General features: G+C 47.6%; 2 protein-coding genes, 3 long non-coding RNA genes and 1 pseudogene across 11 annotated transcripts; 4 read left to right on the top strand and 2 right to left on the bottom strand.

Annotated features, from left to right (window-relative positions):
• Window positions 1-3,670: 3,670 nt before the first annotated feature.
• On the top strand, window positions 3,671-20,321 carry RAB32 (RAB32, member RAS oncogene family). Its single transcript, XM_077143403.1, has 3 exons — window positions 3,671-3,923; window positions 16,140-16,417; window positions 18,298-20,321. The coding sequence occupies exons 1-3, from the start codon at window positions 3,689-3,691 to the stop codon at window positions 18,442-18,444; spliced, it is 660 nt and encodes a 219-aa protein (XP_076999518.1). The 5' UTR covers window positions 3,671-3,688; the 3' UTR covers window positions 18,445-20,321.
• Window positions 20,322-23,578: 3,257 nt separating this feature from the next.
• Window positions 23,579-30,009, bottom strand: LOC143668840 (uncharacterized). Of its 2 annotated transcripts, XR_013168583.1 has the most exons (4): window positions 29,718-30,009; window positions 25,134-25,241; window positions 24,974-25,008; window positions 23,579-24,060 (listed from the first exon to the last, which is right to left on the bottom strand). It is a non-coding gene; the product is annotated as an uncharacterized LOC143668840 (long non-coding RNA). The 2 variants fall into 2 exon arrangements; XR_013168582.1 differs by having other exon boundaries at window positions 23,579-25,008.
• A 62-nt stretch (window positions 30,010-30,071) lies between these two features.
• LOC143668841 (uncharacterized) lies at window positions 30,072-33,749 on the bottom strand. Its single transcript, XR_013168584.1, has 3 exons — window positions 33,590-33,749; window positions 33,026-33,153; window positions 30,072-32,607 (listed from the first exon to the last, which is right to left on the bottom strand). It is a non-coding gene; the product is annotated as an uncharacterized LOC143668841 (long non-coding RNA).
• A 681-nt stretch (window positions 33,750-34,430) lies between these two features.
• Window positions 34,431-173,468, top strand: ADGB (androglobin). 6 transcript variants are annotated; one of them, XM_077143405.1, is made up of 36 exons: window positions 34,431-34,578; window positions 51,039-51,201; window positions 57,475-57,567; window positions 58,961-59,032; window positions 60,835-61,044; window positions 70,892-71,031; window positions 73,245-73,331; window positions 78,937-79,148; window positions 81,630-81,776; window positions 89,664-89,758; window positions 92,111-92,285; window positions 94,796-94,886; window positions 99,755-99,884; window positions 105,473-105,506; window positions 106,261-106,438; window positions 106,828-106,891; window positions 108,077-108,179; window positions 109,571-109,796; window positions 111,129-111,243; window positions 113,346-113,513; window positions 116,182-116,317; window positions 116,600-116,737; window positions 118,466-118,559; window positions 120,711-120,845; window positions 121,322-121,475; window positions 127,554-127,741; window positions 131,333-131,517; window positions 139,334-139,533; window positions 142,785-142,896; window positions 154,153-154,322; window positions 156,711-156,887; window positions 157,580-157,661; window positions 161,345-161,536; window positions 168,630-168,720; window positions 169,404-169,587; window positions 172,901-173,468. In XM_077143405.1, exons 1-36 carry the CDS (start codon window positions 34,505-34,507, stop codon window positions 173,084-173,086), a joined length of 5,001 nt encoding a protein of 1,666 aa, XP_076999520.1. In that variant the 5' UTR covers window positions 34,431-34,504; the 3' UTR covers window positions 173,087-173,468. The 6 variants fall into 6 exon arrangements, with proteins under 6 accessions (XP_076999520.1, XP_076999521.1, XP_076999522.1 ...); XM_077143406.1 differs by having other exon boundaries at window positions 116,636-116,737; XM_077143407.1 differs by having other exon boundaries at window positions 109,655-109,796.
• Window positions 173,469-184,994: 11,526 nt separating this feature from the next.
• On the top strand, window positions 184,995-188,054 carry LOC143669375 (uncharacterized). Its single transcript, XR_013168888.1, has 3 exons — window positions 184,995-185,189; window positions 185,573-185,722; window positions 187,784-188,054. It is a non-coding gene; the product is annotated as an uncharacterized LOC143669375 (long non-coding RNA).
• A 36,014-nt stretch (window positions 188,055-224,068) lies between these two features.
• LOC143668843 (SERPINE1 mRNA-binding protein 1 pseudogene) lies at window positions 224,069-226,582 on the top strand (annotated as a pseudogene).
• The last annotated feature ends 35,734 nt before the right edge of the window (window positions 226,583-262,316 follow it).

The raw sequence follows: 262,316 nt of genomic DNA on the forward strand, positions 1-262,316 counted from the left end.
CAGCGGGCAAAGTGCTTGCCTGCTATGCCGGAGGACCTCGGTTCGATTCCCGGCCCCAGCCCATGTAACGAAAACGGAGAAACAAAATACAATAAAACAAGAAAATGTTTAAAAGATGTTTCCCTTTCTTCCTTCCTTCCTTCTCTCTGTCTTTCCTTTAAAAAAAAAAAAAAAAAAAAAAAATCATTTAGGCAGTCAGAATTCCCAGGACGGAATGCAGACATTGACGAGAGACTACAACTGTATTACAAATGCATGCAGTCACCTCACTGAAGGAATGGGGAGAAAAGATGTTCACTCCAGTAAGTTTAGAAACAAGTGGAGTCTGTAGGACTAAAGGTAAAAGGAACTGTACATAAGCACTGTGTTCTAATTGATAAAGACATTTCCCACAGGAATAAGGGTGAACAATTCTGATAGTACTATGCATGTACTCTGGAAGCACATGTTTAATTAAATGGATAACAGATTAGAGCCAGATTTCTCACTATTGGAATGGAAGGTTAGAACGACCCGTGTGATAATGGATTAGCATGGATACTGATGGATACATAGAGAAATAGTTATAAATACGTGCATGTGCTCTGGTTGGTATGCTTCGATTCCCTTGTTCTGTCAGCTGAGAAAGCCCAGAAGCTGTGACACCCAGTACCATCCTCCAATAAAAGGATCCAGGACTGCTTGAGGAATGGGTGATTCTAGGCTAGGGACAAGAAATGTATAAGATGAGCTTCTTGCAAGGGACGTAGGAGATGACTTCTTGTAAACTAAGGAAGTTTTCAGAGCACACACAGCCCCACTACGATGTGGACAGGGGTGGTGTCAAAGACGTGTGTAAGTCAATTGGAAGAGGTCCCGAGGGCCAACCCGGGATAATGTGAACAGCAAAATAAACAAGTTATATTGGATTATAACCCAAAGTACAGAAAGCAAAACCCAAACTGTCAGTCCACACTGATATAAATAAATGATTGAATAACAGGAGAGAAGAGACAAATCTACCATGTCGAGGAACTCGAACTAATTTACCTCGACGCTCTGTGCTCAAGAAGGTGGAGCGGAACTCCTTTAGGTGGGCTGGGCATGCTGCACTCACCCCAAAGAGGAAAGCACAGAAGAGGGAAAAAACGGGTAACTGCACAGCAGAGAAGCCTGACAAACCTGCTTCAGCCAGGGATCAAGGCCACCATCGGACGGATGAGCCATGTGGAGGGCACTTTCCTCATGACGACCTTCCTCCCAAAACCCAAGCCCCGTCTCATCATGAGAAAAGTATTAGGCAAATCCCAGCTGAGGCACATGAGGAGATGCATAGATGGCACTCCTTACAAGTGTGAAGGCCGCCAGAAACCAGGGAAGTCTGAGAAACAGTGACAGTCAAGAGGAGACCAGGGAGACGTGACAAGACAAAGTGGTATCCTGGGAGAGAACTACATCAGGTCACAACTAAGGAAATCGGAATTAGGTGTGGACTTCAGCTAACAATAATAGTCACTACTAGTTTGTTTATTGCAACAAAAGAACCATAATAACATAAGATGTTCACTATAGGGCATATTAGATGTAGGAATAGGAACTCTGTACTACCGTCACAGCTTTTCTGTAAGCCCAGTACTATTATAAAATTGAACATTTATTAAAGTAACTCAGAAAATGCAATTCTATAAACATTTAGAATTAGCATGGTCATAGAACATAAAATCATTGTACAAAAATCAATTTTATTTTTATATACCAGGTACCAACTATTAAAGACTTCTTCACATTGCTGAAAGACCTACATAAATAATGGATATACAATACCAATATTTTCAATGACTCCATATTGTATAATTCTCAATTCTTCTTCAAACTGATCTGTGGATGCAATGCAATTCCAGCAAAGCCTCAGTAGGTGTGTTTGTAAAAATTGCGACATTGATTCTAAAATTTATATGGAAATGAAGGATCAAGAAAGGTTAAGACAGACTTGAATAACAGAATGATGGGACTGGCTTTAGCAGATCAGAAGACATAATAAAGCTGCAGTGATGAAGGGGTCAGGAACTGGTGCAAGTACAAACAGATAATGGAAAAGACAAGAGGCTTGGAGCAGACCATCTTTATATACCAGGTACAAGCGAATTAGGATGCAAGTTGTGCTACAGAAGGTTGGGGAAGGGTGGATTTCCATTGGATAGTTACTTCATGAGAAACAAATGAACCTTGACACCTACTTCCAATGTTTCCTTTGATCTGTTGGTTAGTTAGCTTCTATTCATTCAATGATTTCCCATTCATCATTCTGTTTTCTTCATAAAATTTGTAACTGTAATTTAAAACAATAATGATCTGAAATTATCTCATTTATTTGATTGCTTTTCATCCTCTATCGTGCTCCCACTTCACATAATGTCCTTGAGAGCCAGAACCTTACCCATTCTACTCACTATTGTATCCGGAGTGTCTAGAAAATTCCCTGGCACAATTGTAATCTTTTGAACAAACAACCGAGTGAATAGGTTTTCCGGGGGAGTTGGGAGTGTAAGGGCAGGTGATCCTTGCTCTAGCATGTACAGGAAGCGGCGGCGCTCACTGGGCCCTCCTCGGGTGGGGCGATGGGTTGGAGCACGTCGCGCGTGGATGGGGGTGCAGTGCCTGAGGGGCCTCCGTGTTTGAGGAGCAACTGCCTTCTCTCTGGAGCAGGGTGGCAATCTCAGCGCAGCTAGTCCTATCACATTAAGTGGAAATTTGCATTTAAAACACACTCTTATTTACTCAGACACAAGACTCAGATTCTTAAATCATTTTCTCCTTTTTCTGTATTAAAAAACCCCAAAACTTGCTTCTCCACTAACGTATGAGCCCTCCTCTCCAGGGCTGCTGATGTCCCCACTGTCCCTGCTGGACTCAACCTTCCCAGCTGGGTCACAGGAGCAGACCCTCCAGGACTCACAGGCTACCTGGCACAGTTCACAGCAGTGGGTCCTAACCTGGAATGTCTGGGTGCATGAGGCAGCCGGCTCCCCCTGTAAGTCAGGTGCGGGGCAGGTGAGGGGCCCACTGCATTCCGCCCTCACCCCCTGCTACCCGAACTGCAGCCACCTGGGAGCTCACCTGGGCACTGTTAGCAATTCTGAATCTCAGGTCCCACCCCCCCCACACACACACGGAATCGAAGTCTGCTCTTCAGCAAGATGCCAATAGCGCATGTCCAACTCCCCCTGGCAGGTCTGGGCACCCGGACACCCACCTCCTGCCCCAGCCGACAACCCGGATTTTCCCTTGCGGGACTCAGCCCCCGCCCCGGACGCCCACGGCCAGGACCGACACAGCCCTGGACGCTCACCTCCAGCCCCTGGCGCCCATCCGCGCGGCTCTGGGGCCGGCCCTGCAGCCACAGCCCTTTCTCTGTCCCACAGTGACAACCTCTGGCTACCACGCGGCTCTGGCCCGCCCCCGAGCCGCCCGGACCCCCACTCCCGGCCTCCCCGGCCCTCTCCCCGCGCTCCCCCCATCCTCCCCGGGTCGGTCCTCGCCTGGGCCCTCCCGGCACGCCTCCTGGGTCCCCCCGGAGCCCTGCGCTCCCCTCCCGGCCCCGCCCCCCGGCGCGTCCCCTCCCCGCGGTCGCGGCGGTTCCGGCCCCGTGACGCTCAGGCGTCCGGGCGGAGCGGGGCAGTGTCCGCTGGCCGGGGCCGGGGCCGGGCGCATGGCGGGCGGGAGCGCGGCGGAGCGGGTCGGGAGGGCGCCCGAGACGCGCGAGTTCCTCTTCAAGGTGCTGGTGGTGGGCGAGCTGGGCGTGGGCAAGTCCAGCGTGGTCCAGCGCTACGTGTACCAGCTCTTCTCCGAGGACTACCGCGCCACGATCGGCGTGGACTTCGCGCTCAAGGAGATCGCGTGGGATCTGCACACGCGCGTGCGTCTGCAGTTCTGGGACGTCGCGGGTGAGCCGGGGGCGGGCGCGGGGGCCGCGAGGGGGCGGGGGGGGCGCCCGGCCCCTCCCGGTCTCTTTCCTCGGCCTGAGCCTGGTGGCCCAGGCGAGTCTCCGGGGACACGGAAGCGGGGCCACCCCGGCAGGGCGGGGAGGGCCGAGGTGCTCAGAGGCGGGGCCGGGCAGACATGGGCGCGGGACAGCCGCAGGCCTCGGCGGGAAGCCCTGGGGCTGGCTGGACCGAGAGCGGACGCCCCTGCCCCAGGGCTGCTCCCGCACCGGCTGCACGGGAAGAGGAAGGGGTTTACGGTCCGGCGCCCCTTGGCCAACCTGAAGCCTAGCAGAGGAGGCCTGAAGTTCAGAGGAGCCAGGTGACCTGCCAAGAGGGAGTCAGGCGACCTCGGGCTCCTCTGCCCCACGTCCCCATTGCTCCTGAGACCCTCTCTGTGGGGGCCACGCCCCCCACTCCCGTGCCTCTCACCCAGAGGTCAGCCTCGGATGGAGACTGGGGGTGGGGTGGGCTCCCCTGAGACCTTCACCACCACCCTGTCCCTCCCCCTCCCCCCTATGAATTGTTTCTGTGGCATTTGCTTAAATGGCCCCTTTGGAGGACACAGACCCTTTTGGGTTCGGTACCTGCTCCCTGTGCTCCAGTTTATGAAAGACTGGACTCTGGGTGGCACGCGCCTGGGCTTATGCCACCAAATGGGGCGCAGATTTGCTACAGGTGTGCGCATTTAAAAAGAAGCTAAAGGAGGGACTTTGTAGAAAGTTTAAAAAATAGGGAAGCGGCACCCAGTCCGATGCTGTTGGATCCTATGGCTCAAGCAGCATTTGGGGCTGGAGGGCGTCAGGGCTGAGCATCCTGCAGGACGACTGGGGGGGGGGGGGCGTGAAGAGGGGGCGGCCCACCTCTGCGGGGTGGGGCTCCTTTCATTTGCAGCTTTTAATTTTGTAGAAAGAATTGAGGAATTGACACCTAAATTCTCATTTATTTAAGAACAAACTTTATTTTGATATGATAAAAAATTATGCACATGAATCCCTCAGAGAAATGGGGTGCCTCAGCCTCAAATTCAACTGGTCCCCCCTTTTTCTTTTTTTTTTTCTTTTCCTTTTTCTTTGTTTCACTTTCCTTCCCTACCCCCCACTCCTTTCGCTACAGAAAACCAAAAGTTTGTTGAAAAAGTAATCCGACGCCAGAGGCTTCTTACAAAACACTTCCTGCTGTTAAACGGGACACTGGTAACACATTAAATGACTGCCTTGCTTCTTGAGAAAGCCAGGAAATTTGAAAGTTTGTCTTATTGTGAGGGTCACTCCCGAGGAATCCTCAGAGCAGCTGTGAATTTCCCCAAAGATGACTTTAAAAGTCCACCTCCCACACCAGGGAGGATGTCTTTGCTTTATTCTTTAAGAATGTGGTATTGGACTATTAAGTTACCATTGTACCACACTGCAGTAAATGGGCGTGAATAACCAGGCTTTATGGCAGCTTCATTTTCAAGCTGCAGCTAAAATGCTTGTATCTGGAGATTGGGGAAAGCAAAAGTATGAGTAACAGTTATTCTTCCTGGGTATCCCCTCTTTTCATCCTCCCTGGGTATCCCCTCTTTTCATCCTCCCTGGATGTACCATGTAGCCAGGAAGGGGACATTTCCAGGCTCGTCAGACTGCTCCACAGTTTTTGCCAGGATGCGATAGATTCCTTACCTTTTGCCTAAATCCAAAGCTTGAGCTTTGCCAGGAGGAAGAGCAAAATTTTAAGATCTCTAAAGGGATTCCTTCTGCTTTGGTTCCCATAACGTTGAGCAGCTGCACACGGGCAGTTAAGTAGATTGGAGGTGAACTGAGACAGCTCACATGTAAGTCAAGGATTTCAGCAATGGTGTCTTAATATCTAAGGAAATTGAGAACCCAGATAACTTGGTTTTTACCTCAGTTTGGGGTGCTACATTATTCACTGTGTGTGATTTGAATCTTGAATGACTGCAGAGTCCTAGCTCATACCATTTGATTTGGATGGAAACGATGTCAGGAAGGCCTTTTGGAGGCCACACCCAAAATTTCCCTGTGGCTGGCCATATTTGCCTTATGAAGTGACAAAGTTCTCAAAGACTGGAAATGTTCCCTGATTGCAGAACAGCAGATGGAGCCAGCCTCTTGGATAGGACTCAGCTTAAGGTACTGTGTTAGTGCCACTTGGATTTTCTTGTCACTGTTTTAGGGGTGGGCAAGGAGTCAAGTCATGTCAGGGGTCTCTATCCTTGCAAGCCTGCACAAGGGCGAAAGGCAAGAACTGTTTAATGTTTTCTGTACATGTTACCAAGCTGAGCTCTTTAAATTAAGAGCCTGGGGTGGGGGGGCTCTCGGGGCTTCCAAGTCCTTTCTTACTGCATTGGAGGAATCCACCTTCAAAATAGAGATGCATGTTAATGTAATTTTCAGTTAGGGCAGTGTTGTCTCTTAGTTCACACTTATCAGACTGCTGCCCAAAGCATGACTGACATCTACTGGGACCTGAGCAAATGCTTTCTAAATTAAGATGTAGCGAACGCTGCCTTTGAGGGGAGTACAGCGTCTTTGCCCTTCCTTTTACGTTCATTATGGATGGAGGGGATTATTTATTGTAAGGTTATTAGTATTTATAGATATTTTCAGACAAATTTAGTGGCTGATCTTGGCTAAATTTTTTTCTGTACATTTAGATCCAATACAGTTTAATGTTCATGTATTGATTGAAGGGCATTGCTTTTTACGATCAACATTTCTTTCTAAAAAACTCTGAGTAACTCACCTTTGGGCCAAAGGACAGATTAGGAACCGTCTGCTGAGAAGTACGTGTTCCCGTCGTTTGCCCAAGCATAAAGCGCATGCTTGGGAGGCATGACAGGTTGTATATACCACACTCAAATTCATTCTTTATTCCTTCAATTCCGTTCTAAATTGGAATGTCGGTCCTGATGTCTTTGTACCATTTAGCACTTGGCCAGTTTTTCGATCAAGTGGTCTCGGGTCTTCTTTTGTTACTTTCTTGTATCTTCGTGATCAAAAATCTATAATCTTACCGTTGATGTTTTCCTCTCCTTATATGTATCTATCAGTCAGGGATTGCTATTAAGATTCAGGTTTCTGCTAAATATGAGAAAGCAGGGCTCTGGAGGGTTCTCTGTGTGGTTGGTTGTTGCATCGGCTTCCACACAGGGCCTTGCAGCAGCTTCCCATGCCCGCTGGTGGCCACGGCATGAGACCTCGTGCCCAGGCCTGGATCTGAATCTTACAGATAGAAGATCTGGTCTCGAACAGTCTCGCCAGCCCTCAGCTTCACCCAAGCTCAGATGCAGTGCTGAGTCACCAGCAGTCCCACTTCCCGTTTCACATCTTTAAAGCACCCTCTATTGCTGAGCCCTGAAGTGCCCCAATCTGTACGATGCCCTCACAGTTGTCCGGGCAGGAGCTTCTGCTGGTAGCAGGCCTATGTCCCCCCTCACACCCCTCAAGGACAGGCCTGCAGCTTGGCCTTGGCACTTGCTCCCGTCCCTGCCTGCCTCATCAAACATGATCGCCAGGGTCACTGCAGGACCGGGAGGTGGCCATGTGCTAGAGGAACTGCCGCTTGCCCAGGTCGCTCCCCGCTAGCCATTGCGCATCTGGTGTGATCAGGAGAGTGGCAGGAGCTCGGCCAGGCCACACGCGGGGTCCATGGCATGGCTCTGCCTGCGGACAGGTGCGAGTCCCAGACAGAAAACGACAAGGTGGCATCGTTAGTAACGCAGCCAGGTGCTGACTCACGGGCCCCAGAATAGAGCAGAGTCTTTCCTAAATCCTCAAATGCCTTGTTATCCCTAAACGAGAACATTTACTCAGATTTTATTCTCCTTTTGGTCATTTGTCATCAACTTGGAATGTCCTGTTAATATACTGCTCTTACAAAGCACAGTGATTCCAAGGTAGACAGGTTTGGGTCTTTCTGTCTTGTTTTGTGCGCTTTGAAAGATGCCTCTAAACGCAGACCTTTCTGGTGGTGCAGCACTGGGCTCTTGGCGTGCGGCCCACACCCTGGAAAGTGCAGAGTGGTACCCGCTTACCAGGCTCAGCACGGACTAGACCTGACGCAGCCTGATTCCAGGTGTGAAGGCTACCTTAGGATAAACTGTGCATGTCGTCCTGGCCTACCGGTGTCCTTAAGCCTTGGTATGGAGTGTTGCATGATTCTTCTCCCTAGAAAAGACTGAGGGAGGGAGGGGCTGAGGGCTGTGCTGTCAGACACAGCTCCTCCAAAGGACAGACGCTGGAAAGCCTTAGCTTTGTAACCCAGAGATAGCATATCCTGAAAACAGGATTTCACACTTAATCAACACTGCGTAGTGGAGAGAGGCCATGTTGACAAGTTGAAGGGAAGTTGTATTAGAAATGTAGAAATCTCTTGAAAGGTAAAAAGAGCACATAAAAGCTAATGTGGGGAGACTTCTGGGGTGAGACAAGATGACAAGAAAAAGGTGCTTTGGAATTCTGTTCACTTACATTTGTAGGAAAGGTTTCCATGCTTTTTCCAATTGAGCTGGCCAGGCACATACCCTTTCTTCAGCCTCCTTTAGAGAGACGGACACAGATGTGAACTGCCCACACGGGTGAGTGGAGGATCCCTGCTGGCCTTTCTAACTGACGATGACCCTGCAGGTTCCGCTTCCCCAACCTTTGCACTTACTTCTGTCCTGACGCTTTCCTTAGGCCTCCTCTGCTGTGGTTTTTTTTCTCTAGCTTCTTGAAATTGAGCTAAATCTCTGTTCCTGTTTAGTGGGACTGGATGAAGCCTCTGCTGTCAGAATCGCCTCGGTGCCTAAAACACTGGCCCTCTCACCCTGGCCACCTCAGTCAATTTGCTTTCCCTGCCCTGTGTCCCCACATGTCCGGCTGTGAGTCTCAGCAGCCGCTGGGCTGTTGGGTGGGCTCAGGGCCAGGATGTCGTCTGACCACTCGCACTCTGTGTGCCAGGGCTGCTCTTCTGGGGTTACAACCCACCCAGGACCCTGTCCAGTAAACGAGCGCTCGCCATGAGTGCGGGTCACTGCTGTGTGTCCTCGTGGGGAGCAGGGTCTTCGTAAAGGCCCCCGGTGGTTGCTGGGGTGCCCCTGTAGACCTTCCAAAGCAGAACTCCTGGAGGCGGGTGGGGGGCCTCTCACCTGCCTGCAGGCCCCCTCCCACTGCCCTGAAGCACTCTTAATGAGGCTGTGCCAGGGCCCCTGAAGGACGGGCAGGGGTCCGGGGGCGCAGGCAGGCTCCTGCTCTGCTTGGATAAGCTGGTGAGGGAAGGAGAAGGCCCCTGCCTTAAACTTTTAAAACCACTGCGGCTTTGGGCACAAACCAGTAAGGCCATTTGGGTTTTCTTCCCCCTTGGGACTGGTTAGGGCAGCGTTGCTCCTCCAGTGCCTTTGGAGCTGGGCAGGCCAGCTGCCTTGGGTGGCCCCAGGGGCCCAGGGCTTGAGCACCTTCCCAGGGTCTGGGATGCTGACGGCACTGCGGTCACACCCCAAAATGAGAGTGTGTTCCTTTTATTTTAGGTACTTTCCTCTCTCTATATATTTTAATTCACTTTGACTCTTGCTTAAGAAGCAAGTTTATTTAACCTTGACCCCCTCAGGTGGGGTGTGAGCGAAAAGGATGCTCTGCGTGTGATTTGGATGGCAGCTGTGCGACCCCACCCCCAGCACTTCTCTCTCTGGGGAGGGGGCAGAGGTATGGCATCCTGGATGGATCCACATGGGTCATGGACCCTGTGAGAACAGAGCCAGCACTTGATAAAAGCTGTTTTTTAGGCAGTGACTAGGGCTCAGGGCTTTTTTTTTTTGCAACAATACTTCCTATTTTGACCAAAAGAATAAATCCTGGGAGGAATTGCAAAATGCAAACTCAAATGACTGAAAATGCTGATCAAACAGCATCACTAATATACAAACTATTCACCATTCAGTAAAGTTCCAATTTACTGTTGATCTCATTTACATTTACAATAATCTGGAAGATTAGGAATTATTCCCAGTTTACAGATGAGTAAATGGAGGCACAGAGAGGACACGGGGTTTGCTGAAGATCTGTGATCTGCGTCCGGCAGTTAGGGTAGGGCAGGTGTGTCTGAGTCCAGAGGCTTAGCTGACGTTTTAGAGTGTCTTCCTCTCACTTTGTGCGTGATAAGAGCAACATACTGGACAAGTGAGTGGGGTTGTGTAAAGTCAAGTGACTCCGTTTACCTTCTCTCCGTAGAACAGAATTGAACGGTGGAATACACCAATCCAGCTAACAGACGGTGTTCTTTTGATGCTAGAGCTTCATCCCATTTTATCTGGGAATAATAGAGCCTCTCCTTTTTGTGTGAAAAATTGTGCAAGCTAGTGGGGGAAAATTAAAAAAAAAAAAGGCCACGAAGCAGGAGACTTTGATTGGGGCAGGTGTCTGTAATATAGTGATTTATTAACTTGCTGCCCTAAAAACGGCAACACCTGTGAGGCCTCATATTGTAGACTCCTAAGTACAAAACGCAGGGTCTGTCTGGATGTCATGCTGTCACCTGAAGCAAATTAAAAAAAAACTGAATGGTTAACTGGTTATTCAGTTAGACGATGTCGAGATTTCTGCTAAATCTTGACTGAATGGGGGGTTGCAAGCAGCCAGATGAAGTCAGAGAGCTTCAGCTCTGAAAAGCAGGATCTAAGGACCCTCTCATGCGTGAGGTGGAGCGTGGACATTTTTACCAGATCACCTGGAGTGATTTTCAGTGGCTGGGGAAGTGCAAGCACTTGTACTTAGAAATCCCAATTTTGTCCTTTTGCTTTGATTTGTTTCTAGTCATGAAATTTTTATTTCTGAGTTTCAGTTAGCATTTAAAATGCATTTACATAATTTATAAAGGATAGCATGAAAAAATATTGAGGCAAATATTAAAATATGAAATAAAACCAGTCATATAGTCATGAGACAGTATTTCTGGCCTAAGCTTCTGATAGCAGTTTGGAATTAAGTACTTTATGAATTCTGACTAATAGAAATTTGCATTAGGTATAAAGAGATAGAACAAACTGTTTTGTGGTTTTCTTTTCCTTAATGGGAATAACAACATATATTCTTAGAAATATATTAATTTTTTTGTTTCCACTCCTTTTCAGAGTCATTATTGTTATATTTCCAGGAAAAGTACATTTAAAAATATTAATGGAAATACTTACAAATATTAAGGTATCTCTTATTCCTTTTCTAACTTGTATACCTTAAGAGTGAAGAAGTTGGGTGACTCTGTAAGTATTTCTTAGTCATATCACTAGTTCTGGGTTCCTTTGCTCTTTCCTCCTTGCCAAGGAAATGCCAAGTTCTAAGAATGCTTCCCTCTTCTAGAGAAGGAAGTAACATTGTTTGAAGGATAGAATAAAACTTTTTAAAAAGTCCATTGGGCATAACATGCAGACAGTGACCCTATTGTTAGCCATGGATGTAGTCAACAGTACAATTATAACACATTCTTTTATCAGGTATAACGAAGGTACCAGGTGATGGCAAGGTGTTAAGGATAGGGGCGTATGGACTCGACCAGCTGCCCGGTTTTTCTGTAACCTGTAGATTCTGCCCTAACAGAGAAACACTTCGCAGCAGTGGCACGTGCGGCCGCGCACCAGCAGCGACACGCGTGGCAGGTGGGCTGCTCCGAGGCTGCCTAGCAGAAGGGGGTCTCCCCACCAGGGCCTGGTGTGGGCTGCATCTCTCGCGTGCAAGCGGGACACACCGGAGCACGTGGGGCCACGCGGACCCCAGAAAACAGGCGCCAGCAAGGCTCACCGCCCCTTGCGCCCCCCACCCCCGGGCTGCCTACGAAACAGGAAATCCTGGCCCAGTCCCGCGGGGCGCGGGGCAGCGCTTGGCTGGGCCAGGCGGTCAGCAGGGCGGTGGGGGCAAAGAAGGTGGGTCGCCCGGAGTCCCCTGGCCCCCATCGGAACTCGTACAGATCCGCGAGGGAAGCCCTGGTCCTGCTTTAACACGTGCACGCGTATACACGCGCGCAACCTCTGCTGGCCCGTGTGCTCGGGACGTCCCCCTGTCCCCGGCCCCTCAGCGGGGCAGGAACCGGGACTGGCTCTTGTGCTTTGTGCCGCCGAAAATCCACAGTAACAAAGGCCGCGTGGGTCCGGCTTCCCGAGCTCCACCCACCGCGCTCCGTGTTCCCTCTTAGCTTTCCAGGGCTGCGGGGACAAGCGCGGCGCTCCAGCTGGTGAGAGGACAGACATGCACTGTTGGGGGCTGGGGGGCCTAGAGATCCAGCACAGGCTCTTTGCAGGGCCTGCTTTCAGCCCCCTGGAGGGCTCCATCAGGCCTGCGCTCCCCTCTCCCCCCTCCCAGAGACAACACCGATCTTCTTTCTGTTACTATATCACTCTAGTTTCCATTTTCTGAAATTAGATAGAAATGGACTCATAGCATTTTCCCTCCCTTTCCCTTTTACCCAGCTTCTCATCTCTCTCTCTCTCTTTCTTTGAATTCATTGTTCCCTAATTATGGAGTTTTGAATGTTGTTTATATATTCTGACGACATCCTTATCCGTTATCAGTTATATATGATTGGCAATATTTTTTCCTAGTCTGTGCCTTTGTTTTTCATTTGCTTACCAGTACTACTGACATTATTTCAATTTGCCATATAGCGTATGTTTTAGTTTCCTAGAACGGTCCAACAAGTACCATCGAATGGGTTGGCTTACCTATGTGAATTTATTAGCTTAGGTTGGAGGCAACAAAAATGTCAAATCAGGGTATCGCCAAGGAGACGTTTTCTTCCTGAAGACCAGCTGCAGCAACCCTGGGCTCCTCTGCTGGGTCTCCTCCAGGGCTCACTGATTTCAGCCTCTTGCTTTTGTGGGTTTCTCATTCCTGTGATAAATGGCTCCAGTAAGAGGGTTGAGACCTGTCCTGGTCGGGTGGCCACACCTCCACTGAAGAAGTCTCATCCAAAGGTCCTGCTTTCGCGGGATCCACACCCACAGGAACGATTAGATTTATGAATATGGTTTTTGGGCCACATACAGCTCCAAACTGCCACACTCCACCTTCTGGACCCCCAAAGGACATGTTATTTCCATATGCAAAATACATTTATTCTATGATAATATCCCCAAAATTAAGTCCTTGAAGTGACAATACCAGGTACAGTGTCTCATCAGAATTGGCTATAGGTGCATCTGTCCTGGGCACCACCCCCCGCCCCCGTCTTTGGGTCAGTGAAGCCTCAGAACAGGTTATCTGCTTCCAGCACACAATAGAGGATGGGAATTCTGTGCTTCACTTTTCCTAGTTTGATGTCCTGCCCTCTTTTCTAAACTAAAGGGATGCACCACAGGGATGCTTCTTATTACTATGTGACTGCCTTCTAGTCTAGAGTATCTTAACAAGGCTAATTTTTCTGGATGGTTTCATTTTTAATAATTATAGTTAGTCATTAAAACTCCTAAAAACAGATGTGGTTGGTGGCACGTGTCTCTGGAAGTGGAGCTGGCGCCGCTTCCAGGCGCCTGCCTGTCCTTGTGCAGAACGAGGGTGTGAGCTGTAGACAGAGCCCACCGTCCAGGGCCACCCGGAGGTCAGGGCTGTGGGCCAAGGGGACACACATATCAGCACGTCATCCAGTGAGCTGTAGTGCTGACTGCTCAGGCTCATGTCACCAACAAAACGGGCATTCCAGGGGCATTTCACCCTTTCTCTGGAGAAACGTGTGTGAGCAGCTATTAGGGAGAGGTCAGAGGTTTGGGCTGTCACAGTAGGTGAGCCTTATGAGGAGTTGCTGCAAAGCATTTGAAGGTTGTCTGCTTAGGCAATCCTCTTGCTGTGTTTTTCTTCCATCATCCCATTGAGCAGGAGGGGATACTGTATGCAATGTATACAGTAGAGTTTTGGAGGAAAAAGAATTTTGTATTTTTGGTGGCTTTGCATTTGCAACCAAAATGTAGATAAAATGTGCTTTTCATCATGTGCTTTAATAGGAAAGCGTCCTATCATAGCATCTTTATCATAGATCAAATAGTTATGAGTCTAGCTTTGCACTGATCTCTGGGCATTTTGCCTTAGCCTTCCGCTTAGTAATTTGAGAACCCTAAGACAGCTTGAGACGTGAAGGCCACAGCCGGGGGGGCTGGTCCTGGGTGCGTGGGCTTCCAAAGGCCTGTGTGCTGGCTTGAGCCCCTTCTGTCCACTGTGGTCTGGTCCTGGCCAAGCGCCTGCCAGCTGTGTCATCTGCAAAGATAAGGGCCCTCCCTGCATCAGAGCCCTATGATGCCAGAGAGTAAGCACATGCTTTGCAGCATCCTGTAGGATAGACTAAGCGGTAGGCTTTTAACCAAAATATTCAGCCTAAGTTAAATTATTAATTGATCCTTCTTCAGCAGTAGAGCCCGTGGTGCCGTGTTTTGTTCTCAGGCAGCAGGTGGGCCTCTGTGCCTTCCTGAAGGAGTGCGGTCTTCCATGTGAGTCAGAGGCAGTGGGCGCTGGCGACATAAAGGAGGCCAAGTCGGGCACACGTGCTGCTCCCGTCCCGGGCGCAGGCGAACCCTCATGGCCGCATTTCACCAGCCACGCTGTCTTCTTGCCCCTCCTGCCCCTGCTCCCAGCTTCTCTTCCCCGAGCACCTCTGAGACCCCAGACAGAGTGGGGCCCGGTGCTAGGGTGAGATCCTACCCTGTTTGTGCTTGCAGAGATTGTGCAGACAGAGCACAAGACCCACTGGCTAAATGCACTGAAACTTCAGGGCTGCGGTGTGTGCGTGCAGGGCCAGGGGAGTGTGCGTGCAGGGCCGTGGGTGTACGCGTGCAGGGCCGTGGGTGTGCGCAGGGCCGTGGGTGTGTGCAGGGCTGTGGGTGTGCGCAGGGCCGTGGGTGTGCGCAGGGCCGTGGGTGCGTGCAGGGCCGTGGGTGTACGCGTGCAGGGCCGTGGGTGTGCGCAGGGCCGTGGGTGTGTGCAGGGCTGTGGGAGTGTGCGTGCAGGGCCGTGGGTGTATGCGTGCAGGGCCGTGGGTGTGCGCAGGGCCGTGGGTGTACGCGTGCAGGGCTGTGGGTGTGCGCAGGGCCGTGGGTATACGCGTGCAGGGCCGTGGGTGTGCACAGGGCCGTGGGTGTGTGCAGGGCTGTGGGTGTGCGCAGGGCCGTGGGTGTGCGCAGGGCCGTGGGTGTGTGCAGGGCTGTGGGAGTGTGCGTGCAGGGCCGTGGGTGTGCGCAGGGCCGTGGGTGTGTGCAGGGCCGTGGGTGTATGCGTGCAGGGCCGTGGGTGTGCGCAGGGCCGTGGGTGTGTGCAGGGCCGTGGGTGTGTGCAGGGCCGTGGGTGTGTGCAGGGCTGTGGGTGTATGCACGCAGGGCCGTGGGTGTACGCGTGCAGGGCCGTGGGTGTGCGCAGGGCCGTGGGTGTGTGCAGGGCTGTGGGTGTATGCACGCAGGGCCGTGGGTGTATGCACGCAGGGCCGTGGGTGTATGCACGCAGGGCCGTGGGTGTGCGCGCAGGGCCGTGGGTGTGTGTGCGCAGGGCCGTGGGTTTGCGTGCAGGGCTGTGGGTGTGTGTGCAGGGTCACTGGTGTGTGCACAGGGATGCGGGTGTGTGTGCAGGGCTACAGATATGTGTGTGCAGGGCTGTGGGTGTGTGTGTGTGTGCAGGGTTGCAGGTAAGTATGTGTGCAGGGCTGTAGGTGTGCGTGCAGGGCTGCGGGTGTGTGCACAGGGCTGTGTGTGTTTGTGAAAGGCCCTGGGTGTGTGCACAGGGCTGTAGGTGTGCATGTAGGACCATGGATGTGCATGCAGGGCCGAAGGTGTGCATGTGCAAGGCCCTGGGTGTGTGCACAGGGCTGCAGGTGTGTGCACAGGGCTGTAGGTGTGTATGTGTGTGTGTGTGCGCAAGGCCATGGGTATGCATGTGCAGGGCTGCAGGTGTGTGCACAGGGATGTGTGTGTGTGTGCAGCACAATGAGTGTGCGCACAGGGCCATGGGTATGTGCGTGCAGGACTGCAGCTGAGTATGTGCATAGGGCCATAGGGGTTTGTGCAGAGCATGGGTGTGTGTGTGCAGGGCCATGGTGGGGTGTGTGTGTGCGTGCGTGCGCAGGACCATGTGTGTGGGTGTATGCAGGGCTATGGGTGTGTGTGTGCAGAGCCGTGCATGTGTGCGTGCCCGGGCCACCCATACCACGTGCCTGACCTTCGTGGCTGCTTCCCAGGGCAGGAACGCTTTGGCAACATGACCCACGTATTCTACAAAGAAGCCGCTGGGGCCTTCGTGGTGTTCGACATGTCCGACAACGACACCTTCAGGGAAGTCTTAAAATGGAAAAGTGACCTGGACAGTAAAGCCCAGCTTCCAGATGGCAGCCCCATCCCAGTGGTCCTCCTCGCGAACAAATGTGACCAGAAAAATCACAGCAGCCAGAGCCCTGCCCAGTTGGACCACTTCTGCAGGGAGAATGGTTTTGTCACCTGGTTCGAAACCTCTGCCAAGGTGAGGTCTGCTTTGTGCAGGGTGCAGCCCTGCCTGTTGCTTGTACTTGTAAAGTGTTTAGGTGGATTTAGGTGACTGGGTTTTGGAATCCCAGAAAGAGTAAACAGAGAATGGGCATGTCTAACTTCCTGCAGCCTGTGGCAATGCTGCAGGTAAAAAATGGCCAGGGTGGACATACCAAGAAGGGCAGATGTTGTTTTTTGGGTGCATGGTCTGGGAATTGAACCCAGGTCTCCTGCATGGAATATGAGCATTCGACCACTGAACCACTCATGCACCCTAGGAGGATAGATTTTATATTAAAAGAAATGAGCTGCTTATTTAGATCAGAAAATAAACGGCATTTTCTGTAGTTCGTGTCTTTATGGAGCCACCCCCCATGCTCTTGGAGGCACTTTGCATGTCCACAGAAGGCTTGGGGCACCTCAGGGTGCCCGTGAAGGCGTGGGTAGCAGCAGAGCTGACAGGGGTGCTGGCGAGCATGGAGTCGGGGCTGCTCAGACGCTGTTTGACAAGCTTTGGGTACGTTGTGTAGGAATGAATTTGAACCCCGGGAAGGTATTAATATTTGCCATATGCTCCTTGATGAATGGGAGAGGGAGAATTTGGTTTTCTTCATTCTTCATGAGAAGCTGGATGAAATGTACTTTAAAGGGAACAACAGAAGTGTCCAGTGTGACATGGAGACAACAGTGAAGTTGACTGTTGACAGTCCAGCAGTCTGTGCACACAAGAAAGCAAGGGCAAAAATCACAGTAGAAAGTGTCGGCCAGGACGGGTTGTTGAAGTGCTTGGAGGTTTCAGGTCGCAGGGCCAGAGGGCAGCCAGACCTGGATGAGAAGGACATGGTGTTTGAGAAGGCCGGTGTGCAAACACAAATGGGCTGAGATCTTAGCAGAAAAGTAGCTTTTGTGTGGATTTCTTAGAAGAACATATCTCTGCAAGCATGGTCTCTCCGGACCACTCCTTGTTCTGCTGGCTTCTAATCAGGCTGCTTCAGCTTTTGTAGAAACCCAGCATCAAGGTAGAAAGACGGGTGATCGTAACAGTAAAATTCAGGGGCGAGTCACAGTCACAGGAGATCCCAAGCCCAGGCCCGTTTGAACATCAAAATAGATAACTGTGGTATGGATTTAAGTCATTGATTCCAACAGCAGCCCATGATATGAATAAAGAAATGAACATGTAAATGGGGGCAGGGCGCACCCTTCCCGGCAGTGGAATTCCACTCCTGCACATGCAGGCGTGATGGGGTTAGAAAGCTGCCGCTGGGGACACTCCACGGCAGTAAGTGTTTCAGGAAGAAACATCAACCGATGTTAAAATTGGTGGGCAGAAGGATGAAGGGAAACGGGAAACCTAGGTATCTGTGTTTGCTGAGTGCAAAGGGAAAAAGCCTTAATGGTCCCGTGGAGATGTCTGGCAGGCAGGACCTGAGATGAGACAGCAAGGGGTCCAGTTGACGGCACCTCCCAGGGCCCTAAGTGATTCCTGCTTTTTCGTTCTGGGCAAAAATACACAACCTGAGTTTAATGATAAGGAAACATCCAAAAGACCCTCACTTGGGGGATGTTTGCTGGTGAAGACGCTTCAGGAGTGTTGAGGTCATGGAAAGCAGAGACAGAGGCATGACTCAGAGTAGAAGAGACCAAGGAGGCATCTCCTCCTCAGTGCCCCAAACTGAACACACAGGGACATTGCAAGGGTGACCCTTAAAGAGAAGCAGGCTCATGGCCACGTTATCCGATGGCCCCGGGGCAGACACCAAGTATTGAGGAACGTGGAACCGGTGAGTTCTCACGTCTGAAGAGTTCCACTGGGACACTCGATGCTTTGGTCCGAGAACTCGTGCTGACCGTTTCTCCCTCTGTGTGTTGCAGGATAACATAAACATAGAGGAGGCAGCCCACTTCCTCGTGGGCACCATCCTTGCGAACCGGTCAATCTGCACCCGCGAGGAGCAGGAGGATGTTATCAGGCTGCACCAGGACGCCCCGCCAGCCAAGGGCAAGTCGCAGTGCTGCTAGCGCGGCCCACGCCCAGCGGGTCCCGAGGCCACTCCGCACCCCAGCGTACCCCGGGCACACGGCACCACGCATTTGAGAGGGGAACATTCCAGAATGTTCCTTCTAGCGGTGCCATGATGTAAGGGGTAAACTCGTGGCCTCCTGCCAGTGCCTTTGCCCAGAGGACAGTGTTTATACCGTTAGATGCCTTTTAAATGTCAGTTCCTCAGGATTTGGTGAGACTTCCACATTGGGGCTCAGAGTACCAGCCCTGGGAGGGGTAATAAAACCTTCCCTGCAGGCCCCAGCTGCTCTCCTGGTTTGGTTTTGTTTCTGCCCACCTCTTCCACTGCAGCGACTTTGGGTTTGGTTAGAAGTATGGTTGTTCCTGTTCAGCACTTTTTAAATTCAAAACTTTGGTCCGTGTAAAATCGTTACCCAGTTTATAATTTACCTAGTCCTGGCTGGAGGCGCGCAGACCTCCTCGGGAGATGCCCCTCTGGGTCTGGCTGGGGCCGACAGCCAGCGACGTCTCCTCTCTCTCCCGGCTCTTCCTGCGAGTCTGTGCTTGTACCTGGGGGACGAGTGCGTGCTCTAGGCTGGAGCAGCCTTCTCAGACCTCCGTGGTGGGTCCGGAGAGAGTCTGTCTCGGAGGGTCAGCAATCAGATCCGAGAGTCTGTGCTATGAACCATGAAGATGACCGGCATGTCCAGGGCGTCCCACAAGGCCTGGCCCTGAGAGGGCCTCAGAAGTGCAAGTGCCGTTTAGCCCAACTTTGGAAAAGAACCCTTGTTTGAATTAATGCCGACACTCTGCCTTAGGATACTTTGCACCTGTTCATTTTACCGTTTCTTTTAAGGGACTTGATATTGTGGGAAAGGTCCAAATGATGTATTTCAAAGGAATTTAAAGCCTTTTATGAAATAATCCAAAGCTAATGTAAAAATAACAGATTGACCACATTTTTCTTATCCATTACACATAAGCTTGGATGGGAAAGGTGCACGATTTGTGGAGCGGAAAGAAGGGAGAGCCAGCACGGACCATCCCCGCCCAGACAGGCGTGCTTCGGGACTCGAGTGGCCATCTCGACAGCACACGCGTGTCCTGGCTTCATACTAAACTCACCCTTTGCTCTCCGTGGACGTGTGCGCTCAGCAGAAACAGGCGCGCTGAGACCAAAGAACAGGAATAAGTCCCTGATTTGAGTAGCGCTTGCTTTAATGATAGCATCCCTTTTAATTTTTTTAAGATATGGCATTAAATCTTGCTCTATAAGAAACACACATGGCACACTCTTTTTCAGTGTAGATCCAAACTTTTTACTTTTTAAATGCCAAAATCCAAAGGTGTAAGTAGTAAGAAATGTCGGTGCCAAATCCAAAATGTAGGAAATATAAAGTGTAGTCTGAATAAGACTGATGTCTGCTTCAAGTTATGTTTATATGTGTTGATTTTCATTTTCACAGGAAATCCATTATTCTTAAATTGTTTTAGCAGTGGACTCAGAATCAGAATTGGGGGTATTGCCCTTTCTTTGCTAACCTTTCTCATATGTGTTGTCTTCTCTTAGCCTAATTTTAAGGATTGATATAACTCAAATAATTGTTCTTCTGTAAACATTCAAGATAGTATATTGCATTTACCATTTCCTCCATAGAGAAACAGCTATAACTGAACAACTGCTTGCTTTACTCCCTACATTTTTGCCAGAGTTTGATTTTGTAACTTTAACACAAAATTTGAATTTGGGCAAGTTACTGAGAAAAATCAGTTGCCTCTGTTTTTATCTGTGTATACATGGACAGTAGCTGAAACATGTGCAAAAAGTGTGGATTTCCTCACTGAATAAAAATAATACGTAAACCCTCTCTGCTCAGGTCTTAAACATCCAGGCATTGCCAGCTTTCGAATCAGCTGCATAGTAATCAGCCTGATAATGTTTCTAAATGGAATTCTGATCATAAGCTGTGACTTTTCAAGGTATGGTTTGGTTTGGTTTCCTGAAATCTGTATATGAAGCACTTGAGTTGCTTAATAATTAAAATTCTTGGGGTGCGTGGGTGGTTCACTGGTAGAATGCTCGCCTTTCATGCAGGAGACCCGGGTTTGATTCCTGGACCGTACACCCCCCAAAAGAAAAATCCTTACACCTCACTTTAGACTTACAGAATTAGTTTTCTGGGGATGGGGCTCCAAAATCTGGTTATTTTTTTTTTTAATAAATAGGGTTGTTCATTTTGAGAGCTGGAGCAGGTAGCAATGGACTATTAATTCATTTTTAAATATATGGTATTGCTCAAAACATGAATTCATAAAATACAGACAGAACTTTCATTTTTAGTTTATAAATAATTGATTAAAAACTCTGAGCCTCCAGCCCTTAAATGGACAGTTGGTATAGACTTCGCCTTCCTTCCGCTGAAGAAAGTGGGGCTACAAGGACTCTGACAGGCTGGGCGATGGACAGCAGGGCTGCCACAACCCACCACACACCTGGAAAACACAACTCGGGTCTCTACTTCACTGTTTCCCCCAGGGACCCAATCTGGAAATTATAACCTAAATTTTACAGTGAGAAATAAACCTACAAAAATTTAGCACATATGGACAAAATTTTATGATGATGGGCTAAGAAATTAATTTTTAAACTCTCAAATGTTAAAATCCAAACAGGAAACGTAAGCACAATTATGACAAAATATGCTGCACAGTAAAGCATCTTAAGCAAAATTATGTCATGCAACAGAAAAAAAATATTTGCAACCTTTTAATAAGAGGATTAATATGCAGAACAGAAACCTCTATATAAGATAAAGAGTAGAAATAGGCAAGGATGTAAGAGGAAATTCACATGCCAAACCTTAGCAAAGAGGAAAAGTAAAACAAAGGAAGACCCTGAGAATTCACAAAAAGCATGTATCTGATCATATGCCTGGTGCCGGTGAACAGACGGGAAAACAGGGCTAAGGGCTGCGCTGCTGGAACAGTTCGAGAGTGCTGCCAAGTGACCCTCCAGAGCGGCGGTGGCGCTTTCGCTGCTCTCCATGTGGCGTCAGGAGAAGAGAGGACCCAGGCGGGGACGATGAAAAGCGCGTGCGGCCCATCGAGGACCGTGCACGGCGCAGGGACCTCGATGCAAAGTCAAGGGGCCTTCCAGGCGTCAGAGCCCTCCGGGGGGAGGTACCGGGTTCCTGATGGCACGTGGGGGCGGAACGCGGGTCCAGGCTGGCTTTCACGTCTCAGAAAACGCTTACGCTTATCCCAGGACGGATTCCAGCACTGTTAGAGCGATGGGAAGGGACCTTTCCACTGGAGCACTGCTTGAAAACGTGAAACTGGGAGTGACTGAGCTCTCCTGTTTCTGTCACTTAGCCCTCGCGCATCTTCCATCCGCCCGTTAACTGTCGGGCAGCCCGCAGGGCGGAGTCGAGGTGTGCCGCCACCCGGGCGCAGGGCTGAGGGGGGGCGGCCCCCGGAGCAGCCTCCCGGAGCGCGGGCGTCACGCCAAGTCCCCGTCCGGCCCACACGACCCTGCGAGGCCACGCTGCTTCCTGCTCCCGATTCCCAAGGCAGGCCGGGTGGGGTGGGGGTGCCATCGGGCTGCCCCTGCCCCGTGCCCGTCATTCCCCTCCTGCCTAGGGAGCCACGGGCCACCCCGCCGTGGTCCCGCCCGCCGTGGGCACCCCCCGAACCCGGCCTGCTCCCGAGCTCCAAGGGCGTGTTTTCTTTTCTTTTTCTTCCTCAGGGGCAGCACCGGGAATCGAACCGGGGTCTCCAGCACAGCAGGCGAGGACTCTGCCCCTGGGCCCCCGCGGCCGCCCAGGGGCGTGTTTTCACAACTCGGGGAAACTGCGGCTCTGGCCACTGCAGCGAGCCCGCAGTGCCCTGCCCTTCCAGAGGGCCTCTCAGAAATGGGCCGAGTCTTTTGAATCACACTAAATTTACAGCTGGCACGTCCATCCCTTTGTGAAAACCTTGCCTTTGAATCTTTAGAAAAGCTTTAGTCACGCTGTTCCACTGTGACGTGGGAGCCCGCAGAACCTCGAAAGGGCGGGGACGCTCCTGCAGCTGCGTTTCCGTCCGTTAGCACGGGTGCAATCTGCTTCAGTTTCGAGTCAGTTGACAACACTGCCTCGACCTCTGTCTGTGGTTTCTATGATTTCCTTTATTTTATGATGACAGATTTTCAGATGCTCTCCAAAAACTCTCCTCTGATGGAAACTTAGTGTGGTAAAGTACTGTGTGCTTTTGTGTTGGTTTGCTACAGAGTGATTTAATAGCTAGGAGTAGAATCTATTTATTCATGGCATAACTTCTTTTAAAAATGTTTTTAAATTACTGTTTTTGCAGTACTGCTTGAGTATATTTCTACTCAATCTTATATAACAGGATGATGACTTAGTGATAAATCCAATACATGCCACTATTGATGTGTAATATGTGTAACAATTGACTCCCAGAGAGGAATCATGAATAAGGTAGGGTAAATGACAGGACAGGTGCTTTAGCCGTCCTCAGGAGTACATGGCATCAAGCGCAGGTGCCTTAGCCACCCTCTGGAACACACAAAGCTCAGCACAAGTGCCTTAGCCACCCTCAGGTGCACACAGCACCCAGTGCAGGTGCCTTAGCCACACCCAGGTGCATACAGCACCCAGTGCAGGTACCTTAGCTGCCCCCCAGGCACACACAGCACCTGGCACTGGTGACTTAGCCACCCTCAGGTGGTGACTTATCCACCCCCAGGAGCACCCAGAACCCAGTGCAGGTGCCTTAGCCACCCCCAGGTGCACACAGCACTAAGCACATCCCACCTGTCCACTGCCAACACAGGAATCAGCTTATCTTCAAATATTTCAAGGCCTCAAGACTGAAGGCTGATTCCTAAAACAATGCTAAATTTAAAACATTATGTTCTGATATTTTAATGTATTTATATATTAAAATATTAATTTTGCTGTTTTGTCACCACACATTTTTATTTAGCTATAAAGGGAACATAAAATACTTAACTCTGTAGCCATTTCACAGCTTGATGAGAAGTCCTTGGAGAGGCATGGATGTACTCCATGTAAATTTCAAGACAGCTTGTTCCAATTTACTAAGCTGCCAGAATGCAATACAACAGAAATGGATTGACTTTTTCAAGGAGGATTTATTAGGTTACAAATCTACAGTTCTAAGGTCATGAAAGTGCCCCGATTAAGGCATCCAGAAGATGAAAACCCGGGCTCTGAGGAAATGCTACCAGCTCTCTGAGCACCTGTCGCTGGGAAGGTGCGTGTGTGGCATCAGCTGGTCCTGCCCCCGGTTCGTTGCTTCGGCTTCTGGTTCCAGGGGCCTCCCTCTAAGTGTCCGTGGGCCCTCTCTTAGCTTCCCCAGGGCAAACTCTGGATTTCGGCTCTTCGCATCTCCTTGGGTGTTTTCTTTCTCCAAGCATCTGTGCTTTCTCCAAAATGTCTCCCTCTTAAAGGACTCCAGTAAGCAGATTGACTCACCTTCAATGGTGGGGGTCACATCTCATGGAAACAACCTCATCCAAAGGTCTGCCCCACACGACTGGATCGAAAGAACGTGACTTTTCTGGGGTACGTACAGCTCCAGACAACCCATAGCTCCAGGATGAATCAAATCTGCCGAAAGCAGAGTATTGGTCTCCGCTGCGTCCAGCACCTCTGGCACGCTGTGCTGAGGCCATCCTGAGTTGTGGGTGCCAGTCAGAGGCCACCGTGGCCACAGCTCAATGTGACACACACCTCAAACCTGTGCTTATGATGCAGGAATACAACCAAATGTTCCTTCTCCCCTTTAATTCCCCCATGCAACATTTTAAATCAGCTTATCAAGAAGGGACGCTAATACTACTTTTTCTTATGACTGGTTTGGACAGGCTTCCAAATGACTACTTTTAGTAGTGATATTTTCGGAACTGCATATTTTGAAAGAGTTTAATCTGTCTTCTAACCTTAACTGATGTCAAATTTGTAAGTACATTGGTGAAGCCTCCTTGTTTCCTTCAAGCCAAGGTTAATGGTGAACTTGAGGGAAAAAGGTCTGTGAAATGAAACCACCTGTGAGCTTTTCCACCTACTCAGTGTGATTGTGCGAGAGGAAATGTTAACCAGCTCCCCCCATGCTCTTAGGTGTACATTTGTTCTGTTCCCAGTCCCCATGTAATAAATAAAATAGCTGAGTTGCGATGGCTGGTGAGCGCCGACCTCACCTCTGTTCTAAAAGTCACCTTAAATGTTCATGAGTTCAAAAGCATGATCTGTATCTACATTAAAGATTGGAAAATTAATATTAGTGCAAAAAAATGTTTGCAGTAAAGGTGAAGTGCTATAGACACCCACATCTGAAAATCATTGTGTTATCTAATAAGACAAGAGCACATGCTTTTTAAAAGGCATTTGGTGCACTTTGCAGTTTTGAGAGAACTCACCTTGTTAGTTAAGTCTCAACTCTATAAACAGGTCAGAAAATACACAAAGACATCAGAGAACAAAAGTCAGGAGCCAGAGCCAAAAGTGATGGGTCAACACTTACCTGGGAAAATTTCACCAGGTTTTTTACTGGAACAACTGTAAAAAAAAACAGAGGTGAGTCAGCACAGGGAGCTTCAGAAATACATACCCAACACCTGCCCTCCTCTGCTCCAGATCAGGCAGAGAAGCAGAAAGTTTTAAAAAATGAAAGATAAACTTACTAAAAACATGAGAATGAAAAATAATCTTGAAGTAGGGTGCATGGGTGGTTCAGTATTAGAATGCTCGCTTTCCATGCAGAGACTCAGGTTTGTTCTCAGACCATGCATCTAAAAAAATCATCATCATCATCATCATCATCGTCATCATCATCATCATCTTAAAGTTGAGAAGGCCTTTTTAAGTAGGGCAAAAAGACCATAAAAACTGATACATTCAAATACAAAGATTTAAATATATTGCCAAAAATCACCACAAACAAACTCAAAGATTATCCTGAAAAAAATAATCCATTTCATAGGAAAAGTGATGTCTTCCTTAATTTTTGAAGAACTCCTACAAATCATCAAGTCTAGGAACCTAATAGAAAAAGGAGCAAAGCAACAGTGCACAGAAGGAAAAGCCGTAAAATATAGAAAAAGATGTTCAAATTCACTCACAAAAATGCAAATTTAAAACTTCATTGAAATGCCAACTTTTGTCTATTAGGTTGAAAGGAAAGAGAATCTGATTTCTAGAGTTGTCACATTATAATATTTAAAATGTCTAGTTTTCAACAAAACATTAGGAGACCTGCAAATAAATAAAAAGAAGTATGGAAAACATGGGGAAAAGCAATCAATGTAAGCTGTTGCTGAGGAAGTACAAACATTAGACTTTGTAGCCCAAGACTTTGAAATCAGTTGATTTAAATATGTTCAAAGAGTTAACACAATCCATGTATAAAGAGCTTAGATGGTTCACCATATAGAGAATATCAAGAGATAAAAGTTATAAAAAGGAATAAATGGAATTTCTGGAGTTGAAAAATAGCACAACAAAAATGAAACATCCCCTAGAAAAGCTCAAGAGCAGATCTGAGCTGGCAGGAAAAAAAAAATCAGAAAACCCGATCAGTCTATTGGTCAGAGAGAAAAAAGAATGAAAAAATGAACAGAGCTTCTACCATCTACCTACCCACATTATACATAACAACATACACATAATGAGATCCCAGGAGAGGTGGGAAAGAAAGGGGCAGAAGAAATATTTGAAGAAATAATCACCCCAAACTTGTGAAATTTGATGGAAATCATGAATGTACACATTGAAGAAGCTCAGCAAACTCCAATAAGATCAGGAAGATTAAACTCCAAGAAAAATTTTAAAATATCCACAGCTAGCTATATATCCTAATAAAACTGCCACATTCCAAAGACAGAGAGAATCTTGACAGCAGTAAGAAAGAAACAATTCATTACATGCATGGGATTCTCAATGACATTAACAGCTGATTTCTCTTCAGAAACCATGGAAAGCAGAAGGCAAATGGATTACATGTTCAAAGTGCCAAAAGAATAAAGAAAACTGTCAACCCCAAATTCTATAACCAGCAAAACTATCCAACAAAATAAAAATGGATGAGAAATTAAGACCTTCCTAGTTGAACAAACATTCCCAGATGAATAAAAAGGTGAACTGAGGAAGTTTATCACTAGCAGACCCTCCCCCAACAAATGCTGAAAGCTGGGTGTCCTTCAAGCCGAAATGAAAAGACACTAGGCAGTAACACAAAACCACATGAAGAAATAAAGAACATTGGAAAAGGTGGTTACATGGGTAAATATAAAAGATGGCAAAAAAATGTTTTGTTTGTAACGCTTTTCCTCCAGTCTGATTTAAAAGTCAATTGTAAAATGCAGTAATGGTAAATCTATGTTCATGGGCACACAATGTATAAAGATGTAAATTATGACAATAGCAATATAAAGATTTTGTATATAGTTTAAAGTAAGTTGGCAGTGTTCCAGATTAGATTTTTTTTTTTCCGCATGGGCAGGCACTGGGAATCCAGATTAGGTTTTTATAAGTTAAGGTATTGACTTTCTCAGCCCAACTATTAAGAAAATGACTCAAAATTTTCAAGTACACTTGAAGAAGAATATATAGGGAATTAAACTAAAGCACTAGGAAAAAATCTACTTAACCAAAAGAAGTCAATAATGGAGATATGAAGGTGAAAAAAAACAAAAAGCCAAATAGCAAAAGTTCATACATTTTTATCAGTGATTATAATTGAATTTAAATGGATTAACCTTAAGGAAAAAATTGGAAGATTAGGTTAAAAATTGTTCAACTATATGCTGTCTACAAGAGACTTTCAGAATCAAAGACACAAACAGTTGAAAGTAAAGGATGGAAAAAGATATCCCATGTAAACAGTAACCAAAAAGAGAGTTAGAGTTAGAGTGGCTATACTAATATCAGATAAGATGGACTTTAGACCGAAATTTTAATTAGCTATAAATAAGGACATTTTATAATGATGAAAGAGTCAATCCATCAAGAAAATAAAAAAATTTTGAACATATAGGTACCAACAACGGAGCCCCAAAATCCAAAAGCAAAACTAACATAATTAAAGGGGAAAATAGAGAAGCACTAATAGTTGGAAGCTCCGATCCCTTACTTTCAATAATAAATTGGAGAACTAGACAGAGGGTGAGGGACACAGAAGATACGAACCACACTGCACACCAACCAGACTTAACAGGTGCAGAATACTCCAGCTAAGAGAAGGAGAGTATATATGCTTTTCAAGGGCACAGGAACATTCGCCAGGATAAACCACTTATTAGATCATAAAACAGGCCTCAATAAATGTTAAATTACTGAAATCATGCAAAGTGTATTCTCTGACCACAATACAATGAAACTAGAAATTCACAGCAAAAGGAAATTTTGAAAATGCACAGGTACATGGAAATTTGACAACATGCTCCTAAATAATCAAAGAGTCTAGAGGAAATCACAGAGGGAATTAGGAATACTTTGAATGAAAAACAAAACAATATGCCAAAACTGATGGGATTCAGAGAAAGCACTGTTCAGAGAGAAATCTGTAATCTAAAGCCTACATTAAATAAATATCTATAAAATAACCTAAACTTTTATTTTAATAGAAAAGAGAAAACTAAACCCAAAGCAATCAGAAGGAAGGAACTAATGAAGAGTAAAGGAAAAATTAATAATAGAGAAAATCAATGAAAACAAAAGTTGGTTATTTGAAAAGATCAACAAAATTTATAAACCTTTAGCTAGATTGGCTAACTATAAAAAGAGAGAAGGCTCAAATTGCTGAAATCAGGAATGAAAAAGAGGACAGTATTAACCAACTTACAGAAATAAAAAGGATTGTAAGGGAATACTATGAATAACTATATGCCAATAAACTAGGTAACCTAGATGAAATGGACATATTTCTAGAAAAACACAAACCATGCAAAGTTACATGAAAAGAAATAGAAAGTACAGATAGACTTATAACATGTTAAAAGATTGAGTTAGTAATACAAATATATTAAAATAAAAATCTTCCAAAAAAGGAAAGCACAGGACAAAAGTCTTCACCAGAGAACTCTACAAAATATTTAAAGAATTAATACCAATATTTCTCAACTCTTCCAATAAATAGGAGAGAACACTATCTAACTCATTCTATGATGTCAGTATTTCCTTATATAAAAGGTAGAAATAAATCACAGGAAAAGAAAGAATAGACAAATATCCATTATGAATGTAGATGCAATAATCTTAGACAAGTTATTAGCAAACTAAATCCAGAAGCATCTGAAAAATTATACACCATGACAGAGTAGATTTATCAAAATTTGTTCAACATATAATAATTAATCTATATAAGTAGAAGAAAGGGGAAAACACATGATCATCTCAATAAATGAAGGAAATGCTTTTGATAAATCCAATACACCTTCATGATAAAAAAACACTCAACAAACAAGCTATAGAAGATGATCTGTACTGAACTGTGACCTCCAAAAAGTCATCTTCAAGCCCTAAACCCAGCACTGCGAATGTGAGTGTGATTGTAAATGGGATTTTTGAAAATGATATTAGTTAAGATGAGGCCAAACTGGATGAGGTGAGTCCTAATCCAGTATCTCAGAGGAGACGTGGGCACCGAGAACGGCAGCCACCTGATGGGGCAGAGGTTCCATGATGCCGCCACCAGCCAAGGAATGCCATGTGGATCGCCACCAGCCATCAGAAGCCAGGACTGAGGCGTCGAGCAGATTCCCACCATGGGGAGGGGGCAAGGCCCGGCCGACACCTTGATTTTCCCCTTCCAGCCTCCAGACCCATGCGACTATACAGTCTGCTGTTTAAACCAACTCGTCGGAGGTGTTTGTTACAGCAGCCAGACAAATGGAGACAGAGGGGATGGCCTCAACTTGAGAAAAGGAGATAGGAACAACCCTCAGAACCGTCATAGTGAAATCTTCCTGCTAGGGTCAGAAACACTACAAGGAACGGGTTCACGCTTGCCCATCTATTCGACATTATACTGGAGGTTCTAGCCAGGGCAGTCTGGTGAGAAGAGGAAGTAAAAGGCATCTAGATTGGAAAGAAAGAAGTAAAATTTTCAAATGGCATGAACTTACATATAGAAAACCTTAAATAATCTGCAATTAAAAACTATAACATCTGGTAAATAACTTCAGCAAATTTAGGGATACCACTGCTTCATCAGCTCACCTAACGCCCTCTCCCCCCAGCCCCTACGAGGGTTAATTTTAGGTGGTGACCTGGCGTGGTGGCGGTGTCCAGTTGTTTGTCCTCTTTGCAGCTGCGGCGGGAGTCTGCGGAGGGGGTCCGTTGACCGCAGTAAAGGAATGGACCCCCATAATGGCCTCATCCAATCAGCTAAAGGCCGTAAGGTCAAAAACTGGTTTCCTGGAAAAGAACCAATTTCGCCTCAAGATACCACATCAACTCTTGTCTCAGTTTCCAGCCTGCAGCCCGTCCTGTGGATTTCAGACTTAACAGCCCCCACGAGCTGGTGAGCAAATTCCCTAAAGTAAATCGCCCCAGCCTGTATCTCTCCCCATCCCCACGCCCGCCCCCCTGCCGCCTGCCCACCCTTAGGGTTTGTTCTGGAGAACCCTGCCCAAGGCACCCACCCTACATGAACACACTAACACACACACTTATTTTTCTCTGTTTTACCTTCTCATTTCACAGCTTGTGTTTGTGTTTAATTGGGGAACAGTGAGGATCTTATTAGATGTCTGTCTCTGTTCCGTAGTGAAGCTCTGCGCTCTCCTCCACCGGCTTTATTCGCTCAGTGTGCAAGCTTACCTGTGGCTTCTGGGCACAGGCAGAAGGAGCTGTGGAGTTCCAGCACAGAATGTGTTCTCACCGTCTCTTCTCAGTCACGCGCTGCTGACGTGGGGCAGCAGGGATCTCTGCAGCCAGCATCTGTCTGTCCTAGACTTCCGGACAGAATCACGGTGCGATTAGCCTCCCTTCTGGAGATCACTAAGGATAGACACGTCACGCAGACGAGAACCCAACACCCAACTTAATGTTAGACTTAGTGTAAACTGTTATGGCTGCTTTATGTGGCAAAACCCTGTGGCTTCCCTGAGTCACTAGTTTGACATATTCAAATATTCTTGGTGCTTTTAGGTAAGTGTTGAAAGTGGACGGTACCGGCAAATGCTGTCAAACCATTAAGGAAGAAGTTATACAAACCATACGCAAATTTTTTCAGAGTATGGAGCAAGGAATACGGCCGAATTCCTTAGGTGAGGCCGTCTCGAGCCCGAAGCAAACTCTGACAATCACATTACAAGAAAGAAAATGACTGAAACCTATCGCTCTCCTAACATAGCTTTATAAACCATAAACAGTTTGCTTAGGTGTGTAATTCCTGACCTCGCATATTGGGTTTGCTCGCAGAGAACCATATCTGCTCTGCACACAATCCGCTTTTCAAGAAAAGGAAAACTGGAGCATCTGCGCAGGTGTCAGAGCACAGCCACAGCACAGGTGTGAATGCGGGGCTTCTCGCCTGCTACCAACACGTGACTTGAACGGCTTGAACACATTCTTGAACTGAACAGAAATTGCTTCCCACTCAGTTATGATTTTACCATGCAGAGGTTGTACCAGGCTGGAAACTGGGAGTCAGTCATGACAGACGTCCATGTCTAATGCGCTGCCTGGGGCTGGTGATGGGAGCAGGAAGGGGCTGCAGCTGGGATCACAGAGGCAAACGAGAGAGGCACCCACGCAGGAGACCCCACTGCCCCGCCTGGCCCCTCCTGGGGAGGCCCAAGGCCCCCTTCTCCTGGCATCTACCCTCAGGGACCCACCTCTGTTGGATTCCGGGGCCACCAGCCACCGCCCTTACGACTGTCTCCAGTATTTTAGTTGTTTCAGGCGAGAGGGTGAGCTGGTCCCTACTACTTCGACGTGCTTGGAAGCAGGCGTCTTCCCTGTCGCATCGTGATGTCTGCTTCCTGGGGTCACCCCTGATACCCCTGTCCTAGGGGCACCAGCACACTGTTCTCTGGACAGGGCGCACGTCACGAGTGTCCGTGGGGGAGGGCACTGGGCAGAGGGGACATCACGGAGCCCTGAGCTGGACTCACGGAGGCGCGCGCGAGCAACCAGCCATCCCAGCTAGGTGTGCAGCATCCTTAGTGGGAGGGCGAGCAGCTCGGGGCAGGGGTCTGAGCTCCCGCCTGGAACCCCCCACACCCACGACACGGGGGGCCACAGCGTCTTGGAAAGGTGGGTGAGTCTGTCTCCGTCAGGAAAATGACGGCTCCTTACAAGCAGCTTATCAACATGGAAACTGTTGTTCTTTCCAACTCCTAGTCATTTACGAATCTTGTTTCCTTTGTCTCCCATTTGTTAAGACTCTTTTCAGCATTTCCTTTCCAAGACGACCAAGGCTCTAGGTTAAGGCTCACCTGGAAGGAGACGCTGGCGGGAGGGCTTGCTTCCTCTCTGGCGGCCCTCCCCCTCCCGGCAGCTGGTTTATGATGGGTTCCCCAGGGGGCTGGGAGCCCCTGCTGTGCCGCTGCCTGCTTGGGACTCGGGGGCGCCCACCCCACACAGGTCCAGCCAGTCAAGGGGCCGCATGATCTCGCGCCGGTGCCAGGGGACACCCGCAGGCTGCATTCCGGCTGCTATGAACTCGCCCACGCAGCCTTCTCTGCCATGTCCCGGCCACCGGCCAGAGGTGGACACAATGGTCCCATCCCGACTGCTGGCAGGGACCGAGTGAGGACGCCCCACCCTGGGTTCAGAGGTTTCAGGAGTGCCACCTGCATTTGGTCAGAGGACAGGGCGGGGAAATGAGCCAGAGAGCTGGAAGGACTGGGGTCCCAACAGCTCAGCCTCCAAGAAAGAAGGTGGATATTAATTTCTGATGAAAAGTGACAATTAGAGGGCCCCTTTGTGATGGCCCTAGCTCAGGAGAGGCCGAGCAGGTGGTCCCCGTAGCTGCCGGGGTGGGAGGGAGGTAGTGTCCAGGTGCTCCCGCTGTCCTGGCTGTGGTCCAAGGAGCAGACCCCCTGCAGCCGGCGGCCACCTCCTCCAGGACCCCACATGGCTGAGGACGTGGCTTCCCAGGCTCACTCCCTCATTTCAGCAGGTGTCTCGGAGCCAGAGAGCCGGCCATCCCTGGGTGGGGGGGCAGTGAGTGTCCTCAGGGAACAGGGAGATGCCGCCAGCCCCAAGCCCCCAGCCCCAGCAGGTGCAGAGGGCCAGCTGTGCCCTAACCGTGGAAGCTCTCATATCACCTCCCAGCTGTGGAAGTGGCAGGGGCCTGGGGTCAGGCCCTCGCTTTCCCTCTGCCCATGACAAGGGTGGCGCATGCCGGTGTCCCCTTGCACTGGGGTGCCCATACCCGGCTGGAGGTGAGTGCTGGTACTTCCTTTGCATCAGTAAAAAATTGCAATTGAGAGGTTGGGTGGCCCCAGGGTGACCCACTGGCCAAGTCAGGGCATGGGTCCAAGCATGTGCCGGGGGCCTGCAGACGGCCGCACTGCACAGGCCATGGCAGCCGCTGGGCTGGGGGTCTCGGCCCAAGGACACCCACCTGTAAAGTCGGGGACTAAAGGACTGCTGTAGGCCAAACTGCCCTTTTCACGCTAGCAAGTCTAAACGTCATTCCCAGGGATGCGGCTGGATAGGCTTTCCCGGGAATGTATTTACTTCTTGTAATCACTGCCAGGCGGGGAATAAGAGAGACTTTAGCTGGTGCTGCAGCTTGATGGCGAGGGAGAAAACCAGAGACGCGCTCTCCCTCCCTCCGGGGACCCTGGCGGCTAGCACCAAGGAGTGGGCAGAGCCGCACTCCCCGAGACTGGGGAGATCCTTCTGGGTTTGTCCTCTGTGTCCCTGGTTTGAAAGGCAGCATTCCAGTGTCTGCCACCGTCCACACGTGGCCTTCTCCTGTCTGTCTGTGTCCATCTGTCCTTCCTATGAAGACCCTGGCACCTCAGATTGAAGGCCTTCTGTGGCTCATCTTAACCAATTACAGCTGCACAGACACTATTTCCAAATAAGTCCATTCCCAGGACCAGAGGCTAGGGCTGGGACATGCCACCTGGGGACACAAGTCACCCTAACACACCTTGCTGCCATTAACACCTGACCTCACCTGACCCTCCTCTCAGGTTCTCGGTTCCGCAGGCCCGACCTCTCCGTGGGTGGGAAGGGCCTCACCTGTGGGTGGGAAGGGCCTCACCTGGATGGGTGGGAAGGGCCTCACCTGGCTGTAGATTCACCACGTGCTAAGCGCTGCACAGGCATCCTGCTCACCCTCCCAACACAGCTGTGAGCTGGGGTCAGCGCCCCCACCCTGATGGGCCACCTGTGGCCCACAGGCACGGCTTCCCCCAGGCGCCATCCCTGCCCCCGGCCTTTAAGATGCCGGCGCTGGCCTCCCGCGCTGGAATTTGTCTCCGCAGTCACAAGGCCCGTCCTTGCGGGGACCCCCACATCAACCGGGTTCACCTGTGACCCACGTCTTCATGCCTCCGCCAGGTTCAGGGTTCCCAAAGAACTGGAGAGAATGACTCCAGGAACCCGCTAGTGCGGCCCAGACCAGGCTTGGGGCGGGCTCGCCATACCCGCCCGCAGCAGTCGAGAATCCCGGGGCCGCTCGATCCCTAGTCCCCAAGGCGTGTCCGCGCGAGCCCGCGCACCCCCGAGTGCAAGGACCCGGGCGCCGTGGATCCCGCCGGGGCAGGCTGGCAGGGCGCCCGGGACCCCGGGCAGCCCCCACTCGCCACCTGGGCGCAAGGACCCGGGGACGGTGCTCATCCCGCACCCCACAAACCTGCCCCGGGCGGAGGGAACCCCCGAAAGTCCGTCCTCCCCCGGAGCCCGCCCCGCCCCGCCCCTCTCCCCGCCCCCCGCCCCCCGCCCCCCGCCCCGCCCCCGGCTCCGCCCCCCGCGCCCGCCCCGCCCCCGGCTCCGCCCCCGCCCGCGGTCAGGGGCCGCCGTCTCCAGGCAACAGGGACGCGGGCCCGGCGCGCTGGGCGGCTGGCGCTGGGAGGGTGCCTGCCTCGCCATGGCCTCCAAACAGAGCAAGAAGAGGGAGGTACACCACATCAACTCGGCGCACGGCTCGGACAAGTCCAAGGAGTAAGGGCGCGTCCCGCCCCGGCCCCTCCCCGCCGCCGGCCCCGGCCGGGGGTCCCGACGCCCCGCGTCCCAGGCGGTCCCGGGCCGCCCCGCAGCCACTCCTCCCCCGGCCGGGACCTGGGGCTCTCGCAGCGTGCGCCCCCCGCGCCCGCCCTGCCTAGAGCCTCCACGACCCCTCACCCCCGGGGCCCCCGTGGTCGGCCCCAGGCCGCGTCCAGTCCAGCGAAACCCCCGGGAAACGGCTTTCCGAGGCAGCCGTGGGAACGTGCGGTTCCGGCTGCGAATTCTTACTCCGAGAGAGCAAACGGACCCGGCTCCGGGCGCGCGGGTGGTTTGCCCTGGGGGGTCTGTCAGTGCCTCTTGGTTTTGGTTCTGGTCCTTTTTGGGGGGGCGGGTGGAAGGGGGCAGTGGTGCGTCTGTCCTTACATTACTGACAGCGCAGGACAGGGGCTACCGTTTGGCCTTCGAACACCCCCGAGGTTTAGTCCAGCTGTGAGAAGGTGCCAACTGCCCACCCGTACCCCAGGGGGGTCCGAAGGGCTCTCCTGCTGCGTCTGGGGGGGAGGCAGGTTCCTACTAGGTCGGGGTCTTGCGTCTTTGATGCCGGCGGTTCCCCTCCCCCCTCCGTGGACCTCGGCTCAGGACCTGGGAGCATTTTAACCTGCCCCCACCCCGGTGAACTCTGCCCCCAGCCCTCCCCTCGGGTTCTCGGTTCCGCAGGCCCGGCCTCTCCCTGAGCAGGTACGGCACCCTTCCTCCTTCCTCTGCCCTGACCCACTTAATTCCTGAAGCTGTCTTACCGCACTGCAGCTGTGCAGCTGTGGGAGTCAGGGGGGCCGCCCTGTCTCCAGACGCCCCAGCTCAGGGCCCCGCCCTCGGCCCTCAGGGACCCCCCCTCCCCCCCGGCCATGCCACTCAGGCCCTTGGACTTTCTCCCTCCTCTGCTGGAAGCTCCCTCACCTCCCACACCTCACCTTTACTTAAACGTCCTCTCCTGCAGCTTCTTTAGTCACCCGATTTATAATTGCAAAACACCCCCTTCTTCTGCCCCCCAAAAAACAACCAGAAAACCAAGACAAACAAAAACTCCCTATTTTCCTTTGCTGCTCAATTTTCTTCACGGGTATTTCTGCTCACCTAACATAATGCCAGTTGTACTCTTTTAAAAATCATATTTATTCTCTTTGCTCCTTGATACAATGTAACTTCTGTGAAGGCCTGGATCACTGTTTTTTTCCTGTTTTACCCACTGTTGTATCCTCAACAGCTAGAATGTTCCTGGCTTGTAGGAAGTGATCAGAGCTATTTCTTGACCTAATGAATAAGTGAATGCATGAATGACAGTGATTTTAACAGTTGCGAAATAATTTTTTGAAAGCACCACAAAAAGCATTCTGTGGTTGCTGCTTATGAGTACGCAGGTGGAAGGCTCACAGCTCTCCAGCAGCTTGGGAGAAATCTCGGCCTTAAGGGAGTTTATATCCTGAGAAAGATGTGATTTTAAATTCCATGGAGAAACCAATCCCACCACTCCAGAGTCTGTGGAGAGACAAAATCCCTGCCCTGAAGAGCTAAGTCTTCCCACATCGGGGCTCCCTCGGTCTTTTTGAGAAAACACCATTCCTATCACATTCCTTTTTCTGCAGAAGAGATCTGAGTTGGATGATAATAGCTATTCAACCATGCAGTGTCCATGTAGTTAAGGAGACAGACAGTGTCACAGGGACCCGGCCGAGTCAGAGGGGCAGGTGCCCGGTGCAGGGCCAGGTGGGGCGCAGCAGGGCTCCCTGGAAACGCCAGTGGCAACAGCGGGGCCGCCCAGGAGGCTTATGTACCTGTGGCTGCACATCCCCAAAGTGCCAACAGCTTTAGCATCATGCTGGGTACAGCAATAAGAGAGAAAGTCCTCAGGCCATGGACACGTGTCCCCCAGAGCCCGCCCCTCCTGGAGTTGCCGCCTCTTTGGCCCTGTAACTGTGAGCAGACTGAGCCAAGCACCCCGGCTGGCCTCTGCGAGCAGGTTTGTTTATTAAATGGATCCGTGACTTAGTCCCTTGGCCTTCTGAATTTGCCTGGAGCCCAGCTCTCCAGATCTGAGCTCCTGTTGGCAGAGTTCACAAACAAATTTTTTATTCAACAAGAAAAGTTATGCTCAGTAAGTGGGCCATTGGTGTTTTTTTATATATAAATTTTGTACCAAATAAACATTTTTTGCTTTAGTCTCACACATAAGGTGAAATTTTAAAATATTAATTACCATCTATTTTCAGCACCCTGCAGTAATGACCTTCCTTTGTTCTTCCTCATGCACAAACATTTTTAAAATTTGTACATTTATTTACTATCATTATACACTCTAGGCATTCCTAGATCATACCATCTCAATCTTTACCATCTATTTTTCTTTCTGATTTCATTTATGCCCCCAGCCCTCCTCCTTCTATCATTCTCACATGCAGCTTCATTCAGTGTTTTAACATAATTGTATTACAGTTAGGTAGTATTGTGCTGTCCATTTCTGAGATTTTATATTCAGTCCTGTTGCACAATCTGTATCCCTTCAGCTCCAATTACCCAATATCTTATCCTATTTCTATCTCCTGATGGTCTCTGTTACCCACGAAATATTCCAAGCTTATTCACTAATGTCAGTTCATATCAGTGAGACCATAGAGTATTTGCCGTTTTGTTTTTGGCTAATCTCACTCAGCATAATGTCCTCAAAACCAGTGGTTTTTACATGAGAGAGAAACTGTTTGTATTTCATCTGTTCTCTAGCTCTCTGCCTCTGCCGGGAGGAAATCTCCACCCAGGGTTCACGCTGCCACCAGTTTCTTTGTGACCTTGGCAGGCGTTGTATTCTGACATGCAGTTTCAGTTCTGAAAAGTCCATAAGTGAGGAAGTTGTTACTGTAAAATGTTTAAAGCTGATCTTACTCATTTTTCTAAACAAAGTTATCCTCTGTAAAATTTCATCTTTGGTAACAATAGTTTTGTTTTTATTGATATTATAGCTGTTAACAAATTATAATTATCATTGGTACATAGTAATAATCAGAATTGCAAACAGATTTAAATGAACCATTTGAAAATTAATTGGCATTCCGAAGATTCTTTCACCATTTAGATGCTACTGGAAGTTTTATGCTGACTTCAACACAAAAATTTGATCTCTCAAAGAACAAAACACCAGTTTCTGTGAAGACTATGCAAAATACAAAAGACGAGAAAGAAAATATGCAACTTAAGTATTGACATTAGAAGCATTAATGTATAAGTTCAAACTTCAAAGATTTGGGATCTTTGATGGGCAGTTTTAGATAGAGACACAATTTGGTATTTATAGTCACAAAATTGTATTCTACCTACAACAGCACGTTCAACCCAATACTGAATGACCAGGTAATTTACAAAACTAAGAAGAATCATGCAACCTTCTGGACTCTTAATGGTGATGAAATATCATTAAAGCTCTTCCAAAAACAGAACGAAATAAATTTCTTAGTATACTCAAGTTAAGCTGTCTTTATTGATTGAAATGCACTTCTAAATTTCTGGAAATCTCGAAAGCGATCAATACATAAGTATTTGTCTATAAGAAATGTGAAACCTATCACGAAAAGCAGGTGTAGATCAGTAATGTACAAGCGACCCCACACTGAGGAATACGTGAGCTCCCGAGCATTGAAGTAAATGGTCCTCGGTGATGGGCAGTCGCTGAGATCCAGCAGAGCTGGGCCGCGGTGCCTGGGGGCCGACCCGATCCTCCGCCTCTGGGGATCAGGAAAGAAGCTCCGGAAGAGCCCGGCCCAGCAGTCGGGAGGTGTCCATCAGAGCTGCAGGCAGAGTCCTCCCAGCTCCCCACGAGGGGCGGAGGCGAGGGGGAGCAGCGAAGCACCCAGAGTTCACACTGAGCAAATAACAGCCATGAATAAAGGTAACAGGTCAGCTGCGAGTCTCACGCCCACTTTCCAATCCTCAGTACCCTGGGTGAGCATGGGGTGGTTTGGAGCTGTCTATACCCCAGAAAAGCCTGCTCTAAACCCATCCCATTCCCGTGGGTGGGGACCCGTTGCGAGTAGGGCCTTTTCATAAGGCTACTTCAGTTAAGGCATGGCTCAGAGAGGTTCTCAGTCCTCTTACTCGGAGGCCTTCTTAAGAGATGGAATTCAGATAAGCAGAGAGAAAGCCACAGAAGCAAGCAATGAAAGCCTGAAGAGCAGGGAGAGACCTGTAGATGCCGTCACATGCCCTGCCATGTGGCAGAGGAGCCAAGGATTGCCAACGGCTGGCCTTCAGGGAGAAAGTATCACCTTGATGATGGCTAGGTTTGGACATGCTGGGCAGTGGTCTGAGACGATGAGGGAGCCTGATGTTGGCAGTGATGATTTCATGTGTCAACCTGGCCAGGTCATGGTGTCCAGTTGTCTGGTCCAACACTTGCCTGATCATTCCTGTGAGGACATCTGGAGGATTTTAATCGTTAGTCATCAATTGCATCTATGGCTGATTGCATCTACAGTCAACTGAGGAGATTGTCTTCAGCAGTGGGAGGGTCTCGTCCAATCAGGTGGAAGCTCTAGAAGGTGTGCTGATGTCAGCAGTGGGAAGGGAGCATTTCCGTGACTTTGGACTCGCCCATCCCCAGGGCCATGTGCAACAATTGAGGTGGTAAATCTCATCATGCTCACTCACCTTCGGTCCTTCGGCTCTGCTTCTCTGGAGACCGTGTCTAAAACACTGGTCCATCCTGACGCTAGAGAAGAGTGTATTGAATGGGGAGGGGGCAGCAGAGGGGCCCGGGACAGGGAATTTCTGAGCTCCAGTGCAGGGGTGATATGTGCTGAGCAGGTGTGTGCTGAGGCCCCCAGGACTGAAAAAGGAGGGGGATTCCATGGCTACATAATCTACATAATTCCGTGGCAGCCCCATCTGCCTCTAGGGCCATCTTTTCCATGAAGCTCTGCTGATGTGCCAAGCTGGAGGCCATCTCTCCACTCCATGCTCATAAAGCACTTTGTTTTACACTGTTAACAACCCTGTTCACTTTCACCTTTGAATTTTAGTTATTGTGAGCATTTATTCTCATTTGTTGTAAGTTACTCAAGAATAGGAACTGAGATGTTTTGATCTTTGTATTCACCCAAATGCAATGTATTGCAAAAAACAGATAAATGTTGAACTTTTCATTCTAAATGCTAGATTAAATAATTTTAATAAAACCAAGTGAGTAGAAGGTCAACATAATAACCTAGCTTTAGCTTTCAATTATCTTATTTTTTTAATATTTGCAGTTGTTTCCTTACAAATTTGATATTTCTGAAACGTGACTCAGCATGCCTGTAATCCAAATTAAGTCGATTATGTAATTCTGTTCATTTCCTGATTCCTGCAGGGTCTTGGCTGACACTGCTTGCTGAGTGCACATCGCCTAAATAAATTGCCACTATGAATAAAAGCATGCCCTTTCATATGCTTTTTTCATAAACCTGCTCGAAGAAAACTACGGTGAAATTCCAGAGCACCCTTTTCCTTGCATTTTTACGTCCCCGCAGTGAGCATGTGCTCATAAAATAATCAAGTCTCATACTTGTGTGCGTGAGTGTGAATCTGATGAAGTCTAATGACTTCGTACCAGCCAGTGTCCCTTGCAGGTTTTCAACTTGTGTACATTTATCACTGTATTACACAATTTTATTAATTGACTTAAGGATTTCAGAGACACAAATTTGTCATTTTTGCAATGTATGTGATTGGTAAGTGATTCTAAGTTTTAAAAAACTTATTTTATTAATAATTGGCTGATAAAATTTTAACAACTCATGGACCACTCTCATTATACTTAAAGATGGTTATGGCTTTTTCCCAATTCTAAGTTGTGGAATCTAATTTTCTGAGAATGGATATATATGAAAGACAAAATATGTAGGAAAAATATATATAAGTACATATGATTTGGTAATCAAATATGCAGTAGAATTTAGATTTAAATATAGTTGTGTGTGTTGACTCTAGAAACCAATAACATTGTTATCATGAGTGAAGTTTGCAATTCCTTGATTTGCCCTTTAAAATACTGGCATGCGGTAAATTGCGTGTATTTCAAGGGTGTATCCAGTAGTTTTGACATGCATCTCCCCACCTGAAGCTGTCCTCACCTCTGGTTACTGCGTGGACCCCCCAGAATGTTTCCTTGTGCCCATGGCAGACCCTCTCACCGCCCCGTCCCAGATCTCCGTTGACATGTTTCCCTCACTGTAGGTTAGTTTGCATTCTCCAGAGCTTTGTATAAATGCCCTCATCCACGTGCACACGCTCATCTGGCCTCTTTCCCTCTCACATCCTGACTGTCCATCCGTGTTGCCAGTGTCAGTGGTTCGTTCTCTTTTTAACCTTGCTCAGTCGTCTGCTGTACGGCTAGGCTAGCACTTTCATCCGTTGACGTGGGGATTGGCATCTGGCTTATTTCCAGGTCTGCCTAGTACAAACAAAGCTGCTGTGCACCCTTATGTATTTTTGTGTGTATGGACATCTCATTTTTCTGGGGTGAAATACCTAGGAATGAAATAATTGGATCCTATGGTGCCTCTGCCTCCTTTGTCTTTTCAGGAATTCCCAGCATTCTGATTTTGAAGATGCTTTTAGTCTTTGTTGGGCGAGACGCTGTCCTTAGGTGTGATTCTTCCTGTGGCTGTGTTTACTGATGGTCTTTTGAGTTTAGATTTCTTCTTTTTCTTTGTTAAGTTATTTTTGAGCTCCTCTTCTTGGGTGTCTTTGACCCTGAGGTGTGGAAAGCTGCTCCTGGCCTTGGACTGTGGATCCCGCCCCAGGGCTGCCGTCCACTTGCTGTCCTAGCGCTGGTCTCTCAGGCCATGCTTGGTTCCCCGGCCCCTGCCCTTTCCGATACTTGTCAGACTTTGCTGTTAGAAGTTTGTTTCCTTTATGCACCTACCGTTTCCTCCAAGAGCTCCCTTACATTTTATATTTCTACTCTGACAATGACCCTCTAGCCCGGCTACTGAAATCTCCTCCTGCCCTCCCCAACACTGGTTTTCTTTGGAAAATCCTCCACTGGGCATTTAAACTATGGGTTTACATGATAAGCATTCCCGACCAACTTTTATTAAGTTCAGAAACCCCTAGCTTTCCACAAATACATTTGTAAGCAGATTTCTGGACTCGTTAATGTTCTACAGGCGCCCTTTCCACCAAGTCACGGCACCGCCAGACCCTGTGTGGGGAGGGGTGTTCGGCCACATGCATTTTCCTTTGAAAACCTTTACACAATGAACTGAACCATTCACTGGAACGTGGGCGTATAGTTTTGTGACTAAGGCACCTCTGTACATATTGTGATATTTTCACACTGCAGGGTTCCTTGGTTGGGCGTTTGAATTTTCTAACATTTGGGAGCATTTGTTTGTCAGCATTTCCAGCCTTAAATCTTCAAAAACCCTGGATTACTTTTGTGTTGAAAGTGTATCTTGTTCTGGGAATGAGGAGGCAGGAGTGATGTGCTTGGTGTGTCTGAAATGCAGCGGGGGGGCCCCCGGGCTTGGGGAGCCTGAGCCCACCTGGAGCGAGCCGTGTGCAGCCCGAGTGGCATGGCGGTGTTTGGTGTGGTGCGGTGGTGTTTGGGTGTGATGTAGCGGTGTTTGGGTGTGGCACGGTGGTGTTTGGGTGTGATGTAGCGGTGTTTGGGTATGGCACAGTGGTGTTTGGGTGTGATGCAGCAGTGTTTGGGTGTGGCACAGTGGTGTTTGGGTGTGATATAGTGGTGTTTGGGTGTGGTGTATACCGCGCATGCATCCCTGTGGACAGGCTGTGGGAGGGACTGCTGCCCCTCAGGAGGGCCGGGGACAGTGACCTTCAGCTCAGATGGAACCAATTGACCCATTACAGGAAAAGTGGGCCGTGATGTAAGGCATATTATGAAGTCACAGTTGTCAAAACAGCATGGTACTGGCATAAAGATAGATATATCGACCAATGGAATCGAATAGAGTGCTCAGATATAGACCCTCTCATCTATGGACATTTGATCTTTGATAAGGCAGTCAAGCCAACTCACCTGGGACAGAACAGTCTCTTCAATAAATGGTGCCTAGAGAACTGGATATCCATATGCAAAAGAATGAAAGAGGACCCGTATCTCATACCCTATACAAAAGTTAACTCAAAATGGATCAAAGATCTAAACATTAGGTCTAAGACCATAAAACAGTTAGAGCAAAATGTAGGGAGATATCTTATGAAACTTACAATTGGAGGCGGTTTTATGGACCTTAAACCTAAAGCAAGAGCACTGAAGAAGGAAATAAATAAATGGGAGCTCCTCAAAATCAAACACTTTTGTGCATCAAAGAACTTCATCAAGAAAGTAGAAAGACAGCCTACACAATAGGAGACAATATTTGGAAATGACATATCAGATAAAGATCTAGTATCCAGAATTTATAAAGAGATTGTTCAACTCAACATCAAGAAGACAGCCAATCCAATTACAAAATGGGAAAAAGACTTGAACAGACACCTCTCAGAAGAGAAAATACAAATGGCCAAAAGGCACATGAAGAGATGCTCAATGTCCCTGGCCATTAGAGAAATGCAAATCAAAACCACAATGAGATATCATCTCACACCCACCAGAATGGCCATTATCAACAAAACAGAAAATGACAAGTGCTGGAGAGGATGTGGAGAAAGAGGCACACTTATCCACTGTTGGTGGGAATGTCAAATGGTGCAACCACTGTGGAAGGCAGTTTGGTGGTTCCTCAAAAAGCTGAATATAGAATTGCCATACAACCCAGTGATACCGTTGCTAGGTATCTACTCAGAGGACTTAAGGGCAAAGACACAAACGGACATTTGCACACCAATGTTTATAGCAGCATTATTTACAATTACAAAGAGATGGAAACAGCCAAAATGTCCATCAACAGACGAGTGGCTAAACAAACTGTGGTATATACATACGATGGAATATTATGCAGCTCTAAGACAGAATAAACTTATGAAGCATGTAATAACATGGATGGACCTAGAGAACATTATGCTGAGTGAGACTAGCCAAAAACTAAAGGACAAATACTGTATGGTCCCACTGATGTGAACCGACATTAGAGAATAAACTTGGAATATGTCATTGGTAACAGAGACCATCAGGAGATAGAAATAGGGTAAGATAATGGATAATTGGAGCTGAAGGGATACAGATTGTGCAACAGGACTGGATACAAAAACTCAGAAATGGACAGCACAATACTACCTAACTGTAATGTAATTATGTTAAAACACTGAATGAAGCTGCATCTGAGGTATAGTTTTTTTTGTTTGCTTTTGTTTGTTTTTATTTTTATTTCTTTCTCTCTATTATCATTTTATTTCTTTTTCTGTTGTCTTTTTATTTCTTTTTCTAAATCGATGCAAATGTACTAAGAAATGATGAATATGCATCTATGTGATGATGTTGGGAATTACTGATTGTATATGTAGAATGGAATGATTTCTAAATGTTGTGTTTGTTAATTTTTTAATTAATAAAAAAAAAAAAGTGGGCCGTGATGGAGCTCACAGGGGGGATGGAGGCAGAGCTTGTATCCGCACTTGAGGGAACGAAGAGGAAAGCGAAATGCAAACACAAAAGAGCCCTTATTTTTTTTTTTGAGAGTTTCTCAAATGTCTTTTGAGAGTTTGAGGTTCCTGAATGAGTTACTCTTATTGAGATTTTGATGGCTATAAAGTCACTTTTTTCTTTTTAATTCCTGACTGTACGTGTACTCAATTTAGGGAGATACTGGAAGTCCTGCATCACAATGGGGTTGTCAGTTCCCGAGCTGGGCCTGTCACTTTGCCTTCTTATATTTGGAAGGCATTGTTTTGAGAAGCAACCATCCTAGACTTCTTACATTTTCCCAAAGAACTGAGTTTCTTATTAATTTGTAATGACCTTTCTATCCCTGCTATTTTTTCCTTTATAAACAATTTCTAAAGCAGTTTATTAAATCATAATTGACATATAATAAACTGCACTTATTTAAACTCTGTGATTTGATGAGTCTTGTCCTATGTGCACCCCAGGAAACCCACCACACATGAGATCATGGAAGCACCCTCAAGAGTTCCCTTGTGCCCTTTTCTTATTAGAGACGTTGTAGGTTTACAGCAAAACTCCGGCATGAAACTCCGAGCTCTGTATACCACCTTATCATGAACTTCTTGTATCGCGTGGTGTATTTGTTGCAATTGATGAAGAACGCTTTAGAATCATACTATTAACCATAGTCCTTGGTTTACATTACGGCTCACTGTTTGTGTTGTACGGTCATATGAATAGTCTTAAAAACCTTTATTCTAGTAACGTATGTAGAACTTAAAATTTCCCCTTTTAACTGCGTTTGAGCATGTAACCCATTCGCTGTTAATTGTGCGCGCGACGTCGTGCTGCAGTCCCACCGCCCGTTGCCAAAGCTTTTCCATCGCCCCAGTTAGAGACTCGGTAGCACCTCACCCTAGGCCCCTCCCCACCTCATGCCCTTTCACCGTGCCTCCCTCTCTGAACCCCCGCGGCTCCTTGGAGCCACTGCGCTGTTCTCTGTCGTTCTAGATTAGTTTGCATTTTTGACAATTTTGCAGAAGTGTAAGTAAAACTATCAAATATGCACTCTTCTCTATCTTCGTTCACTCAGCACAATTATTTTGAGATTCATCCATATTACTGCATGCATCAGTACTCCATTCCATTTTATTGTTGAATAATACTCCACTGCCTGGATACATCACAATTGATCTCTTCACTTGCTCCAGCACTGGGTTTGTTTCCAGTCTTTGGCGCTTATGGATTCATTGTTTTGAATTTTCATGCACACGTCTGTGTGGACATTTGCCTCCATTTCTCTTGAGTAAATACCTGGGAGTTGAATGGCTGTAAACTGTATGTTGTGCATTTTAATAACTTGGAAAACTGTTTTCTGAGTAGTTATGACATTGTATAGCCCCACCAGCATTGTGTGAGTTTCCATTGGCTCTAAATTCTTGCCAACTCTTGGTAAAGTCAGGCTTTTGATTTTAGCCATCCTAATAGGTGCTTAGCAGCAGCTCCTCGTAGGTTTGTGTGTTTGCATTTCGCTAACAGGTGGTGGTGTTGGGGATCTTCCAGTGAATTTATCTGCTGCTTCTACGTCTTTCATGATGATGGGTCTGTTCATGGATTTCACCCGTTTTTTATTGGATTGTTTATTATAGTTGTGTAGTGAAAGTTCTTTATGTATGTTCAAAACAAGTCTTTATCAGATATGTGCTTTGCAAATATAATGGGGAGAGAGGAAATTTTGAATTTTGATAGAATATGATTTATTAATTTCTTCTTTTATGGACAGTACTTTTGATGCCGTATCTAATAAATCTTTTCATAACCCATTGCCCAGGGATTTGATATGCCTTCTCCTAGAAGTTCTATAATTTTACATTTTATATTTAGGTCTATGATCAGTCAGGAGTCAGTTTTTGTATACTGAGCATGATGTGAATTCAAGTTCATTTTAAAAAATATGAATATCCAACTTTTCAGCACCAGTTGTAGAAAAGATTGTTCTTTCTCCATTGAATTGTGCTTGCAATTTTGTTGACAATCAGTTGCCCATGGATAAGTGGGTATAATTCAGATCTACTGATTTATATATTTATCTTTTATGCAAATCCTACAGTCTTAATTGTCATAGTTTTAGAAATCAGATATTATTCCTTGGAATTTCTTTATCAGAAAGATTTTGTTTATTCTTTATCTTTTGTATATAAAATTTAGACTCCTCTTCTCAAATCTTGAACACACACTCACACACAAAACACAAAAATCTCCTGAGCTTTTCATTTTGATTGCCTTGAATTCACACAACATTTTTGGGACAAATGCCACCTTAACAAAACTGAGTCTTCCAACCTATGGCTGTGGTATTTCTCTCTATTTATTTAGGTTGTCTTTAATTTCTTTCAGTTTTTTTTATAGTTTTCAGTGTACAGGATTTGTACATCTTTTGTCATAATTACTCCAAATATTTTCTATTTTTGATAATATTGTAAACTTAACTATTTTCACATTTTTCAATTTATACTTATTTGTGGCTAGTATACAAAAATACAATTGATTTTTCTGTATTGACCACCAAACCTGTAACCCTGCTACGCTCCCTTTTTCTAGGAGCATTTGGTAGATTCCATCAGCTTTTCTACAGAGATGATAAGGTCATCTGGGAATAAAGATAGATTATGTCTGCTTTGCCAAACTGGGTTTCTTTTAAACCTTTTTCCTGCCTTATTTTTCACACTGGCAAGAACTTCCACGAAAATGTTGATTGTGAGGATGAAAGAGATGTCTTGTCTGATTCTTAATCTTAAGATGAATGTATACTATCTTTCATGATTAAGTGTGACACTAGCCCTTTATCAGGTTGAGACAGTTCCCTTCTACTTCTAGTTTGATTAGAGTTTTTATCTGGAGTGCCAAGTCCGCACAAACTTCCAGATGTTGGATTTTGTCAGGTGCTGAGCTGACGCATTGAGATGATTATATCTTTGTTTAGTTTGTACAGGTGGTGGATTTCATAGATTGATTTTCAGATGCTCAGCCAGCCTCGCACACCAGCGATGGACCACATCTGGTCAGGATGTATTCTCCTTTTTCAAATATAATGTTGCATTTGATCTGCTGACGTTTTACTTAAAATAGTTCTGTGTCTGTATTCATGAGGAATAGGGATGTGAATTTCCCCGTGATGATTCTGTCAGACATGGTTGCCGAGGTCTGCTGACCTGGCATATGACTTTGGAAGTATGCTCTGCTTTTGTCTCTTTTGGTTGACTTCATCCTAGATGTTCGATGGAATTTACCAGTGAGGCCATCTGATTCTGGAATTGTTTCAGAAAAAGCCTCAAAATTACAAATCTGATTTCTTACTAAATACGTAGCTATCAAGGTCATCATTTCTTCTTGAGTTCTCCCTGGTAGTTGTATTTTTCAAGGAATACTGTTCTAGTAATCTTAGTTATATCTTGGTTAGAAATAGAACTGTGTGTGTGTTTTCTATTTACTTTATAACTTTTTAGGTGTGCCATGTAAGGACTTATGTGTACATCTTCTAAAGAGCATATAATTAGAATGAAAAAATCAAATCTGAAAATATATGCTTTTGCTAGTGAAACTGGATCATTTATGTTTATTAAAAAAAACATATATTTGGACTTATATTTTCCATTTTACTTTCTGTATCATTTCCCCCCTGTGTTCTGTGTAACTCTTTTTGTCTCTCCTTATGCCCTGCCTCTTCCTTTTTAAAAAACTTGATATAAATTTTTCTCATTTGTTTATTGTCTCATTCTATTTTTCTTCTCTATTGCATTGGATATTATATATCCTCTAACAATTATTTCACTCCTTACCTTTGGTATTTTACTTAAAAAAACCTTAAAATCACAAATTTAATCAGTATCTTAACCTTCTTCCAAATAATACAAATTCATTTGAATATGTTAACACCAATTACTCAAGTCTTTTTTTGCTCAGATTTTATTTGTGTCCCTCTTTTTAAACTCAACAAATTAGAACATTATTATTATCAGCATTATATTTAAAATGAAACCATTTTTTTAGTTTCATACAATTAAAAAAAATCAATTTCTTTGCTCTCCATTCTTCTTTTCTGGGATTATTTTCCTTTTGCTCGACCTGCGACTATATTCTTCAGAAATCACTTAGAAAAGGAATCAGATGACAAACTTTCTCTTAGTTTTTAACCCATTAGCAAATGTTTTTATTTCACTCCCATTATAGAAAAAGTTTTTCAGAACACACAGTTCTGAAACACACAATTGTAGGTTTGCAGTAATTTTTTCTGAGCACTGTGAGAACATCCTTTCACCCCATCCTGACATCCAGTGTGGAAGCAGCCTCTGCGTCTACAAGTAGTTCCTTTTTATTAACCAGTCTTCTTTCTCTAGATGATATTAAGATCTTCTTTTTGTCTCACGTGCCCTGCCATTTTACTACAATGTTGTAGATACTTCATTTAGTATATGTTGTGCTTTCCGCATATGTGGAGTCATGTCTTCCATTAGTTTGGGAAAATTGCCAGCAATTTTTTCTTCAAGCGTTGGATTTCATCCATTGTATTTATTTCCATCTCTTGAAACTCCAATTTAATATATATTAGAGCTCGTTATTCTATTCAGCCTAGTTTTTAACCTCTTTTACATATTATCACTTTTTCCTTTGGGCAGAATTCTGGATAATTTTATCAGATATACCTTTCAGTTCAATATTTTTTCCTCAATTAGCTCTAATGTATTATTTCACAAATATATTTTTAATTTCAACATAATTTTCATTTGTAAAGGTTCTAATTCTTTCCAGATTATTCTGGTTATTTATGATACTCATGTTTTGACTTTCTTTTTGCAACTTCATTCTTAAAACTAATGTTTTATATGCAATATTTCATATTCTCTAACAATTTCAGCATCAGAAGTTCCTGGATATTGCTTGATCTATAGTTGGCCTTTGCTGATGTCATTTTATAGTGGTTATTGAGGATTTGTGAGCTTTATTCGCTTTATTTTAATTTCTGGGAAACTTGGGACCCTAAAATCTCAGATAGTATCTGTGCCTCTCTGTTTTGAGGCCTTTTTCATCTTTTCACTTGTAGAATGAGATTCCTGCTCCACTCTTCCCAACATGAGCCTTGGCCCTCCCTTCCCTACAGGGAGCAGCCTTGCTGTGTGTGTGTCCACTCTCTGGCTTTGCCCCCGACCCTGGGCAGCACATGAGTCTTAGTGGCACAGTCAGAAGGAGGCGGTCTAGCATGTGGCAAGGAGGACCTTGTGGGGGGTAAGGAAGGGCAGCTCTGGGCCCTCCGCGTGTCTCCCGGGAGCTGGCACCATGGTGCTCCCGGCACTCGCCCCCCCTCGCCTAAGGCCACCCCTCACAGACGCAGGACAGCTGTCACCACAGCTCTTCACTCCCCCTTCCAGTGTTCATCCCCCCCTTACCTTTCCACCTTGCAGCCTGCTGCGCGTTCTCCTTGATATGTCTTGTTAATTGTGCATCTCCACCCAGCAACTGAGAAATGTAAAGATGCGGCTCTCTGTGCCGCCTCCTCACCGCTGTATCCCTGTTTCTAGAGCAGGGCTTGGCGCATGGTAGGTTCTGGAAATTATTTGTTGAATAAATTGGTCAATTCATCATCCTTAATATATACAAATATCTTAATATATACAAATATCTTAATAACTAAAACAAATATCTTTCTCATGCAAAAATAACACTAAATGTTCAAATTAGAAATGTAAATGCCTAGTAAGCAAAAGAAGAACACGTGCAAAATAGTTAAAACTTTAAAAATTAAATGAGATGCCTGTTTTGGAAGTCTAAACTTATAAGAATATAAAAATCATCAACAAAGTTTAGAGGTGTGAGAACTGTGATATACTCATAGTGAGCATGTGAAATAGGTCCAGCTTTCCCATTGGACCTATTTCCCGTTTAAAATTTATCAGAAATTTTAAACATTCATGTCCTTTATTATGGTAGGTCTCCTTATTGAGATGTATCCTAAGGAAATAGTTAAACATTTATACAAAGATTTGGAAAAAGAATAACCACTATACCTTGTTTAAAAAAGTGAAAATTTGAAAAAATTTTTTTAAACGTATTTCCATATATAAAATGAAATGTGAAATTAGTTAAATGAAATGTGGTGTATTCACAAAATATAAAATTATGCAGTCATTAAAATAGTATTTTAATAAACATTTATGGACGTGGGAAATATTAATATGTTGATAAGTGAAATAAAGTGATTTGTAAGAGAGAATATGCTAAATGATGTAGTTTTTGAAGGAAAAATCTGCATAATTAGTCTAAGAAAATAAAAACTTGTTAGCAATGCAGTTTCTAGTGAGGAGGTTATGTTTTTCTTATTTATCTGATTTCTGTATTACAGTTTTCTTTTTAAATGATGATCCCATAATTCTTTGGCACTAGAAAAAATGAAAATTATATTCGTACTAATCTTAAAAAGGTTGTACTATTATATGTTTAAAGGACTATCTTTAAGAGAGGGTTGTTTATAAATAAACACCTCCAAGCGTCTTCTATCTTCTGTGTTGATGATAGCTCCTTCTGCATCTCTTTTTGGATGGCCCAAGAAGAGCCAGTATTTAGGGAGGGACGGATGCTCAGAATTTGCACATGAATTCATTCTTTCAGGGATTTTTTTGTTTGTTTGAGTCTTTAGGACCTTACCATGTGGAAACTGTCGAGCCACAGATACAACTGGATCGAAAAATGTCTTTAATGTAACACTGCTGAGAAAATTATTAAATTTATGTCATGCAATTAATCTATTATATCTGCGTGGAGGTCTCCATTAGGACAGAACTCTCTCTCTCTGTCTCTCTCCCTCTAGGCAGTACCCTTTTGGCAGCAGTGTGCAGTCTGGTTCTGTTGAGCAAAAGAAGTGGAAGTTTCCAATCTGGCCGGAGTGGAGTGAAACGGACATCAATGCAGAAAAGTGGGATGCAGGGAAAGGGGGAAAAGAAAAGGACAAAACGGGAAAGAGCCCGACATTTGTAAGTAGCCTTGAATATGAGCAGATTCTCGTTGTGGTTGTCAATTTTATAATGGAATAAAATGTACCAGCATGTGAGCTTTCTCATTCTTCTCTGCCATGCCCACTCAAAAGGGGATTTTTGTGGTGGGGGGCGCGGGGGAGTGCATGGGCCGGGAATTGGACCCAGGTTCTGCTACTGAGCTACCCTTGCACCCTCTCAAAAGGGGAATTTTTATCCTTTACCTCCCTGCTTCCAGCCTCCACACACCTTACCTTCCCAAGCCCTCAGTCCTGAGCTTTTGTGGGTCACACTGGGGCAGACATGAGGCAAGAGACATGGCCAGAGTCAGCATGAGATGAAGGGGCAACGAAGACAGAGAAGTCAACCCCTGGGTGTGAGCAGACTTGGGGAGCAGGCGTTCAGCTGATGGGGGGCTTCAGAGAAGGGGAGGCCAGCTCACCTGGGAGCTTTTCAGCTGAGCTGATAGTGAAGTCTGTTTGCTTGTTTTTGTTTGTTTTAAGAGTTGTTACTGTGAGATAAGAATTGGGTCCTTCTTAAATATTCCTCAAAATATTTGGGTAAATATCTGCATTACCCTGTTTCTTTTGATGCTTTCATTTGATGGCCCCAGGAGATGGGCATATATGAGATTCCTGCTTTTTCAGGTTGTGTTACTTTAGGGTCTTTGGTTTATTTAAAATGTTTATTCTAATTTTTAAAGATTACTTTATTGAAGATCCGAGTCTAGTTATATTTAAATATGACCTATTTATTTGCTTCACAGTCTATTCCACAAAAATATTTGTAGAATACAGTGAACATATTTTGAAGATGCCAGCAGAGCTGCTGCGATCGCCAGGGCAGAACTCGGGGCTGTTGGTGAAGTGCCCCCGGAAAGGGGCACACGCCAAAGTTTGTCCTTCGCTCATAAGATATGGAAACACAAAGGGCATGAGGCAGACTGGGGGTCTGTTCATAAAATATATTCAACAAATGTAATTAATTGCCAACCCTGTCAGCACTTGGACAAACAGCACATTACCCAGCTGTGAGGAATGCATTCCTTGTGCCATGCTCAGGGTGACCGGGAACTTTTAGATGCAGTGGGCTTTTGAACACTCTGGGTTCCAAAGAAATTGGTTATGCCCTAAGTGATTCCAACAGCAGCTCAACATTTATGGGGGGTATGAGTATATGTGAGTGTGTATGTGAGTGTGTGTGCAATGAGTGTGTGTGGGCTTGTGATTGTGTGTTCATGAGTGTAGTGTGACTGAATGTGTGAGTGTGTATGAATGAGTGTGTGTTGTGTGTGTGTGCATGACTGAGTGTGTACTCAAGTGTGTTTGTGTGTGTCTGTGTGTGCATGTGTTTGCACATGTGTGCATGCATATCTAAGTGTGTGTGCTGCGTGCATGTGCACATGCGCCTTTCAGAGCTGGCCCCAGGAGGGTAGAGGGCACAGTTCTGGGCACACTGGGGTACCGGGCCACTGCTGAGACAGCCCCGCTCCAGGGTGTCCTCCCTCCCCCACCCAGCTCAGGAAGGCGCCGTGAACCCGCAAATGCTGATTCCGGGGGGCTTCCGGCAGGAGAGGCACCCAGGGCAGCTGGCCCCATGCAGTGCTGCCACACAAGGCTGTAGAGGGGAGAGCAAAGTGGGCGGGGGCCAGGCTGTGGGGTCCCCAGGCTGGTTTACTGCCCTCAGCAGGCACCCAGGCCCCCCCGGCATGTCCACAGGAACCTGGAATAAAGCACCTGACTCCGCCAGCGTGATCTGCCGTGCATTCCGGATGCCTTCCAACTTTCTCAGGGCGGGGCCAGGTCCTTGGACTCTGCCTGTTCTGTTCCCAGGGAACAAGGGCAGGGAGGGAAGGGGTTGGAAGGTCTGCCCATGAGGAGACAGCCACCTGAAAAACACCTAGAGACTTTTCCAGAATGTGGAGATACAATGGACAGGGCAAGGGCAGAAGAGCCTGAAAATGCAGAAATAGGTTATAAAAACAGAACTTTTTTTTTGGGTTGCACGCATGTCTTTATCAAATATGGCGGCATGTCTCGCAGATATCTGGAAGTTTGGTGTCTGGTCCTGGGCTTTGTCAGCCTCAGGGAAGCAAGGGCAAGGCTGTGGGAAAAGCGTTCACGGGAGGGAATTGTGGGTGGGGGCAGCAGCAGCTGAGCTGGTGGCCTGCTGCCCATGTCATCGGGGCTGCACCTGCCCAGGCCTAAGTCTGGCCGGGCTGCAGACCCCAGGGCAGGTCCCAGCACTCTTGGGAATGAGGTCGTGGTCCCAGGAGCCAAATTTGCCACGGCACCTTCCTCGAGAGGAGTGCAGCAGCCCCTGCGCGGGTGGTCCCAACAGGGCAAGGTGGTAAGAGCACAAACAGGTTCTTCCCCAAAGCCCCGACTGTGTCATCGTAGCGCAGTGTCTGCCAGGCAGGGAGGGCAATGCCCGAAGGCCCTGATGGGCGCAAATCCCTGTGAGTGTCCGGCTGCAGCTGGCATCCTTAGTGCTTGGCAGAAGGGCAGCTCCTCCGGCTGAGGTCAGCCCCAAGCACTTTAGCCTTTCCTAGTCTAGGGTCACGTCTCGGTACTTCAGGTAGGCGGTGGTGCCCATGAACCAACCTGAGAGGGACGTGCCGAGGTGTGTCAGGGTGGTTAGGAAAAATAATACCTGGCAAAATGATGGGAAGAGCTTTTGGTGCGAGGGGCTTTAACTGGAGAGAAGGGAGTCGATTGGAGGCAAGCCCCACCCCACGTGCTTTGTTTTTCTCAAGGGCATTGATTCATGGTTTGGAGATTGCAGACCTGTGCCCTTCTCCCTGGACTGGAGACACGGAGGGCTGGGAAAGCAGCCAGGGCTACAACCACAATCCCAGAGAGGAGAGAATGCAGAGAGGGGTCTGGAAATTTCGTATAATTTTCTTCCGAGGCATTTGCCGAGGCCTGGGGAGTTGTGGAGCAAATGCAGCAGCTGAGGCTGGAGGACCGAGGTGAGGCCCCGCGCTGCTGTAGGGAGATGGGGGTTGCTATTAATTTGTTAAGCTGTTGGAATGCAATAAACCAGAAATGGAGCAGCTTTTATAAAGGAAATTTATTAAGTTACAAGTTGAGAGTTCTAAAGTCAAGAAAATGTCCAAATTAAGGCACCAACAAGAGGCTACCTTCACTCAAGAAAGCCAATGTCTGTCAGCTGGGAAGGCACATGGCTGTGTCTGCTGGTCCCTGTTCCTGGTTCTGTGGCTTCCAGCTTCTGATGCCAGCATTTTCCTCCCTAAGCATCTGTGGCCTTCACTCAGCTCCTCTGGGACAACTCTGGGTTCCGGCTTGTCGGCACCTCATGGGAAGGCACGTGGCAATGTGTGCTGGGCTCTGCCTGTGTCCAGGTATCTCCTCTCTCTGTCAGCGCTCCAAGCATCTCCAAACCTCCGTGTCTCTGTCAGCTGTGAAGCAACCATCCTTCAAGCACCTGCATCTGCTCTGAACTCCCTCCAGACTGCTTCCTCTTTTAAAGGACTCCAAAAACTAATCAACATCCACCTTGAATGGTTGGAGCCACATTTCTGTGGAGATAATCTGAAGTTTCCACCCTGCAATATTGGGTCAGGATTAAAGGGCATGACTCTTCTAGGGTGCACAGCACTTTCAAACCGGCACAGGGTTCGTGTTCCACCAAGGCGACGGCACCCTGGTCAGCACTCCATCCACTCACTTAGCCCCCAGGATCCTGCAATATTCTGCATAAAGTGAGGACAGCCCAGGAAGCCCCGACTAGCCACACCCTGAGACCAGCCTTGGCTGCATCGGGTCCTGGTGTGCTCAGCTGCCGGAGGAAGGAAAGCCTGCTCGCTGGGGGAGCACCTTGCCATCTAGAACCTAAAGACATTCTTATATTCAATACATATCATGCAATCAAAAATTACCAGGCATGAAAATAAATGACAAAATGACTGAAAACCAAGAGGAAAAATCAAGTAATAAACACAGAATCACAAGATAATTCAGATTTTGGCACTGACATGAGGAGAGATATATAGACTAAGGAATTGAGAGCTCATAAATAAACCCTTACATCCATGGCCAATTGATCTTTGACAGGGGTAGCAAATCCATTCAATGGGGAAAGAATAGTCTCTTTAACAAATGGTGCTGGGAAAACCTGATGACCTGGAACAAAAGAGTGATGGTGGATCCCTATCTCATACTATATATAAAAATTAACTCAACATGGCTCAAAGACCTAAATATAAGACCCGAAGCTCTAAAACTCTTAGAAGAAAACATAGGGAAGCATCTCAAGGCCTTGTGTTAGGTAGTGGCTTCACAGACTTTATACCCAAAGTACAAACAATAAAAGAAAACATGAATAAATGAGACAATCAAAATCACAAACTTTTGTGAATCAAAGGACTTTATCATGAAAGTAAAAAGGTATCTTACAGAATGGGAGAAAATATTCTTTACGTATCTATCTGATGAGAGTTTAATATCCAGAATATATAAAGAAATCCTACAACTCAACAACAACAAAAAAGACAGCAGCCCAAATAACAAATGGGCAAATGACTTGAATAGACATGCTTTTTAGACATGGCTAAAAAGCACATGACAGGTTGTGCAACATCATCAGCCACTAGGGAAATACAAATTGAAACCACAAAATGCTACCACTTCACACCCACTGGACTGGCTACAATTTTAAAAAACCAACAGAGAATAAAAAGTGTTGGAGAGGATGTGGAGAAGTAGGAAAAACTCATCCATGGCTGGTGGGAATGTAAACTGGTGCAGCTGCTGCGGAAAACAGTTTGGCAGTTCCTCAGAAAGTTGAGTATAGAATTACCATGTGATCCCGCAATCCCATTTTGAGGTATGTACCCAAAATAAACAGGGACTTGAACAGACATTTTCACACCAGCATCCATAACAGCATTATTCACTGCAGGCAATAGGTAGAAGCAACACAAGGGTCCATCCCCTGATAAATGACAAACAAAATATGGTCTATACACACAATGGGATATTAGTAAGCCATAAAAAGGAATGATACACGTGACAACATCGATGAGCCTTGTCGATATTATGTTGAGTGAAATAAGCCCAACACAAAAGGGCAAATATTGTATGATATCACTTATGTGATAATTAGAATGTGAAATTCAGAGTCAGAAACTATAACACAGGTTACTGGGGGACGCAGTGGGGGTAGGGAAAGGGGCGATAATGCTTACTTGGTACAAAGTTTCTGTTTGAGATGATGGAAAAGCTGTAGTAGTGAGTGGTGTTGATGGCAGCCCACACTGTGAATGCAATTAACAACTGGATTGTATATTCTAAAGTGTTAAGAGGAAAATTTTTAGGTTGCATACTTGATATCAGAATAAAATGTTTAAAAGCCCAAGGAAATGTGCATAAAGAGTGAGCCCTAATGTGCCCTGTGGTCTGGAGTCAACAGTACAGGCATTTCAATGCTGTTTCATCACGTGTAGCGAAGACACCACACTAAAGCCAAGTGTTAACTGTAGGGAAAATTGGGTGGGGGTGGGGGTGGGGGTTATATGGGAGCTCTCTACTTTCTGCATGGTTTTTCTGTAATCTAAAAACTTCTCTAATAAAAAATGAAAAAAGTATGTTTTCATTTGAAAAAAATGGCCATATTTGCTCCATCTAAAATGATTTTCCCACCACGTCCAATTTGCCGTGCAGGGCAGTGCACACGTGTCTGCACTGCCCTGCACATGCACGTGCTCCTCCACAGTCAGGCTCTCGGTGGTCAGATGCTGGGGTGAAGCATGGTGTTCCAGGTGCAGGGGTGAAGGGCAGTGTAGGTGCAGGGGCGAAGGGCAATGTAGATGCAGGGGCGAAGGGCAATGTAGGTGCAGGGGCGAAGGGCAATGTAGGTGCAGGGGTGAAGCATGGTGTTCCAGGTGCAGGGGTGAAGGGCAGTGTAAATGCAGGGCGAAGGGCAATGTAGGTGCAGGGGTGAAGTGCAGTGTTCCAGGTGCAGGGGTGAAGTGCAGTGTAGGTGCAGGGGTGAAGCACAGTGTAGGTGCAGAGGCGAAGTGCAGTGTAGGTGCAGAGGTGAAGTGCAGTATAGGTGCAGGGGTGAAGTGCAGTGTTCCAGGTGCAGGGGCGAAGCACGGTGTTCTCAGATTAGTTGCACAGGAGCTTTGCTCTATAAATGCTTCTTGATTGGTTGAATCCAGTCACTTAATTTTACTTGGATTGAATTGCTTTTAATTTAATAAAACCATATAGAGAGAAAAGGTCTCAATTTCTCTATTTTTTAATATAGCATTTTTTTGAAGACCCTGAAGGAAAGATTGAATTACCTCCATCATTGAAAATAGATTCCTGGAAACGTCCACAGGATGTTATTACAAGTCGGGTAAGAGATGTTTTTTTAAATATGTGAAGCAAAATACTTATTCATTACAGTGATAGTATATCCTAGCTATAAAAATTTGTTTAAAAAATTAAGGTAATTTTTTCTTGTGGTTATCAGTGAAAATGTGTAATTGCTTTTTCACTTTTAAATCTAAAATAGATGTTTATCTGTATAAGTAGTTTAATATTTCTTGTACTTGGTTACTGAGAGATTATCAAAATGTTTAGAGAGTCTGGCTTCCACCTCTTGTCTCCCTAATGCCCCCGAAAGGTGGACCTTTGCGAGAAGTCACTCTCTGATGTCTGGCAGACAGAGCTCCTCCTTTCGGCTGCTTCACAGGAATCTCACGTGGTGGCAGGGTCTGTTTGCTCTAGTGTGTACCAAGTCCAGTTTCCCGGCTAATGAGCCTTTCACGCGGCTTTCTCTGCTCCCGCCCTTCCTGAGGCAGGTTCCCTAAGCCTCCACCTCCCGGGCCCCTCTTGCTCACATGACGTATATGTGTGTATATAGGATATACGTATGCACTATAAATATTACTATATCTATAAATTATGATCAGAAGAATCAATTCAGGCCTTCACAGTAGTTTAGGTACATTTTTTTCTTAATCTGCAAAATTATTTTGTTACATTTATAAGATGTTAATTTGTACAGATGATTGAGAATAGTTGATGGTATTAGTTTTCTTAAAAATCTAATTAGCTAATCAAAACCATTTTCATGTAAATTTGATGTGATGTGATAGCTGCATAAGCCTGGCACAAATTGTAGCTCACTTCTTTTACTGTTAAAAGTCATGTTTTCCCTATTATTTTATTTTCTACTTGATTAAATACATAACAACAATTGTAAGTGTGTACCAGTCAAATTATGACATCAAATTAATTTTAAAATATAAAATGATTTAAAGTAGGAAAAGATTTTAAAATGTTGTCACAGCTAATAATTTTCACCCAGGTGGAGAAAGTTACCTTTAAACTATCAGAAGTTAATTAAGCTTCAGGTTTAACATGAGTGGCTAACTTAAATCTCAAATACAGTTTTACTCTCAGTTCGTATGTGTGTGCGTATTAAGCATATTTGTATATATTATATCTGATAATACAGTACTTAGTAAATTCTGTATTTTCTGGGGCATTCTATTATTAAATTAAGTTCCACTGTAAACTCTAGCTAGTGATTATCTATGGAATAATGTGCTTTCGAATATTGTTTCTAATTCCTTGGGTTGTGAGAAGTGACCTCAGGTTTGACCTGTGTTCTGCACAGTCCCTTCCTTTCACCGCGCTGTCCCCCTCCTTTTCCCCGTGGCATCTCCGCCTCCCCTTTGTCTCACCACGCTGTCCCCCTCCTTTTCCCCGTGGCGTCTCCACTGCTCCCGCTCCAACTTCAGGTTCCCGTCATAGTGAAGAATGAAGGCCTGTTCGACTTGTTTTCAGCGAATGAGCACTTGCTGTGCAGCGAGGTGGGTGCCCAGCTGCTCAGGCAGAGGGGAAGGGGCCCCCCGGCCCTCCCGGCCCCCACCCCCAGTGCCCACAAGCTGGAGTCTGCTAGTGGGGCGTGGGGGGCTGGGGGCCCGGACGGACAGAGCGGGGGCTGCTCCCTCTGCAGGCCTGGTTCCGCCAGGGCAGCCCCACTTTCTCACACACACCCCTTTCTGGGGGCCTCCCCTCCCCCAACTCTCTCTGGGGGCCTCCCCCTCCCGCCCTCTCTGGGGCTCCCCCCTCCCTCCCTGGATCTTATCCATCACGGGTGCCTCTTCTACTCCCAGCTGGTGACTGCATAACCAGGGGCTTTTCCACGGATTCAGCCTAAGTGCTGGGGACCTCATTATAGATTTGAATCTGTCCCCTTTCTTGTCTTTAATAGTCTTACCAAAAATGAAACCTAAAAGTTTATTTCTCTAATCAGATTGTGCTGATTAGAATAAAATTATCTCTGAATTGTTTTAAATGTTTATGTTTTAATCTAAATTATGCTTATCTCATGGATTCTTTTTCCAATTAAGAAATTTTATTAGAGAAATTGTGGGTGTACAGGACATTTGTGGATAAAATCCAGGGCTCCCTACCCGGTGTACCACCCACATGGGCCTTGGCGTGGAAAGCTTGTTACAATTGATCATTTTTTTTTGCAATTCTACTTTTCTTTAACAGTAGTTACATTTATTACAATTGATGAATCATTATTAAAGTAGTTCTCTAACTATGGCCCATAGTTTATGTAGGGGTATTTTCCCCTGTATTCCAGAACTGCTATTATTATTATTTGTCATTATCACTTTATTTTATTACTCATCTACCCATACACGGAAAAAAGGGGTGTGGCCACCAGGTTTTACAATCACATGGTCACACGTAAAACACATATAGTCACACATTACCAAAAATCAAGGCTACTGGATTACAGCTTAACAATTTCAGGTATTTCCTTCTAATACACTAGAAACTAAAAATAAATTTATCTCATGAATTCTAAGCATATCTAGTCTTTAGCTTCTCATTTTTCAAGGGAAAATTTAAAGATTAAACAACATTCTATATTAAACTTTCCAGATACATAGGAGAGTATCTGCTTTACTTTTGCCAACTCACCCGAATTTTAAGAGATCTCAGATAATTCTATATAAGCGAAACCTAAGTTTGATCAGGTCAGGCTCAAGTATTGACCTCCTCACAAGCCAAGGACACTTCAGCGGGAGCAGACGTGAGACGACTGCTCCAGAAAAGCCCAACACCGTGGGGAGTAACAGTCCCCAGGCCCCGCTGCAGCCCGCAGGTTTCTTACACTTTGCTTCTGTCCGTCCCCAAGTGCAGCCGGACAGAGAGCGTTGCCCGCACTCAACTCCCCCACGGCCCTCAGTCCTCGTCCGGTTGGCGGCTTGGGCAGCAAAGGGGTCGTGGCCTTCTTTCCCAGAGTTTACGGGAGGGTCCCTCGCTCCCCTGGGAAGAGTTAGTCCCAGGAGATGGAGCACGGTGCTCGCGGGTCAGACGCGGGACCGAGGTGGCCGCGTCCCCCCCCAGCCGGCGCCCAGGGCTCCCGAGAGGACGGTCGGCCTGGCCTGGCACGTGCCTTTTCGTCCGGTCCTGTTTCCTGACAACCCAAGCAGGACCTCTGTGGGTCGGAGATCACGGGTGGGATCCACAGCCAGGGGAATGTCACATGACCCCAGGATGGACCCTGACCTTGCTGTCCCCTACAGCGGAGAGAGGCCCCGGGAGGCAGGAGGCTGCAGCCCTGGGCCCTGACCGCACGCTCTGCTTCCAGCTGATGAGGTGGGTCATCAGCGAGATCTACGCCGTGTGGAAGATTTTCAACGGGGGGGCCCTGAGCACCTACGGCAAGGGGCACACGGCCGAGCCCCCGCTGCTGGCGTGGAAGCCCTGGGAGCACATTTACTCGCTGTGCAAGGCGGTAAGGGGCCACGTGCCGCTCTTCAACAGCTACGGCAAGTACGCGGTGAAGCTCTACTGGATGGTGAGTGGGCCCAGGGGGGCGCCGGCGGGCGAGGGTCCCACGTCGAGGCACAGGTGGCCCCACGTGGGGCCACCTGAGCTAGTGCAGCTGTCATGCAGGTTACCACTGGGAGCGGCTGGGGCGTGTCCCCAGGGTGTCATGTGGAACCAACACACACGCAACCGTTTCCCCAGCGGGGCTCCTGAACCCCTGGGCCCTGCACCCTGCACCCCTGGGCTCCAAGCCCTGCACCCCTGGGCCCTGCACCCCTGGGCTGCACACTCTGTACCCCTGAGCCCTGCACCCCTGAGCCCTGCACCCCTGGGCCCTGCACCCCTGAGCCCTGCACCCCTGAGCCCTGCACCCCTGGGCCCTGCACCCTGCACCCCTGGACCCTGCACCCTGCACCTCAGGGCAGGAGCCCTGCACCCTGGGGCCCTGAGCCCTGCACCCCTGAGCCCTGCTCTTGGGCGGAGGCCAGCCAGGGGGCAGGTGCAATGCCCTCCATGGAGCAGAGCCCAGGGTCCTGGGGGCAGGCGGGTCCACACACCACCCTTCCCTCCTGGCCTCTGCTTCAGGGACTGACGCCATCGCTGCTGCGTCCTGGCCTCGTGCTTTGTTTCCTGTTCACAGACTGTACTCTGCCTGCAGAAGGGGTTCCTGCTGCCTGAAAGGGACCCGGGGCGAGCAGAGGGCACATGAGGCATGGGAAGCCCTTTAGTTAACTTGGCAAAACATAACCACACCGTTTTTAGCAAAGCTGGGGTGTACGAAACATCTTTGGGTTTTTAATGGCTCTTTCAAAAGGCCCAGGGTCCCTGCTACACGGGTAGGTAATGTGTGCGACCCGGTGCAAATAGAAATGCGGGGCCCTGTGTTCAGAAATTGTGCATTTCAGAAGGGCGGGTCGGGCCGTGCAGCCCGGCCCTGGGAGGCAGGGGTCACCTGCCTCCGGGAGGGCCGCTCTTCGTCAGCACGCCTGGGGGGACACGTCTGAACGCCTGACAGTTTCTGAAATGCAGCACTGAGAGGGTGATGTTTGCCCTCCAGACCTGAGCTGTCGGGTGGAAGGGACAGTGGTTAGAGCTTGCAGGACCCTGGCAGCGGGGCAGAGAGGTGAACGGTCACTTTTACCCCTGTTTTCCAGACGGGGTTTTAAAGTGTGTCTATTCCCAGCACACTTGGTCAGGAGAGGAAATGACTTCCTCAAGTCCTCATCTTCCTTATTCACCAGTAAAAGGAGGCAGATTGGATGGGCCAGAGCCCAGAGATCCCAGTGTGCCAGCGATGTGAGAAGAGGGCGTGCCCCCAAGCTGTGGGGCAGCACGGGGGCCGTCTCAGTGTGCCGGGGCTGCAGCCGCAGGGCACTGGGGGATCAGGGTCAGCTCCATGGGGTACTCACGGCCGCTGACTGCAGGAGTGGACAGCTGTCCAGCAACCTCCATCCCAGGGCACACGCGCTCTGTCTCTCCCACACATAGACAGACAGATCGATAGATACATCGATGAGCGGATGGATGGATGGACAGATAGACAGAGATACACAGGTGGATGATAGATTATAGATACACAGGTAGATGAATGGATGCATAGGTAGGTACACATGGAATGAGGAGATTCAGTTTAAATGCGCAAGAAAGGACAACCTCGCTGTCCCTGAAAGCAGTATCCCTGTGACACAAGGCGGTTTTCTGCTGGGAGAAATCTGTAGAAATTTCAACTTCCTTTTTCCTAATTCCCAGCTGGAAGGGATTAGTCAACACCTGTATACACATTAAGTTTATTAAAGAATTCAAATAAATTCCTTCTGACAAGATAAACTTTATTGTTAGTTTTTTCTTTCTTGTTCCTTTCCAGAAATACACATTGAAATTTTTTATCGTTTTTCTTCTCCAGTTCTCGTTCAGAATTCATGCACCTCTATCCTTTCCTTTTCACTGAAAATGCCTATGAAGCGATTTTCGAAAATATGCTTCTTAGCTTCTATTGCTTCATCCACTGTAAAATACTGGGACATCTCTTAACCTGTCTCATTTTACCCTGCATTTATTTTCCTTTCCCTTTCTTATCTCATACACCTTGAATCTCCTCTGCACTGGTTTTCTTCCGCAGAGTCTGGGAGCCCTCTTGCATCTTTCTTTCTTACTGCAGATGGATTTTCCTGCCCTGCCTTATTGCCGAAATTCTCCTTCCCACATGTCCTCAGAACATTTACCATTATCACCACTTTGAGGCAAAGCAGCCCCTCCCCAGAGCCTCTGCACAGACATGTTAAGTCCAGAGGTTTGTACAAGCATATGGTTTTTCCCATAAAAGAATTCCCATGATTTTCAGTTTGGATTCTAAGTAAATAGGGTCAGGCTTCTTTGCCATCCTCCAGATAAATATTTATTGGCTGGCGTTAAGGACAGTGCTAAAAGACAGCTGAGATTTTTCTCTCTTTTATACACATTCCTCCTTCACTTGGCAAAAATAATACTGATACTGGTTCACTCCACATACAGTCTTGTCCGTAACTTTTCAATTTCAGCACTCCTTTGACTCCCTGAAAGAATCAGTTTAGCCATGGCTCTCTGCTTTAAACACCTATCGTTGTTGGCTGCCCTTCTCAACTGCCCCTAGCTTTCATCTGTCTCTGAAAAACGGAGAAATCATTCACAATAGGACCAAGAATTTATCTCACTTTCCAACTGTCTATTGAAGTAAAAGCATGGGTCAGCTTTTTTTTCTGAATAACCCTTGTGTTTTTAAGCTCCATGTTACTATGGAGTTCAGAGTTTCTTAAATGAGGGGTGCAGAAAGTGTCAGCATCACCACCACCTACAGCAAGCTGAAAACTCACATCTTAAAAGAACCCTTGCCTACCCAGGGAAACATTTGCATATTAAATCTGTTTTTAAGTTATACTATGGCAAATTACTTTTCCATCATTCAGTTATTTTTTCCAAGGTGGAAATATTTTCATGCTCGTGGGGACTGGCCAGTTCGGGTAGGTGCTTGGCCTTGCTGCCCATTCTGGCGGGGGTGGACCCCTCGTAAATGAGACCCTTCGAGATGTCACTTCACCCGGGGTGGGCCCAGCTGGTTCAGGTAGAGTGTTAGTCTGGAGTCCTGGAGCCCTGAAGGACTGAGAGATAAGCAGTGTGAAGTCACACGGAGAGAAGCCACAGGGAGCATCCAGAGCTGGACTCAGCGGAACCCAGGGGAGAGAGGAGAAGTCCCTGTGGTCTTTACCCTGTCATGGAAAGTCTAGGACCAAGGAGTGCCAGCAGCTTCCAGGCGATGCCTAGATTTGGTACTTCTCCCAGCTTCAGAACCATAAGCCAGTAGCTTCCTTTTTAGTCCTGGGAGTGGGGAGCTGCCACTGCAAATACCTAAAAATGTGGAAACAGCTTTGGAACTGGGTGATGGGAAGGGGCTGGAAGAATTGTGAGATGTTCGATAGAAAAAGCATAGATTTCTTTGAAGAGACTGTTGGCTAAAGGTCATTGCAATGAGGCCTAAACAGAAATGATGGTTATGTCGTTGGAAATGGAAGAAGGGCAGGCTTTGGTATCAAGTGGCAGAGAACTGGTGAAACTGAGTTCTGATGTCAGACGGAAGACTGAGCAATGAACTTGCATATCTAGCTGAGGAGATGTCAACACTAAGTGTTGCGCGTGCAGTCTGTTTTCTCCTGTGGCTTTGGGTAAAGTGTGAGAGGAAAGGGATAAGCTGACCACTAGACTCTTAGGAAGAGACCAGAACTGGTGGTTGGAAAGCCGTCAGCCTCTCCAGGTGGGATGCTGAGAGACAGGGCCAGAAGCAGCTCTATCAGGGACCCCCTGGGCTTCTGGAAAGAAAGTTCCTGGAGAACAGAGCTCCAAGTGGAGGCAAAACTGGGCGTGGGTCCAGCTCAGGCTTTTCCACTGAGCGTGGAAGTCAGGATGGGAAATACAGCTTTCTAGGAGAGATCTGGGGAAAGTTCTGTTGTCTGATGACTTGGACCGACTTGAACTGCAGGAAAAGCCAAAAAGAAATTTTACAGAATTTGTAAGAGCAGAAACACTGCCAGACTGGACTGAAAGGGAGAGAGGAGGGACAAACTCAAGGAAGAATGATTTCATAGGCAGAATCACGGAAGCCTAAGACTTGACCAAAAAGATCTCCCCAGGCCAAATGAGCAGGCTCACCCCGTCTGGGGAAATGGTGGGTCAGCCCCTGCACCTGGAGGGGACAGGTCATCTGCCCCGATTCTGGGAGGAAGGAGCCTCATGCCCCAATCTCAGAGCGCTGTCACCCCAAGGCCCAGAGAGGGTGTGGCCTGCACCTGAGCTTCTGGGAGAGAATGCCTCCTGCCCCGGAAGGGTGCGGCTGCCGCTCCCTCAGGCCTGCAGTGCAAACCCTCGACCCATAGATGACCTTCAGACCTAGGCCTTGACTGCTCACAGTTTGCCCTGCTGGGGTCTGGTCTCATTTGGGACCTGTGACACCTGTTTTCCTACTAGCTTCTCCCCTCTGGGATGGGACTGCCCATCCCATGCCTGGGCCACCATTGCATGTTGTAAGCAGATCTTGTTTCCTCAGTTCCACAGGTCAGCCCCGGCAGAGCCCAGCCATAACCAATGGTGTTGAGACTGCGCACAGCATTGTTTCTGAAATGACCTAAGGGAAAGCATGTCTTTTTGGGTCCAGAGAGTGGAGTGATGTGGACATGATTTTAGTAAAGTGAATTCAAACAATACTAAAATGTTCAAAGTTAAAAAACAAAAAAGAAGATTCCCAGTCATTCTGACCTGCACAATCATAGGAAATAATTATATATATTCTCTGAAGACTTTTCCTGTTTGTATAAGCATCTGCAAAACTTAGTATATATAATTCATAGCAGCATTAGGATCATATAATACCTACTATTCCATAAACTATTTTGTTCCCTAATCATCAGCATTTTTCTGTGCCAATATATATTGACCTACCTTTCACTCCATTGTATGGATGTAACATAACTATATATGTATTTTGCTTTTCCATATTGTTAAACATATCAGTTATGACAAGTGTTTTACCAATGCAAACAATGCTCTAAATAGCACCTTTGTGTCTTTATTTTTGCCCATTAATATGACCATTTTTCTAAGATTTTTAGATATGGAATTATTCTGTCAAAATATATCCAAGTTACTCAAGCATTTTAATTCCTGTGCTTATATCATTTATGCTTGATAAAATTAGTATTTAAGTTTGCCACTTTCTTCTTTGTTTTCTCTTTACCTATTTTTTGTTCCTTTTCCCCTTTCCCTGTCTTCACATGTGTTTCTTGAGTGTTTTTAGTATTGCACTTTATCTATAGTGTCTGTGTGTACAGTTTTATTTTCTTTCATAGCAGTTGCTCTAGGGATTAAAATATACATACAAGCTTATCACAGTACACTAATATTAGCATTTTACACTTCAACTGTATTATAGATTCTTTACCATTTTCAGGTCCTTTTGCATTCTCCCTTGGTGATAGAGTTGCTCAAACATTTCCTCTACAGACACTGAAAACTTCATCCTCATTTTTGCCTTTTAACCACTGCACACGAGTTAACAATCTCCATCAGCCAAGATTGCTCTGATAGGCTTACAACAGTGCTCACTCTATTCTTTCTTCATTCTCAGCGTTCCACACTTCTTTCTAATCTCATTTATTTTCTTTCTGGAAAATTTTCTTTAGCCATCCTTTGTGAGCGAGTCTTCTGGTGACAAATTCTCTTAGTTTTCTTAAAAGAATGCTTTTATTTTGCTGAAGGATTTTTCACTAGATATAGAATTCTGGGCTTATAATTCTCTTCTTTCAGCACTTGAAAAATATTGTGCCATTTCCTTCTGGCTTCCATGGTTTCTGATGAGGAATCTGCTGTCATTTGAATAGTTGTTCCTCTACTACTAATTCATCTTTTCTCTCTGGCTGCTTTCAAACTTTTTTCTTTGAATTGAGTTTGCAGAAGTTTGATTATGGTGTGTCTGAGTGTGGATTTCTTTGGGTTTGTCCAGTCCAGGGTTTTCTGAGCATCTTGTGTCTGTCAGATTATGCTTTATGACAGATTTGGGACACTTTAGCCTATTCCTTCAAATATATCATCAGTCCTACATTATTTTTTCCTCTTTTTCCTCTGTTTCATCTTTTTGTGCTACAGATCTCTGAGGCTCAGGTCAATTTTTCAATCTTTTATTTTTTTTGTCATTCATAATTTCTATTGATTCAACTTCATGTTCACTAATTTCTCTGCCATCTGCACTCTGCTATTGATCTCATCCAGTGAGTTTTGCTTTTTAGGTTAATTTTCAGTTTTTAAATTTCCATTTGTTTCTTCTTTATGTCTTCTATTTCTTTTCTATGTTTGCATTTCTTCTAAGAGTGTTTATCGTTGCTCATTAGAGCATTTTATGACCTCTGCCTTAAAACTCGTCTAGTAATTCCAGCCTTCCTGTCATCATAGTGTGTTGTGCTGATGGTCTTTTCTTATCGGAGTTGAAATTTCCCTGTTTGTTGGTATAGAAGTAATTTGGGGCTGTATCCTAGATGTTCTTAGTCTTATGTTTTGAGATTCTTGTCTCTGAACACTTATCTTTTAGCAGGTAGTTAATCTACCATCCTGGCTCATTTTGTGGGTTGTGGTTCAAACATCAAGTTGCTGCTCCCCTGTTTGTTACCTGGATAACAAGACTTGGTCTTCTTTGACCTGCCCTGGAAAGAGTGTGAGTGTCCCATAGGCTCAGCAGGAAAGGTCACAGCTTGCCATGGCAGGAGGAGATGAAAGTCAGATTCCACCTGTGGGTCCTGAGGGGATGGAGGGCACCACCTCATGAGTGCCATGGAGGTGGGAGAGGGGAGGCAAACTCGGGATTCCACCTCATCTACATGATTTTGGTAATTTGAGTATTTATTGAAATCAACGTCCATCTGTTGTTCTTTTCCTGATCTTTTGTAATTGACTCATGCTATTAGTTAAAAACTGAGTGTTTATTTTTATTTCACTAGAGCCATAGGAGGAAGAGGGCATAGCTGTGTGTTGTCATACACTTACCTTGATCTGGAAGCCAGGGATGAGGAATGTTAATTAAAATTTGAACATGATTGCATCTGAAGTATTCTAGCAATGAATATTAATATTTCCAAAGGAGATATACCTCTTCATTAGATATCTAAATAATTATCCATTTGGTTGGCCTTTTAGCATTCTATACAATGTAATTCTAACAGTACGCTCAGTGAAAAAAATCCAAATTTGCATGATTTACATGTAGTAACCAAAAAATAGCAAATACAAAAATAATCCAATGTTTTCTGATGAGGGCTTAAATAAATTGTACATATAAAATAATATTTAGTTCTCTTATAAACTTTAAGGAGGCAATTGATATCTTAACACAAAGGAAATACAATGAACCCCAAGTAAAATGTCATAGTCAAATTATGTTTTAAAAATGTAATACTGGATATCCTTCTCTGCTATTTATTTCTGGTCATTTCTTCTGAAACTAGAGGATAGTTGGCTGGTCACCTTTACTTTTAACTCTATTTTACCTCACATCAAATAAAGAAATTAAAAAATGGCATAACCACTGAATAAGGCAATGTAAGTTCAAGATTTTAAGTGTCTGTCAGAGAATCATTTTTTCTCCTATCACTTCCATCTCCACGGCAACAGTATGTTCTTCCTTGGATGTTTAGCTAAAATATCTTTCCCCAGCTAAAGGCCATGGCCTTAGAACGCCGTGACCCTCGAGCTCCAAAGCCCTAATGTGCCAAGGTCCTAGAGTTCAGAGGTCCCAGAGCTCCGAGGTCCTAAAGTGCTGTGGTGCCATCCTGGGGTCCCAGAGCTCCGAAGCCCTAGAGCGCTGAGGTCCTAGTGTGCCAAGGTCCTAGATCTCTGAGGTCCCAGAGCTCTGAGGCCTTAAAATGCTGTGGTTCCATCCCAGGGCCACAGAGCTCTGTGGTCCTAGACCCCTGAGGTCCTAGAGATCCAAGATCCTAGAGGTCCAAGGCCCTAGAGGTCCATGGTCCTACAGCACCATCACTGTGGCCCTACAGCTCTATGGCCTTAGAGCTCCATGGTCCCTGAGTTCTGAGCTTGCAGAAATCTGGGGTCCTGGAGTGCTGTGGCCTCAGAGAGCTCTGGTCCTGGAGCCGTAGAGCCCCAGAGCGCTGTGGCCCCAGACCTCCGGGTTCCAGAGTGCATTTTATGCTGCATTTTAGGTCATTTTAACAAAGGCCTCCTCCACTCAACCCACACTACCACAGCACTGCTTTGTGGATTTTGAGTTATGAAGAATCTGGGTTCACAATCAGAGTTTAGGTTGACATGCTGCTCACAGTACTTGTTCGGTAAATCAGTGAGTCATAATAAAACGTCTTATGGAAAATCAAAGTTAAAAACATTATTTGAGGGTGGTGCAATGGTGGTTCAGTGGCAGAATTCTCGCCTGCCATGCCAGAGACCTGAGTTCGATTCCTGGTGCCTGCCCAGGCAAAAAACAAGAAAACAAAAAAACATTATTTGAGTTCATAATCATGTTAACATTCTCCATTGTTTCCTGCCCTTAATTATGAAGTAATATGCATACAGGTAAATATCATGATGCTTTAAATTAGGTATTGGCTCAATGTTTAAATGTTAGATCTTCAGGAGTAATATAGTAATAAATGGAGGCATGAAATCAACAAGCCTATTAGGATAAGCAATGACTACTAACGTTATAACTGCAGAATATGCACCATGACTGAATTAAGTTATTTAATTGTGCCCAAACATCCATTTGCATACTATTTTGAAGCAGTTCACTTTACTTTATTACGTAGAATGTGGCACCCATAATGGGTGCACTAGACTGTATAAATAAGGATGATATTGTACTGTAAAATTTGGTACAAAACATTTTGCTGTTTTAGACATGGAGGCAAGTCACAGATCAAATAAAACTGATTATTTTCTGAGTTATTAGCAACATTGACAGAGTTTACTTGGAAATCATTTCTTCCGCCATTTTATATCAGTGTTCTCCAGAAAACAGAGCTGACAGGATGCACACACACGCACACACGCACAAATGCGTGTATATGTATGTTTCCATACGGAAGTATTAAGAAATTTATTATGGGAACTGGATCAAGTAGCTGTGGGGAAGTCCAAATTCTACAGGGCAGACTGCAGGTTGGAAACGTGTGGTGACATTGAGACCCCAGTAGAAACCATAAGCGGGAAACTCTGATAAATTTTCAGTGAGCTCCCCAGGAGAAGCTGGCTGGCTGAAGTCGGGATGCAAATTCTCTCTTCTGACTGCTGAAACCATCAGCTCTCCCTTTGAAGCCTTCAGCTGATTGGATGAAACGTCTCTCATTGCTGAAGGCCCTCCCCTTTGTCGATTGTAGATATAATCAGCCAAAGATGCAATCCATTGGCTAGTGGTTTAAATCCAGGTAATACCATCACAGTAACAATCAGACCGGGGCTTGCTTGACCAAACAACTGGACACTGCAACCCAGCTGGGCCATCACCAATATCCAGGTTTTCTAATCTTTGACGCAAAATAATTCTCTCCTTTCAGAACCCATCTTGCTCACTCAATCTTGTATTTACACACAAACTCATGTTTTATACATGAACATGTAATTATATTAAACGAAATAGTTAAAATTCTCAGCCAGAAAAGTGCTGAAGCTAGTATTTCACTCTTCAGATGTAAGACACTCAAAAATGAAATGAGAAAACAGTAAATAATGTCAGCAGCATAAAATAATCTATACGAGAAAATAGTATAAAGCATGGATGGTGTGCATTCCCCTCTGCCATGTAACGGTTTCCTAATGCATGGAATGGTTAATCTTTTCCTCCTTTTTAGGGGTGCTGGAGAAAGATAACTGTGGACGACTCTCTGCCTTTCGATGCAGACAACAATCTGCTGCTTCCGGCGACGACTTGCGACGTTGAGCTGTGGCCCATGCTCTTGTCTAAAGCTATCATTAAGCTGGCAAACGTTGAGTAAGTACAACGAGGAATTATCATTCTCTTCAATAAGATAAAAAAGTTAAAAATGCATCCATATGGCATAGTTTTACTTGAAAAATCAGTGGAAATGCACTCTTTCCAAGCAGTGCAAACTTTCTAGTATAAGATTGAATCTGCCAAAGCTGCCCTTTGGCTTGCACTGGGCCTTCATTTCCTTTGAGGAATGAGTCAGAAATTATTCCATACCCAATGCACTCTTAGGAATACAAAGTCAGCCATGGACGGCAGGAATTAATACTTCAGCTTAATAGCAGAAAAAAATTGTTTTGTACACAGAAATAGCAATTCTTGGGAAAACTGAATAATATACAGTGAAATCCAGTTAAAGTTTCAGGTTCTGTATATGTGGCAATAATTTATAAATTTTGAAAAGCCTAAATTCTTTTGGAGGACATCCATGTTCTCTTCATGCTCTCAGGACCATAAGTCACTTTGAAAACATTCTTTCTTTCCCTTGACATTCTTGCAGATCTGCTTGTGCCTTACACTACTGCATGAGCCGTGCATCAACGTGTAAGGCATGCTTCGTTCTATTCTCTTAGCCTCCACCCCAGGGACCTGCCCTTACCCCTCCTAGCACTGCCGGGACCTTTAGATGCTTGTATTTACATACAAAGTCTTAGATGCTTGAGGCAGAAATGCCCCATCCCGGCCGCCCACGGCCCCGCCCAGAGCCAGCCCCTTCCTTCCATAAACAGCTCAGCAGTCAGAATCCAGTCTGCGTTTCGTGGGCTTTATTTGGCTCAGCAACTTCTCCTCTCCCAAGTCTGCACGACAAAAGCTGTCACCATTGCCAACATCCTCTTCATCTCTCTTTTCTCCCGCCAACACTTAATTCATTTTGGGGGATTTGTATCACCCTGCTTTCAGCCCTTAATTTTAGAGATTCTTCTAAAACTCAGCCCAGATCCTTTCTAGGTACTAACATACCGTGGCAGGGGTACAGGTTCTCGTGACAACTACCGAAAGAAGTCATGTTTGCTTGGCAAAACAGTAATGTTCCTAATTCTCAGACTTAATGTGAAGTTGCAAAGCCAGCGGGAGTGTTAATGCACGGCTCCGATGATCATTTTCTCTTTCTTAAAGCTATGATTCAGTAGAGCTAAATTTATAGCAACACCAGTAACAAGTTATTATTATTTTTAAAAATCAAATCCTGCTTGGAAGTAAGAACCAGGCTGGATGTAACAAATGTCTTAAGGTAGAAACCTGTACGATGTGTAACACATTACATTTGTGTAAAAAATTCCTATTATTTTATATTACACAGTGATTATTTTCATAAGAATTTTAGCTTCCTATGTTTTAGAATTTTTATATATAATAGTTATTTCAATATTACTGTGAAATATGCAAAGAAAGAATATCAGTTTTATCTGATTTGCAAAGTCACTTCATGAGTGATTACCCCTTGCAAAGGGAGGTTAAACTTGACTGAATTGTCCCAATAGGTATTTGTTGCTGTAAGGAAGTGTAGACCAGAAACCCTCAGATTCCATAAACGACGCAGCAGTGCCAGCCGCTGCTGCTGGAAGACGGGACCTAGGGAGCAGAGATTCCTTTGGGAACTGGGGTAGTGGGTCCGGGGGGCTGGTGCAGATGGGCTCACTGTCCCGAGGAGAGTAGAAGGAAGGACTGGAGGAGAGGGGCCTTGGCTGGGGGACGCTGCCCCGCCGAGTGTGTGCCCAGGCCGAGCCCTGCCTGAGAGGGAGCAGATGCCCCTGGTCGCTGGGCCGCCAGCCGGGCTCTCCGTGGGGGTTCCGGGCGGGGTCAGCCTCCGCTGCCCAGTGTCCCCTCTTGGCTGCAGCCACCAAGGCTGCTCAGAACCCTCCGGCCGCCCGCGTGAGGGGCTCTGCGCCCTGCACAGGGGGCCCCGCGGGCCCACACGGGCGCGGAGGTAGATGCGTCACGCACGTCCGTGTTCACGGGTTTTATAGCATCTCCTACGCGTGCGCACGCTTGGCATCCGTGACACTGACGTTATTTCTAGAGCTTTTAAAAATAAACCCGACCAACGCACCTTGTGTGCGTACGCGGCATTTCCTCCCCGGCTCTGTTTAAGTGTCTTCACCAAGTACGTCCGGGGCTCTTGGGGCGCTCTTCCCTGTCGGGGTGACCACCGTGGGCCTCGTCGCGTTACGCCGCTGTCTAGAGGTGACCGTGACGCCCTCTGTTTTCTCCTTCAGCGTCCACGCGGCGCCGAGGCGGGAGCTGGGGGAGTTCACCGTGATCCAGGCCCTCACGGGGTGGCTGCCCGAGACCGTGGCCCTTCAGTAGGTTTCGCGTTGCGGCGCTGTCCAGTCCGTCTGTCCGTGTCTCTCCCAGGGGGGTAACATCAACTGGCATGCCCTGAGGCTCTCAGAACATTTCAGGGACGATCATGTTTGATACAGTGTTTTAGAGAATGACGTTTTGTAGCATTACCTAAAATTCCTTGAGAATGTATAAGGGATCCTGTTTTCCTTATGTATTGTGAATTTAATACCCAAATATCTGATTGACAAATGTTAAAGCAATGGTAAGTACTTAATATGGTAAAATATGTACAGGTTTCCCTTTATGCTCACACAGCTGCTATGTTTATTCCAATACAGAAACAGAATTAAAATCAGCTTTTAATTAGCCACACATACCTGGAAATAATAGTAATAGTAAAACAGCTATTATGTATCAGGTACTTCACTATATTATTTCTAAATTTAAAATAAGGATTATCTTATCTAATCATCCATATGGCCCCATCAAGTTCAGGGTCGTTATTCCCCAAACCCGCACACATTGTCTCTATGGTGAGATTTCAATCTAAGGCTTTTTGGCTCCATTGCCCAGTCTTTCTCTCACATGGTTTGGATACATAAAGATTGCTTGCTGTGGCCAGAAATAGTTCTTGGAAAAGAAAGAATGTGATGGAAAAGAGACATCATTAATGTTATGCTGAATTAAAAATTAACAAATAGCTTTTTTAATCCAGCAAGATTATAAACACAGAGCTTGGTTGCATTACGAAGCGTTATCTTCATTGACACTTGGAAATTAGTTAAGGGGCACAGAAAATACTTATAACAAAAGATCTAAACACAGGTCATCAGTGCAGGCCTGGGCCTTGCAGGAAGTCCCGGCTGCAGCTGCCATCGCGTAGATCCTCTCTGTGGTTGATGCTGAGACGCTGGTCCAGCCAGGGCGCTCCGAGGACACAGGACCAGCAGGAGATATGTATGTGTGCTGGGATGGGCTCAGATGACCGTGGTCAGGGCAGGCCCCGAGCAGGGAGCTCCCATGAGGGTCTCAGTGCCCCCCCAGGGGAGGCTGCCTGGCTGAAGCAGGGAGAGATTCCGCCTTTGCCTGCCGATGCCGTCCCTTCTCCTCTCAGCCTCCACAGGCTGGATGAGGCCCCGGTGTCACTGCAGACCATCTCCTTTCCTGAGCACAGATTTCATCAGCCAAAGAGGCAGGCAACTCGCTGATGACTTAAATCCACAGCTTATCCTCACAGTAACAATCACGCCAGCATTTGCATGACTGAAAGACTGGGCAGTAAAGCCTGGCCGGGCAGACGCATGAACTTCACCATTGCAGGAGAGGTTGTCCCGGAGGGAGCCTGGCCCCAGCACTGGAGCCTGTAGCCTAAAACCTTCTCAGCAGGATGAACTTAGCTGTGGTTTGGTCCAAAGAAAAATACTTGCAGGGAAAATCTTAAAGAATAGATACTCTCTGCAAAGGAGGGAGAGCTAATCTTGTGATTGCTTTTAGGGAAAGGCCCAATGTCACTCTTTTAGACCTGTCATTAGAATGGAAAACCCCTTTCTAACACCTAGACAAATTTTCCTCATATAATGTGGACAATCTAAATGGGGAAAAAACAGAGTGAGAATGAGACTTAAAAGGATGGATTTGCCTTAACTTTTATCTTCAGTGCTGAAGAAATGCCTAGAGTTTTGCCTTAACTTCCCTGTGATTAGCAGTTGAGCTACGGAGGGCCATGTCATCAGAAGCCTGTCAGAGGGTGGCAAAGAAGCAGGAGATCAGAATAGATTTAAATAGGGATTTAAAACTTGTGAATTGTCTTCCTAGAACAAACAGAAGATTGAAAGTAGTTTCATTATTTTCAAAATTACAAGGGAACCATTTTAATAGTTAACAATAAACTTAAGGATTTTAGATGTTCAATTTGCATGAATTTCTGATTGCTTATGAAATGTCAACAAGAATGATGTAAAGAAAAAGGCTTTAAATCAGAATTACAGAGCTAGACTTCAATTCCGACACTTCCCATTTCCAGCTACATGAATTTTGCAAGCAGACACTTCCCTGGGCCTCATCCGTGAAACGGGGGCAATGAGACCTGCCTGCAAGGTTCTGAAGAGCGAGTCAGAGAGCGTCGGGCAACGCGGCGTGGACCTGCGCCTTCAAGGTTGACGGGCTTCCATGAAACAGAAAAGCGGGCCAGGGGCCTTGGAGACAGGAAAACCCGAGAACAGGCCCAGAGAGCTCTCAGGAGTGGCTGTTTCTCTTCCTAGAAACGGAAGTCCATGAGGGGCTTGGCAGGCCGGCCGCGGTTTCACCGGGCCAAGGAGACTGCGGGCCCAGCTGGGTCCTGAGTGTTTTCCGTGTGAGCGTGTCCTGTGTCTCCAGCTCCCTGTCCACTCGGTGAGCAGCACAGGGCGGCACTCGCTGCTCCGTCTGTTAGTGCTGAACTTGCCTCTCCTGTTTTCCTAAAAGGAGTAGCTTTGCTGTTTGAAATGGTCAGAAGATGCCGTCCCACTCTCCGTGATGCTGGAAGCCCCTCAGCGGTGGAAGGCGGTGTGGGGAGCGACCGTCCCAGATGAGCGGGCCCTTGGGCAGCTCCATGGGGTTGGAGTGTCCTCCCCAGGCACAGCACCCATCCCTTCCGCTTCAAGCCTAGTGTCCAGGCTCATTTGTGGTCTTTGAAGGGTCCTTTGCCCAGCTTCGCGTTTCTGTGTATTGTAGATGGAAACAGAAACCACAGGCTTTGGAATCAGAGAGATCTGTTGAACCCTGGTTCTGTAATTTGCTAGCTGTGTGGCTGCCTGGCGTTGAGCACCTCTTTACACCTCACATCGACACTGTGACACCTCAGTGTCCGAGCAGGGGATGGGCTGCCTCTGCCGCCCGCTTCTGTTTGCTGGGCTCCGGAGCCCGCGAGCAGGAGGCAGTTTGAACTCGGAGAAGATCAGAGACATGCAAGGAAACCAGTGGGGATTTTCCAGCCAATAGTTCACCTCACTTTTTTTCCCCCAGAGGAAATCCTAATGAAGGAGTGGTCTGTACCTTTTCCTCACCTCCTCGTCGCTCCCCCTTGCCCGCTCTGTGCTTCCTTCATCACACGCGTGCACACGAGTGAAAGGCTCTCCTCACAGTCAGCAAATCCTGCGGCCACCACTTGTTCATCACCACACGCCATCTCCTCGGCTTCCATAGGACGCTGTCCCACGCTTTCTCCTGTGTTCTTTGCTGCCCTTTCTCTGCCTTCTTTGATGGTTCTTCAGCCACCACACAACCACCAAATGCTGTTGTGCAGCAGAGCTCCTTGTCCCATGACTTTGAATAATTGATTTGCCAATGACTTTCAGATTTTCACCTGCATGCCTGATGGACTTTTCCTGAACTCCAGAAAATATACACAGTTGCCTAAGTGATATAGTCACTAGGGTGTCATAAATGTATTTCAAAGTTCAAAGATTAACCCTTGATTCCCAGCCTCTGAAGCTGGTTCTGCTCCTAGAGCGTCTCATCCGGCACCCTGGCCACCCAGTGACCCGAGCTGAAAAGCTGAATTATTTTCTCCCTCCCTACTGCCCGGACCCAGAATCCGCCCACTTCCTACATTCCGTTATCGGCATCCTGGGTTGACACCGCACCACTGCTCACTCTGACGAAGGCATCAACTCCCAGCCCCTCTCTCTGCATCTAGTTTGCTCTCTTCTGGGAAGTACCCCCCAAGGCGGGCTGAGGGCTTTTCTGAATGGTAAATCTGGTCGTGCCACCCTCCCCTCTGAAGCCTTTCCGTGGCTCGCCGTGGCACGTGGCTGGCTGGGGGTCTCTCCGGGCATCCACACTGTGAGACGGGCACCCGTGTCTCACCCCGCCACCCTGGCAGGCTCGCTGGGCGCCCCCAGGCGCTGGACCCAGGCTCCCTCTCGGTCTTCCAGGGGCTCTTCCTTTCCTGCTGCCCGGAAGGGGCTTCCTGCCCCCCAGGTCTCCCCAAGCATAAATGCTACCTTCCCCAGGTCAGGCCGCATCCTGCCATCCACTTCTCATTTCCTCTTGAAGGTGATCACTGTCTCTCTGTGTCCTCCTCTCTGTCCCTCTCGTGGTTCTCCCCATCGGCCGCAGTGGGGCCACAGGGCAGGGGCCTCACAGTACTTTCAGCGTCGTGTCCCTCATGCTGGGAGCGAGGACGGATGTTCTCAGGGTTTGTGGGGGAAGCGATTTTAGGGGTGCCACGGAGGCTACACTAGAGGTATGTGAAAGACTCTTGGGGACTCGAAGCAGGGTCACGCACCCTAATTTCCCAACTTCAGAGGATGAGTTGACGCTGATGCAGTGGGCTGTAGTGGGGAAGCCAGCAGAGAGAAAGGATAGCACCAAGGCAGGGCGAGTGGGCTCTGGTCCCGGAACACACATGGCTCTGAGACCTGGGCTAGGGGCCATTGGGCTCCAGAGTGGCGGGGATGGGGTTCCCGCGGTGGGCCAGGCCGGGTGGGTGGGGCAGCTGGCAGAGCGTCCTCGTGGTGACGTGTCGTCCAGCGGCTGCGGTAGAACGGGTAGCCGATCAGGTTGGTGCTCTGGGAAGGCCCCAAGGAGGCTGGCCTGTGCAGGGTTGGGTTCGCTGGGAGCCTCCGCAGAGCAGGGGACCCGCAGGGCGGACAGGAGGTTGCCTGCAGTGGAAGGACAGGGCCATGTGGGAGGGCTCTAAGGAGAGGGCGCTTGGTCCTTTTCAGGTTCCTGACGTGGGGCTAAGCAGTGGGCCGTGCTGCAGGAAGCTTTTGTTTTTTCATTCTTTCCGGCTGTCTTTCCTGGCGGATGCCCAGTCGGTGTTTGGACGTCAGGAGAGGGGCGTGAACAGGAGCTAAGGCGCAGGTCAGAGGTGTACACGGGGGAGCTGGAAGCGAGATCGTGCGTCCCGGGAGGAGCGTCTGTGTAGTGTAGACGGCCAGCGCGGGAATAAGGAAGCCCACGGCCTCAAGATGCGCGGGGGAGGGGCGTCCGAAGGAGGCGGGGCCTGGGGAAGGAGGGAGGAGGGCGGGGTGGGCGCCAATGACGGCCGGGAGACGCCGGGCCGGCCCTGGCCCCGCTGCCCGAGCAATGCCAGCGCTCCTCCTGGCCAGGCCACCCTGAGCCCGGCGCAGCCCCACGAGGCAATAAAAGCTGGTGGAATCAACGAATGTGGTGTGGGTCTCTTTATTGGAGCAGCTGCGGGCTCAGGGACCAGCTGGAAATGCGGGGTTTCCACGCGCCGCCCCGACGCCGGTCCGGCGAGAAGCCTCGTGGTCTGCTGTTGGCTGCGGTGGGCTCCGGGCTTGCGGCTGGCATCGTGCCCGTCCCTGCACGTTTTTAAACTTGTGAAATGTCCTGTTACATCACATATGTGAATATACATTTTATGCAGTAGAATGCATAATTCAGCGTGTTGATAACGTCCAGGACGCGGGTGGCACCGCCACCACCATCCGCTCTGGGACAGGGATGCCTCACCCCCTGTCCCCATCCCTCAGGTGTTTTTACTAAAACGGAAGTAGGTGTTGAAACCCTTATTGTGAAATGTCAGGTTGCTTTTCCTGTCAGTAATTTCTTAATGTGGAGGGAGAAGCTTCATTTATTGATGCTTCAAATTAATGCTGGTGTCCTTTCTCTAAGCCCACGCTATGTGGACAAAGTTTGGGAGCTACTGAAAGAAATACTGCCTGAGTTTAAGCTGTCAGACGAGCCCAGCTCCGAAAACAAAATGATGCTGACAGATGCCAAAGTAAAGGAAGCGGGGAAGGAAGTGAAAGATGCGAAAGACTTCAAACCTGAAAGTTCATTTACGGCACTCAAAGGACCAGAGAAAAGTGACAGAGTTTCAAAGGGTAAGACCTCTTTTATCAAAATGTTACTCAATAAGGATATTGTGTATGGATATTTTATCATCATTGTTGAAATGGATGCTTCTTTTTTTATCATTATTGTTTCTTAAGTGTTATGAAAGCAGGCAGGCAATTGGGATGCTCCTTTCCTAGGATTTTAGAATTTGTAAAGAATTGTTAAATACATTGCTTTATTTAAAAGTGAAAGCCAGTTGTCTGCTTGATGATACTAAATTAATACAGTGTTCATAATGGAAGAGACATTGCTTTTCCACTTTCCATTAATTACCTCTTTCTTGCATGCTGCACGTAGAGCAGAGCATGCTGAGAACAGTCGTCCATTTTGCCTTGTTTTTGTATCAAGGAATGTGAACTGAACGAAGATTAGATTATGGTTTGCCAATAACTTACTGTAAGGTAGAAGTTTAAATTTGGAGATAAAATAATTTCAAGTTATTTTACAAAGTGCGAGATCATTTCTCTTTTCAAAGTGGGAAATGCATCATTTAATTATGTATTTTGTTCAGTCTCCAAAATATCCCAGTGCTTATGAATGACAAAGCTCATACCAGCAGGGGGAATTACATATACTAGGGATGCTCAGACGCCTCACATGCCTCAGTTGCATCTAGCACAAGCTTTCAAATGTTTGTGTTTATAAAACACTAGTATTTTCTCAGAATTATTTCCCACCAAGATCTTGTCCACCAGCACTTCCCACAGAACACTGCCCAGAGTTTATTACTTTAGATGCTCCTCAGAAATGTCCAAGGCCATGGCTGTGAGTGATGCCCACCTTCCAAGGCCCCACCCGGGATGACCTGCTGCCCCTTAGCTCAGGACAAGCAGGCAGATGAGGCTGAGTGGAATTGGTTTTGCCAAGTGTTTCAAAATTAATTTGTTCCTAGAAGCCCTTCTTCGTGTCTCACAAATTAACATCCACCCATCCATTTATCCATCCACCCATCCATCCATCCATCTATCCATCCACCCATCTATCCAGCCAGCCATCTGTCCGTCCACCCCTCTATCCATCCATCCACCCATCTGTCTGTCCACCCATCTATCCATCCACCTATCTGTCTGTCCACCCATGTATCCATCCATCCACCCATCTGTCCGTCCACCCATCTATCCATCCAGCTATCTGTCTGTCCACCCATGTATCCATCCATCCACCCATCTGTCCGTCCACCCATCTATCCATCCATCCATCCATCTGTCCATCCACCCATCTATCCGTCCATCCATGCGTCTGTCTGTCCACCCATCTATCCATCCACCCATGCCTGAAAATACACTACTTGCCAAAGGGCTCTGGGAACTGGTGTAACTTGGTGAGCAAAACGGACATGGAGCTCACCCCCTGGAGCCTACCATCTAGCAGGAGAGACTAATACTGGCGAATTTTCTAACGAATTATGAAAATACAAAGGTATATCCACAAACTAAACATGAGCCTTGATGCAGGACGCTCTGTTCATTGATTGAGGCTTGAGGAAAACCTAAGGGATAGAGGAAGCAGCAGGTGCAGAGATGATATATATGTAATAGTGTACAACAAAGACTTTTAAAAAGTAAAATAAAATGAAATTCTGATAAACTTTTTTTTATACTTCTACTTCCCAGTTAAATGTCTCCTTCTATGTTTGGAATTATCACTGTCTTTATTTTCATATCTAACATAGATATTAAATCCATTATAAAAGCTAAGAAATGACACAGGTTTGCTTGTTTTTAATGCCAGAGTTTTTACTTATGCAAATTAAAAAGAAAATTTAAACTGACTAATGGTGATACAATATTAGGAGATGATGCAGAGAATTAAATGGTGGAAATCTGTAGCTTCTTTTCAGAATTGGCAGGATTTATTAGGAAATACAACTCTTGGGGGAAAACTTTAAGTGGAGAGAAGACGTTTCGTAGAAGCAGGTATTGTAGGTATGTAGGGAATTGACACAGTGGGGACGGTTCTGGGCACCCGGCTTCTGGCACGGTCATGCAGACAGGGCAGTGTGGGTCCACGCATGCTAGTCCGATGCTGGACCCAACAGAAGATGCTCCGGAGACAGAACACTGGGTTTCCTTGACACGGGGCCCCAAAAATAAGGTCTGAGAAGGCCCCATACTTAGGACTCAACCTTAAGGCATGTTTTGCTGTTTTTCTTGTATGTTTTAGGATGAGAAAAATCATTATAACATGTGTGGACAAATTGTATTCAAATGATCATCTCCGTGAAACATATGTTTATGTAAAGTGGCTAATAGAAAAATTTTTGCATGTCTTTCACATCACATGCCAGTTTCCAAAGTTTTCTCTTTGTTTTGGTGTTTCTCATTTCAAGGGAGTATTGTTTTAGGAAGCTTGGGACTATGGTTTTACATCTAAATAATACTAAGATTTTGGCCATTTTATGATATTTTTACTGAATAAGTAACATAGTTTGAGGTTTTATGCTTAAAAATTTATTATGATTTTTTTAGTGTCAGAAAAAGCAGATACAAAAGATGCTGGGAAGAAGAGGAGTAAAGATGGAGAAAAGGAAAAGGAGAAGGAAAAATTCAAGTTTTCACTTCACAGTTCAAGACCCTCGTCCGAGGCGCACTACTCCATGCAGTCCTTATCCGACTGTAAGCCCCGCCTGCCCAGGCTGCCAGGGTGACTGGCCACTAGGTGCCCCCAACACGCTGGGAAACACCCCCTAGTGGGGGGCCTGCGAGTGGTGTGCATGCTGGGGTGAAGGGGCCAGGCTCCCCGGGGCAGCATCGCAGGGGCAGGGTTGCAGCCGAGCAGGTGTCTGCTCCTCACTGCAGGCGTCTCTCTGCAAGGCACTAGCGGCTGACGTGTAGCCTCAGACCCAAGTCCAGCTCCCCATATGGCCAGTGAGATGCCGGCCACCCACCCTCATGAAGTTGGGCTCCTGGCTCGTGTGGGCACCAGTCTTACAAAACCACCGCCAGGCTGGAGACTTCAGGACCAGGGGTGTGTTTCTCCCACAGTGCTGGCCTCACATTGGGGCTGCGGAGACACAGGGAGTCTGTGGTAATGACACCACACCCCTGCGGTGAAATGCTCTGGGTCATGTGCCTGCTGTTTAGTGTCACACTGCAGACCCCTCATCGGTTGCTTCTAGTTCCAATCTGGACTGACAAGTTGTCTCGGTAGGTCCCCGGGTCACTGCCCCACCCAGGACAGCTCAGGTGTAGGTGCTCCCCTAAGAAACGGGAATCAGGCTGAGAGCAGACACACGCTGCTAAGAGCGAGTAGTGCACTCTAGTCAGGACGGAGACAAGATGGGTTTCTGAGACGTTCCAGTGTCAGCTTGGAGGTGCTGATCCTATTCTTGCAGCGTATAGGTTGTACCTGTCGTCCTGTTCTCCGTCATGGGGTGTAGATTGTACTGTCGGCCTGTTCTCTGTCATGTGGCGTAGGTTGTGCCTGTCGGCCTGTTCTCTGTCATGCGGTGTAGGTTGTACTGTCGGCCTGTTCTCTGTCACGTGGCATAGGTTGTGCCTGTCAGCCTGTTCTCTGTCATGTGGTGTAGGTTGTACTGTCGGCCTGTTCTCCATCATGCGGTGTAGGTTGTACCTGTCAGCCTGTTCTCCATCACACAGTGTAGGTTGTGCCTGTTGGTCTGTTCTCCATCACATGGTGTAGGTTGTGCCTGTCGGCCTGTTCTCCATCACACAGTGTAGGTTGTACCTGTCAGCCTGTTCTCCATCACGTAGTGTAGGTTGTACCTGTCGGTCTGTTCTCTGTCACGTGGTGTAGGTTGTACTGTCAACCTGTTCTCCGTCACACGGTGTAGGTTGTATCTGTCGGCCTGTTCTCCATCACACAGTGTAGGTTGTACCTGTCAGCCTGTTCTCCATCACATGATGTAGGTTGTACCTGTCAGCCTGTTCTCCATCATGCGGTATAGGTTGTATCTGTCACCCTGTTCTCTGTCATGTGGTATAGGATGTACCTGTCGGCTTCTCCGTCATGTGGTATAGGTTGTACAGTTGGCCTGTTCTCCATCACATGGTGTAGGTTGTACCTGTTGGCCTGTTCTCCATCATGCAGTGCAGGTTGTACCTGCCAGCCTGTTCTCTGTCACCTGGTGTAGGTTGTACCTGCCAACCTGTTCTCCATCATGCAGTGCAGGTTGTACCTGTTGGCCTCTTCTCCATCATGTGGTTGAACGCAGTTTTGCCTCAAGCATCTGCTCTATCTGGCTGATCTTTATTGTGTCTTTTTTCCTAACATGTTTTTGCAATTTTATGAGAACATCTTAATAATGATGGCCTTTTAGTTTTACAGGAACACCTGGTGGTTTGGTAGAGAAAACAGTCATGTCACTGTATTTTTAATTCCATATTAAAAATGGTTTTCCTGTATTAATGCCATAAGCAATGTTTTCTCATAGCGGACACCTCACATTCCCATAGTTACTAGAAAAACATGAAAATGGCTAAACCACATAGAGTTTCACTTTCCATGTGAAAATAAAGGTGATGACACACTGAGCACACAGGTAGTTGTGATCTGAAGATCCACAAAGCAATTCAGGGCTTGGGCTGTGGAGTCACACTGCTGAGGCCCCTTCCGAGCAGGCGGGTGGGGTGGGGTAGGCGCCGGGGCCCTTTAAACCAGGACCCCTGCAGAGGTAGGCGCCGGGGCCCTTTAAACCCAGGACCCCACAGAGGTAGGCGCAGGGGCCCTTTAAGCCCTGGACCCCGCAGAGGTAGGCGCCGGGGTCCTTTAAACCCTGGACCCCACAGAGGTAGGCGCCGGGGCCCTTTAGACCCTGGACCCTGCAGAGATAGGCACCGGGACCCTTTAAGCCCTGGACCCTGCAGAGGTAGGCGCCGGGGCCCTTTAGACCCTGGACCCTGCAGAGGTAGGCGCCGGGGCCCTTTAGACCCTGGACCCTGCAGAGGTAGGCGCCGGGGCCCTTTAGACCCTGGACCCCGCAGAGGTAGGCGCAGGGGCCCTTTAAACCAGGACCCCCGCAGAGGCAGGCACAGGGGCCCTTTAAGCCCTGTACCCTGCAGAGGCAGACTCCAGCCTGGTGCAGGCTCTTGGCAGAGCTAAGTGGGAGCCCAGGAACATGTCCTGCTGCTTGGCCAAGCTACATTGTATCAGCATCCTGGCTAAAACCTTCACTAATTCTTAAATGAGAGAATGTGTTATAATGCGCTTTGTCTGCTAGGGTGGATGGGCTATTTTATCTGACATAAGGAAGAAAGAGCAGCTGTTTGAACTTCCTGCTCCCTCAGAAGTAAATCTAAGTAGATTTTGGATGCTATTATTATAGCTCAACTTCCTTCAGTTCTTCTGGTTTACCTACTATATTACAATCCAAAATTGTATGGAAAAGAAAATAGCATAGCCTTTAGGTGATATTAGGTGCATAGTATTTTACAGCTAACTTTGAGACATCACTGAAAATTTGATGTAAAGAATCCCTGTTTTATTTTCTGGAAGTAGCATATTCATCACAGCTATCATTAAAATAAAATGGCACAGCCAGTTTTAAAACTGTCATTAAGAAGCCCAATTTTAAAATGCAGAAGGCATGTAAGATTTATCTGTTTATACACTGTAAAATGAACATCCTCTGTCTCACTGAGAAAGTGACCTTTCAGGCTTCCTTGCAGTGTTACTTCCATTGTCATGTTGTCCAGTCTTCCCTAATGGTCAGCTATGGTAAAATCTCAGTGTGAGTGATATACTAAAGGTCTGTGGCAAAGTGTTTGATGCCTAAAGATTTAGATTTGGGAAGTTTTAGTCAAAACGCTAAAATTTCCAGTGTTTAAGATGCAAATATGGAATGTAACCTTGACTAAAATACTTATACACTGTAAACTTTTTAAAATACAAGGCTATCTCTAATGTTTGAAATAAATTCAACCCTTATGTACTTGAAGTTTTCTACTTGAATTTGGCCTTTAATCACTATTCTTTCTGGAAGAGAAAATGCTTTTCCGTGATAAATCAAAAATGTCAAAAAGTGAAGTGGACCATGAAAAGGAAACTGGAAAACCGATATGGAGTATTTAGCTTTGCCGGACAGTGAGTGTGCACGTCCTTCTTGATGGGAGGTGTCCACGGGCACTGCTGCCTGCACAGGTGTGTGCGCACGCGGGGCTCCCATGTCCTGAAGCTCACAACCTGGCTTCAAGGCACAACCCTAATCAAGCCGACCCCAGTCAAGGTGCCCGGCAGGGACAGTGGAGCGTGTTGCCACAGCGTAGATGGCGGCAGGGAAGGCAAGGAAGCTGATGAGCAGGTTGTGCAAACCAGACGTAGAGTTCGAGTTTCTTATGAAGCTGAGACCAACAGACAAAGTTTCGGTAATTATACACCAGGATTTAATCCGAGATGATGAATAATTCTTCTTTATGGATACTAGAACCATATACTGTAGCGTCAGTAACTTCTGTGTCATTGCAACCTGAATATTATTGCTCTTTTATGATCATTATTGTCAAGGGCACAGGTTTGTTCTCGTTTTGTCTTTTATTTTATTTGCATGGGCAGGTGCTAGGAATCGAACCCGGGTCTCTGGCATGGCAGGCGAGAACTCCGCCACTGCGCCACTGCTGCCCGCCCCACAGTTTTCATTGTTGTTGTTCTGAGCAGTAAGAGTGCTGAAAGGCCAGCAGGCCTCCTTTGCCATCACGTCCTGTCCTCACGCAGCTCAGGCACGCGAGCTGTGGGGTCACGATGCCCCAAGCTGGTGTAGCACAGCGCCTCGTGGCTAGGAGAAGCTCAACAAATAGGAAATGCTGCTTCTTCACCAAATCATCTTCTCCATCACTCATACACGCAATGGAAAGTAACCCATATTGCACATGTAATTAAGATGACATTACATGATCTTTCAGTGTGCATCACTAGCAAAAGTACCCAGGTGAAGACCCTATTCTGGCCTTATTCTGGGTGAACAGGTGTGTGCCCAGGTCTTTAATGGTTACCTTTCTCTAGATTATTACTACTGATAAGAATTTTCAATAATAATTAGCAAAGGGAAATGAAAAAAATAGTCTATGATATTATTGTAATGCATTAGAGTACTCGGATGTAATTATTGAGAAACCTTGTCATAAGGGCAATAATCCATGTCAGGGAAAATCAGAAATCAGTAAAAGGTTTTTATGTTGGTACCCAGTAATTATACAACAGAATGTGTGATAAGTAGCAGAAAATATTAGCCTTCCTTTTTCTTTCATCTTGGGTGTATAATGTCTCAACTATGAGACTGCTGTCGGGCTGCTTAGGACACACTGGACAGTGCTGCCTGACCCTTCCTTCTTACTGGAGAACCTCTATTTGTCCAGGGTATGCCTATCCCAGCTCCGAGTGAAATGTGCTTGCATTTCCCTTGTGGTCAGGTAGGGAGGAGCAGCCATTTACACCTACCTGTTCAGGTGAAGCTTCCCAAGGGCTTATGGAAAGCTTTTGCTTCTTCTGATGAAACAGCACAGATGTAGCTGGCATCCCCTCTTCCCTGTTCATTCCATTAATGCCTACTTTCCACTTATTTTTTTCATTTTGAGGGTATCATTTTGAATCCCTTCTCATTTCGTTCTGTATGTATTTTTCAGATGTTTTATTGGTTGTTGCTGTGGGGCTTAAATCTAATATCCTAAATCATAATGATCATGTTTGAGTTGAGGCAAACTTACCTTAAATAACATACTCACATACTGTTTTATACCACTCTGCCCCCCACCTCTTTGTTGTACTTGTTACAAATTATTTATTTATACATTGTATGCCCCAAACAATACATTTTTCATTTCGTTTTATGCCTTGGCATTTTAGAAATTGTAAAAAGTAAAAAGTTGAGTTACATACCAAAAATGTTACAACAGTACTGGCATTTGCAACTACCCGTATCATTACTGGGGCTCTTTAGTTCATTAGGCCACTTCAATCCACTGCCTAGTGTCCTTCCTTCCAGCCTGAAGAGCTCCCTTTGGCGTTGCTCGTAGGGCAGACCTAGTGGTGATGAACTCTTGCAGCTTTTGTTTACCTGGAAATGTCTTCATTTCTCATTTATTTATTTCATTATTTTTCCATGTGAGTTATTGCAGCACCATTTGTTGAATTTTTGTTTGTTTGGTTTTTGGGGGGAATTGCATGGACTGGGAGTCGAACCCAGGTTCCCTGCATGGCAGGCAAGAATTCTACCACTGAACTTCCCTTGCACCACCTCTCCTTTTATTTTTTAAATACAGTCTTTAGAGAGGTAAAATTCTTGGCTGGACATTTTTTAAATTTCATCACTTTAAATATTTCATCCTACTGCCTCCTTGCCTCTGTGATTTCTTATGAGAAATTGATGCTTCAACTCATTGGGATTCCCTTGTACATTTAACATGTTGCTTTTCTCTTGGCAACTTTCAGAACTCTGTCCTTGTTATTAGCATTTAACAGTTTGGGTACTATGTGTCTTTGTGTCTGGCAGGGTTCTCTGTGAACTTATCCTTTTGGAGTTTGGGGGGATTCTTTTTTTTTTTTTTTTTTTTTTAACATGGGCAGGTTCCGGGAATCAAACCCGGGTCTCTGGCACACAGCAGGCAAGAATTTTGCCACTGAGCCACCAGTGCACTTCCCTTTTGGGATTCTTAAATACGTACATTCATTTTTTTTTTTTTTTTTTTTAGATTTAGGAAGTTTTCTGCCATTATTTCTTTGGCTATTCCTTCTGCCCCTTTCTCTCTCTTCTCTCAGGGACATCCTGAAATGTGTTGATTGGTACATTTGATGGTGTCCCACAGGCCCTTAGGTCCTGTCCACTACTCAGAATTCTCATTTCTCTACGCTTCTGAGCCAGAATCATTTCAATTATCTTCTCTTTGAGGTTACGGATTCTTTTCTCTGCCAGTTCTAATCTGCTTTTAAAACCCTCCAGGGACTTTGAGATTTCAAATGTAGTCTCAACTCTAGTACTTCTATTTGTTTCCTTTATTGAGACTACCATATTGTTCAGTCTTCGTTTTCCTGATATCCTTTCATTCTTTCTCCGTGGTTTTCTTTATCTTCTTCAGCATATTGAAGACCATTTTTCAAAGTCTTTGTCTGGTATGTCCCACATCTGGTTTTCTACATTAATGGTTTCTGAATTTCCAGGTCTGAAAGGTTTTCTGGATGGATCATTGTTTCAGTTTGTTGAAGCTCCTGAAATGCAATACACAAGAAATGGGTTGGCTTTTACGATGGGGATTTACTTGCTTACAAATTTACAGTCCTACAGTCCTAAGGCCAGGAAAATGCTGCAATTTAGGCACCAACAGGGCAATGCCTTCTCTGAAGACCAGTTACTGGTGAGCCTGGGCTCCTCTGTCAGATAGCAAGACACAGGGTGACATCTGCTGGTCCCCCACCCCCATCCCCAGGTTTCATTGCTTTGGCTTCTGGCTTCTATGTCTGTGGCTTTTTCTCTAAAGGTCTCTGGGTGCTTCTCTCTGTTTCATCTCTTAGCTTCTGTATGTGTTTTATCCTCCTATAAAGGAATCCAGTAAGGTAAATAAGGCCTATTTTGAATGTGATGGTTCACATCTCAATTGAAATAACCTAATCTAAAGGTCTACACACACAGGCATGGATTCAAAGAACATGGCCTTTTCCGGGGCATGTATCAGCTTCAAACTAACACATTCCACCCTTAGGACCCCAAAAGACATGTTCTTTCCATGTGCAAAATACATTAATTCCATCACAATATCCCAAAAAACTTAAATCATTTCAGTAATAGTAAAAGTGCAGAGTCTCATCATATCTCAGTTATGTTTTGTGGATATAAAGATATTATTCTTTTAAAACCTGTTATGTAATAGAGTTAAAGGTAAGGGTTAGAATTCGTAAAAGACTGTAACAAACCTTTTCCAATTAAAAATAAAATGAAGAGAGGAAAACAAACTGATTGTTTTGGTTTAGTCAGATCCTTGTAGAATAAAAGCTGCCTCAGTCAAAGACGGGCCCTTCAGCAAAGTTAGGGAACATGCCAAGGATAAAGTAAGTGAACTCAAGAGCAAATTCTACAAGCATTGAAGATTCCAAGTCACGTCTTCCTTCTTGATGAAAGTATTAATTTGTTTATGTATTCTTTCTCAGAAATGGAATAGAAACTCCTGGAATTTTCCTTTAAGTTGAAAACAGAGTAGTCTATCATGAACCGAAGATACATTGCAACATGAAAATCACTGATTTTCAAAGTGCTCATTTGTAGGCCGTTCTGCGTCACGATGAGCTACAGGAAGCCCATGGGATACCTTTTCTACAGTGAGGCCAAGTCTTGCCTTATGTAATTAAATGGTACTATTATGAAGGTTAAGTAATGAGACGTTCAATAAAATAGATGCATAACTGAGATACAACGTCTATTTCGTTAATTTAGGGTCATTTGCCTATTTTCTACCAGCAAAGATAGTTCATTACGGAAGTTGGTCCGTCTGGGACGAGCTGTGTGCAGCCCCACTTTGACGGGAATTTCAGTGACCCAGTTCGTCTGTTTGCTCTCGCAGGCTCCTCGGCCACGCAGTGCCCTCCCACCGCAGTGTATGCCACCTTCACGCCTCTCTACTTGTTTGAAAAGAAGATCTTTTCATTGGAGAAGATGGTAAGCACTCAGGACCAGGCACCACAGGCTCACCTGTGGTGTGGTGTTAGTGTGAGTACTTGCTGCGGTAGGAGTTATACTAGAATTTAATTAAAATTCTATCCCTCGCTTTCAGTTTCTTTATGCTTAAAATTTGGTGTTTGGCCTGAAGGACTTGGCATGTCCAAAACTATCTTAGATTACTGTAATAATAAGTCTATGTAAAATAGGAAAGAAGAATGTAGTTGCATTTATTTTGTAGATGCCTTCTAGTATAAGGGAAAGAAAGGCATAAAAATGGTGTATTTCAGTGGTGACGGTGTAACTCACTCCTAGGGAATATTAAACCTCCTTCCCAAAAATAGCTCACATGTGTTTTCTTATCATAAGATGATTTCAATAAATTCACAACCAAGCCTGTCAAACCACTGCTAGGGCCTTCCAAAATATCTTAAAGTAATGCACACAAAACAAAATGTCAATTTCCTTCTTCTTATATATTTACCAAATTATCGGAAATTTAGAAAATATAGTCAAAAGAACTACAATTAAAATATTCAAATTTTATTATGCACCTTAAACATTTTGGCATATGCCCTTTGACTTTTCTTCTACGCACATATTCTGTTTGTATGTACCTCTTTTTAGAGAGTGGAATCCTAACTTGGGTTCTGTTTAGAACCCAGATTTTTCACCTAATAATAAGCCATTAATATTTTCCACAATGTTGCATATTTGACAATGCATGATTTCGTGGTTGCCTGGTACATATGGTTTCTCCTAATTCTGTAAGCTGTCTTTCATTCCCGAACAGAAAAGCCTTTCTTCTCCTTCTCTTATGGAGGTAAGGCCCACCCAGCTACTCGACAGCGCGCTCCCACACACACGCGTCTGCGCGGGTGCTTCCTGGTCTCACCCATTTGGGGACTGTTCACATCCTCTAGCACTTCATGGCGAGGTGTCAGAGTTCTGAAGTCACTGCACTGAAGGATAAGATGGGACTATGATGTAGCGAAGTATAAATGTGCATTTCACTAATTAGGAATTGATGACCAAATTTTGATTAACAACAAAAAATCAATAATCAATAATGAATAGAAACAACTGAGATTTAAAAATTGAATGGTAATTAAGTTGAAATGTAAATACCTCCATTGGCTGATGATTACACTTTGCTATGAGTTATCACCTTGGCCTTCCAGAGGCCTTTCCTCCCCCTCCCCCTCCCCTCCCCTCCCCCTCCCCCCTCCCCCCTCCATCGCCCTCCCCCTCTCCCTCCTCTCCCTTCCCTGCTGTGCGCTGCTGAGGGTCCAGCCCAGGACCCCAGAGCCAGGCTGACAAGGCCCCTTCCCACAAGCAGGGAGGCAGACAACAAAATAACCGCAGGGAGGGTCTCGCAGATGGCACACCACAGGCTTCAGGCCTTAAAGGGCAGCTGGCCAGGGGGTCAGCGGGGGAGGCACAAGCAGGGGTCCCTGGGGAAAGTGGCTGGGGAAGAAGCCGTCGGAAGTCAGGAGGTGAGGAGGAGGAGTGTATTGGAAGGAAGCAGAGGGGCTCACTGGGACCCCGCCGGCTCAGGGGTCTGCAGGCTGTGAACAGGTTGCGGGGCGGGGGGGGCAGCTTGGAGGCAGTGTGAGAGGTGGGAGTCAGGACACAGACAGCATTTGGCTCCCCCCTGGAGATGGAGAAAGGTGTAAGGGACCCGTGTCTGTATCGGATATTTCACTACGTGAGCTCCTGCTTTGCGTTTGTCAGGTTAGACGTCATTTAGGATGAACTAAGATTTTACGCACCTGTGCCAAAGCTTCAATTTGTTAAAAAGTAAAGGTTGGTTGGGGGTGCAAGGGTAGTTCAGTGGTAGAATTCTTGTCTGTCATGCTGGAGACCTGGGTTCAATTCTCGGTCCCTGCACTTCCCCCAAAACAAAACAAACAAGCAAGACAAACAAACAAACAACAAAAAAAACAATAATTCAACAAATGATGCCGCAATAATGGGGTACTCACATGGAAAAGAATGAAATGTGACCCCCGCCATACCGCAACAACAAAAAATAAAGGTCGGTTAACTTCAGGCCAAAACTGAAGTGCTGAGACTTGTCTCATCTCACAGAATCTTAAACAGAACTAAAAAGAGCCATCTCGCTCTGTTCTCTCATTTTACAAACATGGAACAGGGACCCAGAAAAATTAAGAGATAGAAAGAAATGCAAATGGTAACGGTGCTTTTATTAGGGGAGGTAGAAAATGAGGGATTTTTTTCCATTTTTTCTACCCTGTCTCTGTCCAGTGATGCTGTCTTTAAAGACACAAGTATTAGTTTAGATGCCTGTGGCCATTGCAAGCGTGGTCTCCTGTCTGTCTCTACTTTCAGGCAGATTCTGCTGAGAAGCTTCGAGAATATGGGCTTTCCCACATTTGCAGCCACCCCGTGCTGGTGACTAGAACTCGGGCTTGTCCTCTTGTGGCACCACCGAAACCTCCTCCCACACCTGCCTGGAAACTCATCCGTCAGAAGAAAGAGGCTGTCATCACAGATGAGGCCCGCGGTGAGTCTCAGGCTGTCGTTAGCAGAATCTAAGTCGCCGTTTCTCTCAAGGGCTGATCAGCTCATTTGTGACACACCCCCCGTTCCTCAATACCCGAATCCACAGCGACATGCCACAGCCTTGAGAGATCAACTGCCAGCCGAGCAGTTTGGGTTCATGTCTAAACAGAAGCAGATACGCCAAGCTGGTTCTCTTGGCGAAGACACTGTCCCAGTGTCGTGATAGGAAGGTGGCTTCCTAGTAAGTGTGGCGATGTCTGAGTGGCCGTGGTAAGCCACCGAAGTGGAGTCCGACCTGGACGCCATCTCTAAACGGGCGGATTTATATTTGGAATTCCACTAGGCAGAGACTGTCTGCCCAGGGTGGTGCCTGAGCTCGGCCCTTCCCTCCAGCCCCTTGGGGAGTAGGGGGCGACGGAGCTGCAGGGCCCGCGGGGGGCAGGGAGTCCCGCTTGCTAGTGTCCTCGCCAGGCGTGACTGTTTCCTCATCCCGACCACTTCCCTCCGCGAGCCCCCATGCTGAGGATGGGGCGAGAGTGAGGGTGCCGTGAAGGCAGGCCGCGTCCTGGAGCAGAGAGGCCGGACGTGCAGAGAGCACTTAGGGAGGAGCAAAGATCCCGAGATGAAAGTGCACGGGGCGCCCCTCACCTGCGGGTATTCACTTACCGCGGCAGCCTCCCGAGCTAGTTCGGCATTTGCAGTTTTTAGTGATGATAAAGAATTGGCATGCCATGGAGCACATACATACCTGATTCGCAATTCAAGAAGCTTAAATTGTCTCTGTTTCAAAGGGTTTTTTTTTTGTACGTGGGGGTCACGTTTCATTCTTTTCCCATGTGACTGTCCTGTTACTGCAGCACCATTTGTTGAATTTTTTTTCGTGGGGGGAGCGCACGGGCCAGGAATTGAACCCGCATCTCCTGCATGGCAGGTGGGAATTCTACCACTGAACTACCCTTGCAGCCCCTGAAAGTTTCTTATGGTATTGTTTTGTGATTATTTCCTCGATTTTGCATAACCTCCCTCCATCTTCTCTAGCGACTCTTGTCCCCTAACCCTGTGAATTCAGTTCCCCTCTGTGGCACCCGAGAGGCAACTGTGTTAGAGGCTGCACCCCCCGCCCCCGAGGCAGGTGTGCAGCAGGGCTCCAGGTGTGCCCTGAGCGGTGGGTCCCTGAAGCAGGTGGGGCGGGAGGCCTCTGAGGTCGTGGTGGACCCCGCGATGCCCGGGACGGGGACGAGAGCAGCTCTCTCAGCCACAAGGCTGTCGTCCATCACTCCAGGTGGTCGTCAGCCCCCGCCCCACCGCAATGCTGCTGGGTTTGGAATAGTCACCTGGCCCCTGCTTCCCACTTCCTACTGCGATTTATATATTTAAAAATATAAATAACCACTGCCGACCATGTGACTTTCCTCACAGTTGCTTTCTGCCTACACTGCTAAAGCCAATACAGCTGGTAGTGAAGAGTTCTCTGGCACAACGTTTCATCCTCGCCAGAAAAGAACAGAGATTAAAGGCGTGTCTGGTGCGGACAGAGGGGGGTGTGCTGGGTTTCTGTGTCGTCCGGCTGCCTCTCCCCTCTCTACCTTCTTTATTCCTGTCCTTCCCGGACTTTGCTTGAATTTCTGCAGTTGGTGCTGCAAGGTGCGTCTTCCTGCAGCTTCTCAGGATTTATCTTCTCGCTCTTCTTGCTTCCTTCCCTCCTTTCCAACCCTCTTTCCTTCTTTCCCTTTGTCTTTCTTGAACCAAGGCCAGATCTCCATGAGATTTCAATGGAAAGGCTGTCCTTTCTTTAACACTGCTGTATTTTAGTCGAATTCCGGGAGCCACAGTTAAAACAGTTGCTCATTGAAAGCCTCAGGAAGGCTATGTGGAGGGTCCACCGCTGAAAAGGCAGCGGCCTCGTGACCCCCACTCTCGGGTGGGAATGGACCCCAGTGACGGGGCAGCACGTGGGCTGCCTGCACAGCCTGTCGTCCTGCCTCTGCAGGGTTTGTCCTCGGCCGGGCGCCAGGCTGTTGGGGGCGGGGGGCTCACACACAGCCCGCCCCCACCTGGAGCCTGCCATGGCCTGACACCCCGTGTCCCCTCTCGGGACCCACGCCAGGGCCTGGCCCAGCTCCGCAGAAGCTTGCAAGGCCACCCCTCGGCTCCCTGCCCCTCCCTCTCTGCTCGTGACCTGCGCTCAGTCACTTTTCCCAACCTAAGAGGACCCTCTCATTAGCAGGAGACTTTGCTAGAAACCCACCATTGTCCTTGACAAATGCGAAGCCATACTCGTGGTCGGCCCTGCTGGCTAACTCCATCCCTGAAGGCAGCTGCGCCTCACCGCCCGGGCTGTGGTAGACCCACTGAAAAGCCACTGTCTCCCCAGGGCCTCAGCTGGCCGCGGTGGAGGATGGCGGGGCCCAGCGGACCGACCCGCCTGCACCCAACCCAAGTGCTGCACGACGTGCTAGAAAATGAAAGGAGAGAGATTGCACCTCACATTTCCTAATCACTTCTTTTTAGAATCCGTACCAAAGAAACCCGAGCAGTTTCTTGAGATTTCAAGTCCATTCCTCAACTATCGGATGACTCCATTTCCAGTCCCCACGGAAACGTGAGTTCCCCCGCACCTCGGGAACAGCTCCCGCGGCGCGCCCCGGGCAGCTTGCAGACACGGCAGGCACTTCCAGGCCCCCTGCAGCCTCCACGGCGTCCGTCGCCTTGCTTCGGCTTCCCAGACCCTGTGCGTCCCCCGCTCACCTTCCCGGGGGCCAGCGCGTCCCCTGAGCGCCACGCCATGCCCGGGCCGGATCCGGGCTGTGGGTGTGGATGCCAGCCCAGCACGGCTCCCAGACCGCGGCCGCACCCACAACCCCGCCATGTGGGGGTGACGGGGACCCCGAGTGCAGGCGTCAGCCCTGCCCAGGGCCTCGGCCACTGCCACCACGGACAGCACTCGGGGCATCACCCCCAGGACTGTCCAGGACGCACAGCTCCAAAAGCACCTGCAGGGCTCATCTCAGGGCCTTCCCCGACCCCCGGCCTCAGGGCCCAGAGCCTGCCCCCACCTGGCTCTGCCCAGGCACAGGACAGCTCAGAGGGGACAGCTTGCCACCCCGGGGCACTGCGGCTGTCCAGAGGGACCCAGGACCCCTGTGCTGCTGACCTTCCCACCCGCCCACTCTCGGTTGTCCCCCCTGAGTCTGCACTGCCCCCTCCTGCTGACCACTGCCCCCTCCTGCTCGTTCCTCCTTTCTGCCGGCTCTGTAAGCCTTTGCTGTTTAATTATCCCCCCACACACACCTGCACAGGATCACGTCCCACGTGCTGTCGTCAGTGGAGGCACGTCGGGTTCTGCCCAGCTGCCACCCTCCTCGTCTCTTCTCCCGTCGCTAACCCTCTTAGACCTGGCCCCCGGCCCTCCCCATTCCAGGCCACCCTGCCCTAGCCGTGCGTACCGGCTCATTCACGTTCAATGACAGTGAGATGGGGGCGATGGGGGTGCGTCTGAGCCACTCCCGCTGCCCCATGGGCCGCAGGCCCCTGGCCTCCATCATCGTGGCAGCTGTCACAGCTCGGGGCCCAGAGGCGCATCCCCACTGCTCTGGAGGCCAGAGGCCCCGGACCCAGGGCCAGCAGGACGCGCCCGGAGCCTTTCGGGGAGGCCGTCCCCCCTGCGGTGGCTGCAGCCGTCCTGGCGCTCCCGCCTTGGCCCCACCGGCCCTGTGTCCATGTGTCTGTGCGTCCATGAGTCTTCTCCCCTCCTCTTAAGGACTCTGGACTCTTGGCACAGGCCGCCCTGTCCAGGACAACCTTTGTCCTGCCCTGACCACATCTGCAAAGCTGCCCTTTCCAGGCTGGGATGGGGCCGGGCCCAGCCGGACCTCACCCCCTGTGCCGCTGGCGTCCTGCTGCCTGAGCAGCCACCGCGGGCACTTCCTGGGGCAGCTGGGCCGGGCGCGGCGCTGAGCTGTGGAGTGCAGTGTTCCCGAAAGGGCACTGAGGAGGGCACAGGTTTCAGTTCTAGGGCTGGGAAAACCTCCAGACCAAGGCGCCCACAAGAGGCCACCTCCGGCCGTGGTTCCAGGGCCCTCCCTGAGCGTCTGTCTGTCCCCAGCATCTTAGCTGTCAGCCTGGCTCTTTCAGGGGCTCCAGAAGCCAACCGAGACCTGCACAACTCCACAGAAACATCATCGAAACCACACAGCTGGGGGTCACGTCTCCACGGGAACACGAAGACCCCACCCTCAGCGGGTCTCCCCGCAGCACGGGGCGGGGGGGTGCGGAGAGGAACACGGCTGCTCTGGGCAGAGCCGCTCACACCACACAGGACAACCCAGCTCCTCACGTCCTTCACGTGGCAGACCTGCAAACTCTTGACAAAAATATATGCCTCGCCCCATTCTTGTTAGGTTTCTGGGTATGTAAAGAGTATTGTGTGAATTACTCTCTATTCCCACTGTAGTTTATAAAACCCAAAGAAATTCCCTGTTTTAATAAAAGTCTCTCTGACTTTGGTTTGCTGCCACTGGGGCACAGACAGTCCTAACTGATAGTACACCTAAAATAAAATAAATTTAATTGTCATCATTGCTACAGTAATAAATCGTTTGGTCAAAATGCATGTCATTTTAATCCCTAGTAATGTAAAATTTTATGACTATTGTTCTAGTTTGCCAGCTGCTGGAATGCAACACACCAGAGACAGATTGGCTTTTAATAAAAGGGGATTTATTTGTTAGTTCTTCAGAGGAAAGGCATTTAACTTTCAACTGAGGTTCTTTCTTACATGGGAAGGCACAGGGTGATCTCTCTAGACTCTGGGTTCCAACAACTTTCCCTGGGGTGATTCCTTTCTGCATCTCCAAAGGCCTGGGCTGAGCTGTGAGTGCTGAGATGAGGTGTGCTGAGCTGCTTGGGCTGTGCTGTGGTGAGTCTCTCATTTAAGCACCAGCCAATTAAATCAAACATCATTCATTGCAGCAGGTATGCCTCCTAGCCAACTGCAGATGTAATGAGCAACAGATGAGGTTTAGGTACCATTGGCTCATCTCCACAGCAACAGAACTAGACGCCTTCACCTGGCCAAGTTGACACCTGAACCTAACTACCGCACCTATATTAAAGGAATGGTCACAAGGAAGAGATGAATGTAGGGCATGAAACTCAGTGGAGGAATTGTTTGGGTGTATGTGGATTACACCTACAAGTACTGAGGAAGAGGCAGCCCTACGAGTGGGAACGGGGCCGCTCAGTGGGACACATCGTCAGTACAACAGCCGAGGAGGCGGAAATGCAGTGTCTGCATACAGAAAGCAAAGCCGTGCACAGTTAAAGAGTGCAACGGACAGTCCACTTATTAGGAGGCTATTCAAGGTCCCCCGTCAGCAGCTGATAGGCCATGAGTCAAAACAACGAACACAGAAACGCAGAGACAGTAAAGGCAGAGAGCTGAGGGGACCCACGCCCACGGGCTTGCGGCTGGGCCCCAGGCAGAGAGGTGGCATGGAGAATAAGGAAAATAACTACTACAATAGCAAAGAGATTCCAAAACCGACTAAAAACCAAGTCGAGGTGTCAGAAGCCCTGAACCCACCACGCAAGACAGATGCTCATAAACCACAGGCAGCACATCACAGAAAACCAAAGACAGACGTGACGTGACCACACGCAGAAATAAAAGTGAAGTAAACGCTGCTACAGAAGCAGCATGGCTGAGCCTGACGAAAAACACACAGGACCAAAAAAACCAAGGCCGGTACAACAAGTACGTGCTTTTGTTGTGCATTTGTTCTGCTTTAGTTTTAGCTCTATAATATCCACTGAGAAAAGCAAAACCAATGCGATGTATCCTGCTCGGTGTCATGAGAGCGGGGGGTACGGTCAGGGGCCTGAGGCAGGGCTGGGAGGCCCCTGCTGGCCATCACTGGAGTGAACACTGTCCCCAGCTGAATACGGCCACATGGTCACGTGCCCTCTATGACCCAGTGCTGGTCATCCAGTGTCCCCAAGTGAACATGGCCACGTGGTCATGTGCCCTCTGTGACCTGGTACTGGTCATCCACTGTCCCTGACTGAGCATGGCCGTGGCCACATGTGCTCTGTGACCATTTGGCTGGTTGTTCTCTCATGATGTGCATTTTTTAAATGTGTTTTGTATTTTGGTGAAGAGCCACTGACCAGCTTATCTCGTGCATCGCAAGTATAACGGCCCTCACGTGGCTTTCACCTCCACAGTAGGCACATGAGGTGAGGAGAGTGAAGCCGTCGAAAGATAAACCAGCTCCGTGAACTAGGAGCTGCATTAGTGCCAGCTCATTTATTAAAAAGTACACTTTTTATGGCTCAGTTTAGGTTGAGAGTATTAGAAATGTTACTGAAATCGTTTGCTCTAAGAACTTTTCAGCCAGATCTTTGCATCAACGCTGAACCCTGCAAAGTGGGTGTGGAGGGGCCCCAGGCAGCGTTGGCAGCCAAGTATTAATTAGCAGGTAGCAAGGCCTCCAGAAGCAGCTTTATTAATGGAAAAGAATTTGCTGCTACTTCGGTTTCAAAAATTTCCTAAGTCTAGTTTTCCTCAAACTTTTAACTTGTCATAAAAATCACTGTATGCATACATCTATTAACTTCTGTAAATAAAATTTTAAATATATTTAAATATTTTAAATTTCATTTATAACCTAAATATACTTTCTCTTTCAGTACTTGAAAATTCAAAAACAATAGCAAACCAATTTTTTGACAACTATTTAAATCATCAAATAATTAAAATCATTTATTTGGAGAAACTTAATTTTTCCTCTATGTACTATTATTGTTTAAAGTCTCTTATACTTTTTAACTTAATCACAAAGCTAAAATTGAATATCGTTATCCACTTTAAATCAGAGTTACACGGTTCACTAGTTGGGTTAGGTGGCATGTGTAAGTGCTTCTAAACGTGGCAAATACGAACCGTCACAGCTGCGCGTGATTTTCCCAACTCGGGGCCCGCGTCCCTGCGCCTCCGTGTTCTGGTCACTCTCGCTGCCGGCCGGTCTGCGCACCTGGAGGGGCTGCGCCCGGGGCCCGGGCCGGGGCCGGAGCCGGGGCTGGGGCGGGAAGGGCGGCCAGCGCGCTCAGGACGCCGCAGGGCCACAGCCCGGGTCGCGCAGCGCCTTCCTGCCCGCTGCGGCAGCCCCGTGGCCCGCGTGGCCTGTGGGGAGCCCCCGGCGGCGCCTGGTCCACGCGTGCCCGCGGCGCGCCCCTGCTGCCATCTAGCGGCGGCCTCGTGTAAATCCGCGAGCTCAGAATCCTCCTGAGTGCCCGGGGGAAGCGCGGCCGGGTGGGAGGCTGGACACGCACGGCAACGCCCCTGGCGGTAGTCACTCGCGCCCCGCGGACAGGCGTGGTGAGCTTAGGCACACCGGGCAGGGCTGCGCACAGGCGTGAGCAGCTCTCAGCGGACGGACTGGGGTAACCGGGCTGTTGGTTCTCCCCTAGGCGCCGCGCGCCCTCTGCCATCACGAAGGGGCTGCCGCCGCCGTCAGGCCTGTCCCCGCTCACCGAAAGCGACGAGACGGCCGCCGTCAGCCTCACGGACTTGGGCCCAGTGTCCGGCAGCGTGTCCCAGGTGCCCGCTCCCTCAGCTGTGACCGGCTGTGAAGGCCACCCCTCCCCAGGGCGCGGGGCGCACCCGCACGGTGCAGGGAGGACAGGAGTCAGTCGAGGCGCAGCCGCCTCTCGGCAGCGCATGACGCCCTCGCCCCCTTAACGAGCTCTGAGCTCTCTTCTGCCTCTTTCCTACCTGCCCCGTGGAGTTTTGTACTAATCAAGCCCATCCTTTCCCATTTTACCAATTATGTATGGATCTGTAAACGACATACAGCTTAATTAATTCTCATAGAGATTTATTTAAAGGGACTCTTATCATGGTAATTATCCTGGAACTTCTTTCACTGCGCATCATGTTTAGAAGATCGGTCTCTTTTGATGCATATTACTGTCTTCTCATCTCAGGGGACTACAAATTTTTCATCTGTCGCAGTGCTTGTGGCTATTTTTGCTCGTTAGTTCCTCTTACTATTGTGCATCACAGCACGTGGTTATTCTTGAGCATCTCCTGTGCACATGAGCAAGACTTTCCTTTGTTCCAGGTTTGCGACCTTCAAAATTCTGTGTCTCCCTTTGCTGGTTTTGTTTAAACCTTACCCCACGTGTTCTGCACGTGAGTTAGCAGGATTGCTGGTGGGGAAAGCTGGAAAGCAGTGCAGCTTCCTGAGTCGACACTCACTGGTGGTGGAATAGGACTGCTCAGCCAGCAGGAAGTCCCTGCACGCAGGGAGCGTGGCTCGTGGGAGCCTTCGAGGGTGACAACTGCTGCCGTTTCAGAGGAGCGATCGGCATAAAAGATATTCTAAGGTTTGGCAGCAGTCGTAATGTAGTGTAGGATAATTCGAGTTCTTTTGTGGACAAAGTCACAGGTGTTCCTGTAACTTTGTAGGTGCTTGCCTACATTGATAATTGAAGAAAACATCACATTTCAGTTAAAGACTTTTTTTAACCTCTCAATTCTGGGATTTCTGAAGCCCCGGTGGACACAAAATGGAGCCCTGCCTGCTCTGGGATCAGCATGTGGGCTGGCACAGGGGCTCTCACCGGCTAATCTCACCCCACAATGCCCCCCACTTCCCTTATAGCTGTGCTCCCACAGTCACCGCACAGGTGCCCCTTTGTTCCTGATTTCCGCCAGCACTTAATGCTGCTGGACTTAAAATCGGTGCCAAACTGGTGGCTACAGAAGGACATTTGAGTTTATTTACAGGTATATATTACCTGTTCAAAAATCAAAATATATTTTAAAATGCTGTGTTAGTTTATCTGAGCTGCTACCACAAATACCACAAACTGGTTCTGGCTTAAGAGCAAGAATTTGTTGGCTCAGTCTTGAAGCGAGAAGAAGTCCAAAATTAAGATACTGTCAAGGCTGCTTTCTCCCTGTAGACTGTGGTCTTCTGGTGTCGTGTAACTGTTGAGGAGCCTCGGGTTCCTTGGCCTTCCCTCGACACGGCACCGTCCCCCATTCTTGCTCCCAGGCCATCAGTTCCCTTGCTAAGGCCTCCAGAATTCCGGTCAAGGCCCCCTGGTGCATTTGGGCCACATCTAGACTTCAACTACTCTTCAGGAGCTCCCGTCCACACTGGCTCACGCCCACGGGATGCACATGAGATTCAGAACACGTGTCTGCTGGTCCATGGCCTGCCATTATCGTGCACTAAAGAGTCTCCCCTTCTTTCTAATTCTTTATTCATCCTTGTTTGGGCAGTGCAAATGTCTGCTTTTTCTCTTTGGGTTCTCTTCTTGGTATCAATTTGTAGACATTTTTTATGAAATCCAGGCACTTATCCTTTATTACTTATATAGTGTTGCAAATGCTTTATCCAAGTTTATGTCTTAGCTTTTCACGTTCATTGGGCCTTTAGATGAACAGAAGTTTTCAATTGTATTATTTCCTTGAAGTTTGAGGATTTTACATCTGGATTAAGAAATCCTTCCCTAATCTGACATTATGAAACTGTTTCTACATTGTTTTCTAAAATGTTACAGCTTTACTTACATATTGGAAGTCCAATTCATTGGGAATTGCTTTTTCTGTATGTGTGACATGTGGAGTCCAATTTAATTTTTCCATACACAGATATGCAATGGGTTATTTTGTAGGAATTCTATGGAAGTTTCAAACTTTATAGTAAAACCCCGAGCTATTACAGTGTCATAGTATTTATGACCGCAAGGAACAGTATAAATGCAAAAGTCCCTGGAGACAGCAGGGACCTGCCTGTGGTGCTCGGACCTCCGTGAGGCCTCTGGTCACCGGTTTTGTGCAAACTGGTTCTGTTGAGCTCGGTGGCTGGACTCGAACACAGGTGAACCACTTTTTTAGGATTCATTGGAAAGTGAGGACTAACATGAGAGATCTAGCAAAGAGAATGAACAGACCTTAACATTTTTGAAGTTAATTTCTTAAACTATTGGATGCACTAGTTTTAGAGAATCCAACATTACCCAGAAGATTATGGTGGGAGCAGCCGCTGGCCCCGGGCACCTCCTGCCCAGCCTTCCTGCTGGAGGAAACGCTCCTGTTTTCTTCCTCTTTCTTCTCGCCCGTGTCCTGAGGCAGCCTGACTCCACGGCCCTGACATGTCTGGTTATGGAAAACAGGCTTTTGCGTCCCTGCCTCACCAGCCACCACATACCTCCACTTTGCTCTGTCTTCCGCCTTTGGTATTTCACAATGTTTGGTCGAATTGATAATCTAGCTACATGGGGACTGTCACCGCCGAGTCAGTCTAATGACATTTCTTTTCTTACACAACGTTTCGTACGAGCTACGTATTTGCATCTTCGTCCCTTGCGTATCTTTCTGTGTCGCATCGCCAGGTCTTCCCGAACACTGGAGAAGCAGAACCCTTCTAACCTCCCTTCTCGCTCATACACACCCTGCAGGTGTTCCGTGGGTGTCAGCCACTCTTGTGGAGACGCCCTCCGGGAGCCCTGCTTCCTGAGCCCTTATGGGCTGCACCCAGGGGGCTGAGCTCCCTCATGATGCAGTCCCAGGGAGCCTGCCTCGGTGGTCTTGGGACTTCTTGGATCTCACCGCGCTCCTCCAATGGATTTCCTATTTTCTGGAAACCGAGCCCTCCTCTTCCTTAGTGTGCACCCTAGTTTCGGTGGAGTACACTGTGTCCCATTCCTTAAAAGAGGTGCATGAGAAGTAAGGGGAGACCTGGGTGCCCACATATGTGTGTGTCAACCTCCCACTTGATTTACGGCTTGGCAGGATATAGTCTTCCAGTTTTCCAGCTTGAACATTGTTTCGCTTGAAACATTGACGATCTTGTTGGGGAAACATAATTAAAAACAGCATCTCCTGCCAAGCCCAGAAATCCTCTCATGAAAGTAGAAGAGAGAGGAAGCGGTTTTCTTACTGAACAAACATTTGTAAGGTCGATGCCCATCAAGGCAACCTGCAAGGAGTTCTCAAGACCAAGCCAATGTCCCCGTGTAGGCGCCGGCAGAGGCAGCCACCTCATGCCCCTGTTCCAGGTGGAGGTGACCGGGCCTCAGGTGAGAGTACCACGTGTCACTCATAGTTTGTTCTAAGCTCCCCGATAGTTGGGACACCCACCCATGTTTACTAATTGCCTGTGTTCCAAGAAAAGCCACATACCCCTGATCTTTAAGTAGGGTCTGCAGCCCTGCGGCTCGAAGCGGCCCCTCGCCTGCAGACTGCACTGCGCCCGTGGCAGGGAGGGGCAGCCAGCTTGTTAAGGCAGGGGAGGGGGGGCTCATTTAGCTCTTAAAAGATCCTCATGCATCACAAAGGGGAGGAGACAGAGTTCACAAGGACACATTTTCTAAAGTAAATGCTCTCATGAAAAGGGAAGGGAGTGTCTCCCTTTTTGCATCAGGGAATTTTCTTTTCTTTTTTCCTTTGAAATTCTTCTGACATGTTTTCATGCCTCACTTTCTACCTTCAGGCACAGCTCTGGAGAAGGTGGACGCCTTCTGGCTCTTCATTACCTGTGACTCTTTCTTTCCTCTCTGGGAAGTTTTAGGACCTTCTTTTTACACTTGCCGGGATGAAATCTCACAAGGTTGGGCCTAGTACAGGTCTTTTTAAAGGAACTGTGCTGGAACTCGCACATCTCAGACCTGGAAAAATGTCCTTCACAGGGTCTGCGGTAATTTCCTCGTTTCATTTTGTCTGACCCCTGGACTCCTGTTATTGGAGGCCTCCCCCGTCATTTAGTCTTTAATGTGCTTGTTCGTTTTTTCTCTCTTATTTTGCATCTCTTTGTGTTTTGCATCAGCTTTACCTCCTAGAGAATATGTTATTTTAATTATCCTATTCTTGGTAAGAGCTCTCTGCTGCTCTTGCTTGTTTCGATTGTTTCTTTTTTGGAGTGTTTTCTGATTTGGTAGATGAATCTTCTCTTTCTCTCTGATATTGCTATTTAAATCACACATCTTCTCTCTATGACTCCCCCACCCCACCCCTTCAGCCCCCTCCCTGCCTGGAGCACCTGCTGCAGTTGCCTGGGGCCCTGTTGTGGGCATCGCCTGGGGAGGTGCCGGCCCCATCCTGTGTGGTGTGTGGGCACCGCTTACCCGATGGTGGATTTGCTTCTGGAGGGGAAAGGTCAGCTCCCCTTCTCAGCCTGGGGGTCTTTTCCCCAGCTCCAGCCAATTTCTCCAGGTATGGGTCCCCTCATCACGTTCGGGGTGGCTGGGGTGTGTCTCAATAACTGGGAGGCAGCTGCCCGCCAGTGTGACCAAGGCAGGGCAGTGGGGGAGCCAGGGGCCGTGCTGCTTCCTCTGCGCCTGCGTTTCCCTCTGCCACCCGGAGACGGCTCCTCCTTCTGTCCACTCCAACGGCCTCTGCAGCCTGTTGCGGCAGAAGAAGGCTGGATGCTAAGCCAGGTGGGACTGGGGGCAGGGATTCTGAGCTCAGCCCGGTCTCCTGCCCCTCTCGGCCCCCTGTGAATGTCTGTGTGCCCTGGCGCCAGGGACCGTGTCCGTCTCCCTTGAGGGTTATATCTCTGTTCCAACAGCTCCATGTCAGAAAACTGTCCACGTTGCCCACCTCTGTCTTCACAAGTTTGTCCCATATTATCTTTCTCCCTTGTTGTAACTGTTCCAGGGAAAACAGAGCTGTGCATATCAATTCCATTTAACAAAGCTGGGCGTCGTACACCTTTAGTACATCGTGGTTTTCTGTAAAATTTTCAGGAACCATTTCTCTAATTTGAAACTAGTTTTTCTAGCTTCTGTAAATTAGTTGCCTATCATAATCCCATTAATTTCCCTGTATTAACAAAAGGTGCTTTCTACTGAGGTATATATCTACTTAGGGATGTTATGTTTTAATTTAACTTTTGATGTAAGGTTTGACTGTGTTTTAATGTCATTTACTTAAACCCTCTGCCAATTATTTACTTTAATTATTTAATTAAATTCATATCTTTTGGATTTTAAGGTTAAAAATGTAAATTTTTATTTACATTTTATTGTATATCCTTAGTAAGTATTTGGGGAAATGCATTTCTTCAGTATTCAAACCACCTGTATTAACTCTTTAAAACTTTTGGCACCGTAGGCAGTTGTGATGTTTTGTTGAGTTTGTCGGTGTTTGTTGACTCTGTTGCTTTCTCTTCACAGGGAAACGTGCCTTCGCAGGTTGTACTTGGGAAAGGTAAACTAACCCTCTCCTTTCACCAACAGCAAGGGTCTCTCCTCCTGGTAGACTAGTCCTCAGTTTCCCCAGCCCAGTGGTCTCTCTTTAATGTCTCCTTCGATCCTTTGCGAGCAGAACCTCTCACACACTAAGTTTAGACTTAAAATCAGAATAAAAGTGGGTCTGATAAAGGGCCCGTGAGTAAAGCTCGCAATGCAGGTGTGTCCTCACATGGTGGCCGAGATGCTGCGACCGCTGGAAGTCCATCAGCTCCGAGGTTAACCACGCCTCCAGTCCAAGAAGGGTCAGTGGCGTGTCTCTTAGAAACGTGTGGCTCAAGCAGGCCCCACGAATCACTGACGTTGCCTGATCCACATGGACGAGGCAGCAGGGTCGCTGACCGCAGGGACTCACCAGACAGGAGCTAAGCGTGTTTTCCAGTGTGTCTGAGGCCCTCCCTACAGATGCCCTCCTGGGGCAGGTGGCGAGTGCTGCCCAAGCTCCCGCGGGTCCTAGCCCCAGAGGGCTCCGGAGAACGCGCGCGGTGGGGAGGCTGCGTCCGCAGCTGGACGCGCGTGCAGGACTCTGTGATTGAATGGGGCAGAGCGTGGCAGCTCTCTAAGCCCCTTGAGCCTCTGAGCAAATGGTGGTCCAGCCAGTGCTTCCCCGAGACGGGTTTTCTGTCCGCCTCCCGCTCTCGTTCTCCACATCTCGGTCGGTGCGTGGCTCTCACAGGGTGCGGCTGACGCGCGTGTGCCCCCCCCACGTGCAGAGGACCTGGCGGACGCGGGCGTGGCAGAGCCGGCCCAGCCCGACGCACTCACCTGCCACGACGCGGCTGCGCACATCCCGGCCGCGCAGGAGAAGTCGCAGGAGGAGTTCGCCGCCGTCAACACCGCGGTCTCCAAGGAGGCCTGGCTGGACTTCGCAGACTTCTGCGTGTGCTTCCAGTACGTGCCGGCGGGGTCCGCTCCTTGGCGTTGGCGATAGCGGCTCATGGGCTGCTGGTTTTCAACTGTCCCCAGAAGGGCCGCGCTGGGACTAGCCCGGGGTTGGGAAAATATCAAACGGAAGGGTCAGGGGGAAATGGTTAGGCGATTGTCCGTGTGGCGCTTCTCCTCAGACATGTGTTTGCTGATTAGGAGGAGGAAAATTATTTTCATTGAGATCATTTTTGTCTCTTTAAAACAAATAATTCCCTATGATTGTTGTTACGTTGTAAACATCCATCTCTTTTTGCCATGTTCAACTATAATTATTTCATTGTAAGCAACTTAACATGCAGTCTTAGCCAATTGAGCATAATGACAATAACCTGATAGAAATCTTTTTTTTCCAGAAATATATATATTTTCCATAAGCCAGCTTCATATTGCCTTACCTTCCAGAAAACAGAATTTAAGGTAAATACATTATCTCCTATCTTCCCTTTTTATATTTATATATTTAATAGAATCAAATAAGTACAAAATGCCTGTAGATGTCTCAAGTGTTTCTTAACTTGTGACATAATTATGTATTTTTTTAAAAACCTTAATTTTTAATGTTTTGTATGATCCCTTATCCACACAACAAGCCAGTTTCCCCCAGTTTGCACGCCCAAGTGAACATTTGACTGTGTTGTGTGGTGCACTGGCACGCAAGTTTACTATGAGAAGAATCGGTCACTGTGTGCCTCAGTTTCTCCATACAAAAATCGGGATAGTATGTAGCATGAGTCGAGGCTTGTACATTGTCTGGGTTTGCTGAAGTTGCCGGAATGCAGTATAGCAGGAGCGGAGGAGTGGGCTGGCTTTTACAGTGGGGATTTATTAGGTTACAGGTTTACAGCCCTAAGGGCACGGACAGGTCTAAAGGAAGACATCAACAAGAGAATGCCTTCACTGTCGAAAGGCCGATCACCTCTGGGGCCATTTGTCACATGCTGCCCTTGTCTCCTGGCCTCCTCCCAAACTCTCTTAGCTTCTGGCATATTCCAGGGCATTTTCCTTCTGCATCTCCAGTTGTCTGTGTCTGCGCTTTCTCCAAAACGTCTTCCTCTTAGAGCACTGCAGTAAGCAGGGTAAGACCCACCTTGGACAGGTGGGGTCACATCTCCATGGGAACAACCTAATCAAAAGGTTCCACTCGCAGTAGGCCTGCCCTGCACAGCTGATCAGAACATCACAGCTTTCCTGGGGTACATACAACTTCAAACCGTCACACACGGGTCACCCAAGGGGCTGTCTCGCTGGGGAAACTCTGGTCTTGGCTCTCTCTGGCATCTCCAAAACAAAACCCAGGCGTCATGTTCCCATGAGCATGGGCGTGAATCTGAAGACTTTGTGCAAAGGAGGAAGGGAGGGTTTGCATCAGACACTGCCCTGTGTGCGACCCAGTGTCCCCAGGCGGTGCCCCCACCTCCCTCCCTGGCCTCCTGTTCATGGGCACTGCGGGGCCTCCTCGCCTGTGGGCTTTCTTTGTGTGGTTGGCCCCGTGGGGCAGGTGGTTCTGGGGCCGGCGGCGTCTGTGCTCTGCGATGGCTTGTCGATGGCAGAGCAGGAAGCACGAACAGGCTGACACTAAGTGCCGCTGCCTGATTTCTGCAGTTCTCTGACGAACGTGTGTCCTACTACCTGTTTGTGGACAGCCTAAAACCCATCGAACTGCTGGTCTCCTTCTCTGCACTGGTACGCTGGGGAGAATCCGGAGGTAAGGCTGCTCCTGAGAGAAAGCACGGCCTACCGCTCACGATTTCCGTGTCCCTCCCCGTATCCCCAAGGCGCATGCTGGACGCGCACGTCTTCTGGGTTTTTGTCTGCTTGTTTGTTTGGTACGAAATGTCAAAATAGTTGTCAAAAGTTATTTTATAACATTTATGTCTCATTGTTCATGTTTAAGTCATTTGTCTGTCTGGAGTTATTATGTTGTAAAAATGTGATGTACGAAACCAATTTTTTTCTAGATTGCTCTCAGTTTTCCCAATATGATATATTGAATTATCCATCTTTGGCCACAGTGATAATAACTTTATCACACATTAGATTTCAGTGTGCTCTCGGGCATGGCAGGACTTCTTAAATGCCCCGTAGACCATCGCTAGTGCTATCTGCGCACCCCTTGACAGCTGGGGGAGGTGGGACGTGGTTCTAAATATCTGGTAGGGCCGGCACCCTCCCATTATTATTTTCCAGAGTTTTTCTGAAGATTCTTTCTCACTTATTTTTATTTATTGGTTCTATATGAACATATTTTAAAACATTCCTGTTGTTATTTTCGTTGGCTGGACAGTGACTTCACTGAGGATGCTAAGGTAAGGACCAGCCAGGTTCCAAGGCCTCTCCTCTCGGCTCCAGCAGAGTCCCCACCCCACCCCCTTCCTGGGAGCGCGGGTCAGGGGTCGGTGCCGACCTCATTCGGGCGGTTAGGCTCTTGTCAGCCTCAGGTCCCATCGCCATGGCCTTTTCCTTCCATGTGCCTTACCTGGCCCTGACCCTCTCCTGGCTCTACTCTGCCACGCCACAGCCTCCTGGCCACTTCCCCACGCCTCGGCCACCGGGGTCCCCTGAAGTGTGGCAGCACCCAGCCCTCAGGACCCTCCAGGGCCCTCCCAGGACTTCATGTACAGTGACTCACAGGGTCCCCCGGAGCCGCCCTGGCCCATGCCTCCAACCCCAGGCCCCCCAGACAAAGCCTTTGACACCATCTCCACCACCCTTGTCTGCTCGTTGCCCCTCCCCAGCTCTGCAGGACCTCAGGACAAGGCAGCGGCTGTCCTGCAGCTCAGAGTGGCCCCCCAGAAGTCCAAGCAGCTTGAAACACCCCCTCGCGTCCCTTTGCCACGAGCACCCGGCGATGCGCCCTTGACAGTGCGTCTCGGGCACTGCAAGCATTGTCACTGGTCGCGGAAGCCGCCCGTCCCCCAGGGCATGGCCCCACTGCCTCCCCTTTCCTGATTTTCTTACCCAAGGGGCTGATCACAGGACACAGGGGTACGCGGGAGACCCTTGAGCATCATTTCCTGTCTTTACCAGGGCAAGTCTGCTGTTTTATGAGCTTGCTGAGAATATATCTAGCTCCTTATTATTGTTGTTATTATTTAGGCTGGGACTGGGTAGAGAATAGAGAATGGCGTTGCGGCAGTGCTGCCATCACGTTGACTCTGCTGCTCTCCCCCCTCCCCGAAGCCCTCACGAAGGACAGCCCCCCGGTGGAGCCCGGACTGCTCACGGCCGAGGCGTTCTCCTGGACAGCCCCGCAGCTGCACCGCCCCGTCCTGCGCCTGCACACGTGCGCCACCAGGACCGCGCCGCTCCGCCTGCCTGCCGGGTGGGTCCCGCCGTGCCCCCCACTCTCGGAGTTCTTAAGGCTTGAGAACTGTCGAGTCCTAGAGAATCAGGCGATGTGGTCTGTAGGAAATCATTCCCAAGAGTGATTTCACGAAGCCCAGGTCTGCAGTGATTCCTGAGAAAATTAATTCCCTGGGCAAATAAGCGGAAGAAACGCAGCGCCCTGGACCCCTCCTGGAAAACTCCTAACAGTCAAGCGTCCTGGGAGCTTCTTTAGTGAGCAGAACTGTGTAAACTTGCTTAACGCAGCACCTCCCAAAATTAGTTGTTGAAAAAACTCCCCCCCTTTTTTTTACTTGTGACATTTATTATACTCCTTCGCACATCCATGGTTTCATTTAAACACTGGTTGAGAAACAGGATTTTCCCTTATCAAACTGCAGTTTTATCTTTAATATTTTTGTTGGGTTTTATTTTTATTTAGGAGAAAACTGGCTAAACACAGCACATTTTTCATTTGAAATATGTAGGATTGAAAAGTTCTTCATTTTGATAAATAAAATTCAAAGCATTACCTCATATTTCAGAAAAAATAATCTCTCACTGGATTTTTTCCCCAAGATCACTTGTGTCTATTGTAAGTGATCAGTGAAAAGCTGCACCTCTTGTGCAAAAAGCAAAGGTTCAGCAACAAAATCGAATACTAAAATAGCATGCGGCATGCCGGAAGCCTGGGTTCGGTTCCTGGTGCCTGCCCATGCGAAAAAGTAAAATAACGTGGCAAGCGTGAGATGTTCCTAGAAAGTAACAAATTTAAAAGCCTCAGTCTTTCTCACATCTGCCCTGAAAACTGTGCATGCCGAGACTCTGTAGAGACTGAGCAGCTTTTCCTGGGTGCCCCAGCCAAGGACAGGGCACCGGTGAGGACGCGTCTGTCCACATGTTGCCACAGGACCTCGCCCCTCTCCGCACTCAGCAGGGGTGGAGGGGACGTCGCTGCCCCGATGTGCTGCCACCCCGTGGCACCCATGGCATGAGGCATTGACAGGAAAGTGGCCGTGAAACTGTGTTAAAACTCCAGAGCTCTGCACCACCGTGAATTATCATCGCGGTCAGGAAAGCTGGACCCTCGGCTTTGTCCTGGGGGGGCGGAGTGGGGTGGGCTTGTGGAAGGTGGCCATTTAACGTCCTATGGCTGTCCTACGAGGGTGCGGGATCTGGGGTAGGTTTCAGGGAGGAAAGCCACAGGTCTTCTCCGACTGTGCTGAAGAGCTCGTGTCCCCTGACGTGGGCGTGTTTTGGGCCCCGACCCTGCCAGGCACCCAGTAGAGGGGCTCCCTGTTGGGGTGCTCACAGGGTGTCCCTCCCCCAGGAGGCACATGCTGACCTTCAACGTGCACTCCCTGATTGGCCACTCTCTCCACGTCTGTGGCATGGCGACCTTTGTCGTCGGCGACGAGGATGTCGTGCTGCCCAACTTCGAGCCGGTGAGTGCCCAGCCCTGCCCGGGTGGCCACATTTTCCCTGATCGCCACAGAAAGCCGTGAAAAGCTATTGGTATTTTTTGTCAAAGATTTTGAACTAAACCTTATTTCCATTTTGTAAACTGTGCACATTTTTAAACTTTATTAAGCATGTCCTACAAGAAATTCCCGTGCGTGAGCTGCACGGTGACCGGTGTGAGCTCTGTGGAGACACGGCTGTGGGAACATGCTGTGTGTCCCAGTGTCCACTTGGCCTCTTCCCCGGTCAGCCCCTCGCGTCCAGCCACACCGCAGGGACCTCGGCGGCCAGGCTTCTAACACAGTTTGAAGGCCTGACCCCCCTCCTGTCACCCGGCCCTAGGGAACTGCAGAGAGACTCTGAAGGGGGGGCTCTTGGAAAGGCCTCACTTCTCCTTTGCCTGCTGTCCCCTCCAGGCCACTTCTTGTTTTTTCTTTTCCTCTGCTCCGACTGGTCTGAAAGGAGAGACGAGATGGGTGGGGCAGAGTCTCCAGGCTCCCCTTCTGGTTTCAGAGGTCTTCGTGGGGGCTTGTGGCACTGGGGTGAATTTGTAAAGGGCCTTCCCACAGCGAGCGTCCACACTCTGAGCAGCACAGCCTCCTGCCGATGGTCCTCCCCCTCCCCTTGGGGGATCCTCTCCCTCCTGCAGGTTGGTTCTCCCCCTCCCCCTGGGGGGTCCTCCCCCTCCCCTTGGGGGATCCTCCCACCTGGCCAGCACCCCTCCACAGGGCAGCAGCCTGGAGACTCAAGCTGCTCATTTCCCAGTGCTCCCTTGGCCGTGGCAAGGCTCGCTCTCTCCCCTCTAGGCAGAACCTGTGCGGGTTCCTCTCTTGCCTTCCTTCCTGACCACGGGGCATGCAGGGTCAACAAGTCCCCCCACCACAGAAGCAGATGCCCCTTAGTTTCTTAATTATATATATCCTGCTTGTGTCCGCTCTTGTCTTTCAAACAGTTCTGCTTTTGACAGCATGCATTATCCAGTCATTTTTCTTTAGGCACTATAGCTCCCTTTTTTAGGCATTTCATTATTTTGTTCTATGAGCTCATATTTTCCTAGGTTTATCAACAACGCCTCTATCCTGTAAAGTTTGCTGGGGAGGATTCGTGTCCCCGTGTTCTTTGGCTCTAGGGAGGAGACAAACAAGCGAAGTCTAGCCCAACGCTGGAGGGCCCCCCGCAGAGCCGCTCCTGATCATGCCACGACTCCCGCTTAGAGAGGAGCTCCGCCGAGGAGAGGCTCCCTCCAGGCTCTCAGGGGCTGGACGGCAGAGGGCAAGAGGTGCCGGAAGGCAGCAGGGCTTCTGCTTTCACCTGTTCTCCTCAGAGGCTCACCCAGGACCTCTACAGGGGATGGGGGTGCAGTGCCCGCCCCATTCCCTCCAACTTCACCCTCTTCCTGCTGTCTCCACCCCCTGCCCGGGGGCCACTGCCCACCAGGCACCCCTCTTGGGAGTCTTCACCCACCTCAGGCTGCTCCACTCCTATTTTTGTTTTTGACTCAAAGAACTTTCTAGAATCTCTGTTTCCTTCTGGCTCTGCGTGTTTCTCTGGTGCTGATGTGAAGAAGGAGCCAGCAGCCCACACTAGCTCATAGTCGCTTGTTTTTATTTTCTCATTCACATTATTTGCACACATCCCGTTTCCACCAGGCACATGCTCTCCCTTTCCGTAATCATGTTTCCCTTTATGGGTCTCTTCCTGAAGTGTCCTCTGCCCGCCAGACTACACTTCACACGGTGTTGTCAGACTAACTCTTCGTCGCTCTTCAGAACTAGCATGGGGATGAACCCGCTGAGGGGCTGTCTGTGCCCCCACAGGAGGGGTGTGTGTGCTCCCTCAGCCTCGGCGCTCTTCGTGAGTGTGACGCAGCTTGCCCATCGTCTCCAGGCCTGTGCCCGGCGGGAGCTGTGACGAGCCGTGGCTCCGAGCCCCAGCACCGGCCAGCGTGCTCTGACCCGTACATCCTCTCTGCGTGCCCCGTGGACAGATGCTGTGACGGAGGTTTAACACTCGTGGGAAGTAACCTTTTGTAGCCAGAAAGGGCCCATGGCCAGGTGAGAAGGGACACCATGCCTTGTCTTCCCAGGAGAGTTACCGGTTCACAGAGCAGGCGCTCGCCATCCTCAAGGCTGTTGGGACCGCCATTGCTAACTTCAGGGATAGGGACAAGCTCCGCGCGGCGCTGGGCGAGCTGCAGGCCGCCCACTACCCAACGGCGCTTGGCGACAGAGAGCTGACCACGCAGCACTTCAGGGTAAGGCCCTCGAGCCGGGGGCTCTGGGGGCCTCCGGGGGGCTGGCCTGGGTCGTATCATGCCTTATGTGTGCTGAGCCCAGAAGCAGCGGCAGATGGGCATGGCCTGTGGGTCTTTGGTTCGGTGCCCTGCAGGGCATCCTCCCTAGGCTGGTTCCTTCACTGACCAGTCACCTACCGGGATTCTACCAGGCCAGCTGCTGCCAGACAGGATGACTGCAAGGACAGGACGGCCCCAGGTGTTAAACCTCCTTCACTCATGACGCACCCTTGGTCCACGGCAATGCCACATTGGACCCCAAAGATTGACTGTGGCTCCCTGGACAGCTTGGCTAGCTGAGGTCCTGGGGACAGGGACAGGGAGGCTGTGGGCTGGCCGAGGCCCTGGGGACAGGGACGGGGAGGCCGTGGACTGGCTGAGGCCCTGGGAACAGGGATGGGGAAACTGTATCTGGGGAAGGCAATATTGCTAGCAAGAATGGCTCACCGGCTGTGCTTGGTAGCAGTCCTCCAGTCGACCTGCCACCACTTGGCTAGTGAACTCCTCAGAGGCCCAGTGGGACAGACAAGCCTAGGAGGGGCCCCTGCACGGTGCCCTCTGGGTCCCCAGGCCCCAATCACGGGCCAGCCTAGGCTGACCTCGAACAGACCCCTGGGGCTCCCATGGAGACACTTGGCACCACCTGCCCGAGGGAGGGCTGATTTGCAAATGCAATGATGGCTACATGGCTTGTTTGGCATTTTCCCATGGGCCACCCCTATGAGCACAGGTTCCAAGTCTTCTCGCAGGGCAGGTGTGTCCTGGCACAGAGCTTCATGGGCAGAGCTCACCTGCATGCCCGCTGAGAGGCCTGCCCTGCCGGCACCCTCCTCTTCCCCGGGAGCCGTCTCCCAGCCGCCCGGCAGAGCCTTCCTAGCGCACGATGCTCGACTTCCCAGGCCCGCCTCTTGCTGAGGCCCCTGCTGTGACCCACATCCCTCACCTGGGGGGATGCCCGGCAAGCCCCCTCGCTGAGGGGCTGTGCCCACCCCCCGCCCCTGCCTCAGTGGGGCCTTCCGCCTGCTGGCCGCGTCCCCCGGCTCTGCCCGCTGCAGGACGCCCGCGGCCCAGGCTGGGGAAGGGCAGGCTCTGGAGCCCCTCGGTCCCAGAGGCGGAGGCCACGGTGTGGGCGGTTGGACCCCAACCTCTCCCCAGCCCCTGCACCCATCTCCATGCCACCCCCCAGCCCTAAACCCGCATCTCCTCTTCCTGCAGGGGCCCCAGGCACACCCACCTGGCCCACCCCACCCACTGTGGGCTCATTCTGACCTAACCCTTCCCTTTCAACTGACCTCCTTCCAATAGGGCCCCATCAGAGCCTGGGGCTTAGGATGGGAACGGGACCTTTGGGGGGTGCAGTTTACCCCAAAACAATCAGTGAACCAGCAAAGGCCATTCCCAGGAGAAAACAGGCGGCTTTTCTTTTAAAATGTCATTAGAGAAGTTTTGGGTAGATAGAACACCCAGGCATAAAATACAGAGTTCCCCACCACCCCACCACCAGCACTTGCCTTGGTGTGGAAATTTTGTTACAATTAATGATAACACTTTTTTGGTCATTCTACCATTTTTTAACAGTACTTACATTTGTTCAAATTGATGAAAGATAACTAAAGTAGTAGTACTATGACGACTGTCCATAGTTTACAGAGAGGGGTTTTTCCCCGCATTTCTGACCCACTATTATTTGTTTTCATGTGCGTCTTTATCTTCTCGCTCATCCACCCACACAGGGGACAAAGGGCGTGTCAGCCACCAGGATTGTGTAACTGCACATTCACGCGATAAAAGTATGTGGTTATACAGCCGTCATCAAAGGTCAAGTCTGCTGGGTTTCAGTTCAGCAATTTGGGGTGTTTCATCCTGGCTGTTCTGATGCACCAGGAACTAAAAGGGAATATCTGTAGAATGAGCCAATAGTCACGATCGTGTGTTAAACCCTGATTTCTCATTCGATCTTCTCTCAACCGTCAGGGATATCTGGGCAATGACCATTTTCGCTTTTTTGTGCTGGAAAGGGGTGTCGACCTCATGGGGTAGAGGAACGGGCCTGGCTGATGCTCTCAGAGAGGCTGGTCCCTCTGGGTTCCAGGGCTTATCGGCCTGGGAGCTATCTGGAGGCTGCAGTTTCTGAAAAAATAAACTTAATAGGCAAAACTTTTACAGTCTTACATAGAGCGGGGTGTTCTTTGGGGTTTTCAGGAGCAGTGTTGGCTGGGACTTGGCGTACTGTGGGTGAGGCTTGCGTGGGAGTGAGCTCCAGGATGACCTCTCGACTCTGTTTGAAATCTCTCAGCACCAAAGCTTTGTTTGGTCTCATTTCTCTCTTCCCCCTTTTGGTGAAGAAGCCCTTCTCAGCCCCAGATGCCCAGTCCCAGGAGTTCTGTCCAGTTAATGCTGTATTTCAGTTGCACATTATAAATACTGTGGTAGTGATAAACAGTCAAAGAATGAATCATTTTGGTCTTTTACTGGGTAAGACTTTGAGAAATCTTCCGTTCCGTTATGTGTATATCTGAAAAATACTTAATATTTTTAAGGTATCTAAAATCATGCAGCGCTTCGATGGCCAAATAATGGTATTTTCTTGGTTTAAACAATAATCCTGAATGTATTTTATATTTTGCAGGTGTTTCATATTTCCTTGTGGCGGGTCATGAAAAAAATTCAAGCCACGAAATCTCTTTCAAACTTGAAGTTTGCCTTCCGTGCTTTGGTTCTGGATGTGGAGCTGCTTGAGTCCTCGGCAGACGACGTGTCCTTAGGTGCTGGCGCTCTCGCGAGTCCACCTGCCCGGGAGCCCCTGCCCTGCAGCACATGCCTGCCCCGCAGCATGGGGTGGGGGTTCGGGTCCCCCCTTTAGATTCATTCCTGGTCATAAAAGTATGAAAGTCCCTGAGGCACATGGTGTGATGGGAGAAATTCTGGAAAGATCTTCTGATGCGCAGATTTATTATCCTTATACAGGACAGGTCTTTACCAGTTAAAGGCATGGCCGAGTGGCCAGGGGGTGGGTATACCCTTCCACCAAGCTTTTCTCTCTCCAGCTGAGTGGGTGGACGTTAAGTATTCTGCACCCATAGGGGAGGTGCAGTATTCTCCTGAGGAGGTCACAGCCGCAGTTAAAATCCAAGCCATGTGGAGAGGAACTTACGTCAGGCTACTCATGAAAGCCAGGATGCCAGGTATAGTCGTTCCAGGATTTATCGAAAGGATCTGTGCGCATGAGAATGAAAATGTCTTTTATGCATGCTCATGAAATGAATTTTATAGTCGCACTGCTTTATGGCTGGGCTGATTATTTTTTGTTCTGTAAATAACGAAATCCCTTGAGGACAGGAAGCACGCCCAGTACTCACTCTTTTGTTCTCAGAACTCATCACAGTACCTGGCGTGTGGTAAGCTGCGATCAATATTTGATGGAAAAGAAAGAATGAATGATTGGCTATGTTTTCCCAATCCATTCTGAATTCTTTAAAGCAAGAAACTGAGCTCGTTCTCTCTGCACACCCAGCGACTAGCTGAGTGCTGCGTCAGCTGCTCCAGCTGAGCTAAGCCATGGACCACTTCGTCCCTAGACTGAGTCCCGAATAAATGAATGAATGAGTGAATGAGTGAATGAGTGAATGAACAAACGATGAAGAAGCCTCCGTGTGTGTCTATGATGACAGATATTTAGAAGGTAGAAAATGTAGTTTGAATGTGTTCTTATATTTATTAAATCAAATCAAATATATTTTGGTATAGAAATAAAATATTTTTGTGAAAGGGTACACTTTATTAGCTTAATATAAAATACTGCTGAGGTTAAAGTTACAGTCAATTTTTTTTTCACTCTGAAATTTTTATTGACATTTTATTAAGAAAAGCCTTAGTTTCAATATAATTCTTCAGTTGCATTGAAACGTGGTTAAAAAATGTCTCTACTTGAAACATTTAAGAAGAGTGGTCAAAATGTTCCTCTAAGCAGTAAAATATTGCAGATAACAAGTGTTTTTAAAAACTACACTACATAGTTGTGTGAGAGAAAATTTTTATTTTTACCTGATTTTTATGTTTGTTTTATTAGGAAAAATAAATATAAATTCATCAAATTCAATACGATCAAATACACTTTTGTTGCCCATATATGCTACAGTAAAAAAAAGATTTTACCTCTCTTTATCGGGACTGGAACACTTGAACAACTTAAAAATATACCCAGTAGTATTTGTATTTCACTCACTCAGCACTTACTACTGAATAACTATTGTGGGCATGGAAGTCAGTAGAGCAGATAAGCTTTCCGCCCTGAAGAATCTTATGTTCTAGTTGCGGCAGGCAGACAAGAGACAGATAAGTACACTGAGAAATCAGTTTCAGATGGGGTAAGTCCTCTGAAGGAAGTAAGTTAGGATGGTTAGAAAAAGAGCATATGTTTCTGACACATTAACTTTGCGCAGCTTACTCTGGATTTGCATTTTTCTTGCCAATTCATCTGTATAATCCACGTGCTGGCAAAGTGTGGATTTTTAAGCCATCCGTGGGTTATGCTGTCAAGCGAGCGTCAGTGGGACCCAGTGACAGTCTTCCTTAGAAAAATGTGATGGCTTCTTTTCCGAGATAAGATATCAGCGTGATAAAAGACCTTTTGATGCAAACCCTTTGACGAAATCAAACTCTTCAATTAGATCAAAGAGCAGCTTCTGATTTTTAGACTAAAGATGCAGAGATGCTCAGCATTAAAGGGTGAGCTGGGTTCTCAGCCAGGGGTTTATAGCTCTTTATTTTAAATGTGATTTTCCTGCTCATAGATCCAAACTTTGGATGTCACTTTCTTTCTGAGTTTCCCTTCCTCATCTGTAAAATAAAGCTTTGACAAGATGATCTTTCAGGTACTTACAGCTTTAATATTGTCATTTTATCATGATTAGAAACGAAGGAAAATACCAGCGTTGCGGATACTCTTCAGAAACTTTGGGCTGTATTGGAGCCGAATATTGAACAGCATGCCCTTTCCCTCTTACGGTAATAGCAGCATCACGATGTTTCTTCCTGCAGCCCGTGGGTCTCCTGTATGTTCCGGTCCAAATGCCGCCTCATTCAGAGGTTTGCCTGGAGTTGACTCTGCTCAAACCTCAGCATAGCTTCAGTCTAGCCACAAGCCATGCTCAAGAGGCAGAATCATCTGAACAAAACTAAGAGAAAATAACTTCATATATAGGCCGTCTAATGATCCAGATATTGGAGATAGACAAATCCTCTCATTGAAGTGCCCAAGAAAATAAAAAAAATGTTGAGAAAATAGATGAAAAATTGAGAATTTGAATCAATACAGTCAAATGGAAACTACGTACGTAATTGAAAATTTTAATAATTGACATTAAGAAGCCCTTGATAACTTCAACAGCTGTGTAGGCAGAGTAGAGGGAGATTAGTAAAATGGAAAATAGGTCAATAGAAAAGCATCCCAATTGAAGCACAGGGGGAAATTAACAGAAAATAAGAAAGAGGACAGAAGGACATGTGTGACATGCTCAAAATACCCTCATATATGTGTCATTGGAGTCCCATAATGCAAAAAGATAATAGCTGAGAACTTTTCAAAACTGATGAAAGAAATCAGCCCATATTTTCAGGAGAGTCTGCGAACCCCGTGCCGGAAAGACACAAAGGAAACCACACCCAGACCCATCTTAGATTGCTGGAAACAAAGACCCATGACAACTTAAAAGCAACCAGAGAAAAAAAGGCCCTTTATCTTCGAGGAACAAGACTAATAGCGCTCTTGGGGGTTAAAGTAGATGGAGAAGTGCATTGCATGACAGCAGCATGCACGAGGCAGGAGGTAGGCAATGGTTTTAAAGAGTTCCAAGGTTTCAGGCGCTTGTGGAAGAGTCATCATTTGAACGAGCCCCTACCAGGGAAAGGGTGAAGAGGTCCGCGGGTGAATGCTCTATCGCTTAACCAGTGGACATAAGCAGAGATAAGATTGATCCACCACATCTTCCAGGTAATAGAAAAAGAAAAACACTTGTCAAATCACAACCTTCATGCAAAAACCCAGCAAGGACAGTACAAGAAAAGAGAACACATACCAATCACCTCTCAGATGTAGATGCAGAGACTGTGAAATAACATGTGAGCAACTGAGGTTCAGAGATACATAAAAGGGGTAAGCCTCCCACCGAGAGCCCGGCTCCGGGCAGGCGAAGGTGATCTCACATGGGAAAATCGGTCATTGCACTGCTGCGCTGTGATAGGAAAAGCGGGGAAAAATCAGCTGATCATCTGGAGAGGTTCAGAAAAGCATTTGCTAAAATTTAACACGTTTGAATTTTTAAAAGTCTTTTAGCAACCTAGGGTTAGAAAAGACCTTCCTTGATGTGTTACAGAGAATCTAGCCTACAAAAGTGAAACTGTTGCAAACACAATTAGTGAAACATCGAAAGCTTTTCCCTGAGTTTGGGAATAACCCAAGGGCGCAGCTCTCTCTGCTCAGGGCCTGAGGTGTTGTGCTGCTGTTTTCAGTCTGTTTTAATTCCCTTTCCTCACTTTGAACTCCATTCGAGTGCCTCTTCCCTGTCCCAGTGCTGAACTGTCCGCTGTGCCCAGCTCTGCCATTGACTGCTTCTGCTTTCCCAGCCTGGGGTCTGACTTCCCCACCATGAGCTGGTGGTCAATTCCCCTCTGACCACCAGCCTCCGAGACACTTGCCCACATGCCCTGGGGTGGCCCTGCCATGGCCACCCCCTCGGGGCTCCCTCCACCCAGTGACCAAACACCATCAGCCAGCCAAAGGCTATTTGTACTATTTCTTCTTTTGTACGTAGAGCTTACTGCGAAAGTGGGTGAGCCATAGATGCTTGTCTTACGTTCCAAGGGCTGCCTTATCAAAATCCCATAAATGCGGTAGCGGAAGGCAGCACAAGCTCTAGTCCCACGAGGCGGCCAGCGGTTGGGGGCAGGGGCGGTAGTCCTCGGTGCCTCTGCGCTGGCGCTCAGCCTCGTTGCCCCCACGTGCGCCCGGCCCAGAGGGGCGAAATCTGAGCGAACCCCATCTTCAGAGGTCCTATGCCAGGTTGGCTCGCATCCAGGGGGCCGGGGTTAGGGACCGGGCGCGTTTTTGGGGATGCCAGTCAGCTCGTGGCGACACGGACACTGTTTTCACACTCCTAGACTCATGTTCAAAAGCAAGTGCAGATCGATGGACGCTTACCCGTGTGCTCAAGACGAAGACACGAAGATCGCCTTCGCCGACTTCACCGTGACGTACCCAGACCAGCCCCCCAACAGCTGGTTCATTGTGTTCAGGTGAGGCGGCCAGGTGCGCGCAGGGTCGCCTTCCGCGGAATGCCGCGCTCGCTTCTGCGGATTTTTATTTAGGATGCGTCACTTTCCTAACTTACTCAAAGTGTATTCTCCTCCTGCTGTTCATAAATTCGATGCTAATGTTACAGAAAGTGTATCCACATTTCTTTAAACAAAACATGAAAAATGTGTAGGAATTACCAGAAATGTCTGCACGTATGATAATATGATATATCAATGTGCTTTCAGTTGAGAAAGGAAATTTTTAATGTCAAGAAATAGCAAATTAGCTGAAAGTCACAAGTTACATATAAATTGAGATTGCTCCAAGGATTTGGATTTATGTGACAAAATACAGTATGAGTAATTTTTAAAAGAAAGCAATTTGTGTGTGCTGTACTTGTGTGGGACTTTAGACTTAGCTTTTTTTTTTTTCAGAGATTCATTTCATGGGAAAGTTCATGCTTTTCTAATTTCAGAGAAACCTTCTTTGTTCCTCAAGACATGATTTTGGTCCCCAAAGTGTACACGACCCTCCCCGTCTGCCTCCTGCACGTAGTCAACAACGACACCCTGGAACAGGTGCCCAAGGCGTTCCAGAAGGTGGTGCCACACCTGTACACCAGGAATAAGGTGAGTCCCGCGTGTGGCCGGGCAGCCCCCACTGCCCAGCCCGCTCCCCCGTCCCACCAGGGCACACAGGGCAGAAGGAAAGCCCTGGAAATCCGAGTGTGTGAAACCAGCAGTCGTGCAAACCCTCAGGACAGCTGCATCTAAAGAGCAAGTCTTATCCCTAAACCAGATGAGCGGACGGCTGCTCCTTCCCGCCGAGCTCTTATTCTACTCCCGGGTACTTTGAGAGGTTGGACGCCCCGGACCCCCGCGTCCCCCGCCCCCCACGCAGCCCCACCTCTTGGGTCTGGACCCCATTCCTTCTAACAGGGAGGTGACAGAGGTGGGCCTGTCCAGTGCTGACCTTCCATCCTTTAGCTTAGGGCTTTGGATCTCTCCGTTTTCCTCTTGGGATTCTGTCATCGTTGGCTTCTGAAGTTCATTTCTGCCGTATGAGCCTACGCAGTTTTAGTATTTTGTATCAATTAAGACATACCTATCTGATGAATACTGGTTTAGGAAGTAAAGGATAAATAAAAATAAATGTCATAACTCCATGCAAAACCTAATAGATCTTTTTGAGTAATTTCAGTAAATTTTTAAAAATATCAGGACAACTAAATGACTTTGTGATAAAATTCAATCCAACTTTTTAATAAGTAATGTGTATTACAAATATACATGTTAGAATCTTTTAAATGCTATTTCCTGTTAGACTATGTTGATATTTAATTATAATTTTTAAAACTCTGGATTTATTTTATTATACCATTAGCATGTTTCCTGTTATCCCTCTTGGAATATACATTTTCTGAATATAGTAGTCAAATTTTACTAAGTTTGAAGATAATATCCAATAGAAATCTGAGCTTAAATTATTTTTACTTTGTATGAAATTTGGAAAGTTACATTTTTATTACATTTTTATGAGAAAATATGAAAAATACTAGACATTTTTGCAAACAGTTACTGCAAAATTACTTGCATATTTTAATTTTAATAAGTGTGTTATAATGTGTATATTTGAATTTATACAGATTAATATATTTTTAAAAATTCACTTGATTAAAATCATGCATCAGTGACTTTTTAAAATTGATTTTAGAAGGGTATTCTTATTTCATTTAAAAATTAGAGCAATTTGCTAATTAAAGTCAATTTCTGTACATCAAACATGTTTTTATAAATTTTATTTCTTTGACCCATACACATCTTTTTGCATTATCTTTAACCATTTTGTGATAATAAATGGCATTTTATTAAAATCACAGAATTAGGAAATTTGTCTGTAAGCCTCACCCTCAGCTGCAGAGCGCTTGGCGCTAACCCACCATTACAGAGGAGAGCTGGTTCTCCAGCGATACGTGTGTCCTCCCTGCAGTAAACATGTATGGATTCACTTCTTAGTGTTTGTCCGAGGACACTGTCAGGTCTGACATAGATTTACTCTTGACTGCATACAGTTTATTAACTTGTGATAGGAGAGCAAAGTCCCCAAAGTCAAGATGATTTCATTCAAATAGAGACTCTCTTTAGGTCTTTACTGCAACCGAGTTCTAAAAATGAACCCCATTTTACTCGATAAGTAGATGAATATCAGTCATGGACACTTAATTGTGGAAGGAACCATAGGGATATGTTATTGAACCGCCATGCGATCCTCATTTCTGCCCATCATAACTTCCTTTCATTTAGGTTTGTTTTGGTAACTCCGGAGAGAAGCTGCAGCCCTGGGGTGAGCCTGAACTTGGGGGCAGCTCTACGTGATGCATTTGAGTCAGTGGCAGGAGCGCATTCTGTTTCCCTGAACTACACATCATTCCTCAAGTGGGATGCAGGACACACCCATCCCCTCTCTCTAATACCTTGTCTCTTGCACCTCCTCGTTCTAGCTCTTCTTAGAAGAAAACAGAGGGGGCGGGGAGGAGAAAGCAGAGCTGCGTAAATAGAATAACTTCAGGGTGATCCCTTCTGTGCTGTGGTTTCCTTTCCTCGTGATTCTTGGTCTTTGAAAGTCTCCCCGAACTGAAGGCACCCCACAGGGCTTTCCCCCCTATCGAAATGGGGGTGTCCACCGCCCCTTTGCTTGGCAGCCTGGGATGTCATTGGCACGTGTTCAGGCCATCGCTCCCCAGTGGTGCCCACAGAGCTAGAATTCCTCAAGATAGTCCATATCAAAAGCCAATGAAAGCACACCATTAAAACAGAGTTATTTCGAGATTCCGAGAGCCTTTGATAAGCTAGTGTATGCGCCATAGCCACAGAAAGGAGCTCTAATACACAGAATTTCCCCAGTGTGCTAGGTCATGGAAGCCTGTTTTCATAGCTCATCTTGGTTCACGTTCCACAGAGCACACTTTGGGTGCACGTCTCTGGATTAAGACTTCTGTGGTTTTCACACGTGGCGCTTCCTCTCCTGCTCTTTCTCTTCACGTGTAAGTTGTCATTGTAGGAACGCTGCCAGGCCTCCTGAATCCTGGGCTTCCTCCTCCTGGCTGCACATGACACCTCCGCGTGGTGTCCCAGGAGTGGCCTTGAAGGACAGCTGAGCATCTCCATCTGGGCAGATAATGCCTGGGTTAGTTCTGAGGCCTGTACGCTCAGGCAGGAGCTCTGAGGGACACGTGCGGGACCACCAGAGAGCACCCAGTCTACTGGCGAGATGCCTTGAGACCTTGGCACGTGCCTTCATGAAACCCACAGAAACCATCTCTGCAGTTTACTCAGGAGAGATATGAAGTTTTTGTCCCCAGTAAATGCACGTTGACTCTCGGGACTCACGACTTGGCTCTGGGGGCCCTCAGAACCTCCCTTTCTATGATCTGCTGCACAGACTTGGCATGGACCTTCGCTAGACTCACTGTGGCTTGTGGGGTTCACACGCTTCACTGTGAACTGCATCTGCTCTCATGTGTCTTTCCCCACCGTCCCTCAGAGGCTGTCAGCTGGGAGTCTCAGTTCTCAGCATGCTACCTGCAGCTGTTTTCCTCCAGGAGGCATTTCAAACAGTCAGGTGCTCTCTTACAGCCCTACCACCCACCTAGCATTAGATTTTCACTAGCCAATATTTATTCTAGCCTTTTGTGTCTGAAACTCAGTTTCTGAGTCAGGACAGACACAAAATAAGAGTTGTGCAATTCTCTTTCTTCTCGAATGCATTAGAATCATAAGATCAAGTAATAGTGATAATAGAAAGAAACCTCATTAACATTCAGGAAAATTCAGGAGAGGCAAGCCAAGCATTTGGGCACGTGCTTCCCACGTGGGCATCTGGCCAGTTACAAATGGGTGATGAGAGCTTGAAAGGCTGAGAAACACCTTTAGGAGACTTGAAGGAATGAGGAGCAAAAGCTGGGGTGGGTGTCGGGGTGAGGGGAGCCTGCTGAACTCCCCGTGCTTTGAGCTGAGATTCCGAATGGCTGGGATGGAAGCTGGAAGCCCCGATGGCCTCAGGTCAGCCAGGTCCCCAGGTCCGGGGAGGAGGGGCTGGGCTGGGCTGGGCCCCCCGGGGCCTGGCTAACGCACACCGGGCTCCTCCCTAGAGGAAGGCGACCCCATTCTAAGCTTTGGATTATTCTTGTAGATAGTTTTTCAAATGAGGTATCTGGCAAACAATTAGAAATAACCATACACATGAGAAGATAAGACAACACAGGCAGAAATCAGAAGAAACAAAAGATGTAGAAACAGAATCTCAGGGGAATCCAGATTTTTCAGGTGTCATTGGCGAGCTCTGATACTGTGCTGCTTGCTGTCTTCAGGAGCCGTCAGATGAAATTGGGAATCTCAGAAGAAATGAACCTGTACAATGAAACAAGGAGCAAAATAGAGATTTTTAGAAAACAAAAACACATTAACAAAATTATGAACTCTTTGGATTTATTTATTAGCAGTTTAGTAAACAAGATAGGTCAGAGGTAAATACGAAGAATCAAGAATGGATCCTGTAGAGAAGGATGGGTAAAGACAAAACAGCACCTGAGAGACAAAGAAGATGCAGTGAGAAGACTGAGAGTGTGATGTTCTAGATAAAGAGGAGAGAATGCGGCAGAACCAATAGTTGAACAAGTGGCAGCTAACAAGTCCTGAGCACTGATTACAGAGGCCAAGCCACATAGATATGGAGCTTTACGAGTCCCAAGCAGGATGAAACTTTAAAAACCCGTCCTATGCACGTCATGACAATATTGATGAAAAACAAATATTGATGAAGCGTGGGCCACCAGGGGAGCCCGTGCCAGTGCTTACACAGGCCGTCACTCTGCTGCCGTTCATTGAGCTGTGCATTTATATATCGAGAAATATGTTTGTCAAAATGCATGAATGAATTCTACTAAATGGAAAAGTAGGTTAGTTAAGACTGTGTGTAGCATGGTTGCATACGTTTAAAATATAAAATCTTTATTTTGTATTGAGGGTTGTCAGATTTAGCGAATAAAATTACAGTATGTCCAGTGACATTTGCATTTCAGAAGCAACATTTTTTAAATTAAAATTATGTCCAAGATATTGCATGGGTAGTAATTATACTTAAAAATGAAGCTTTTTTCTGAAATGCAAATTTAACTGGGCATCCTATATTTTTTCCTAATAACCCTAATATATATAATATGTTTATTAAAAAGTCTGTAAAATTGTATACCCAAATAATATTGGCTGTCTTTATTTGGTCAAACTCTGGCTGATTTTTCTATTCCTCTTATTTATCTGTTATTTCTTATTTTCTTTTCCCTTATTACCCAAATATGTGTATATTTTGAAAAAAAATAATCAATGTTAAAAAAAGATCATGACTGGATATATAACTGGATGATTTCTATATTGAAAGAAATAATGTGCCATGATCATTCAGACCAAAAGTCATTGGTTTTAAGAATCAGAGGAGCAAGTATATCCAAAATTTACATTTGATTCTTTAAATTCCATTCCTGCTGGAAATATCATTTAGTCAAATTTGAAATGGAATCCAGGTAATTCTTTTCAATCAATTGTTACTCTAAAATATAAAAGAATATGAAAAATTCTTGACATATGAATAAGAAAAAGACAGCCCAGTATTTTCCTAAATCCATCTTAATTTTTTCATTAAGTTTTTTTCTTTATAGTCCATCTGAAAAGGTAGATTTAAATTTGGAGCTCTGGTCCTTGGCCTTGTAAACTTAAATCCCATTTTATATAATAAATCTTTGGGTAATATTCCTTTACTAGTCGAGATGAAATTCACAGGTGGCCTTGACCACACACCTGTGACACCAAGCCCTGTGCGTGGGAGTGGAACCGCCCTGGGGTCACTTCCTTCCCCACTGAGGGCCCCAAGAGGAGGGCAAGAGCTAGGGGGAGTGCTGGCCTGCGCTGCGGGGGACCCAGGAGCTGCTCCTCCTGCCGGGTCTTCCTCTGACTGTCTTAACTAGAGAGATGCCAGGAGCCAGAGACAAGTCAGGGTGTTGGGCCGGCCCCCTGGTCCCCGATGGATGCTGCGTCCACAAACACCGGCCTCGCTCGGGCTAATGCCCAGGCGGACCTCGGGGACCAGGGGGATGTCTGTGGATGCGCCCGGCATCTGCCGGTGACCTGCAGGCCATGCACCTGTCCTGGGCCCACAGGCCGGACACGCTGTAGTCGGGGTGGGGGACTTCTGAACCCCGGGGTGGGTGCCCTGGAAGTGGGCATTCGGGGCCTCTGATGACGTCCACTCACGTCTACTTGTCTGGGCTCTGACACCTCCTTTTACTGTTTTCTCCCTGTTTCTCTACAAATACAGAAGCGAGGGGAAGCTTTGGCGGCAGGCCCTGCAGCGCTGGTTTCGCGCGTGTCCCCTAGAGCAGGGGCCGCGGTCACCCGCTGCAATCAGGCGGACCGCGCTGCCTGGCGCCCCCGGGAAGCGGCCGGAAGAACCATTTTGTGTTTTTAAGCTGAAGATTGTTTTCCTCCTTAATAGAGTTAGAAACGGACCGACCCACGCGGAGGACTTAGGGAGTGCCCACGTTACCGTGGAGTTGCTCGTTTTGAAAACGTTCGCGGAGAGGCCCGGGAACACGTCTGCGGGAGGGGACCGCGCAGGAAGGGGTGACGCTCCTCCGGCCGCCCTCTCGCCCGCAGAAGGGGTACACGTTCGTGGCCGAGGCCCTGACGGGGGACGCCTACGCGCCGGGCTCCCGGTGGAAGCTGCGCCTGCTCGGGCCCTGCGCGCCGCTGCCGGGCCTCGCCCGGGACGCCCCATGCAACACCTTCGCCATCAAGGAGGTGAGAGACTACTACGTCCCCAAGGACAAGAAGGTCGTGTTCAGGTACGGGTGCGTGGCCGGGGCAGGGGCGAGGGCCGGGAAGGCGGGTGCTGGGGCGAGACGCGGGCGCGGTTCTGAGTCTCACGTGAGCACTCAGGAACCGCTGGCCTGGAGTGGCGCGGCCACACGGGTGCCGCAGAGGCCCCAGCTTGCACGCTGCCGGTGGCCTGGGGCTTCCTTCGTCCTCCCTCGCCTTTTCCCTGCACCCCGGGTTCTCCTTCGGCCCCGCCTCTGGGGTGCCCCGTGTGGCCGCTCCACCTCCCCTCCCCTGCCCATCTGCGCGCTGCGGGACCAGCGCCAGGAGCAGCGTCTGACGGTCCCGCCCGGGTGACGTCCACCTGCCCCGCCCCTCGGACCCACCCGGGCTGACGGCCACCTGCCCCGCACTTCGGGCCCTCCTGCCTTTTGTCTGTGCAACTGCTGATCGTAGAATCAGAGCATGCTTTGCATCTTCTTTTCACACTCATTGTCAGTCTCTCATCTATTTCTATCAGCCTGTCTCTAGCTATCATCTATCATCTAACCACTTATCTATCTATATCCACCTATAATCTGTATCTATCCATCTATTATCTCTTTCATCTATCTACCTATCACTATCATCAGTCAGTATCTATTCATCCATCCCTCCAGCCCTCTAGTTGTTTACGTACCCATCCTTTATTACAGATCCTTTCTAACTCACGTAAATAACAATGTGACTCACTGCCTTAAAATCTTTGCCACTTTCCATTGGCTGCAGGGTAGAGTCCCGCCTGCTCAGCCCGCTGTTCAGTGCCCCTGCCCCCCCTCTGCAGGCACTGTGCACAGAGCTGCCACCAGCCCCCCACATCCCATGACTTTTGGGTTGCTCGCACCTCTCCTCATGTCCCCATTTCCTGGAAACCCAGCCCTGCTGGTGATGATTTTTCAACCCTCAATCCTTTGTGCTTAACCCTCAAATACGCCAGCCGGGCCTGGCATGTCCCTGTGTCCTCCCCTCATCCTGAGCCTGTGACCTGCCGGCGTCAGCTGCACCGTTTCAGAGCAGTCTCTGTAAGATTTTGCATTTGCTGGGGCAGGATCTGCATCTTGTTGCTACAGGATCCGGCACAGTGCCTGATGCAAACCAGCCCTCAGGAAACTCTCTGTTACTGAGTTCTTAGAATACATGCTTTCTCTTTTTGATGCGTACATATCATTTTGCTTTCAAAAATAAAAATTACTCATTACAAAATATTTGGAAATTCTATAAATATATTATCAAAGAAAAAAAGCTATCCATAGTCATATAACCTAGAAAAAAGTTTCGTGCTCTTACAGTGTATTTCTATTCATAGCTTTTACATGTAATGAAAAATAATCAGCAACAAGATTTGTTTGTTGTATTCTGGCTGATTTTGCGCTATAATTCTTATTTGTCTGTACTTTTAAACTTCTTTCTCATAACAAACATGTATAAATCCATGTAATGAAAAATAACCACCAATGAGATTAATTTGCAGCACAACATCTGCAGCATAACCCCATTACTATTTTTGAAAGTTCTGTTCACACACTGCCCCATCTGTCCTAAGTGTGCACTCAGTGCTCATGGTTTCATCACACGGCCGTCTATTCACCACCGCTCAAATGAGAATCTCTCATTTCTTTTGAAAAACAATTCCCTCACTCTTGTCCCCTGTTGTCGTTTGGCTTTGCTTTAGCGCCTGTGTTAGAATCTATGAAAGAATATTACAAGTTGCTATTCACTGCAGACGTTGGTGTTACTTGTATTTTCCCACGTACCACCTCTTGTTAATGCTGGTAATGGTGCTGTACATTGGTTCTAGCTCACATCAGATCTTTCTTACATTTGTACAATTAACCACAGCCATCGCCCACTGTGGGCTTTGCTAATATACAGTCCAGGTTTTAACCTCTAACTTTTGAACGTTTTCACGTTTGTTATATTCTACGGATGTAACCTTATTTCCATTCTGTAAGAGGGCAGGGGAGGCCCACTAAACTGCTGCTGCTCCGTGCGGGTGCCTGGCCCACCTCGGGAGCCTGGCAGGCAGGACGCTGCGGTCACTGGAGTGCGGTAGGAAGGTTTGAACTGTCCAGGGGTGTGGACCCCGGGCCGACCCCAACCCTGGGCAGTAGGCCTTCAGCTGCTCAGGTGCGCTGGGGCCCTGGGGGTTGAGGAGGGAGCCCCTTGAACATGGCTGGTTGCGCAGAAATTCGAGGGCAGGCCAGCCTCTGGGGGAACCAGAGACTTTCATTTTGTTTGCAAAGTGGGTTCCCAAACGCCATGGCGGGGCGAGGCTGGGCCGGGCAACCGAGGATTTTTCATGAGACGAGAAATGTGAGGCTTGACCGTGGGGCGAGCCCGTGGGCTGTGGCCTGGCGAGGACTGAAGCGGGCGGGTCCTGAGCCCTGAAGTGACCGGGGCGTGGGCACCACCCAGGGGTGGGAGTGGGGTGCTGGGGAGAAGGAAAAGGGTTTGAAGGTATTGGGAAGTCGTGGGGCCAGGACCTGGGCTGGGCCTGAGGCTGGAGGGGTGGGCCCGCCAGGCTGGGGGGTGCTGGACCAGGTAGGCAGGGAAACGCCCAGTTGGGGACAGAGCCGGGACCTTGTGCTCCTGCTCATGGCAGCACCCAGGGAGCACGGCGAGTCCAGGATGAGACACCGAGATCTTGGATGCCCGTGGGAGTGTCCCCCGAAAGCCACCTGGGCGTTCACCGGGAAATGGGGTGCAGCAGCACCCTACAGGCCGCCTGAGCACACACCCAAGATGGAAACCCTGGTCTCCGTAGGATTAGTGACAGCTGCGTGACACGCTGGCCGGAGCCCAGGAGTGGCTGGCGGCTGGGGGGCAGGTGACACAGGCAGCTGGCCCTTCAGGGGAGCAGCTGCGAGCAGCACAGACAGTGGAAGCCTGGACCCCAACTCAGAGTTTGTCCCCGTTTGTTTTAGCACAAGAGAAGTTCACCCGTGTGCAAAAAAAATGGCAAGGAGGAGCAGAGGGAGGGGTTTAAGGTTGCGAGAGGGAGGGGAGCCAGAGAAGGGACCGTGTGGGACACGGAAAGTTCATAGGTGCCCCAAATACGAAAAGCAAGTCCCTTGGAGTCCATCAAGTGGGGAGTCGCGGAAAATGTTTCCCGGCGCCCTGCAAAGGGTCCTGACCTGTGTGGGGGTGGGTGGTGGGTACTTTTAATTCCTGTGTTCTGTCATCCAAGACAACACTGTTGGCAGCCAAGTGTTCGCCAACCAGAGAGGCGCGCGCTGCGGGCAGCGTGGTGGGCGGGTCTGTGGGTCTCTTGAGAGGTTGGGGGCAGGTCTGTGGATCCGATAAGAGGTTCGGGGCGGGTCTGTGGACCCGGTAAGAGGTTCGGGATGGGTCTGTGGATCTGATAACAGGTTCGCTGTGGCCTAACCTGCAGCTCCGTCATGTTTTTAGGTGAGTGTTTATCCATTTAACGAGGCATTAAATTTGCTGTTTGGGATTTGGCAACCCCAGTGTGCTCAGGGGACTTGTGGTGCTTTGGAGTCACCTCTGGGAGGGGGATTCCTGTTAGCGCATGGCGCCCTGGGGAGCAGGCCTGGGATCCTGAAGCGCCCGTGTTCCCACAGGTACGTGGTGAAGGTGTCGCTGCCCCACTCAGTGACCGTGCAGGTGTGCACATCCAAAGCCGACGCCTTCATCCAGCTGCAGATCCTGGAGAGCGAAGAGGTCATCGTGAGCTCCACCGGCAAAGGGCAAGCCATCATCCCAGCCTTCAACTTTCTGGGCAACGAGAAGGCTTTGAGCTCGCAGTGTGAGTGTGGCCGCAGGGGCACGGCGCGTCCGGGGGGAAGCACTCGGCGTCTCCGTGCCGGCGAAGGTCTACGGACCAGGAGACTGTCCGTGTACTGTTAGGACTTCTTATCTTGGGGAACATGTCCTTTCTACTTACATGGTCCTTCTTACATTTCCATATGGCATTTTATGATTTTGAAAGACTTCTTTTCTTTTCTATTATTCCCAATCCATTATTCCAGAAAATATTCCACTTCTGAAAACTAACAGAAACTTTAAAATTATTGCCTTGAATTCAATAGTCACAAAAAACAGTTTTACTAAATAAATAAAGTAAAATTTATTTCCGAGATCACAGGTAACAGTGATACTCTAAGGGGTATTATTTATTCTGGTATTTTAGTGACTTTATTTTGACTGTTAAAATAACATGTGCCGAATGTAAAACATTTAAAAAATAGAAAAATATCAAAAGGAAGTAAAAATCACATGTAATCACACAACCCAGAAAAAAAAAAAACTGTTAACATTTTAACCTTTGCAGCTTCATTCTCAATCTCTTCTGCATTTACACTTTAAACAAAATTGGGATCTTACTTTTCTGACAGTTTCTACTTCTTCTTAACACTACGTATTTTTCTCGTATTTGTGGGATTGGTTAGGCGCCCCAAAGCAGTATTGAGTGGGTGATGAGGACGCGTTCCCCTTTCTGGGAGACGGAGGGCGCGGCGCTCATGGGGACTGTGCCGTGGCTGGTGCTTCCATGTCTTTTATGAGGTTGAAGACGCGTCTTTCTCTTGCTGTCTACGCATTTCAGCCTGGGAGGGGTTTGGCGCTTTATCAGTTGTCTTTGTTGTTTACAGAATTGATATTTTTCCCCATGTATTTCAGAAATTAATTTTCTAATTTTGAATCATCCTGGATTTCTTAGCGTAAAACCAGTTCGTTCATAATGTTTTAATGCACTACCGTGTTTGCATATACTAATTTTTTTAGGTTTTTAGGTCATATTCCTAAGTTTATATCTCTGTATGTTTGTCTCTCTCTGTGCACAACCGTACATTATTTATTTCTGGTTCTCAAGCTAGGAATTTGTCAAATTCATGATATTCATATGGAGACTTAATATACTTTTTGTTTTTGAAATCTATTCAAATACCACAGGAAACATTTATCTTTTAAATGTAGATTTGCCCTCAAAAATATCTGAGCCTGGGTGGTGTGACAGTGGCTCAGAGGCAGAGTTCTCGCCTGCCATGCCAGAGACCTGGGTTTGATTCCCGGGGCCTGCCCATGTAAAAAAAAAAAAAATATATATATATATATATATATATATATATATATCTGAGCCTGAAGATTTGAAGGGCCACATTTTTGTTTATGTTCTTTATTTGTACTTATTAATAAGTTACAAATAAGCTTATTTGTTATAATAAGGTTATTAATAAGGTTATTAATAAGTTCTGTGGTACTTTTTCAAATTTTGTTCATTTTCATAATTTATATTTTATATAATGTGACAGTTTCATCTGTTGTTTCAAATGTATCAGTATAAATTTGTATACAGGATTATGTCATAATTCTTTAATCCCTTCTGAATCTGTGTAGTATTTTTATTATTGTTAGGGAAGTTTTGGGTTCACAGAACACTCATCCATAAAATACTGAGTTCCATTTTACCACCCTGTTAGTAACACCTTCGTTGGTGGAACAGTTGTTTCGATTGATGAAAGCACATGTTTATAGTTGTACTGTTAACTATAGCTAATGGGTAACTTGGGGTTCACTGTGTTATGTGTTCCATGGAACTTTTTACAAATGTTTGTTCTAGTACCATATATACAGCCCAGCATTTCCCCTTTGGAACCACATTCAAATACATAACCTAGGGCTGTGAATTATGTTCACAGGCTCATGCCCCCATTGCCACCATTCATTAACAACACATTTCCATCCTTCCAAATAAATCGTGTATATGTTTAAGCTTTAATGCCCTATTCCCCAATAATAAACATCATCGTTCATTCAGGTATTTTAATTTGTTCTTCATTCAACTCTTCGTAGATTTCCTAGGATGAACTCTTGACTATATGAACCAAACCTAATAGCCCTGTTACGTTGTGTTCTACTTTATTAACACTCATATTTACCTTGTACAATCCTCCCTCTACTTTTTAAACTTAGTCTATTGTATTTTTCTAACTGCTCAAGCAGGAAGTTTAATTCATCCTTTGTCTTGATTTTAAATAAATATATAGGGTGCTATGCAGCTTATCAAAGTATAGTTTTGAAAGCGTCCCATAAAGTTTTATATATAGTGTTGTTATATTGGCCATTTCTAAATGATCTGTAACCATAATTGTGATTTGTCTGTAACTTGAAACATTTATATTCTTTATACAATTTCCAAATCATAAAAGTATTTTGTCTAAGATGTTGTTAGAGAGTTCGACTAAATATTTTCTACTTGGAGAAATTACTTGTTTTATCAGTAGTCTGATTCAAAATCAGTTTTAAAATTTGTGAAGAACATGATACCCTATTTTGGAGGTAAATAATTTTATATCTAAATATGCACACACACACACGAGCATGCACACACGAGCTTGCGCACACACACACAAGCATGCACACATAAGCATACACACATGAGCATGCACATACACACACACGAGCATGCACAGAAGCATAAAAATCAAACTTGTAAATTGTGATATTTAAAAATCTCTAGACCACCATGTACATATTTTATTGGGATTTAAGTTTTTGAGAAAAGTATAGTAGGGTTTCCCATTTTCATTGTAAAATGTGTAAAAATCATTCAATTTCTAGTATTTTTAGTTTTGTATATTTCTAAGCTATATTGCTAGTTACATAAATTTCCACTTTTTTTTTTTAATGGCATGTGCAGGCTCCAGGAATTGAACGCAGGTCTCTGGCATGGCAGGTGAGAATTCTGCCATGGAGCCACTGTTGTGCCACCCAGCTTTGTATATTTTGATGAATTTTATTTTTATGCATTTACAGCAGTCTTTATTTCTAAGTTTAACACATCATCGATTCACACTATTTTTAACTTTTGCTACCATTTGCCTGTTCCTCTTTGTTCGTTGATTTAATTTTTCAACCTCTACATATTTTGCTGTCCATCCTTCTCTTACAAAAGATTCTTTCTTCCCAATTCAAGATTTCAGTCTCTAAAATGGGGGATGTAATCCACTTGCACGTGTTTTGACAAATGTACGTGCTCTGAATTTTGCATCTTGTTTTAATTTTCTGATTGATTGCATCTTCTGGTTGAGTTTTGTATAGCTGTATGCTGGCGTGCTGTCTGAACCCCCGCTATTTCCAGTGGTGTTTGGGCTGATTATCGTAAATATACAATCAAAGTAAAGACCAAGAATTGTCTTTTTAACTATTTTCTGTCTACTTTCTGTCTTTCCTTTTTAACCTGATGGCTGGCACTCAAGAGCAGTGCAAAGGCTGAGGTGACTCTGGCTTTGGCTGCCAGCCCTTCCCTCCTAGCACTGAGGTGGGGTGGGGGACGTGGTCCAGGACTGCCCCCCCCCCCGAGTGCGCTGTGCCCCCTCCTGCAGGAGCCACATGCCAGGAGCCCCATCCCCCCAACATTTCATCCAGAACGGACCGCAGGCGCTCAGCCTTGGTCTGTGGTGCCATCCCCCAGCCTGCCCCCACCTCCTCCCCACGATGCCACCCAAAGCGGGCGCTGCTCTGCCAGGTGTGCTCAGTGACCAGCTGCCCTGATCCCCCTGTGTTTCAGAGGGACAGAGTTGATGGCCAGGGCCGAAGCAGGGGATCAGATGACCTTGCGGCCTAAAATCTGTCTCTGCGAACCGTAGTAGCTCTGACAGCTTTCCAGTCCGAAAAGCCAGGTTTTAGGAAAATCGAGATGGTGGAGTCAGAGGTGGTCTGAGGAGTGAGCATGCGCATTGCTCACATGCCGGTCAGCGCATTGCTCACATGCCGGTCAGCGCATTGCTCACATGCCGGTCAGCGCGTGTGGAGGGCAGCGCAGCCCCTCGAGGCGGGTGGCGTGGGTTGGTGTTAAGCCGAGGCCAGGTGCCCTGCAGGTTGGGCTACTGCTCGTGTCGAGCGACACAGCATCAGCTCCGCCCAGCAGGATGTTTAGGGACTGGGAAGGTAGTTCTGGCCACTCAAGGCCCTTTGTGGGAAAACAGGACCAGGGGGTAGAAGTGAGGCCACTCACAGGTTTTCACAATCCCAGGCTAAAGGCTGTGTGGTCACACACTCATTATCAGAGACCAAGGCAGCTGGGCTACACAGGAGACGCCAGCATTCCCCTCTGTCTGCGCCAACATACCAGAATGCAAAAGAAATATCTATAGGCTAATTCCGTGATCATAATCATTTGTGAAACCCTAACTTTGGGTGGCACTCTGACCTCTCTCTGGGACAAAAGGCTTCTCCACACGTGGCTCCCCTTTTCACAACTGACCCTTCGATTATGTGTGGTTTTGCTCACTGATGTTGCTGAGAATCCCAGAGACAGGAGAGAGTCCAGTTTCTGGTGTCTGGCCCTAATCGCTATTCTACCTCTACTCATCTTACATAGCTCTGTCTCTTACTCACCTCGGCGTTGTGACTTGTGGAGTGTAAAATATTTCATACACAGAGGTCTGGTAATTCTCCCTGTTTTATTCTGACGGATTTCATGGGAGAACTCATATTAATTCTGCCCACTAACCGCAGTTTCTATCTCCACCGTACCCAGGCCTTCAGAGTGTGACAACTCACCCTGCGTGCTGCCCTTGTCACAGCCGAGCTCTATTTTGAAAGTCTGTAACAATTTACTGATAACTCATCAATAAATATGATTGAGATAGAGGAAAACTCTATCTTCTGTTTGCCTCATTCACAAAATTTAAAAATTGGCATTTAATTCTATCAAGGGCTTGTTTCATTTGGGCTTCCCTGTGTGACTTGTGGCTATGACGAATCGTTGTGATTCTAATAGCCAATCATTTGGGCTTCTGTGGGATAACTGTACCTGCTTGTGCTGTGTCACTCTTCCTTTTTAATAGTCGTGATGGTTAATTTTACTTGTCAACCTGGCTGTGTTTTGGTGTCCACTTGTCTGGTCAAGCAAGGTCTGGCCTGATTGTTACTCTGAGGTTATCTCATAGCTGGATTTGCTTCTATCATGAGTTGCATCTACAATTAACAAAGGATGTTGCCCTCAGCATGTTTCCTCATCCAATTAGTTGGAGGTCTTAAAAGCCAGAACTGAGAATCTCAAAAATCAGAAAGAATTTCTGCCTCGAGTTCAGTCAGCCAGCTTCCCCTGGGGAATAGAGACCAGCTGAGCTTCAGACTCACCATGAGGTGAGCTCCCAGCGTGCAGCCTGCCCTACACGGTCCCGATGTGCCAGCCTCCATGGTGGCATAAGCCAGTCACCCCTAGTCTCTCTCCCTCCCTCCCTCCCTCCCCTGATGTTCTGCGCCTTGGAGAACACTGACTAATACAACAGCAGTGGGTTGTCAGTGTCACGCTGACACCCTCCGCCAGAGCCATGGCCACGCGCGGGCTCCTGCCGCTTACGGCTCCCGGGTGCCCCCCACCTGCTGTCCTCTTCCAACACGGGCCGCCCCATTTTCACATTTGTACTTTTAGACGGACTTTGGTACAATCTGTCATTGTTCTCCTTTTGATGGTCTTGAATGTGTAAATTAACTTTCAAGTCAGTTTTCAAACTGACGCCTTCACAGTGTTAAATTTGTATCCAAGTAAAGGCCACTTCTTTCCATTTATTCATGATTTATTTTATTTTATTTTCACAGAAAAGATTTGAAGCTTTCTCCCCAGAGACTGATAGCTTCTGTCATTGTAAATTAAATATTTGCTTCCTTTACACATCAGACACAATCTTATTTTAAACAGATGCTATTAATTTGCATTGATGAATTACATGAGCAGCTATTGAAATTCCGTTTTCTTTCTGACCATTTTTTTGTTGCTTCCCTTGGAAGCATAACCATTATGAATTCCTTACGATATGACTTGTTGGAGTACCCCCACCAAAAATGCACAGATATATGAAATATAAATTATATATGTTTATAAAGATGCATTAATAAATAGGTCATCCCCAGCATATGATACTAGCATCGTACAAGCAACTCCCAGGAGCGCACAATTGAAAACCCTGCCCATTTGAACAGGCTGCCTCAGTGCTTTCCATCAGGACACATATTAAGCAGGAATGCAGTAAATGCAGTAACCGCTCCCTGCCCTGGGCCCCGCGGCCTCTCCCCTCTCTTCTCCTCCTCCAGTGCCCGCTCCCACCGCCCTCCCACCTGCTGCCCCCTCAGCCACCACCCTGCCTCACTCGGTCCTGTGGGCATTTAGTTTCCAACAGCTTAGTGTGACCCTGTGGGGGCAGGGTCCTGAGCCTCGTCGGTGCCGTGCGTTAGGGGGCTGCGCGCTGAGAGCGTGGCCTGCCCTGGGTTACGTGCGTCAGCTCACCCCCCAGCCCACGGGCCCCCGTGGGGGTCTTCGGGCAGCATAGTGGAGCCGGCCCCATACACGTGAGGCCTGGAAGTGAGCTGGAGGCTCAGGTGGGTCCTGGGTATATTTCTGGGCTCCTTTGCTGCACAGAGAGCTTCTCTCTGGTGCCCTGCCCCTCAAAATGTCATTTTCTCAGTTGCCCCAGCTCCCATCTCTGTCTGCTGAGCCTGGCCACGTGCTCCTCTCTGTCTGGGTTCTACGGCCCCAACATCTCCGCATTGGGGCCCAGCCCCAGGCCCCTCCATGCTCAGCACAAGCCTCAGCGGTCTGTCGTCCCACGACTGAAGATAGTTGCCTTGTGCATTTTGTCCAGTTTTATCATTTTTTGGTGCAATAACGAGTCCAATGCCCATTAGTCTGCAATGGCTGGAATCAGAGGTTTCCTGTGCTGTCCCCTCTGCGCACTCACTGCTTACTTGATGAGTTCGTCCATGACATTCAGGACATTTATATGTTTATCCCTCTCAATGGCACTTGAATTATCCACTAATTACAAAATCCTGGCTATAAAGAAAAAACCACAATAATTTCTACGTGTGATGCTTTAGGGTGAGATGACTTAGGCATGCGTGATATTAAACACTGAAAGTCAGTGTGGAGTGTTGGTTTACTGTAATTTCTTGGCACAGAAAGAATAAGGAGTTGTCAAATTGTATATTCTTTTAATATTCAGTGGTTCGGAATATGCATTGCTCTGCACAGGTCACATGCTGTTATAATACATTTCTTAAAGACCAGACTCTTTATGGAAGCTGATGGTATTGGTTTTCATCCTATTTCACAGAGAGGGTGTTCCTTCTGTGTGCACTTTACCAATGGATCCAATTTCACAGAGAGGGTGTTCCTTCTGTGTGCACTTTACCAATGGATGCAATTTCACAGAGAGGGTATTCCTTCTGTGTGTACTTTACCAATGGATCCAATTTCACAGAGAGGGTGTTCCTTCTGTGTGCACTTTACCAATGGATGCAATTTCACAGAAAGGGTGTTCCTTCTGTGTGCACTTTACAAATGGATCCAATTTCACAGAGAGGGTGTTCCTTCTGTGTGCACTTTACCAATGGATCCAATTTCACAGAGAGGGTGTTCCTTCTGTGTGCACTTTACCAATGGATGCAATTTCACAGAGAGGGTGTTCCTCCTGTGTGCACTTTACCAATGGATCCAATTTCACAGAGAGGGTGTTCCTCCTGTGTGCACTTTACCAATGGATCCAATGGAGCAGTGCAGTCGGTGACATTGTGCCCTTCCTACACTTTAACTTATAATGAACTTTTCTCCTTTTCAGCTAGCAAGCAAATTCTTTTAACTCACGCTGCCTCTAAAAAGGAGCAAGAACTGCATGTGAAGAAGAAATCCACACAGGGAAGTCAGAAGTCCTTCAGGGGCAGGCCTGGAAGCGCCGGGGTGGACACGGGCCAGCCTGTTTTGGAGGAGGAGACCATGGGTGTGCCCGCCGTGGAGGAGAATGCCAGTACGCCACAGCAGGTACGTGTGCAGCCACGAGGCCCGCTCAGCTGGATTGCTCCTAAAAACCAGCACAAAACCAAACAATCACCTCCCTAAAAATGATCAATATGCAACACTTTCTTTATGCAGTGTCACCAGTGGATAGCCAGAATCAAAGAATAAGACATTTTTCAGCAATTTCTCTGTGCCAAGAACTCTAAATGGATCATAAAATTTAATAATGTGGATGTTTTTATCATTTTTTTACAAATGAGTTATAAAAATCGACATAACTTTGGAAAAAGTCACATATTAATACAAAGTAATGCATATGAGCCTTGAGTAAAAAAAAAAAGGACAAAAGTACAATGCACGTACTTAATAGCAGCAGAAAAAAGATGACCTATTCATTGGAAAGCAAATAATAATAATAATGAAAATAATTGGAAAGAAAGTAAGATGGCAGAAATAAGTCCTAATATAACAGAGCTTATAGTAAATCTAAATGGATAAAATCAATCACTTAAAAGGCTTTCAGATTAGATAAAAAATAAGATCCAATCGGATGTACTCTATAAATGACACTTTAAGCAAAATGAAGCACAAAGATAGAAAAGCATAACTGGCATAATAAACTAAGGGGAGCTGTGAACATAATCTTAATATCTCAATATATAGAACTCACAAGGAATATTATATAAAAATAAAAGGAAGAATAAATCAAATAGACATAATCATCACTAATATATAGGCACCTCAATAAATACAAAGTCAAAACTATTCGAACTGCAGAGAAAAATAGATGTCAACAATTATAGTTGAAGAATTTAATATATGCCTCTCAGAAACTGATAGATCAAGTTAAAAACAATATAAGTGTGATGGTGAGAATTTGAGAAAAGTAATTATAAGCCTTTAAATAGCCGTATAGCCCTTCCACCTAATAGCAGAGAATATTCTTTTTAGCACACACAAGATATTTTTAAAAGATAGATCATATAATAGGCCACAGGTGAATCTCAGTTAAATCCAAATCGTCTATATTTTATTACCTGAACATAATGTAATCATATATAAACTAGATGGGTGCAGAAGTTCTCAACAGCATCAGAAATAACCTACCCTGGCGGGGTGTTAGTCTGCTGAGAGTTCCTCTCAGGACTGAGATGCGTTTTGGCACCAGAAACTCTGCCAGTGGAAGTCAGCACCGTAAACACCAGGGAAACAACCCATAACCCGGAGGTTTTCGCGACTTAACACTCGTGTGTCTTTTTTTTTTTTTTTACATATCTTTAAACTATGCATAGAAAATAACTTAACTGTGAATGTTATATACTAAAAATCTTCAGTTGGAGGAATTCATACCCAAAAACATTACACTAATGCGACATTTTAGGTGCAGTAACATTAAAATTGGGAGTAAGAAAAGAATACCCATGGTCACTGACAGCACTGGGTGGGACTGGAACAGCATGTTCCTGGCCAGACAAGCCAGAGACACAAGGGACAAACTGAAGTAAGCGTTCACTGAAAATATCCTTGAGTTCTTTACCAGTAATATGACCACAGCCCAAGAAAACTCAACAGAATTAACAAACTTTAGAGCTAGTAAGAAACTGTAGCCAGATTGCAGCGGGGTTGATAGTGAACCCCTGTGTCCTTCCCTCCTGGTCACCTGTGCCCACCTACCCTGTGGCCGGCAGCTCTCACCCCATCACCCCTTGGGAGCAGCCCAGCCCTGGATGCACCGAGTGCGGGGAAAACTGACGGGTGCCAGGCGGGTCTGGGGCCCACGACGCTGCCCCGAGCTTGCTCTTTGCCCATCCACACCGCATGCACACTTTACACAGCCACGGCGTGACCGCAGCACTGGTGGATAGGAAACGAGAACGTGACAACAAGGCTATAAAACCTCCAGGAATTAACTGAACCAAAATACACAAGTTCCCTACCTAGAAAAGCTTAAAGCTTCAGTGAAGGACACCGACGGCCACCTGAGAGTATGTGTGCTGATAGATGGCGAAGCTCTTTTCACGAAGTATTATAATCATACCACTGTCCCCACACTTAGCGTCACTGCAATCACAATCAAAATCCCTGCAACTCTCCTTTCAGAGACATTCCCCTTTTACTCTGACATTCATGTGAATGCATACAGATTTGCAAACAACTCAAATTAGAAAAAGAAGAGCAAAAGGAATTTCCCTTTATAGAAGGGGAAAAATAGTTGCAAATCATATATCTGATATGGCTTTAATATCCAAACTATATAAAGAACTGTTATAATTCAACAACAAAAAGACAAACAACTTAATGAAAAGATGAGCAAAGAGTCTGAATAGAAATTCCTCCTAAGAGAATATATGCAAGGCCAGTAAGCACATGAAAAGATGCTCAATATCGTTAGCCATTAGGGAAGCACAGATCAAAACCACAGCGAGACATCTCGCTGCCCCATCATTGCCTAGCAGGTGCATGGTTTCTGTTGGGAGTGATGAAGAACTTTCAATCATGGATTGTGGCGATGGTAGCACAACGCTAAAAAGTAATTAAGAGCCCTGAAATGAATGCACGAAAGTAGCCTCAAACGAGAAATTTTGAGTTGTATGTATGTTGTCACTTAAAAAGATTTTTAAAGGACATGCCACAAAGCCATAGCAATGAAAGTAGCATCGCAGTAGTGCAGGTGTGGGCGAATGGAGCCAGGCAGTGCAGCAGAGCGTGCAGAAACGTACATATGCTCATATCTAAGGGAGGATTTAATGCAGAATGGAGGCAATGCCTGAAGTTAATGGAGAATGGGTGGGGTGTTGAGCAGATGGTGTGGGAAAACTCCTTCTCCAGGGAGAAAATATAACTGGATCACTAACGAACAATATAAAGATCACTCCAGATGTATTACAGATTCAATTGTGAGATTTCAATCTATGAAATCAACAATTGATGATAAGGACACTATTTGGGGGGGCCTGGGGCCGGCTATGAAGAAATGCTTGGACTCATTAGTGACCCGAGAAAATATGGCTGCGGCAGGTTCTCACTTTATGTCCATTGTGCCGGCAACAATTAGGAAGTTGGATGTGGGCACATGTTGGTGGGGAGGAAAAACTATTTAAACTTTTATGAACCGTAGTATACTGCTTTTTGCAGAACATGTGCCAATATCTCATTGTGATCTTCTGAAGATCCAGGAAACAATACGCGTGTAATATGTGCCTAACTAAATTACATAAGGCGATGTTGTGGTTAGCCTTGCTGCTTGTTCTCAAACACTGTGTTTCGTTCCACAGGTTTACAAGTACATTGTACAGTGTCTGGTGCTGTATGACAGTTGGCCTCTCACTGAAAGTCAGCTCACATTTGTTCAAGCATTGAAAGACTTGGAGAAAAATGATATCAAAGGTATGCCATCCTGAATGTCCTAAAAGCTTTACTTTATGAAAATATACTTTATTTTATACTTTACATAAATGTATACTAGCAATTTGATGGTGTAATTATGAAAACACTATTTCTTAAAATTTGTATTCTATATCCTGTGGCATTTTCCTTTTAGGTAGTTGATCACACAGTGCAACATTTTTACAGCCTGGTTTATGGGAACCAGAAACGTATGATTACTTAAGCCTAATTGAAAGACATTTCATCTAGTCAGCAAAAGCTACAGTCAAACAACATTTTGTATAGTTAATAGAAGTTACAGTCAAAAAAACATTTTGTTTTGGTTAGTAAAAGTTATTGATTGATTAAACTTTTGGGACATTAAAGGAATGGACAGGAAACATTTCTATTTATAAAATTTACATTTGTGCACAGTTGTTCAGAAAGTATAACACTGAAGATAAGCTCTTAAAATATTTAACAAAGCATACTTAAATTCAAGAAAGGGAATCCCCCAATGAAAGAAGATTCCAATTTATACATATTTTCAAAATATAAACTCCGCTGAATATTTCTGAGCAGGGAATAACAAGATTGATGCTTTTGAAAAAAGAGAACCATAGGGTATTCCCAATCAGCCTCTACCCTTAAGCTTTATTTCCCATTATGCAATATGGTAATTTTTTTGTATGCTGTAAGGCAGGGGTCACATTTCATTCTTTTTCCATTGGAGCATCCTGTTGTTGCAGCACCATTTGTTGAATTTTTGTTCTTTGCTTGACATTTCCTGTTTCTTTTTGGGAAGTGCATAGACTGGAAATCAAATCCAGGTCTCCCGCATGGCAGGCAAAAATTCTACCACTGGACTACCCTTGCACCCCCAGCAATATGGTGTTTTAAGCTGAAGGAATGTGTATTTTCTACTTGTTTTCTTTGGAGAAAAGTTTGCCAAGAGTTATACAAACAATTCTTATGATTTGCAGATTCAGTATTTGTGAATCCACCTCCTCTCTAAAATGTATTTCTGACTCCAAAAGCAACCCTCCTGGTGCTTTTGCAGTCGCTTGCTGACGCACGCAGAGCTGTGAATTTGAAACACACATTTTCAGCTGAGGTTGAAAGGATGAGGCTTTGCCTGCTTGTTTCAGTGCTTATCCGATAACGAGTCTCCTTCGTGCCTCTCACATTCTGTGCTGTTTGTTGGTGATTTCACTGTCTAAAGTGGCATGTGCAGTGCTGAAGTGCTGTCTGGTGTTCCTGAAAGCAGGACGGCTGGACGTGCCTCACGGAGCAGGTGTGTCCTGTTAGGTAAGCTTCCTGCAGGCAGGGTTAAGGGGCTGTTGCCAAGAGTCGATATCGATAAATCAATACTCTCTATTAGATAAGGGGTCTTTAACCAGAAACCCAAGTAAAACCAGGTTCTGTATTGCTGGGTTGGGAAAAATGCTGGGAAGGGTGACATGCAGGAACAGTAAAGGTCTGCAGTCCTGGCTCGGTGCCCGCAGGGAGCAGACAGGGCACGTCCACTGTGGCTGCCCAAGCTGCTGCGTCATGAAGCCAGCCCGGCCCACTGCGCTCCAGCTCCAGCAGGGATGGGCGGCAGCCGGGCGGCGTGCCAGATGACCCCCCACTTTGCACGGGTGTCGGAGAACCATGTCCTGGTTTTTGCTGCAAGGACCAGTCCAGCCTTTCAGGGTGTCCTTGCTTGCTGGTGTATCTGCATGGCCTACACAGGGACAAACCCCTCGGGATTATCACAGAGGCTGGGAGAGAGCAAGCTTTACCGTGGGGGACATAACATCCAGTGTACAGCTATCAGAATAGGTGGTACAGGAGGTCACTTTCCTTCCGAATGTGCACGCTCTTTGGGGGCCTCCACCATGCGCCCCCCTCCGCTCCGCACCCCACCTCCACTCTGCGGTCCCGCGCCCCCCGCCCCGTGCCTCTTGCTCTGTGCCTATACTCCGCACCCCTACACCCCACCCCCTACACTCCACCCCTACACTCCAACTCTACACCCCGCACCCCTACACCCTGCGCCCCTACCCCATGCCCCTACATCCCACCCCTACACCCCACCCCTGTACCCCACCCTTACACCCCGCCTCTACACCCCGCCTCTGCCCCCTGCCCCCTACAACACGCCCCTACACCTCATGCCCCTACACCCTGTCCCTACACCCTGTACCCCTATATCACACCCCTACACCCTGCCCCCCTACACCCCGCACCCCTCCCTGGCCACAGCAGCATCTTCTTGCTCTGCCTCTTCGGAACCCGAGCAGACGCATGTGTGGGCTGCCTGGGCAGAGCAGGAACTTACCCTTCTGAGGTAGCTGGGCGGAAAGGCGGGGCTGAGTCAGGCTCACAGGTAGCCGCTGGGACCCTTCCCCATGCCGCAGGGCTGGAATGATGGGGCACAGTCAGTGCGAACAGCAGGCGCCCAGTGCCCAGACCACGCCCTGGGGGCTCCTGACCACGCATCACGCCCATGCCCGCATGCACCCAGAGGCACCCACCCTGGGGTGGTCCCCCAAGGCTTCACGAGCCCCCTGCCCAGAGCCATGGTGCTCAGGAGCGCCGAGTCCGAGACTGGGCTGGTCTGAAGCCAACCCCCACCCCTCACGCACAGCCCGAAAGGCACACTCAGGCCTGAACCCCACAGACCCCGGGAACGTGACCCGACCTGGAAGAGGGCCATGATGTCTACCTAGAATAGACGCTCATCCTGGGCTAGGCCTGGTGTCCTGGAAGAGGGGCGCACTGCAGAGGGACACAGAGCGGCCCTGTGAGGAGGGCACAGGGCCCGGACCCACTGCCACTCACCCTGAGTGCAGGTGCCTCCGAGGCTGGGGCGAGGTGGGTCCTCCCAGGGCTCTCGTGGCGCGCGGCCCTCCTGACACCTCGGTTTCAGACCCCGGCCCCCAGGCCTGGGCACAATATATCTCTGCCACATGAAGTCGCCCAGTTTGCAGTCCTTTGTTATAGTTGCCCCAGGAAACTGAGACACCCCTAAAGCTCTAAGGGAAACCCTGTCAGCTGTGTTACTTTTCTCCTCTTTGTGCATCACCTTGTCCGCTTTTTCCCCTCTGTTCTTTCCCATCAGGCTGTCCCTTTTGTGCGCCCTTAAATTACCCCTCGCCTTATCTCCCCCGCTGTGGTCCTGGGCAGACCTCAGTGTCAACCCACGCAGTGCCAAGACTCTAGCTCTCCCCTCCAACGTGGCTCAGTGGAAATCTGCTCGAGACAGTGGATTGCAGAAATATTTGTGGTCTGTGTCCCCCCTGAAAACAGAAATTGATACATTGCACGCACTTGACACCAGTTGAGTTAAATCTTCTATGCTATACTTACATGTAAATAAAAGTCACATTTAAAGAAATATATAAAAATAGAGAAACTGGACAGTTTTGTATGTGCCTGGGTGCAGTCGTGTGCTCAGCAAAGCTAGTTCTGTTTTTGCTATTCAGGAGCAGTCTGTTGTCCGAACAGGCTTTGTGTTACATTTGTGGGTAGCGGTGACTTTACCTGATCAGAGAGCGAGCCTGAAACCCGGGTTTGCTGCCTGTGTGTGCTTTCAGAGTTGCTGGGGGCGCTTTCTCCCTCTGACTTCTGCATTATGACAGCCTCCCGTGCCTGTCTCCATAAGCTTAACACTGTCAGCCCCTTTGTTACAAATGTCAGTGTAAACTGGGGATATTTAGGAAAAGAAGGAATGACCCCTAGGACCCGGGAGGGGTGAAGCTGCTCGTGGAGGGCAGTCTTGGGGAGCGCAGAGCCGGGAAGAGGGCCTGTGCCATGGTGAGGGCACCCTGGCTTGGGTCCCATCTGGCCCCTGTCCAACAACGGGAAGGTCAAAGCCCATTCTCAAGGTCAGCAGTGCTGGGGACGAACGCTCAGCGTCAGCCTCCTGCCCACGGTTCGCGGCATCCGTCGCAGTTCCTGTAGGAAGCGCGGCCCAGGCTCGGGCGTCTCTCCAGACATCGATGGTGGGCCTGGAGGAAGGCGGCGGCAGGGAAGCAATTGGGAAGCCACAGGCCCACACGCTAACGCGCTCTTCCTGGGTGTGAACTGATAAGTAATTTCACCTCCCCATTATTTTTCAGTATCTAAAATCGAATTTAAATGATAGAAATCAGGGATTCTAGAGAACGCATGCGCTGTTGCTGGGAAGAGCAGGACGCACTCGTGCTCTGCAGGTGAAAGCTGGAGGTCCGCGGGGGGCGGCGGTGCCCGTGCGCTTTGACGAGCCTCCTTCAGGCGTCACCCCGATCCCCGCAGACCTCGCGAGGTGGGCTCACCGTCCCACCCCACAGGTGACGGAAGGCGACAGAGGCGCGTCACCTGCCCTGCGTTTCCACTGGACGCAGCAGGTGAGGGCTCACCTGGGCACCCGACATCTCCTGCACCCCGCGAAGCCCCTGGGAGACCCCCTGCGGGTGCATCGCCCTGAAAGGTGGGCCCGGCCGCTGCCGGCTGTGAGCTCAGACGCAACCCTCATAAACACACCTGCGCCAGGCCTTTGCTTTCCCTGGTCACTGGAGGAAACTGAGGCACGGACACCTTAAGGATTGCCCAGGGCCACACAGCCAAGACGCGAACCGAAACCTATGAGGGCTTTCCAGTGGAAAAGTAACAGCATCGCGCAGCACAGCCTCCTTTTCACCGTGGTCCTGCTCAGGGGCTTCGTTGGGAACCTTCAATTCTGTCTTATTTTAGTGGACATAAAGGGCTAGATAACCTCACGTTTTTCCTTAAGAATTTTAAAGTGTCTCAACCTTAAATTGCCCAATACAGATGGATTTCCAGCAAACAAGCCACTAAAACAATCACATTTTAAAACTTTAGTTTTATAGAGATAAATTTAAAGTTAAAGAGGAAAACTAACAAAAATAAATCGAAAATACACAAACAGTATAGTTCATGAAATAGAATAAGCGATGAGCAGAGTTAGGAAACAATGCAAAATTAATAATATAAGTTAGGTTTTTAAATTAAGTCATTATTAAATGGTGAAATTCAGCATAGTACAATGGCTAAAATATCCTGGGTTCAGTTACCTGAATCTGGGTCGATAATCACCAGATTTAAGATATGACTCTTTCTTACAAAGTTTTTGTAATGATTCAGGATAAAATATGTAAAGATCCTAGAACCTGATAGCACTCAAAAAATAGTATTATCATGTTATATTTTCCAACTAGAAAATAAATCTTCAAGCATAATTTTATATGTTATTTATTGACCTCACACTTGACAGTGTTATACGTGAACGAGCAGCTGCTAAAAGTAAATTACACCTTGCATCGCGTAATTCATTTGTTGCAGTAAAGCAGCAAGCAAAGAAAATCATAATTGAACTGTATTGAAAATGAACTAGAAAATTTTTCTATTTGAAAAACTATGTGGACCAATCTTTGTGAAAGTGAGTTAGCTTTTGCATTCAAAATAATCAGTCTTTACAACATTGTTTATAATTGTGGATTTTTAGATAGTCAACTTGTTTAAATCAAAACATTTCAATGCATCAATTCTAGGTTTCAATTATTTAGACTTCAAAATGTATAAACTTTAATTTTAAGGGTATGATATATTTTAGAAAAAAAATGTTTTTAATGTCTTCAAATTATCAACTTAGCTCACATTTAAAATGTAAGTATTTTATACTTCAGAAAAATCTAGTCAAGTGGTTTTTGTTTCCCAGATAATAGTTCGATAGATTGGTGATCGAAAGTAAAATGTAGCATACGTCCTGGCATCATTGGAAACCTTGCCCCACACACTCACTAACTCAACCTACTTTCCATGAGGAATGACGTGTACAGTTTGTCTGTCTCCAGATGAGCCTGAGACCTGAAATGCGGCCGTGTGAGCTGGCAGGCGGCTTGGCCTCTGGGTGCACAAGGCAGCAGTGCCACCTCCAGGCTGCTTCAGAACCACACTTTAGGGAACCTCGCTTTCGGGGACTCCTGTGGGCTCTGGAAGTGATAAGAACTGGGCAGTGAGTGGGGAGGGCAGGGGCGGTGGGACTGTCTGCCCACCTGCACAAGTGGTGGTGTTTCGGTCTCTCTCCCAGCGTGCTACTTGTGGCTGCTGCCAGCCTGCACCACTGAAGACCTAATGCATTGCAGAAAGACGTAGATTGTGTTTCAGTCTCACTTGGTTTTGAGTCCTACCCAATTTTGTTGCAGAATCACAAATCCATTTCCTTAAATCTAATGAACATTATATTGTTCTTTTGTCAACACCATGAATGCATACTATATCCAATTGAATTTATTTGAACAAACCAGGTGTTATTAGATGTTTTATATATATATATATATAAAAGGTGATTTTCTTGTATATATTTACTAAGTGTTCTTGTACTCAGTAATTTTACACTTTGTACTAGACATGTATTCTAGTTTATAAATTATATGAATATTCAAATCCCAGCCAATTTTTTGTTTCCTGGGTATATAAATCAAGGCGCTGCATTTTAATGATAAAAACGAAACTGCATTTTTGTCATTCTGTGTGCTTTAACCCCTGGAGAGTCCTGCCTGCTGCATCTGTAGGAAATGCCACTTGGGTTACAAGGCGCTCCAGCCGAGCCCCAGCTCCGGCTTCCTTGAAGAGAGTCATCAAGAGGGGCCTTTGGGTGCATCTCCGTGACCCGGTCACCCTCGGCCACCCTTGCTGTCAGAGACCGGCCACCATCGGTGACTTCGGGGTGGCCCGTGTGTGCTTGACCTTGTCTGCCCTGCCCCGCCTCTGTGCCCTGGGGTCGACCCTCCAAGTCCTGCTGTGCTGAAACGGGGTGCAGGGAATCGGGCCTCCCCAGACCACTGCTCTGCCCGGCCTCAGGACGGGGGCAGCTTTGAGGCCCAGGTGAGGGGCCCCCCTGTCCCTCCGAGCAGCCCCCTGTCCCAGGCCAGCCATTTGCTCACAGGGACAGGGTCACTGCATGAGCACAAGGGTGTTTTTCTTCCTTTAACCATTAACTTGTATACCTTTTAAGTAAATTAAACAAACCTCCACGTAATTATTCTAACTATGCAGCCCTTTGCTGGTGGCAATGTAACGACAGGGCAGGTGCACAGTGGACACTGGGAAGGTCCATGGACTGGCTTTCTGGGCACAGCGAAGAGCAGCGGCCAGTGAGGCGCTCCCGGAAGAGGCCAGCGAGGCCTTCCCGCGTCCGCCCTGCCTGTGTCACGGGCTCGCCCGTCTGCAGGGGCCCTGGCTTAATCCGCTTGCCCACAGAGCCCTTCTGGTGCCATGGCAGTGCCGTGAGGGGCGCGGTCCTGAGGGCGCAGTGCCCCCCAGTCGTGCAAGCCCACCCTGCAATCCCGGCGTGTGGACCCTTGGAAAGTGGCTTTGGGGGATGTTGTGTCATTGGGGTGGCTCCTTTGTGATCAGGATCTTCAAATGCCCAGTGTGGATGAAGCCAGGCTGGGTCAGCCAGCTGCCCCCAGCCCGCTGGAGCCCGTACTCAAGGAGGCTGGTGTGGACGCACAGACCCGGAGGGCACACGCAGCCGTGCCAACAAGCGCACAATGGGGGTCCCAAGAAGAGGGTGGCAGAGAGGGGCACAGAAAGACTGTTTGAAGAAATAATGACCAAAAACATGCCAAATTTGATGAAAAATATTAATGGATGCATCCAGAAAATTCAGAAAAACTCCAAGTAGGTCAGACCCAAAGAGATCCACAGTTAAACATAATTATCCAGAGAAAGAATCTTGAAAACAGTGAAAAAGAAATGCGTCATCACATATATATCATCTTATCTAAAATCATGGAGGTCAGAAGATAGTGGGATGATGTATGTATAAAGGGCTGAAGAAGAAAAAAGAAAAAAGGTCAACCAAGAATTCTGGATCCAGGAAAATATCCTTCAAAAGTGAAACAGATACTAAGAGAGAGAAATAAAAATGAAGAAAATGTGTCTAGCAGACCTGCTCTACAGTATTTAAAGCCTGGAATAAAAAGAAATTATGCATACACTTGAACCCACATAAGGAAAAAATGCACTAGAAAAGGTAGCTGCATACCTTTTTTTCTGCTGACTGATTTAACGGACAACAGCCCCTAAAGCAATAATTGTAGCTCTCTGTTAATAGCACTAAATCAATACAGATGAAATGTGTGATAATAGCAGCATAAAAGGGAGCAGAGATATGTAGGTGCAAAACTTCTATCAACTATTAAAATTAAATTGGAATTAGCCAAACTAGGTAGTTATAAATTTAAGTGTTAATTCTAACACCTGAAACACCACTAAGAAAATAACTCAAAAATATACAATAAAAAAACACCAGGGAATTAAAATCATACGGTAGGAAATATTCATTTAACATAAAAGAAGGCAGTCATGGAGGAGTGGAAGAACAAAAAAGTATGACAAACAAGAAACAAATAGCAAAATGGCAGACATAGATCCTATATTATCAGTAATTACATTGAATGTAAGTTGTTTATCGAAGGTAGAGATAAGCTGAACAAATAATGCAAACATGATCCAACTGTATGCAGTCTTCAAGAGACACATTTTAGATTAAAAAATATAAGTAGGTTAAATGTAAAAGAATAGAAAAAGTAATGCCATGCAAACAGTAACCAAAAAAGAGCTCTAGTGGCTATGTTAATACCGAAGTAGAATTTAATACGAAAATGTTACTGGAGTCACAGAATGATATTTAATAATGATAAAAGGGTCAGCCCACCATGGTATATAACTATTATAAACATACGTGAACCTAGCAATAGAGTTCAAAATACAGGACACAAAAACTTAAAGAATTGAAGGGACAAACAGACAACTTGACAATAATGAACAAAATTTTTAATACCCTCAATTTCAATAAAAGATAGAAAAACTAGGAAAAATCAGCAAGGAAATGGAAAACTTGAACCACACTATAAACCAACCTGACCTAACAGATACCTGTGGAATACTCCACCCAACAGTAGCAAAATGCACATTCTCCAGCACGAGCCACATGGAAAGCCATAAAACAACTCTAAATAAATGCAAAAGGACTGAAATCATGGAAAGTATGCTTCCCCACATAATAATCAATAATAGAGGAAATTTGGGAGATTCACACATATGTGGAAATTAAACAACACACTCCTAAATAACCAACTGATCAAAGAAGAAACCACAGGAGAAATTAGAAAATTCTTAGCAATGAGTGAAAACATAAACTAGCATACCGAAACATATGGAGTGCAGCTAAAGAAGGGTTCAGAGGGAAATCTATAGTTGCATGTACCTACATTAATAAAAAAGTGACGTCTCAAACCAATAACCTAGAGTATACCTTAGGAAACTAGAAAAAGAAAAGCAAACTAGACCCAAAGTAAATAAAATAAATGGAATAATAATGACTAGGCACAAGCTTAATGAAATAGAGTAGGAAAACAATAGAGATGATCAATGAAACTAAAAGTTGGCTCTTTCAAATGGTAAAAAAAAAAAAAAAAAAAAAAAAACTGACAAAACTTTAGCTAGTCTGACCAAGAAAAAAGACTCAAATTACTGAAATCAAGAATTAAAGAGGACATCACACTGACCTCATAGAAAGAAAAACATTGAATACAGAGAACGTAAGAATCTTGAGGCACTCCCAAAACAACAAGTGAAAACTCTGAACAATTATATGCCAATAAATTAGATAATCTAGAAGAAATGGACAAATTCCTAGAATGATACAAACTATTGAAACTTGCTAAAAAAGAAATTGAACATGTCATTAGATCTGTAACAAGTAAAGACGTTGAATTAGTAATCAAAAGTTTCCCACGAAGTAAAGCTCAAAACATGTTTCACTGATGAATTCTACCAATGTTCAACGAAAAATTACCAGTACTTCACTAGCTCTTCCAAAGAACGGAAGAGGAGGGAAAGTTCCCTACTTTATACTATGAGGGCATTATTACTCTGATATCAATTCCAGTAAATTCATCACAAGGAAAGAAAACTGCAGACAAAAACCCTTTATGAATATACAAAAAAAAATCCTCAACCAAATACTCGCAAACCAAATTCAGAAACATATAAGAAAGTAAATATTGTGCCGGTTTGAATCTGTGGTGGACCCTAGAAAAGCCATATCCTTTAATCCTCATTTCAATATTGCTGGGTGGGAGCTTTTTGATTATGCATGGATATGTGACCCACTCAACTGTGGGTGGTAACTTTTGATTAGATGGTTTCCATGGAGATGTGTCTCCACCTATTCAAGGTGGGGTTGCTTCTGGAGCCCTTTAAGTGGGAACAGTTTTGGAAAGTGCCACAAGAGCACACACAGCCAGAGACCTTTGGAGATGAAGAAGGAACATGCCCCCGGGGGAGCTTCATCAAACAAGAAGCCTGGAGAGAGAGCTAGCAGATGTCGCCATGTTCACCATATGCCTTTCCAGTTGAGAGAGAAACCCTGAACTTCATCAGCCTTCTTGAACCAAGGTATGTTTTCCTGGATGCCTTGGGTGGACATTTCTATAGCTTTGCTTTAATTTGGACATTTTCATGACCTTACAACTGTAAACTTGTATACAATAAATTCCCCCTTTTAAAAGCTGTTCTGTTTCTGGTATGTTGTATTCTAGCAGATTGCAAACTAGAGCAAACACCATGACCATGAGGCATTTATCCCAGTAACACAAGATTGGTTAAACACATGAAAATTACTCAATCTAATAAAAATATTAACAGAATAAAGCAAACAAATAAACAAAAACAGACCATTATGTCAATAGGCTCAGAAAGAGCATTTCCGAAAATCCAATACCCTTTCATGATAAAAACACTCAGCAAACTAGTAATAGAAGCAAGTTTTCTAAACCTGACCAAGGGCACCTACAAAAACCCCACAGCTAACATCATACGTAAGCCTTCCCCTCCGTTCAAGAATAATAAAGGAAGTCCTCTCCCACCACTTCTATCCGAAATTGTATTGAAGGTTCAAGTCAGAGCAGTTAGACAAGAAAATTAAATAAAGGATGATACGAATTAGATAGTGGTGGCTGTGTACAACACTGAGTATCTTAAAAATCACTGATTTGTACACTTTCAAATGGTGAATTTTATGGTATGTGAATTATATCTCGATTTTTAAAAGGGAACCATTGAAGAGTTCATTTATCTGCTTATTGAGAAAAAAGATAACTACACTAATCCACACCTCTGAAACAAACCATTTCCTCCTGAGTTGTTTCCCTCGTCCCCATACGAAATGATTTAATTGTTTGTCATGACTCACTGGTTTCCATTTTTACATCTCTTTAGCTCATCCAGAGAAACACGAGGAATCAATTACTTCGGGAAGCCCAGAGTCCCATACTGTTAGTGAGGGACAAAAAGCTTTAGGAACTTCCAAGACAAGGAAGGGCAAAGAAAAGTCATCTGAAAAAGAAAAGACAGCCAAAGAAAAACAGGCACCTCGCTTTGAGCCTCAGGTGAGTATGCTACTTCTCAGGTGAGTCACTTAAAGAGATCAGGTTAGTTGGTCCCTGCTTGTCCACCACCCCAACCCCAGGACAAAACCGAAAATCCCACCTCTCTGCTTCCAGCAACCAACTAGATGCCATGAGGACAGTCTGCAGATGCCTTTCCAAGGCTCCCTCCTCGCACACGGACTGTTCAGCCCAAACCAAACAGCACTAGGTGGATTTTAATATGCAAGACAGCGTTCTTGGGATGTGGCTTTCTAAGGTGGAGATGATGAAGTCACTGCACTTGAAGGATTCACCACCTCCTACAGGGGAACGAAGCTGAGCAGATGGTGTTCACATTCGATGGTGCAAGTGCAGCGGCAGGGAGAGAATGAATGAAAGTGACAAGCCCCTTCCAGGGGTAACATGAGGGTCAGAGGGAAGAGGGCTGTGTGAGCTCCTAGACGTCTGACTGCTATCCAGGACCCATGCTTCTAAACTTCTTCAGGACTTGCTAGTTTAATGCACCAAATAGGGGGAAGGAAGGGGATTTGAGAGCCACATTTGAGGAGTGCAAACATAGGCCTAAAAATATTCATGCTCAAAGTATCTAAAAATACTGTACTCAAAACAAATATCCCATGAGGACAGATCTCCCATCATCCAGACCCTTGTGTGGCCAAAGCAGGGCCATGGGTGGTTTTTACACAGCGGTGCTTGGTGTTGTCAGACATCTATTCAAGATGGAGCAACCTCGTGTCTTCTAGGGCTGTGAAGTCAAAGGGGGCAAGACCAGAGATGGGGAACCATCAGGAACTGCTGCCGTCCAGGCAGGGCAAATGCTTCCCAGGAAGAGGTCAAGGAGAGGGAGGAGGGCAGAGAGAGGGTTGCACTGGAAACAAATGGGCATGTATCTAGTAACCCAGGGTGGGCATTGAAGAGCAGAAAGAAACAAGCATATCTCCTAGTTTCCAGCTGGATGGACTGAGTACCCTGAGTTACACAAACAATAAAGGAAGATTAGCAGATTAGAGGGAGGATGGTGACGCAGCTGTCCCAGGCCCCTGTACTGGGTAAACTTGTCCACTTGCATTTCGTAGCTGATGTCTACGCTTGGAAACCTTGTGAGTTAAATGAGCTCAACCCAATCCATAAATTCCTGCAGCAGTCTTGGCGTTCCTTTTACTCTTTTTTAATGTTCCCTTCCCTGATTGAAACTTTACTCTAGAAAAGTTTCTGAAAAGCTTATTTTTCAGGTAATTTAAGCTATGGATAAAAGCTAATGTGCTGTATCTTTCAAGAAAAGAATGGCATTTCTAGTTGTGAGATTGCAATTCTCGTTAGCATATCAGGGAGGTGTTGTAGGCAGCAAGCAAAGCTTTTTGTGACACTGAAACCAAACTACACATAAAAGCTCCTCAGGACAGTGCCCGCCCCATCTCCACAGCCGCATGGTTTTTAATAATTGGCATCATCTCAATCTTACAAAAGTGCCCTGTGGCCACATCAGGTCCAAACGTCTCTTACTACCAAATAAGCCTCACCCAGGGAGAAATTTCCAAGACTGGTGTTAATCTGCCCCCAGCCTAGGTCTGGTCCAGGAGAGGAGCCCTAGGCAATGCCAAAACATGGTTGCATTTTATAGTGAATGTATATAGATATATTTCCAGACCTGGAAGCAATGATTCCTGCTCTCATTTTTGTGAAGAGATAATATAAGTGAGCAGAAGAATAGCTTAGAATATTTTTTGGTTTACAATTGAAATAAAATTTGCATACAGTGAAATATACAAATCTTAATTTACAATTCAGTGCGTTTTGACAAATTCATTTATTAAATAACCCATGCCCTCACCAAGGCATAGCTGGTAAATCATTCCCATCATCTCAGAACTTCCCTCAAGTGTGTTGCTTTGCAGACAATCCCACCATCTGCACACCCAGCCCCCTAGGTAGCATCCCATCTGTTTCAATACGCTACATTAGTTTTACCTAGTTTGGAATTTCATACAAAAGAATCATACAAAATGTACTCTTTGGCATTCAATTTCTTTAACTCTATGGCTGTGAGATCCACCCACAACGTAGTCTATAAATCGTGTGTGTGTGTGTGTGCACAGGCCGGGAACCGAAAGTCTGTTACTTTTTGGTGTTAAGTAGCATTCAAACACATGAATATATTACAGTCTGATTCTTCCATTCGTCAGTTGGTAGATATTCAGAGTGCTTCCATTTTTTTGCTGTTATTAATAATACTGCAATGAGCATTTTTGCACAAGATTTTTCTGGACGATGTTTCATTTCCCTTGAGGTAACTCCCTACCTGTGAAAATGCAGGCTGGGGTAAGCCGTGGCCCCTTCTGAGGCCTTTGAGGAAAGCCCCTGACCCACAGGTTTCCATTTCGTCATCAGACATCTGCGGCCCATCCCCAGCAAGAAGACCCAAATAAGCCGTACTGGGTTCTGAGGCTCGTCACGGAACACAGCGACGCAGACTTACTGGAAGTGAAAAAAGACACAGGACGAGCTGACGAAATCCGAGCCATGAAGCAGGCCTGGGAACTGGCCGAGCCGGGGCGGGCCAGCAAGGTGAGCGAGTCTGCGAAGCTGCCACTCGCTCTCAGGCCAGGCCTGGGCCCAAGGCAGCGCCGCGTGGCAGAACCCCGTGGGCGTCCCTGTGCAGATCCTACCTCAGCGTTATCAGACGTTGACTGGCTGCATGTTGAGACCACATTGGGGTCACAGTGGTACCGAGAGAACTTGCCAAGCCAAGCACGGCATGGCGCCACGTGTCCGGCATTCGCAGGGCCCCTCCGCCCGCAGGGCCCGCTGCACCCACCCTTGCCTGCACCCTCCACTGGGCTCGTGGGTGTGGAACAGCCTCGGAGGGATGCAACAGCGCAGGCTGCCCCTGTGGACGGTGCCCACGCCACCTCCCCCTTATCTTGTCCGAGAACAATGGACACAGGGAAACACTCCTGCTCATCTAAGGGCTCCATGTCCCAGCACAGGATGTGGGGAAGACAGAAAAGGTTCAGGAGCGGCCGGGCCTGAAGCAGTCTGCCCAGTGTGTTTGCTTTAGGAGAGCTTCCTCCTGAGTTCTCAAAAATTACTCAGTCGAAATCACGGATGGTTCATAACTTGTGTTTATTTGATCATTAACAGGGGCTGGCCTGGCTAAAACTGCCCTATTCACTTTTTCTGTTTCTTTTGAGTACTTTTAACCTGTACAGTTTATTTTTTTCGAACAACTCGGAAAGCTGACAGTGTTTGCTCCTCAGGCTTCCCAGGCCCGTTTGCATTACCTGGCCCAGTTCATCAAGAAATCACCTGAAATCGAGGCCCTGCCCACGCCGGAGGAAGGTCAGTGGGCTGTGGTGCAAAGCGTCCCGCGTGGGGAATGAAGGGCCTTGCGGGCGTGAGCGGGACCCCACGGCGCCACGACAGCCCTGGGTTGTCAAAGCCTTCTGCAGCCCCGCCCTCCCGTTTGGGAAGAGAAGAGGCCCATGATGGGGCTCCGTGGGTGAGAGCTGGGTACAGGCCCTGCAGCCAGTTAGTGAGGGCCCCAGTGTCCCCGGGCCGGCCAGGGCCCTGCATTAAATGCCCCGTTCAGAGCTCACACCCACCCGCTGAGATGCAACATCAGAGTTGCAATTTGCCAAGAGCGCCCGAGACACAGAGGCTCAGCCGCCTCGGTCCGGCGCCCTGGCCCCGAGGGTCCCCACGCCAGGCCCGCCCAGACCGGGCTGTCTTTCTCCACATTTCCATAGATGAGAGGGTCTATTTCTGAACACTCAGTTCAATCCCATTGGTCAGTATATCTATCTTTATGCCAATACCATCCTGTTTTGACCACGTAGCTTCGTAATATGCTTTAAAGTCAGGTAGCGTGAGACCTCCCACATAATTTTTCTTTCTCAAGATATTTTTAGCTATTCAGGGCTCCCTGCCCTTCCAAATAAATTTTGTTACTGGTTTTTCCATCTCTGCAAAGCAAGCTGTTGGGATTTTAATTGGTATTGTATTGAATCTATAAGTCGATTTGGGTAAAACTGACATCTTAACTATGTTTAGACTTCCAATCATATCATGAATAGAGTACACCCTTCCATTTACTTAAGTCTTCCATGATTTCTTTTAGCAATTTCTTATAGTTTTCTGTGGATAAGTCTTTTGTATACTTAGTTAAATTAATTCCTAAATATTTGATGCTTTAAGTTGCTATTACAAATGGAATTTTTTCCTTGATTTCCTCCTCAGATTACTCATCACTAGTGTAAAAAATCATTACTGATTTGGGGGTGTTAATCTTGTGCTCTGCCACTTTTCTGTACTCACTTATTAGTTCTAGTAGCTTCACTGTAAATTTTTTGGATTTTCTACATATAGTATCACGTCATCTGTAAACAGTGAGAATTTTACTTCTTCCTTTCCAATTTGGATGTCTTTTATTTCTTTTTCTTGTCTAATTGCTCTGGCTAGAACTTCCAGCACAATATTGAATGGTAGTGGTGACAGTGGGCATCCTTGCCTTGTTCCTGATCTTAGGGGGAAAGTTTTCAGTCTTTCCCCATTGAGGATGATGTTACCTGTGGGTTTTTCATATATTCCCTTTATCATGTTGAAGAAATTCCCTTCTAGTCCCATCCTTTGGAGTGTTTTTATCAAGAAAGGATGTTGAATTTTGTCAAATGCTTTTTCTGCATCAATCGAGATGATTATGTGGTTTTTCTGCTTTGATTTATTAATGTGGTGTATTACATTAATTGATTTTCTTGTGTTGAACCAGCCTTGCATAGCTAGAATAAATCCCACTTTGTCATGGTGTATAATTCTTTTAATGTGCTGCTGGATTCAATTTGCAAGAATTTTGTTGAGGACTTTTGCATCTATATTCATTAAATAGATTGGTCTGTAATCTTTTTTCTTGTAGTATCTTTGTCTGGCTTTGGTATGAGGATGATATTGGTTTCAAAGAATGAGTTAGGTAGCCTTCCCTTCTCTTCAATTTTTGAAGAGTTTGAGTAGGATTGGTACAATTTCTTTCTTGAGTGCTTGGTGGAATTCACATGTGATGCCATCTGGTCCTGGACTTTTCTTTTTTGGGAGCTTCTTGACTGGTTCAATCTCTTTACTTATGATTGGTTTGTTGAGGTCGTCTGTTTTTTCTTGAGTCATTGTTGGTTGTTCATGCCTTTCTAGAAAGTTGTCCATTTCATCTACGTTTCCTTGTTTATTGGCATAAAGTTGCTCATAGTATCCTCTCATTATCTCCTTTATTTCTGCAGGGTTGGTGGTTATGTCTTCTTTTCCATTTCTGATTTTATTTATTTGCACCCTGTTTTTTTCTGTTAGCATAGCTAAGGGTCCATCAGTTTTATTGATTTTCTCAAAGAACCAACACCTGGTTTTGTTGATTTTCTTGACTGTTTTCACATTCGCAATTTCATTTATTTCTGCTCTAATCTTCATTATTTCTTTCCTTTTGTTTGCTTTGGGGCTTCTGCTGTTCTTTCTCTAGTCTTCAAGTGAACACCTAATTTCTCAACTTTTGTTCTTTCTTCATTTTAATATCGGAATTTAAGGCAATAGATTTCCCTCTCAGCACTGCTTTTACTGCATCCCATAAATTTTGATATGTTGTGTTTTCATTTTCATTTACCTCAATATATTTACTGATTTCTCTTGTAATTTCTTCCTTGACCCACTGGCTGTTTAAGAGTATATTGTTTAGCCTCTATATATTTGTGAATTTTCTGGCCCTCTGCGTGTTTCCAATTTCATTCCATTATGATCTGAGAAAGTGTTTTGTATAACGTCAATCTTATTAAATTTATTGAGACCTGCTTTGTGATCCAGCATATGGTCTGTCCTTGAGAATGATCCATGAGCACTTGAGAAACGTGTATCCTACTGTTGTGGTGTATGATATCCTGTGAATGTCTGTTAGGTCTAGTTCTTTTACCGTATTGTTCAAAATTGTTTCCTTATTGATCCTGTCTAGATGTTCTGTCTATTGATGAGAGCAGGGAACTGATGTCTCCAACTATTATGGGAGAGGTGTCTACATCTCCCTTCACTGTTGTTGTGTATTTTTGAGCATTCTAGCTCTGTGTATAGATATTTATGATTGCTGTGTCTTCTTGTTGAGTTGTTCCTTTTACTAATACATTATGTTAATGGAGCTAGGCTTTTATAAGGAAGCAGTGGGTCTGAGATCCACAGCACATGCCAACTCCAGAACAGAGTCCTTTTTAAAGGTAACTTTTAAAAGCCTACTAAGGGCAAGTCACTGTGCCACATTTGGAAACAGGGAGAAATACAGCTGAGCCTCTGCACCCCATGGGCTTGTCGTCTCCAACAATAATAGCCGTTATTGCTTACTCTTAGGAAATTTGCATGTATCTTTTTAAATACACATAACCATCCAATGAGGCAGAGGCTGTTATTATCCTCATTTTACACTGCAGACAACAGGGGCGGAGAGGTGGAGTCAGGCTGCTTGGAGGCAGCACTGCTCTGGCTGGCGCTGGTCCGGCTCCGGCTGGGACAACCCCATCCGAGTCGCCCCCAGGGCCAGGCTCAGTGCAGCGGGCAGAGGAGGCCAGAGCGTGCATCCTCGCGGTGCTTCCCCAGGCACAGGGGGACTGGGAGCAGAGTCGTAGTGCTAGGAAAAGACCTCTGAGCTTTCTGACTTGGCGAGCAAGAGCCTTTTCAGCTCTATTTTAAGAGATTGACCCCTAGGGCCTTGCACAGGGCCCCCTTTCTGAAGGGGATGCCCTGCTTGGTGCAGCCCTCCGCTGGCGCAGGCTGCCCGGCCCCAGGTTCACCCCTGGAGAGCCAGCCCCTCAGTCTCTGTGAATGTTTGCATCCTGCGGCAGCTTCCTGCTCCCCGTGGGCCTGTGGGGTTGGCCAGTGCCCGGCTCAGGCCCTCAGCTCCAGAGCCCGGCGCCCACTGCCCGCACTGTGTCGCACAACGTGGGGGGAGCAGAGCACGGTGCAGTGCCCAGAGCCCGGCTCTCAGTGACACGCTTGTCCCGTTGCAGGGGAAGCACCTGCACCTGCTGGGAAAGAGCCAGAGCCCAAGGGCGCAGGCAGTCCCGAGGGCAGGGAGCCAGCCACAGGGGGCAGCGTGCTGTGGAAGAGGTGGCAGCTGGGCAAGGGCCTGATGGACCTGGCCAAGTCCACCACGGAGGCCACCTGGGCGGAGCCCGAGCCCGGCGCACGCAGAGACCCCAGTAAGTGCACGGCCCGGAGAGGCTGCTCTTCTGCGTATTTAAGGGAAATCCTGGGAGCAGGGCCTGAGTCCTGGGCGTGCCCGGGGTGTGCCCGTGCGGATTCAGGGTCTTGATTTCACGCTTCAGTGTTGGTCATCTGTCCAAGGACCTGGCCTCTAAAGCTTTAGCATGGGCACTTTGTACAGCTTTACGTACCAACAGATGTGGAAGATAAAATGGCGGTGGTCACACATGATTGTCGTTAGGGGTCGATCCTTTGTGTTCCACCTGCCTCTAGCAGGCTCCTTGACACATTTGCTTTTACCTTTTATAACAAATGTGAAATGCTTGTTTTTAAAGTGTTCAGTGGAACACAAGTCACCGGACTTGATTCTTTTCTGAATAATACAGATCCATGTCTGCTGCTAAAATAACCTAAGCCCCCCCCACCCCACCCCGGGAAGGCGACAGAGGGAGAAGCCTGCCCATCCTGGTTTCCAGAGGAAGGGCCTCCTCCAGCAGCTCTGCCCGCTTGGGGCAACTCTGTCCCTCACAGGGCAAAGGTCTTCTCTGACCGGTGCATCTGCAAAGACCGAATCGGGGGCCCTGCCTGTGGCTCAGGGCTGGAGGCCGTCCACCCCCTGGTTCCCCATCAGGCTACCGGGCTCTCTGTGAGAAGCCGCACTCTCCACTAACCCTGGGTCACCGGCCGTCCCTCTCTGTGTTGCTCCGCTGGCTCAAAGCCCAGGCTAGAAGGGCGTTTGGGAAGGAAGCGTCTTCAGAAATGTCAGCAACAGCTCTCTTCTAAAAATTCTGAGTATCTTGAAATTACGAAGTGCTTAAGGTTAAAGCATGTCCTTAAATGATTTCACAGTGAAACGGGCTCTTTCTTTATACTGACAGGAGATGCTGATAGTTTTGAGTTGCTATTTTGGAGGTAAGCATCCATGCAGGAGACAATAGTGCACTTGAGAGTAGCTCGGCGTCCCCCTAGGAGAGCGCCTTCCGTGGGCGCTGGCACGTAACTGTGGCGTGTTTGCACACTCCACCTCAGCTGGACTCCGTGAACTCAATAGCACAGCCTGCTCGCCCCGCTGAAGTGGGGGGCTGCGGGGCAGGCCGAGGACCTGGGACGGAACCCTCATTCTTCCGACTCGGACGTGGTGACCTGCGACGGTCACACCAGCCCCGGGTGGTCCGGGTGGGGACCAGCGCTGCTGGCGAGTGGCTGGGAGTCGCCGCCCGCCCATTCTAAGGGCCCAGAGCCGCTGGTGTGCCCGCCTCGGCTTGCCTGCTCCTCGGGCCACAAGTCTTCGGACTCTTTCGCTCAATTTCCGGAACTGGAAAGCGGCACACTCTAGATGATAAGGCGGGGACAGGAAACGGGAGCACGGGCAGGACGCAAGACTTGCCGCGCTGCAGAAACTTTCTGTAAAGCGTTGCTAAAACATTTTAACCATGTGTTCTCATTTCGGTTTAATAAAAAATGATAAATGCACTCGCACACCATCAAGGGGAGGTGGCCCATCCAGTGTCCCTGAGCACCAAGAGGCTGCCCGGCACCCCACGCCCTGTGGCCAGGAAAGGACCCCTGCTTGGGGACCAGGCGGCTGCCTGGCCAGCTGCCCTCAGACTCCTAGGGGTCCCCCTGGAGAGCAGTCGGAGATGCAGAGCCACCCAGGGCTGCTGTGACCGGCTTCACCCTCCCGCAGACCTGTGCAGCCCCCAAACGGTCCCTGGCTCATGCAGCTCGCTATTTATGCCTGTTAAGAAACTTAGAAGGACTCGGCAGGACCCCAGCGTGGACCCCACGCCCGAGCAGGCCCCGCTGTCATTAGGTGAAGGTCCAGTGGCCGTCAGCAACCCTTTCCTGCCGGCGCCCCTGGGCAGCCCCAGACCTGGCGGCAGGAGCCGGAGATGCCTTGTTCTGAGCCCTTTGCTGGGGCCCTGGGACCACAGTGGCAGCTGCACTGCACTTTGCAGGCTGTGGCGAAGGAGGCCCCACCCCACGCCGGCTGCGATCTGAAGCTTTGTAACGTGTGATAGGAAGGCCCAGCACGGCCGGTGCCTGTAAAGAATGGTGCCGCGTCCCTCACGTGGGCGTGTGCCCTCGGGGCAGCGCTGCGCTGGCAGAGGGTGAGCTGTGGCTGGCACACACACACACTGAGCAGGACCCTGGGGTCGGGGCCTCCTGGAATCAGACCCTCTCGTGGAAATACGTAATATTCAGTGAGATGCAAGAAAAATGGGACATCTAACAGGCCAGAAAACACTTTCTCTCCAGAGTCAGCGGAGTTGGTGGTTTTTAGAAATAGTACGAATTTGAAGTGCCAAAAAACTGCCCCAGGAGCTGTGTTCACAGGAGCACACAGGGGCTTCGGAAATGCCAGGCCCACGGGGGCCACAGGGCCCTGGTGTCCGGAGAGTCCTGAGGTCAAAGTGTCAGTGTTCGCGGAAGCTTCATTTCACGTCGCAAAGGAGGTGCCTGGTCGAATCTGCTCATTAGTGGGGCAGAGCCGGGGTTGGTCGCCCTCTTCCAGGTCCTCTCACACAGGCCTCCTCTTCCAATACTTTTGAAAACTTGAAGTTTCTTGGACATTGCTTCTTTGTTTTCCAGAGGTTACGTAGACCGTGTTTCTGAATGGCCTCTCATCGTTTACAGGCTGTCAAGCATTCAGACTTGACGGTACTGCTGTTGCTGGAATAAGATGGAGCAGGAGGGGAGCCCCTGTGGGGGGTTGCGAGGACTTGGCCGGGGAAATGCTTAACCGAACGAAAAACTCCGGGATGAACCCGAGGCATGCAACAAAACGAAAGTGTTTTACAACAACGACAGTGACAACTGCACCTCCTTCAGGTTTCCTGCACCTGCTGTGACGAATCAGCACAAACCCTGTGCCTTCAGCAGCACCTGTGCAGCCCTTCCTGCTCTGCAGGTCAGATTTCTCCCACTGGGTCGCTGCCCGCGCGGCCTTCCTCAGGCCTCTGGGTGAGGCTCTTCCCTTTGCCTTCCAGGGTCACCTGCCCCCTTCCTCCACCTCGAGGCCGCCCGTCTAGGACCCCCCACCCCCGGCCCCGTGTGCCCATCGCCATCTTCTCACTGCCCCGCTCCTCCCCCAGTCTCAGGCAGACCACCTTAATCACCCCTGCACGTAGCCGCAGGTTGGAAGATGAGGCAGAGACACTGGGTTGAGGGGGCATTTTCTGTTTCCACTGGGCAGAATCAGTGGGGGTCTGTGCAGTTTAGCCCAGCCTTGCCACCAGCCCCGCCTGCAGCCTGGCGCCCTGCTGAGTGCAGCAGCTGCCACCGCGGGACAGGGCGACCCGGCCGACCTGCCACGGAGAAGCTGCGCGTCCACAGGTGCTGATGAAGCAGCAGGGAACTGGGCGGTGAGCAGGAGCAGCTGCCCTCATGCTGCCCAGGGCTGGTCGGGGCACGCAGCAGATCGGCCCAAAATTTACAGGGACCTCTGGCAGAGGATCAGCTCACGTAGGGTTGACAAGCCTACATGTTTCTGGGTGTCTGAGAGCCTACACGCCATGGAAGGTTGCATGGACCTCAGGAGAGACCAGGCAGGCCCTGGCTACTGATTGGTCACTGGCTGATGGCCAGGCCCCGGCAGTGGAGAGCAAGGGCAGCCCCATCAGCTGGCAGAGCTCCCTGCCACGCACAGGCCTGGGCACACGCGACCCCGCTGGCTGCTGGGTGACGCTGGCTGGCCACCCAGCTGCAGTGACCGAGGGGCAGCTGACCCAGGGGCAGCGCCTAGAGAGCTGGGCTGGCCAGGACAGCAGAAGCCCCTGGGCACAGGTTGGGAGACAGGCCCCTTGGGGGCTCCACCAAAAAGGCCATCCACAAGCAGCCCAGGGTCCTGCGAGGGACCAGGGGCCCAGAGTTACTGCAGGGCCTTGTCCACGGTGGGCTCAGCAGAGCCCCTGCAGGCCCCCCACGGAACAGGCCAGCGCGGCCCAGACACGGGCGAGCGCAACGGTCCAGAGACCCGCCCTGCGGGACCCAGAGGGCCTCACAGAGAGTCCGAGCAGCTGCCTCAGGGCACCCAACCTGAAGGAAACACACTCTGAAAAAGTAAAGAAAGGTAAAGGGCAATGTCTCTCAGAAAAGAGAAAATCAATACAGAGATAGAATTTACAACAAAGAACAAATGGAAATTCTGGACTTGGAAAATATAATAACTGAAATGAATAATTGATTAGACAGGCTCAACACCAGACTTGAGGCGGCAGGAGAAGGAATCCACAGCCATAAATACTCTAAAACAAAGAGTATGCAGTCTGAGGAAGAAAAAAACCAAAAATACGAATAGAAATGACCAGAGCTCAAAAGGTCTGTGGGACAGTCTGTAATGGGCATCACAGAAGGAGAGGAGGTGGAAAAAGTGCAGGGAAAAACCTGAAGACATACTACTGAAGACTGCACAATTTTGATTAAAAGTAGAAATTAAACTGAACATCCATAACAAGGAACTGTAAGATAAACTAAAAGAGACCCTCTTGGACACATCATACTGAAACTATCGAAAGAGAATACACATATAAAATCTTCAAAGCAGCAAGAGAAAAGTGACTTCTTAAATACTGGAGAATCAAAAAAAAAAAAAACACCAATAGCTGATTTGTCATGAGAAACCATGGAGAACAGACAGCAATAGGATGACATTCAGGCTCTGAAAGATAAAAAATACTGTCAACTGAGAATTCTCTATCCATCAGAATCCTTCAGAAATCAAGGCGAATTAAAGTCATTCCCAGATAAACACTAAACCATTTGTTTCTAGCAGACCTGTCTTATAGGAAATCCTGAAGGCATTCCTTCATATAGAGAGGAAATAACAACAGAAAGTAACCAAATTCACATGTAGAAATAAATAGCACAGGCAAAAGTAATTATGTAAGTGAATATTAAAAGACAGCATAAATATGTTTTTAACTTATTTTCAAAAAGAATGATTATTAAACTACTTTGGCATAATACATATAAAGACAGATGACAGCAGTAGCTCAAAGGATGGGAGAGGGAAAGGAGCTGATTTGGAACAAAGTTTCTATAGATCACTTAATTTAGTGCCAACCTGGTGCAGACTGTGGTAAATTAATATGTATATTGTAACCCTAAAGCAACTATTAAGAAAATATTGCAAAAATATTGTAAAACAACTAAAAACGAAATTAAAATGGCACCCTAGACTATATCTAACACAAAAAAGGACATTATAGAGAAACAGAAGAACAAAAAAGATCTGAGACAAACAGAAAACAAATAGCAAGATGGTGTATATAAATGCAACCATATCAACATAGAACCAACGATATCAATGACATTAAATGAAAATGTGTATTCCAGGATCCAAAGATATACTACCTGTGAAAGGCTCACTTTAGACTCAGACACAAACAGGTTGGATGGTGCTGACACTGCTGGATATCCATACGCAAAAAGATGAATTTCATCCACTACCTCACACTGCACACAAAAATTAATTCAAAATGGGTCATAAACTTAAATGCAGGAGAAAAACTATAAAACTACTGAAAAATGTATGATAAAATATTCATGACCTTGGGTTAGGAAAATATTTCTTAATATAACACCAAAAGGAGGGTCCGAAAATCAAAATTGAACTTAAACATTAAACCCTTTTGTGCTTCAAAAGACAATGTTAAAAAAAGACAAATGAAAAACTGAGAAAATGTTTGCAAATCTTATATCTGACAAAGAAGTTGTATCCAGAATATATAAGGAACTCTTACAACTCGGTAAGAAGACAAGCAACCCCATTCAAACTGAGCAAAAGATTTGAGGAAATATTTCACAAAGATGACACACAGATGGCTAATAAGGAAAGATCATTGAGTAAACCACACAAATTGAAGCCCTAAAGAGATGCCATTTTATTTTTACCAGACTGGCTTCAATCAAAATGACAGACAGTAACAAATGTTGGCAAAGATATGGAGAAATGGAGACCTGCATTAGGCTGCTTGTAGGAAAGTAAAATGGCTCAGTCACTTCGGAAAACTCAGTTTCTTAAGAAAATGTTGACCATAATTTTACCATATGGCCAAGCAGTCTATTTCAAGGAAAATGAAATTATATGTCCACTCAAAGATGTGCATGTAAATGTCCATAGCAGCATGATTCACAATGGCCAAGAAGGGGAAACAGCCCAAATGTCCATCAACTGACCAATGGATAGACAAAAAGTATTCAGCATGAAAAGACAGGAAATCCCAACACTGGTGACACCATGTGTGACCCTCAGAGCCATTCTGCTAAGTGAGAGAAGACAGACAAGAAGCCATATGAGCCCGGCAAGTAGACGGCTGGCCAGCCGGCTGGGCTCGTTGGAACGGAGCGCGGCTGTAAAAGGACTTGAGATCGTACTGGGTTGATGGAAAGTTTTCAAAACTGGATTTTGGTGATGATTGCACAACTTGGGAAATTTGCTAAAAAGCATTGAATTGTACAGTTAAAACAGGTGAATTTATGGCATGTAAATCATGCTTCAATATTAAAACAAGATTAAGTGGTGTGGAAAACTGAAAGATTAATACCCTAGACGTCAAGGCCTTCCTTAAATCTGCGCCTGTGGGTTCATCATGGCTGACAACATGCAAAGCCATTGCTGCTTTGATTTTATGTATTGGCTACTCCATTGGACTAAACTTTTCTTAAAGGAAGGAAATATTTTTATATTCCTACCCATGCAATGCTTAGTATATTTTATGCACATAATCCAAGCTTTTTAAATATTGGGTATTTTAATTTGTTTATAATGAAATTTTGTAACTGAAGGTAAATTTTGAAACTTCTCCTTCATATAACTATGTTTAACTCTAATTAGAGTAATATCTTGTTTCTCTCCTTACAGAGTATATTCAGTTTATCTATATTCATTTTGTCATTTCCCTTATTTAACCATAAGGACAGTAACACCAAATAGAGAGTAAATATGAAGTATATTTATATTTTAATATAATGATTGCTTTTACATAAAACTATGTTTTTAATTAAAATGAGTTATTGTCATTCAGTTAATCATGTGTTGATTATTTTTTTGAAAGCTTAGGACTTTTTCCTTTTTTTTTAAAATAGGGCCTATTTCACGATCCCCGACAATTTTGGAAATGTCTCCACAAATTATTCAAAAAGAACTAGAATGTTTCAACATAAATCAATATATACGGTAAGTTTTAATAGACATGATTAATTCAGACATCTGTGTGCAGAGAATTTTGAATACAGCCTTAATAGGCAGCTGCTAAACTGAAAATTTGAAATTAAATACAAATTTAATTTGTATCAATTAAATTAATGTATCCTCAATGTTTCTGAATTTTTAGAAGTATATGAATTTACATCTAATATTTTTAAAATATTATATTGGATCAATTGTGAAAGTACTTAAATGTTTTCTGGAAGTTGTATCCTGACAGATGCGAGTTGAACTACATAAAATTCCTATCATACCTGCTGCCATTGTTTAATTAGATTGTTTTCTTAAGGACAAGGCAATAGGGTTAATAAAGAGAGAGTTGTGTATATTTATAAGTCTGAAAACATCAAAGTTGTTTAGCTGCATAAAATCAGAAGGAAAACCTACACCATTTCCTCATAGTTACCAAGAATTCCACCATCAAGTCGTCAAATGGGGCATCTGAATTTGCTGATGTTTCCCTAAAATGTTTTCCTGAAATATCAGCGGCTCCGTAGACGGAGCGTGGCCCTTGCGAAAGGACGGCTTACCCTTTCTGCCTCGGTGCTTGGTGGAGACCCCGGTGCCGCGGAGAGGGTTTCCCCGCGTGCGCTCTGAGGCCAGGCCCTGCAGGGCTCCTTGGGGACTGAGCCTCTCGGATGTTTCCCACCAAGGAGGACGAGCGATGAGCCGCGGCTGCAGACGGAGGAGCTCAGTCAGCAGCAGGCCATGCAGAAGTCGGAGGAGATTCACCAGTTCCGGCAGCATCGGGCCCGGGTCCTCAGCGTCCGCGACATCGACGAGGAGGAGCGGCGCCAGCTGGAGCACGAGGTCCTGGAGATGTACGCGGAGATGCGGGTGCGTCCCGGAGGGGTCCGGGGAGATGCGGGGGAGTCCTGGAGGTGCCCAGGGAGATGTGGGGGACTCCCAGAGATGTCCGGGGACAGGCGGGGGAGTCGCAATGTGCGCATCATGGCGCCCACGTTATTTTGTAATAGTAAAAAGAAATCAGGGAATCATATAAGATTTGGGTAGAAAGAAATCAAAGACATTCATTTCTCCAGTTCTCTGGGTCAAGAGGGTAAATTTATTAGACACAACTAAGGTGTCACTGGCTCCCTAAAACCTCTCTCAAGTGACAGTACTGGAAACCTTTAAATCACACCCAAATCCGCAAAGCTGGACAGAGCAGGGTGAACACGACATCAACAGACTTGAGAAGGCCAAGGCTTAAAGTGACAGTGGAAAACCATCTAAGCGTCAACCCAGTTTGCCCCATAGAATCCCCACGGGACCCACTGAAGGCTCAGACACCCGTGGCTCCAGGTGTGGCAAGGAGCGAAGGCAAGGCAGGGGCGGGGTGGGGGGGCAGAGATAAGACCGTGAGGTTGGGTGTGAAAGGATTCCAGAAGCTTTCTTAGCCCTTTGTAGCGGTGCCACTGCCGCTCCCCACCCCACAGAGACTAGGATTTTCTTTAGTTGATAAAAGCAGAAGCACAGTAAGAGCTTTGGCTTCTCCATCCTCAGAGGCTTCCCATTTCACCGAGACAGAAAGCCGAAGTCTTTCTTTGACCTGAGCTCTAGATGACCTCGTGCCTACTTTGCTCTCTGCCTTTCTCTCCACGACCCCCCCTTTTGCTCCTTTCCACCAACGTCACTTCCAGGTAGCCGGGGAAGTGCTGCCCCGCTGCAGGGGTTGTCTCCTTTTCACAGTTAGCGCCTTTCAAAATTCACGGACCCATGCCCTGCACTATTCTTCTATACAGCACTGTCGTGTGTTTACTTCTCCTTCAACATGGAGATGTCTGCACATGATCTCTTATATATGCACCTATTTTTAATCTGTGTGCACTTGAATATCGACTATATGTGAAGGGCACTTTGATTCACCGTTGCACCCCCAGAGCCTTGGAAAGATGTCTGCTTGATGAAGCGTGTGAAGGAAATGAAATAGTCACTGAGCGGATGTTAAAATTACAGGGACTCCACTTATTAGCTGGGAAACAGTGTAAGTTAAAATATTAGAAGTTAAAGAGAGTTCAGGGTAGCTGGTCATGTTTCTTGGTCATAGAAATGTGAGGGATGCAGAGAAAATAGGGAAGGAATATTTACTGGGACAGCTTTGAATGCAGTCCCTGTTAATTTGTGTGAACTCCAGATAAACCCCCTCATTTTGACTGAAGCCATTTTAAGAGAAACATGATCAGAAACACATTTCTTATCAGACAGGAGAAAGCATGCCCATCCCTTGAGTGACTGCAAACTTACATTTCCCACACTATACCTGTAAGATGCCTTTTTTGTTAACTTGTTATTATTCTCCTTTGCACTTGGTCAGTTGGCTTATTGAGCCCAATTTGTTTGGGGGAATTTTGATTCTGACATCCACCTGTTTTCCCTCCCCAACCAGTCATGCCACTTGCAAACACGTGGACACACATCCTGGACCATCCAGGATAGAGACGAAGCAGGTATTTCTACCTGAAGTTTCTCTTCAGGCTAGCATCAGTTCGTTAACCCTCATCCTCTGATTATGTAATCTGTGAAACAATAAACAACCAACAAAGGGAACAGCTCTGCTCACTGGGCAGAAATGCAAATGAAATTAGGAAACCAAGGCCTCTTCTAAGTCAATCAGCTCCTTATCTCTGAACACCTGCGGTGCAACCACAGGTTTACAGATTTACTGAGCCGCCTTCTTCTTGAAATTCTAAACTCTAGTTTCCTGTTTCTAACCTTCTGACATTCCCCATTTCTGCATTTTATTCACTCAGCAAATATTTCTGAGCATATACGTGCCAGAGCTGTCCTAAGCACTTGAGCAAAAGAGACAAATCCTGCCTTACATTCTAGGAAGGGGAAATCAATACTGAATACTCTGTGCGGTGTGGTGGAAAGGGGCACTGCTGAAGGAAAACAGGAGTTGAGCAGGATCAGAACCCAATGTCCCAGGGCAGGAAAGGTGGAGCAAAGGCCCTGTGGGGTCCTGGAGGAGGGAGGGCAGACCAGCAGGGGACGGGGTCAGAGAGGAAGGGGAGGTGAGGCTAAGAGGCCCTTAGCTTCTAGTCCCAGGGAAATCCGAAACTGTCCCAGGGTTTTAAAGGGCCTAGGAGTAGAGTTCTAGGGTCCGACCAGGCTTAGAAAAGATTGCCCTTGTCGCTGTGTGGACAAGCATGAAGTCCAGAAGGGGGCAAGTCAAGGAGAAGAGAGCGCTGTCTGGAGATGCGGGACAGGGGAGGACTGGCAGGGTGGGGGTGGGGAGGGGCTGTCAGACTCTGGATGTTTTGAAGTACAGACAGACAGATTTCCTGATGGATTGTTGGTTCATTATAAGAGAAAGAGAGGAGTCAAGAATGATCCTAAGATTTTTGCCAACCGACTGACCCGACTGAGCTGTCACTGAGTTTGGTGGTAGAGGGTCTTGTGGGGCAGGTTTTGGAGGAAGGGTTTTCATTTTGGACCTCTTTATTTTAATATACCTATCGACAGCCGTGCAGGGAGGTTGAACAGATGTTAGGCAGAGAGGTCTGCAGTGCAGACGGATGCTCTGGGACGCGTCAGCCATGGAAAGGGAGTTCAAGGTCTCAGGACTGGATTGTCACCGAGGCAGCAAGTGCAGAGAGGAAAGAGGCTGAGACCTGAGACCTGGGTCCTCCCCACGCATGACATGAAGGAGAAAAGGAGGATAGCACAGGGGACTGGAAAGGAGCAGCTGGTGGAGGAGGAGAATCGAGAGGTGTTAGTGTCCAGGAGGCCAAGGGGAGAAAGCTGATCCAGGAGGAGGAAGCTCCAGTGAGAAGGGGACCAAGGCCTGACCTGGGTTTCCCCAGAGGTCACTGGGGTTCTTGACAAGCAGGAGATGAGAAAGGGAACCAGGGGAGGAGGTGGTGGTGCTTAGAAGCCTTCAATTCCGGCTCAGGGGCGGTTTGTGGGACCTAAAATACCTGTGGGGACCCACTGGCTTGAGGAGCCGCAAGAGATGGGGGCTGGGCACTTTGGGCAGGCTCCGGGTGAACTCACTAACGGCCAAGGGTGCTTTGCCAAAACCCCTGCGTCCTGGCTCACGGTCTCATGGAAGTCGGGGCCCATAGCCTGACTGCCGTCCGCCTCAGGGCAGCCCCGAGCCCAGGGCTGCTCCAGGCACTCATGGCTGGCGTTCTCTTGGGCGCAGGACTCCCTGGACGAAGCTCGTCAGAAGGTCCTGGGCGCGCGGGAGGAGCTCCGAGCCCGGGCGCTGGACGCCGAGCGCCGGCGGCTGGAGGCACTGGCCGCCCAGGAGGCCGCCCTGAGAGCCGAGCCCGAGAAGGGGGCCCCGGCTCCTGACGCCCGGAAGAAGCGGAAAGGGAAGAGAAAGTGACGGCAGGGCCGGCGCTCCGGGTGTCGCCCGGGACTGCGCCGCGCGGAGGCGGCTCCTCCTCGGCTCATCCGGGACGCGGTTTTCCCGACTGAGGGAGTCTGTCCCTCTGGTCGTGTAGGCTTGTTAGTTTTTCCCAGAAAGCCAAGAATCAAAGCCTTTAGAGCTTTAAGTGTTCTAATTTCAATCAAACTTGCTTCCGCACATTGGGGGTTTATGTCTCAGCCTGAATTGCCTACCTGGTTAATGAGTAATGAAAGAAGATCACAAATGAGCCAACAGGATTGCCTGTGAAAAATTCAACAAGAATGAAAAAAACACCTACTGTTCTTAAAGTAAAATGTGTCTTTCATTTTAAGGGTTTTAAAATATTAAAGAACGTGTTCCCAAATTGTACTTTTTGTAAAAATCTGAACTTGGGTGGAACTCCTTCCCTGAGGGGCTGCGCTGGGCGGGCGAGGCAGGCTCACCGTTTCCACACACGTGCTGACAGCTGCGTAAGGCAGAGAGCACGCCATTGACCACTAGTCTAAGAAAAACGCAATGGCCAGGCTGACCGGGCATGCAACAGGAAATTGGCTGCCCCAAAAGCATCTCCGCGTTCATGGTTTTCCCAGCTAAAACCCCCACAGCTCTTTTAACTGGCCAAAGTGCTTTCACTTTGATAGGTTTTCAGCCTCACAGGTACTGAGACCTGGGCACCTTGGCATACTGATGCAGATATGACTTAGCCTACTGGACATTTTATTTCTATTTGAAAAATTACTTTGGGTGAGATTACTGGATCAAAGGAGTATGTACTTTAAATTTTTGTACATTTTTGACTTCCTGTTTCCTCCAGGTGACCAGAACCTCCTCGGGTGCCGGGGGTGAGGGTGGGGATGGGGGTGGGGGATGGGAGTGAGGGGTGGGTGGTGGGGGTGGGGGCTGAGGGGTGAGGATGGGGGGCAAGGGTGGGGGGTGAGGATGGGGGGTGGGAGTGGGGGGTGACGGTGGGGATGGGGTGGGGGATGGGGTGGGGGATGGGAGTGAAGGGTGGGCGGTGGGGGTGGGGGCTGAGGGGTGAGGATGGGGGGCAAGGGTGGGGGGTGAGGATGGGGGGGTGGGAGTGGGGGGTGACGGTGGGGATGGGGTGGGGGATGGGAGTGAGGGGTAGGCAGTGGGGGTGGCAGGTGAGGGGTGAGGGTGGGGGATGCGGGGTGGTGGTGAGGATGGGAGTGGAGGTCATTGGCGTCCCCGGCGAAGTGCCCTCGGCTCAGTAGTGGCGACTTGGTGGTTGTAAAAGGGTGACTCTCTAAGCCTGCCTCTTTTTCCATGCACAATTGCTAAACTTCTCCGCGTAGGCACGCGCGGGGAAGGATGAGCATTTCTCTCCTTTCATTACAGACGTGCAGACTGAGAAGTCAGCTCCCCATTTGTGTGTGAGGAGAGACAGTGAGGGCTGTTTTGACCTTTTAACTGTCGTGTTTTTTAACTATCACTAAGAACTCACGGGTCTTTATGTACTTAATGTGTTTCAGCAAACCACGAGCTATGATTTTTATGTTTTGGCTACTTCACTGTCTGCTATTGCATAACAGGCCACCCACCAATTCAGTGCCCGGTCAGCCACGGCCTTCGTCCACAGGTCAGAAATGCGGCGTGGCCACAGGGTGGTCCCTGTGCCCGCAGGGCCAAGGCACGGTCACTGGGCGTCTCTGGTCCAGGTGGCCGAGGTGGCCTTGGTGAGCGGCTGAGTGTCCAGCCCACCTGAGAAGGGGCTGACACTGTCCCCAGCAGTGAACCTGCAGGGTCAGGCAGCTCTAGGGACTCAGAGGCCGGAGGCCAGAGTTTCACGGGCATTCCGAGTCCAGCCTGTACGCGAGGGCCGCGGCCCCGGTGCTTTGGGGGGTACTAGCGGAGGCAGCTGCCACCCTTCCCCACACCCATCAGTGTCCAGTGGGAGCCCATGTGACCCTCTGGGTGCTGAGCAGACCCTTGCTTCCTGCCCAGCGGGGCTTCCCAGGCCTGCCCTACTCCTTTCCTGCTGGAGACCTGAAGCCCAGGTATTTTGGGGGTGGTATGTAGAGAGCACGGTCTGCGTGCTGGGGGCTCAGTCCCACACACTTGGCAGGGCACAGGCCTGGTCAGCTGGCATGCGAGGATATGTGTGGTTTTAAGGATTTTCTCACGTCCGTGTTTCTAATGCAGATAAACACAGTTTACTTGGCCTCTTTCAATTTGTGCTTGCATCTTTTTGTATTACACTGAAAATCTTGGTTCCTACCATTATCATGATTAATGACATATTACCACACATAAAATATTACACAAATGGCAATATCAATATTACACTAACAGACTATAAATGAAATGTTATATTCTCTTGCCGCTCCATTTGTTTCTGAGCATATATTCCACTATAGAATTCTAAAGGCAATAGAACAACTAATTTTACTGTTAAATTATAGCACAACTTTGATAAGGTAGGATTATGGAGTTACCTCCTGGATTTACTGTTAATGATAAAAGGGAAGATGTATATTTATCTTATACTTGCAAAAACGAATGCTGGAAGTAAATTTAAACTTCTAAAGGATTGTTACCTGAGAGAAAGGGAGACAGAGAATCCTAAATACTCCTACACCTAGAATCTTAAATACACCTACACCCTGGGCCGGCCCTAGAAGATCTGGCCCCTGGGCTGAGCTGGGCCCCTGGGCTGAGCAGGGCCCCTGGGCTGAGCTGGGCCCCTGGGCTGAGCTGGGCCCCCCTGGGCTGAGCTGGGCCCCTGGGCTGAGCTGGGCCCCTGGGCTGAGCTGGGCCCCCCTGGGCTGAGCTGGGCCCCCCTGGGCTGAGCAGGGCCCCTGGGCTGAGCTGGGCCCCCCTGGGCTGAGCTGGGCCCCTGGGCTGAGCTGGGCCCCTGGGCTGAGCTGGGCCCCCCTGGGCTGAGCAGGGCCCCCCTGGGCTGAGCTGGGCCCCCCTGGGCTGAGCTGGGCCCCCCTGGGCTGAGCTGGGCCCCTGGGCTGAGCTGGGCCCCCCTGGGCTGAGCTGGGCCCCTGGGCTGAGCTGGGCCCCCCTGGGCTGAGCAGGGCCCCCCTGGGCTGAGCTGGGCCCCCCTGGGCTGAGCTGGTCTCCCCTGGGCTGAGCAGGGCCCTCCTGGGCTGAGCAGGGCCCCTGGACTGAGCAGGGCTCAGTGACCTCCTAAGCTCTCAGGAGCTTCCAGCATGCTGCAGGATTGAAAACCCACAGGCAAGAGCACTGCCCTGTGGCCAGAAATTAAAGGGCAGCCGTGTCCTAAAAGTCCATAGGATTCCCCAGGCCAGCACCAGGGCCTGTGCTGCAGACCCCTGCCATGCCCGTGGCCTCCCCAAGCAGGGGCTGAGACTGTGCTGCTGGGACCCTGGGTGGACACTTTCTCAGCTGGACGCAGGAGGCTGCTGCCCCTGGTGAGCAGTTTGGCGGCCTGAGAAGCAGCCCCCCCAGCCCCTGAGTATCCACGACTGAAGGAAAGACGGGGGTGGGAGGGGGGCTGAGCCACTCTGATGTTGCTTGGCTGGATGCGGACAGCAGCTCACGCTCAAGGAAGGTCCTGTCCATATGACAGGCACTTTGCAAAGTGTTTCCAAAGACTGAGGGAAGGGAAGAATGAAGCTCAGCAGCACTACGACGTGGAGGAAAGCGCTAGAGAGAAGGCCAGCATGCCCCTGCCTGCCCACCACACCCAAGGACGCTATCTTGTCTCCTCTGATTTGGGGGCGTCAGCACGCCCCTGCCTGTTCTGCCACACCCAAGAAGCACCTTTGCTTTTTGGGGGACAGCATGCCCCTACTTGTTACCCCCAATCTGAGGAGCACTGTCTAGTCTCCTCTACATTTAAGGGGGCAGAACACCCCGCCTTGCTCCCGAAATCTGAGGAGCCCAGGCTGGGGAGGCCAGGAAGGACAAGGTATCTGAGAGCCCCCCCATCTTGTCCCTGTAGCAGGGGACCCCTTGCACAGACACTAGCTCGGAGTTATTCCAGCTGGCCCAGCTCCCTGCTGGACCTTACATGGAAAGGCGCTTAGCAATTCTCATCACTCCCACAGCAGTGAAGGTTAGAGGAGCCTCCAGCCGGACTCACCTGTCCTCGTTCTGCCCAATGGGAGGAAGAATTTCCCACTTTACGAAAGGCTGCGTCCCCTGTGGTCCCTGAGCCATTTTATTTTCAACTGCCTCTTCGTCGGGAGAAGGCCTCTGTGCAGCTCATGTGCAGCTGGGCCATCAGCCTTCCTGAAACAACCATCAGCGCTCATGGCACCCCCGACATGAGGGGCTGTTAGAATCAGGTCAGAAATGGTCCGTGTGGAATGAGAGAGAGAGGGCAGCAGCACCGAGGGTGAGAGGGGCCCACAGGCTGACCCCAAGGCCCCGGGCAGTCAGCAGTGCTGGCCCCTTGTCCACTCTGCCATAGGCCACAGGGCTGGCCCTTCCCCAACCACCAGAAAGGCTGGACAGTCACCCTGTGCCACTTCAGAATCCCCCTCCTCAACCCTCAGCCCGACTGTTTGCTGACTCTAGCAATTCACATTTTAAGAAGAAATGTCATATTATTTCATTAGAAATTAGGTTTGAAGGAAAACAGCTGGATGTGGCAACCTGCTGCCTTAGGGGCAGACCTGGACCTGCGACGTGCGCTTCAGCGTTGCTCCAGGGGCTGGTTTCCTCTGGGAAGAGCAGAGCTCAAGGCCGCAAGCTCATGGGCAAGGGGAGGGGAGGCCAGCGGTGTCCACCCTCCTGGCCACTGGCGTGGACGGGGCTCCACTACCTTCGTGACTGTCCCCTGCCACCGAGTACCTGATGCCTTTGTGGCCTTCACAGTTTGAATCAACAAGGTTTCCAGTGGTGAAGGACTGGTGTGTGTGTTAAATGCTGCTGGAATGCAATATGCCAGAAATGAAATGGCTTTTAAAAAAGGAATCTATTAAGTTACAAATTTACGGTTCTAAGACCATAAAAATGTCCAAACCAAGGCATCTAGGGAAAGATCCCTTGACTCGAGAAAGGATGATGGGTCCAGAACACTTCTGCCAGCTGGGACGGCACAAGGCTGGCATCGGCTGGTCCTCCATCTTTTCATCTCCAACAGCTTCCCCAAGGGCATTTTCTTTCTGCATCTCCAAAGGTCTCTGCCTGTGTGGGCTCTGAAGCTTTTTCCAAAACAGATCCCTACTAAGGGACTCCAGTGAACAACCCCACCTTGACTGGGTGAGTCACATCTCACAGAAACAACTTAATCAAAAAGACCGAATGCAGGCGGGCCGCGGTGGCTCAGCGGGCAAAGTGCTTGCCTGCTATGCCGGAGGACCTCGGTTCGATTCCCGGCCCCAGCCCATGTAACAAAAAACGGAAAAACAAAATACAATAAAACAAGAAAATGTTTAAAGATGTTTTCCTTCTATCCTTCCTTCCTTCTCTCTGTCTTTCCTTTAAAAAAAAAAAAAAAAAAAAGACCGAATGCAGGGTGCACGGGAGTTCAGTTCAGTGGTAGAAGGCTCATCTTCCATGAGGGAGACCCAGGTATGATTCCCAGACCATGCACCCCCCCAAAAAAACAAGATCCAGCCCAACAAACCGACAAGCATTAAATAACATGGTTTTTCTGGGATACACAATAGTTTCAAAATGGCATGTTCTACACTCTGGACCCCAAAAAGACATGTTCTTTACATACACAAAATAGATTCATTCAATCATAACCCATGTCAAACTCTGAAATATGTTCTGCAACTAATTGTGGTGCTGTGCTTTGGAATTTATAACTATATATATATATATGTTATTGCTCACAAAAAAAGAAGGAAAAAAAGTCGATTGTGATGATAAAAAGTATTTAAGCCCTCTAGCCTCCTATAATGTAGAGCAGCTAGAAGGAAACATGTGAGAGGATTGTATCGTAGCCCATGACAAGCTCTGGGATCTGTCCCGTAACTGCTTGTTGAAGAGTGCTTTGAAAACTATTGCTTTTTTCTTTCTTTGCTCTGTATATATGTTATACTATACAATAAAGTTTTTTTTAAGTATATGAATATTTTAAGGCTTAAGAAATTTATTTTCAAATTGCCAGCTAAAAGTTTATTTCAATTATAAATATATATGCCCCTCTCAACAAAGTGCTAAAATACATGAAGCAAATATTGATCAAATTAAAGGGAGTAATACATAGTTCTACAATAATAGCTGGAGAATCCAATATACCGTTTTCAATAGCCAGTAGAACATCTAAAAGCAGATCAATAGGGAAAGAGAGGACTTGAACAACACTGTTAACCAACTAGACCAAATGAACATGCATAGAGCACTCCACCCTGTAACAATAGAATGCAAAGTCTTCTCAAGTCCCCATGGAACATTTTCAGGATAGACCATGTAAGGCCACAAATCAAATCTTAATCAGTTTAAAATATTGAAATTATATAAAATATCTTCTCAGACCATAATGGATAAAGCTATAAAATCAATAACAAGTAAAATTTGAAAATTTACAAATATGTGGAAATTAAACAACATACTATTAAACAGCCAATGGGTCTAAGAATAAACAACGTGGGGAGTTAGGAAATATCTTAAGACAAAGGAAAATGAAAACACAACACACCGAAACTAATGGGATGCTGCAAAGGCAGTGCTCAGAGGGAAATTTGTAGTTATGAGTGGCTATATTTAAAAAGAAGAAAGATCAAAACCACTAACCTAATGTCACACCTAAAACAATTAAAACATGAAGAGCAAAGTAAACCTAAAGTGAGTAGAAAGCAGAATATAGTTAAGATCAAGGAGCGATTTTTAAAATAGAGTATAGGAAACAATGGAGAAAATCAATAAAACCAAAAGTTGTTTTTGTGAAAAAAAATCAATAAAATAGGAAAACTTTTAACTAGTCTGACAAAGAAGACAACACTAATAACTAAAAGCAGGAATGAGAATGGAGACATTACTACTGACCTTAAAGAAATAAAGAGGATAATATGAAAAATTATATTCCAACAAATTAGAAAATCTAGATGAAATAGACAAATTTCTACAAACATGCAAATTACCTAATCTGATGCAAGAAGAAACAGAAAATCTCAACCAACTATAAAAAGTAATGGTATCAGCAAACAAAAACCTGTCAAAAAATAAAAGTCCAAGAATGAATGGTTTCACTGATGAATTCTACTAAATATTTAAATAATATTTAATACCATACTTTCTCAAAGTATTATAAAAAACATAGAAGAGGAGGGGTTACTCCCTAGCTCATTCTATGAGGCCAGTATTACCCTGATGTCAAAGCCAAATGAAGACAGCACACAAAAATAATATTACAGACCAATATCCTTCATGATTTAAAAACCCTAAATAAAACACTGGTAAGCCAAATATAACAGTATATTAAAAGGATTATGCACTGTGAGCAAGTGGGATTTATTCCAGGAATGCAGGGATGGTTCAACATAAGAAAATTGATCAATGTAATACACCATTCTAACAGAATGAAGGAATATAAACAATCATCTCAACTGATGCAGAAAATGCATTTGACAAAATCCAACATCCTTTCATGATAAAAAACAGTCACAAAACCAGGAATAGGAGGGCACTTTCTCAACATGGTGAAGTGTATTCATGAAAAACCTACAGCAAATATCATTCTTAAGGGAGAAAGATTGAAACTTCCCCTTCTTAAGATCAAGGACAAGACAAGGATGTCCTCTGTCACTACTGACATTCAACATTGTACTGGGAGTTCTGTGAAAGCAATCAGGCAAGAGAAAGAATTGAAAATGAAGAAGTCAGATCAACCCTGTTCACACAGACATGATCCTATATAGAGAAAATCTCAAAAAATCCACAAGAAAGCTACTACTAATAGACAAATTCAGCAAAGTTGCAGGATACAAGATAAACATGCAGAAGTCATTGGGGTTTCTATATACCAGTAATAAAAAATCTGAAAAAGCAATCAAGAAAACAATTCCATTTACAATAGCATCTAAAAGAACAGAATACCTATGAATAAATTTAACAAGGAAGGTGAAAGACTTGCACACCAAAAAACTACAAAACACTGCTGAAGGAAATTAAAGATGACCTAAATGAATGGAAAGATGTCCCACGTTCATGGACTCACAGACTAAACATTGCTAAGATGTCAAAACTGCCTACAGTGACCTACAAATTCAATGCAGCTTATCTAGTAGGAATGGAAAAGCTGATCCTCAAATTCATGTGGTATAGCTAGTGGCCCCAAACAGCCAAAACAATCTCGAAGAAGAAAAAAGTTAGAGGACATACATTCCTGATTCAAAACTGACTACAAGCTAAAGAAATGAAAACGTAAGAATAGAAATACAGACCAACGAAATAAGAACGAAAGTCCAGACATAAATCCTACTATGGCCAGTAGGTTTCAACAAGGGTAGGAAGTTCATTCAATGACAAAAACAGTCTCTTCAACAAATCGTGCTGTGACAATTGTAAATCTACACGCAGAAAATGAATGTGGGCCCTTGCTTCTCCTCATATAAAAAATTAACTCAAAATGGATCAGTGAGATAAATATAAGAGCTAATACTATAAAACTCTATGTTTTTCTTATAAGAAAACATAGGGAAATATCTTCAGGCAATGGATTTCTGGATTTTATACCCAAAGTACAAGAAAAAATAGAGAAAATGAACATCAAACTTAAACAACATTGGAAGGACATCAAAGGACATTATTAAGAGAATGAAGAGATGTCCTACAGAATGGAAGAAGCCATTTGGAAACTATATATCTGATAAAAGTTTAATATCCCAAATACAGAAAGAACCAGTACAAATCAACATGAGAAAGACAAACAACCCAATTTAAAAATGGGTCAAAGATTTGATGGACATTTCTTCAAAGAATATAGTCAAATGGCCAATACGTATATGAAAAGATGCTCAACATCATTAGCCATTAAAGAAATGCAAATTAAAACTACAATGAGATACCTCTCCACTCACTAGGATGGCTACAATTAAAAAATCTGAAAATATGAAGTGCTGGCGAGGATGTGGGGAAATAGGAATCTGGTACATTGTTGATGGGAAAATAAATACCACAGCTGCTGTTGAAAACGGTTTTCAGAGTTCAATAACTGAGATTTAAAATTACCATATGATCTGGCAATTCCACCCTGAGTATATATCCAAAAACTTGAAAGCAGGACAGGGACAGATACTTGTACGCCGATGTTCACTGCTACATTATTCACAGTTGCCAAAAGGTGGAAGAACTCAGTGTCCACCAACAGGTCAGTGGACAGACAAAATGTGGTCCAGACATATAATGGAATATAATTCAGCCATAGAAAGAAAAATGTGGAAAATACAATTCCATTTGCACATATGTGCTTAGTAATGCATATGCTGGCTCTAGAAGAGTGTATGTGGAACCGATAAAAGTGAGTGAATCTTCTCACTCAATAAAAGTGAGTGAAAAAGTGGAGAAACTTTTAAATTTATACCATGTGCAGGTATTATCCAGACAAAAAGCATAATTAATAAAATAAGAAAGAAAGAGGGAGAGAGAAGGAAAGAAGTAAAGAAGGAAGGGGGGGGGGGGAGAAGGAAGGAACGAGAAAAGGGAGGCAGGGAGGCGACCACCTGTGAAAAACGGAGCCTGTGTTGGTACGAGTCTTCCCATTTTCATACGGCTTTAGAATTTACAGGCATTTCCTCACGGTGTTGGCTGCCAAGAGAGCTACAACCCTAACCCTAACCCTAACCCTAACCCAACTCGTCTCACCATGGGAAAGGTGTGCTGGTTTGAAAGGAAGCATGCCCCCTAAGAAAAGCCATGTTTTAATATAAATCCCATTTCATGAAGGTAGAATAATCTCTATTCAATGCTGTGTGTTTGAAACTGTGATTGGACCATTTCCCTAGTTGATGTGATTTAGTCAAGAATGGTTAACTGGATTAGGGGGTGACATATTTCCACCCATTTGGGTGGGTCTTGATTAGTTTCTGAAGTCCTATAAAAGAGGAAACATTTTGGATAAAAGAGATTCAGAGAGAGCAGAGAATGCTGCAGCACCACGAAGCAGAGAGTCCATCAGCCAGCGACCTTTGGAGATGAAGAAGGAAGACACCTCCCGGGGAGCTTCATGAAACAGGAAGCCAGGAGAGAAAGCGAGCAGATGACGCCGTGTTTGCCATGTGACTTCTCACTTGAGAGAGAAACCCTGAACTTCATCGGCCTTCTTGAACCAAGGTCTCTTTGCCTAGATGCCTTTGATTGGGCATTTCTTTAGACTTGTTTTAATTGGGACATTTTCTCGGCCTTAGAACTGTAAACTAGCAACTCATTAAATTCCCCTTTTTAAAAGCCATTCCGTTTCTGGTATATTGCATTCCAGCAGCTAGCAAACTAGAACAAAAGGCATTGCAGATTTTCAGTGAAATGTACAGTGATTACAAATAAAACTTCTGTCCTCTTTTCAAATCAAATCAAACACAGACTAGTAGGGAATTTTTGGCAAGCACACCTCATAGTTCCTTATCCTTAGAAGAAGAGTAGAATATTTTAATGTTAATTCTCTTAATTCAGATAGTTTCTTAGGCGACTCCTGCCTCTTCTATTTCCTCTGTATTGAGTTAACAAGGGTCAGCTTCTCCTCTCTCCTGGGTCACCATCTCTTCTCACCCTAGCCCTTCGGAAGCGGGGGCCACTAGGCTCCTGCATGCTGAGAGAAATTGAACCTCCTGCCGGGGCAGCCTCCGCCGCGGCCTCCCGGCACCCCGCACTGCCAAGGCTCCTTGGCTCCGTCTCCTGGGGTCCTGCCCTGCTGCCCCTCCAGATCCCAGCAGCCCGGTCGCTCACGCCTGCTGTCCGCCCTGGAGGCTGGGACAGCATCCACCTGGACCCGGTTCCATTTCTCGTCACTGCCTGCGGTGGTGATGGCGTCCCCAGCGGTGTGCGCAGAGGAGGCCCTGCTATGGCCACTACCGTAGCCACGGCTGGCCCTGGACGCTAAGCCCCTGCCCAGATCACGAGTCTCCTCTGATGTGTTGTCTGCAGGATGGCCTCGAGGAGGAGCACCAAGTATCGACTCATCTAACTACACTGGACTAGAGGGGTCTGTGGGCTCGAGCCCAAGGCCCCTGCAGCTCTGAAGGTGGGGGTTGAGGCCACAGGGTCTTCCTGTCGGGGTCTCCTCTGCCCCTCCCCCGCTGATACCGAGCGGTCTGCTCATGGTGTGGCCCCCAACGGGCTGTTATAACACAACAGCTGCAAGTGGGGTGGCTGCTCTGGGCCTGGACCTGGAGAGGCGACCAGGAGCCCCTAGTTCCCACAGGTGACCCTCTGTCACCTAACAGGTCTCCCCCAGATACCTGCCATAGGACCTCAAGTCACACACAGCACTGCTGGGGACAAGGGACGTGGACATGAGCCATGGTGAGAGGCCAATAAAAGGTGCAAACACAGCGACGTGTGTGCAGAGAGGTTTATATGATATGGTAAGCAGGTGTGCAGGGAGGTTTACACAGCGCAGTGAGCAAGTGTGCAGAGCTGTGTCTGTGACACGGTGAGCGGTGTACAGGGAGGTTTGTGTGACATGGAGAACAAGTGTGCAGGGCTGTTTATAGGACATGGTGAGTGCGTGTACAGGGCTGCGTCTGTACATGGTGAGCAGGTGTGCAGGGAGGTTTATATGCCACAGTGAGTGGGTGTGCAGGTCTGTTTATAGGACATGGTGAGTGGGTGTGCAGGGCTGTTTATAGGACATGCTGAGTGGGCGTGCACCACTCTGTGACACAGCGAGCGGGTGTGCAGGATTGTTATATGACACAGTGAGTGAATGTGCAGGGCTGTGTCTGTGACACGGATGGCATGTGTGCACATCTGCATCTGCCTGTGAGAGCCCCGGCCAGCATACATCTGCTGTCCGCCTTGACCATGTAGCTCTCAAACCACCAGGCGTGTGACTGGCCAACGCCTCTGCAGGCTCTGGACGCGGTTCCCTCACTGCCTTCCAGAGCAGCATTTGCAGTTACGTCTCCATAGGCTGCACTGATGATTGATTTTACTCATAAGGTCTGACTGAAGGGCGAGAATGATGGACAAGCAGGTGAGCTGCTGTTCCTGATCTCCTCTACCTGCGTCTGTGCACAGAACGCGGTCAGCAGGCAGCTCCGATTGTTTTCACAAAATCGAAGATTCTTGTTCCCGCAGGCATTGCCACCCACAGCCTGAGGTCCTCATCTGCCCCTCCCGCTCGCCGGCCTCGAGGAGACCCCTCTCGGCAGCCCCCACAGTCCGGGGGCAGCAGGCCGGAGGCCAGGAACGGGGCCCCTGTCAGTGCCACCCTAAGTGGGGGTGTGCTGAGGTGGGGAGGGGAGCCGGGCCCTGCACTGGTGCTCGGGAGTCCACTTCCTGACCCCCAGGGCTCTGCCCGCAGCCACTGCCAGGCCGCCTCATGCTCAAGTCCTCACCCCAACCCGTTCCTTGCAGACCCTCAAGGCCCTGTCCCACCCTCCGCCACCTTGTGTCTCCCTGGTTGCTGCCATGATGGGATGGACGAATCCAGAACATTGGCTCTGGGCAGCCCTCAGGTGCCTCCCATGGCCCCTGGGAAGACTCTGCTGCACAAGGGAACAGAGGGTACGTGGAGTGACCACTCCCATCGCTCGTGGGCAGCTGCTGCACAGCATCCTGGCCCCGCCCTTGTCGAGCCCCTCATCGTCCCTCATGCCCATGGCCTGGTGGCTGCAGGCCCCTCCTCTGGGAAGGTGAACTGAGTCCCTGGTCCAGGTTTGCACATGGATAAACTGAACTCACCTTCTGGCACATGGCAGTGTGTGGCTGGGCATGAGCAGGCTCCACTGGCCAGCTATGAACAGGTGTCACTGGGTGTGAACAGGTGTGTGTGCTGAGTGTGAGCAGGTGTATCACTGCACATGATCAGATGGCACCATGTGTGAGCTCCTATGTCACCAGGTGTGAACAGATGTTTCACCAGGTGTGAGCAGCATGAACAGGTATGTCACTGGGCATGAAGAGGTTTGTTGCTGGACATGAACAGATGTGTTTCTGGGTGTGAACAGATGTGTCAACAGGAATAAACAGATCCATCACCAGGTATGGACAGATGTGTTGTCAGGTATGAACAGGTGTGTCACTGGTGTGGACAGATGTGTCACCAGGTATGAACAGGCATGTCAGGGTGTGAACAGGTGAGTCATTGAGCATGAACAGATGTGTCACTGAGTGTGAGTAAACATGTCGCCAGATGTGAACAGATGTTTCATCAGATTTGAGCACATATGCTGCCATATGTGAGCAGATGTTTCATGGGGCATTAACAGGCACATTGTCATGTGTGAACAGATGTGTTACCAGGCATGAACATACAGGTTGCTGGGTGTGAACAGATGTGTCATGGGGCGTGAGCATGTGTGTTGCCAGGTATGAACAGATATGTCACCAGGTGTGGGCATGCATGTCACTGGGTGTGAACAGATGCGTCACCGGGTGTGGGCATGCATGTCACTGGGTGTGAACAGATGCATCACCAGGCGTGGGCATGCATGTCACTGGGTGTGAACAGATGTGTCACCAGGTGTGGGCATGCATGTCACTGGGTGTGAACAGATGTGTCACCAGGTGTGGGCATGCATGTCACTGGGTGTTGAATTCTGCAGGAAGTCCTGGCTTGGTCTGACCTGGGAACGGGATCTTCTGGCCTTTCTCTTGCACAGGCAGGGGTGCTCAGGCAAGGTCTCCTCCAGGGGACAGCTCACTCATGGTACTTTCTGCCCTGAAATCTTGCTTTCTGCAACCTTCCTGAGGGTAGAGCTGTGACCTCCGTGAGAGCTCAACATGTATTATACTTCTGGTCCCAAAGCTGGATTTCATCAAGGCCTCTCACTGCCTGATTCTTTCTTGGTACTGCCCCAGGCCCAGGGGAGAGAGCTTATTTTCACGTTAGCAAAGAGCATCATTCAAAAGGCGATTTGGATGTGGCCATTTATGTATTTTCTTTCCAAAGCTACCATTTGGATACCCTGCAGGGAAATCTTTAAAACGCCCGGAGAATGAATGCCGTTTCCAGTCTGGTAGATGCACACACAGCACAGCTGGTAATTCTGTGTTTGTTTGGGGAAAATAAGACTTGTTCTCTGTGTGGAAATAGCTGGTCCAGAAATTCAGTAATTCATAGGCTTCTGTTTTCTATCAGCCCCTTCCCTTTGCACTTAGACTTCTGAGGCTGTGGAGGCAAACCAAGAGAAAAGCAGAAGTCTGAGCTATAATTACTATCACAGAGAAATGTTCACATTTGTCCTCAGAGATTTTTCTCTGAGCCTGGTAGGACTGCCTGAGGCAGGCCAGCTCTGCAACGGTGGTGACGCAGCACACGGCCCCTACTGCCACCCCAGCAGGCACGTACGCATGGGCACACATGCACCTCTTGCACACTCACTCTTTGCACACCTCTCTACACATGTGTGTGTCATTTGTATGTTTAAGGTGTTTTTGTGCTATTTGCGTTTCTGCTGCTCCTTATTTTGGAGATGGGTTTAAAGACAGCAGCTTGCATCAAAACTCTGCTTTGTAGAGTTGGCAGCTTACACTGTGCATAAGTAATTACATGCACACACACACACACAAATCCCACCCACCCCTCTGCAGTGACTTAAATAATCAATAGCTGTTTTCTCCTAGGTCCTTTCAAAGAAGCCTTCTCTTGGCATCAGAAGTGCCAGCACAATTCTCTGCCAAGAGGCAGAGACCCCTCTTCGCAGGCGTGGCCTTGGTGATTTTGATCACTGACAAATTTCACATCATGAAGAAAACCAGCTTGATACTGAGATGATTAAATTTCAGGGACAGCTGACAGAAGGGAGTTCTTCAAATCCTGAGCTCTGCCAATTTTGATGTCCCTAATGCATTCCAACAGCCAGTTGGGTCTGAATGCCTCCAGTTTAATCACATTAACAGCGTATTACCCACAGCCCGAACACCCAAAACTGGTGGGTGGGTCCCTCCTCTGGGGTCGGAGGACACTGATTTTCTCCAGGCCGAGACCTCAGGACAGCAGTTCCCCAAGGCCCTGCACCCCAGTGTGTGCTCAGCAAGGACTGGCCCCTGGCCCATGCCCGGCTATCGCAGGGGTGAGTAGGGGGCTGTGCAGCCCCCACCCCGTGCTCATGTGCCTGAGGCTCGCTATCACGGGGTAAGTGTGGTAGGAGTGCATGTTGCCCTATGTGTCCTCACACAAGGACGCCCTGTAAGTGTGGTAGGAGTGCATGTTGCCCTATGTGTCCTCACGCAAGGACGCCCTGTAAGTGTGGTAGGACTGCCTACCTCTGTGTTTTCCCATGTGGGCTCCCACTGCAGCACCAGGAACCCTAGTGCATCTCACATGCATGTGACTAGGGTCCCCCGGGGTCTCAGTCCTTTAACTTGAGCCCACAGAATGCTGAGCATTCTTTTGCAAAACTGCTCTCCAAAGACTGTGTCGGGGCCCAGGTTCCCCTCGACCTTCCCACACAGAGTGAAAAGGCCCAGGGCCAGAAAAGCCGCCTCCCAACTGCAGGCACCGGACAGATGGACCAGCAGTGTCCTTGGGGTCTAACTCCAAGCAAGGCCTCTTCACAACTCTCCCTTTCCCAAGCCTTCATTTCGCCAATTTCAGTGTTAAGTGACCTGTAACTGCATATAAATGAAATCATGTTTTCTATTCTTGTTTCAATCAAAGTCAAAGAAAGTCACTACCTCTGGCTTGCTCCATGGAAAAGTTAGAGAAAGGACAGGAGGGCGACTGAGGCAGCGATTCGGGAGTGCGGCTGACCTGGGAGAGACTTCTGCACCACATGTGGCAGCCCTGGTTGCAGAGACCGAGGAACTGAGAGGCAGGAGGCTGGAGCCTGGCGTGGAGGTGTGGACAGTGGGAGTGCATGGACAGGAACGCTGGACTAGGAAGCCCACGCATGCGCATGGGCCCCCAATCCTGTCACTCAGCTCTGGGAACCGCACTTTAGAGCAGTCCTAGAACGTGCACGTGCACAGCCCTCAGCCTCACTTCCCAGTGCTAAAAAAGTGCCAACCTGTGCAACCGGGGCACATCTGCCCCCAATCCATGAAGGCGTAACTCCAACCTGCTGCCACAGCTCTACACATGCGCACAAAGGGCCCCGTGCCTTACACCAGCACACACCAGGGTTACGACCCCCAGACCGGCGCACCTGCACAGCTACATCCTCCCTGGCCGCTGGGCACCCACATTCACAAGCATCACTGTAACATCCCCAACCTGCACCCATACCTGCCCTGAAACAAATCACCGTACTGAGTGCCCACCCCATGCCCTGCTCCCTGCTGTACAATCATCCCACAAACACAAGGCCTTAGACTGCTGAAAGAAATCAACTCCCAAAGTAAATCAATCAAGATATCAACATGCAACGAAGACAGCAGATCACTAAGCATATCACAATGCAGACAGATATAGCCCTGCCTAATGACCAAACTAAAATACCACAGGAGACACAGATGTTGGAACAACTAATTAAAGATGTTCATGCAACTCTACTTAATAAAATAAGTGGGATAGCAAATGACATAAAGGAGATCAAGAAGACAGTAGAAGAGCACAAAGAGGAATTTGAAAGAATAAATAGCAAAATAGCAGATATCACAGAAATTACTCTGTTGACCAAATAAAAAAATTACCAGAGACACACAGCACCAGATTTGAAGAGACAGAAGAAAGAATAAGTGATATAGGGGACAGGATAATTGGCTTTGAAGACTCAAAAGAGCAAATGGCAAAAAAGATGGAAAAAATTGAATGGGATCTCAAGAAAATGACAGACAAAACAAAGCAAACAAATAAAAGAATCATTGGTGTCCCAGAAGGAGAAGAGAGGAGTAAAGGGTAGGAAGAGGAGTTGAGGATATAATGGGGGGGAAATTCCCAACCCTCAGGAAGGACATAAATATACAAGTCGAAGAAGCCCAAAGAACTTCATACAGAATAAATCCAAATAGGCCTTCCCCAAGGAAGAAAGTTTGACAACAAGCTAATCAGTCTGTCAAATGTTGCAAAGAAGCAGAAAATCCTGAAAGCAGCAAGAGAAAAACAATCTACTACATACAAGGGAAACCACATAAGACTGAGTTCAGATACCTCAACTAGCACCCTGGAGGCAAGAAGGCAGTGGTATGATAAATTCAAGATCCTGAAAGAGAAAGACTTACAGCCAAGAATTCTGTGCCCAGTCAAACTGTCCTTTAAAATTGAGGGAAAGATTAAAGTTTTCACAGACTAAGAAGTCCTGAAATAATTTGTCAACAAGAGACCAGCCCTACAAGAAATACTAAAAAGAGTTCTGCCAGCTGAAAAAAAAGAGACAGGAGAGGGAGGTCTGGAGGAGGGCATGGAATTGAACACGCCCCACGTCCTCAGCGCGGCCAGCTCTTCCCGGGAGGGTGGCCGCGACGTGGGCACGGTGGGGTGTGGGCAGGTGGGCAAGCAGCACTGCAGCAGCCCCTGCAAGCTGGCAGGTGGGACAGCCCGAGGGCGGCCCTGCAGAGCTGTCTGCGCCTGGCCCTGGGCCCCAAGGCTATGAGGGGCGAAGGGGTGGCAAGGAGCCACGGCAGCCTGGCCCACTGACACCCTGGAAGGAGGCAGGAGCCCGGAGAGGGTGCCCCCGGCTCTCCGCCCTCACCTGGGCCTGCAGAGCAGCTGGGCAGGGAGAAATCCCACAGATGCCTGGTGAAGCCAGCAGGCAAAGCGGCCCTGGGGAATCGGGAAGGGGAAGCAGGTGGGACCGCAGCTCTGACCTCTGAGAAGGCTGCCGCCGGGCTGGGAAACCACAGGGAGGTATTTAGAGCTCAGCCCCCAGCCCTGCTGATGGGAAAGCCTTGACCCTCCCCACAAAACAGGTGAAGCCAATGGCCAGCTGGTGAATCTCCAGATGTCCCAGATTGATCCTGCCCCATCCCACAGTGTGCCATGTTCCAGTGGTAAAAACAGTTTATTCCATCTTCTACTCTGCATACAATGCCCAACATACAATAAAAAATTACAGGTACATAAAAAGGCAAGAAAATGTAACTCATGGTCAAGAGAAGAAAAATATAATGAAAACAGATCTAGAGATAGCTCAAATTTTGCATCATCAGACAGGGATTTAAAAATAACTACAATAAATATGTCAGGACCAAGTGGGAAGGTAAGCAAAACAAATCAACAGGTGGAGAATTTCAGAAGAGAGCTGGAAACAACAGATTTGTTTCGAATGAGCACAGGTTTATGTATTTACTTTTTTATCTAACAATAAAATGGATTCTTTTGAGCCAAAATAAAAGAGAAAGCAGATGGCTAGGAGCATATCTAATGAAAACTGTGTTCTAGGTTGCTTTGCTGCCCAAACCAGACACCATGAAATGCATCGGCTTTGCCATGGGAGTTTATTCATTTACAAGGTCACAGTTCCAAGGCCATGAATGCGTTCAAACCAAGATATCGCCAAGGCTCTCTCTGCAGGCCAGCTGCGGCGACCCTGGGCTCCTCTATCACCGGGCGGCACGTGGGGGCGTCTGCTGGACTCTCCGTTCTCTTCCGGGTCTTGCTGATTTCAGCTCCTTGCTTCTGTGGCGGCTTTCTACCTCGGTGCCTGGATTTCCTTCTCTTATATAGGGCTCCAGTAAGAAGATTATGACCCACCCTACAAGAAGTGGGTCATGTCTTAAGATCCTACTCACAGTGGGCCCACACTTACATGGACAGATTCACTCTGAGAACTTACTTTTCTGGGCACATACATACTTTTCTGGAGTACAAACCATCACAGCCATGCAGAGCCAGTATGCTACAACCTACAAAATGGCATAAAAAGAAATTAGGAAGACCTAATAAATGGATTTAAAACTCAAAAGTCTTAAGATGCCCATTCTCCCAAGATTTGTCTAAAAAAATTCTACATAACCTTAATAAAAACGCCATCTGTTTTTCTGAAATATTTTATAATTTACCAGGCAATCCAAAGTTTATAGAATAGATAAAATAATTTTAAAACTTAAGACCAAAGTTGGAAAACACATTTTCTAATTTCAAGACTTGCTCTAAAATTATAGCAATCTAATACAGTGAGTTCTTGAGTTATGGCTTTCATTGGAAGAGAATAGAAAGTTTAGAAATAGTTCTACATATACAAGCACACTGATTTTCTAACAACATACAACTCATTTCAATGAGAAAGGAAACTATTCTTAAAAATTAATTGCAGACTTCCGGAGAAGATGGCGGCTTAGTAAGACGCGCGGGTCTTAGTTCCTCCTCCAGAAAAGCAACTAAAGAAACAGAAACAATACGAAACAGCTCCCGGAGCCACGACAGAGACCAAAAAGACAGCGTACCCCATTCTGGAACGGCTGAACAGGCAGGGAGAATCCGCTGCGGTGAGATACCCGAGGGGCGCGCGTTTTCCCGGCCGGGGCGGCTGGCGACTGGGGTCCCCTCCACACACGTGGCTCCCCGGTCTGACTGGGAACATTGGATAGCGGGGCCCTCCCGTCACGCTTGGCGTCTCGGGCCAGCTGGGCAATTTGGACCGGCACTCCCCCAAACTGTGGCGGCCGGCGACCCCCCTCCACGTGCGGTTTCTGACCTCCCCTCCACGCGCGGTTTCCCGAGCCGACTGCGAGATTCGGATTGGCAAGTTAAAGGAGCCACAGCATCTTTTACTGGTGGGCCCCGCAGACAGACAAGTGCCACAAGCACCACCTACTGGGCAGGAAAAGAAAAACAGAGCCCAGAGATTTCACAGAAAAACCTTTCAACCAGCCCGGTCCCACACCCAGGGAAATCTGATCAAATGCCCAGACACCAGCAGAAAATAATGGATGACGCTCGGAAAATTGAAGATATGGCCCAGTCAAAGGAACAAACCAATAGTTCAAATGAGATACAGGAGCTGAGACAACTAATGCTGAATATACGAACAGAAATGGAAAAACTCTTCAAAAACCAAATCAATAAATTGAGGGAGGATATGAAGAAGACATGGGCTGAACAAAAAGAAGAAATAGAAAATCTGTAAAAACAAATTGCAGAACTTATGGGAGTGAAGGACAAAGAAGAAAAAATGGAAAAAACAATGGATACCTACAATGGTAGATCTAAAGAGACAGAAGCTACAATTAGTGAACTGGAGGATGGAACATCTGAATTCCAAAAAGAAACAGAAACTGTAGGGAAAAGAATGGAAAAACTTGAGCAGGGGATCAGGGAACTGAATGACAATATGAAGCGCACAAATATACGTGTTGTGGGTGTCCCAGAAGGAGAAGAGAAGGGAAAAGGAGGAGAAAAACTAATGGAAGAAATTATCACTGAAAATTTCCCAACTCTTATGAAAGACCTAAATTTGCAGATCCAAGAAGTGCAGCGCACCCCAAAGAGAATAGACCCAAATAGGCGTTCTCCAAGACACTTAGTAGTTAGAATGTCAGAGGTCAAAGAGAAAGAGAGGATCTTGAAAGCAGCAAGAGAAAAACAATCCATCACATACAAGGGAAACCCAATAAGACTATGTGTAGATTTCTCAGCAGAAACCATGGAAGCTAGAAGACAGTGGGATGATATATTTAAATTACTAAAAGAGAAAAACTGCCAACCAAGACTTCTATATCCAGCAAAATTGTCCTTCAAAAATGAAGGAGAAATTAAAACATTCTCAGACAAAAAGTCACTGAGAGAATTTGTGACCAAGAGACCAGCTCTGCAAGAAATACTAAAGGGAGCACTAGAGTCAGATACAAAAAGACAGAAGAGAGAGGTATGGAGTAAAGTGTAGAAAGAAGGAAAATCAGTTATGATATATATAATACAAAAGCCAAAATGGTAGAGGAAAATATTATCCAAACAGTAATAACACTAAAAGTTAATGGACTGAATTTCCCAATCAAAAGACATAGAATGGCAGAATGGATTATGACCCAGCAATACCACTGCTAGGTATCTACTCAAAGAACTTAAGGGCAAAGACACAGACGGACATTTGCACACCAGTGTTTATAGCAGCATTATCTACAATTGCAAAGAGATGGAAACAGCCAAAATGTCCATCAACAGACGAGTGGCTAAACAAACTGTGGCGTATACCTATGATGGAATATTATGCAGCTTTAAGGCAGACTAAACTTATGAAGCATGTAATAACATGGATGGACCTAGAGAACATTATGCTGAGTGAGTTTAGCCAAAAACTAAAGGACAAATACTGTATGGTCCCAGTGATGTGAACCTACATTCGAGAATCAGCTTGGAATATATCATTGGTAACAGAGACCAGCAGGAGTTAGAAACAGGGTAAGATAATGGGTAATTGGAGCTGAAGGGATACAGACTGTGCAACAGGACTAGATACAAAAACTCAAAAATGGACAGCACAATAATACCTAAATGTAATGTAACTATGTTGGAACACTGAATGAAGCTGCACCTGAAATATAATTTTTTGTTTGTTTGTTTGTATCTTTTGTTTTTGTTTTTTCTTTTTCCTTTTTTTATATATATTTATTTTTTATTAGTATTATTATTTTAATTCTCTTCTCTATATTAACATTCTATATCTTTTTCTGCTGTTTTGCTAGTTCTTTTCCTAAATCGATGCAAATGTACTAAGAAATGATGATCATACATCTATGTGATGATACTAAGAATTACTGAGTGCATGTGTAGAATGGAATGATTTCTAAATGTTGTGTTAATTTCTTTTCTTTTTTTTGATTAATAAAAAAAAACTTAAAAAAAAATTAATTGCAAAAGCAGGGAAAATAAGTACTTTGACTCCTTTTCTTATTCCAAACTTAAACTAATTCAAGATGGATCATAGAGTTAAATGAAAACGTGGGAACTGGAAAACTTCTAGAAGAAAATATAGAAGACTGTCTTCTGGCATTGGGGGAAGCATAAACTTTCTGGAAAGGACATTAAAATCACTTGTCATAAAAAACATCTGGACTTCCCCAAAATTAAGACTTTTTCCCACCATGCCACAAACTGGGAAAAATAGTCACTGCACATTTTTGACAAAGGATTCATAACCAGAATACATAAAGATTCCTATAACTCAATAATAAAAAGATTGACAACCCAATGAAAATGGGCAAAAGACTTGACACAAGACAAAAGAAGATACACACATGGTCACCAAGCACATGACACTGTGTTCAAACCGTTAGCTGTTGGAGAAGTGCAACCCAAACCATGAGATGCTATTTCACAACCACAAGAACGGCTAAAACAAAAAGCTCTAACAAAACCAAATGGTGTGAGGGCATAGAGAGACCCCTGCTCACTGTTGGGGTGTAAAGTGGGGCAGCCACTTGAACAGGCTGAAACACCTGCTTATTTAGTCAGCGCTCGTCCAGGTGATGCTGTGAGGATGTTTTGTCCATGTGAGGAACCCCTGCGATGAGCTGGCTGTAAGGAAAACAGAGACCCTGGATAGCGCGGCTGGGTCTCATGGAATCAGCTGGAAACCACAGGAGCAGACGCTGAGATTTCCCAGAGAACAGATGCCGCCCGAGTACGACAACGTGAACCCCCCGAGTTTCCAGTCTGCCAGCCTTCAGACATCAAGTTTGCCACTCCCTCCATTGTGTAAGCCAAGTCTGTGAAATAAATAATAAATCCCTTTATGTAGATATATTCTCCTATTTATTCTGCTTCTGTGGAGAACCCAGAGAATAGAACTGCTTTAAAGAACTGTCTGGCGGTTTCCTCTGAAGTTACACAGACCTTGTGAACTGTGACCCAGCAGTTCTGTTCCTGGGGAAAGTGCCTATGAACCAGCAATTCCAAAAGAAATGAAAATATATAGCTACACTTACAGCCTTAATCAACAGTAGTCGAACACTGGGAAACCAGTAGACAAACAGCGAAACATAAGTTCACAGTCTGGGACACTAGAGAGAAATGACAAGCTCCGGACTATGGAGAGACCCAACAACGTAGAATCTCAAGAGCACTATATTCACCAAAGGAAACCAGATACAAAAGAGTGCAAATGACGTGATTCCATTTACATGACATCCGATAACAGGAGCACCCAGTCCACTAAGGGGGCTCCGAAGGTGGTGCCTCTCTGGGTGGAAGGGATTTACTGGGAAGGAGCCAGAGCCGTTTGGGGTGGAGAACCTGCCCTCTAACTGCATTTGTGGCTAATGGGACTGAAAACTCACCGATTTGAATGAACCTGTAAGAGCTGTGCTTTTTATTATTTCCAAACTAAATCACAATAGAATCCAGCACATTCAGCACACCCAAAACCAGAACCTTTCCTTTGCATCTTTCGGGGACAACACAGAAAACTTAGAGACGTTCTCAATCGGCATGGTAAAGCTCGTCTCTAAGGCGCACCTAAGTGAGGCTGGTGGAGCGTGTGGAACTTCCATACACGGCATACACCGGTTAGAAAAATTTACCGTGGTAACCTTCTAAAGTGGGCTTGGTAAACATCATCGCCAGGATTTGAAAGAAACCTGGTGGTGTGTGGGGTCCCAGAGTTTCACATGAAGATTCCGAGTCTAGCATCAACCTGGAGAAGGCTAGACCATAAGCCCAGAAGCCGCCTGCAAGCACGGCACAGCCTGCCCAAACCTTCTGAGCACCAAACCCCACCACCAGGAACCTCCTCTCACACCCAGGGCATTATTCACTCAACAAACATTTCCTGGGACCTTTGCAGGTCCAGAGCAGAGGGTGGGCACTTCAGGAGCACATAAGGATGAGCAGGGTATTGTCCCAGATCAAGGAAATTACTTTGCCTCTTACTCTACTAAGGTTGGAAAAAGCAAGCGATTTCCACAAAGTGTGGACTGTGTGTTCATCCAGCCCTCCTCAGTGGCCTCTCTTGGTGCCAGGAGGTGAATGCTTCAACACGATGCATCCGATTGGATTTCTCCCTGGGTGTTTCAGGTGCATGAAAGTGTGTCAGCCATAAGGATTGTGCCATGATGGTTAATACTGTGTTCCTTTCCCACTGCATTTTTTTCTATTTTCTGTATAATTTTCTAACTCCTGTTCTCTTAAGTTTTTGCTGAAAAACTCATTGCCCCTGGGAAGCATTCCCTGAACTTCCTAAAGCTTCTGCAAATAGAGCATCCAATCCTCTCTCCTGTGGCCAGGCCCCACGGTCACTGCTGGGGGAGTGCTGGGAGCAGAGAGGCGGGAGGGTCATTCTCACCTGGCTTAGACTGGCCTAGCCTTTGGGGACAGCAGGTGTCCAAGCCCAAGGGGCCCCCTGCTGTTGTCCTTCACCCAGCTGGAGCCCTTCAGAAGAGAATGAGATTCAGGCAGGGAGAGAAGGCCACGGAACCAGAAGCTGAAATCAGAAGAGGAGGGCGAGACCCGCAGATGCCGCCACGTTCCTTGCCGGATGGCAGAGGGGCCAAGGATCGCCGGCAGCTGGTCTTCAGGAAAAAGCTCCACCCGGATGGTGCCTTGATTTGCACATTTTCCTGACCTCAAAACTGTGAGAGAATAAATCCCCACTGCTTACGCCAACCCGAGACATGGCATTCCCTGGAGCAGCTTGAGTTATAGCGTTGACAAGAAAGAGCAGGGACAGAGGCTGATCCACACGCCACCCTCAGCAGAGCAGTCAGCTGGCCCCTGGCCAGAGCCAGCCTCCAATATGCCTTTTGGTTTGCACCCAGCACCTCCGCTTCATCCACCCAGTGGCAGGATCGCGTGGCTTTCAGTACATGCCCAGCTTTGAACGTGCCACTACTCCTGTCTACCATGACATAGTCGGATTCTTATTTTTGTAAACTCCTGCTAACGGTTCCAAGGATGGGTTGGTGAGGGGAGATAAGGGAGATCAGGGCAGGGTCCAGGAAGAGGACCAGGGCAACCATGCAGGAGAACGATGGCCAAAGTCTGAGAAGTATGTGGGGTGGACTGTAGAAAGCAGAAGGACACGGAACCTCCTCTTGAGCTGTGAGGATGAGGAGGAGTCCGGGGAGCCCCAGCGTGGGACGTGGAAGGGAGCAGTGTTCAGTCACGGAACAAGCAGGCTGGAAGGGGCTGAGAGGTCCAGCCTCCTCCCGGCTGCGAACCCCCATGTGTCGGGGGTTACAAATGCCACCTGGGCCTGCCGTGGGACGTGTAAGCTGCAGACACCCCGAGTGGCACCCTGGACACAGCACAGGTGCTCCTGGGCAGAGAAGCAGAAGCGCGGGGACCGGGGTGGGGGGTGAGGCCGGGAGTGAGGCGTGGCCCTGGCCCAGCACGGCCGCGGGGGGACGGAGCCTGGTGGCCTCCGCAGGAGGGCCACAGCGGGGACGGCCGGGCTCACATCCGCGCAGCTGCTCCCTTCCCCCCTCAGCTGTAACAGGGGACTGACGCCGACTGCTCCAGATTTTCTGAGAACAAAAACAAGTGGCAGAGGTGACAGCGTTGACCAGGAAATATGTAATAAGTGACACGAGTTGTTATTGCCATTAATATCAAAATGTGGCTTTAAAAGGTTCGAGGTGGAGAGCAGAATTTAGTGTTTAATAGTAAAAGGGACCTCGTGTTTGCAGAGATGGAGGTTAGATGTGCTGAGTCCTGGAGGAAATAGACAAGGTGAGAATGAAGGACACAGACAACAAGTTAGAACCCGTTTTTGTTTTTTCTAAATATTTTTCATTGTGAAATATCACATATATGCAAAAAGAAATAAATTTCAAATGCATTGTTACAAGTAGTTATGGAACAGATTTCAGAGTTTGGTATGGGTTACGGTTCCACAATTTTAGGTTTTGCCTTCTAGCGGCTCCAAGACACTGGAGACTAAAAGAAACATCAGTACAATGATTCAGCAGTCACGCTCATTTGCTAAATCCTACTTCTCTGTTATAACTCCTCCTTCTCCTTTCATCCGTCTCCCAATCTGTAGGGGTCTTTGAGCTATGCCCATTTTCATGGCCTTAGAACTGTAAATCTGCAACTTAATGAATTCCCTTTATAAAAGCCATTCCATTTCTGGTGTGGCAGATTGTGGCAGCTTTACAAAGTGAAAAGGGCGAGTCCTTCCCTCTGCCCCAGCTCACACCTGAGGAATCCAGAAGGAAGGCAGCTTCCTCTTTGGGGCGCCCTGAGCACCTATGTCACCCTTGCCTGGGCTCAGGGGTGCGGGTCCAGGTCAGCCGAGTCCCTGGAGGTGGGGGGAGGGGTGGACACAGCTCTGAGCCTGCTGCCCGCAGGGACCCCTTCCAGGTCACAGTGGGGTCGCACGCTCCGCCCCAGGCCCCCAGAGTGAGGCACAGCCACAGAGACCCCCCAGGGGACAGGCCCACCTCCCCGCAGCCCGTCTCAGGAGCGAGCCTGTGAGCGAAAGGCCCGTCCTGGGGCTGCATGCACGCTCCCTCCAGCAGTATCAACCCTCCACTGCTCTGCCTAAATGTCCCCAAGGAAGCGCAGTCCCAATCCGGCCTGCCAGCGGTCGCGTCCTGAGCTCCGCGTCCGAGGAGGTAGCACGGCCCTGGGAGCTGGATGGGGGCACAGGGCAGAGGGTGGAGTGGAGGGGGAGGGCCCTGCCGGCTGCCCATCCTCATGTCCACGGAGGAGAATCACGCTATGCATCGACTACGCATTTCTACACTCGGTTGGGTTTTTTGCACTTTTAAAATTGGGAGTGATTTTTAAATTAAAAAAAAATATTTCACTGCATTAATTTTCAACAGGTTCCAGTGCTACAGAGTTTTCATCTAGAACTTAGACAACAGGACAAAATGTGCGTGTTCTCGGGGGGAGAACATCGACCTCAGATCCCGAAAGGTGCTGAGGGCCCTGCACGCTGCCCAGACCTGCTGCCCTCCCCCACCTGTCCACGCTCTGCCCTCCCCCACCTGTCTCTGCTCTGCCCTCCCCACCTGAGACCCTAACCCTAACCACAGACCCCTAGAGAGTGGGAGGATGTACAGGGGCTGTGACAGGAGATGGGGTCACAGGGGAGCATGACACTGCATCTCTGTATTGACGTTTCTCTCACTCTCCTGCATTTTGGAGCAGCCAGATGGTAAAACCTGAAGTTGTGGAATCATGACCCATACCAGACTTTGAAAACTGTTTTGTAACTACTTAAGTGTACTCTGAAAATTATTGCCCCTTTTATAAAATTATTTGTTTACTTTTTATATATAAGCTGTATTTTATAATTTAAAAATGTTTTAAAAAGTTAAAAAATAACCCACGAGATAACCATGTGTACCCACTAGAATGGCTTCTATTAAAAAAATGGAAAACCACAAATGTTGGAGAGGATGTGGGGAAACAGGAGCACTCAGTCCCTGCTGGACAGGATGTCAGATGGCACAGCCGCTGTGGAGGGCGGTTTGGCGTGTCCTCAGGAAGCTAAGTTTAGATTATCGCATGACCTGGCAGTCCATCTGCTAAGCTTATACCCAAAAAGAAGTGAAAGCAGGGACCCAAACGCATTTGCACACCAATGTTCACAGCAGCATTTTTCACAATTGCCAAAAGATGGAAGCAACCCAGGGGCCCGTTGACTAATAAACGGATAAATCAAATGTGGTGTATGCATTAATGGACTATCAATCAGCCATACATCAGAGTGGAGTCCTGATGCAGCGACAGCACACAGGGGCCCTGAACACAGCATGTGAAATGAGTCAGACACAAGACGACAAACACTGTGTGAGCTCTCCGATTTGAAACAATTCAAGCAAAGCCATGGAGTCAGAATCCAGAGTACCGGTTGCTGGGGACGGGGTGGGGTGGGGAATGGGGAGTCCCGGCGGAGGGGCACGGGCTCCCGTGCGGGACGATGGAAAGCTGAGGCAGTGGGTGCTGGCGACGGCGGCCCAGCTCTGTGAGTGCCGATCACACACTGAGGCATGTAGCTGAATGCGGTTAAAAGGGGAGAGAAGATCATATATGCGGTGACAGAATAAACACGTTTAAAAGTCCGGGGAACTGCACTGTACAAACAGGGCACCCGAAGTCAAACATGGGCTTTAGTTAAGGGCACAGATGTAGAAACGTGCTCTCACCAATCGTATGAAACACTCCACTCCAGGGCAGAGTAGGGTGGAGGGTGCTGCGTGGGAATCCTGTATTTAATGCACGATTGTTCTGTAAACCTAAAACTTCTCTAATAAAGAAAAAAAAAGGTGAAAAAAGTCTTCTTCCACCTTCCAATAGGGTTCTTTTGTGAGAGGAAATGATTCAGTGCTTTTAAGCCCAGCATCCTTGCCGCTTGCAAATTCTGCCTGTCTTCCCACAGCTGTCAGCTGACACGGGAAAATGTGAAACGAGTGGACTTATGATTGAACCCAAGGGCCTCACATATTTTTAAAACTCGTAGGAACAAAAATATACAACTCCCAGCTGTTATGAATACAATTACAGTAATTTACCCTTAGGATGTCATTTCAATTTTTGAAGCCCAATGCATTGAATGAAGAAAACCATGTTATGAAACTTCACATGTTAACTTTAAATAGGGGCACAGTTATTTTCTCTGAACTGCCTGATGCAGCCTTTCATTTGGAATCCACCCCACATCCAAATATCCCCAGGACCTCAGGGATAGCATCGAATACCAAGAGCCACAGTTGGAGTTCAGCTGTTCCTGGAACTCCTGGGGCTCACTCAGGGTGCAGACACGGGGAGAGCAGAGAGGAGCTGGTCCCACGAGGGTCGGCGAGTGGTGGAAAGGCCCTGCCGCGTGTCCGCAGTGGAGAACCTGGGTGTGGCCTGCGTGCTGGGGAGGGGGGCCACCTGGGGGTTGCCAGCCCCCCAAGGCTGCCACAAGGAGCCCCGATCCAGACACTTCCGCCAGTGCCCAGAGCCCTCCTGAGCATTCAATCCGGGGTGGGCCCAGCCTGAGCAGGGAGGGGATGAAGGGCCCGGCGTGGCGGGGTGGGGGCTCTGAGCCCCAGCCCCTCACCCCCACACCCGGCATCCCGAGAATGACCAGCAGGGCCTCGGTCTGCTGCCAGGGCAGGGTCGGATCTCCGTGCGAGGCCAGAGGCCTCCCAGATGCCCTGCTGCAGGCCTGGTGTTCAGCGTCCAGCGTCCAGCAGCCCATTCTTACCAGTTAGGATTTACTCGTGAAGTTATGTTGTCACAGGCTCCTTTTGAGAACTGTGCTCATGTCATCTTGTTACTCTTGCTATTGGTGACCGTTCAGCTGGGGTCCTTTCCAATACCTGGAAAATACCCTTTTAGTAAAGAAAACCTACTCCCTCCCCTCCCCACCGCAGCTGCCCCTCTACCCTGCGCTGCCCCCCCACGGAGACGTGTGTGTCCCCAACCTATGCTTTTCTACATTGAATTGATCGGCTCCAGTGAAAATAAGAATATCATGATAGTTTTCTAAGACAATGAGCCATGAACACCTTCTGCCATGAAAACCTCTGCATTAAACCCACAGCAAATCATGCCAAATACCTGCAACTCCTCAAACAGGCAGGTCTGGCCTTGCCGAAGGCAGCAGGTGGGCGCTGAGCTCCCTGCTGCCCTGCCCCAAGCACAGCGCTCCGGGACCACCGCCCCGAGGGACCCGGCCCCAGCCCACCTGACAGTGAAGGCGGCCGCGGCTGTCTCCTGTGGTCCCTCTCCCGCACCCCAAGAGCAGTCCACATGCAGCTCTCACCACGCCTGGGAAGCCTTCTCCTGCTGGAGGTGCCCGCAGGCCACGGAAGGTCTTCCCCGAGGTGGTGAGGGCCCTGGAGGCAGGACCCAGTCCCATTCGAGCCAGCACTGAGCCAGGCCTCCCACGCGTGCAGCCGCCTCTCCTCGGGTCTCCTCCTCAGGGCTTCCCTGGTTTCCGACTGCGCCCTGAGAAGCAGGAAGGACACGGAGGCTGTGTGGAGCTGCTGCCAAAGCCCCGCACGCGTGAAGGTGTGTCCATGCGCGGGCCTCCTCCAGTCTCCTCCCCTCCTCGAGACCTGGCTTCTCCCAGCATCCAGGGGCCCAGAGCGCGGACGTGCGTGCGAGGGACCCGGAGTGTGGAGGTGTGTACGAGAGACCCGGAGTGCAGAGGTGTGTGCGAGGTCCCCGGAGACCTCTGTGCCCAGCAGACAGTCCGTGAGCAGCTGGAAGAGCGGAGGGCGTTTCTGCAGCGAGTCATCATGCTGGCTTCATTGTTTCCTGTTCCACCCACATCTTTTTCTCAGGTACAGGGAGACAAATTCTGGTTTTCAATACACAGCCACGGTGCCTATGAAACTAACCAGGCACTGTGTCCATGCATTTAATAACTGAATGTGCCACACGGAAAGCCTCTTGATTTGATACAACACTTGGACATGCCTTAAATTTGCTCAAGGAGTAAAAGTGGAACCAATATACAAAATATCAAGATGGAAACTGATTTAAAAACCTAAATCCATTGTTAAATACTTTAAAAACAAATTCACAACACAGCCATAGAGTAAGCTAAAATATTCCTTTTGCATTATATTCTCCTTAGATCCTAGGGAATGTTCCTTAGATAATCCCCTTAATAACACAGGGCTTGCCAAGTCTTTTGGGAAAACTCACTTTAGGTTAGGGATAGCCAATATTTCCCCATCTCATGCATCCTTGAAAGATATTGCTTATCAGTCCTTTCTACTGAACCTCAGAGTCTTTCTCAACACAACACTCCAAGAAACTAATATTTAAAATTTTATGTTAATGTTCAAGATAAAATGTATTTGCCCTCTTTAATCTAGACCCCTTCTCCACCTTTTATTGAATCAGGAATACTTGTGATAATTCACAAAAGGTATAGACCCTCAACCCAGAAAAATGCACGTATTCAAAAACCTATACTATTTCAGGGATTTGGGGCACTCCACAAGCTGATCCACGCATATTCCTGTGATGCATAGAGTCTAGGGAAGAACCTCTGTTCTGGACCATGAATCTTTTGAGACTCGGGAAATGATGAGAAGGCTGCACGGTGACCTTGAGCAGAGTTTTTTTCCCTCCTCTTCGAATTCTTCCCCTCCTATGAGAAATACACTGGCCTGCCATCTAGGCAGTGGCCAGCCACAGGATGAGTCAGATTCTTGGGAAGGAGGAGGGAGCGTCTTAGCATGGACCTCTACAGGGGCAAGGGGCATGGGGGCTGGCAGGGCCGGCTGCCAAATAAGCCCCACCCACGGGCAGGTGGGCACCTGCATGGGCACCAAAGATCTGACTCATTTCTGTTGTGGTGGGAAATGCCACTTGTGCCGGTTTGAAGCTGTTCTGAACCCAGAAAAGCCATGTCCTTGTTCCGAGCCAATCATGTGGGGCAACCATGTTCCCTTTAATTCTGATTCAATGTTGTGGGGTGGAAACTTTGGGTTGTTTCCATGGAAACAATTGTGGGTGTTCCTTTTGATTTGATGGAGATGTAACTCCACCCAAAGGGGGGACTCTTGAAGAACAGTTGCTTGAGAGCCGGCACAGATAGAGACATTTGGAAATGCTGAAGGAAAAATGCCTCCAGAAAAACTGTTTGAAACCAGAAGCCAAAGACAGGCAGATGCCAGCCACATGCCTCCCCAGCTGAGGTGTTCCTGACCCATCAGCCTTTCTTGAGTCAAGGCATCTTTCCCTGGATGCCTTAGTTTGAACATTTTTATGACCTTAGAACTGTAGACTTGTAACTTAATAAATTCACTTATAAAACTCAATCCATTTCTGGTATGTAGCATCCCAGAAGCATTTAACAAAGCAAAACACTACTTAACCTTGTTTCTTTAATAATGCAAAGTAAGTGTTACTCTAGATTCAGTTTTCTCATTTAAAAGTATCACAAGTGTTTTGGGAAAATTCTACCATTCCCATCCTGAGACTTTGTTACAACCTGTCCTTGATACAGAGATGCTCATTAATGCAATGGGTAATTTGTAGCCTCACAGGTCAGTGGGGTCTGCAGAGGAAACACTGACATGCGCTAGAAGATAAGCTCAGCCAGATGTTGGTTCTTTTTCAAGCCCCCAGTGCTCTGTTACGTTTCGCCGATTAAACTTCGCATGACATGCAATACTAGGCTCTGGGTTCCTATTAAAAACCTTGACACAGTTCATGGAATGGCTTAGAAAACATTAAACGTTAATTGCATATTCTATTTTCTGTATTTTTCTCCCCTTTTTTTCTATCTTTTTACATCCTTCATTCCATTCTTTTTGTACACTCGTTCTGTTCTAAGGAGGGTGTCTCCCTTTTTATATGTTCTTCTACCAGACTAGCAATGTACTGACAACGTGGCAGTGTGCGGTGGCTGGGGTTCTCTCAGGAAGCAGAACCGACAGGAGATATCTGCAAACATCATGAAATTTTTATAAAATTGTCTCACACAATTGTAGAGACACACAAGTCCAAATTCCATAGCACAGGCTGCCCACTGGAACTCCGATGAACTCCATGATTGCCCGGGAGAAGCTGGCTGGGTGACGTGGAGAGGAAAATGCCCTTCTGAGTGTTGATGTCTCCACTTCTCTGCGACGGCCTTCGGCTGGTTGGGTGGGACTCTCTCCCTGCCGGAGGCCTCACCGCACCTCAGATGCATCAGCTGACGATTTAAGTCCATGAACTGTCCTCACAGTAGCAGGTCAGGACCCAAAAACCAGGCACCATTGCCTGGCCAAAGTTGACACATGAGCTTAACCATCACACAGGACAAAATTCAACATGATTACCAAGATTTCCACGGCCTGCAGTAGTCCTGTGGCCTCTTCTACCACATTGCTTTACTCATTGCCTCAAGCAGGAAGGAACCCAAGAATCCAGAGACTCTTAAACCCAGAGATGCTTTAAAAGCTACAATCAATTCTAGAGAGAATTTTCTTTTAATCCTTGTGGAAACCACATTTTGAAAGCTGAGGGGAATTTGATTTGTGAGTCCTGGGGGCAGTCACCACGTCCGGGCCCTGGTGTTGGGGGACATCTGGGAAGCAGATGCCAGGAGACACTGAGCCCTATTCTCCCGAGCCTTGTCCGTACCCACGAAAACAGATAAGGGGTGAGTCCCAGGACCAAGCATGAGGTCCGTCCTCCTTGGAGGGCCCGGGGAATGGCCCCTCGGGACGCTGGAGGGTCTGGGCAGCAGACTTGAGGGAGCTGGTGAGGAGTGGGCGGCGGTCAGCGTGTCCTGCTGCTCCGAGGGAGGCCAACTGTGGGCACCCGTGGCAGACGCCAAGACTCACCCATGGGCTGGAGACCCCGAGGAGAAGCCCCGGGCTGACCCACACCCCCGAAGGTGGGTTCCCTGGTGGACCCCTCAGGCCTGAGCACGAGCCACGGGGAGTGGGGACCCTGCAGTGGGGCTTCCTCACCGGTGCCCCCACCCGCGCCCTGCGCCCAGAGCCCCACACAAGTGAGACTCATTCAACACTGAGAAAAATGAGCAGCATTTTCAGCATTCACATCTTTCCCCGTGAAGCTTGTACCAATCACATGAGCTCCTAATCCCCAGCATATTGCAATCCCGGATTCCCTCGTCTTTTGCTCTGCAGTTCGTGTACTCCCTCGTTCAGTCACACTGGCAGTCTCTGCTTTTCTTCCCCAAAGAGCCAAATACACCCGTTGTGCGTTGATTCGACTCATTCCATTCTCTGAACTGTTGCCCCAAATTAAAAGGGTTAGCCAGTGCCTTGTCACTTCGGTTTATGTTGTGTTTTGTTCTGAGTCGCTGTGCCAGAAGGTATCTGAACAGACATAACTTGCGGACAAGCAAAACCGGTGGCGGCCGCTTTCTCCCTTTTGCTCGCTCCCCTAGCACGGCGGTGTGTTTGTTTATATTTACTCTGCTATTGTGTTGGCACAATAAAATCACATACTACAGATATTCAGTTAATAATTGGGTGTGGAATTTGATTGAAGGAAATAGATTTAAATATATTCGTTCAGAGCCAGCTTGTTTTTCACGGTTTTTTCTACCTGGTCATTTAATTTACCTTCCTCAAGCTCATGTAATCAGTAAATGGCCAAGTCCAGATGTGGGGACCTCAGCTGGGATGAATTCTGGGCACAGCGCCGAGTGTGGGGACTCAGCTGGTCTCTCGACACCCTGCGGGCGGACACGCTGGCCCTAAGGTGTGGGGGCAGCAGGCACAGTGAGCGCCACCCTCAGAGCCCTGGCCCAGGGCCTTTACTAGGTGACCCTGCAGAGGCATGTGGGCTCTTTATCCGGAAAACAGGGGTAACATGACCACCCACTCATAAATATTGAAAACTAGAAAGCGCTTAGCACTTTCATCTGTAAATGGCGTGATGGGATAAGATTCAATACCAATAGCTACTAATGACAGTATTATATAGAAATACCACCACCTTGTGCTGTTCTTCAAATGTCCCAGCGAGAAGGTTTTACTCTTGACTCCTCTCCTGAAATAGTTGATGCAATTTGATGTCACATCTTTCTCTCCGGTTGTCATATGTGTGTCTGCACATCATACACCAGCGCGAAAACCAAAGGGGCCATTTTCCACACTGTTTCTCACCCATCCCATCAGGCTGAGCCGCCTGCTCTGTGTGCATCCGTCCATCTGTCTGTCTGCGCAGCCTGTGCTGTGGGTGGGTGAGGAGACCTGAAGCTGGGCGAGCATCAGAACCCACTGAGCAAAGGCTGAGTGAGCGAAAGAGCTAAGACCAGGGAGCAGAAAACACGAGGCCCGCGTGGGCGCGCAGGGCTCCGCGGAGGCCCCCCTAAGTGCAGCAGCAGCCCCGGAAGCCCGCGGGGAACAGCCACCCGTGGAGGTCGCCGAGCCGTCCTGTCCCGAGTGGCAGTGGCTGTGGTACAGACATTCAGAAGGCGCAAAACGAGGAGCAGACGCGGCGCTAGTCACCAGCCCCCAGCCGTGCCACGGACCTTTCTCTGGGGAAGAGCTGGGAGCTGTGCCAGGCTTTCAACCAGCGAGAGGCACCTTTATTTCTACTACACCATGACATCCAGCCATCTGTCTGCACAGCAGCTAAAATGGGCTTACTCCAGGAACAGCCATAGGAGCTATTACCTGCTGCTGCCCCCGTCCCATCTGAGCCCACCTTGCTCCGTCCCGAGGCAGCGGCATGCCTGAGAGGACCACCCGGGAGGACACCCAAGAGGACCACCCGAGAAGACTACCCGAGAGGACCACCCGAGAGGACACCTGGGAGGACCACCCGAGAGGACACCTGGGAGGACCACCCGAGAGGACCACCCGGGAGGACCACCCGAGAGGACACCTGGGAGGACCAACTGAGAGGACTACCCGAGAGGACCACCTGAGAGGACCACCCGAGAGGACCACCTGAGAGGACCACACGAGAGGACACCTGAGAGGACCACCCAGGAGGACCACCCAGGAGGAACACCCGAGAGGACCACCCGAGAGGACCACACGAGAGGACCACCCGGGAGGACACCCAAGAGGTCACCCCGCCCCCGCCCCCGCCTTCCCAAGCCAAGGGGAGCCGAACCTGCCCGTTGCAGTGGGATTTCTGTGTTATGAGCCACAGATCTGCATTTAATCCAGAAGTTTGAGGCACTGGCATTTTGTTTCCATGAGTCGAGGTTTGTGCAGTAAGGAAGGAGGAGCTTGTGTCAGGGGCTCGGCCTGGTGAGGCGCTGCCTGAGAGCCCCGTGCGTGTCGTCTCTGTGGCCCTGCACAGGGCATCGGGTCCCTCCGGGTAACTGTCTTGCCACCCTCCAGACAAGAGCGCGGGCCTCTGGCCCCTCCCCCCACTCCCTGCAGCTGTTTGACGACCCCTGCTCGCATTGCCCACTGTGACAACCCCGTGGTCCCTGCCTCGTGCGCGGCTGTGGCAGGTGGAGAGGCAGTGCCTGGCCACGCTGGGGAGAAAGGACTCTGCAGCCCGCCACATGGCCCGAGCCAGGACGCAGCTGCTTTGCTGGGGACCCGCAGCTGGCTTACGTTCTGCCCCCCACCCCACCCTCCTCTCTGAGATGGGCATCAGCAGTGCCGTCCCCTCAGGACCGCAAAATGCACAGTTCTCAGATGCCACGCACAGCCCAGGCCACACAAACGCTGGCCAGCAGAGGCTCCCTCCCCGTCCTTTCGGCCATTCCTCCCGTTTAGCACTCTTCCCCGATAAATCCTATCGCACCTCCCTTCCCGAGAACCTGCGAGGGCTCCTCTGTCTGCAGATGCTGCCTGCACACCCTCCCCACCTGGCCCCAGGTGTCGCCCCTCCCCTCGGCCGTCCCTGCGTCCTTCAAGGCCCAGTTCCCAGCAGGGTCCTCCCCTGAAGCATGGAGGGGAGGCAAGCCGGCCCGTTTCCACGTGAGGAATGACAGTGAGGGGTGGTCCCTGCTGTCCCGAAGCGGCTTCCACGCTTCGGTCTCCTGCTCCTGAGGACGAGACTCAGTCCTGATGCCCGCGCCTGGACAGGCTAGTGCCGAGCCGACCTACTCCAGGCACCCGGACCACGTTGAAGACAGAGACATGGAATGGACAATGATCCCTTAAAGGAAACTCGCCTCTGTGTTTCCTGAGATCCACACTGAGTTCTGGTTCTTTCGAGAGACCTTCCCGTCTGCCCCAGCTCCTCCCTTCAGCTTCTCCACTATCTATCCTATCTGCCACTCATCTGACATTTTTATGTATCATGTGGCCATTTCAATTTCTCTTCTCCAGATAGCTGTAGCTCCAAGGTCAGCCAGAGCCCACCCACCCATTAAGACCCAACTCTGCTGCCAGACCAGAGTCCACAGGAGTCCTGGGGTCCTTTTGTGCTACAGTCCTTGCTGGCAGTGAAAGCCACCCCACGCTAAGGCTCTGTGCAATTGACAGACTTTGCCAAAAGCTTGGAAAAGATGAGAGATTTACAGCAAAGTTACAAAATAGCCATCTGCTTACTGTTTTGCACAATATTGATGTAAAAATGGAACTTGGTCCCCCACATTTACATGTGTGCATGCGTGCATGTATGCATGTGTGCGTGTGTGTATTGTGTGCATATTTATGTGTGTGCTCAGGTGTGTATGGATGGGTGTGCATGCATGATGCACATGTGTGTTTATTTCTGTGCATGTGTGTTTATTATGCATGTATATACATTCATAAACATACATGTGTGTATCTGTAAGTACATGTATCTATGCTAACACATGCATGTGTTTATGGTGTGTGACTACGTGTGCACATACATACGTGTGTACATGTGTGTAGACATGTGCATCTGTGCATGCACACGTGTGTACACATGGCTATTTCGGCATTTGTGTGTGCTCTACCTGGAATCTGTCTACTGTGGTGGCAGCTGTGCATTCAGCACAGCACCGAGTAACTGGTAGACAGAGAGACGGCGTCTGCATCACAGGAATGAAAACACAGCAACGCAGTCTCGGGTCTGGGCTAGCACTGGGGGCTCACTGGCCATCCCACCCAGCTGGAGCCCTGGGCCCCTCATTGGCTGCTCTTCCTCCTTCCTCCCACCCTCCCGCCATCCTCAGCCTCCCCGTCTCCTGAACATCCTCTACAAACCCCAAATTTCGCCACTTTGTTTGGTAGAGCAGCTACATCATCACTCTCAAACTCAGCATCACGGCCACATTTGTATATGAAAATCCATCAAGTTTCTCTGTCAGATAAAACTGTCTTTCATTTAATAAGATCTATTTTCCTTAGAAAACTTGACTATTTTAACCCAAGATCTGCTTTCCTCTGTACATCCTCAAGCTTTATTCTGCTAATTGGATTTTGTGTCCCTTAAGGATTGAAACAATCTTATGCAACTTTGATCCTCAAAGCACAGTGTTGAAGAGACAGCCCACTCAGCCCACGCTCCCGGGACCATCCACTCCGGTCAGCCCACATCTCTGGAGCAGGTCCCTGTGAGGAGCTGCAAACAAAGCCACGCTGGCCCCTGGGTGCTCCGAGCCTCTGGAGTGTGGACAGAGAACCGGGTGCCTGCTGGGAGGGGCTCGCCGTGCACAGGAGACCCCCTTAGCTGCTTTCCGCATCCCTGCAGGTGCTGCATTCTCCAAACTAGAGCAGGATTTCTCCAAAGCTGAGATTTACTCCAAGGGGAGAGGGGAGACGTTCTCACAGTCCCCAGGCTGTCGGGGCAGAACGAGAGGGGGATGGGATGCTGGGGTCCCCAAAAGACCCTGAATCGCCCGGGGTCCTGGTGAGCGTGCTCCGTGGCTGTTCCTTTCGAGAAGCAATTAAATTAGCATGCAACTTTTTAAAGTATATGATCCTTGGAGTGAACATACATAAAGTATATATTCCTTGGAGTGAGGTGTGCAAGGTGTGTGAGCGTGGCAGCTGCGTCCTATGCACAACACAGAGTGGGCCCCAGCTCGCCTGGGGCTGAACTGATGTGAGCTTTCTCCCCGGGGGCACACTCCTAGCTGCTGTGAATTGGTTTCCCTTCATCCAGGGTTCAGAATGAAATGAACAGATTATTCCTTAGCGATTTTTTTGCAAAAGGGAGTCCAGTGTCTAAGCTGATTGTTCTAAGTTCCAAATGCCATTCTAGAATAGCCCTTCCAAATAAACTAGGCATGTGCTGAAAGCTGTTTGTTAAATCCTTTCTCATAAAATCAGCAATAAACATGCATTCTACAGACAGCAATTTATGCTCAGGTTGAGACACCTGATATAAACCTCCAGGCCATCGAAGCACAGCAGCTTGTGTTTCCTTTGAGTAGAGACCGATGAGGAGCTCGCAGCCCCTTCCCAGACCACATTTGCTGTAAAAGAGGGAACAGGAAGTGGCCAACATGTGGTCCCAGGGCAGGAAGGGCACAGGGGGGAGGCTACCTCTCTAATCCACCCTCAGGTCTCCGGCAAATGCCTCTGATTGGCCAAATCCTCCGGAGGCCAGAGGGCCAGTGCTCAGAAGAAGCACGTGCAAGGGCCAGCCTCCTGGGGCAGGTGGGACAGGACAGGGCTGAGTGTAGACCAGAGGTGGGTGTGTGGGAGGGGTGCTCAACAAGCAGAATAAGCAGCACCGTAGGTAGCCCTCTTTCAAAGATGAGGAAACAAGCACAGAGAAGTTAAGCGCTTTGATCAAGGTCACACAGGCAGAAGCAGAGCTAGAATCCAAACCTAAGCAGCCAGCCTACAGAGCCTGAATTCCCACAACTCCACTCCACATCCTGGGAGGGAAATTTTAAGCATGTGAGAACAGAGGACAGAGAACCTCGAAGGTGCCATGAAAAGAAAAACGCCTGATGGACAGGTGAGCGATGACCAGAAAACCCCTATGAAAGGGTTCAAGCAATAAATAAACAAATGTATGGGAATATGAGGGATATGGGTGTGGAGGAAAACGCCATAAAGATTGTGCTGGTTTGAAAGGATGCATGGACTCTAGAAAAACCATATTTTAATCTAAGTCCCATTTCACAAAGGCAGAATAATCCCTATTCAATACTGTATGTTTGAAACTGTAATCAGATCATCTCCCTGGAGATGTGATTTAATCAAGAGTGGTTGTTAAGCTGGATTAGGTGACAACATGTCTCCACCCATTTGGGTGGGTCTCGATAAGTTTCTGGAGTCCTATAAAAGAGGAAACATTCTGGAGAATGAAGGAGATTCGGAGAGAGCAGAGAATGCTGCAGCACCAGGAAGCAAAGAGTCCACTAGCCAATGACCTTTAGAGATGAAGAAGGAAAATGCCTCCCAGGGAGTTTCATGAAACCGGAAGCCAGGAGAGAAAGCTAGCAGATGACACCGTGTTCGCCATGTGTCCTTCCAGATGAGAGAGAGCAGCCCTGACTGTGTTTGCCATGTGCCTTCTCACTTGAGAGAGAAACCCTGAACTTCATCGGCCTTCTTGAACCAGGTATCTTTCACTGGATGGATACTTTTGATTGGACATTTCTATTGACTTGTTTTAATTGGGACATTTTCTTGGCCTTAGAAATGTAAACTAGCAATGTATTAAATTCCCCTTTTTAAAAGCCATTCCATTTCTGGTATATTGTGCTCTGGAAGCTAACAAACTAGAACAAAGATTATCAGTTTAGAAATAGTAATCAACCAAAATGTGGAGCTAGTAGCAGAAGGTGGCGCATCCCTATCTTTCCTAAAGAGCAGCAGCCACAAAGCTGGCGATGGGGAAGTAAAAGCCATTCTGTTCGCTGAGTAGCAACATCATCATCGATTTCAAATGTCACCCGCTTCTGTTTATTTGCCTCCCTCATTTGTCAGGGCAGTTAATGTCACCATCCTTGTGTTTCTGTCCCTTTTCTGCTTTTCATGCGTGGTGTACCTCAATGCTTTAGCAGAGAGAATGGAACTCTTCTTTGTTTCTCATCCTTGGTTACTGGTCGGCCTGAGGTGATGCTTAAGGGTGAAGGAGCAGACACCAAAACCAGGAGCTAAGGGGGGAGCGCGGCACCGCAACTGGGGAATGTCAGTTACCATCATCTCGTGGAGTTAATGCACTGAGAGGAGAACAAAATAAATGTACAAGAGAAGAGGAGGAAGTTTTTTTTATTTTTATTTTTTAATGTTTGCAGTTGGCACAATTATGGTCCTGGAAACCCCAAGAAAATCCACTGGATAAGATGAAAAACCACTAGAGAATTCAGAATGTAGCTAATTAAAAAATCAGTATACAGTACATCCATTGTTTATGTAAATGCAAGCAATAAAAAAGCAGAAAATCAAATAAGAGGAAAGAGGCCATAATGACAGCAACCAAAAAGACAAAATTGCCAGGAATCAGTGAGCAAGAAATGCATAAGACCTGTCTAGGAAAAACACCGAGGCCACTGAGGAGCGTAGAAAATGTCAGATATGTTGAAAGATGTGCCTCGTTCTTGTACAGGAAGCTGCAGCGTTCTGAAATACCAACTGTTTCTAAATAAATCTACAAATTCCACAAAATGACATTTTAAATGCATTTTAAATTTTTTTGAAACTTTACAACATAAGACTAAAAGAAGTCAGAAAAAACATGTATATTCCAGAAAATTCTGACCAAGACTAAAAAGGTGAAACCAGCCCATTAAAAGAGACCATGAGCACCTCAGCCAGGAAGGAGCGAGACGCTGAAGGCGTCCCCACCCCCAGAATCTTTAAACAACCACCAAGAACCGGCAGAAACCTTTCCAGAAGCTCCAGAGAACAGCGAAAGGCTTGCAGTCACAGGGTGAGCACAGAACTTTCGGAAAGGCCCCGTGAGAACTGCAGGAACACATCCTTGTGTGCCCTTGCCGCCCCCTGCCCCCCCGCCCGCTGGGTGTGCGCCTAACCATGCCCCCAGAGCAGGTGCTGTTGCCAGTCCTGCACACTGGCTGGTGCGGGTACGTCTGCATCACTGTCCCGTGGAGACCTGCAGGACCGGCCTGGAGCATCACTGCCGGCTGGCTGTCCCAGCGCTGTCCCGCTCAGCGGGCTCTACGACAGAGCCCTGGTGGAGAACAGTTACATTGCAGCTGCCTGGGCAAAGGACGGCTGGCTGTGGGACAGTGTGGCACCAGGCGCAATGGGGACGCAGTCCCTCGGGGTCCGTAATCAGGGCACTCCTGGCAGCACACGAGCATGCCCAGGACAAGACACATACACAGAAAGGACCAGCGAGTCCTATGCTTGGACTCCAGCTGGTCTCTAAACTCAGTGTGTGGATAAATCCTGAGGGAGAGCGCTTACACAGGCCGATGTGCAGAGACTGAGAAAAGTGTTTTGTTTTGTTTTCATTGTTTTGTAAGCTCCTGCCTGGCATTCAAGGACCTCTCTGTTACAACACTAGGGGCAAGCTCAAGGAACAGATGCCTCAGCATCTCAATTCTAGATGCAACACGAAGTATCACAATGCCCAGGTTGAAACAAAAGATTATAAAACATACAAGAGTGGACTTCCGGGAAGAGGCAGAGTTGGTTGGATTGAACTCACCCCTATGGCAAGAAACAAGATAAGGGAAGGGGACAGAATGACCGGGCCTGTGGTCCCCAGGGGGTGAGTGATTGTACAGGGTCTTCAGTGATTCTTGGGCAGTACCAGGACGGGGAGATCAAGGGATTCTCATTGGACGTGATGCCCACCAGGGGTGTGGACAGTGGCACACAGGGAGGTACAGACCGAGAGAACCACCATCCCTCTGCTCCAGGCTGGCCCACCTGCTGGCCGGGGAGAACTTCCCTGAGTGGGTCCAGAGCCATTAGCACCCACAGGGAGCTGGGAGGCAAGCCTGGCTGACCACCACAAAGGGTCATGTCCCCAGGCACGAGGAGTGGTCATCTGGACAGGCAAAGTGCGGGTTACAAGATTAATGTTCAAAAATCAGTAATGTTTCTATGCACAGGTAATGACCTAAAAGAGGAGAAAATTAAGGACAAATTCCATTGAAAATAGTGACCAAAAGAACCAGGTATGTAGGAATAAGCCTAACTAGGGATGTGGACTTGTCACAGAAAAAAAGCTACAAAACATTGCTAAAAGAAATAAAAAATGACCTAAATAGATGGAAAGACATTCCATTCTCATGGATAGGAAGGTTGAATGTTAAGATGTCAATTCTACCCAAATTGATCTACAGATTCAACTCAATACCAATCAAAATCCCAAAAACCTACTTTAAAGACTTGGTAAAGCTAGTTGTCAAATCTATTTGGAAGGGAAAGAGACCCTGAATAGCCAAAAATATCCTACAAGAAGAGGAAAGTGGTACAACTAACATTTTTTGACTTAAACACTTACTACAAAGCCACAGTGGTCAAAACAGCATGGTACTGACCCAGAGACAGATGTTTTGATAGATGGAGTAGAATCAAGACTGTGGAAACAGACCACCAAATCAATGGACAATTGATCTTGGAAAAATCACCTCAAATCCACTGAACTGGGGCAGAATGGTCTTTTCAATAAATGGGCATGGGAGAATTGGATTTCAACAGCCAAAAGAATGAAAGAGTGCCCTACCTTACACTCTATATAAAGATTAATTCAAAATGGGTTAAAGACTTAAAACTAAGAGCCAGTACCTTAAATTTTCTAGATGAACATACAAGGAAACATCTTCAAGATCTAGTAATAAGAGGTACCTTCTTAAACTTTACACCCAAAGCATAAGCAGCAAAAGAGAAAATAGATAAATGGGAATTCCTTAAGATCAAGAACTTCTGTTCCTCAAAGGACTTTCTCGAAAAGGTGAAGAGACAGTGAGCTCAATGGAAGAAAATATTTGGAAACTACATATCAAATAAAGGCTTGATGTCTTGTATACATAAATAAATTATACAGCTCAACAACAAAAGGTCAACTCAATTATAAAATGGGCAGAAGGTATGAACAGACACTTTTCTGAAGATCAAATACAGATGGCTCAAAAGCACATGAAGAGATGCTCATTTTCATTAGCTATAAGAAATGCAAATTGAGGTAACAATGAGCTATCACCTCACACCTATAAGATTCGATCAAACGAAGAGGAAACTACAAATGCTGGAGAGGATATGGAGATATTGGAACATTTATTCACTGCTGGTGGGAATGTATATTGGTGCATCACTGTGGGAACAGTTTGGCAGTTCCTCAGAAAGCTAAATATTGAGTTGCCCTATGACTCAGTAATAACAATACTCAGTATATACCCAGAAGAGCAGACAGTAGTAGCACAGACATTTGCACACACATGTTCATAACAGCACTATTCACAATTACGAAAAGACGGAAACAATCCAAGTTTCCATCAACAGACAAGTTGATAAGCAAAATGTGTTATATACATATGATGAAATATTTTGAGGCAGTAAGACAAAATGACGTCCTGAAGCACATGAAAACATGGATGAGACTTGAGAACATAATGCTGAGGGAAATAAATCAGACACGAAAGGAAAGATACCATGTGATTTTGCTACCATGACCTTGGTGAAGGCCATCTCAGAGGTCACACTGTAGAATATGGCTGACCTAGAGGCACACAAAGGTTAGACACGGGGGAATGGCTACCAATGGGGCTGGACCTAAATGCAAGGGAATGGACAGAAGTGATAGTAGCTGTCAGTGGGGTTACAAGTAACATTGCCATACTGAAGATGGACATGATTGAAAGGGATGTATAGTGCCAAGTATCCCAATGATTAAATCTGCGATTATAAATAAGTGCTCACATGACCTATTTCAAAGGTATGATATTGAACAGAATCAATAGTAGAGGGCAGTAGCGGGAAAACCAAGAACGCCTGCTATGGCTACAGCTAATAGGAAGACACAGCAGTGCCACAGCACTGCCAGGGGAAACCAGCTCGGGATGGGGGACAAGTGATAAGGGGTAGTTTTGATTTGATAGTTGGTGACACTGTGTTGCCAGTTCTCCGTCATTATGGACCAATGGAAACTGTCTACAGCTGAGAGCACTGCTGACTGTACACCCAGGTGAGGGAACTGTAAGACACAGTTTACTCTGGACATTATCCACGACGCCCAACAGATGGAGGGAGCCGCAGGGTACAGTGACCGAGAAGCAGAACAGCGGACAACGATGCATTTGTATGATGGAATATGGTGCGTCTACAAAACGGAAAGACATCAAGAGGCATGCAATGAACTGAATAAACCTTGGAGACAATGTGGTGTGCAAAATAAGACAGAAACAAAACAACAAATATGCTGAGGCCTCTCAGAAAGTACCTATACGAAAATGGGAGCCTAGAATGCAAGCCCACAGCAGCCACACTGAGTCTGCAGCTGCAAGTGTGTTTCTGGGTGCTGACACACGGAGCTGTGTGTGCACAGCTGGTGTTTCCCTGGACTCTGAGTCACTCTGTGAGCCCTAAGGCCCAGAAGTGGAGAGCTGCCGCCCGAAGGTGAGCACAGCTATGTAAGTCAACAGTCAGAGTAACCGAAAAAGAGGTCAGCCCTCAATTGCAGACAGAAACGAAGCCAATCTGGCTGGAACTAAGGTAACTGAAAACACAGGGTAAAAGATGATACTGTGCGTGCTCAGAGCTTCAGCTGCTGCGGGAGACAAAGGCACAGAGGCTTATTACATCTAGAACCTGCATTTTCTGTAACACACAATCTAAGTCAGCCTGTCTGGAGAGCTCATTTATACCACACAGACTCCTGGAGCCCAGAACGGGAGCACGGCCTTGTAGTTCTGCACAGCTTAATGTAACACCAGGAACTTCCCAGGCTCTGGTGGGCTGATAATTAAAAAGTATTGATAGAGTCCCTTGAGGGTCCAAAAGAAAAATAAAATATGTAACTCCTAAACTTTCCCATCTGGGAAGCCCCAAGTTCCCTCTCAACTACTGGGGACTCCCATGAAAATCATCCAAGCCCTGGGTTTTGGGGCACACCCTTAGGAAACTTATTTCTGTGGGGGAGACGCTAAGACTCCCCAGAACGAGGCCTAAGAGATGCCTCCAGGAAGCCTCTTTGTTGCTCAGATGTGGCCTCTCTGTCTCCAAGTCCAGCTCTGCAAGGAGAATCATTACCCTCCCTATTACATAGGACATGACATTCAGGGGTGAAAATCTTCCTGACAACGTGGGGCCTGACTCCCAGGAATGAGCCTGGCCCTGGCACCCTGGGATCAACAATACCCTCCTGACCAAAGTGGGAAAGAAGTGTGATAAAGTAAGACACCAGTGGCCAGGGAGGTCAGATGGGGTCGAGAGGCTGTTCTGGAGGCTGCTCTCCACAAGCTGCAGTCAGACAGGGCTGATTGCCAGGGTTTGCTAACCCCCAACCACATCGCTCCTGTTGACTCTTAGGCACACCTCATGAGTATTCAACCTTACGCTATAGTTACACCTTCTCCTTCACCTGTGGGTGACCTACCCCCACTGTAACACCAACCTCCATGCCATCGCCACGCCGCGGCCGGCATTTCCGCACGTCTGCTCTGACATAATTAGACCATAATTCATCATCTGGAGCCACTGAGCGCCTGACCCTCAGCCTGCCTGCCTTTGCTGAATGCTATAAAACTCAGAGCTGCTGCAGTTCAGGGAAACAGATCGCAGCGTTTATCCCCTATTCCCCTTGCTTTGCACAGCGCAATAAAAGGTCTTTCTCTCTCTGAAATCCCAGTCTCAGGATTGAATCTTGTCACATTTTGTCCAGCATAAAAGGGACCCACAAATACAAATTGCCTCGAAAAGTGGTTTCAAATACAAGCTACATTTTGAAACCAAGAGACTCTGTGAAAATCAGAATTCTAGCTTCTGATTAAAGCCAGCTTAGGCAGGACTCTCCTTCTGTCACCTGTCCCACCCCTACCCCCACCCCCGCCGCAGGGAAGGCTCGGGTGGGCAGAGGGGCTCGACGTCTTAGGAAAGCCTCGGGGGTGCAGCAAAACACGACTTGCCTTTGCTTTCACGAAACTATTCTGCAGGTGCAGTGGGGGGTCGGGGGGTGAGGGAACAATTTGGAAGCAAGAAACCAGCTGGGGTTTATTATAGTAATCCAACAAAAAGATGACAAAGTGCAAAGCTCGTCAGTGACAGCAGCAGTGAGAGGGAGGATGCAGAAACAGAACTTCTGGAAGAGTCACAGAGAATGGGAAACGGAGGGAACACAAGTTATGAGGGAAATTGTGTCCAAGATTCTTCGAATATTTCTCATTCTGGGGATTGTGTGTTGCCATCAACCACTCAGAACAGACACTGGGTAGAAAAATAACTCATTTCGTTTCTTTGTGGCCTGTTTGGATCAGAGGCTGGACCTTAGCTCTCTTTGCGTGACCAGCTTCCCACAGGCCTCTGAAGAAATGCTGAGCTCAGCTAAGCTTACTGATTTCTACTTGTCTGCAGGACGGTCATCCAGTGGAAACATCAGAGGTCCCCGTGTCATTTCAGAGCCCAAGCTAAAGCTGGAGATGCTTACTGAGGCAGGGGCAGCATTTTGCTTTCTTGGCTGTCTGATTTCCAAGAGGAGTGTTTTATTAAGGCATACTCATTACAAATAAAAGTTAACTATAAGTTTATGATTTATTTGTTCGCTGTTATGATTACCACATGTGCTTAGCATATTATAATAATTAGCAGATATTGATACTTTTACCACCCCCTCTCCTGTGCCTCAGCATATACAACACAAAGGGAAATTTTATTCTTTTTTCCCACCAAAGGATATTTCTAAGAGACTCTAAATTGACAACAAATCTAATTTCTTATAGAGTCATCAGGCAATGTAAAAGGAACTCAAATGGTTTTAAAAACAAATATATCAACTCTAATTTGACTAAAGTTTCATGTAGCAATTATTTTCAGGAAAAAAGGTCTGGTGAGTCAAACCAGTTCAAAATGTAAGCAATGCCATAAGCAAACATTGATGGCTCACTTAAAGGTATAAAACTATACAACAAGTGTCTTTTAACCAAATAGTCATTGCTTAAATTGTTGAGGATTTTTTTAGAGCAAATATAGTCAAAATCTGCTATATTCAGGAAAAAAATAAGCATGATGCCTGTTTACATGCCGGCCACACTCAGCCTCTCCTGGGCTTGTCTACAGGGAAGCGCAAAGGAAACAAACAAAGCAAAGGGGGAAGGTCTGCAAGCCAGCAGTTGGAGGTCCCACGAGGTCCTGGGTAGAGAGCTCTGGAGAAGCACAGTCCATTCAGCTGTCCCTTTTGTGATGTTCCTGGCCATCAATGATCAACACCAATATTCTCATTAGGTGTTTACAATATGGTAATATTTCATCATTCGTTTGTCATATATTAGTGGACATACTTCTATGGACAGAAATATTTGCTCAACGCTCTGATTTTCTCGAAGATAGCTCCTACAGGAAAGATCTGTCGAACGCCTGCGTATTTCCTCTCGCCCACTGGTTTTCGGAAGGGCAGTCGGTAGGCTGGCAGCCTCCGGGCGTGAGGAGGGGCTTCTCAGCATGATGCTGTGCTCATGGGTTGAACACATGGAGTCTCAGTGTGTTTCGTGATTTCCTATGGAGCTCAGCCGTCCCGCCTCTGGCCGGGAGTGGAGGTGGGCTTCTTGGGGCTGGCCACCGAGCCTTTAGACCAGGGGTCTCTGATGACATTCTCACTCTCTGGACTAAGAAGGCGGGAGGCTTAGCCAGCTCTCTCCTGCCCAGACCCGGAGTGAGCTTTTCCCCAGCACTCGGGCTGCTTTAGCAAGTGGTGGCACCTAGAAACAAGTGCAAGCGTGTCTGATTTTAATGCCAGAAAATCTGAGCAGCGCAATCACAGGGACAGTGTTTTTGCCCCTTGGATGGGCTTGTGCCTGAAATAGGTCCTGACACGTGCTGTTTCCTCCCTCCTCTCACTTGCCCACCCCCACGCCCAGGCGTGCCCAGTGTAGGCTCCCCGTGCGGGGTGTCACGTCACATCCTGCTGCCCTGAAGATGTGGCCCTAATTTCCAGGCTAGACCGCACCCCTCAGCAAGGCGGGCACCGCTCTGATTTTCTTATCGTGTGTCGTGGGCCCCAAGCAAATGCCTGGCATAAAAACTAACACCCAATAAGTGGTGATTAAACAAATGAACAAACAAATTAGATCATTCTATTAAGATAGAAATTCAGAACCTGTCAAATATAATGCAAAATACCTTTCAATTAAAAAAAAAAGAGAAATATACAATGATATGAGATGGCTTTCAATAAAAATATTGTGGAAATTGTTTCTGCATTTTGAGTAATTACTATATGGATACTATAGGTAAAAAAAAAAACAAAAAACTAGTTTTATTTTCTTCTTATTCCCAGGAAATTACCAGCCATGATCTAGAAGAGCAGCATTCAAACTTGTTTTAACCATAACTTACAGTGAAAGATGCATTTAATATTGCAGCCGCACACGTACACACATACACGTGAACCCATACACAAATGATGAAGTATTTATCCAGACCACATATGGTGGGTTTGATATATTCTACCCTGTTTTATTTTTCAAATTGCTAGTGGCAAATGGCCTGAGTTTGAGAAACACGGGTGAAGAGGGAGACGCACAAGCGGCCCAGCAGCCACATTCACTCTGAGGTGCTGGGGCAGGACTCGGGCGGCGTGAGGCACCAGGCAGGACATTGCCTGCACCCTGCACGGAGGTGAGTGTGAGCAGGTGGACGAGGAAAGGAGGCGCGAAGGGAGCGGAGGGCGCGGGGCGGGAGGGCATGTGCTCGGCCTGCGTGAGGTCCCGTGCCAGGGCCCCAGCCTGCGGCTCATCAGCCTTGAACCAGGTGCCAGGCAGGCAGAAACGGGAGGGGAGAGAGGGCTGCAAAAGACGGGGTTCACTGGAAGCTCTTGAAAGCGCTGACCCTTCTAAGGGATTCACCTTCTGTCCTTAGGGTGGGGATCACACTTCAGCACTGCTGTGGGAACCATCGCTGTTAGAAATCAGTGGATGGCGGGCGCACAGCTTCCCTATTGGTGCGCAGCTTTCATGCCGATAGTCAAATCCCTCTAAGGCAGGTGGCCCAAGCGCTGAGACAGCTCAGCTGGGGGCTCCTGCACTCCCCAGGGAGGCCCCCCCCAAGGGCTTCACCTGCTCCTCGTGTCTGCGGGGAGCGGGGTGGGGGGAGAAGACCAGCCACATAAAGACCTTGCTTGGGGGAGGGTGAATGTGAGGGTCCCTGAAGCTGCTGGTGACGGGGGGGGGGGGGCAGGAGGCGACCTGCAAAAAGAGGATTCAGGAAGCCGTGACCTATCCTCCAGGCGGGAATTTCTTCCCGGCCCCCCACCTCCCCACGGCCTCTGCTTTCTCAGTCAAGAAAGCAGCTTCTCTTCCTTAAGTCCCTTCACCCTTTCCCAGCACACCTTCCTGCTCAGGGCGTCACTGTCATGTCGAGAGCACATCTCACCCTCTATTCAAAATCTTCTCCCCTGCCACATTGTAACGTGGAGTAAACACTTAATAAATTAAAGGTGGGCTCTGTGAGTTCTGTCAGTTTCAGCCACTGCAAAAACAAATGACCTCTTCTAAAATCACAAGATAAAGGCTGGATCCCCTTTAATCTAGAAGTTATGCATGGCAACTGTGATGCTTCTTCACTGTGATTCTGTTTTTTCACGCTATATGCTGGGTTCACGTGTCATTAATCTTCAGTGCGAGTATCCCATTATTGCAGCACCACTTGTTGAATTTTTGTTTTTGTTTGTTTGTTTTTGGGGAAGTGCATGGACCAGGAATCAAACCTGGGTCTTGCACATAGCAGGCAAGAACTCTACCACTGTGCTACCCTCGCACCTCGTCTTCATTGTGATTTTAAATTATTGCTCCATTCAGTAAGTGCAGAAGTAAGTGAATCAGAATTCAAATTCTTGATCATCAAAGGGGGAAATCTTAACTTTAAAGTTATAATAACAGCATTAGCAAAAAATAAAATGTAACAAAAATGGAATTTCAGAATATGTTATCACCACAATGGAATGCACAGAGGTTCTTTCCACCCACGCCCTTTATCTCACAGCACTGTCAGAACTACTGTAGGGGCCTAACTTCACCAAGCTAGGTAAAGGCCCCACTCTGTCACAAATGCACTGGATGGTTTCTGAGGCACTGACCAACCAGCTTATCTCCGGTTACCTGGTAGGCAATATTCAACCATTAGAGATTTAATCCTTTGACTCAGAAGTTCATTGCCCGGGAGGAAGACAACACAGCATCCTGTATTAACATGGAAGCGGAAATGGTTTTATCAGAGGACTCAAGGGAGAGCACATAGATGTGCAAATATCTGAGAGCCAGAAAGAGTGGCCAGTCCCAGGGAAGGGACAGGAACGGGGCCAGACGCTGTGCAGGTGGTGCTCCTGGTCCCGGCCATAGCCCAGCTGAGAGGGAGACAAACTTGATGGATGAAGGAGCTGCTTTTCTTTAAAAGGACAATCGTACGCGTTCTTGCATTTGTGTTACGAAAAACAGATTTGGTTAAAAGATTCCAAGGTTTTCAGCTATCCTGCCAATGATTCTGACACTTCTGACATCTGCACAAAGGATGTAGCAGTACCACACAAAACCGCTAGGCCAAAAGTGTTTGTATAATTTCCGGGCCGGCCATCTTGTGGGAAGAGCTCAAGCAGGCGCTGTTGGCTCGGCGCGGCCCGCTGCAATCCGTGGAGGAACGCACCGCCGAGCCACCATCATGCCTGGCCACTTACAGGAAGGCTTCGGCTGCGTGGTCACGAACCGATTCGATCAGTTATTTGACGACGAATCGGATCCCTTCGAGGTGTTGAAGGCGGCAGAGAACAAGAAAAAAGAAGCCGGCGGGGGCAGCGTTGGGGGCCCTGGGGCCAAGAGTGCAGCTCAGGCCGCAGCCCAGACCAACTCCAACGCGGCAGGCAAACAGCTGCATAAGGAGTCCCAGAAAGGCCGCAAGAACCCGCTGCTCCCCAGCGTTGGTGTGGTTGACAAGAAAGAGGAGGCACAGCCGCCCGTGGCGCTTAAGAAAGAAGGAATAAGACGTGTTGGCAGAAGACCTGATCAACAACTTCAGGGTGAAGGGAAAATAGTTGATAGGAGACCAGAAAGGCGACCGCCTCGAGAACGACGATTTGAGAAGCCACTTGAAGAAAAGGGTGAAGGAGGAGAATTTTCAGTTGATCGACCGATGATTGACTGGCCTATCCGGGGCCGTGGTGGTCTTGGAAGAGGTCGAGGAGGCCATGGACGTGGACTGGGCCGAGGAGATGGATTTGATTCTCGTGGCAAACGTGAATTTGATAGGCATAGTGGAAGCGATAGATCTTCTTTTTCACATTACAGTGGCCTGAAGCATGAGGACAAACGTGGAGGTAGCGGATCTCACAACTGGGGAACTGTCAAAGACGAATTAACTGACTTGGAGCAATCAAATGTGACTGAGGAAACACCTGAAGGTGAAGAACATCCAGTGGCAGACACGGAAAATAAGGAGAATGAAGTTGAAGAGGTAAAGGAAGAAGGTCCAAAAGAGATGACTCTGGATGAATGGAAGGCTATTCAAAATAAGGACCGGGCAAAAGTAGAATTTAATATCCAAAAACCAAAGGAAGGTGCTGATGGGCAGTGGAAAAAGGGATTTGTTCTTCATAAGTCAAAGAGTGAAGAGGCTCATGCTGAAGATTCAGTTATGGACCATCATTTCCGGAAGCCAGCAAATGATATAACGTCTCAGCTGGAGATCAATTTTGGAGACCTTGGCCGCCCAGGACGTGGTGGCAGGGGAGGACGTGGTGGACGTGGGCATGGTGGACGTCCTAATCGTGGCAGCAGGACTGACAAGTCAAGTGCTTCTGCTCCTGATGTAGATGACCCAGAGGCATTCCCAGCTCTGGCTTAACTGGATGCCATAAGACAACCGGTTCCTTTGTGGACCCTCCTCTCTGAGGCTTTGCACGCTTAAGGATCCCAAACGACTAAGAAATTTAAAAAAAAAAAAAAAAAAGACTGTCATTCATACCATTCACACCTAAAGACTGAATTTTATCTGTTTTGAAAATGAACTTCTCTCACTACACAGAAGTAACAAATATGGTAGTCAGTTTTGTATTTAGAACCGTATTGGTAGCAGGGATGTTTTCATAATTTTCAGAGATTATGCATTCTTCATGAATACTTTTGTATTGCTGCTTGCAAATATGCATTTCCAAACTTGAAATATAGGTCTGAACAGTGTGTACCAGTTTAAAGCTTTCACTTCATTTGTGTTTTTTTAAGGATCTAGACGTTCCCCCAATTACAAGCTGGTTTAAAATGTTGGACATACCAATTTTAATACCTGCTTCGCATTTTCACACATGGTCAACTGGGATATGTAAACTTGATTTGTCAAATTTTATGCTTTATGTAATACTAACTACTATTTTAACTTAGTTTTAATATTTTCATTTTTACGGAAAAATCTTTTCAATTCTCATGATAGCTGTTATATATGCTAAATGTTTATGTACAAGATATCAGTACTTGAACAAATTCAAAGCACATTGGTTTATTAACCTTGCTTCTACAGTGATGCATAGTTCATTAGGTTCAAGTTATAATTGATTCACAATTTCAGCTATATTAAAAATTTGTGACTTTCCCATTTTAAAAGGCAGATTAAATTGGTGAAAGTTGTTGAAGCTACTTACTGTTGGGAGACAAATCCTATCAAATGAAATAGTTATGTTGGTGTGGATGTTTTCCCCTCCAACAGGGTGGGTGGAATAGGTTGATTTGGCTAATACATAATATTTAAATCGTTCCTGTAAAATAAGTGTCTGGCTATTCAGTATGATTTGTGTGCGTGTGAGGTCCCCAGATCAAAATTGTACAGCTATAATCAACAACCCTTTAACTCTTTGTTCTAAAGAAACCAAAGGGCACTGGTTAGCATGGTGAAGTGGGGAAGTATTTTAATATTTGGACTTTGGAAAGCAGACAGCTTTACTTTGTAAGGTTGGAACAGCAGCACCATCCAACAAATATAAACCAAAAATCTTAACTATTTTCAAATTTCCTATATTGCTGTATTTTGGTCTTTAGTTGATAGATGAAAGTTTATTCCACAAAAGGTGATAAGTATGTTTTCCCTCTTTCCCCGTTAGAAAATTAGGTTAATAATGGGTTCCTTGAACAGGAGCAGCACCACTTATTAAAAATACTTGGAAAAAATGATCAATAAACAAGTTTTCTAGGATTTCTTAAAAAAAAAAAAAAAATATCCATTCTGGGGCTTCTACTGTACTAAGAGTGACAGAGGAAATGAAAACATTTTTTAATCACCATTTTTAGACTTAAATTACCCATAAAAATAACGTGAAAATGGGTCTTAAACTGAGAGGTTCTGTCTTTTGGCAGCCAAAGTTACAGCACTAAAAAGCATAAGTATAAAGTAGCTCAAAAACGGTGTTGTCAGTAGCATGGCAGGTAAGTGATGGCAGGTAAGTGATGGCTGCTGTAACGTGAGACGTGTTTTAGGGCCTCCTTACGCAAAGGGAGGCACTTGCCCAGGAGGCGAGGAAGCTGGGCAGGAAACGGCTGATGGTCCCTGGACAAGCGCTTAAGTGCCAAACGGAGGCGCGAGGACAGTGTACCTGGGAGAGCACCCTCACCACCTGCTGGAGTCGGTACCGACCTGTGTGTTTTTAGCACCAACACTGCTCACAGGTTCAAAGACGTGGGCAGCCCCAGCTCTGCTGTTCATTGTGCGTCCTGCATGTGTGTACAAGCGTACGTTTGTGTAGATCACGAGAAACACAGGGACGTCTCTGAGGCTACAGGTGGGTCCTTTCCCTGTGGGGTCTTCTGGAGAAGGGGTCTCTCACTGTGCTTCATGCAGGGGGCAAATGAGCAAGATCTCCTGAGGGGGCCCCGTCTACGCAAGCACACAGAGAGGGCCCAGGGTCAGGGCCAGGGCCCAGGGTCAGGTTAGGGCCCAGGGTCAGGTTAGGGCCCAGGGTCAGGGTCAGGACCCAGGGTCAGGCCCTAAGGTCAGGGTCAGGGCCCAGGGTCAGGCCCTAAGGTCAGGGCCAGGGCCCAGGGTGAGTATCAGGGCCCAGGGTCAGCGTCAGGGCCCAGGGTCAGCATCAGGGCCCAGGGTCAGGTCAGGGCCCAGGGTCAGGTTAGGGCCCAGGGTCAGGGCCAGGGCCTAGGGTCACATTTTAAATGTCCCAGCTATAGTGGCTGGATCCAAAAGGGGCATCAAAATACTGAGCCCAGATTCTAGATGGTTTCCAAGGCTTGCCCAGTTCCTAGATGTGGGAGCAAGTCCGATGAACCTCAGTGCCTTGGGTGAAATGTGGATACCCTCAGTGAGGGGCTCTGCAAGGGAGGCTCCTGTGACTTGGGCATGTGTGTTCAGACTTGATGGAACCTAGGAACTGCAGAAAGTGTGGTGGGATAGCTGACCAGGGGTGTGTGGAAATTAGACATCTTTCCCCAACAAAGTTTGCAAAGGTTGACCAGCCTGGGCTGGTTGTGATTCCTGGGTGGGTGTGGTCTCTGGGTTGGGTGTGATTCCTGGTTTGAGTGTGATCAATGGGTTGGTTGTGGTCTCTGGTTTGGGTGTGATCTCTGGGTTGGGTGTGATTCCTGGGTTGGGTCTGATCTCTGGGTTGGGTGTGGTCTCTGGGTTGGGTTCGATCTCTGGGTTGAGTGTGATTTCTGCGTTGGGTGTGGTCTCTGGGTTGGGTGTGATCCCTAGTTTGGGTGTGATCTCTGGTTTGGGTGTGATCTCTGGGTTGAATGTGATCTCTGGGTTGGGTGTGTTCTCTGGGTTGGGTGTGATTCCTGGGTTGGGTGTGATCTCTGGTTTGGGTGTGATCTCTGGGTTGAATGTGATCTCTGGGTTGGGTGTGTGGTCTCTGGGTTGGGTTCGATCTCTGGGTTGAGTGTGATTTCTGCGTTGGGTGTGGTCTCTGGGTTGGGTGTGATCCCTAGTTTGGGTGTGATCTCTGGTTTGGGTGTGATCTCTGGGTTGAATGTGATCTCTGGGTTGGGTGTGTTCTCTGGGTTGGGTGTGATTCCTGGGTTGGGTGTGGTCTCTGGGTTGGGTGTGATCCCTAGTTTGGGTGTGATCTCTGGGTTGGGTGTGATCCCTGGGTTGGGTGTGATCTCTGCATTGGGTGTGGTCTTTGGGTTGGGTGTGATTCCTGGGTTGGGTGTTGTTCTGGTTTGCTAGTTGCCAGAATGCAACACACCAGAGACAGATTAACTTTTAATAAAAGGGGATTTATTTTGTTGGTTCTTCAGAGGAAAGGCAGCTAACTTTCCACTGAGGTTCTTTCTTACATGGAAGGCACAGGATGGTCTCTGCTGGTCTTCTCTCCAGGCCCCTGGGTTCCAACAACTTTCCCCAGGGTGACTTCTTTCTGCATCTCCAAAGGCCTGGGCTGAGCTGCAAGTGCTGAGATGAGGAATACCGAGCTGCTGAGGCTGTGCTATGTTGTGTTCTCTCATTTAAGCACCAGCCAATTAAGTCAAACGTCACTCATTGCAGCAGACACGCCTCCTAGCCGACTGCAGATGTAATTAGCAACAGATGAGATTCACCTACCATTGGTTCATGTCCACAGCAACAGAACTAGGTGCCTTCACCTGGCCAAGTTGACAACTGAATCAAACTACCACAGGTGTGATCTCTGGGTTGGGGGTGATCTCTGGGTTGGGTGTGATCTCTGGGTTGGGTGTGGTCTCTTGCAGTAAGAACCTTCGGGTCCATCCAGGGATGGGCACCCAGCAATGTGGGCTGGGACTGCCTCTGCCCAGGCCTGCCTTCTGGACCCCACAAGGAATCCTCACCAAGGGCAGCCCCGGCCATGGGCACCAGGGGCAGTGTGGCCCCTGCAGACGCAGGGTCTTAACGTGGCCTGGGGTGGTGGGTTCTCATGATCACTGAGCCCTGTTGCCCAGCCTAAGGTGTGACTCTGACCTATACCCCAGCACCAAGGAGCCTCCCCCAGGCCCACAACAGGGGGCGAGTCACTGAGCTTTTCTGTGCCTCAGTTTCCTCATCTGCAAAGTGGGGGTAGGGCAGGTTCCTATTTCCCAGGGTTGCCTGGAAACTAAATGGATTATGATGTGGAAACTGGAGTGGCACTGGCACCTCGGAGAAGGGAGGCTGGTTTCCCTAAGTGTTACACAATTACAGTGATGAGAGCCATGCCCACCCTTGATGGGCTCGCCGTGGAGATGCCCCCAGCGGAGAATGGTACTCACCAGGACCCCTGCCCCACGGCCTCTTGGAAGCTCTGGGGTCGCTCTCTTTATAAGCAGAGGTAAGCTAAGGACTGCTTAGGTGGACTGCTTTCCACCCACTCCTCCTGTTTTCAGAAAAGCTGATGCCTGAGGAGTGGCTGTGCCCTGGCTGCAGCCCCTAAAGGCAAAGTCCTGCCCTGGGGTGTGTAAGGAGCATCCAGTGGGGATCAGAACTGGGATGTTTATGCTATAGCTAGGAAAATTACAACGTCTCTAAACTGTTGGGCAAATTATATTTGCTAGTAGCATTGTCTAACTCTACTGGGGCTTTTTGATTGGATTTTTGGCCTCAAATTAACCCATGCAAGAATAAGCAAAGCACAAAAAGTCTATTCACTCCAAAAACCAATAAACATTGCTTTCGATCTCCCTCATTCCCTGGGTTTGTCAGAAGGGCTAAGTCAGGAAACTGAAGCTACAGAAGAAAAATCATTATTCCAATAAAAGCAAGTAAGAACCAGCCAAGCAGCGAGCTGCCGAGAGAAAAGCTGCGTTGGGACACGGTGGCTGCCATGGGACCAAGCCAGGGTGGAAGGAGGGAGACTTCCTACCTGCCAGAGCAGAAGTCACGCCCAACACTGGGGGGCTGCCCCCAACACCCCCAGCCCCCGTGCAGGGTGAGGCAGCCACACCAGCCCTGGGGTTACCTGGGTCCTGCCGGCTTCATGGCATCTTCTGAAGAGCCGCAGGCGCCGCAGCTCACTGCTCCAAGGCGACTGTCCTAGTTTGCTAACTGCTGGAATGCATGTACCAGAGACGGAACGGCTTTTACAAAGGGGAATTTAATGAGTTGCTAGTTTACAGTTCCAAGGCCAAGAAAACATCCCAATTAAAGCAAGTTTATAGAAATGTCCAATCAAAGGCATCCAGGGAAAGATACCTTGGTTCAAGAAGGCTGATGAAGTTCAGGGTTTCTCTCTCATCTGGAAGGGCACATGGCGAATACGGTCAGGGCTTCTCTCTTAGCTGGAAGGGCTCATGGCGAACACAGCGTCATCTGCTAGCGTTCTCTCCTGTCTTTCTGTTTCTTGAAGCTCCCGAGAGGCGTCTTCCTTCTTCCTCTCCAAAGCACTGGCTGATGGACTCTCTGCTTCATGGTGCTGCAGCATTCTCTGCTCTCTCCAAATCTCCTTCATTCTCCAAAATGTTTCCTCTTTTGTAGGACTCCAGAAACTAATCAAGACTCACCCAAATGGGTGAAGACATGTTGTCACCTAATCCAGCTTAACAACCACTCTTGATCAAATCACATCTCCAGGGAGATGATCTGGTTACAGTTTCAAACATACAGTATTGAATAGGGGTTATTCTGCCTTTACGAAATGGGATTTACATTAAAACATGGCTTTTCTAGGGGACATACATCCTTTCAAACCAGCACAGTGACCAGGTCCCAGGTTCAGTAAAACTCCCTGCAGCTCACCCATCGCCTCTTCGCCGCTGGACTCCATGAAGAGGACTTAAAAGGAAGGAAGACGCAGCAGAGCAGCCATGGCGGAGGCGGTGGCCTCTGAACCCGGGGTCCCGCTTGGCCCACAAACCCAATCGTCAGGAGTAAATCCCCCTCTCCCAGCCTCAGTTTCCTCAACAGTAAGGGGAAACGGGAAGCTCCAGCTCAGGTTGGTCCTCAGGTTGTGGCTGTGTAATGCCACCACAGGCATTACAGGACGAGGTGCTGTCCTGAGATGGACTTCAGAGTGACCCTCTCCTTGGCCCTGAATGTGCCGCTCCGGTGAGAGGCCGTGGTTAGGCCACAGCAGCCCTGGAGGACTGGGGTGTGTCGTGGGAGGCTGGGGAGTGGGCACAGCAGCCCTTGATTTTCCATGGGTGATCCTGGACACTGAGTCCTCCACTGGGCACAGAGTCCTCCACTGGGCACTGAGTCCTCCACTGGACACTGAGTCCTCCACTGGGCACTGAGTCCTCCACTGGGCACCGAGTCCTCCACTGGGCACTGAGTCCTCCACTGGGCACAGAGTCCTCCACTGGGCACTGAGTCCTCCACTGGGCACTGAGTCCTCCACTGGGCACCGAGTCCTCCACTGGGCACAGAGTCCTCCACTGGGCACTGAGTCCTCCACTGGGCACAGAGTCCTCCACTGGGCACTGAGTCCTCCACTGGGCACTGAGTCCTCCACTGGACACTGAGTCCTCCACTGGGCACTGAGTCCTCCACGGCAAGTGACTGAGTGCTCCCTATGAGCTTTGTGTGTGTACACAATGAAAAGAGCCACTGCCTCACTGTCAGTGGCCGCTTTTCCAACTCAGAACTTAAACCAGCCTGGCTGCATTCGTATTCTGGGTAAGCTTCCTTCAAACAAAGGTGTGCATTTGTATTCAGTTGGCAAGGCCCTCTGTGCTGGTTTGAAAGCATGATGTACCCTGGAAAAGCATGTTTTAATCCTGATCCATCCTTTGGAAGCAGCTGTTCCTTTTAATCCCTATTTAGCACTGTAGGTTGGAAACCTGATTAGATTATCTCCACGAAGCTGTGACTCCAGTTGTGGGTATTAACCTTTGATCAGACTGAAATGTGACTCCACCTATTCCAGGTGGGTCTTGATTAGTTTACTGGAATCTTTAAAAGAGGAAACATTTTGTACAGAGCCACGAGAACCACAAGAATACACGCAGCCAGAGACATTTGGAGATGCAGAAGGACTATGCCCTGGGGAAGCTTCATCAAATAAGGAGCTGGAGAGAAAGCTAGCAGACGTCACCATGTTCACCACGTGCCTTTCCAGCTGAGAAACCCTGAAGGTCATCAGCCTTCTTGAACTAAAGTGTCTTTTCTTAGATGCCTTAGATTGGACATTTCTATAGACTTGCTTTAATCTAGACATTTTTACAGCCTTAGAACTGTAAATTAGTAACTTACTAAATTCCCTTTTTTAAAAGCCATTCTGTTTCTGGTGAACAGCACTGCAGCAGCTGACACACTAGAGCAGCCTCCTTGTATTGAAGGTGTGCATTTGTGCACAGCTGGTGCGGGCTGAGGGATTCTCTGTAGCGTTTGGAAAGAGCACGATTCCCAACCTCCGCAAGCCCAGGCATCCCGGCACCCTGCCTGGCACCTACTTTTCTAACCCCCCGTGGAATCAGTCAGTAGCAAAACCTCCTGTTTGGGACCCGAACATCTAACAGGAGAGTTGAGGTAAGAGGAAGACACGGAGAAGCCTGTCCATGGGCAGCCTCACCACCCTGGGCCAGCGCAAAGGACACGCATTGCCCATGAGCTCTGGCGCAGACAAGGAGGGTCCCTGCTAGAGGCAAGGGTGAGTGCCCGAGGTGCTGTTTCAGGTTTGCTCAGGGGAAGATCTGGGACCTTTGCTAAACTTCTCACTTTAAAATAACAGTGATTTTTAAAATATGTCTACCCCAAAATGCCACAATAGAATATTAACATCTGGGGCGGGCCACAGTGGCTCAGCAGGCAGAGTTCTCACCTGCCATGTCAGAGATCTGGGTTCAATTCCTGGTGCCTGCCCATGCAAAAAAAAAAATTAACATTTGTTCTCATATACGAAAGGTAATTTCCAAATGTACTGAGTTTTCACAGGATTTTCTTAAAATCTGTTTTTCAAAAATGCTGAGCAGACTTTTGAACCTGCCTGCTCCCTCCCGGCAGCCTGTGGAAACTGAGGCCAGGAGTATGGGAGGTCCTGCTCTGGGCGAGGGCCCTGCCAGATGGTACAGTCCAAACACTCATGTCCCCAATTAAATCCCCCAGCAACCCTGCGAGGTGGGGACTGCTATCGACCTTGTCTTAAAGATGGGGAAACTGAGGCCCAGGGCCATGGGACAGGGGCACAGGCGGTGGATTCGAACCCATGGCCACACCGGCTCCCAGCCACGCCCCGCAAACAGGTTCTGCAGCCAACCGGCCGCCATGCGCAGCGGCGCTCACCTGGTCTGCCCCAGGGGCTGGCCTGGCCACAACCCCCCAACATACTCTTCTCCACCAGTTTCCCGAAATTTCCCAACCTACTGTCGGCCAGGCCGTCTGGGATCACTAAGTCCTGCTGCCTTTAAGAAATACTCCACCAAGTTCTTTAGCTCCAGACTTCACTTGAATCCCCGGAAAAGACAAAGAGCCACAGGAGAGGCCGTGATGTAGTCAGAAAAGCAGGAAGATGCGTGCTTCTCCTTTCTGCACTCAGTTGGTTTTAAAAGCAATTGTGTACCAAAATAACTGACCAGAGGGACAGACACCTGTCCAGCAACACCCACAACAGACAAAAAGCCAAGCGACCCAGGTGTCCTCGGGGTCGGGACGGGCAGGGTGGCCGGAGCCCGCCATGGCGCTGACTCGGGCCAGGCAGCAGCTCTGTCCCCACCCCGGGGAGCCTCGGCAGGCCGGACACTGAGTGACCGAAGCCGGCACGAGAGGACAGATCTTGTCCGATGTCACTGACATGACATGACTAGAACGTGTGACTCGTAGAGGTCCTGGGTGAGGAGGGGCGCTCCCGATAAATGGGTACCGGGGGTCTGCTGGAGTGGTGGGAGTTTGGGAAGCAGTAGGTGCTGGTGGTAACTACAAACTGTATTCTCAGGAGCGGTTAAAATAAGAGGATTTTACGTGGCATGTACGTTACCACAATCACATTTTTTACAAAAATGGTTGCAAAAAAAATTGTATTGTGGGTCCAATTACATGTCAAATACATGTAACATATTTGACAATAAAAGCAGTGCAGGCAGTGACCCAAATCCATAAAAATGAAGGAAGAGAAGCAGAAAGGGGAAGCAAGGAGGTTAACAAATCAAACTGCATAAATTCATACCTACACCCCCTTCCTCAGCTTCTTCTGACATAAATGACATTGTAACAAAGTATTGCAATGTTCCAACTGTATGCACAGAATATTGCAATTGTAACAGCACAGAAAGCGAGGACACAGCACCTACAGAAGAGGAGCATTTCTGTATCATGGGGGAGTTAAATTAATAAAAATCTGAGTAGTTTCTGATAAGATGTATATGGTGAGCCTGAGAGCAACCACTAAGAAAACAACTAAAAAAAACAGTGAAAAAAACAAAAAAGAATTATAATATTACACTAGAAAAACATTCACTTAATGCAAAAGGATGAAAGAAAAGAAAGGAAGCGGCAGTGAAGAGGAGCGAAGAGAACACGCATAAGGAAGCAATAACCTGGGGGCTCCCCATGGGCACCAGCACTGCCCCCCTCAAGACTCAGCTTCCGAAAAAACCAGCCCGACGGTCCTGAGACTCGGGGAAGTTCAAGGGCCCAGAAGAGCCTGAACGATCCTGAAACAGAAGAGCCGAGCTGAGGACTCGCCTCCTGATGCCGAGCCCTGCTCCCAGGGCTCAGTGACCAGAGCAGGCAGTGCTGGTCCGAGGGCGGCTGCAAACGCCCAGGCAGCGGAACCGAGAGTCCGGAAACAAGCCTTCTTATTTCCAAGAGGACAACTCAATGGGGAAAGATGAGTCCCTTCAGCAAACGGTGCTGGGGTACCTGGAGATCCACATATGAGAATGAATTCTGCCCCCTTCTTCACCGTGCATAAACAGTGACTTAAATGGACCCAAGCCCTAAACGTAGGAGCTGAAATTATAACATCTTTAGAAGACAGCACAGCTGCAAGCCCTCACAACCTTGTAGTAGATAGTACCACGCCGGCTATGACACCAAAGGCAGGAGTAAAAAATATATCATACTTCATTAAATTAATAACCCTCATGCTTTAAATAGTTCCTTCCAGAAAATGAAAAGACAACATACAGAGTGAGATAAATTTTTTGCAAATTATATATCTGACAAGGGACTTGTATCTAAAATAAAAAACTCTTACAACTCAAGAATAAAAAGGCAATTCAAATTTTAAAGTAGACAGTGGATGTGGACTTCTCCAAGGAAGAGACATACGTGGACTAAAGCACTTGAAAAGATGCTCAACTGCAGTAACCCTCGGGAAGGCAAATCTAACCACAGTGAGATCCCACTTCATACCTCCCAGAATGGATATGACCAAAAAGACAAATGACACAAGTGTTAACAAGGATGCAGAGAAATTGGAGCCTCAGACACTGCTGGTGGGTTTGTACAATAGTGCAGTGACTTCGGAAAACAGTCAGTTCCTCCAAAGGTTAAACATGGAATTACCATTTGATCCAGCAGTTCCGCTCCAGGTGTGTACTCAGGAGAACGGGAAGCAGGTGCTGCAGACAACGTCACGTTCAGTAACGCTCCCTGTAGCTTTAATCTTAGCAGCCAACATGGGAACAGCCCAAGGCTCCAACAGCCATGTTTGGATAAACCAAAAGTGCCCCATCCATGCAATGGGATATTCCTCAGCCATAAAAAGGAACGAGCATTGATGCTTGTTGGGACCCTTGAAAGCAGCCAGTCACAAAAGATCTCATACTGTGGGATTCGATTTATAGGAAACACACAGGATAGCGAACCCACAGAGGCAGAAAGAAAGTAGGTCAGTGGTTAAGTGGGTGAACTGTATAGTACGTGAGCCATCTCAGGAAAGCTGTTCTAACAAAAACTGAATTAAAAAAAACCTGGGCAGAAGCCGGCCCCTTCCCTGGGGGTGGGGCAGACTCACCTGCAGGTCTGGCTCCCCAAAGGTGAGAAGCTGGAGGGGCTGCTTCCCAGGTGCCTCCCCAGAGCCCCCACCCGGGCACAGCTGGCCAAGTCTGCCTGTCTCCCCCCGCAGTGCCCCCTCCCCCGGGAGCCTATGTCAATGCACGGAGACGCATTTCACAGCCTCTATGCGGAAGGAAGGGACTCCCCATTCTCAGCTCCAAGCAGCGTGCACTTCCCTGGCACCCACTGTCACACGTGGGCTTCTCCCACTGCACCGAGGCCACCAGACACAAAGGGTTGTGTCTGGGGCCTCCCCCACCCCGTTTCCGGACCCCCGACTCCACTGTGCCCGGAGTGCAGGGAGACCCCTCGGGTAAGGCGGAGGAGAGGAAGTTGTCTCTCAACCAGCTCGGCCCAGGAAATGCTGACGGGACAGGGGGTCTGACCTTGGAGAGGGGGCGTCCGGGGCACAGCCCCCACCCTGGGCCTGCGACTCCGCCCTGACCCATGGCCGCCTGCCACGGCCCTCCCCGAGCCAGCCCGTCGGGGCCGGCCACAGGGCTCACCCCACGCAGGGCGTCCCCGTGGGGCTCCTGTAGGCCCCATGCTCAGCGCCCATGCGCCCTCCCCATCTCGGCGTGGACTGGAAGGTGAAGCTCGGGTGGGTTGGGCTGTGGAGAGGGAGGGGCCGAGGCGCTGCCCCGGGGAGAGGCTGAGCCCCCCGCCGTGGGCATCCACGCAGCTCCCCAGGTCCGCACCCTGGAGCCCGGAGCCCGGGGATTCCAGAGCCGCCCGCCCATCATCGGCCACGGCGCTTCCGTCCCGTGTCCCGCGTTCCAGCGTCCGCTCCTTGGCACCAGCCTCTAACGCTGCAGCACTCCAAGTGCCAAAGTTCCATCTTGTTCCGAAGTCAGAATGAAAGGTGAAGGTCTCAGCTGGTCAAATGTACCCCAGAGACCTCTCAGGAAGGCCCAGCCGCGGCCACCAGCTCTCGCCCTGAGCCCACCCGCGGGAACTTTCCCTCAGGCTGTGGGTCCCCAGGCCACCTGGCCGGAGTTTAGCATCCGTGTGTCTCAAAACAATCGTGGGTGTGTGTGTGCGAACACGTGCGTGTGACTTCACGTCTTCTGGCCCTGCAAGCCCCAACCCAGGGGCCAGCGAGGACACTCCCCAGGCTGGGGCCGGGGTCCCAGGTGGTGAGGCCCTCCGGGTGTGATGCACCCAGTACCCGCGAAGCGTCTCTCAGCGGCCCAGGGCGCTGCTGGCCCCGCGAGCCCACCCGCACCCGCGAGGGTCGGCAGCTCAGGGGCTGGGGTGGGGAGAGCCCCATTGAGGGCTCAGGGCTGAGCTCGGGCCACGCGACTACGTCCCACATCTCTTGTGGAGCCCGGAGTCGAATCCGCCGGACCTGTGTCCGTCCGTCCTGCTCTCGGTCCCTCGGTCTCCCAGCTCTCTGTCCCATTTCTACAGCTCACCTTGTTCTAGCTCCTTAAGAGAAGGCATTTGGACCGGGAGAAGGTCCCCTAGATGGGGCATTGGAGTTTGGTCCGGGCTGCTGCTCGACTCTGGGCAGCTGGGCCCCCCATCTCCCCCACACCCCACGTGGGGGATGACAGCGACACCCCAGCGGTCAGCAGGTGCAGCCACGTGTAAGTTTATTACTAACACTGTTTCAGGAGCGTCTATAGACACCTGTGGGCCATGTCCAATGAAACCTAAATCCCTCATGCTGTAATATGAAAAAGATTAATAATCTTCTGAGAAATGGAAAAATAAGCTGCTTTTAAACTCAATTTTTAATCTCTGTTTTAACTATGAAATCTCTAAAATGTAAAGTATCATTTTAGTAAGGTAAGTTGTGCCGATAAAGTTGCTCTAAAGGTTTACTGTAACTATTCTACACTCAGGTACTGCCTACAGTTTTTCTGACATTTTAACTTTAATCATTAGAGCCACATTTCACCCCAGAGACACCACCCCCAACAGCACGCCTGACAGCTGACCACCCCCCCAACGGCTCCCTGAGCTCAGCCCCCCACCTGCTTCCTCTGACACGTGGCCAAGGGTCTAGCCTTCTCGCCCACTTGGGACACAAGTTCAGTTCCTTCAGATCATAGGGACTCCATATACATTTGTTGGAGGTTATTGGAACAACTCTGAAAACCTTCCTTCACTCACATCCCGCAGACCCTCAAGGCCTGGTGATGCCCACCTGTGCTTTCCCAGCACGCACTGCATGCACAGCCCCCCACGTGCACAGACCCCCACATGCACAGCCCCCCATGTGCACAGACCCCCGCGTGCACAGACCCAGACCCCATGTGCACAGACCCCCGCGTGCACAGACCCCTGCGTGCACAGACCTCCACGTGCACAGACCTCCACGTGCACAGACCCCCACGTGCACAGACCCCCGCGTGCACAGACCCCCACGTGCACAGACCCCCGCGTGCACAGACCTCCACGTGCACAGACCTCCACGTGCACAGACCCCCACGTGCACAGACCCCCGCGTGCACAGACCTCCACGTGCACAGACCCCCATGTGCACAGTCCCCGGCGTGCACAGACCCAGACCCCATGTGCACAGACCCCCGCGTGCACAGACCCAGACCCCATGTGCACAGACCCCCGCGTGCACAGACCCCTGCGTGCACAGACCTCCACATGCACAGACCTCCACGTGCACAGACCCCCACGTGCACAGACCCCCGCGTGCACAGACCCCCATGTGCACAGACCCCCGCGTGCACAGACCTCCACGTGCACAGACCCCTGCGTGCACAGACCCCCACGTGCACAGACCCCCGCGTGCACAGACCCCCGTGTGCACAGACCCAGACCCCATGTGCACAGACCCCCGTGTGCACAGTCCCCGGCGTGCACAGACCCAGACCCCATGTGCACAGACCCCCGTGTGCACAGACCCCCACATGCACAGACCTCCACGTGCACAGACCCCCGCGTGCACAGACCCCCGTGTGCACAGACCCAGACCCCATGTGCACAGACCCCCGTGTGCACAGCCCCGCCCCCCATCTCTGGTGACAGCTCAGCCCCTGGGACCCCTGGGTGGGCAGGACCAGCAGTCTCCACACAGAAGCCAGCAGCACTCAGCTCCCCTCCCCAGTGTGTCCCACTGGCTTCCTGCATTCTGGCTGGAATTTCAGGTGGACAGAAGCACCACTGAGCACACCTTGGGCCATGCTGACAGGGTCTCCCCACCCACAGGGGTCTCTGTGGGGGCGCCCGGAGAGGGGGTCCTAATGCGGCCCCTTTGGCCACAGCTCGTCCTGCAGCCACTCCTCCTCTATCAAAACCCTGACATCAGTTCCCCTCTCAGAGGTCCTCGGGTTTCCGAGGGTCCAGGCCACAGCCCCTGCTTAGGACCCCCCCGCCCCCTGCCACTTGCAGGACAAATGTAAGGCAGAGAACCTGCCCACCGGTACCGCAGCCAGCACACGGGCCCGCTGGGAAAGGATGGGCAAGGCACACCAAGCCCCTGCCTGGGCGCTGGGGAGTGGACACCCAGGGGAAGCGAGCCAGGGGCAGACCGGCCAGCAGGACCCTCAGCCAGGGAGGAGCCCCGGCACCTGGCGAGCGAAACCGCACTCGGCCGGCTCCCCACGTCGCCCCACCCAGGCCACGGCCCTCCCCGCCGTGGACAGGACTCGGGCAGCTCTTCCTCCCCCCACCCCCGCCCCCTCCAACGGCGCCCCCCGCCGACTGCAAAGCCCACCTCCCGCCTCCCACTCCTCCCCGCACCCTGCAGAAGCCCCTCGGCGGGGGCTTCCTGTCCCCACTTCTAGTCACGCTCTGTGCTTTGACGACCACCCTCCACCCCCCTTAGCCCCTCTCTCCCCTCTGGCATTTCCTGCCTGCCCAGCTGAGAACCCATGGTTAATTATTAGAAGGAGCTCGTGCATTTCCTTATCTACTAATTCTTTCTTAATATTCAAGCACAAAAGATAGACATGGAGATGTACCACCTCCAGCACTCACAGACCCTGCTTTCCCCTCCATTCCTGTTTCTGAGCTAGTAAAGCCCGGCTGAGAAAGACCCTATCCAATCTGAGCTGGGCCTTCCACGCTGATAAAGTCCTGCCCCTTTGATCGCACAGCCCCGGACCTTGCTCGTCCCATTTTCACAATTTCCCCTTCTGTGCCATCACCTGGCAGGTGGCAGGCCCATCGCCCCTTTCTCCTGGTTCTCCAAGAGGGCCTGGCAGGATGGTGGGCTCGGGCGTGGCTTGCCCAGCCTGAGGGGCTCACATCCAGGCACAGCGCGTGTCCCTGGGCCAGCCCGTCTTGTCTCCCTGCCCTGCACCCTTCACATGCCCACTGTCCATGGCTGTCCACGTGGGGACCCCGTGGCCCTCCCCCCATTCAGGGGTGTGGTAAGTGCTCAGAAACGCCCGCACTGACCCAGCCGAGATGCCAGGCCAGGTGAGGTAGGGCCCTTCCCCCGACACTTTTACAGGATTTATATGCATTTTTTACCTTCAAAATAACTTCTCAAGGCATACATTAATCCATCAGCACACACGTGAGAAAGACTAAGTCCCAGAGAAAGTTGAGCAAATCTCTACAGGTCACACGGCTCATGAGAGGCAGAGCCTGTGTGGACACCCAGGCCTCCCGTGATGGTAGGTTCTGGGGTCAACCTGGCCAGGCGATGGTGCCCAGCTGTCTGGTCAGGCAAGCGCTGGCCTGGCCGTGGCTGCTGGATAATCGTGGCTGGTTGAGAAACCAGGGGCTGGTTTCTGACGTCGTCAGTCAGCTGACTGCAGCCACGGCTGATGACACCTGCGGCCACCTGGGCTTACCTCCTGCAGATGAGCTAATCCAGCTTCACAGCCTGCCCTGAGGATTCTGGACTCTTGCACCCCCACAGTTGCATGATACCCCTTTATAAATCTCATACTTACAGATCTCTCCTGTTGGTTTTGATCCTCTAGAGAGCCCTGACGAACACCTCTCCACCCCAAATGACACCTCAATTTATACTCATTCACGGCACGTCGCTTCCCTCACGTTCCCTCCGTCCTTTATAAATGAGACCAAAACTTATAGGGTGGGCCATGGTGGCTCAGCAGGTAAGAGTGCTTGCCTGCCATGCCCGAGGACCCGGGTTCGATTCCCGGTGCCTGCCCATGTAAAAAAAAACAAAACTTATTACGTCTGTTGAGAGCAGCTTTGCTTCCCTTCCCTAAAGTCACCACCTGAACCAGCCCTTTGTCCCTCGTGTCTGGGGGATTGATAAAGAGCTTCTAACCTGGTGTCCCTCAGCCCAGCCCTTTCCTAACTCAATCATATGCTCTTAATTGCCACCCTTCTCTGATGTTAGCATCAAATCCTTCTTCTTCTATGAGAAAAGATTGATGGCTTTTACTTATTGGATAAATGTAATATTAAGTACCTCTCCTTCCCATCAATCCATCAATATTAAAGTCAACTTCAACTTTTATGCCTTTTAGCTAGAACTTCACCCTCAGGCCTTCTTTTTAAGAAATAAATTATGGACTTCCAATCTGAAGAACATTACATGATCCCACATGTTTGACAATTCTGCATCCCTATAACTATGGAAAGGACCAAACAAAAGAAGTTAAAGCTTTAAGGATAAAAAATATATATCCGTGTTGAAAATATGGAAGGTTTCCCTTAAGAGGATAGAAAACTTTAGAAAATTCTGTGTAAGATATGGGTCATGATATAGCCGATTAAGAGATACATTGACCACAATTCAATCAAGCAACAGAAGGTCAGAGGAACTGCTGTGCTCAGACAGCACCATCCAGTCCATAGATAAACTACAGTGACAATGAAAACATTTTTCTGGATCAACAAGGAAATGAGGCAACCACCATGGGCTGCCCCACCAGGGGCAGAGAGATAACAGTGAGTTACTCGGGACACGGGAGCAACAGGCAAACAAAGCAGGAGCTGAGGTTACCCTGGGGTGCACTGGTGCCAATGCCAACACCAGGAGACTGAGCCCTGACTGTGGCTATGGTGGGGGCCCAGGATCTGGAACCCTAACCTTAGGCTGGGACCTTCATGGGGAGCAAAATGAACCAGGTTAGTGGCAGCACTGGCACTCAGCAGAACCACAGTCACATCCTCTCCAAAGGAAAATAGTCCCAATTAAAAATCTCAGAGCCCCACACTCAATCAATATGACACTACCATATTTAATCATTCATTACACTGAAATTATTACAAATTCAAATTCTTTACATTTAATTAAATATGAGATCGCCATTAAAAGTGTTCAAGCATACAAGGAAACAGTACACCATGTGCATTAATCAATAAAATAAAACATAAGCAATGTATTTAGACCCCTAATAACTTCCAATTGCAGAATTACCAGGTATGAAGTATAAAGTAATTACAAATAATAAATTAAAAAGAATAAATAATAAATTCTAGAAAGGAAGCAGCCAAGAAGAAATAATTTCTAAAATGATCAGGCAGAGTTCAAAAGATAAAAAAATGAAAACTGTACTCATTGAAGTCAGAAGCATTCTAGAGATGCAAACTAGCAGCTTAGAGCTGAAGAGAGAGTTAGGAGATACACAGAATGAAGCTGACAGAGAAAAGAAGATGCAGTATGCAAAACAGACATAAAGAGACACAAAGACTGCATGAGGAGACCTTAGAAAGAGACACAGACACAATGAGAGAGAGGAAATACTCAAACGCACAAGGGCTGAGGATTCTCCAGTGATGAGAGGTTTTAGAAAGATAGCAGCAAGTCTCCGCGCTTGCAGGTACTGCAGTGAGAGAACACAACACCATAGTCAAAAAGACAACCCTACAACTCACGAGAGGAAGAGGGCGGGTGCCGACAGCGCTGGTCCCTCCACCACGCCGCGGGTTTCCTCCCAGGCTGTGCAGACTCAGCATCGCAGCCACCCCGCAAAGCACTCAGCATTCCAGATAGGCCAAGCAGAAAAAACTGAGAGAAAGTATGGAAAATTTGCATTACCAAACCTAATTTAATGGATATATAGCAAAGATGATAAATAGTTGGACAGGCAGATAGGTAGGATGGAGGGTAGAAGGAATAGGTGTTTAAGGATTAAATGTTTTTCTCAAGCACAAATGACACGTTTATCAAAATTGAAAATATTAAGACGTGAAGCAAAAGTGGAGTCCCAACAAATTGAAAAATATATTGATTTTCACTTTTTTTCTATATTCTCTGATTTTGGTACAATTAGATAAAGAAAATTATCAAAGAGATCAACTTTAAACTTCTTATGAAAATGTCTAACACGAACAAACGCAGATGGAGTGGTATACGGCGGGCTCGCGCACCCTTCAAGTAGCTTCATCAATTACGCACCTGGATTATTCACCGCCCTGTCTCGGCGTTGGCAGAGATTGGGGGCCCTCCCCCTGGAAGGAGGGAGACACGCAGGGGAGACACCAGAGGCCTCAGGAATACATGGACAGAGTGGCAGGGACAGGGAAGTGTGCCCAGCCCTGCGCCCCACGGCCGGCCACACGCCCCACAGTCATGTCCAGGTGCCCAGTCCACAGCCAGGGCAGCTTCAGAGAGAGCCTAGCACTCGCAGCCCCACCGGGCCCAGCATGAGCTCTGCGGACGTGAACCCTGCTCACCCACAGCCCCGGGGGTAGCCGCTCTCGTGCACACCAGGACCAGGGACCTGGCTGGAATTGCAGGGTCTCTACCCAGCTCACCTGCAGCTGCTGGCCGGGGGTGGGGGGTGGGGGTGGGGGTGGGGAGGCCCAAGTGCACCACCTGCTGGGAGAAGTGGAAGGTGCAGCCTGGCGAACTGCCCGCCCGCTCGGAACGGGTCCTTGCAGAGTTGTGTCCCTGTCTCAGGTCCAGGCCTGGGTCTGACCGGGAATGACTGACGAACTAGAACAAACACGAAACCTCAGATGAGGGAGGGAAGTCAGCTTTCAGAGTAACCTCATCAAGGGAACAGATGGAAGCGAAGGCAGTTCTCTGGTGGGTCTGTAAGTCATATCGCCATGTCGGAGGTGAGCAGGGTTGAAAGGGGTTGTACACACCCATGAGTCCCACTGAGTAACACCACAGATATAAGCAGGTTCTTACAAGAACCACTTCAAAGGTATGATTTTCCCTAAAGTTTAATAGGGAAACTGCTATTGCCTGCTGTGGGCTGTGCTCAGCAGGAAACCATCAGCACTACCACAGCAACAGCAGAGGGAAATAATGGGGGGGGACAAGAGCTAAGGGGAGGTTTAGATTTCCTGTGTGGTGAGGGTGTACTTATTGGTTATCTTTCTCCTGGAAACAATGAAATTACCTAAAATTGAGAATGTGATGGACTGTGGACTTTGAGCATTATACATGATGCCTGATGAGTGAAGTGGCTGAAGGAGGCACTGACTGAGGAGTAGATTGGCAAACGATGGTGCGTACGTGTGATCAAATATTGTGCTGCCTCAGAACAGAACGATGAGGCATGCAGCAGTGTGAATGAACCAGTGAGACAATTGGTGAGGCAAAATAAGCCAGAAACGAAGGAACAATATTGCATGGTCTCGTTTAGAAAATGTGTATTAAAGGCTAGACTGTAAGCTCTTACAGCAGACACACTTAGCCTGGACCAGTAATTGTCATTTCTGGATTTGGAGGCTGTTTCATATATCTATAACCTGGAATTCAGAGATAAGAATGAAGCCGATTAAGGTAATTCAGAACACAGGGGTAAGGAAGACATATTCTGTATTTTAGAACAGCACCTACTCTTTGAGACCAAGGGAAGAAAGGTTTATATTCTGTAGCACATAATCAGCCTGTCTGCATAGCTCAACTGAACAACTGAAACATAGGAGGACCAGAATAAGAAAGAGGTCCTTTAATCCTAAAAAGTTTAATGTAATGCCTGGATACATCCTAGAATACATTAAGCAGATAATCAAAAAGCATTGGCAAAGTCCCTTGAGGGATGGGAGAAAAAATATGGAACTATTAAACTTGACCTACAGGGAATCCCCTGATACAGTGTCAAACATTAGGGACACCCAACTCAATAGGTCATGCCCTTGATCTTGAGGCTTGCTCTTGTGAAGCTTATTAGGTAGTGGAGAAGCTTAGCCTACCTAAAGGCATGCCTAAGAGTTACTTTTGGAGGACCTCTTTTGTTCTCAACTGAGGCCTCAGTCTCTATAAGCCCAACTCTGCAAGTGAAATCATTGCCCTCCCCCCTATGTGGGACATGACATCCAGAGGTGAAAATCTTCCTGGTGACATGGGAGATGACTCCCAGGGATGAATCCAGACCCGGCACCATGGGATCAACAATTCCATCCTGACCAAAAGGGGGAAAAAGTGTAACTAATAAACTATCAGTGGCTGAGAGAGTTCAAAGAGAACGGAGACGCTACTCTGGAGACTGCTCTTATGCAAGTTTCAGTTAGACCTTGCTACCTATCATACCTGCCAACCCCAACCAGGACCATTCCAGCCAATCCTAAAGAACACCTAGGACAATATATAAGATTTTACAAAGGTTCCATTCACTAGTGTAAATTTCCAAAAACCTACAACCTCCAGATGGGTCTTTGGACCAATTAAGTCCTGAAACCTAGAGGGCCCAACCTCTCCAGAACATCAGATAGTTCCATCTCCCTACCCCACATTAGTGACAGCCCCTTCCAATATGAAAAAGTTAGAATGACCATAGCCCAAAAACCCCTAAATAGTGGAGTAGAAAGATCAAAGGTGATGGTGGTGTTAAACAGAGAAGTAGGGTTTAACAAACAAATATGATTGCTGAATTATTAATTGGTATTTCTTTTAGTGTCCAATATCTTAGAGCAGACAGAAGGAAAAACCTAAAATTATGGAATTGTAACCCATAACAAACTCTGAAATCTGTTCTACAGCTAATTGTGGGGCTATGCTTTGAAAGGTATTGCTTTTTTTTGTATATATGTTATTTTTCACAAAAAAGAAAAAGAAGTCAATTGTGATGATAAAAAAATGTTTATTCCTTCTAGCCTCCTATATACTGTAGGAGCTAGAAGGAAAAATCTGAGATGATGGTTTGGTAGCCCGTGACAAACTCTGGGATCTGTCCTGTAGCTACCTGTTGAAGAGTGCTTTTTCCTTTCATTGCTTTCATTGCTTCGTATATATGTTATAATATACAATTTAAAAAGTTAAAATAATAACCTTATCAAGATAATCAAATGCCCAAAGGCAACAGAAAGTCACAAAGCACATGGAAAAAAGCTCACGTTACTTTTATCTTTAAAGATATCTAATGCAGTAATGAAAATTTTAAGGAAAACGTACAAATGCAAACTATTTCAAATAAAATTAGGAAGTAGAGTTCTCCAATGAGCTGAATACTTCATTAATAGGCGTATCATCATGGAATAGCCCCAAAGGTGCCTAATTAAGCACTTTCATTAACGTACTCATTATAATTCGCCAGAAAGATGGTGCTTCTTTCACAGGACTGAAAAGTACCCATGACCATAATCTGCCTTGGTACACAGGGGTTTGCACTTGTGAAGCCTCTGACTTGGATAATGCAGGCAACAGTCAGAAAGCAAACGGGTCAAAAAGGTGAAGATGCAGCCAGCTCATGGGAGAAAATATTTGGAAACCGTGTATCAGATAAAGGCTTGATATTCTATGTTCGTAAAGAAAACATCCAACTCAACAAGAAAAGAACAAACAATCCAATTATAAAATGGGCAAAGAAGCAGTTGACCGACTGTTTTTCAAATACTATTGGACATTTACTGTAAAATGATAGAGTTCCAGTTAAGGAAGTTTCAAAGAAGACTGAGAGAGCAGTGGCACAGACAGACATTTGCACACTGATGTACACAGCAGCATTATTCACAACTGCCAAAAGATAGAAACCATCCAAGTGTCCATCTACAGACGAGTGGATGAACAAAATGCGGTAGGTACACATACGATGGAATATTATGCAGCATAAGACAAAATGAGGTCCTGAAGCACATGACAACTTAGATGAACCTTGAGGGCATGATGCTGAGTGAAATAAGCCATGCACAAAAGGACAGAGACCTTATTATTCCACGATTATGACACTGGTAAAGATAAACTCAGAGGCTTATAATATAGAATATAGGGGACCCAGATATACATGGAAGCTAGAGACGGGTGAACAGTTAGCTAATGAGGCTGAACTTAATGTAAGGAATGGACAGAACTGAAGGCAGTTCATTAGTGGGCTTACAAGTAGCATTGCCATATTGAAAATGTTAGAATGGTCGTTGCCCAAATATCCCTGAAGGATCAAATGAGAGGGAGGAGTGGTAACCAAGAAGATGGGATTTTACAAAGGATTGTGACTACCGAATCACCATAATGATATTTCTTGTTTGTCTCTAGTGTATTAGAGCAGCTAGAAGAAAATATCTGAAACTGTGAAACTGCAACCCATACCATATTTTGAAATATGCTCCCTAACTTCTTGTTAAACTGTGCTTTGAAATTTATCATTTATCTGCATATATGCTATATTTCACAGTAAAAATGTTTTTTAAAAAGTACTTCCTGTCTCTTGGAACATTTTCTGAACACTAGGCTGCATGTAAGAAGTCTCTCTGAGCTGCTGGACAGGCCACATGGAGAAGCCCCTTGCTACAGGGACACTGAGAGAAGCTCACCTGAGTTCAGCACCCAGCTGGCCCCACCAGGGCACCAGGCATTTAGTGAAGCTGTTTCAGGTCACCCAGCCCAGCCCAGCCATCTGGCCTACCTAGCCACCTGCCCTGCCCAGCCACAAGCCCTGCCCAGCCACCTGCCCTGCCCAGCCACCAGCCCAGTCCAGCCACCTGCCAAGCCACCAGCCCTGCCCAGGCACCACCCAGCCCATCCACCTGACCAGCCACCTGCTCTGCCCAGCAACATGTCCTGCCCAGCCACCACCAGCCACCTGCCCTGCTTAGCCACCAGCCCAGCCCAGCCACCTGCCCAGCCACCTGCCCTGCCCAGCCACCTGTCCTGCCCAGCCATCAGACCAGCCCAGTCACCTGCCCTGCCCAGCCACCAGCTGAGCTTCTCCAAGCAAACCCAAGCAATACTACATGGAGCAAAAGAATCACTGAGACCAGTCTGATGTGACTTGGTGACTCACAAACCTGGGGGGGAAATAGTGAAATGGTTGTTCTTTTAAGCCTCTAAGTTTTGGGGGCAGTTTTTACACAGCAATAAATCAACTGGAGCAGAAAATAAAGCTGAATGTTGGGTCTTTGGAAACACTCCTTAAATTTGTCTCTAATCTCTAGTGATTATTGATTAAAAAGACACAAAATATATTAAGAAAAGAAGGAAAAATATATATGTGCGTGTCACAGACATTTAAAAGATAAAACTAAGAAATATTTGAAAACAAAGAAAATGGGCCAATTCCTAAGAAAAATATAATATACTGAACAAAATTGACCAAAGAAATAGAAAATTTGAATAGTTCTGTATCAATTAAGGAATACAAATCTGTGGTTTAAAAAACCTTCTACCCCTTTCTTCCACAACTAATAAAAACAAGAAAACAACAGCAGAAGCCTACAGGTTTCACAGGCAATTGAATCATCATAATTTAAGGAACAGATAACAGACAAGTCCAATCTATACAAATTTCTTTGCTAATGAAAATAGGAGATCTCCAAACTCATTCTATAAGGGAAGTATGATCTTCATATCAAAAGAGGGATTGTAGGAGAAAGGAAAATATTCCTGGAGAATATACATTTAAAAATCCTAAATAAAATATCCATAAGTTGAACACAACCAAGTATAAAAAGGCAATTTGATTATGTTGGATTTATGCCAATAATGCAAGTGTTTTGTTATTAGAATTTCTAATAATTTACCTCTGGTAACTATTTAAGAATAAAAACCAGACCATTACCTTGATTGATGTATAAAAGGTATTTGATAAAAATTAACTACCCAAATATCTATTGAAAGGATAATAATAGGTAAACAATTTGCTGTATATTTACCTATTAAATATATAGGTAAATATTATATTTTCCTATGTATGATATATAAGTAGCTATGTATATAAAAGGAATATTATATAGCAATTAAATTAATTAATCTCAACTATATGAAAGAGATAAAATTCAGGAAGTGTTGAGTGAAAATAGCAAGTCACAGAAAATAACACAATATAATACCTCCTTTTTCTAAGCTTATTGAAAGAAGGGAACATTTTCTAATTCATTTGTTTAAATATTATGCATATGACACTAAAGGTTTTAAACGATAATTAAGTGAATCAATACAACAGTGTGATATGGGCACTCAATCATGGGGCACAATGTTAGAACCCATCAGTGCATTTAGTAGATGAGAATAGGAAAGATGAAACACTTAGGAAAAAATTCAAATAAAGTCTAATTTTATTTCACATCTTAAGTCAAAATAAGTAACGCTAGATAAATAAACAGTTAAAATGAAATAAAATCAACACCAGGGAAAAAAAGGCAAATATTATACAATCTTTGGGTGGCATGACACTAAACACATAAAGCATAGTAGAAAAGATCAACTAATTTAATTATGTGAAAATGTGAAACAACACTAAACAAACAAAGGAAAATTATAAGCAAAGTTAAAAGACCAATGAGCAACTAGAACACTTATTAGAAGGGGATGTGGCAATTATGCCCTTCGTATAAAAGTAACACTTAACAGTAAGAGAAAGCCTAATACCCAGTAAAACTGATGAAGGGATCGGAGGCCTTCCCAGTAAAAAGAGTGGCACTATTTAGGATTTTTAGAGGCATCACTTCAAAGCACAGCTAATTCCTTCCTCCATTGCTCTCTAGTGAGGAGCAACATTTGCACCATAAAATTAAGAAACATTATGGATTCAATGTATACACTAAAAACACAAGACACCTCATACCCAAAAGAGAGACAAATTAGTCTCTCACTTGTCCACCTTGAATATATAAAAACGCAGAAACAGCTGTGTAGATAAAATGTACCTTCATGTAAGAGCGCTCTATATTCTCCCCAAAATTAGAATGAGGACCTCACACTTGTCCTTTCTCCACTACTATTCCGAGAAACAAAACAAGACCCTGTCCAGACCCTTTAATTCCAGTGTCCTGCTCCAAGGCGCCAGGGACTCTTTCTTCCCAGGGGAATTTTAGGGTGCGTGAGCTTTCCTGAGCTGCCCATCAAACGCAACGCACTAGAGACCCTGACATTTCTGGGCTGTGTCTATTCCCGGAGACAGATTTCCTGCTTCGAACTTGGGTTCGCCCTGTGCCCGGCGCGGCCGCAAGAACTCGGGCTGCGGGGAGAACGCAGGGGCCGGCGCGTGGCCCAGGCCTCGGGCCCCGCGCCTGCCGCGGCCTTTTCTTTGCTGTGAACCAAAATTCTTGTCCTTTGCAGGGTGATTCGCGGCAAATCGCGTTGCTGCTGCGCTGCGCGCTGAAGCCGGCGGCCCGGGCTACTGACGCCAGTCGGGGTTGCTGTGGCAGCTCTTTCCTTAGGACGCACAGGCTCAGGGGAGACTGAGAAATGAGGCTCAGAGCAGCCGATGCCGCCCGAGTCAGCCGGAGTCACAGCAATCACTGGGGGAGGAAATGTTTTACCGTTCTTACAAGGACAAATGTTTTATATTTATGTTTTTATGTCATTACTGACAGCCATTGTTTTTCTTAATATGATGTTCATTGTTTGCAAAATGCAAAGTTCGCCAACAGAAGCAGCATTTCCATGGACATTCTGACATCACAGATTAGCCAGAGCTAATCACTCTGCCCCTGTTACTACCCCACCGCACACCGAGGTCACACCCTCTCAGTGACGCACAAACCCCTAAAGGCGTGACGTCACCCAGTGTCCCCGTTACTGGAATTCCCTCCAAATTGTATGCATGAAAGCAGTTTTAGGTGAGAGGTGTTTCCAGCTAATGTGTCCGTTTTCAGTTAAATGATAGTAAAGGTCCCTTTTAATTGCACATATGCATCCTTACTTTCTGGAATATTTTTGTCTATGCTTCAGTTTAAAAGGTGAAACTACGGCCGTGGATAGGAGATACTCAGAAATATTGTTTGACCTTCACATTTTTTTTGCCTGCACTTTTAGACATGATTTTGGAATACATGGCTGAAAATTTACAGGTTCTGAGCTCCTTTCCTGCACAGCCCCGTTTTTTATCGCCCTTGTCTCCATCTTTGCCATAAGGACATTAGTTCAGTCCTGCCAGGTGCCAGGCTGGGCACGGGGCACTCCGTGCTGGGTGCAGGCATCAGGTGGACAAGACGTGGTCCCTCCTGCGAAACGTGCACACGGGGAGTGGCGTGAGATCACACACGTGGCCATGAGCAAGTTCTGTGCCACGTGCCACGCTCACCGCATTTAGGCAAGGACACGGGACTGACTAGTGATCATTTCTAAAGATTCTCAACTTCTCAGGAATTGGAGGAATGTGAAATAAGGCACAGTGGATGCCGTTTTACTTACTAAAATTAAGAAGAAAACAGGCCACACTGCCTTTTGGGTGGTGGAGCAATAAAAAGTCATGTGCCGTGCCAGGACACAAAGTTAAATGTCCACATCACGAGTTAAGTACCTACCTCGGAGAACCCCCCACCCTGTGGTCACCAGGGCTCACTGATGAGGACAGACACAGCAGCATTCCCTCATCATAGAGGAAGAACTGGGACAACTCACCGCCTGGAATGGAGAAAGAGCAGGTCCGTGGTGAACCCCTGGGAGGGGAGTTAATGCCCAGGGAGAAAGCGTGCGTGCCACACGCACACTTCTCAGGGATGCCCCTTCGAGCATATGGAGAGAAGGGCAAGTCACAAGAGTTTCCATCCTATTTTACTATATCAAAGAAGGAAGCACACGTATTTAAATCACAGACACGCATGGAGTGAGCCAGCGAGCAGGCCTGTGCACAGGTGGGCACGCCCAGGTGCCGGCAGAGGTGTGCACAGGATCCCAGAGGGGACCACCAGCAGCGCGGCCCCCTCCCCTCCCTGAGCACAGTCCCGGGGTCTTTCCCAGCTCCAGAAGGTCGCAGCCCTGTGCAGGCAGGACAGGCCGGGAGGCCAAGGCAGCTGCCGTGGCTCCGGGGGGGGAGGGGGTCAGGGCTGGGGGCTGCAGGGTCGGGCTTCTTGACTGCGCGCCTCAGGAAGCCGGAGCCATCCGGCGGCCACGGCAGAGCAGAAGGCGGCGGCAGGAGCGGAAAGGAAACGAGAAGCCAGGCGTCTGGGGGGACATCAGCGCTCCGCCATGGGGTGTGGGCCAGCAGGAAGGGGGGCGTCGGGGATGAGCCCAGGTTCCTGGCTTGCAGAACTGAGGGATGTGTTATGCCTGCCAAGAAAGGAGTCCCTGGCCTGGGGAGGGGTCACGGTCCCATTCACAGGCACGCCTTGGGGGTCGGAGGAGAAGGTCGCCAGGCAGCCAGGTAGGTCCTTCTTCAACTTCATGAAAGTGGCACTAACCGCCGCAGCAGGCATCCGCAACCCAGGTGCTATTACCCTCTGCCCTCGGTGTAGGCAAGAAGCCATTGAGAGGCCCTTACAGCACTTAAGAGCGTACCCAGGTGCCCAGACCTCAAATCCCAGGTGATGGCCTTGTGGAGGGCACCTCGGCCATGGGCTCCAGGGCACAGGGGCGAGCTCGGGACCACACAGTGGGGGGAAATTGCACACACATGGGAAAGGATGCAAATCATTCAGAATCTAACATCCGAAGTTGTGTCAAAGATGCTACATAAAAGGTAGGAAATCACCCTCTCCTAAGACACACACACACAAATGCCCATGCACGCACATATGCACACTTATAAATATGCATATAGGCACATGCAGTACGTGCACATGTACACATGCACATGTGCTCGTGCATACACACATCCATGTGCACACAAGTGCACACACACCTATATGCATGCATATTGGCATACTCACATAAATACACATATACACATGCACACATGTGTTTGCACACACACGAATACTCACCCCACATACATGCATATAGGCACACATACACATACACACATGTACCAGTTCACTCGCATGCATCCATGTGCACACACACCTATGTACATGTATACAGGCACACACTCACATAAATACAGATGCACACACATGCACATCCATGCACACATGCCCTGTCACATAAACCGGGCATAAATATGTGGGTACTTTTACTTCCCCTTGATGTCCCTCTCCTTCCCCCAGGACTGCCCAACTCTTCACTGCTTCTTCAGCTACCTGTCCCTCCCCCAGCCCACTCTGGGGAGAAAGTCGAGGCTTTCTGTGCTCGAGCCACACTTGCTTCTGTGCCGCCCCTCATTTCGCAGTGCCCCCTTCTCAGAGGGCCCATTCCTTCTTGTCTCGCCGAGTCTTAACCGCCGGCTTCCACTCTTACATGACAGGGCCAGGCAGGTGCCCAGGCCCCACCGGCCTCCCTACGCCGTCCGCCCCACCCCTCCCCGAGCCCTTCACCCTGTCAGAGGGGCGCAGCTGCACCCGGGCCTGCCCCACAGGGAAATGCTTCTCCCCATTTTAAGCTTAACTAGGACAGTGTGTGCGGGCGCTCGCGGGATGAAGCTAAATCCTTAATGCCAAATCGATCTGTTTGCCCCTGAACTTGGTCCGCCCATGCGGGGGCCAGGCTGAGCCTCCGTCCAGGTCTCCAGGGCGCCAGGCCATGGCACCCACCCTCCAACACGCCTTTAATTCCATGTGTTAAACTGGGATGTCATTAAAATCTGCACTTTTCAGGGAAAATTGCTTTTTGTTGATTTCCTAAGGGCAAGCAGAGTATTTATTTTCAAATGTTAGCCTTAAAACCTTGTCACTCTTCACATCCACCCCAAATCTGAGGCTCTACATTCGAAACCAGTGCTGGGCAGGCGCTCTTTGTATCAGGAAAGAGGCCCAGTGTCTCCCCGATGCCCATGGCTGCTGAGCCCCTGCCTGCCAGCTCCCAGACCCCCAGCCAGGGAGCAGACCCCATGCCCACTCAGCCACACACGCCTTCCAGGGATCGTTTATTCCATGTTCCCTAATATCTGGCCATCTTTTGCTGAAAGGAGGTTAAGAGTCTTTCTGTAGAGAAAACTTTCTTTCTGCCAGAAGCAAGAGACCTCATTCCAAAGTGATAATTGAAATACTTCAATTTGCGCTTCCACGTCTAGATTCTTAGCATGGATTGTCTGCCCATCAGTTCATAGGTTAAATTCACACTAAAACATTCTCAAATATCAACAAAAATGTTTAATTTCATGGCAGTCAATAACTCATCTACTGGCTCATTTTGAGGCTCTGATGGGAAGCTTCGCAGAAGACCTTATCTGAAGTTTTGTAAAGATGGAAACACTGTTGAGCCTCCATGTATTTGTGAATTTTCTGGCACTCTGCCTATTATTGATTTCCAACTTCATTCTTTTATGATCTGAGAAAGTGTTGTATATGATTTCAATCTTTTTAAATTTGTTAAGACTTGCTTTGTGACCCAGCATATGGTTTATCTTTGAGAATGATCCAACAACACACTCTTAAACAACCAGTGGGTCAAGGAAGAAATTACAAGAGAAATCAGTAAATATCTCGAAGCGAATGAAAATGAAAACACAACATATCAAAACCTATGGGACGCAGCAAAGGCAGTGCTAAGAGGGAAATTTATTGCCCTAAATGCCTATATCAAAAAAGAAGAAAGGGCAAAAATTCGGGAATTAACTGTCCACTTGGAAGAACTGGAGAAAGAACACCAAACTAACTGCAAAGCAAGCAAAAGGAAAGAAATAACAAAGATTAGAGCAGAAATAAATGAAATTGAAAACATGAAAACCATAGAGAAAATCAATAAGACCAGAAGTTGGTTCTATGAGAAAATCAACAAGATTGATGGGCCCTTAGCAAGATTGACAAAAAGAAGAAGAGAGAGGACGCAAATAAATAAGATCAGAAATGGAAGCGGAGACATAATCACTGACCTCACAGAAATAAAGGAGGTAATAACAGGATGCTATGAACAACTTTATGCTAATAAATACAACAATGTAGATGAAATGGACAAGTTCCTAGAAAGGCATGAACAACCAACCAACTTTGACTCAAGAAGAAATAGATGACCTCAACAAACCAATCACAAGTAAAGAAATTGAATCAGTCATTCAAAAGCTTCCCAAAAAGAAAAGTCCAGGACCAGACAGCTTCACATGTGAATTCTATCAAACATTCCAGAAAGAATTAGTACCAACCCTGCTCAAACTCTTCAAAAAAATTGAAGTGGAGGGAAAGCTACCTAATTCATTCTATGAAGCCAACATCACCCTCATACCAAAACCAGGCAAAGATATTACAAAAAAAGAAAACTACAGACCACTCTCTCTAATGAATATAGATGCAAAAATCCTCAACAAAATTCTAGCAAATCGAATCCAGCCACACATTAAAAGAATTATACATCATGACCAAGTAGGATTCATCCCAGGTATGCAAAGATGGTTCAACATAAGAAAATCAATTAATGTAATACACCATATCAACAAAGCAGAGTAGAAAAATCACATGATCATATCAATTGATGCAGAGAAGGCATTTGACAAGATTCAACATCCTTTCCTGTTGAAAACACTTCAAAGGATAGGAATACAAAGGAACTTCCTTAAAATGATAAAGGGATTATATGAAAAACCCACAGCTAATATCATCCTCAATGGGGAAAAATTGAAAACATTCCCAAGATCAGGAACAAGACAAGGATGTCCACTATCACCACTGTTATTCAACATTGTGTTGGAGGTTCTAGCCAGAGCAATCAGACAAGAAAAAGAAATACAAGGCATCAAAATTGGAAAGGAAGAAGTAAAACTATCACTGTTTGTAGATGATATGATACTATACATCGAAAACCCTGAAAAATCCACAGCAAAACTACTAGAGCTAAAAAACGAGTACAGCAAAGTGGCAGGTTACAAAATCAACATTCAAAAATCTGTAGTGTTTCTATACACTAGCAATGAACAAGCTGAGGGGGAAATCAAGAAACGAATTCCATTTACAATTGCAACTAAAAGAATAAAATACTTAGGAATAAATTTAACTAAAGAGACAAAAGAACTATACAAAGAAAACTACAAAAAACTGTTAAGAGAAATCACAGAAGACCTAAATAGATGGAAGAGCATACCATGTTCATGGATTGGAAGACTAAATATAGTTAAGATGTCAATTCTACCTAAATTGATTTACAGATTCAACGCAATACCAATCAAAATCCCAACAACTTACTTTTCAGAAACAGAAAAACCAATAAGCAAATTTATCTGGAAGGGCAGGGTGCCCCGAATTGCTAAAAACATCTTGAGGGAAAAAAACGAAGCTGGAGGTCTCGCGCTGCCTGACTTTAAGGCATATTATGAAGCCACAGTGGTCAAAACAGCATGGTATTGGCATAAAGATAGATATATCGACCAATGGAATCGAATAGAGTGCTCAGATATAGACCCTCTCATCTATGGACATTTGATCTTTGATAAGGCAGTCAAGCCAACTCATTTGGGACAGAACAGTCTCTTCAATAAATGGTGCCTAGAGAACTGGATATCTATATGCAAAAGAATGAAAGAGGCCCCGTATCTCACACCCTATACAAAAGTTAACTCAAAATGGATCAAAGATCTAAACATTAGGTCTAAGACCATAAAACAGTTAGAGGAAAATGTAGGGAGATATCTTATGAATCTTATAATTGGAGGCGGTTTTATGGACCTTAAACCTAAAGCAAGAGCACTGAAGAAATAAATAAATAAATGGGAACTCCTCAAAATTAAACACTTTTGTGCATCAAAGAACTTCATCAAGAAAGTAGAAAGACAGCCTACACAATGGGAGACAATATTTGGAAACGACATATCAGATATAGGTCTAGTATTCAGAATTTATAAAGAGATTGTTCAACTCAACAACAAAAAGACAGCCAATCCAATTACAAAATGGGAAAAAGACTTGAACAGACACTTCTCAGAAGAGGAAATACAAATGGCCAAAAGGCACATGAAGAGATGCTCAATGTCCCTGGCCATTAGAGAAATGCAAATCAAAACCACAATGAGATATCATCTCACACCCACCAGAATGGCCATTATCAACAAAACAGAAAATGACAAGTGCTGGAGAGGATGTGGAGAAAGAAGCACACTTATCCACTGTTGGTGGGAATGTCAAATGGTGCAACCACTGTGGAAGGCATTTGGCGGTTCCTCAAAAAGATGAATATAGAATTGCCATACGACCCAGCAATACCATTGCTAGGTATCTACTCAAAGGACTTAAGGGCAAAGACACAAACGGACATTTGCACACCAATGTTTATAGCAGCATTATTTACAATTGCAAGGAGATGGAAACAGCCAAAATGTCCATCAACAGATGAGTGGCTAAACAAACTGTGGTATATACATACGATGGAATATTATGCAGCTTTAAGACAGAATAAACTTATGAAGCATGTAATAACATGGATGGACCTAGAGAACATTATGCTGAGTGAGACTAGCCAAAAACTAAAGGACAAATACTGTATGGTCCCACTGATGTGAACCGACATTAGAGAATAAACTTGGAATATGTCATTGGTAACAGAAACCATCAGGAGTTAGAAATAGGGTAAGATAGTGGGTAATTGGAGCTGAAGGGATACAGACTGTGCAACAGGACTGGATACAAAAACTCAAAAATGGACAGCACAATACTACCTAACTGTAATGTAATTATGTTAAAACACTGAATGAAGCTGCATGTGAGAATATTAGAGGGAGGAGGGCTGGGGACATAAATGAAATCAGAAAGAAAGATAGATGCTAAAGATCGAGATGGTATAATCTAGGAATGCCTAGAGTCTATAATAATAGTGAAATGTACAATGTACAAATTTTTAAAATGTTTTGACATGAGGAAGAACAAAGGAATGTCATTACTGCAGGGTGCTGAAAATAGATGATAATACTTTAAAATGTCACCTTATGTGTGAGACTAAAGCAAAAAATGTTTATTTGATAACAAAATTTAGATTTTGACTAGAGCATTTCCTAATAAACTATCTAACTCATGTAGATAGTTTGATTGAATGTCATAAGTACTTGGAATCTCAGGTAGCACATGAGATTTTGTTGGTTTGTCCAGAGTGATCCCCCGATGAATCCAGAATGATTTGATCAGTGAATGGAAAAGTATTTGCAAGCCCCCTTCGGGGAATGGTGAGAGTGGGGAGAAATTCAACTTCCCCAAGTTGAATTCTTGATATTCTCACAAGCAGTCTGGGCAACCAAAGCTATAGGCTGAGCCCCCAGTCTTGGGGTTTGTTCACATGAAACTTAACCCCACAAAGGATAGGTCAAGTTTACTTAATATTTAGGCCTAAGAGTCACCCCCAAGAGAGCCTCTTTTATTGCTCAGATGTGGCCTCTCTCTCCAGCCAACATGACGAGCAGTCTCACCACCCTCCCCCTCTCTGCGTGGGACATGACTCCCAGGGATGTGGACCTTCCTGGCAACGTGGGACAAAGATCCTGGAATGAGCTGAGACTCAGCATCAAAGGACTCAGAAAAACCCTAGAATGAGCTGAGAATTAACATCAAGGGATTGAGAGAACCTTCTCAACAAAAGGGGGAAGTGAAAATGAGACAAAGTGTCAATGGCTGAGAGATTCCAAATAGAGTCGAGAGGTTATCCTGGAGGTTATTCTTACGCATTAAGTAGATATCACCTTGTTGTTCAAGATGTAGCGGAGAGGCTGGAGGGAATTGCCTGAAAATGTAGAGCTGTGTTCCAGTAGCCATGTTTCTTGATGGTGATTGAACAATGATATAGCTTTCACAATGAGACTCTGTGAATGTGAAAACCTTGTGTCTGATGCTCCTTTTAGCTACTGTATCAACAGAAGAGTAGAACATATGGAATAAAAATGAATAATAGGGGGAACAAATGTTAAAATAAATTCAGTTTGAAATAGTGGTAAATGAAAGCGAGGGGTAAGGGGTATAGTACGTATAGTTTTTTTTCCCTATTATCATTTTATTTCTTTTTCTGTTGTCTTTTTATTTCTTTTTCTAAATCGATGCAAATGTACTAAGAAATGATGAATATGCAACTATGTGATGATATTAAGAATTACTGATTGTATATGTAGAATGGAATGATATCTAAATGTTTTGTTTGTTAATTTTTTTTAATTAATAAAAAAAAAAAAAAAAAAAGACAGAAACACTCAGCCCCAGCTGGGCCCCCGGCCTGGAGCCTGCGCGTCACAGGCTGCAGAGTGGGGCCAGCGCACAGGGGACTCACGAAACCGACAGCGGGAAATGAGTGAGGCGGGGAGCTCACAGCGGCTGCCGGGAAAGCAAGCGTGCTCCTGTGCAGACCCAGGCCCTCCAAGGCTAGGGAGCACGGACGGCTTCAGACCCTCCCTCCTCCTTTCCTTCCTCCCCACCCCTCTCCTCCAGTGTACACATTCTCCTACTCTGGTAGCAGTGCACACTCAGGCTGGACAGGCAGGAAACACGGCCACAGGTCACGACGCAGGAGTTTCTTCTGCAGACCTGAAGAGCAATTAAACCTGCGTGTGTATGTATTTGGGTGACTACTTAAGAGAAACGCTATTCAAAAAAAAACAGTTCTGGGCGGGCCGCGGTGGCTCAGCGGGCAAGAGTGCTTGCCTGCCGTGCCGGAGGACCCCGGTTCGATTCCCGGCCCCAGCCCATGTAAAAAACAAACAAACAAACAAAATATAATAAAACAAGAAAATGTTTAAAAATGTTTCCCTTTCTTCCTCCCTTCCTTCCTTCCATCCTTCCTTCCTTCTCTGTCTTTCCTTCCTTTCCTCCCTCTCTCTTAAAAAAAAAAAAAAAAAAAAAAAAAACAGTTCTAAGATCTGAAAGAAGAAATCACAATTTTTAAGATAGGAACAATAAAGTTTAAGATGCAACTAATAAGAATAAATTCTACTTGTAAATCAAACTCATCAAAATGATAGCAAAGGTCCTTTATTAAAAACTGGCTACAAGAGACTATTAAACTTAAATTGAACTTAAGGTCTTATCAAGGATGACTGATGATAGAAAAGGAAAGCAGGAAGAAATCATTTTTCTGACTGTACTTTTATTTGCTGACTCTACAAGGAAAAAAAATTACTACACAAAGATTGAATTTACAATTGAAAAATGCAGAAGCACCTAAATTTGACTGTATGCTGTAAAAAGGCAAAAACAAACTCAGAAAATGTTACATGGGAAAACAAAGTTGATTTGCTAATTACTGTGCTGTAGTTTATCCTTGCATTTTCTTTCATCCAACAGGAATTTTAAGTTTAAAACCACTCTTCTCTGTCTTCTCTAAGTTTTCACATTTGTTCTCATATCAGTGAAAAAGTTACATGAGACAAATAGAAATACTCTAGGATAAAAAGAACTCTAAATTAAATGACAAGGTTTTTAAATGACATGAACTAATATGTCAGACACGAAAGGACAGATACCGTGTGATTTTGCTACCGTGACCCTGGTAAAGGCCATCTCAGAGGTCACACTGTAGACTATGGCTGACCTAGAGGCACACAAAGGGTAGACACGGGGGAACGGCTACCAGTGGGGCTGGACCTAAATGCAAGGGAATGGACAGAAGTGATAGTAGCTGTCAGGGGGGTTACAAGTAACATTGCCATACTGAAGATGGACATGATTGAAAGGGATGTATAGTGCCAAATATCCCAATGATTAAATCTGCGATTATAAATAAGTGCTCACATGACCTATTTCAAAGGTATGATATTGAACAGAGTCAATAGTAGAGGGCAGTAGCGGGAAAACCAAGAACGCCTGCTATGGCTACAGCTAATAGGAAGACACAGCAGTGCCACAGCACCGCCAGGGGAAACCAGCTCGGGATGGGGGACAAGTGATAAGGGGTAGTTTTGATTTGATAGTTGGTGACACTGTGTTGCCGGTTCTCCGTCATTATGGACCAATGGAAACTGTCTACAATTGAGAGTGCTGCTGACTGTACACCCAGGTGAGGGAACTGTAAGACACAGTTTACTCTGGACATTATCCACGACGCCCAACAGATGGAGGGAGCTGCAGGGTACAGTGACCGAGAAGCAGAACAGCGGACAACGATGCATTTATATGATGGAATATGGTGCGTCTACAAAACGGAAAGACATCAAGAGGCATGCAATGAACTGAATAAACCTTGGAGACAATGCGGTGTGCAAAATAAGCCAGAAACAAAACAACAAATATGCTGAGGCCTCTCAGAAAGTACCTATACGAAAATGGGAGCCTAGAATGCAAGCCCACAGCAGCCACACTGAGTCTGCAGCTGCAAGTGTGTTTCTGGGTGCTGACACACGGAGCTGTGTGTGCACAGCTGGTGTTTCCCTGGACTCTGAGTCACTCTGTGAGCCCTAAGGCCCAGAAGTGGAGAGCTGCCGCCCGAAGGTGAGCACAGCTATGTAAGTCAACAGTCAGAGTAACCGAAAAAGAGATCAGCCCTCAATTGCAGATAGAAACGAAGCCAATCTGGCTGGAACTAAGGTAACTGAAAACACAGGGCAAAAGATGATACTGTGCGTGCTCAGAGCTTCAGCTGCTGCGGGAGACAAAGGCAGAGAGGCTTATTACATCTAGAACCTGCATTTTCTGTAACACACAATCTAAGTCAGCCTGTCTGGAGAGCTCATTTATACCACACAGACTCCTGGAGCCCAGAACGGGAGCACGGCCTTGTAGTTCTGCACAGCTTAATGTAACACCAGGAACTTCCCAGACTCTGGTGGGCTGATAATTAAAAAGTATTGATAGAGTCCCTTGAGGGTCCAAAAGAAAAATAAAATATGTAACTCCTAAACTTTCCCATCCGGGAAACCCCAGGTTCCCTCCCAACCCCTGGGGACTCCCATGAAAATCATCCAAGCCCTGGGTTTTGGGGCACACCCTTAGGAAACTTATTTCTGTGGGGGAGACGCTAAGACTCCCCAGAACGAGGCCTAAGAGATGCCTCCAGGAAGCCTCTTTGTTGCTCAGATGTGGCCTCTCTCTCTCCAAGTCC

The sequence above is a fragment of the Tamandua tetradactyla genome, chromosome 25 (genome assembly GCF_023851605.1).
Source record: "Tamandua tetradactyla isolate mTamTet1 chromosome 25, mTamTet1.pri, whole genome shotgun sequence".
Taxonomy (NCBI): Eukaryota; Metazoa; Chordata; class Mammalia; order Pilosa; family Myrmecophagidae; genus Tamandua; species Tamandua tetradactyla.

Bases quoted from the DNA above. Each gene is read 5' to 3' on its own strand.
- ADGB (XM_077143405.1), top strand. From the start codon at position 34,505: ATGGCCTCCAAACAGAGCAAGAAGAGGGAGGTACACCACATCAACTCG. The intron at 116,318-116,599 runs GTGCTGGCGCTC...TTCTCTCTCCAG, and splicing joins GGCAGACGACGTGTCCTTAG to CTGAGTGGGTGGACGTTAAG. The intron at 168,721-169,403 runs GTAAGTTTTAAT...TTTCCCACCAAG, and splicing joins AACATAAATCAATATATACG to GAGGACGAGCGATGAGCCGC.
- RAB32 (XM_077143403.1), top strand. From the start codon at position 3,689: ATGGCGGGCGGGAGCGCGGCGGAGCGGGTCGGGAGGGCGCCCGAGACG. The intron at 3,924-16,139 runs GTGAGCCGGGGG...GCTGCTTCCCAG, and splicing joins GCAGTTCTGGGACGTCGCGG to GGCAGGAACGCTTTGGCAAC. The intron at 16,418-18,297 runs GTGAGGTCTGCT...TGTGTGTTGCAG, and splicing joins GGTTCGAAACCTCTGCCAAG to GATAACATAAACATAGAGGA.